Source organism: Ovis canadensis, chromosome 1 (genome assembly GCF_042477335.2).
Source record: "Ovis canadensis isolate MfBH-ARS-UI-01 breed Bighorn chromosome 1, ARS-UI_OviCan_v2, whole genome shotgun sequence".
Classification (NCBI taxonomy): Eukaryota; Metazoa; Chordata; class Mammalia; order Artiodactyla; family Bovidae; genus Ovis; species Ovis canadensis.
Window position 1 is genome coordinate 16643183 of NC_091245.1, and position 286539 is coordinate 16929721.

General features: G+C 51.0%; 2 protein-coding genes and 1 long non-coding RNA gene across 5 annotated transcripts; all 3 read right to left on the minus strand.

Annotated features, from left to right (window-relative positions):
- Window positions 1–61256: 61256 nt before the first annotated feature.
- Window positions 61257–88621, minus strand: EDN2 (endothelin 2). 2 transcript variants are annotated; one of them, XM_069569881.1, is made up of 5 exons: window positions 67057–67256; window positions 66547–66709; window positions 64933–65055; window positions 63784–63882; window positions 61257–61989 (listed from the first exon to the last, which is right to left on the minus strand). In XM_069569881.1, the coding sequence occupies exons 1-5, from the start codon at window positions 67109–67111 to the stop codon at window positions 61896–61898; spliced, it is 534 nt and encodes a 177-aa protein (XP_069425982.1). In that variant the 5' UTR covers window positions 67112–67256; the 3' UTR covers window positions 61257–61895. The 2 variants fall into 2 exon arrangements, with proteins under 2 accessions (XP_069425982.1, XP_069425978.1); XM_069569877.1 differs by lacking the exon at window positions 67057–67256 and adding an exon at window positions 88273–88621 and having other exon boundaries at window positions 61260–61989.
- Window positions 88622–97501: 8880 nt separating this feature from the next.
- Window positions 97502–153580, minus strand: HIVEP3 (HIVEP zinc finger 3). 2 transcript variants are annotated; one of them, XM_069588168.1, is made up of 6 exons: window positions 148219–153580; window positions 144028–144173; window positions 111782–111957; window positions 105391–105477; window positions 100248–101146; window positions 97502–98743 (listed from the first exon to the last, which is right to left on the minus strand). In XM_069588168.1, the coding sequence occupies exons 1-6, from the start codon at window positions 153277–153279 to the stop codon at window positions 97937–97939; spliced, it is 7176 nt and encodes a 2391-aa protein (XP_069444269.1). In that variant the 5' UTR covers window positions 153280–153580; the 3' UTR covers window positions 97502–97936. The 2 variants fall into 2 exon arrangements, with proteins under 2 accessions (XP_069444269.1, XP_069444262.1); XM_069588161.1 differs by having other exon boundaries at window positions 97502–98746.
- A 39949-nt stretch (window positions 153581–193529) lies between these two features.
- LOC138439413 (uncharacterized) lies at window positions 193530–228695 on the minus strand. Its single transcript, XR_011256725.1, has 3 exons — window positions 228565–228695; window positions 196979–197176; window positions 193530–195843 (listed from the first exon to the last, which is right to left on the minus strand). It is a non-coding gene; the product is annotated as an uncharacterized lncRNA (long non-coding RNA).
- Window positions 228696–286539: the final 57844 nt, after the last annotated feature.

Here is a 286539-nt window from a genome sequence, read left to right on the forward strand (position 1 = left end):
CTGGCTGGTGCCCCCACTCCCTCCAGCCAGGCTCTGCTCAGTCTCTGGAGGCCCAATGGACTGTGCCCGGTGTACCCAAAGGGTGGTGACCCCGCCGTCTCTAGTCCCCATAGAACCAAGGAAGCCCTAGGGGGTACCCATCCTGAGAGAAAGGGCAGGAAGGCTGGTGGAGGGCTTGGCTCCATGAACACCCACAACCAATCACGACCCATTGGCGATTCCTTGATGAGCCCACCATGCCTTTGTGATGACTGGGTGCTAGAGGGTGCTGGGAACCGGCCTGGACTCGCCCTTGGGGTGCCCACTCCTCCTACCCACATGGGGCCAGTTTCTCCCAACTCATGAGCTCCCCCTGGGCCCAGAATGGGAGGCCAGCAAGGGCCACTGTGCTACATTTTTCCTTGCAGCTCAGCTCCGTGGTTACTCCCCTCAGGAGACCCTGACACCCCTGACTGGTCAGGGGCCCCCGGCCCTGAATGAGTCACGGGCACCTTGTCTGTCTCGCCTTGGGTGGTGGTCAGTCCATGAGGCCGGGCCTGGGGTTCACCTCTGCCCCAACTGAACAGGTGGGAAAGCTGCTGGGTGAACAGGAGGGGACGGAGGTGGCCAGAAGCTCCTTTGGGAAAAACAGTTTCCCCAGGACATAGCGTGGTGAGGGGAGGGGTGGATTCTGGGGCCAAAGTACTGGAACTAAGCTTTGTGGCCGCTGGCAAGTTCTTAACCTCTCTCATGCCTTCCTCCGTCATCTGTGAGTCAGAGGATGAGGCTGCCTCGTGGGTGTGTAAAGGGCTGGGACCTCTTATTCATCACTGTGATTGCCCAGAGAAGGGTCTGGTCTTCATGGCGCAGGGTGACCTGGGGGAGCCAGAATCAGGCGTGGTCCCTGCCCTGAGGACTTGAGTGCTGCTAACCCCCTGTGAGTTGGTGCCAGGACTCTCTCCAAAGCTCTGCCAGCACCCAGCACCAGAGGGAATAACTTGCTCCATGCCGACCGCTGTGTGACTTAGGCAAATCACTAAACCTCTCTGAGTCCATTCTCTCCATGGGTAAAATACATCACCATTATCATTCAATTAGTGTGTTCCTGCGCTTACTCTGCAGATGTATACTGAAGCAGGTAGTGTTGCCGTCAGATAAACAAAGAGCTAAAGTGTGGATGGGGCTTTGCCTGGGGGGTGGACGCAGGTAGCTGCATCCCACGCCCCCGGGATTCAGTCCCAGCTCCCAGGCCCCCTCCCAGGCACAGCTCCACCGCGGGCCTCAGCCCTTGGCTCCCTGCAAGGTGAGGCTCGGGCGCCCTCTTGTGGCCGCAGACCTCGGAGCGCCGCCCCTCCCGAGGGTCCAGAATCCCTGTTGCTGGGTGTTTTGAGCGGAGGGAGGAGCCCTGGGCACCATCCCCACCTCCCGCCACGCATGGACTGCCCAGAAGAGGCCCCGGAGGCCCTGGAAGTGCTGCAGCCTGTTCTGGCCCCACTGTGAGCGGAGGGTGGCCCTGGCCTCCTCCAGCCTGGCATCCTCACCCTCCTGCCCCTCCTCTGTCCTCTCCTCTGCCCAGACCACCCTCCTAGAGGCTGCCTCTTCCTGGCAGGACACCCCAGGGCAGCCCGGGCCCAGCATCCCAGCTAGCTGGTGGGCAGGCCCTGGAAACTAACAGCTGGTGCGAGTGGGCGATCGGCAGCACTGCCAGGCCCAGGCGCTCGCCAGCTGGCGGCCACCACTCCACCCTGCACCCCCACTTTAAGCAGCCCTGCCCAGTGGGGTGCTGTGGCCCCCTGGGCTGCTCCTTGCAGTCCCGAGTGTGTTAGGCTCAGATGCCTCGTGATGCAGGCAGGGCACACACCCTCTTGGAACCTCAGAAAACAGGTCCTGAGCTTTCTTCTTAGGCTCAAGCGGAGCCTGGCTGCACCGAGGGGTGTGTAATACTGGACCAGCCTAGGGGCCCTTCTGGCCCTCAGCCCATCTGAGCCGCAGGCGGCTGCGTGTGTTGTGTGCGTCTCTACGTGGCCGTGTCCCCTGTGTGAATGGACTGCATCCATTCATCCATCAAACGTAACTCGAGCCTGTCCCAGGCTCTACTCCTACTCACAGGTAGAGCCAGGCCAGAGAACCGCCAGGGGGAGAGCAAGTGTTACGGGGCTCTTGGAGCCAGAGGGAGGACCAGCTGCCGGGTCAGGCGGCCTGCAGCATGTGAGGCGGGTGTTGAGAGGCAGCCGGGAGCTGGCCAGTGCCCGTCAGTGCCATGTGCTGAGGCTGCTCTGAGCTGGGCACTCAGCATGGCCCCACCCTGGTGCCCCATGGGGTCTTCTTGATGAAGGTCATGGCAGCCTTGCTTCCTAGGTGAGGAAAGAGCTCAGGGAGGTGGTGTGACTCATCCAAGATCACACAGTCACCAAACGGCCCACCCAGGATGCAGACCCAGACCTGGCTGATCTGGAGCCCAGGGTTTAAGTTGCTCTGTTCCAACCTCAGTAAGGTGAGTGGGAAAATCCCCCCAGTCTCCAAGGCCAGGTTGGGGAGGGCAGTGGGGCTGACCTGGTCGAACTTGAGTTTTGGAAAGATTCCCTTGATAATTCATGGGGCGCATGCATATGTGTGTGTGTGTGTGTGTGTGTGTGAGAGAGAGAGAGAGAGAGAGAGAGAGAGAGAGAGAGAGAGAGAGAGGGAGACAGAGCAGTGCGCAGATCAGAGGAGTGGGTGACAAGGACTTGGCAGCGATCCAGAGGGGCAGCGGTGGCCTGGATTGGGTGGGATGGGGGACAGGGTGCGGGATAGGTAGATTACAAAGGTTTGGGAGGTAACTTGGGCAGGACTTGGGGGGTGAGCAGGAGAGGCAGCCAGTGTCTGACTTGGGAACCTGGATGGTTGATGGAGCGTATTCTCTGAGGTGGGAGGAGCAAGCCGATGGGACTGGTGATGAGCTCAGCCTTGGAGCAGACACATGGGGCAGAGCTCCAGCTCACTGGGAGTCCTGTGTCCCTCTTTGGGCTGCCGTACACACAGCCAATCCCTTGCCTGTGTTCCTGGGGCAGTGCCCAGCCTGGCACTGACAGGGCAGCATCAGGGTCTGGAGGGCAGTGGCTATGTGTCTGCCTTACCCTGATCACCCCCTATCACTGCCATGCTGTGTCCTGGGGGCCGCAGGGAGCAGGGGATCCTAGGTGCCACCCTATCAGAGACTTGGCTCTGGCCAAGCCCCTCTGCCAGAGGGTCAAGGACCTGCAGCGCTGGGACTCTCAAGGTAGATAGCTCTATGCCTCATGCCACCCACTCTTTTCTTCCAGATTAGACTCAAGTCCTTTCCTGCAGCCTCGAGTCCCTTCCGATGTCAACCTGGGATCCCTCTGGCTAGACGGTATGTTGCTGGCACCTTAATCTCTCTCCCTAGTAGACCCCACCAGCTTTTCTAGGGCTGAACTCTCCCCTCCCCCAACTAGCATCACCCCACTTTCAAAGTGCCCATCTGCCATGAATACAGCATAGCGCATCATGGCCCCCTCTGAGCCTCAGTTTCCTCATCTGTCCAGTGGGCTCAGTGGGCCGGACCTGGCAGAACCATGGTGGGTCGAGTCCCTGTGATGAGGAAAGGGTACAGTCCATAGAATGGGGGTGCTCTTGTCTTCCTGTCAAGGTTCCTCCCTGCGTGTTGGGGGGTGCCCTCCTCCTGCTGCCCTTTCCCCATCCCACCCCGGCAGGCTGCCAGCAGCTCTTTCAGGCTAATTGAGTTATTTTGGACTGACTTTGGAGGGTGGATTGACATCTCAGCCATTGGCTGAGAGCTGTGATGGTACCAACCCTCGGCCCCCACCCTGGTGCCTGGCAGTTCTGGAAATGCCAGCGAGCCCAGGCCTTCTTCTTGGCACTGGGCTGTGACTGCCAGGCCGAGGTCACCCTGGATGGACCTGCTCATCAGGCCAGGCGGTGTCTGCTGACCCATCTCATGTCCTGGAGGCCTCCCACAACAGCCCTCCTGGTTGAGAAGGGGCACATGGCTCTCCTTATGGGTGAGGTCAAAGCTGAGGCATCCCAGTGGGGAGACCCCAGGCCCCTCTGCGGCCATCCCATCTCTCTGCTTTGACCTTCCTGTGTGTCTGAAAGGGCAGTAAAAGCCCTGAGTCCTCACTTGCCACAGCCAGCTCCAGTCTGAGAGGGGAGGGCACCTGGGGGGTCTTGTTCCTGTTTGTTTAGTGGGAGCTGAAGCCGCCTGCCTTACAGGGCCGGGGGGAGGGGTGGGCACACCGACCCGCAAGCTGGTGCACAGCAGCGCCGTGGTGAGGGGCTCTTTGTGCCACACTCTGTCACAGACAGGCCTCAAGGCTCAGCGCTGGCTTGGGAGAATGGCTCTGGCACTTTTGCGGGCCTCAGTTTCTTCCTCTGTCAAATGGGGGTGATGACAACACCGCCCTTGGAAGGTGCTGTGAGGTTTCAGGCATAGAGGCTGCCAGGTCTGGAGGAGGTGCTCATGAAGAGCAGCCTGGGTCCTGGGGCTTCTGACTTTCACCCATGCCTGCCTGCTTGGGTCTTGCCTGGGGTCTCCCTGTGGTCCCTGGCCATGGGGTGTGGGGAGAGCTCCCTGACCACACTCCCAGGGACCTCCAGGCTCTGGTAAGGTGATAGGGATAGGGTCAGGAGGCAGGAGCAGGCCAAGTCGGGCTTCTTGGGAGGAAGTCTAGGCTGCCTTAAGCCCTTCCAGTCAGTTTCTGGCTTCTGGAAGGGAGCTGTGCAGCCACCACCAAAGGGAGTGTCGGGAGGGGCTTCTCAGGGCCCTGGTATGCCCTCCTCCAGGTATGCCCTTCTCCAGAAGCCCACCTCTGCCTCCACACCCTGACCCCAGGGGCAACTGTCCACACCTGTCCCCTGAAACATTCCTGGCTGCATCTGGTTTTATAATTGCGGGTGGGTGACTCATTGGAAAAGACCTTGATGCTAGGAAAGATTGAAGGTGGGAGGAGAAGGGGATGACAGAGAATGAGATGGTTGGATGGCATCACCGACTCAATGGACATGAGTTTGGGTCAACTCAGGGAATTGGTGATGGACAGGGAGGCCTGGCGTGCTGCAGTCCATGGGGTCACAAAGCGTCAGAGGGCTCACGACTGAATGACTGAACTGGGTGCACACACACACTCACACACACACACACACACACACACACACACACCACAACTCTCCACTATGAGAGCTCTTGTACAGGGCAGGGCTGTGTATCCCACCTCCTGCCCACCCCCCTAAGAACTCTCTCATCCCAGGCTACACCTTCACCTTGGGGAAGGGCTTGGACAAACTGGCATGTCTGGGTTCCCATTTGCTCTCCCCCTCTCTGTGGACCCCAAGCCCATCCACACCTCTGACCTTCACAGACCAGCCTGGCCCCCACTCGTCACATTAGGCATGGCGGGCAGAGCACCAGGAAGGTGCCTGGTGATTTCAGATGCACCCAGGCAGCTGGGAGAGGGGCCCTCTGGCCTATGGATCTGCGGGGAAAAGGAAACTTACGTAGAATGAGCACCCACTGGGTGCACTGTGAGCGCTCCTGCTGTGTCTAACAAGTCCATAAGGCAGAATGGGAGCTCCCACTTTACAGAGAGAAGCCTGAGGGACAGAATGCCCAGTGGCCGTGGACACACAGATGTGAGTGATGACTCCAGGGCTGGACCTCAGTGCTGCGTGAACCCTGATCCTGGGGGCTGGGATGGGAGGTTTCTGTGGAAGTTGGAGCCAGTGTGTTGTATAGAGCTAGAGACAGGCTTTGTCTTCCTGGAGGAGGCTGTATTACCCGGAGCTGCCCCTGGGGCCCCATCCATAGTTAGTGAGTTCCAGAAGATTCCAACAATGTGCAAAGTAAATGACCGCCATGCCCTCTGCAGTTGACAAGGAGTTCCTTCTTATCCCAGCGGGCTCCTTTGCTCCCTGGCAACTCTGGGAGGCAGAAATCATCCTCAGTCCCATTTAGCCCTGGAGAAATGAACACCCGGAGAAGTCAGAGGACACCTTTTGGACTGAAAGGGCTATGCAGCTAAAGTAGCCATCTCTAGTTCCAGCCAACAATTCATGGGGTCACAAAGAGTCAGACACGACTTAGCGACTGAATAACAACAATGGTTCCAATGTGTTGACCACTTACAGTGCTGCGGCCAACTCTGGACAGAAGGTCTTACCTACATCATTTCACTTCATGTGTATAGCCGCTTGAGGAAAGTAGGTGTTGTTATCATCTCCACTCTCCAGATGAGAATACAGGCTCAGAGACGGGAAGTAACTTGCCCAAAGTCACACAGCTAGTCAGTGACAGAGACAAGACTCTGCTTAGGCCGACAGCAGAGAGTGTTCTAAAGTCTGAGGACAAAAGGAAGTCACTAGAAGGCTGAAAGTGTTGGGGGAGACAGGGCTGTGTGGTTTTGCTTTGTAGTTGCATTTTCCCAATTTCTTATGTTAACCAGCAATAATGTTATACTGAGGGGGAAATACACCCTCTACACACACACACACACACACACACACACACACACACACACACACACACCTCCCTTTTTACGCAACTAAAATTGCTCCGGATGCAAACAAGAACCTCTGGCGACAGCACAGGTTTTCCAGCTGCCAGACCCCACCAGGCAAAGAGATGTTTAGTCACTGATCTTGTCCTTCTCTGAGGCACATTGGACGTCTTGGTGAAACATGAGGACACAGGCTTGCCAGGAATTCCTTCCCCGGCACTTGCGGTCTTACCTCAGGCTTGGCTGTGGGGCATCCTGGCAGCTCTCTTCCGCATCTGACTCTTCCTGTTCTCTCCCCAAAGTCCTTTTTAATGATAGTACCTCCCCCCCTGCTGGATCATCCCGCAGGCTGGGGAAGAGGAGCCGTGGGTCTGGCATTATAGCTGGCTGATTCCATGCTCTTGTGAAGGCAATCCAGTTTATCTGATGGCTTGATCAGGGAATTTAATTATAATTTGGGCACCTCAGGTCTGGGAGTCCCTTCCAATTTCAGCTGAGCCTCTGACCTCCCTGTGGCCAGGGGAATCCAGCAGTGCCATAGACCAAGACATAAGCCCAGAACAGGCCAGGGAAGACTTCAGCCCGCTGCGTCTCTCTGCCCAGACAGATGCAGGGTCTCTTGTGTTCCCAGATGCAGAGCTTCCTCAGCTGGAAGGTCTGCTTCAAGGATCTGCAGGAAATCCTCAGGGGAAACTCAAGGGCATCTCAGCTGAGCTCCTACAGCCTCAGGCCTGGGCAGGGGCTATGCTTCTGAGAAGTTGCCACACCCTTCAGCAGAGCAGCTTCTTGCCATGCTTGTGTGGGCTAGTCTCATGGATTCCCTGGAGAGGGAAGCCTGGGGGTCAGTCTCTGTGATGGAGCAGGTGGAGGTGAGAAGCAGAGAAAGGCCCGGAATGCTCTGTGTCCGATGCTTAACTCCTCCCCCCCACCCCCATTTAAGGAAAGGGAGCTTGGTATGAGCCTTGGACCTTGACCTTGCTTGAGGTCATCCAGTCTGCAGCAGGGCCAGGGTTATCAACCAAGACATTAGGCTTCTGATGGTGGGGATCAGGACCCCAGAAGGGCCCTTCATCACTGACAGCTTGCTGTGAACTGAGGACTCTTTGGTCTCAGATAAGCCCATTATCAAGAAGGAACAATCAATCTGCCCTGAGCTAGTCTGTGCTCTAGAAAGAATACAGGCTTTGGAGTTTGATGGACCTGATTTATATTATGTGATCTTGTGCAAGTCATTTAACTTCTCTGAGCCTTTCCTTTGCTGTAGCTGGGTACCAATACCAACCTCACAGGGTTAGTTTGTAGCAGAGGAGCTTTCTTTATGAAAGAGAAAGAGAAATCATGCAGTGAATCATTTAAAGTGTTTCCTGTATTCTCCTAGCAGGCCCAAGGGGTCCGTTTTCTAACTGAGGCATCTGGGCCTGAGAGGGTGGAAAGTGACTTCCTCAGGGTCCCAGGGAATTAAGTAGAAAGCCTGGATGTGAACCAAGCCTTGTCAGCTCCAGAGTCTCTGCGAGCAGCGGCCTTCGCAGGAAAGCGCACAAGAGCGGGAGATGCCCTCCTCTGCCGCCAGCCCACTCCCTGACCTCCAGCCTTCAAGAGCCTTTAACTGCTGAGTCACAGGTCATCCTATACCTGTGGTGGTAGCGGGGCCTTGTGGCTCAAGTGGCACCAGGATGTGTCCAACTAGTGCAACCCAGGACGGGCAGAACCCGGCCCCACCCGCCTGGGGCCAGCAGGAGGTGTCACTGCCTGGGCCTGTGTGCCTTCTCTCCTGATACTTCTGTGCCTGGTACAGAGCCTGCCAGGGGGCAGGCGCTTGATGATCAATTTGTTGAGCAAATGAAGCAAACCTGGCAAGTGGCCAAGGTCCCAGCTCCATCCCTGGTGCGCTGCCTGGCATTCTGTCCCTGAGGCCCCTTCTTCCTGCACTGAACCCCCTCCGGCTCTGAAGGAAGTGGGTACCCACCCCAATCTGTATGGGAAGGTAAAGGACTCTGGGTCAGTGGCTGGGGATGGCGGGGGAGGGCGGGTGTGGGCATCCTCCAGCCAGTCCTGATGTCTGAACGCAATCTTTGTTTTTTATGAAGGACTTTGTCCATTTGCTGGGGACTTACTGCACGCCAGGACCCCAGGCTGGAAGTGCGATGAGCATCTTCATGTTACGGAGGTGGACTGAGGATCAGAGAGGAAAAGACTTGCCCAAGGCCACCCAGCAGCCCCCAGGATTCCGACTCATCTGTCCTTGCGGATTCTGAAGGCTGGGCTTTTATTTATGACCCCATCCTGGGCCCCTTATGCTGGGGTCATGCTTCAACAGCCAGGTCTGATAAGTGGGTGCCTCTTCATTCCCTGCTCTAGCATCACGTTCTAGCCCTGGTAACCTCCAGACTTGCGTCAAGGCCTGCAGGCTCCTTGCAAACCACCTGCTTGGATTTCTGTTGCACCGGTGACCCCTCTGGCCAGGACCCCTTCTGCTTCATCCTTGTCCCCAGCATCCCCCCACACATATTTGACCCTCGAAGCTCTGCCCCCTCCTTCCTATCCCCTGGGGTCTGCAGGGAAGCAACCGCTTCTGTGCAGTTGGGCCTTCCCACCACACCTCCAAATCCCAAGGTTCACAGGACAGGGTTGGCCTTCTCCAGGGCGTGGTTTCTCCAGGCTGGGCCAGCAGTCACCCTCCTGTGGGCCACAGGGTTCCTGTTCTCTCCCCGCTGGGACTGGCTGCTGCTTCTTGGTCTCGGTCGCCTTTGCTCAGATCTCTTCTGAACAAAGGGACCAGAGGGTCCAGCACCGACGGGACTACCCCAAAGGCCCCAAGAGGAGGATAGCTGAATAGACAGGCATGGTGGGGGCAGGGAAAGACCTCTGTCAGCCTTCTCCCTTCCCCTGCTTGGGCTCAAGAGGCTGCCTGGCTCTGGGGGTGAGGGCAGTTGGGAGAGTGAAGAGATGCTATTGGGGATGCTCAGGTGGCCACAAAGGCTCTCAGAAGCTTCCCATCCCTTCTCCCTATCCCCTCAGGTCTGCACCCCAGAGGCCCCAGGGCCCACTGAGGGGTTGATAGGGGATAGGAGGGACTGGGTAGCCCTTGAGCCCAGGGCTTCTCACCCTCTGCCTCCCCTAGCTGCTCACTAAACCCCTCCAGTTCTTGGAGACAGTGAGCTGGGAACCTGGAGCCAGACATGCCTGGCTTTCTGCATTCGGCCATGAACTCACCTTGACTATCCTCTTTCTGGGCCTCTCTTTCCCCAGCTGTAAAATGGGGGCAGTAGCAATACTTTGACCACGTGATGTGAAGCCCTGATTCATTGGAAAAAGCCTTGATGCTCGGAAATATTGGAGGCAAAAGAAGAAGAGGGTGGCAGAGGATGAGATGATTGGATAGTATCACCAGTGCAATGGACATGAACTTGAGCAAACTCTGGGAGATAGTGAAGGACAGGGAAGCCTGGCATACTGCAGTCCATGGGGTCTCAGTTCAGACTGAGCAACTTAACAACAGCACTCCTTCCTGGGTATGAAGGGCCCAGCAGAGTAAGTTTGTATAATGCATAGAAGGAGCATGAGTTTAGTGGCCCTGACCACGGGGAGGGGGGGCCCTTGCTCATCTCCAGGCTGCCTTCCTAGCCCTTTTCTCCTCTGCATGGGAAGCTTCCCACCAAGGGCCTGTCAGATGCTTAAAGCTCTGTGTACTCCCAGCTGTCTACGTGGGTGGCTCTGCTTTCTCCTCTGGGCCAGGTTCGAGCCAGAGAAGCATCCTGGGGCAGCTTGAAGTGAGAAAAACTCAGGGAGGGCAGATCTTGGTTCTGCCGGGTCCTTACTGCGGAACTCTGTGTAACCAGTTTTCCAGTCTGAGCCTTAGTTTCCTCTTCTGGAAAATGGGAGCAGCGGCACCTGTTGTGTTAAAGGAGCTACAGAGAAGGTGTGGCTCAGAGTAGCTGCCTCAGGCCTGCACTCACCACACGATCCAGGTGGCGTCTCATTACCCCCTCACCTCTGGTCTCTAGCTCCAATGGACTCCAGTCTCTCAGAAGCATCTGCAGCTCAGCCTTTTCCCCTCCTCCCACACTGCCCCCAGCTTGGTGGTTAACCCCCATCTCATTGCACAAACCAGAAGCCTGGCGAGGGTTGCCTTGACTCCTTCCTCTCCCTCCACTCCATCCCCAGCTTGTCCCCCACCCGTCCTAGCCCTCCCCCAGGAGATTCCATCCTCAACACATTTCTTTCTCAACACTCCTTCCTTGACTGCCCGCTGGCACAGTGCTGGTCCCGGCCACCACCGCCCGGACTGTGGAGGAGCCTCTCGGCAGGCCCCACCTTCACTGGCTCCCTTCCAACCCTTTCCTCATACTGCATATGTACACAGTTGCCCTGCTGAAAACTCTACAGTGGCTTTGCAGTGCTTTTAGAATAAAGATCAAATGCCCAAGCCAGAGGTCCTGCATCACTGGGGCCCTATGGCCTCCCTGCTGGATCTCAGGCTACCTCCTCACTCAGAGCTCCAACCATTCTGGACTTCCTCTGCTGGACTGTGCCCATGCCAGGCACCCTGTCTGGAGCGTTCTTCCCTGCTCCACTTCATCTAGTTGCTCTCTTCCACTCTCCAGATTGCAGCCCAGGCCCAGCATCTCCAGAGAGGCCTGTCCCGGGCCCCAGGTTGGGTTAAATGTCTTTGTCACAAGGTTTCACCAGCCTGGGGCCTCTTTTTTGAAGGTTCTTCTTGGTTTATCTTGGAACATACCTCTGTGTGATCCTGTGGCAGGTCCTTAAACTCCCTAAAGGCAGGGCTGTGTCTGTGTCTGCTGGTCGCAGCATTCCCAGTCCCAAGCAGCAATCCAGAGCAAGTAGATGCTGGATAAATGCGATGGGGTCCTTGACCCTTCTGAGGCCCTCAGTCTGTGTCCTTGGTTTGGCATGTGATGATGCCTGGGCTGGTTATTGGTTAGTGAGCTCACAGGGTGGTGTTACAAAACCTAGTACTAGATGCAGGAGTCTCAAGTTCTAGTCCTGATTCTGCTGTGTGACCCTGGACCAATCGTTGCCCTCTCGGAGTCTGTTCCCTCACTGTAACACAAAGGGGCTGTGTTATGTGAGCTCAGAGCAATCCCTTCCGACATGATTGGTCCAGGAAGACTTTTTGGAGAGCAGTCCTTTGCAGGGGCCGATGGAAGGGCAGTCGAGTGAGTGGGAAAGGCCTTTAGAGTGGGAGGAACAGTTGTGCAAAGATGAGAATGAGTGAATCACTTGTGGTTGAACAGAGGTAGGGATGGGGCCCAGGGGAGACAGGAGTGGAAACGGAAGGAAGAGTGCGAGACAGGGCTGATACCCCCTTGCCAGAGTCAGCTGGGGCCTCCGACTGAGCAGCATCTCCATCCCCTTCCTGAGAACTCTGGCCCAGATTGAAGGCACAGTAATTGCAGGGCCCCTTAATTACCTGCCCCGCCCAGCCCCCCCCTCCCCCTGTCTCTGGCTGGTGGGTTAATTTCCTGCTCCCTGGAGCTGTCCTGTGAACAGTCTTGCCTTCCTGTAACGGACAGCTCCCTCATCAGATAGCAGGGAGGACGAGCCCTCTGGGGGAATGGGAGGCTCCTGCCTGCCGCCCTCCATTGCCGGAGAGATGGCATCACCACCCAGGAACGCCGAGCCCAGCCCCCCTCCTCGTTCCCAGCTCTATCTAGTCTGGGATCTCGTGTCTGGCTCTGCCATCTCCGAGCCATGTGCCGCTCCTGACACCCCCCGCCCCACGCACTGTCCCCCAGAGCTGGCTCCTCGGTTGGTTTGGGTCTAAAGGGCTGTCCAGCTTGGTGACTGGAGCCCTTTTGGACCAGGCTAGAACCCTGGCTTCTGGGTTGAGGTTAGAGTGGCTGCTGGGGTCTTGGCTGGGGGAGGACGGGCTGAGATGCTGGGCTGCTTATGCTGGATGCAGCAGGCTGAGTTTGCAGAGCTGACTGAGATGGGCAGAGGCTTGCTGCCAGAATGAACCAGGATCCTGAAGCAGTGGGGACTGGGGAGCAGGCAGTGAGTGTCTCACTCTGAACACTCAGCTGGCCTTGCAGGCCCAGTGTCCAAGCAGAAGGGAGAGATTAGGGCAGGTGAGACCAGCAGAGTACCAGGTACTCTCCCCCTACTCTTCAGCCACTCTGGCCTCCTGTGTTTCTCTGTAATTCCAAGTTTGTCCCTGCCTCAGGGCCTTTGCACTTGCTGGCCTCTAGCTAGGAACTTCTTCAGCCTGCTCTTTGCATGACTATCTCTTTGCCACTTTCAGATCTCAGCTCACGTATCACTTGCTCAGAGAGATGCTCCCCATCACCAGTCGTTCTCCTCTGTGTCCCCTGGTTTTTCTTAACAGCATGTGGAACCATCTGAAAAGACTCCCCACACTTATTTGTCTGTTTCTTGTCTGCTCCCCCACTAGATTATAAATTCCATGAGAGTGGAGACTGTGTGTTTGTCTTATTTGAAGTATCTCTCCAGGTCCTACCCCCACGTCTGTGCAGAGTCTGTGCTCAGTAAATATTGGGGCCCCACATTCCGGCCTTGAAAGTCAAGCTGATTTGTCTTTTTTGCAAACATGGGGGCTGTTTTCTATCTCTATGCTTCCATACGTGCCATTCCTTCTGTCTTGAATGCCCTTCCTTCAGCTTTTACCTGGAAAAATGGCTTCAAAACCCAGCACAAATGGACAAGAGAGAAGGTTCACCTCAAAGTGCTCCCGTAAGTGTGGTTGTGTTACAAGGCAGACCTCTTGTCAGGTCTATACCCATTTCCACCATCGAGGAGTTGATTACCTACTGAGTTAGCCTGCTCCACTGCCATTAGGAAGGTCTGTCTTCTTTTGGGAGTGGTGGCAGGCTTCCTGACTGCCAGCTCTGCAAAATCACACCCTCCTGAGAGAGGGGATGGGGGAGAGGTGAGGGGTGGGAATCAGAAGCATGAGGACCGAGTGGACTCTGGTTGCTGAAGGAAGTTGGTAATGGAGGAGGCTGTTTCAACAAGTAATGAGCTCCCTGTCAATGGAGGTATACTTTCCCAAGGGTCTCACTTCCCCTCCCTAGCCCCTCGCTTTTCCCCAGGAGGAAGGAAAGCCTCCCTCGTCTCTGTCTCTCCCCTGTATGGCTTAGTAAATAACATGACTGGGGAAGTTTCTGTTAGGGTCTAATTTTAGTGCCTCTTTCTGTGGGTTTAGGTCATTTCTTCAGACTCTGTCCTCAAGCAAAGACAGAGATTGGTTTTATAATTTTGAAAACAGATAGTCATTCATTTATCCATTTGTTTCCTAAACCTCCACTATAGGCTGGGTCTTGGGTCAGGTCCCGAGGTTCCAGACGAGGAGGTGTAACTGCAGCCCTGGAGTAAGACCCGGCGTAGCTGGAGGCAGGGGGTGGGCAGACGACGCCCAGACAGTCTTAGTGCAGGGGGCCCCTGCTGAGGCTGGTGTGCAGGTGATGGCAGGGACTCACGGGGACACTGGGCGACTTCCCCTGAGTGTAGGGGAAAAGAAGACACAAGAGTAGGGGGAGAGAAAGGGAAAGAGCATCTCAGGCAGGGACAGAGAGAGAATGGTACATTTATTGCACTAAAAATAAGTCTGTGTGTCTGAATATATATAATTCAAGGGTTATAACAAAAGCAATAATAGTGATAATTAAGGTCTCTCTAGGGCTTCCCTGATAGCTCAGTTGGTAAAGAATCTGCCTGCAATGCAGGAGACCCTGGTTCGATTACTGGGTCAGGAAGATCCACTGGAGAAGGGATAGACTACCCACCCCAGTATTCTTGGGCTTCTCTTGTGGCTCAGCTGGTAAAGTGTCTGCCTGCAATGCAGGAGACCTGGGTTCTATCCCTGGGTTGGGAAGATCTCCTGGAGATGAGAAAGGCTACCCACTCCAGTATTCTGGCCTGGAGAATTCCACGGACTATAGTCCATGGGGTCACAAAGAGTCAGACATGACTGAGCGACTTTCACTTTCAAGGTCCCTGGCTCCAAAGCACCAACACTTACACATGTGCGGCCCTTGACGATTTACAAAGCCCCTTCCTGATCCTTTACCTTATTTAGTCTTTCATTCAAATATTTCTTGGGCCCATGCTACATTTCATGCAATTTTCTAGGTGCTGGGGAAACAGCACTAAGCAGGTAGATGAAGTCCTTGACTTCACAGAGCCTACCATCAGAGGTTAAAGCGTCTGACTCCAATGCAGGAGACCCGGGTTCAATCCCTGGGTCGGGAAGATCCCTGGAGAAGGAAATGGCAACCCACTCCAGTATTCTTGCCTGGAGAATCTCATGGACAGAGGAGCCTGGTAGGCTACGGTCCACGGGGTCGCAAAGAGTCGGACACGACTGAGCGACTTCACTTTCACTTTCACTTTCACTTTCACCGTCTACTGGAGGAACATTCGTGGTACCTTCACGAATAAATGTCTCATTATACATTGAACTAAGTCCTATCCATGAGAAAAGGGGGGTGTGGGGCACAACACGTGAGGCTGGAAGAATGGATATTGTTCCCATTTTCCAGATGGTGAAACTGAGGCCCATCCAGAGATGGTCAGGGAGTTGCTCAAGACAACACAACTGGGTCAAGTTGATGATAGAGATGGGATTTCAGCCTGGCACAGGTCACGTCTAATTTAGTGCTAATTACCCCACAAATCCCATAAGAGAGCTACTTTCTGGTCCTCCTCTGCTTCCTACCTGCATGCATGCTCCTGCACACACACACACACACACACACTCACACACACACTCTCGACTGCCCAACCGAAAGAGTGGCCTAAGGTGCAGGGTCACTGAGGATCATTGTGGTGGGACAAGATGTTGGCAGCGACACCCCCGGAGCAGCTCCTGGGGCATCATTCCTGTGGCAAGACCTCATCTGTGTCTCTCTGGATCCTGCCTGGTCTTCTCTGGCTTCTGCACAGGCTTGAGGAACATCCTGATGCCTGTGTGATAAGTGTATTTTCAGTGTATGTCAAACAGAATTTCTCTCTGTTGTTTGCAAACAAGTACCCTGATTAGTAAAAATCTTGGTGCCGTAATTGGGGTGCAGGCACAGACCCTGAGGGAATCCTAGGAATCTAGGATTGGCACCTGCCCTAGTTAGGGCTGAAGGCTGGGAGACAACAGCTAGCACAAAAGGAGGAGACCCAGAAGCCCATGATCCCCAGTGCTGAAACAGCTAATTAAAGTGTCCCTTGTGGTTATCTAAAATGAAGTACCCATGGAAGGCAAGCCATCAGGGGCTTGGACGACCTGTGCCGCAGAGAAGAATAAAGGGCAGGAGGAATTTGAGGACTGTGGGGTGGAATGTTTGTTTTTAATGGCACTGGATAGCTTAAGGAAAGAAAATAATGAACAAAAGTCCCTAGAGCCTTAGTTGAAGGCATGGACTGAAATTCAGGAACTTTCTATGACTGGGAAAGAGTCTCATCTTTTATTGAGGCAGGGCTGGTCTGTTCTGGTGAAAGTGAAGAGTGTTAGTTGCTCAGTCGTGTCCGACTCTTTGTGACCCCAAGGATTGTAGCCCACCAGGCTCCACTGTCCATGGAAGTCTCCAGGCAATAACACTGGAGTGGGTAGCCATTCCCTTCTCCAAGGGATCTTCCTGACCTGCAACCTGGGTTTCCTGCATTACAGCCAGATTCTTCACCTTCTGAGACACCAGGAGCTTCCCTAGTGGCTCAACAGGTAAAGAATCCACCTGCAATGGAGGAGACGCAGGAGATGTGGGTTCAGTCTCTGGGTCAGGAAGATCCCCTGGAGGAGGGCATGGGAACCCACTCTAGTGTTCTTACTTGGAGAATCCCATGGACAAAGGAGTCTGGCGGGCTGCAGTCCACAGGGTTGCAAAGAGTCGGAGATGTCTAAAGTGACTGAGAATGCACACACCTGGAAAGGTTTGTTCTGGTAGTTGCTGAAGTCTAATGGTTGAATCCTCAACCTTTGCAGGGTTCTTCCATAAAATTGAAAAAATTAATCCAAAAAAGGTGAGAATTGAGAATCAAAATGGAGCTAAGCCCGAGAAAGACAGACTCAACAATCCAGACTCCTGAACCCCAGGAAGCCCACCATGTTGGCCAAATTGGCCCTGCTCCCCTGGTAGACAAGACTGGCCTTAGTTAAAGACTCCTTGCCTAAGGGTGTTATCTTACAAAGGGAAGCCAACATTCCTCATAGTCCCCCAGGCTTATGACTAGATCAGATTCCAGTATGTTCCTGGGGACAAATTACAAAGGCAAACCTTAGCAGAGAGAGTTTACTCCCTGACAGAATTATAAGACTTTGCTAATGTATCTTGGCCAATTTCTAGGGAATATATGTGGGGATGCATTCTCAATCTGGATGAATTTCCTGATGTTGCTGAGCTCTGGATTCAATGTTCTGGTTTTAGGAGCTGAAATAATTTCTTGATGTAAGGAATTCAGAAGAAAGAAGAGTCCTCTAAATTTTGACTCCTTAAGAAAGCCTAGAAGGACTCCCTTCAGCAAGACCTTGGGGGAAAGACACTGATGAAGGAAGTGCCAACCCCTTTGAAAAACCCCTCCAATGGCTGTGCTCTGTGAGCTGGGCATCCTGGCAGAGCCTGCCATAGCTGAATGGGCCCCTGGTGTCAATGGAAATGGGAGGATTGTAGTGTGGCAGAGACCATGTGGTAACTTCGAGGTTAGAGGCTGGGTGTGCGGTGACCAGCATAGTGAGCAGAGCCTTGTGGTAATTAGAATGGTTCAAACAACAAGGCACTCTTTGTTTTCTGGACATGGTTAATGATCATGGGTTTAAGGCCAGGAGAGGTGGAGAGCCCACAAATGTCCTATATTGGTTCATATAATAAAATAGATGTGCATCTTATGAGTAGAAAATAAGTTGAACTATCACAATGAAAAATTTTCAGAACCTCCCCTAGTCAATAAGCAGAAGCAGTCTGTTGTATAAAAGAGGAGGGGACCCCCTTGAAGAAACATGATGTAATAACACATTGGATAATAATTTAATTCCTTAAAACTTCTCTTGTCCTTCCCCAAAGGGATATGTGGTCATGTTTCAAGGTAACAGAGTACAGGCAAAGACCCTAGATATTTTGAGAATTAGTAGATAATAGCCCTGAATGAAGGGGCTTCCCTCGTGGCTCAGAGGTTAAAGTTTCTGCCTCCAATGCAGGAGACCCAGGTTCAATCCCTGGGTTGGGAAGATCCCCTGGAGAAGGAAATGGTAACCCACTCCAGTATTTCTAAAGAAATCAGTTACCCCTGAGACTGACCTGATTAGATTAGGGATTTATTTGGATCAGATGATAAATGGAACGTTGATCTGAGCCTCTTCCATAGCACACAGCAGTACTATCTGTGGTTATTTACCCAGATGCTAAATGTATAGTTAGAATAGATAACCCCAGAATTGGCAGGTTTACTACACTGGTTCCCTGACCCACGGAACCTAAGTGAAAGCCGCTATAGGTTTTCAAACAACATCAAAATAGTAAGTCAGTGCAATGACACTTCTTTGGTGGGACCACAAAGCTTAAAGCTAACGTCAAAATTTTCTAGTTTGACCAATGCATAAGATAGATAAGTCTTAAAAATGAACGTGGGATTGTTATCATTAACATATATTGGTAACTCCAGTTATGGTTCCATGATGCTTCAAATACGGTTTTGTGGCTGTAACAACTTAATGCAAACCTGACACTCAGAGGATACTTGCGCTCCTCTGTGGTGGTCGGAGGACGTCAGAAGCGTGTAGACTTCTCGCGGCAGGGACAGCAGTGCACCGTCCGCTTTGCCATGGCTGTGCCAACTCTAATCCCATGTCTGGCCCTCTAACGAGCTAGTTCATAGGGACGTCGGTCATTCCATCATTCATCTAGAACACTGGTGATCTTTTGGCTGCACAGTGCGTCATGTGGGATTTTAGTTCCGAGTACATCATGAGAAACGCTGGACTGGAAGAAACACAAGCTGGAATCAAGATTGCCGGGAGAAATACCAATAACCTCAGATATGCAGAGGACACCACCCTTATGGCAGAAAGTGAAGAGGAGCTAAAAAGCCTCTTGATGAAAGTGAAAGTGGAGAGTGAAAAAGTTGGCTTAAAGCTCAGCATTCAGAAAACGAAGATCATGGCATCCGGTCCCATAACTCCATGGGAAATAGATGGAGAAACAGTGGAAACTGTCAGACTTATTTTTTTGGGGGGGGCTCCAAAATCACTGCAGATGGTGATTGCAGCCATGAAATTAAAAGATGCTTACTCCTTGGAAGAAAAGTTATGACCAACCTAGATAGCATATTCAAAAGCAGAGACATTACTTTGCCGACTAGTCAAGGCTATGGTTTTTCCACTGGTCATGTATGGATGTGAGAGTTGGACTGTGAAGAAGGATGAGCACCGAAGAATTGATGCTTTTGAACTGTGGTGTTGGAGAAGACTCTTGAGAGTCCCTTGGACTGCAAGGAGATCCAACCAGTCCATTCTGAAGGAGATCTACCCTGGGATTTCTTTGGAAGGAATGATGCTAAAGCTGAAACTCCAGTACTTTGGCCACCTCATGCGAAGAGTTGACTCATTGGAAAAGACTCTGTTGCTGGGAGGGATTAGGGGCAGGAGGAGAAGGGGACGACCGAGGATGAGATGGCTGGATGGCATCACTGACTCAATGGACGTGAGTCTGAGTGAACTCTGGGAGTTGGTGATGGACAGGGAGGCCTGGCGTGCTGCGATTCATGGGGTCTCAAAGAGTCGGACATGACTGAGCGACTGAACTGAACTGAACTGAACTGAACTGAACCAGGGATGGAACCCGTACCCCCTGCAGTGGAAGCATAGAGTCTTAACCACTGGACTGCCAGAGACGTCCTGGTGATATCTTATTCATAGGACATAGAGATCAGAAGATCACAAGTATCTTGAAATACAATTGTATTTGGAGGGGCATGGTGAAGGAAAAATAGTCTGAGAAAATACAGGGAACTCAATTAAGCTTCTGAGAAAATATCAGCCTGGGAAATTCAGAATATCCCCTTCAAAGTGAAGAATAGGCTGTGACCCTCTACATCGCAGATCATTAAGAAAGGGACTTATCACCTGGTGGGCTACTTTGGATTTTAGAGGCAACGTCTACCACACTTGTGTCTACTACTTCAAGCCAGCTCCTGAGGGAGCAAAAAAGCTGTTGGCTTTAAATGGGATCTGAGCTGGTTAAGACTTCAAGCCAAGTTTTTGTAATGCACTAGATTCAAAGGTACTGAAAGTTTGAGGCAGATCGAGATGCTGCATGGAGTCTTTTGGCAAGACCAGAGAGCAGCATCATGGTTGGAGATGCTTCGTTTTTGGAGCAAGACCATGCCTCTCTGGCAAATGTTCACCTCTTGAGACACGACTCTTGGCTTGCCCCTTGGCTCTGACAGAGGCTAATCACCTGACCATAGACAGTGATGCAATCGTTTAGTCCCCGAGAGCTGCCGAGCTATCAGCTCCGCCTACCCACCAAACTGAGCACACCCAACAGTGCTCCCGCCTCCAGTGGAGATGCTGAAGTGGTCTGGACCCAAGCAGGTCCTGAAAGCACAAGGGTGTTGTATAAGCGGTGGCTCACACTTGCTGGATACTACATCTTTCTCACCTGACACTTAACGCTCTCACGGGAATTCCCTATAGCCAATGTATGGAGGAGAAAAGCATTCTAAGCCTGCTTAACAAAAGGCTCTGCGTGTTATGCTGGTAGAGTGTGATGCGGTGTGATTACAGCCCCGTTTAGAGGTATCCCTGAGGACAGAATAGAGAAATCCCCCCCGGCGAGCAGCACTTTGGTGTGTCTCACTGTCTTGGTCTGGAAGAACAGAGGCTTATGTTCTACAGTGATTTATGGGAAGTGGCTAATGATTTGGTCAGAGGGACAGGGATTGGGAAGAGACAGGATTGAAGGGTTGGTGAAAGAGAAGCTTGGAGAAAAGGCATGTGATTGGACCCTCAGAATGGATCCAACATCACGAGTTTACTTGTGTCCTATAACGCAGCTTGAAGACCCTGGAAGAAAGGGCTTTAAGAAACGGGTGTCAAGATGACCTCCTTGTGGATGTCTGTTAGTGTCTTTTCCTGGTCACCCCAGGGCTTGCTCAATGGACTCAGTGACAAAGCAGCTGTGGATGTCACCTGGTGGTGGGGAGATGACATCAGATTCTTTCCTTCATGGGAGGAACAGCAATTTTTCTTCGTTGGAACAGCTACTTACTCTGGATTTGGATTTGCTTCCCCTGCCTGCCATGATTCTTCTAGCAGAACCATCTGCAGACTCTGTGAACACCTCATCCACTGTCTTGATATCCTGTGCAACGCTGCTGAAGATCAAGAAATCCATTTTACAGGGAGAGGAGTAAGCCAATGGACTGAAGATAATTGGATCCATTGGTCATCCCGGGTACCCCAGTAGCAAGAAATCAATGGACCTATAAAATTATGAAATGACCTAATGAAAATCTTGGTTCCAGAGCCGAAGGGAATTAAGAGACACTGTGATGTTGGTGGTGGGGAAGGGGCATCATATAAGGTGCTATATTCACTCTTAATCAGCTGGCTATACATGGTACTATTTCTCCCAGAGCTAGAATACAGGGTCAGAGGCCGAGCAGCAGAAACAGCAGTGGCAGAGCCCACAATCCCGCCTAATGACCTGCCCCTCAGACTTGGGGTCAGAAGTTTTGGTGCCCAAGGAAGGAACGTTTCCACTAGAGGATGCAAGAATATTTGCATTCAAGTGGGAGTTAAGAATGCCAGCTGACCACTGAAATCTCCTTATGTCTTTGGGCAAGCAAGTAGAAAAGGGGGTTTTGGTGTGACTGGAGTTACTGATTCTGTCATGGGGAAATCAGCTTTCTGATTCTCAGTGGGGGCAGTGAGTAACAGAGGTGGAAAATGTCTTAGGCTAAAAGTTAACTGAAGACTGCATCACTGATTCAATGGACATGAGTGTGAGCAAACTCCAGGAGATAGAGAAAGACAGAGATGACAGTGAAAGACGGTAAGCCTGGCTTCCTGAAGTCCATGGGGCCACAAAGAGTCGGACACGACTGAACAGCTGAAGACTGCGGTAGCCTTAGTTGGGCGGGGTCTCCAGGGTTTCAGATCCTTGGGTGATTTTTGTGGGTAAAGAATTCTGCCCAGGGAAGAAGGAAACTGATCAATCAACCCCAACTATTATCTCACAGCGAGCAGCGGAAGGAGACCTGAAGCATTTGCCTCTGCTCCCTTTGTCCCTCCACGTCACGTGTATGTTAATGAGAGTTTCCTAATCTCTGATGTGGATGCAGATCCTCTAAGGACCTTGTTAAAAATGCAGATTCTGAATTAGGAGGTCTTGCTTGAGGCCTGAGTTTCTATATTTCCAAGCAGTCTTTCCTAACCTCTTTATGTAAAGTCAAGTCACTCTCTAATTATCCTGCTTTTTTTCCCTTTCATGTAAGTGATCACAATCTGCGATTATTTATTCATTTGTTTATTCCCTCATTTATGCTGCAGGTAAACTACATGAGGAAAGAGACCTGGAATTTCTTACTCTGTATTCTCAGCCCTAGGACAACACGTAGCATATAATAGTCACTCTATAAATATATGGAATGAATAAATGTATATAACTTATGTAATCACTTGACTCCTGTGTATACCTAGAAACGCACACGCACAAGGGCACACACACATGCATGGACACATAGAGTTGGAATTAAACCTAGTTAGAAGCAAACACACACAGAGGAGTATAGAGATTCACATACACAAACACACAAATATGCGATTTGCATATATATATGTACATTGCAGCATAATACAAATGGACATAAATGTGCACTCCCCTAGGTAACCCAGGCACCTGAGTTGCGGCTAGATTCTTCTTACCATCTTCCAGTCTCTTCTGGGTGGTCAGAGTTTCCTTAACAGGGGCAGAGAAAGAGCTTAAAGCATGGATCTTCCACCTTCTCTCTGGAAGTACTCTGCTGATCCCCCGACCTCCACTGTCTTTCCCTGACCCTGGGTCTGAACTAGTGTGTGTCAGTTGGTGCCACTGGGTACAGAGTGTGCCCTCCTTCCTGGGTGTCTGGGAGGTAGTGTCAATGCCTCCTTCTCCCCAGTGCTGGCCAGGTACAGAGTGGATGTCCAGTGGGTTCTCAGTTTGCAAATGGGAAGCTTGCGGCCAGAGAAAAGCAAAGCCACCAGCATCATCACTGAGAAAGCTTCTGAGGCCAGAATCTTAGCTGTTCTGAATGGGACTGGTTCCTTGTATGACTCAGGGCCCTGCTGCCTGCTCCTGCATGCCCCATCCCAGGCCTTTCTCTTATACAAGAGGGGTTTGTAGCTGCTGCCCAGTCCCGGGTCTATTTTGTTTGCAATTATCTGACCAGGAAGCCCAGAAGCTGCTCTGAGCAAGTTTCAGCAGACAGACCCATGTCTCTGCCCAGAGATCCTTGCTCCTGATAATCCCCCAGGAAGCCCTGCAGCTCACCTCCTCCTTGGAGCCCGCCCCCGACAACAACCTGCTTTGCTTTGAGCCCCTGAGCAGCCACCACTCAGGGCTGACAAGCCTCCTTTAGCTATGGCTGGAGTCCTGCCCAGGTTGGGTAGGTGGGCATATATGGTCAGGGCATGCTTGTACAGGGCAGGGAGCTCACCACCTTGCAAGGGGCTCAGTTTCCCCAACCATTGAGAGTGCTGCTTTCCAGCAACCCCAGTTTTGTGCCTCCCAACCCACCTGCTCCTATAGTTACAGGACAGCCCTTTAAAATTTGGAGATGGGGTCTTGTGTCTCTCCTGGATTTTCTCCTCTCTCTTATGATCATCTCGACTTTTCATGCCATCCAAAGAGGACATGCTTTCAAGTACCCATTAACCATCTACTCAATCATTCCTTCAAACAATATATTGGGTTCCACCATGTGCTCGGCCCTGTGCTGGGCCCTGGGGCTCACTAGTGCACATCACTCATTATGCGCTGTCTCGTGGGGCCAACGTTCTCCAGAGAGAAGCAGATCAAAGGAATTTTAAAATACAAGTAAAAATGAGGTTATGATCATTATGATAATATTCTAAGAAAGGAAGAAATATTGTCCAGATGTATAGATGTCGTGGGGGGGAAACACACTGTAGGTTCTGGGGCTCAGAGGCCTCTTTGAGGAGGAGATGGCTAAGCTGCAATCTGGACAGGAAAGAGTCAATATGAGAAGGGCTGGCCCTGTGTCCTCAGGTTTCCATTCAATCTCGTGGGGCACTGAGCAGAGATCATCTCAGTCCCGGGTCCAACACTTCCCAGCTAAGTGAACTTGCACGTGTCTTTGACTCCTTGCAACCTCAATTTTCTCATATATTTAGTGCATATAATTATGCCTGCTTGTTGAGCTGTTATAAGGAACCAACGAGATCGTCAGGTTCTATGCTGTCACCAGAACCATGCACCTCACTAGTTTGGGAGGACTGGTCTCATGTCTCTTAATTTTCCAGTTAATTGCTCAAATATCTGCCTGTGCAACTTAGTAGAAGTGCAGTGTCTCCTGACTGAAGCCATTGCTGGCCCTTGTCCAGAAGGACCCAGAAGGTTTCTCTGTCGCAAGGGAAGATTCCTACTTCCAGTGTCAGGAAGAGAGAAACTAGTTCTCACCAGGCCTCAGTGCTAACTTCTGCTGCTAACACATGGGGGTGCTGTGGAAGACATGCTCTGCTCAGCTTCGCAGACCCTTCTGCTTCTTTTCAGTGGAGCCTGTGCTCCTGCCATCTCCACACTCTGGGTCCAAGGTTAGAACTTTCTTAGCCATGGGCCTCAAAGCAAACCACCATGCCAGGCCACGAGAGGCTTCTACTTCAGCCACGGGAAGCCAGAACCAGCTCTCCTACCAATATCCCAGACCTTGTGCCGAGTCTGGTCCTCCTTTCAGACCCTCCCCTCCCTCATGGAGAAGGGGCCAGGTATTTGGAGTCTTTTCTAGACAATGGGTTATCCCAACTTTTAAGACACAGTACTGATCATAGAAGGGTTTCCCTGATGGCAAAGAATCTGCCTGCGAAGCAGGAGACGTGGGTTTGACCCCTGGGTTGGAGGGCATGGCAACACACTCCAGTATTCTTGCCTGGAGAATCCCATGGACAGAGGAGCCTGGCGGGCTGCAGTCCATAGGGTGGCAAAGAGTCAGACACGACAAGTGCCTGAGCACGCCTGCCGCACACAGGCCCTGATCGTGGAATCTTTTTGGGCCCCATGCAGACTTGCCCACCAATGCTTCTGAGGCCATCTCTGTGAGCCAGTGGCATAGTAGAAGCCTTTGTCAGGCCATGGGGACCTCCTGGCTTTGTGTTTGGGGAGTTAAGAGGAGTGTGCTTCCTCCACCCTGCCAAGGGAGATGTACCTGAACAAGGAAGGTCTGTTCTAAGGGGCACCTCTGTTTGTACTTCAACAGAGAACTAGCTGGCAGCCTCTCTCACCGTGCACCCCTAACACAAGCTCCTTCTTTCCAGGTAGTCTGGTGTGGATGTAGCTTCCCACTCTGTCCTCACAAACCACCCAGTGGAGACGGAGCTATTGCCAAGATTGACTGGAATGACGCGTGATTTGAGCCAAGGAGAGAGTGGCTGCCTCCTGGATGGCAAGCCCTTCTGTTTTTCTCCCAGTGCTGCTGGACTCCCCTTCAGCCCTGAGAGCACACCTCCCTTGAAGATTGCTGGAGACCTGCCTTCTTGACCCGGCGCAGCGGCCTTCCACACCTCCCTGACTTGCCCCCTGCCCTGCGTTCATCCTTCGGATGGACCAGCCAGGTCTTCCCCAGCCTCAGGGAGAGGGAGGGCAGCGGGGAAGAGGCATCTGGGGTGGGCGGAAGCAGGCATTCCGTTTGAAAGGCAGGTGGGCAGGCAGAGCCCCTGCGCCAGGCTAAGGAGAGGCCAGAGTGCAGAACTCAGCTGGAGAAGGGGGAGCAGACAGTGCCTTGCCTCCCAAGTCCAGGCTGTGCCCATAGTGAACCCAGCCCACAGTCCCTTCCTCAAGGATGGATAGCAAGTAGAGGCCATGCTCCACCCTACAGCATGGTGTCAGCAGTGGCTGGGCCACCTCCAACGGGCGACGGCCCATTTGTGAAAACAATGTCCATTTTTTTGGTTGTTGTTGGCTTCAAGACCCCCAAATCTGTGTTCTTCAAGTCAAGGTAGGGGGCCAACTCCAAGGTCAGGGGTAAGTGAGCAAACTCCCCTTGGTTCTCTGAAAGATGTCAGGGAAAGAGGTAAAGAAAAAAGCACTGATCTGCTGTATGTTTTAGCAAAGTCAGGCCACCTCTGCTGGCTGCAGTGTTCTCTCCTCTCAAATGACCTTTGAAGTTCCTTCTGGATCTTATATTCAATGGTATTATAATAATATCAACAAAAACCATCATAATCATAGTGATAGCCAGCCCTGTGATATCTTGTCTGATCAAATCCTCCTAGTACTAACATTGTCCCCATTCTATAGCCAAGGGAACTGAGCTTAGAAAGGGTAAGTCAATTGTGCAGCATCACCCAGTGGGTTAGGGCCAAAGCCTGGAATCAATCTGAGAGTCTCTGAGTGCAGAGCCCGACACACTTAACCCGTATACTATGCCATCAGGTTTGCCTTTGGAACAGTGCTGAGATGATCTGACCAATGCTGGTCCATTGCTGGCCTTTTGCTGGGGAAAATTGACCCATCCCTCACTCTGGCTTTGTGCCCTATGGCTTTAAGAAAACTTTTCCTCTCTTTCTGCTATAGTTTCTGAAGAAACTGGCTGAGCTGGCTCAGAACCACCAGCCGAAAGAACTCCATGTGTGTAAATCAAGCAGGCTCTTGCCTAAGAAAGCCGATGTGTGTGTGGAGGGGAGGGACCAGGGAGTAATTAGGGTGATATCTTGGAGGGGGAGACGTGCCTTCTTGGGGAATATGACAGGCCCATCTGTCAACAGGCCTTCATGACTCCCTGCTCTGGGCTGGGCACCATGGGGGGTACAGGGATGTCAAGAGCTTAGAGATCCCTCCCAGTTCTGGATGCTCTGACATGAAGACATCTCACCACCTTCTCCCAGCATCACCTCCCCCATACCCTGAAGCTCAAACTCTGTTATGAGAGATAAGATTTATACACATGAAAGTGAAGAACAATGAGATGATTCGTGCCAAGTGTGTGGTCTATCTATGCATTAATAAGCATTTATTGAGTTTTCTTGGGACCAGGCACTGAGCTAGGCAAAGGGGAAACAGAGATGAAAGGCACCCAGACTCCCTTTTGAGCATAGGACCCATAGGAAGGACAGGTTCTTAACCAATTAGGGCCTTGATAGAGGAAAGGAGCTTGGAGCTTCTTGGTGCCAAGTGCTGGGCTAAATACTTCTTGCGGATTTCCTTATTTAATCCCTACAAAATTCAATGAGCTGGAGACTCTTAACTGTTCCCATCTTACATGTGAGGAAATTGGGGTTTAGCAGAGTACTCGCTCAAGATCCTGATGTTTGTAAGAAGTGCTAGCAGGGCTTGGATCCAGAAAGGCCAAGAATCCTTTAACGGCTAAGCCCTCTCATGCCAGATTACTCTCGTGTGGGTGGTGGAGATCCGAGAGTGTAGGCTGGAGCCAGATTATGGAGAACCTCAAGTGCCTTGTCATTTCATCCTGAAGCTAGGGAGGATGTCTGTCAATCCAAAAGAAGATGGGCTGTGTGGTCAGGGAACAGAAGCATCACTGGGGAATGGCGAGCTTGAGGTGGCTATCGCTGGATGAAGATCATTAGAGAAAGAAGGATGAGGGAAAAATGGGGGGAGCAAAGGGAGGAGAGAAGAGGCTCCCCAGTGTGGATGGGGAAGGTATGTGTGAGGGGTTAAGGATGGGGAGTTTTGGAAGGGTGAGGCCTTGAATTCCAGCCTGGAGTTGGTCTCTGGGGCACTCAATGCTGGCTTTGTGGACTTGGGGTAGCTTGGGCAGGTGGGATTCCGGGATGCTGTGGGCCTGGCGCAGTGTGGCTTTAGGATGAGCAAGACAGACATGGCCCCTGGCCTTCATGATTTGCAGTCCAGGAGCCGAGACAGACATGAATCAAGCAACCACAAGCACCCAGGGGTGAGCGCAAACAGCCTGGCAGCTGTCGAAATCCTAGAGGCCCTGGGGGAAAGGTGGGAAGCAACCCTTGGCCTCATCTCTTAGGGATGGGTTGGTGGGGGTGCTGAAGGAGAAGCATTCTGGACAGAGAAAACAGCAAGAGCAAAGCCTCAGAGGCAGGAAGAAATACAGCAGATTGAAAGAAAAGCTGAAAGGCCAGAGTGGTTTGTGCTCAGAGAGCTGGCGGGGTGTGGAGGGTGGGCGGGGAGGGTGCGACCAGACGCCAAACATCTGGAGGTTTCACTGGAGAACATTTGGCAGACAGTGATGAGTTTTAAGTAGGGAAATGACATAAAAAGATCTGTGTTCTAGAAAGACCCCTCTGGCTGCTGTGAGAACGCAGTGCAGGGTATGTGTGGCTTTGAGAGACCCGTTAGGCCTCTCCACTAGGGGAGAGGTGGGGTGTCTGGACTGAGGTCGAGGTGGTGGACTCAGGAGGCCTGGACAAGTTGTACAGGCTTCTGGAAGATGGACCGAGCAGGACGTGGTGACAGACTGGGTGTGGGGGTGAGAAAGAGGACGTACCAGGGACTCCTAGGTGTTCAACTTCAAAAACAGGGTGGGTGGTGGGGCTGGATGTAGAGCTGGGGGCTCAGGAGGGGATTCACAAAAGAGAATCATGAGATGATTTGAGATGTGCTCGGTTGCCGCTGCCTTAGAGACACCCAGTAGGGACTAAGACTCTGCATCCCCAATGGCGAGTTTGATCCCTATATTGATCCCTGGATCAATCAATCAATCCGGGTTCGATCCCTGGTTAGGGAACTAGATCCCACATGCTGCAACTAAGCACTCACATGCCTCAACTAGGTCCCAGTGCAGCCAAATAAACAAATAAATAAACATTAAAAAGACAAGCGACATCCAGTAGAGGCAATCGGGTGCCCAGGCCTGGGCCTCAGGAGACAAGTTTGGGCTGGAGGTGGACTCTAGCAATCATTGGCTAGAGGTGGAACTTCAGCCTATAGGAAGGCCAAGGGAAGGAGCGTGGGGAGACAAGAGGACCCAAGATAGAACGCCAAGGTTTGGATGGAGGAGGAGCCCAACAAAGGGCATTGAGAAGTTACTGGCAGGGCTGTGGGGAGACAATGTCAGACAACCCCCAAGAGAGAGCACTCAGAGGGGAAACTGAGGCAGACAGATCAGGCAGATTGAAGGCTACCCAGAGCCCAGCAGACCTGGGGGAAATGGAATCACTGCAGACCTGAACAGAAGACACAGCAGAGGCAACCCCATGGGTCTGCAAGTAGGAGATGGAGCCAAGGAGATGGAACCTGGAGATAACAGGTCACCGCCAAGAAATGGGGCTAGAAGGAATGGGGCCAGATTGAAGGAGAAGAGGGTAGAAGAAGGTTTGCTTTGTCTGCTCCTTGGTTGTTTTTTAAGATGGGAGGAACTGGGAATAGATAAAGACTTTGGAGAAGGTGATTCTGGTTTTCTCTTACAGAGTAGACCCTTGAGGCTAAGAACAACAACACAATCCAGAAAGCGAGAAAGGGCAGTCAGCTTTTTAGCTGAGCAGCAAAAAGGCAAGCCAGCATTTGCCCTTTGGCTCCGCCAGGGAAGGTCAGATAAAGGCCTCTCCAGGGATGGAGAGAGAAAAGAGGTGGGGAGAAAGAGCAGCTGGAGGAGTGAGCTTTGCCCAGGAGGAGGAGGGGAGGGGGGTGTGTTCTCTGAAGGTACATAGGAGTGTTCAAGGGGGGACATTAAAAGTGAGAATAAATAATAAAGGTTCTTAAATGGAGCAAAGGTTTTTCTTCTTGTATACACTGAGACTATCACAATTAAAGTTTGGCATATGAACTTGGCTTTTAGTAGTGGCAGCTTGTAGGGAAAGAGTTCTGGCTTGGAAGTCAGGAGATGTGGCTTCTGGTCTGTTCTGCTGTTAGCTGGGCTTTGGGCTCCTGGGCCTCAGTTTCCCATATGTGAGTTGAGATGGAGGCGAGTGTTTCTCATATTATCATGTGAAATTGGTTTGACAGACTTGTAGCCTGCCAGTGGCCTGGGGCTTAGGATGTTTGCTGTGTGGGACTGCGTGAAGTAATAACAGCACAGATCCTGATAAATAATAGCTAAAGTGAAAGTGAAAGTCACTTAGTCATGTCTGACTCTTTACGACCCCATGGACTGTACATTCTCCAGGCCAGAATACTGGAGTGGGTAGCCTTCTCCAGAGGATCTTCCCAACTAGGGATCAAACCCAGGTCTCCCACATTGCAGGAGGATTCTTTACCAGCTGAGACATGAGGGAAGCCCAAGAATACTGGAGTAGGTAGCTTATCCTTTCTTCAGAAGACCTTCCTTATCCAGGAACTGAACTGGGATCTCCTGCATTGTAGGCAGATTCTTTATCAATTGAGCTATCAGGGAATCTAATAATAGCTATATAATAGCTAATAATAGTTCTGCGATCTGCACTGTGCCCAGACCTTTGAATCCCGTGAAAGGATCACCATTCCCATTTTACAGATGGGAAAATTGAGACTCCCTTCCCCAAGGTCACGCTTCCAGGAAGTGATAGGGTTGAGATTCCCCTCTACCATGGCCCCACTGATTGGGGCAGACACATGGGTCTCCTGCCATTCAGAGGAAACCATGCCCACTGCCTGGAACTCTTTCCTTGACCACATTGCTAAGGGCGATGACCAAACTGGGCTTGACAGACCAAATCCAGATTGGAACGAGCAGTTCCCATGGCAAGAACATCCCAAGACAGAGTCACGTTTGGGGCAGAGGGGAGCAGTAGGTTTGAGGTCGGAGAGCAGATCACAGAGATGCTGAATGTCAAGTCAAGTAGTCTGAATGGCACCTTGCTGACATGGGGAGCCAGGGAGGGTTTGGGAGGACGGGTGAGCACAACTGATGGGATGAGGCTGGAGTCCTACCAGGAAGGAGGGAAGAAAATAAACCCAGAGGGGATTTGCTGATGCATTTGGATGGGGAAGGAATAGAACTGGCCTGAGGAGGGCATTAGCCTCTCCAGGTCCAAGGCTAAGCTGCCTCTTTCTTGGAAAGGGATGAGGAATCTGAGCAGGCCAGCTCCAGCTCTGAGCCCATCAGAGAGATGAGTTAGGACATGTCTGAGGGTGTTGCGGGATTTTGTTGTCGGTTTACAAACTGATCTCCTGTCTTTGGCTGTAGCTGAACGTTTTTGAAAGCTCTTAACCTGAAGCTGGCTGTGTCTCTCAGCTTCGTTGCCTCTGGGGTATCTCGGTGGGTCACCTAGCCTCTCCTCCTTCTGCCACACCAGGTCTCAATTCCAAGGATGCTGCGGGCCTCTGTGCCACTGACTCGGCAGAGCCGGAGGTCGCTCAGACCCTGGTGGAGGCTTGTCCTGGGCTCAGGCTCCCTGGAGCCCCCAGATGCCACATCAGTGTATTCTCTGCCACCAGCCTCACCTGCTCAGACGTCAAAGCTGTGCATCACTGAGGCCATTCAATGCTCTTCCAACCTGGGGAGACTCACAGCTGAGCTGCAGGCCCTGAGCCCCGCCTCGTGGCTGGTTATCAAGCCAGAACCAGAGGCAGGAGTGGAGAAGGCAATGGCAACCCACTCCAGTACTCTTGCCTGGAAAATCCCATGGGCGGAGGGGCCTGGTGGGCTGCAGTCCATGGTGTCGTGAAGGGTCGGACACGACTGAGCGACTTTCCTTTCACTTTTCGCTTTCATCCAGTGTTCTTGCCTGGAGAATCTCAGGGATGGGGGAGCCTGACAGGCTTCTGTCTATGGGGTCGCACAGAGTTGGACACGACTGAAGCGACTTAGCAGCAGCAGCAGCAGCAGCAGCAGCAGTAGCAGAGGCAGGGGTTCCTCCTGCTGCTGGGACCCTCCAGGGCTGGACTGGTGAAAGGCCCGAGACACAGGACACTGGGTTCCAATTCTGGCCCTGACATCCCCACCGTGGAACCCTGAGAAAGTCCTTCCTCCCATGGTGGGGGTGGGGGTGGGTGGCAGGTGAGGAAAGGTGGATTGGATGATGCTTACATTCTTCTCAGCGCAGAGCCTTTGGGAGAGTGAACCAAGTCCTCTGTCCCGCAAACATCCCTTGGCCCTTCTGCGTGGCCGCCTATGGGGCTGGAGCAGTGTGGGAGACCTGCCCTCAGGGCCAGCATGACCTCTGCGAAAGGCCTGGCTCTCAGGGTATCTGGTCACAGGACATACAGAGGGGGCACCCGAAGCTCACCAGGGTTGGTAAAGGGAATCTGAAACATGTCAGAGACCCTCTAAGCCCCTCTGTTGACCTCTTCTCCTTCCTCCCTACCCTGTCCCAAGCCTTGTTCTCATCCCACCTCCACCATCCACTATGTAAAACCATACTCTTCAGCCCTCCTTCTTGGGGTGCTTTCTCCTCTTCTCCTGGTCTCCCCTGCCTTTCCTTCCTTGCCTTCCTCTGCTTTCTCTTCACCAAAGTTCAGCTTCTCCTTGAGGGGCTGGCAGGGAAGGGAGAGACTGAGGCCACAGGGCAGAGGCAGGCCCCATGCAGACGCACAGAGGACCCGGAGCAGACACTGCCTGAGTGGCCTTGGGCCAGGGGCAGGGGCTGCGTGTTTGGGGACTGAGTGTTGCGTCTTCCTGACTCAACCTCCATTCCCCTGCCTAAGGGCTCCTTGTCCTCCTCCAGTACATGTGTCTTCAAGCCCAGACCCACTGTGTCCCCTCCGCCACCTGGACCAGTGTGTGATGAGGGGTCAGCAGGCAGAGCCCCCGGTTGCTTCCTGCACAGGGGAAACCCGAGACAGCAGTGTTCCTAGACTCAGAGACCACCAGAACCAGAAGCATCTTCAAGTGTGCCCTTCCCCCATTTTACAGATGGAGAAACTGAGGCCCAGAGAGAACTGAGATGTGTCCTAGCTGAGGTTTGCAGCCAGTCCTTCTAACATTCAGGCACGGTTCCCGTTCATGGCAGAATGCTGTCCTGGTGGCATCAACTATTAGTATTATTACCGGTGTAGCCACTGTTGTTAGTCACCACCGCTTACGGGTGACACCATATGCAACAGACAGTCTCACTCCCATTTTACAGATGAGGAGCCCAGGAGGCTTGGGATGGTAAATGACTCACCTGCAGTTTCCCAGTCAGTAGGTGGCAGTGTGGGGAAGCAGTCCCAGAGTGTGGAGTCCCAGTTCCTGTGGTCAAACTCCAGTTCTCTGCTTATCAGCTATGTGGTACTGGGTCACATACTTGCTTTAGCTTCCTTTCTTGTAGAACAGAGCTACCTGGGGTGTGGCTGTGAACAGGCCTGGCCACACCATTCATGCCCCGGCCCATCACTGGCTGTGAGCCCTCAGCCAGTCCTTACACTCTGAGCTTGGAGGCCTCACCCAGGATGCAGAAAGCAACATCCACTCTGCAGGGTTAGGGTGGGGGTTACTGTGGAGCAACTGGCAAGAGCTGGTGCTCAGTAAGCCACAATCTATCTGAGCTGCCTAATTTCTAAAGTGAACAGAGCCCTGTCGTTGGGTATGCAGATTTCTTCCAGTGATCCACCATATTGTAAATAGGCCCGCTGTGAACAAGTTTTCGGCTCTCTTGGATTATTAGGATTTACTCGTAGGAACGAGTAAAGTCCTGGGGATTGAGTGTTGCATGGGTCAAAGGGCAGGGCATTCATGCCTCATATGAGCTTTTTGTTATGAGCAGAGCTCTGGCATCAGATGAACCTGGGTGTGAATCCCCCGGGGGAGCCGTTTCCTAGCGTGTGGCCCTGGGCCAGTGACTTCACCTCCCTAAGCCTCAGATCTCTTATCTGTACATCGGGGATAATAAAATTGCCTGTCTCAAGGGATGACTGCCTGACATGGAGAATGTGCTCATAAACCTCACCTTTTATTGTGCTACCGACTTGCTCTGATCACTGTTTCCCCAGTTAATCGATAGGAAGACCAGGGCCGAGGGAGGGGACCAGCTGCCTGACCACGATCACACTGCGCACAGTTGGTGGCACAGATGTATTTGGGGTCTGCTTCAGCCCCTCCTCTGGGAGACTCTCTGGGACTCAAGCAACGGCTGGAATTGAGAGGAGGTGGAGCTATGGTGGCCTAAGACCCTATGCAGGTGACAGGTGGTAGGAATGCGGGAAAAGGAAGGGGACACTCAGATAAGAATTCCAGGTGGCTCTCCATGTCCTAAACATGACTGCTGACTCCTTGCCATTTCCTTTCCCACCTCCATGCTTCTGCCTGCAGTTTGCTCCACCCAGAATGGTCTGTGGTGGGTAGAGTCACCTTCATCTTTTTCTCCATAGGGTACCACGGTCCTCAAGAAATGTCAACAGAGTAGAATGGACTTGGGCATTTTGAAGCTGGTCTGGACCCTATTGTTTTCTCTAATGGAGAAATGGAAGCACTGAAAGGAGATGATACCCAAGGCCCTATAGTCCACGCATCCGTCTGCTTCTTATCGGCCTACTAAGTGCTCAGTGCAGGTCACATGCTCGGCCAGGAAGGATGGAGGTGTGGCAGAAGGAACACAGGTTTGGGGATCAAAAGACTCTCAAGTCCCTTGCCTATCATTCCTTTGCAGGGCCCTGGGCTTGTGATGGCCCCCCGGGCCTCTTCTCCACCTGTAAGACGGAAGTGATAACCCCGTGAATTTTGTGAGGCTGCCATGAGGAAGGGGTGGAGACGCTGTGCCAGTGGATGGTGGCCTGGTGGAGGGGCAGGGCCTTCTGGGAGACAGGTGCCCAGGTCAAGGCTGGAGGCAAGCCCTAGCTCCTCCACTTTCCAGCTGTGTGACCTTGGAAAAGTCACCTCTCCTCTCTGAGCCCAAGTCCTTCCCCTGTGAACTGTCACCTCCATAGAGAGAGCTTCCCTGATTCCTTAACACCCAGCCTCCTCCCATCAGCCCCTTCACTTCCTCCACAGCACTGATCACAAGTTGCAGTTAAACTGTTTCTTTTTTGTTGTTGCCTGTCTTCCCCTTCTAGAACATGAGGTCCACTAGAGCGGAGATTTTTGTCTGCTGTGTTGGCTGCTGCGTCTCTGGGATCTAGCACAGCGCTGGCACATAGTAGGCACCCAATACATACATACCTGTCGAATGAATGGAGGGATGACTAAGTGGATGCAATGGAGTTAGTCTTTCCAGCCTCTCAAGGTCGGGCGGGGGGGTGGGTAATAGATGAAAAAAGACAAGATGTGGGATGTGCATAGCCCAGCACATAGTAGGTTCAACCTGTAGGGATGGTTGGAGCTGCCATTATCAAACTGAACGTAAACTTGGCAGCTGCCTCCCAAGGAGCTGGGCCCTGGTGGAGGGGGGCTCAGCAGCTCTCGCAGAGCGGCTTCCACATCCTGGCTTCAGCCAAGCCCTCTAATTGCTCCCGTCTCCTTGGCAGCCTCGGCAGCTGTCTAATGAGTTTGCACTCAACTGGCCCCTGCCCATCTGCAGGCAGACAAAGGCCCTCTGTCCCTGGGATCTGCCTCCTGCCCACCCACTGCATCTCTCACACGCTGAAGTCCTGGTTGCTAAGCTCCGCATCTGTGGTGGCGGAGGAGCCCAGTACTCCTACATGGACCTGGGGCCCAAAGCAGAGTGGAAGGAACACCTGCCTGGAGAGGGGGGTTCTGGGTCCAAGCCCAGCTCTGTCCCAGCTGCTGGGTGACGTGGGAGACCATGGGATGTCATGATCAAGAGCACAGCTTTTGAAGCCAGACAATCCGGGTGGGAATCTTGCGTTCACCACCCACCAGCTGTGTGACCCTGGGAAAATCACAAATGTCTTTAATCCTCATCCTCAAAGCAGGAAGAGATGACGTGAGTGAATGGGGGTAGGTTCTCAGAACAGCTCCTGGCACATATGAAGAGCTACTCGAATTATTGGAGACCACCTTTTGATCCAGCATCCTCACATATTAGTCCTCCCACCTGTAAAAGCAGGTAGCTTAACCTCGACACTGGGCTTTCCCAATGGCTCAGTGGTAAAGAATCTGCCTGCAATGCAGGAGACCTGGTTTGATCCCTGAGTTGGGAAGATCCTCTGGAGGAGGGAATGGCAACCCGCTCTAGTATTCTTCCTTGGAGAATCCCATGGACAGAGGAGCCTGGAGGGTTACAGTCCATGGGGTTGCAAAGAGGTGAACACCATGGCACCATTGATCTTTTAGACTAGGTCATTCTTTGTCGTGAAGGGCTGTCCTGTGCACTGTAGGATGCTCAGCATCTTTGAATTGGTGGCCTCAACCCAGTCAACTGGGAGGTTTCCTGTCAAATTCTGAAATTCCCTGATTTGCTTCAGAAACCCCAGAATCTCCCCCATGATCTGAACCATTATAAAACAATCTTGGTTTAAAAACACCCACTTGGAAGTGTTCGCACCAAAATAACCTCCCTAATTTGGGTGTTCCAAAGCCTCAAGCTGCTGGTGGTGAGTATCAGGGCTGGGAGGATGATGGTGACTTTGTGGAGAGAAGCCAAAAGCTCAATTATGCAACAGCTATAGCAGGACACAGCCCTGAGCACCCTAGAAACTCCCAGACATGTTCCCTGTGGCCTCCCATCTTTCCTTCTGAGACACACAGCGCCGCCAGCCCATAGTCCTTGCGCCCCACTCTGCTTACACCCTGCTGTGTCCCCAGCCCCCGCTCTGCCCAGTCCAACTCCTCGACCCCACCACTCAGGCCCTGCGTTCCCCATGGCCCCACCTCCACTGCACCCTCCCCTGCACTCCTGTGTCCATCGAGGCCACTGTGCTTTGGCTGCTGCTGGCCCTCCTGCCCCGGGGGCCCTTTCTCCTCCAGGCCCGGCCCTGCGGTCCCTCTTCCTGAGGCTCTCCCAGGCTCCTCCATCAGGCTGTGCCCTGCCGGCCCAGGCTCCAGAGCCAACCCTGAGCTCACTGCATTGCTGGAACACATGTCTGCCCAGCATGGCATCGGGTTTATTTACGAGGCTGTCTGCCCCGGGTCCCTGGAGCCCTGGGGCAGTGCCCTGTCTGATTCATGGCCCAGCGCAGGGGCTGGCCAGCAACGGGAGCGCGTGCTGAGCGGTGCTGATGGCAGCTGGCTCTGGGAGGAGGCATCGGGAGGTCTGGTTGGCACAGAGCTCAGGCCCAGGGGTGGTGGGGGCTGGCTGCTGCCAGGGTGCTGGAGTGAACTGAAACCCTCATGGCTCTCTCTCCTTCACAGGCTCACTCCCCCTCCCCCTCACCCCAAGTCACTGACTCATTCACTCGGTAGCTTCTTCCCTTGCTCATTCATGCATCCGCCTGCTCCTTCACGTATCCCTCACTAACGGCAAGCTCATCCATTCATTTCTCCACTCACTCCTTCATCCATCTGACAGACGGTTCCTGAGCTCTGATATTATACCCAGCCCTGCTCTCTGTAGAAGCCCTGGAGGCAGAGACCTGGGCCCCAGCCCAGTTCTGGAGATCTTCTGTTCAGCAGTGGAGGTGGTGGTCGGGGCAGGGGCCACAGACACATAAACACGTGGCTGCAGCGCCCAGTAAGATCACATGATAGGCAATGTGCCCATGAAGGGATCTGAGCTGGCTTCACAGAGGAGGTGACATTTGAACTGGGCCTTAGAGGTTAAGTGGAGAAGGCAATGGCAAGCCACTCTAGTACTCTTGCCTGGAAAATCCCATGGACGGAGGAGCCTTGTAGGCAGCAGTCCGTGGGGTCGCTAGGAGTCGCACACGACTGAGCAAATTCACTTTCACTTTTCACTTTCACGCATTGGAGAAGGAAATGTCAACCCACTCCAGTACTCTTGCCTGGAGAATCCCAGGGACAGGGGAGCCTGGTGGGCTGCCATCTATGGGGTTGCACAGAGTCGGACACGACTGAAACGACTTAAGAGCAGCAGCAGTTAGAGATCAAAAAATACCAAGGAAGGGCTGGGGAGGCTGGGCTTAGAGTTTGGGGAGGGCGAGGAGGAGAGATGACAGAACAGGAGAAGAGACAGCTTCTGCAGGTCTTGGGGGTGGTTTGGCTCAGTGACTCTAGGGTAGGAGGGACAAGAATCCAGCAACCACCTTTCATGCACTAGGGAACCCACGAATACACGGTCAGTGCCCAGACAGCATCCCAGGGTCTGGGTGTAAAAATGACACAGATACTGCCCTCCGAGAGCTTACACTCCAGTGACGGGAGCGGACGACTGGAACAGCAAATCGAGCATGTAATGCTAGAGGGCCATAGGACCATGGAGCAGGGATTACTGGTTAAATCCTGTGAACAAGGAGGACCTCTCCGAGCGATGCTGCGTCTGGCGAGGGCGTCTGCACAGACCACTGCTGGGAACTTGACCTGCTTGTTGGGGAAGAGGCTGGTGACCATTCAGTATCACGTCCCCAGCTGGCATTGGGCCCAGCGGCTGTGCAACCCATGGCAGTTACTGTGGCTGCTTTCATCTGGCCATCGTCCACCTGCTGTCCCCTGCTGCTCACTGTCCTGCAGCAGGGACCTGCCTCATCTCTGAACCTGATGCCCAGCACAGGGCCTGGCACATAGGAGTCTGACTGTGGCAAGAGACTCGGGGTATCTGCTGCTTATCCAGGCAGAGGTCAGGGCAGATGAGGAGGTTTGGGACATTTGAGGGTTCTGGAGACCCATGGGGAACAGGATATCTTCTAGTGGGTGCCCAGCCCTTCATGGAGGAGGTGAGCATGAAGGAATCCCAGACATACCCCAGGCATGTCTGGGCAGGGGAGTACTGAAGTCCCCTATACTAGCCTTTCTGAGAGTTGAGATTCTAGAATTGAGGCTCACACTGAGGCGTTTTTCTGATCTTGGAACCAGAGGCTATAGAGAGGGACGGAGTCCAGGGACCAAGCACAGGGACAAGATCCAGGGAAGAGAGGGTGGTGGACAGGAGTGAGCGGTGCTGGCAAACAGCCTCTTCTTCAGCCCTTTCATCTTTCTTCCTCCTCGCCCCAGGCTTTGAGCCCAGAGCCCAGCCTCTCCAGCTCTTACTGGTGGGTATGGGGTCAGCCCTGCGGCTTCTTCCGGTCAGGGCACAGGCTCTTTCCACTCACTCTGAGGTTCCAGGCTTCACCAGCTTGGGGGAAATACCAGAGACAGGCCAGCTGAGCTTGGACGTTGCATCAGGACTAAGCCAAGAGGAGAACCCCTAGGGAGTGACGGGGACCCTGGGGCAGAGCAGGGGGCTCTTGGGGCACTGGGGTCCGGGCTGTGGCCTCTGGTCCCCAGAGCCTGGAGACCCCTCTGGAGATACTGAAGGTCCTCATCTCTGTCCAAGGAGGAGGTGGCATCCTTTTTGCAGGAGGAGTTTGCAAGGAGGCCCTTCAGACCTCAGAGAGGCATGTGAGCTTTGTGCCGGAGATTCTGGGATGAAAGGGAGGAGCCAGACCTTGGCTGACTCAGAGCTGCAGCCCCTCTCCTGACCCCAGGAGACACCAAAGTCCTGCTAACTACCACTTGGCAAAGATCTGGCAAGGGTTTCCTATGGTGGGGAACATTCACTCAGCTAGATCAGTGTAAGTTATTGAAAACAAAAATCTAAATTGTAAAGAAATATTGTAACTATTCTTCTTAAGTCATTGCTTTGTTCCACAAATAAACTTTCTGCAGGATTGACAGTTGAGCCATAGAAGGCACCTGGGGAATTCTGGATGCCTCGGATGACGCTAATCCTCAAGATTTTAAATTAAAAATATAATACATGCTTACTTTAGAAATTCAAATATTACAGTGATACCAGCCCAGAAAGGGAGACCCATATCCCCCAAGTTCTCTTCAGCTGCTCCTGCTCACAGTTTAGAAGTTCTTCCCCCAGGTTTTTTTGTGTGTGTGTGAATGTTAGGGTAATGTGGATAATTTCTTTGAAATACAGTAACATGTATTTTTTCTCAAGCTTCCTTATATGAATTTTCCTTCTATTGAGCCAGAGGCATCCATCTGCCTTAGGGAGGATTAAAAATTGCTAGAATAGTAATGTAAGAGGAATAAGGAACAACGTTTAGTTAGTTTTTGACTCTCAAAATAGGATCTCAAAATCCATAAAAAGACAATAGTTTTAAAAAAACTGGCTTTGGCAAGTGGTATGTTGGTAAGATGATTTGGGATGCAGGTAACAGTAAGTCTAACACACAGTGGCTTCAACAATGAGTTGTATTGGCTCAGGTAATCAGATTCCAGAGATAGGGTGGGCTTCAGGACTGGCTTAATCCAGCAACTCTGGCCTAGTACTCAGCAGTCCCTTGGCTATGCTCTGTCTGATGGCTTCATCCTGGGGTTGGCTCCCCTCAGAATTGCCAGATAGCTGAGGCACACATTCAGCACCAGGACACCAAGGGAAAAGGGGAACATGTCCCTTCTGGTGGATCCTTCTAACAGCAAGGAAATACCTGTTTCCAGCAGCTCCCAGTATATTTCCCTTTGCATCGCGGCTGGAGTTGCACGCCTGTTCCTGCGGCCAGAGATGCGCCCTGCACTGGCACTCAGGCTTGGGTTTCTGGACCACGTGGGAGAGATTCCATGACACCAGTTGGAGCAGCCCCCAGAGCTGAGGCTGGGGTTAGCCTCGCCTGAAGCACGTTAGTGAGGTGAGGGCAAGATGGACTCCGGAATGAAAACTGGGGCATTTTAAAGAGATGGAGCAGGGAAAGAGAAGGGGGGTAGAGAATCAGTAGCACCTACAATAAGAGAGAGAAAGCAGAGTTGTCTGCTCCCAGGACTTCCTGCAGATGCCAGGCACAAACAGAGGACTGAACATGGAGTTTTACTGTAAGGCACGGGTAGAAAGAATTTATGGTGCAGTGCAGGGTGAAAAGCCTGCCCAGCTCGGGACAATGTGGACACTGCTTCCATTCCTCAGAGGAAAAACAGATTCGTAGGAGGAAAGAGTGATGCCAAGAGGCTGCCTGTGCCTCACCCTTCTCTCTGAGCCCCAGCCTGGGAGAGGTTGTAGAAAAGCTAGAAACCCCAGAGGGGACTTCTGCCCACTTCTAGAGCTCTGTAGGATGCTGTCTGGAGGGATACTTGGTCCATGCCCACAGTAGAGTAGAAAGGAGAGCGGGAAGGTGCATGAGTTCCTTGGGCTGCCATAACAAGTGGTTTCAAAATTTATCCTTTCACAGTTTTGGAGGCCAGAAGTCTGAAATCTAAGTATTGGCAGGGCTATGCTCCGGCCCTGGGGGGCAGCCTGTTGCTTCCTCTTCTGGCGTCTGGTAGTTGTCAGCACTTTGTTTGGCTCCGTGATTCCAGTCTTTGCCTCTGTCTCCACACGCTCCTCTCCTCCGAGTCATCTCTTCTACGTCACATCTTCCTTGGACCTTCTCTTGAAAGGCCACTTGTCATTGGGTTTAGAGCACCCCCCGCCCAGATAATTTAGGATGATCTCATCTCGAGACCTAATTTAACTATATCTGCAAAGAAAGTGAAAGTCACTAGTCATGTCCGACTCTTTTCAACCCCGTGAACTCTGCAGTCCATGGAATTCTCCAGACCAGAATACTGGAGTGGGTAGCCTTTCCTTTCTCCAAGGATCTTCCCAACCAGGGCTTGAACCCAGGTCTCCTGCATTGCAGGTGGATTCTTTACCAGGTGAGCCACAAGGGAAGCCCAAGATACTGGAGAGTGGGTAGCCTATCCCATCTCTAGCGGGTCTTCCCGACCCAGGAATTGAACAAGGATCTCCTGCATTGCAGATGGATTCTTTACCAACTGAGCTATCAGGGCAGCCCCATATCTGCAAAGACCCTTTTGCCAATTCACATCCACAAGTTCTAGGGGTTCGGATGTGGACATATCCTCTGAGGGGTCAGCATTCAAGCCACTACAGTATTCAGTCTTCTCTACGGAAAAGGCAATGGCATCCCACTCCAGTACTCTTGCCTGGAAAATCCCATGGACGGAGGAGCCTGGTGGGCTGCAGTCCATGGGGTCGCTAAGAGTCAGACACGACTGAGCGACTTCACTTTCAATTTTCACTTTCATGCATTGGAGAAGGAAATGGCAACCTACTCCGGTGTTCTTGCCTGGAGAATCCCAGGGACGGGGGAGCCTGGTGGGCTGCTGTCTATGGGGTCGCACAGAGTCGGACGCCAGTGAAGCGACTTAGCAGCAGCAGCAGTCTCACACTTGTCTCCTGTGTGATGCGGAAGGGTTGCCTTGGTTTCCCAGCCCCTCAGGGGACACAGAAAGCCACTGAGTTCTGCTGTGTCACTTGCCAGTCAGGACCCTGGACAGGGTCACAATGTCCCCAAGTCCTAGCCAGACTGCAGGGATCCTGATCAACACTCCTCTTCTGGAGCTTCTACAGTCTTTGCCAGGTTAAAACCAGCCCTGGGCTCTGCCTGCTGCACAGGTAATGGCAGCTGGGATGAAAACTGAGACTCAGAACCAATAGGATGAGACATTCTTACAAGAGAGATGTGAGGCCAGGGAGGGGCTCTTCCCTGAAGTCCTGAAGACGCCCCAACTTCTAGTTCTTAGACCCCCAAGTTTCTAGTTCATAGACTCCGAAGCTTATACTTCTTTCCTTCTTGGGAAATAGCTTGTGAAGGGGAAATAGCTCTGATAGGGAACTAAAGTTTGCATGGATTGAATCGTCCAAGGAGAGTGAGTTACTTTAATTGCAAGTTGTTTTTTCCATCCCTTCCTTCTGACCTCCCCCACCTAATCATATAAATGACAAATTTTGCAAGTTGTAGGACTGTCAGGTATTATTTTTTAAGGGGCATATGTTATAGATATTATTCGGCAAGTTGATTTTTTAAAAACATCACTTTATTGAGGTGTGATTGTGCAAAGTGCACTTAACACTTCATACATTAGACATATTTTTATGATGGTATATTTTAGAGCTACGTTACTTCTTTTTAAATCCATATATTCTAATTTATTTAACCAAACCCCTATGGTTAAATACATTTGGGTGGATTGTCGAGCTTCATTGAATTAAATAAGTCAAGTCAAGCAATGTACAATATTGCCCATTCAGGCTGGAGTTGCAAAAATGCTCTATTTTCTTCCCTTTTTCCTAAGTCTATATAACTCTGACCCCCATATTTCAACAAATGAAAAAGCAATTAATCCTGACTGTTGGTCAGAAAAATACACCTTCCAGAATGCTCTGGAGAGTCAGGCAGAGGGCAGCTTGCCAGGACAGGTCTTCCAGTGGGAGCAGCATTCTGAACTCTTGAGTGTAAGCTGCGGGCAGTGTTTACTCCACTTTGAGCCTGTCAGTTGTCATTTGGCAAAGAAGGGCAGCAGACAGGGATCTTGGCCTCATTGCAACATTCCAATTGCAAAGGCCCTTTTTAAAGAACTCCATGCACATCTCTGAGATATGAAGGTGCAGAAGGGGCTTGGTTGTGTTCTCACCCAGCATTTTCATCAGATCCTTTCAGACTGCAAGCATCAGAAACCCTGGTGAAAGATAAACACAGCAGGAAATGTGTTGGTTCATGCAAATGAGGAGTCCGGGAACTTCAGACATGCTGCACCCAGGTGCTTAATTGACACCACAAAGACTCTCTCTCTCCATCTTCCAGCTAGGCCTGCCTTTTTTTTTTTTTTTCTTTTTTTCTGGGCAGATTTTCTCTATCTCACAAGCTGTCCACCAGCTGTTCCCATCTCTTCTTTACAGCTGAGGATCTTAGCAAATGAGAGAGTTTCCAGACATCTCTAGTAAAAGTCTCAGGGGAGACTCCTATTGGCCTGGCTTGGGTCCTGTGTTTATCCTTGAGTCAATCACAGCACCTGGGGGTGGGGACATGGTTGGCCAGGCATGGTTCACAAGTCCCCCCAACGGGGTGTGGGGAGACTGCCCCACCCAAGCCACATAGAGCAGGATTAGTAGGGGAGACATGACTTGCCAAAGTGTGGCTGGACTGACAAACAGATACTCATGATGCCTGGCCCCTGTCAGGCTACCCTTCTGCAGATGAGATGCCTGTTATTTGGATACAAAACTGGATGTGGCTAGACTCCAAACTGATAGCTCTGCAGAGCAGTCAGAGCCTGCTCAGACCTGTCTTAGCTTCCCACTTCCCAGTTCCCCTCAGGTCAAAATGGTGGTTAGGGGGTTCTCATCCAAGCCCACACCCCTGGGCCCCGCCTCTCCCTGACTCTCTGCCTTCCTGGTTTAGGCTCTGCAGATCCAGGTTCTTAGGAAATTTTGTGGAATGTTTAAGATTTACTGAAATTCATTTTTGGAATATTTTCATGGAGAAGGAAATGGCAATCCAGTCCAGTGTTCTTGCCTGGAGAATCCCAGGGACGGGGGAGCCTGGTGGGCTGCCATCTATGGGGTCGCACAGAGTCAGACACGACTGAAGTGACTTAGCTTAGCTTAGCTTAGATAGTGTAAACACGCACAGCTTTTCTGACCTGGGAGGACACTGTAGAGGATCAGCACTGTCTGAATTCGGCTTGCATGGGGGTAAGTATAAGTGGGCCTTTCTCGGGGCTTCAGGACCCCGTAGCTTAACTCAAGGTCCTTTGTTAACGTCGACCTTGAGATCTGCCTTGACTCCTCTGATTCCCATCCTGTGGCCTGGGTCTCTGTTGCCCTGGGAACGCTGGTCCCTTTGTCCTTGCTCCGGCCCTTACCTGGCTTGCAGCCTCTCCGCTGGGAACCTCATCTATGTCTCTGGCTGTGGGAGGCATTCTGGCATTCAGCGGTGCTTGCAGGGCATAGTCAGGATTTGGGAGACTCAGAGGACTGGGGGCCCTGGAAGACCGCATTCTGAGATGGTCTTCAGGACATGGCCCAGCTTGGGTGTCTGAGCAGATATGCATACGGATGCTGCCTCATCTCATTGGACCCTCAGGGTAGTTTCTGCTGACCCTGCCTCGGTCTCATCCCTCTCCCCTTCCCTGTACAGCCCCAGACTGGACAGCATGGTTTCTCTCCAGGCCTTTGTCCACAACGTTCCCTCTGCTGGAATGCTCTCTCCTGCCTGGCGCATCAGTACAGGTCCATCAAAACTCAGCTTCAAAAGAGTAACCACTTCACTCAAGTGAGATTCGACCGTTATTAGCATGTGAAGACGTGCCGTAGCCTGTGTACCCGCAGCTCCGAGCCTCAGGGCTTCTGTGAGCCTGGGAGGCACCAGGGAGTTAACATCACTGCCCCACCCCCGCACCCGCCCTGCACCCCCATACCTTGAAATAGGCCTCAACCAATGACCGATAGGAGTTGATGTATAAATAGCCCTCAACCAATGACCGACAGGAGTCAATGTATAAAAGCCCACCTCCCCGGCGCCCTGAGTGGGATAACTCTTGAGGGCATGGTTTGTGTGGTTTCTCAGAATCTCCCCGTGGGATTCAACTCTAGATGCCCAGGGTGGCGACTTGCTCGTGGATACACACTTCAAGAGCCTCCTCCTGCACGCTGTCACTTCTTCACTCCCTTGTGAGTTTTCCTAGGATCGCCTGCTGTGATGGACTGAATCATGTCTCCCTACCTTCCCAAGTGACTGTATTTGGCGATCAGGCCTTGAGGGAGATAATTAAGATTTAAACTAAGTCATAAGCCTGAGGCCATAACGATGTCCTTACATTGAAGGGAAGAGGAAGACACACCAGAAATATTGCTCCACGTCTCTACGCACGCACAGAGAAGCAACCATGTGAGGTCTCGGTGAGAAGGTAACCACCCGCAAGGCAGGGAGAGAGGCCTCGCCAGAAACGAAAGTGGATGGCACCTTGACCTGGACTTCCAGCCTCCAGAAGTGGGAGAAAATAAAGGTCTGTTGTTATGACACCAGTCTATGGTGTTTTGTTACAGCAGCCTTAGGAGATGAACACAGCCGCCAACAAAACTACTTGCTCTCAAATCCTTGTCTCAGGGTCGCCGCCCAGGGAACCCAAACTAAATACAGGGGCACAACTTCACTAGGCAGCAGAGAAGTGCAGATTATTCCACATCTGCCCAAATGGCCAAAAGACAAAGCGTGCTTGTGCTAGTGAGAATATGAGGCTGCCATATACAGCTGATGGAAGTCCAAAATGGCAAAACATTTTGGAAAATCATTCAGTTCAGTTTAGTTCAGTCGCTCAGTCGTGTCCGACTCTTTGTGACCCCATGCATTGCAGCACGCCAGGCCTCCCTGTCCATCACCAACTCCCAGCGTTCACTCAAACTCATGTCCATCGAGTCGGTGATGCCATCAAGCCATCTCATCTTCTGTCGTCCCCTTCTCCTCCTGCCCCCAATCCCTCCCAGCATCAGAGTCTTTTCCAATGAGTCAGCTCTTCTCATGAGGTGGCCAAAGTACTGGAGTTTCAGCTTTAGCATCATTCCTTCCAAAGCATTAGGGTCTAATAAAGCTGAAGATGTGTATATCCTACGACCTAGCCATCCCACCCCTAGATATACCCCCAGCAGAAATATGTACATTTGTTCATCAAAACTCAGGTGCAAAAAATGGTCAAAGCAGCACTAATTTGTAATAGCTCCTAGACCGTAAACAACTCACCTTCCATCAACAGTAGAATGGATGAACCCATTGTGGCCTATTCAGGTAATAGAATACTACACAGCAGTGAAAAAGAAGAACTCCTGTTACATGTCACAACATGGATGAATGTCAAAAATAACAATGCGGCACAAAAGAGGCCATACACACAAGAGGGCATATGGCTAAGATTCCAACACAAGATTCAAGAGCGTAATATTCATATAGAAAAGTGTACAGATCATAAATGTGCAACTTGAAGGATTTTCCCAAAACAAGAACACCCATGCAGCCTGTAGCTGTATCAAAAAATGGAACATGACTGCTACTCCAGAGGCTCCCTTTTCAGTCACTGCCTGCCCTCATTCCCCCAAGGGAAACCACTTTGCTGAATTCTGGCACCACTACAACTGGAGATATATAGATATATATGGATATAGATATAGACATACAGAATCTTGAAGGATGGAATCTTGTTTTGTACGTTTTGTTTGTAAGATCATCCATATGATTTTATTTGTTGTAGTTCAGTTTGAAGAAGGGAAGTGTTAGCTGCTCAGTTGTATCCAACTCTTTTTGACCCCCAAGGACCCCACCAGGCTCCTCTGTCCATGGAATTCTCCAGGCAAAAATACTGGAGTTTGTTGCCATTCCCCTCTCCAGGGGATCTTCCTGACCCAGGGATTGAACCCAGGTCTCCTGCATTGCAGGCAGATTCTTTACCATCTGAGCCACCAGGGGATCAATTTACTCATTCATTCTACTGTTGATGCCCTTTTGCATAGTTTCCAGTGCTGCTATGAACATTCTAGTATATATTTAAATTTTAAAATTTTATATTGGAATATAGTTAATTATATTTACTTCTAATTAGTTAATTAACTTCTAGTTAAGGGAAGATCCCTTGGAGAAAGGAAAGGCTACCCACTCCAGTATTCTGGCCTGGAGAATTTCGATATGCAGAGTACATCATGAAAAACGCTGGGCTGGAAGAAGCACAAGCTGGAATCAAGATTGCCGGGAGAAATATCAAGAACCTCAGATATGCAGATGACAACACCCTTATGGCAGAAAGTGAAGAGAAACTAAAAAGCCTCTTGACGAAAGTGAAAGAGGAGAGTGAAAAAGTTGGCTTAAAGCTCAACATTCATGAAACGAAGATCATGGCATCTGATCCCATCACTTCATGGCAAATAGATGGGGAAACAGTGGAAACAGTGTCATACTTTATTTTGGGGTGCTCCAAAATCACTACAGATGGTAATTGCAGCCATGACATTAAAAGACGCTTACTCCTTGGAAGGAAAGTTATGACCAACCTAGATAGCATATTGAAAAGCAGAAACATTACTTTGCCAACAAAGGTCCATCTAGTCAAGGCTATGGTTTTTCCGGTAGTCATGTATGGATGTGAAAGTTGGACTGTGAAGAAAGCTGAGCGCCGAAGAATTGATGCTTTTGAACTGTGGTGTTGGAGAAGACTCTTGAGAGTCCTAGTCCATCCTAAAGAAGATCAGTCCTGAGTGTTCTTTGGAAGAAATGATGCTAAAGCTGAAACTCCAATACTTTGGCCACCTCATGTGAAGAGTTGACTCTTTGGAAAAGACTCTGATGCTGGGAGGGATTGGGGGCAGGAGGAAAAGAGAACGACAGAGGATGAGATGGTTGGATGGCATCTCTGACTCGATGGATGTGGGTTTGAGTGAACTCTGGGAGTTGGTGATGGACAGGGAGGCCTGGCATGCTGCAATTCATGGGTTCGCAAAGAGTCAGACGTGACTGAGTGACTGAACTGAACTGAACTGATAGTCCATGGGGTGGCAAAGAGTCAGACATGACTGAGCAATTTTCACTTCACTCACTAATTGTGTTAACTATAGTTAATTACATTAACCAGTTTTCTTCCCTCATAGCGCAGTTGATAAAGAATCTGACTGCAGTGCAGGAGACTCAGGTTCAGTTCTTGGGTCGGGAAGATTCCCTGGAGAAGGAAATGGCAACCCACTCCAGTATTCTTGCCTGGAGAATCCCATGGACAGAGGAACCTGGCAGGCAAGATTTGGTCACGACTTAGCAACTAAATCTGCCTACCTACCTACAGTTAATTAACAATGTTGTGTTAGTTTGAAATGTAAAGCAAAGTGATTTAGTTGTCCATATACATATATCTACTCTTTCTCAAATTCTTTTCTCATTTAGGTTATTACTGTATTGAGCAGAATTCTGTGTGCTATACACAAGGTCCCTGTTGGTTATCTATTTTAAATACAGCAGTGTGTGCATGTTGATGTCAGACTCCCCCCACAAGTGACCATAGTTTGTTCTCTAAGTCTGTGAGTCTGTTTTGGTTTTGCAAATAAGTTCATTTGTATCATTTTTTTCATCAAATAAGTTCATTTTTATCATTTGTATAAACAGTATATGGGGTATCGCTTATACCCCATATAAGGAATATCATATATTTGTCTTTCTGTTTGTGACGTACTTCACTTAGTATGAGACTATTATAAATAATGTTGCTATGAACAACCTTGTATATATCTTTACATGAACATATCTAGGCATTCCTTTGGGGGTAAATACCCAGAAGTGGAATTGCCAGTCCATTGCTTGCTTTGAGTCCATTTTTTTCATCTTCTGCTGTCCTGATTCTTATGGAGGATAACCAAGGAGGCCCCTGGTTTCTTTTCCTGGATGAAATCAGTGGCTCTCAGTTTCTCTTTGTGGCTGGGCCATGCCTGCCTTGTCCAGGTGCTGTGAGGCTTTAAGAGCTTCTCAGGATAAAGTCCAGGCCCTTTGACCTCTTGGCCCAGTTCCCAGCATTCCTGAGGCCAAAGATATTTATCCCAGAGGAATGTTGATACTGAAGACCCAGCCCTGGCTAACTGTGGGCCAGGTGCAGAAACCGGGCAGTGGGTGAGTCTCGGGTCAGGGCTGGGCCACACAGGGCAAGGGTGAAGTGGACAGGGCACAGCCCAGCCTCAGAGGCCCCTGGCAGGGGGCAGCAGGCTTCTGAATCACTCTGGACCCACCTGAGCAGGAGCTGGCCTTCTTAGTGCCCATCTGCTCATCTCTGGAGTTACTTCCTCACCAGACTGAGGACTGAAGGAGATTGAAGATGCCAGTGAAAGTGAAAGTCACTCAACCGTGTCCAACTCTTTGCAACCTCATGGACTATACAGTCCATGGAATTTTTCCAGGCCAGAATACAGGAGTGGGTAGCCTTTTCCTTCTCCAGGGGATCTTCCCAACCCAGGCACTAAACCCAGGTCTCCCGCCAGTGGACATTGTCAACTTAATTCACAGCCAAGGAAGCCAAAGCTGAGGATGAGGGGCTTTTCTGTCTCCAAGGATTTGAGCCCAAGTCCGTCTGGTTCTACAGCCTGTGCTTTCTCTGCTTCATGATGCTGCCTGTCTGAGAGTTGACATGGTGTGATTTGAGGGAAGGCCAACCCCTAAAATCAAGCCATGTCTTTTCCAATGCTTGAGTTTCCACCGTTAGAACTTGATTCCTCTGGGTTAAGTAATATGCGTGCATACTAAGTCACGTCAGTCATGTACGACTCTTTGTGATGTCATGGACTCTAGCCCACCAGGCTCCTCTGTCCATGGGATTCTCTAGGCAAGAATGCTGGAGTGCCATGTCCTCCTCCAGGGGATCTTCCCGATCCAGGGATTGAACCCTCATCTCTTTCATCTCCTGCACTGGCAGTCAGGTTCTTTAACACTAGTGCCATCAGGGAGGCCCACCTCTTCTGAAAGGCGTGGGGAAGCGAGATAGGCCACATCTAATGTTCTGTGTGCAAACGATTTCCTGGCAGAGTCAGAGAACAGGGGTCCTCTGAGATGCTGGGATCCCTCCATTCACTTCCTCAGCCCTACCAGGGCCCTGTGCCATTTCTTGAATGGGAAAGACAGAGAGGCACAGAACTGTACAGATGTGCCATGTAGGACCTTCCCCAGGCAGCCTCCCTGCTCTGCCAGGACCCAGGCCACAGGTGCTGAGCAGGAGAGGGCCAGCTGGGAGCCCTGCTGTTTTCCAGCCGGGGTCTACCCTAGGGCTTGCCAGGGCACAGGTGTTCCAGGCCCACTTCTGCAGAAGGGAGGGAGGTGTGGGTGTGGTCTCGGGCCCTGAGATAAACCCTATTCCCATCAGCTGCTGTGCTCACACCCGTGCCCTCTTTACCCTGGGGCACCTGCGTCCTCATGCGCCAGCCTGACGCTGTGCACAGCACGGGAGCTGCAGTCAGGCTGGCCTCCCACCTGCCAGGGCTCCTCCCATGGGTCTGGACCTGCACGCGTCTCTGGGCCTCTGTGGCCGAGGCCTCTTTGCAAGAAAGTCCTCCTGGCTTTCCAGGACTCACAGTCCCCGTGGCTGCTGCCCCTCGGTCTTGGGTTGGGGTCCCCAGAGAAGATCTGGACTAAGATTCGAGGGCATGGAGTTTATTTTCGAGGTGATTCTAGGAGTCCATAAAAGATGTGGAAGGGAGACAGGAAGGGCAGCCAATACAGACAAGTTAATGAGCAGCAGGCAGAAACAGGGCTCAGTCCCTCCAGAGACCTCCGGGAGAGGGTGTGGAAGCAGCCTTGGAGTTGCCCCACCCCTGGTGCAAGTGAGCTGGTGTGTCTAGCCACCACCCCAATCCTTTCTGATTAAGGGCTGCTCCTGAGGGGGGCTCCGAGGGCATCTTCCAAGCCCTTGGGACAGAGCCACAGACACCTAAGTGCCAAGAATGGGGGCAGGGCTTGTGACAGAGAGAAAGAACCTGGGGGGAAGAGCCTGTAAGAAGTGCTGAGTCAAGAAGGCTTGAGTCCCAGCTCTGCTGCTGACTCACCTTCTGTGAGGGTCAGTTGCTGCGTCTATAAAATGGGAATAAAAATACGGCTTACTTTTCAGCTGTGTGGTGGGGATCAAGTGCGTGGCTGATGCTGGCACCAGGTGGAGACTGATAAATGGCGCTTTTCCTTCCTCCTCCAGGGCAAGGGTCAGGCTGACTCACCCCGTCTTGGGGCACCCAACGACCTGCTGTGTTTACCAAACGTTGCTGGGCCCAGGGGCTCTCCCTTCCTTCTCCTCTTATCTCAGTTTCTAAAATCAGATAGTGAGTGATATCTAAGCTGTGCCAGGTTGAGGTGGGCTCTGGGGACCCAAGAATGTCCAAGCCTTCCCTACCCCAGGAGTTCACAGTCCAGCTGGGCTGACAATTGTATAGCTGGGTGGTGGCACAGGCGTGGATTTGGACCAATGGGTAGAAGTCTGTGGGTCAGGCCTGTGGCAAGGAGGCAGTGCAGGCCAAGAGAGAAGGAGAGGAGCTGGGGGTGGGAGGCAGAAGTTGTTCTGGGAGGAGGAAGGAGGTAGGCACATGTCAGAGGTTATATTTTGAGGTTCTTTGAGAAACCCCAGGTAGGTATGACTATCTTAGAGTTATAGGCCATGGAAGGGAGAATGAGAAGGGCCTTGCCTTGACTGGTTGCTGTCAGAGCTGGTCTGACATACTCACTCCCTGACTTCCACTCAGGCCAGAGTTGGGGCCCTCTGGGCCCAGAATGATGTCTTGCTGGATGGAGGTAGGGATGGAGGTCAGGTGTGGACAGCCTTGGAAACGGAGGCAGGGGCTCTCTGTTCTGGCCTCTCCCTCCCTTGCCTTCCTGAGCCCTGTGTGTACTTGGGATTCAAGCCCTCCCACCCAGATTGGGGTGGAAAATCCTGTACTTCCATGCTTCTTGTTCAGATTCCATATGCATTTTGTATCTATGATATAGCCATTTTTATTCTTAAAAGCAGTAAGCTTTACAATGACTTACTAATTACTAAAATAATTAGTCTTCCTGTAATTAAAGCAATGACACTGTCCTTCTGTTGGTTCTTCAGTGTGGGTTGAGGGGAGAGGTCCTGGCTAGGTGGGATGGGCCCTGAGGAGATGTCATGGTTTGCAGACGCTGAGGTGGCCCCTCCTGGGTGCAAATGCACACTCGTGCCTATTCACTTCAACAGAGTTACACTGTGATAGTTCCGTACATAGCTACGCCCACATGCACACTGAAGCCCTTCTAGACCCATACATGTGGACCGCACTCCATCTACACTATGGATACTCTACGCACGTGTTTCGAGATGTGCTCAGACACAAATGCACACATCAGTGTGTACGCTTGTGTCACTTGCGCACCCACACACCTGTAATCTCTAATCATAGACTTGTGCGCACATCCTGCAGGCTCACTTGCACCCTCACCCATGCACACGGGTTTAGGCACATGTGTGCACACACATCTAGGCTTCCCTGGTGGCTCAGATAGTAAAGAATCCACCCCCAATGCAGGAGACAAGGGTTCGATCCCTGGGTTGGGAAGATGCCCCAGAGAAGGAAATGGCAACCCACTCCAATACTCTTGCCTGGGAAATCCCATGGACAGAGGAGCTGGGTAGGCTACAGTCCATGGGGTCGCAAAGAGTCAGACATGACTGAGCAACCAACACTTTCACAGGTTCATGCAGACACATTTAGGCAGCCACAACCAGGTGAAGATTTACAAGCTCAGGGGCACTCAGGCACACAGGCTTGTGTGTGTTGACATGCACAAGAATGTGCACACACATGGGTTGTGTATGGACACTCATCACCTGAGCTGCGAACCTGAATGCCCAGACTTGAGCAGGAGGATCCCCGGTAGGTGTACAAGAATGCACTTCACACGTCGGTGTGCCCTGTGTCTGTGCTCACACAGCCTCACATTAGCCAGGCAGGACTCCACTGTGCCAAACTCACCATGTGGCATCAAAGTCGTCCGGAGGGAGTCCCCCTTTTCCTGCCTCCATGCCCCTCCCCTGCCCTCAGCCTGCCAACTTGGGGGTGACTCATGCTCATGGTGTGGCAAGTATGGAATCTCCAGAGGGAGCAGATTCGGCATCTACCCTGTAAAGGGATTCCCCCAGCCTGGCAGCCGGGAGCCCGGACTCCAGAAAGGACAGTGACCTGCCTGGGTCTACACAGCAAGGCCTGGCAGAGGCAAGACCCAGATCTAGTCTTCTCCAAAATGTGAGTTTGGATGGCAGGCTGAGAGGGAACCCGGATGTCCCAGGCTCCCCCATTTGGAACATCTGCAGGTTCAGGTGCCAGAGTGCCCCCCACACACATGCTTTCCCATGATGACGCTGTCCCTAGGAACGCCTACTCAAAGACACATCGATTAGGGGAGGCTGGGGCCAACTGAGCAAGAAGACTGGCCAGCCCCTCCTCCATTCTTGGCTCCCTGAGGGCCAACCCCTGAGTTGGACTGAGAGACGGGGCCCTAGAGCCAAACAGAACCCTGGAGAGCCGTGCTGGAAGGCCCTAGAGGAGCTCTTTGCACCAGGGGGCAGAGTGAGACAGTGGAGCACCTCCGGGCCCCTCACCCTCTTCATCCTGGGTGGCATCAAGCAAAGCTCTTTCGCACATCATATTCCTTATGAAGAAGTGGTTTTGCTATCAGGGCGGCAAACAGTAAGAGTCGGATAAAACCCAGTGCTGGAAGGCTTGTGAGGAAATCGGCACTCACACCCATTGGGAACAGGAATGCAAATTGGAATCTCATTCTTGGCAGAATACTTAAAATGTGCTCATCCTTTGACCTAGAAATTTCGTGTCTAAAAATCTGTCCTCTGCAGACAAAGATGTATAAACAAGGTGCTTACTGTAGTGTGTTCATGAAAACAAGAAATGGAAGCCATCCCAAAGGCTTCAGTGGGTGGATGGTCAAGCAACAACTGTCTGTCCATGACAAGGGCCACGTGGAGCTGTTAAAATTAAGAGGGGGGTAAAAGCCTTGTATTGGTCTGGAAAGATGCCTTTGATGTGAGAAAAAAAGGTTGTAAAATAGAGAAACTTATGTTGCGCATTAGTTTTAATACCTCTAAAACGTGAGATAGAAAACATATACCTGAATCCATAGAAAAAGGCTATTTACCCCACTCTCAGAGTCGTTGCCCTGGAGTAGGGGCCCTAGAAGAGACACTTTATTTCAGATGTTTCTGCAGTCTTTTCATTATTTTAAAGCCACAAGCCTTTCTGTATATATTGTCCTATTTGAATTGCTTTGTAATTAAAAAGGAAGTGTTGAGATTTCTTGTCTAATTATTTAGTGGATGGAGGCCTGAGGAGACAGAGGTCCATTCAAGGTTCCATGCAGCCTCCACGGCAGCTCTGACCTTGACCTCACCCGAGAATGCTGCCTCAGTTACTCAGTGTCAGCGCCTTGGGGCCAGGAGGGCAGCCATGACTCTGTAGGTGGGAGTGGGAGGAGAGATGGGCTCTGGGGTGCAGGCCAGAGATGTGCAGCAGAGGGGTCAGTGCCCACAGCCCCCAGCCAGGTGTGGAGAGATGTCCCCATTGCTGGAAGAACCACCCATGTGCTGAGATAGTCACTTTTTATCACTGGGTGTCCAGACACTCTTGATCTAGCTTCAGGCCCTGCCTGGCAGACCCTGGCTCTGACACTGTCAGAAATGCTGCTGAGGAAAGCCACCCTCTGTTAAGTGGCCTGTGGGTACCACCTTTGGCACAGTTGCTGTGGGCGCTGACCTACACTATCTTACTTTGACTGAAGAGGAAGTGATGCTCAGTGGTTAAAGCCATTGTTTCTGCAGCCAGACTCTTGGGGCAAAGCCCACCACTGCCGCTCACTAGCTAAGTGACCTGCATGGGTTACTTGACCTCTCTGGATGTCAATCTTGTTGTTTATATGATGATAAGAGAGCACCTCCCCATAGGGTCACTGAAGGCTAAAGTAAAGTGCTTAAGCCAAAAAGTGGAAACAACGCAGACAAACGGATAAACAAAATGTGATCTGTGTGTGTGTGTCTGTGTGTCTGTGTGTCTGTGTGTGTTCAGTTGCTAAGTCATGTTCAACTCTTTGCAACCCCATGGACTGTAGCCTGCCAGGTTCCTCTGTTCATGAGATTTCCCAGACAAGAATACTGGAGTGGGTTGCCATTTCCTTCTCCAGGGGTTTTTCCCAACCCAGGGATTGAACCCACATCTCCCGTATCTCCTGCATTGCCAGGTGGATTCTCAACCACTGAGCCACCTGGGAAGCCTGATCTGTCTCTATCAGGGAATATTATTCAGTCATGGAAAAGCACGAACACCTGCTCCAACATAGACAGACCTTGAGGACATTGTGCTAAGTGAAAGAAGCCGTACACAAAAGGCCACATATGTTATGATTCCATTGATATAAAATGTCCAGAACAGGCAAATCCATAGTGAAAGAAAGTAGATTTGTGGTGTACAGAGGCCGGGGAAGTGAGATCTGGGGACCAACTGCTAAAGGGTGAGGTATTTCTTTTTGGGATGATGGAAATGTTCTGGAATTAGATAGTGGTGATGGTTGTATAACTGTGAATATATTTTTAAAAAACCCCACTGAATTGTACACTTTAAAAGAGTGAATTTTATGGGGTGTAAATTATGTCTCAATAAAAGATATGCAGCAGAAAAGAATTAGGAATGAATATAAAATTTGTGTATAAATGTAGCACACAGTGTTTATTGCATTGGAGGGAAGTGGGACAAACTAAAACACACACCTACGGAGGAACAGATGCATATGGTGCAGCCTTATGGTGATATGTTCTAAAGCCATGAATAAAACCTTGCTTTGGAAAATTTTTAAAAATTAAGTAAACTACTTTGGACAGTGCGTGACACATGAATGAACTCCAGGACATGACTATGGGGCTTCTCAGGTGGCCCTAGTGGTAGAGAACCTGCCTTCCAATGCAGGAGATGCAAGAAACGTATGTTCGATCCCTGGGTTGGGAAGACCCCCTGGAGAAGGAAATGGCAACCCACTCCAGTACTCTTGCCTGAAGAATCCCATGGACTGAGGCGCCTGGGGAGCTACAGTCCACAGGGTCGCACAGAGTCGGACATGACTGAAGCAACTTAGCCTGCATGAATGCAGGAGAGGACTATACAGTTAGTGCTCTTACGCCCATACAGCCGATGAGAAACCGAGGCCCAGAGAGGGGATGGGATGTGGCTGCACTGCCCGTCTCCCGCTCTGCTGCTGAGGAAGGGCAGAGTCTTGGCTTCGGGCCAGTCTGAGTGCCCATCTTGTCCTGGGTCTGCCACTTTCTAGCTGGAAGGCCCTGGTGCAGCCATCCCTGCACCATTCTGAGCCTGCCTTGGAGGGGATGTGCTTCCGTGGAGCGGATGGATAGGGGGGCTAGGAGGAAGCTGAGAGCAGGTCGCCCAGCTGCCAGTGCTGCAACGCCACTGGGATGAAATGAGCAGAGACCCCAGGGAGACGGGATGCCTTCCTCCAGCCCCATCTGCCTGGAGTAGCGAGTCACATGTCTGCGAGGATGACCTATAGGCTGCGACAGGAAAAGCCCTATGAGAAACTTCAGGAGGAGGCAGTTCAAGCAGAGGACAGGGGTGTGGTCTTTCTTCCCTAGTCAATGTTCCAGGGCCTGTTTTCCGTCGGCTGTCCCCGGGAAAGGTATTGCTCCGCCCTGGGCCTCCATGTCCACGCTGGGCTGGCTCAGCAGTGCTTATGACAACATGCTTGCGGGGCCCAGGCTGCCTACATCCCAATCCTAGCTTCCCTGCTTGTGCTTTTTGATTGCAGGATCCCGGCCAGGGAAATTCACCCATCTGAGCCTCAGTTTCCTCATCTGCAAAATGGAGATCGTAACAGTTCCCTGCCACTGGTCCTTTGTAACGAATAGATGAGAAGTGAGTATAACAGGCTTTGCACAGAGTCTGACACACTTTAAGCCCTCAAGGGCTGTTGGCTATTATTACTATTACCTCACTATTTGCTGTGAAGGGGCTGGAGGACACGTGTGTACCTAGAGGCAAGGGGCTGGCCCCCTGGGCCCCTGTCTCCAGGCTTCCAGCCTGCTGTCCCCAAGCACTGAATGATAGACGGGCTAGGCCCGTGGCGTCCTGGCAGGCCTGTCCTGGCAGCTGCTCCCACAAGGCGAGGCCCTCTGAGCTTTGGAGAATTAATTAGGCCACATTCCTCTTCCAGGGTTCCTGGCGGGCCCGCACATGGCCCCCTTCCGAGCTGCTGAGGGCTCTTGGCTCCGGTCCCTGGCAGGCGGAGGCAAGGCCCACACTTTGTCTCTCCTGCGAGGGGCTGGGAGGGCCCCCTTGAGCTGGAAACCCTGGCTGGGGAGGCAGGAAGAGCCAAGGATAAGCCAGCTGCCCAAGGCCAGCTCCTGTCCTGGCTCTCTCCCCTGATCAGCCACCTTCGCTGGCTCCCCATCACTCAAGTCCAGATTCCTGGCACTGGATGCTGTTCCCAGCCTGGCCCTTGCCAATCAGGCTTGCTGCCTCTTTTCGGATTCTTTTATGCTCCGGCTGTTTCCCTCATCCCAGGGTGTGCAAACCCTACTCCTTCCCCAAGCTTTCCCTGTGAGCCCACAACGGCACTGGGATGAAATGAGCAGAGATCCCAGGGAGACAGGAAGGGCACACAGCTGGAAGGAGAGCCCGTAACCTACCCACCTCCTGTCCCTTCACTTTGCCTTGTCTGTCTTTCTTGCCAGTCTCGGGAAACCCCAAGGGGCACAAGCGTGGTTTGATCCAAAGGTGTGCTTCAGGCATGGCAATATTCTCCAGGGGGACATTGTCTGAGGCTGTCACAGGATTGAGGGGGAGGTGACAGCAGCTGTGGATTTCCCTGCTTGTAGCCACCCCCCACCCCCGCCCTGCTAGTAACCCCTCTCCAGCCTTCCCCATGCCCCTCCTTCTTTTGTCCCTGATAGGGTCTGAGAATAGGCTTCCTGGGTAGCTCAGCTGGTAAAGAATCCACCTGCAATGCAGGAGACCTGGGTTCAATCGCTGGGTTGGGAAGATCCCCTGGAGGAGGGCATGGCTACCCACTCCAGTATTCTTGCCTGGAAAATCCCATGGGCAGAGGAGCCTGACGGACCATGAGGTCCCAAATAGACAGGATTGAACGACTAAGCACAGAGAATAGCTCCCTTCCTACACACTGTTCCCCCTGCCTGAACACCCTTGTCCACCCCCTCCTTCATTTGATCAGCTGTCACTTCCTCCAGGAAGCCTCCCAGACTCCCCTACCCTAGGGGCTCAGTCATACTGTGGATCTAACTGCTTAGAGCAGCAGGACAGCATACAGGCCGAGAGCCTGAGATTTAAATCCAGCTCAGCCACATGCTAGCCATGAGACTGGGTGAGCTGCTTAACCTCCGTCATCTCTTTTCTCAGCTGGGAGAAGCAGTGATAGAACCTGCTGTGTAAGCTTGCTGCAAGGATCCAAAGAATCCATGTGCAAGAAGAGCTTGATGAGCACTCAAGAGTGTGCTTTCACTTCTGCCTTCATAGAAACAGTGCTTTGTTGAAAGGTTCTCCTCTTGGCCTGTGAGGGCAGGGGCTGTGTCTGCCTTGTTTACAGGAGTCTCTGAGCAGTGATTGCTCATAACTGTTGAACGGATGGATGGCCACACTCCAATGATTCATTGCCCTGATAGGCAAATGGCTTTTCTCAGTTGAAGTCCCTGAGGTTCAGAGAGAGAGAGTGAGATGGCAAGAGTGAAACTAATTCCTTGGGGTTCTTTGTTGAGTGAGAGGGTGGAGGGAGAGGCAGTCCAGGACAGGAAAGGGCCAGTCTGTAGCCTGGATATGTATCAGGCTGCATGGTCCTGGACGTGGAACCCCTCTCCCCTCTGACTCTGCTTCCATGCATGCACATAACCCGAATAAATCTGGGTCACCCTGTGCCCCCTTCTGGCCTATCTCTGCCTGGTGTTCCAGTTAAGAGGAACACAAGTTTGACTCAGAAAGCTTTAACCAAACCTGTAAGTATTTATGGAAAAGGCAGAAAAAGGCAGGAAAAAGGGACAATTTTGTCCCATAAAATCCAGATACACTTTCTAAAATGTTGACGCCTTTCTTCCCAGGATTCAGTTTGATTTGGCAACAGTTCTTCATAAATTTTCCTCTGCTTCTTCCAAACTCTATCCCACCTTCCCCCACACTTCTGAGGCCCCTGCTACGTGGAATGTGGTTTAGAAGCAGGCTCAGACTTTGGGTATTCATGACCCCTCACCCTGCAAACTTCTCATTTGGGGAGAAAGATATGGCTGGCAGAGGGCTAGAGCGCAGGGCCCAAGCCAGGGGCCCCCATTTCCTGAGAATAAGGATCCTGGGGGTTATGGTATCGCCTTGCCTTTACCTGCCTTCTGGGCCTCCCTCTAATTGTCTCTTACTTAATCATTTGGTTGCTTTATCTCTGAACTCTGACCGGGACAGTGAATGCCTAATTCCCTGGGCCTCCGACACACCTTCAACCTGCATTCCTCTGCCTGGTCTCGATCACTCCTGCCAGGCTGGGGTTGCCCCACACCGCTGCCTCGCCGGACCACTGGCTGTTGCTTTGGGATTTCCATGGGGGCAGGGTTATTTTGAACAGGATGCTGGGGAGTGAGATTCACCTGGCATCAGGCTCAGTGAGATTTGAGAGGTGTGCTGGAATCCTGGGTAGGAAGTGACTGGGTAGCTCCATCGCCAACCCCAGCCACCCAGGCTGGATACCTAAAGACCAGGGGTTGACTTGCTTCCCTGCCTTCTGTCTCCCCATTCAGGCTTCCCTTGTGTGGCCCTCTGGCATTTTTTCGAGGTCTGGCTTTACCAGGTCCCTGCTGCCCACAGACCTTTCGAGGGTCCCCATGGCCCATGAGAGAAAGTAGAGGCTCCCTACTTTGGCCTCCAGGGAGTCCTGGTTTCATCTTCTGTTGCTCTCCCCCCACCATGCGCCAGCCACATGGGGTCCTCCGTGGGAAACGCCTTTATCACTCTCATTGCCAAAATCTTCTACCCTTCCCGTCTGCTCTGTCTGGGGCTCCCTCTTCACTTTCCTTCTATTGATGGGAGTCTCACTCTCCTTAGGCTATGGGAGTGACATCTTAGTCATGCATCTTTCTCTGACCATGCCTCTGCACACCAGCCAGCCCCAATCTCCCCCCAACTCAGGTCCTGCAGCTTTGTGCTTGTCCCTCTTGTTACATCATCACTTCTAATGGCCTGACATTCAGCCTTTGCCTCTCATCAGGCCCAGGACTGAGCCCAGCACCATAACTCATCCATTTAGGGTTCACAACCAGCTCTACAAAGCGGAAACTACTGTTTTCCATTTTATAGGTTAAAAAACTGAGGCTCAGAAAGAGGAAGATTTGTTCAAGGTCATGCTACAATGGTGACCCACGAATTCAATCAACAAATATTTAGTCAGTACATATAGACATGTGTATTATACACTCTGGGTTCAAATCCTGATGCTGCCACTTACGTGCTGCGAGACCCCAGGAAAATTAGTTGCCTTCTCTGTGTGTTAGTTTCCTCATCTGTAAAATGGGAATAATAAAAGTACCCATATCGTGGGATTGTCATGAGGATGAAGTGAGTTTATCTGCATTAAATGCCAGCAAACAGTAGGAGTTCAATATGTGTCAACATGTTCTTCTCCCAGGAGGGAGTTGGGGCTGGCTCCACGGACAAGGCAGGCTTAGAGTAGTGTGTAAATAATTATTTTTCAATAACTGGCTCAGGCCACAGCGTACCATTCCCAGCAGAGGCCGGCCAGGGGAAAGGGAACAGCTTGTTCGCAGGGGTGTTTGGCAGCAGTGGAGGCTGTTGGTCTCAGGAGCTGCCAGCGGGGGTAGCTCTGGCTTCTGGCTGTCCCTGGGACACAGGTGAGCAGCTTCCTGGGGTCTTGGCAGGATCGGCCAAGCCAGTGCTAGAGCCCTGGGCTTCTTTAGTGAGAGAAGTTTTGAGTGCCCCCAGCAGGGTCTGGCCAAGCCCAGGGTGAGGGACAAGGACCAGCCTATGACTCCATCACAACAGCCATCCCTGGCCAGTAGGGCTGCACACAGCCTTGGAACAGCACACAGCCCTCACTGGACAAGTTTGCTCTGAATCTCAGGGGTGGCAACTAGAGCAGAAGTGGGTCCTCGTAGTCTTGGCTCCTATGAAACATGCTCTGGGGAAAGGCCTGGCCAACACTTACTGTCCTGATAGAAACACAGGTCCTAGAACCCTGGATATCAAAGCTGCAAATGGCTGTCTAGGCACATGATAGGCAAAAGTCCAGAGAGGGTGGGTCAGCAGCCAGCGATGCCCAGCCGGGGTACAGGGGTGTGGAACTCAGGGCTCCACACCTGCCTCAGGCTCTTTCCCCCGTGTCCCTTTGTTTCCTTCACTTCTAAGCAGCCCCTTCCTGAAAAGTGCCTCCCAGCTCCTGCTCAACCAAGACCAAATGCTAGAGCATTATTTTGTTGTTTATTACAAACATAAGTTCGCAGGTAAATAATTGAGAGTCTAAAAAAATACGTTAAAATAAATAATCGGAATCGTCAAATTTCTTAGAGCAAATAAGTTATATACAGACAGGTGAAGTGGCGCAGGCCCTTCTCACCAAGAGTGTCCCGAGGGTATGAGGGGAGAGTAAGGACATTGGAGAGGGGGGGCTGGAGGGGAGAGGCCGGGGGCGGGGGGTGGGGGCGGCCGGGACTTCAACCCTGGAAGGGCCCGTTCGGCCTCTGCGGCTGGCTTAGGTGTGAGTGCCCACCGCTGTGCATTGTTTCTGGCTCACAGCCACCAGACAGGACGCCTCCAGGTTAGCACCTTCCGCGTGCCATTCCTTTCAGCAGGGCCTTGGGACTGGAGCCAGTGTGGGAGGCCACGCTGCAGCCTGGGGCCTGATGACTTTCCTGGTGTCATGGAGCTGCCTTGAGCGAGGCCCCCTCCCCAGGGCAAGGAGGCCAGAGCTTGTGCCTGCTCCAGCAGCTGGGTTTTCTGGCCCAGGAAACAGGTCGGAAGGTCTCCCAGCTCTGGGATGCCCCTCTCCTCCTGTATCCACACAGGCTTCCTTCCCAAAGTTCTCCCAGAGTCGAGAGCTATCTCTTCCTCTGCCTGGAGTGTGTAGATCTGGTCTCCCTCTTCGTCTTCTGCTGTTGCCTAGCAAAGTGGATCTTGGTTGCAGAAATAACCCTGAAATGGAAAGAAGTCACTTGAGCATCTCTGGAGATACAGATCACTTGAGAGTTCCCCATGAGAGGCAGCGGTCATAGGGCTTGGATCCCTTATTCATGGCCAGGAGGTCAGAGGGTGGTCACAGCTGACCCTGAAAACAAGGCCTGAACATCAAGGAGAGGCCAGGGCAGGTTAGAAGCTTTTCTGCCCACAAGGAGCTTTGACAAAACTGATGTTCAACATCAAGTGCCACCAGGGTGACTGGACAGCCAAGAGTAGCCCAGTGGCTCTCCCCTGGTTGCCCTCTCACTTCCACACCTCTATCCCTGCGGCTCCTCAGGCTGTTGACACCCCATACTCCATGTCCTAAAATTCCCATTCTTCAAGGTCTAGCTCAAGGCGGTCCAATCCAGATATGTATGGGTCCTAACAGTCCTTTGAATCTGGCTGAGACCCTGGTGGGGACTCTGCCATCATCTAGGTGGCCTCACTCTGGCTTAAGGCATTCTAGCCTGGGAACTGGGAGGCTGGGTCCCAGCTTTGGGAACTTGGGCAAGGGTCTCAACCTCTCTGAACCCCTTTCTTGGTCTGTAAAATAAACGCAGGCCTGAACTGGTGTGAGGGTGAGTACAGACTGGCAAAAACATGCTTTGCTGATTATGGAATGCCAAGTACTTGCAAAGTCTTATCTTGAAGTTTTTCATCTTAAGACATTTTCTGGGTTTCCCTAGTGGCTCAGATGATAAAGAATCTGCCTGCAATGCAGGGCATCCAGATTTGATCCCTAGGTTGGGAAGATTTTCTGGAGAAAGGAATGGCTACCCACTCCAGCATTCTTGCCTGGAGAATTCCATGGACCGAGGAGTCTGGTGAGCTACAGTCCACGGGGTCGCAAAGACTCAGACAGGACTGAGTGACTAACACTTTCACTTTACTATTTTTTTTAGAAGGCAGTTCCTCAGTATATCCTGGGTCCTGCCCAGCTCGCCATCCTGTCTTTTTGCCTATGTTTCCGCCTCCTCATAGAGATGTGGACCCTTGAGGGGCTAGGCTGCACCCCGGCACTGGGCAGCCCTGAGGAACCCTCAGGGACAGAGGTTGGGGATGGCTAAAACCTTCAGAGCTCCCGTAGGGCCTGGGCTTTCTTGAGGCTCTTCATGCATGTCAGCTGCTCTAACCTATAACGAGCCTGTGAGATGGATAGCACCGGTGTCCCTGCCTCACAGAAAAGAACCAGAAGCACGGAGAAGTTTAGTGAGCAGACCAAGGTCACAAAGTTTGCTCGTGGCAGGGCTGGGGCCTTCTAGCTCAGATGCTGCCCCTTCAGCCACCCTGCCACATGACTGGCTATTGGTTTCTGTTCTCAAGTCAGTTTGGTTGGACAAACGCTCATGGGCACCTCATGGGTGCCAAGACTTGAGCTGAGCCATGCTGTAGCTACCAGGGAGACAGTCCAGTCTGGGACCCAGGGAGGGAACAGGCTGGGTAGCATCTGTTTGGACCCCAGCATGTGGGAGATGCTTGATTCAGACACAGCCTGAATGAACACCTGGGGACCTTCCACAGTCACAAGCCCTGAAACCCTCAATGAAAGTCCACTTCCAGGCCTGGTGGTAACAAACAGCATAGTGGTTAAGAACACAGGCTATTGAGTCAGCCAGATGCGGTAGCTTGCTGTGTGACCTTGGGTAAACACCTTCACCTCTCTGAGCTTCTATTGGGTGCCCCATAAGGACCCGAGGCATCATATGGAGAATAAGGGAAGTGTGCAAGGCATACAGAAGGCACTCAATCAGTGTAGGGGCCCCTCACCTCAGGCGCTGGAGGAGCTCTCCTGCCGTGGCCCGCGTCTTGCCATCCTGGAATGCAGCTACAGGGGATCCACTGCGTGGGACTGCCACTGCATCCGTCCTGAGTGAACAGCATTAGGGCCCAAGTGAGGGGCTGTCCAGGGCCCCAAGGCTGCCTGGCTGCAGGCCCAGCCCAGCCCCCCGCCCCAACCCGCCCTCAGGAGCAGATCCATTTCCACCCTGTGCACCTGGGATCCTTCTTTTCCCAGGTGGGGTGGGGCCTGAGGAAAACTGAGCCACGGGGAATGCGTTCTCAGCCTCAGAAAGAGGCAGCGGGGTGGCTGGCTTTCTCAGAATCTGGCCACCTGCAGCCAAGCAGAGCCCTTGGCAGGGAAACTGAGGCAGGCTGCAGCCACGGCTGAGGTCTCAGGGGAGGAGTTTCCCATAGGTCGTCATGGGAATGGGAGGTAGGGGAGGGTGATGTCACCATTTGCTTTCCCAATGCTCTGTGTGGAGGGAGGGAGGTCCAGAGGGCTGAAAGGCTGGCAAGGCGCTTTGTGACAGCTCGGGGACGGTGCCATGGCCTCCTAACTCCAGCTATTGCTTCTCCACTGAGAAAGTTCCAGAGTTCCCTGAGCCTCAGAGACTAAGGCGGAAGGCCCAGCTCTCGTCTGACTGGCTGTGTAGCCTGACAGGACAAGTCCTGTTTCCTCTCTGGACCTTTGCTGCCTCAGCCGTCACCTGGGAGGATTCCTCCTGCCCAGGAGTGGGGACGCAATGCTCTTAGAAGCCCCCAGAGCTGGGGGTAGTAGCAGGGGGAAGACTCAAGGGTGACTGGCTCCCTGCAGGAAGGGAGGCTGCCCCACAGCCCAGGGCAGCCTCTGGGCCCCCAGGACCCTGCTCCCCTCACCCCTTCTCCACCATTTAGCCATGCCTCTGCTGGCCTCCCAGACACTCTGGAAAAGGGAATGGTAACTCACTCCGGTATTCTTGCCTGGAGAATCCCAGAGACAGAGGAGCCTGCCAGGCTACAGTCCATGGGGTCACAAAGAGTCGGGCATGACTGAATGACTAACAAACACTACTGCTGGCCTTCCAGACACCCTGCCCTCCAGAGCAGGCCCAGGCCAGCAGTCACCTCTGGCCCCTTGCAGGCTGGGTGCCCACTTACCAGGGCCTTTGATGGCAGAAAGTGGCACAGGCAGGGTCCCTGGCACTGTAGCATTCACAGCGTCTTGGCAGAGAGCGGCGCCGGCGTCTTGGCGGGTTTCCCAGGCCGTAAGGAGCTGTCTGTCTGTGGGCGGGCCGCCAGCAAGGTAGTGGTGTAGGGTGGAGAGAGACAGAGAGAGGATTAGATAAACCAGGACCATTGGCAAGCTGGGACTGTCCACACTGCACATTGGAATAGCCATCCATGCCGCCAGGGTGGCAGCAAAAGTAACCAGCTCCTGCCCTCAAGAATTCCCACTGCAGCTTCCTCCTTACATGCCAGGGAGCCTTGGGCAAGACCCTTACCCTCTCTGGGCCGCTGTTCCCTCCCAACTCCCCTGGTCCTGCTCAGTAAGACACTCAGCATGGGGAGGAGGGGTGGAAGCTGTCCTCCCTGCCCCTCTCCACTCCCAGAGAGCAATCTGAGCTGACGGAGTCAGGCTGGTCCCCCTTTTCTCAAAGACGACCCCCAGCTAATCTGGAAGGAAGGAAGAGAGTACCCTCTCACAGAAGTGAACACTCAGGCTCACAGCTCAGCTCACAGCTCAGCTCACAGCTCCGGTCACCACTTGCCTGGAAGGGTGACCCAAGTGTTTCTTAGAGTTTTGACTTTAAAATGGTGAGTGTGCCTGACCTGCACGTGTGCGTGTGTGTGCATAGGTATGTTAGATTGAGCTGAGATCAATTTCAGATTCAGTCTGAGGCGGGCTAGGTGAAGGGCAGGGCCCTGTGGCCGGTCGGACCAGCACCTCGGACGCCCGAGCTAATTTTAGACATTGTGGTTGGAGCTGCAGAGACTTCAGGTAGACCCAGCACGCAGGGACTGGCAGGGTTCCCGCCCTGAGCCAGTGTTTGGATGCGGATTAGCTCCACACACGCTTACGTGCCGGGCTTCTCTTGTCTTTTGCAATTTGGAGAAGGAAAAAAAAATACAAACACACAGAGAAACTTCAGCTTGAAGTATGCAGTGGCCTAGAGGCAGTGCGGGTGCAGACAGAACAGACAGCCCTGGGACCCCACCCTGGCTCTGCCAGGTGACACGGGGCAGGTTTCTCGTCTGTCATTTGGGGACAGCAGCAGTCCCTGCTTCATTGGGGAGGATGGGGGTGCGTTCACGAGGTGATAACGCACCAGCAGTGCTTGGCATAGGGCCTGGCGCAGTCAAGACATGGGTGCTGTCATTAATCATATTATTCCTGGAAGATTATACAGAGGCAGCGTGGCAGAGCTGCTGTGCGCTCTGGCATCTGCAGGCCTAGGCTGGAGCCTCCTACCTACCACTTAGTCCTTCCTGTGTTACCTCGGGAAAGGCACCTAACTTCTCTGAGCCTCAGTACCCTGATCTGGAAAATGGAGCCAACACTTTCTGACCAGGTTTTTTGTGAGGATTCTCATGAGACAGCCCTCTGTCTGGCTCAGGCAGCCCCCACGTGGGAATTGAAGCAAAAGCTGATTGCTATTGTTGTTAGCCCCACACTGCCAAGAGAGAGCTGCAGTGTGCCAGGGCTGCCCCAGCATGCCAGCATCCCCCACCCCTGCCCCCTGCAACCCCTCTTGGATCCCTCCAGCAGCTCACCCGGGAGTGTTCACCCAGATGATGTCCAGGTGGCAAAAGTAGACACACTCCTTGTCGAGCCAGGAGCTGCAGGAGCAGCGTCGAGTCCGCAGGTGGGAGCCTCGGGCCTGGGGCAAGGGCGCTGGTTGCTCTGGGATGGGGGTGGTAGCGGCCTGGCTCTTGCCTGCATGCACAGGAGGGAGAGAAAGTGAAGAGGTGGGTCAGGGTGCCTGGCACAGCAGGGATGGGGGACCTGCCGGGCTCCTCCTCTTGCATAATCGATGAAGTTGGCATTCTCGGGGCTCAGGAGCCCTGGGCCAGCCTGGGGAAGCCCCAGCAGCTCTGGGTTGGAAGGACCGGCAGCTGCCCTGGGACGGCAGCACCTCTAGTAGCACAGCCTCCTGCAGCCCCCAAGCCACCTGACTCCTGCTCCTGAAGGCCCCCAGCTGGCTTGGGGGGCACAGAGCCCCAGCAGGAGACACAAACAGCCTCGGGGCTGCTGCTGCTGCCGAGGCCGTGGGGGGTGCTCACCTTCGTGCAGGGCCACTAGCAGGGCTAGAGCGATGGAGCACAAGGCGGTAGGCATCGCGGCCACGGCGGTAGAGGGGTGCTCAGGCTGGGCTGGAGCGCGGAGTGTGCCTGCTGCCAGCGTCCTGCTGCCAAGCTGAGCGATAGCTCATTGCCTCGGTGCCCAGGCTGCCTCTTATAACACCAGGCATGGCTCCGCCCCTGCCCGTCCAGCCCTGCACCGGTGGGCAGGGAGCCAGGGACACCGCCTCCTCCCAGGGCGCCCGGCCCGCCCCAGCCTCTGCGGTAGGGAGGAGGGCAGGATGAGGGAGGAAAAAGGGGGGAGGATGCTCCCTCTGAGCCTGGAGTACCTCCTGGAGTCCTGAGGCTGCCCTGCTGTCCCCAGGGACTCCTTTCAGTCCCACTGGATCCCCTCAAGTCATCCTCCCAATGCCCCGAGCCCCTCCCCCACTCTCCATGGGTCTTGCCCTGAGCTCAGAGTTGGGAGGGAGAAGTCCCATGGGCAAAACTCTCCCTTTCCTTGGAGGAGACCCTGCTTTCCTGTCTGCCTGCTGCCAACCAGGTGGAGGGTGTCCCTTCTGCTGTGTGGGAGGTAAATGACCTACTTGAGGCTGTGCGGACTGGGGAGAGTCAGAGCCTTCTCTGGGCCTGCTTTCCTCAGAGAGGGACACAGTTTACCCCTGACCTCTGACCAGCCTGGAGCCGCCTCCTTCCCCCCTCTCCCAGGAAGTGCCCTTCTTTCCTTCTTCTTAACCTATGTGGTCCACAGATTTCCTTGATGCTAAGAAGGGGCCTTCAGAGCCCTTTCCAGAAGGGTAGCTTGTGGGTATGTACACCAAAAGCCCCTGGGAAGACCTCCCATCTTGGCCAGGACAGGATGTCTTGGCTCACCTCTGCGACTTTCTGCAAAAAAGGCATAGTGATGGAAGGCCTCCCTGGGGGCCAGCATCCTGCCCCTCCCCCTCAGCTGGCTCAGAGTCTCTCCTTCTCAGGGACCCTGTCTCCAGGCACAAGAGGAAAGGCCCTCTCATTTCTCGGAACTCCCAGAACCCGTGCTCTCATGCCTGACTCATGACATTGGGCTTATCTCCCCAACAATCTCGAGGTCCAGAGCTCCAGAGAAGGCCGGCCCTGGAGCCCTTCTGGCACACAGTAGGAGACTCTGAGTGAGTGCTGTCCGAGGGAGGGGGCGGTGAATGAATGAAGGCCTGGATTTGAACTGGAGAAATTCAGGAACCCACTAAAGCCCGAGTTTTCGTTCCTGTGTTCAGTTGGGATTTTATCATTAGACATTTAGGAAGGGAGAAATAGATGATGGTGAAGAAACAGCTTTGTTTCTTCCCAGGGCATGTGTGTGTGTGTGCGATCCCTGTAGAGCACAGCAGAACCAAGGAGGGAGATACCAGTTAGCATCCCCTTCCTTCCCTCCGACTGGCTCAGGCTGCAGTGGAAGCAAGGAAAACATTTTGGAGCACCGACTGTGTGTGCAGGGCACCAGCATCCTCTCTCCTTCACAGCCTCACACACAGCTGTCCTCATCTGGGTACCAGCTCCACTGCTGGCCGGGAGGAAACAGAGACTCTGACCGGAGGCCAGCTGGGTCAAGGTCACACCGCTGGTGTACGCAAGAGCCCACAGCGGAACTTGGGTCTTGTTCTCTCCAGTAAACCACAGTGACTCCCCGTCCAGTGCTCACACCCTCCCCCGTGTGGTGCCTCTCTAAGAATTTAGAAGAGTTATTTCTGGAATGAGGTGAGCAATGCTTTCAGTCATTTCTATGAGGCTCCAGGAGAATATAAATACGGAATTAAGCAAGGTTAGGGTTGTGGTGGCGGTGGTGGAGGGGGGGAGAAAGAGGATTCAAACTACTGAACTGTGAAGAGATGACAGAGGAAAAGCAGGTCAGCAGGGAGAAGGAGGGGGTCAGGGAAGGGAAGAAAATAAACAGGGAGGCTGATAAAGACAGGTAGGGAGAGAGAGAGAATAAGGAAGCAGAGCGCAGCGAGAAAGAAAGAACTCGGATTTGAGAAAGTAAAAGAGAAAGACCATCGGAGTGAGAGCGAAGGTTCTAACCTGTCTAATCTTTACACAAATGCAAAGTGCCTGCTCAGGACAATAGGCAACCAGAGGCTCCAAGTCTGGGGAACACAATAGAAGAATTAAAGAGACCAGGAGACAGGATCCCTCTCTGCTGTGAAAGGAGGATGACGACAGGACAGGGGCCACCGCCCGGCCTCGCAGGGTCAGCTCAGGAGGCTGCGCCCAACTCCAGCTCCCCTCCTTCGCTGCCCGCTGCTTCTCGAGAGCCAGGCGAGCAGGGCTCCTGTGAAATGGAGACGAGGGACCTGGGAACCTGAGCGAGCCCAGGTCTTAGCGGGTGAAAGTGTTCCGGGAACAGCACCACCTCACTGGCAAGATTGGTTTCCAGGTAGGGAAAACTAAGCTGAGTTAAAAACAGCAGTTTTCTTTATTCCCTCTTCCCTTGCCTTTGACATGAGCGTGGTTGTCTGCACAAACCAACTGCTCTGACACACACATGAATTTCCTTTAGTTCCTGGCCGGTGGGCTTCCCAGAGGGTTCAGTGGTAAAGAATCCGCCTGCCAATGCAGGAGACATGGGTTCGATCCCTGGTTTGGGAAGATCTCCAGGAGAAGGAAATGGCAACCCACTCCTGTATTCTTACCTGGAGAATCCCATGGGCAGAGGAGCCTGGCAGGCTTCAGTCCATGGGGTCACAAAAGAGTTGGACATGACTTAGCAACTAAGCAACAACAAGAACAACCAGAATATCCAGCCCCAGCCCCCTAGGTCTCTTAGCCTGGGCCCCGACAGTCACCTCTATGCCTCCTGGCTGACCTGGCTGCATGGACCCTCAACCCCTTTGCTCTGGCTCCTACTGACTGTCCCCGCCAGCTGCTCTGCTGCACTGCCTCAACCCCACCTGGCCCCGCTCCCTGCCTGGGCTGGTAAAGGCTGCAGACTGAGGGACAGGGATTCACAGGAGGTCACCCTGTCAGAAGCTGGAGGAATTGTTTTGCACACAAAATAATTTGCTCCACTTACACTTGGCACCAGCCTAATGCAAGAAGCAGAGATTTCTGGGGAGGGCGGACTGGCAGAAGAGGACAGTTGGGGTGTATTTTGGGGTGAAGAAATACACCATGCTAGGAACTGCTTTCTAGAAATTCTGTCTGGTTTTCACACCCTTTGGGCAAATGAGATAACTGAGGTCCAAGAGGAGGAGCAACTTGCTCAAGACAGTGATGGGCTGGACACACCTTTTCCTGCACACCAGTGTAGTTCCCAGGGGTCCAAGCTGAGCCCCTCTGGGTCCCTTTGAGAAGGGCTGTCAGGAAGGATCCCACTGGCAGGAAGCCAGGGTCATTGGGATGGGCCTAGGCCACCTTCCTGGGGGACCCCAAAGCTCCTTTGATCGTCCCTGTACTAATGATAAATTTGGTCCCATCAACTAGCTGTCCAGTGGCATGGGATGGAGGATGCGCAGGAGTGAGGGTTAAACATCCTTCTGGTGATGCCCAACAGGGCAGGAGCGGGCTGGAACAGCTCCCTGATGTAGTAGCAGTGGGCAGTTTGTCCCCAGCTTTGCTATTCATGCTGTGTGGCCTTGGGCAAGTCCTGTCCCTTCCTTGGCTTCCCTGGACAGCTTTCCTCTCTTCCCATTGACTGTGAGGGGCCTGCTCAGCTCAGATAGCCTATGACAGGCAGAATCAACCTGCCCTGAGTTTCCAGCTCCCAAAATGCAAGCTCTGCAGACTCCCTGACTTCCTTGCTATCACTCCTGCTCCCAGCCCGGAACCCTTTGCTCTTTCACTTTCTGGAAAACCAGTCACTTCCCTGTTGTCACCTGGCCCCACCAGCTTTCAGGAAGCTCTCCTGTTTGCAGCCCCAGTGGAAGGGACACCGAGTCTCAGTCGCAGGCACATACCATGCAAGCAGCGTAGCAGAGCGAGCAGCTGGGCAGATGGGGCTGGCCAGGGGCGATGTCTGGACCCTGCAAGGAACGGGGTCTGGGGAGGGTTTGGCCCCGTAGCCAGCCTGAGTTGGGGATTTCGGGACTGAGGGAGCTTAGACATTCCCATAATGACCTGTTCCTAAGTTATGTCCTCAGGGCTATAGGTCAGGACTGCCCCCACTCAAGCCTAGGGCCACTCAGCCTCAGGGCCTCCTTCTGGTGGGTGGTCTGGGCCTCCCGCCATGGGCCGCAGCTCACCCTGAGCTGGCAGGGCCTGCCGCCACCCACGGCATCGTCCCCATGCTGGGTCTCGGTCCTGTGGGACCAGCTCTCCTGGTCTTCGTGGCTTCCCTGGGAGGACACCCCCTTCTAAATTCTCCTCCTCCTTACAGCTCAGCCCATTGGAAAGATTTGTAGCTCCCACATGAACTACTTTTAAAGGAATAATTCATGTGCCCAGTCTGCTATTAACCTAAGGGTAATCAGAACAGGGTCAGCGAGGCCCATGGAACTGCTGGAATTGTAGCCAAAACCAGTCAAGGCACACTTGCCAAGGAGAATGTCAGTCCCACTGAACTTCTTGAAATAAGGAAACTAATCCAGGGACTGAGCATTCAAGATGGAGGTCTCTAGACTTGAAGTTTTGGACTTTTCTTCAAAGTGCTAAGGGCCCAATTCTGCACTTGGGTACACATGCATTTAATATATTCTCCATGTTAGGTGGTTACCTACATTATGTTCGTTAATTGTCATAACCTGCCTAAGGGGTAGGTACTATAATTCGCTACTATTTTATAAATGGGGAAACTGAGGCTCATACCTTGTCCAATGTCAAACAGCTAGGAAGGCGTAGAGCCAAGGCTGGAAGGCAGATCTATGTAACTCCAAAGCCCTAATCCCGGCCCTGGGTGCTCCCTTGGTGAGCCTATTCTAATTACCCTGAGATGAATAACAAACAGGACAGATCAATCACTCCTTGACAAGTACAGCGTATGGGGAGCCTCTGGCAGCAACGCTTCTGCAGAGGTCACCTCCTTTGCTCCCAACCAGGGAGAGAACTCTGTGCAGCCTGGAGGAAGTGGGAAGCCTAGGAACACACCTGCATCCATAGAGGGGTCACTCCCATAGCAGAAACACCTCACGTTGCCTGTGCCTGCGAGGTCACTGACTGAGGACTAGTCACAGCCGATATGTAGGCATGGGCAGTCCATACCTCTCTCACCAGACACCCACAACCAACCTGGGATGCAGGCTGGGCTCATGACTCTCACTTGACAGGTAAGACCTTTCCAGACAAGATGATCACTCTGCAGCTAAAGAAGTGAATTCTTCAGGGTCACACAATGAACAAGAGGAAGGACTGGAACTTTCCCCTTATACTCATCTGCTGTGGGACCAAGAGCCTAAATCACACATTCAATGATTCCCCCCCTGCCACATCTATTCACCTCCTCATCCCTCCCTCCATCCATCCATTCAACCTCCCATGTCTACAGCCAGACATCCATCCTTCCATCCATCCTTCCTTCTATCGATCCATCCATTTATCCATTATCTGACATTTTGTCCATCCTTCCGTCCATTTGTCCATCCTTCCGTCCATATGTCCAGATACAACCAATCTCTCACCCATCCATCCTCCATCATGACAGATGTGGTTAGAGAGATTGGAAAAGTCAAAGAGCTTTGAAAGTCATGTTAAACTTGTCCTGGAAATATCTGGTTATTTCTGGGGGAGAGGTGTCTCTCCCCCAAAATGATGAACTCACTGAGACACAGTCTTCTTTGCAATCCCAAACCCAGGGCCTAGCACACAAGCATGGGCACATGGTCCAGGCCCAAAGCTGGAGTGAATATACAAGATGACTCAATCTCATCAGACAAAACTGCCCTTGCAGGGACACCACTTAAGATGAAGAAGATTTATGTCCCCTTTTCTGCCTGATAACATCTTCAAAATGCTCTAATGATGAAAGCTGGGACATAACTTCTAAAAGCAAAAGACAAGCAGCCAGAGAGGGAAAGTCCCTTGGCCTACACCTAGATGAGGAAACTGAGATCCAGGGAGAAGGAACAGCCCGCCAGAGATCCTGGAGATCCAGAATGCCTGGATTCTCCTCTCTGAGGCCCCTGCACTTGGAGGGGCTGGAACCCCAGCCTTCTCCTCCCTCCACTACCACCAGCCAAGACACGCAGCTGGTGGTTTTGCAGAGTCACACCCACCCTGTTGCTTAGAACCCATACTTTCCGGGGCGCACCCAGCGCCCCACCAGGCGGCTGTCTTCCCTCTGGGAAGGGGTGAGCCACCCGGAGGCCGGGCCATGCAGAAATACAGTATTTCATTCTTCATTTAACAGCTATCCCCAAGTGCCTAGTTGCCTCTGACATCAGGCTGGTGAGGTCCGGGGTTCCCACTGTGACTCTAGGCCCACATTCCTGAGCAGAGGTGTGCCTAGGATACCTCCTTGCCTCAAGGCTTTGGCCCTGCCCGCCCAGCTCCTGGGAATCCTGAGCCATGAAAGACCCAGGAGGGGCCTCGCTGGGCTCTGGCAGGCAGGAGGGCGGCCAGGAGCTGGAGCCACCGCCTGGGGCAGGCTCAGGGTGTGGGGGTGAGTCAGGGGCCAGCCCACCCCTGGAATCTCTGAGGCTCCGCTGCCCTGGCTGCCAGCTTCACAGCCCTGTGCCTCAGACTCCAATCCTCCACTTACCCCCAGTGCCCAGCACTGTGTCAGGCCCTATGGAGCTCAGGGCAGGGGCAGCCAGTCTGCGCTTTCATTTTGCTGCTCACCAACCTTGTGGGCAAGGGTATAGCACTGTTTAATTTCCTGAGTATCGGAGGCCACATCCATCTGGGACTCCTAAGAACAGAAGGCCTACCTCATAGCTGCGAGGAGGCCTTGTGGCGGAGCCCGTGGAAGGCTCGGCCCATTGCCTGGCACAGGGGCTTCTGCCAGCAAGCCTCTGCTATCCCTCCCTCCCTCACCTCGGGCTGCAGGGTGTGTGAGGGCCTCTTGGTGTGGACACACTCCTGCAAAAGAGCGATGTGTGCATGCGTGTATTGCGGGGATGTTAGTAGAACCTGCATCTGCACACCATGCTCCAGCTGCACCGTGAGCATCCCTTCCACTGCCCGGGTCACACGGTCCCTCCAAGCGCCCGAGGCCAGCCTGGCTTGCTCCACTCACCCACGTTTGCCTTGGCACAGTACCTGATGCCACAACAGACCTGAGGAGTATGGAGACTTGGGTCAGTGTTGCCTTCCTATGGAAACCAGGCTTCTTGAGCCAGGACCTGGCCTGGTGTCAGCGTGAAGCATCTTGTTCAGTCCAAATGCCCACCCTGGCATCAGGCCTGCTTGGGGCCTGACTTGGACCTATTTTTCCTTCCTTTTCCCACCAGTGCTGACCAGGGTGCCCATAGCCTACCAGCCCCAGAGGCCTGTCACTTCCTGAATACACTGCACACTTTCTTGCCTCCCAGCTTCTGTGCAAGGTGGGCTTCTCCTCCTCCTTCCGTTCTTATTTGATTTATTTTGCCCAACCTCAAGGCCCATCACAAAGGTGGCCTCCCCCAGGTGTGTGCGTGCATGCTCAGTCATGTGTGATTCTTTGTGACCCCATAGACTGTAGCCAGCCTTCCCAACTCCATCCAAGGCATGAGATCTAACTCATCTCTGAACACCCACAATATTCTCATCCATAGCCACCTTTGCAGATGGCACTAGTGGTATAAAGAATTTGCTGCCAATGCAAGCGACATAGAGATGCAGGTTCGATTCCCTGGGTCAGGAAGATCCCCTGGAGGAGGGCATGGTAACCCACTCTAGTATTCTTGCCTGGTGAATCCCAGGGACAGAGGAGCCTGGCGACAGTCCATGGTGTCACAAAGAGTCGGACTCGACTGAATTGACTTAGCACACACGCACATAACCACCTCTGGCTAGGCTTTATTTCATGTTTCTGAGGGCTGGCTAGTAGCCAAGGGCTCTGATTCTGGTGTCAGAACCCCTCTCCCCCATCACATATGCCCTTTCTTCCTTTTTTGAACTCCAGTTTGCTCATCTGTAAAATGGGTATAATCACAGTAACGTGGCTGTGTAAGGATTAAATGAGGAAGAGCTCCATCGGTGGTGGCCATCATTATTACTGACTGTAACTATTTACGGGCTTCCCTGGTGGCTCAGAGGTTAAAGTGTCTGCGGGTCGGGAAGATCCCCTGGAGAAGGAAATGGTAACCCACTTCAGTATTCTTGCCTGGAGAATCCCATGGACGGAGAAGCCTGGTAGGCTACAGTCCATGGGGTCACAAAGAGTCAGACATGACTGAGCGACTTCATTTTCACTTTCATAACTATTTACAGAGCCTGGTCACACTTTTGCTCTCACTTCATCTTTACAGCATAACCCTTTGAGGCGTGTCAATGCATCTGCTTTCAGATGCGACTTCAGATTCTGAGAAGTTAGAGAGCTTGACATGTAATGGTTGGGGTTTGAATTCAGGTCTGTTTTACCCCAGGGTCAGTGTTTTTTCTGTCCCCTCACCCTTCACGTATGCGACTTCCCCCAGCCTCTGTTCCCTCATTCAGATCACATGCTCAACACATCACCCATTGAACTGGAAATGAGGAGATCACAGAAGTTTTCTCCTGGGTCCACTCCTCCTCCACTGGCCCCATGGCCCAAGGAGCTGCCTCTCAAGCATTACAGGGAAAGACAGAGACAAAGGTAGTCTCCAGTGTGCAGACAAGCTCTGAGACTCTCCCTGAGTGCTCTCTGAGACTGGCAGGTGAGGGCATCTCTGGTCCAGGGAGGCAGCTCCCAGGCTGGGAAGAGGGGGACACAGAGGTGCAGGCTTGGGCTCAGCTTCCAGCGAGGTGGCTGCAGACAAGCCCCTTCCCTTGTCTGAGCATCAGCTTTGTCCTCTGTAAAGTGAAGTGCTTCTTGGGTGGCCTGGAAACTGAACTGTGAAGCCAGCCCCAGCCAGAAAGACCTCTTCAGAGAGCCTTCTGGACCCACTGAGGGAAGTGGGATGGTCAACCTACAGAGGGGACGCTGGAGCTTTCCAACCTGGGAAGCCCTTCCCTGATGCTACTCCATCATCCAGTGAAGAGCCAGACCATTACTCTCCATCTCCCCATCATTCATTAAAACCATCCTGGGATCACTTAACGCCTGGCACTTTTTTTTTTAATCGAGGCATAATTGCTTTACAATGTTATGCCAGTTTCTGCTGTACAATGCAGTGAATCAGCTATATGTATGCACGTATCCCCTCTTCCTTGGATCTCCCTCTGCCTACCCCCTCCATCCAGCATCCCCCCTCCGTCACCACAGAGCACTGAGCTGAGCTCCCTGTGGTATACAGCAGCTTCCCACGAGCCCCCTGTTATACACGTCACTTTAAGATTTAATCACATCTGCTGTTTATCCACATAAACATTTACCCGTGTTTGGTCCCTGGGTGCCAGACATGGCTTGACATTTTACGTGTCTTATCACATTTAGTCACCACAGCAGGAGGGCTCTCTTCTCGTTCCCATTTTGCAGGTAAGGAGCCTGAGGCTGAGAGAGGCAAAGTGGCTTATGCGAGGTCATACAACCATCTGAATCTAGCGCCACCTGCATTTTCAAGCAGGATCCTGGCCTCGGTGGTGCTGTAGGAAATCTTCATGGGATGCAGCTGGTTTCACTGTTGCCCTCCTTCAAATGGAGGTATCTTGTACAAGGTCACCCATCTAACAAGGAAGGAGCTGGAATTTGAGCCCAGGTCAGTCTGAGCCCTGGGCCTGAGGCCTCAGTCTCAATTCTAGATTTTCCTATCAAGGCCAGAGAGTCCCTGAAAGCAAGTTCTGGGGATGGACCTCAGGGCCGAAGTCTGGGGACAGCAGGAAAATTGCCCTCACCCCTCAGCCTGGCTCCTGGGCCGTAGGGAGCGGAACCTTGGGAGCCTAGGGGAGGGGAATAGTCCGTTTACGCAGTGAGCATTGTACCGGGTGGCGAGGTGAGCAGTGACTCAGGGTGGGAGGCCCTGAGAGGGTGGGCAAGCAGCAGGAGCAGCCCCGGCCAGGCCAGACCATTGCTAGAGTTCCCTGGAGGAGGAGGTTTGGGGAAGGCAAGGCTGAGTCACAGCAGCGCGAGCCGACAGGGAGCAGGGATGGACCTCATGCTTCCATCTGAGCCTGGCCAGGAGCGTTGCGCCCAGGTGGACCTGGTAGGTCCATCCTGGCAGGATGGGTACCCTTCCTCTTTGGCCACCCATAGCCAGGGTGTGTCTGTGAAACCAGAGGGCTGCCCTGCAGGTTTCCTGAGGCTTGGTGTTGCTGGAACCCCAAACCCCTACCATCCTGGGGAAGCAGCTGTTATAGGGCACAGACCAGGGTACGGAAGACTGAGCCTCACACAACACTGTGCTGTGTGACCAGGCCAAGCAATCCCAGCTCTCGGAGCTTTGACTTCCTCCTCTGTCTTACATTCATGTGAAGATCTCATAAGTTGGTGACTGTTGTCCAAACCCTGGCACGGAGCTGGTATCTTAGGGTGTAGGGAAAGAGTGTTAGTAGCTCATTCATGTCTAACTCTTGCGATTCCATGGATTGTAGCTCACCAGGCTCCTCTGTCCATGGAATTTTCCAGGCAAGAATACTGGAGTGGGTAGCCATTTCCTTCTCCAGGGGATCTTGAACCCAGGTCTCCTGCATTGCAGGCCGATTCTTTACCCTCTGAGCCACCAGGGAGGGAAAGAGAGAGGCAGCCGTCGCCAGCCAGGAGGCCACAGGAGAATGGAGGATTGCAGTAGGTGGGCCCTGAAGACTGTGGCAAGGTCACACGCCTATGTCCTGCCTATTGACTGTGCTGCCTTAGGTGAGGGCCTTTTGATCTCTGGGCCTCATTTTTCTCATGCATCAGATAAAAATAGTAACTCCAGACTCTAGGGAGGATACTGGGAGTCCCACCACCTTAGGTCAGTATCAGGGAGGGAGAGAACAGGAGCCATCCCTCTGCGGCCCAAAGCAGTGGGAGAGTCCCCCCACTAAGCACCTGGAAGACACACTGGGAGCCTTTTGAGGTCACTGCCTGCCCCCCACTCCGGAACTCCCCAAGGCTGGTCCAGAGAGGGTGAGTGTTGCCAACGTCACACAGAAGCCAGTTGAATGGATCCACCATTCAAGGGGAGGGGGCCTTTATCTCCCCAGATAAGAGGCCCTGAATGGGCCTGGAAGGCCTTGTGGTCTCAGATTTGGGTGACGCCTGGGGGTAGGAGGAGAGGGCCAGAGCTGGGCTGGCTCAGGCTGACCATAAAGCACCCACTTCTCCCAGTGCCTCAGCCTGAGTCAGCCTGGGGCTGCGGCTGCTTCTGAGTTCATCGCCTGCCTGCCCGCCTGCTGCCCAGCCTTGGAGCTCCCCCCCAGGCACAAGACAGGTCCGTAATAATGACTCGGTGATAATGACAGCTGTGTGGGGAGCTGTGCCCACGCGCCAAGCATTCTCTCTGCCTTCATTCATTTGATCTTCCAAACAGGCCTGGGAAGTGGGCAAGGAAAGATCTGGGAATGAAGAAGTTCAGAGAAGCTACAGAAGTTGCCCAAGGCCACACAGCCAGGAACAGAAGAGACGGGTCTTCAGGCCCCAACACCGTGCCTTTTGCCATCATGCAGTAGACAGGCTGAGCCTGCTCTGCAAGACCTGGGCTGGGTCTGTGGGTCTCTGTCCCAGCTGGGATTTGGGGGGAGGGCCCTTGAAGGCATTTTCTTGGAATAGGGACCCAGGAGTGTCTGTGGGATAAGGGCCAGTGTGTGTTCTGTGTCAGTCTTTGTGCTGGCCGAAAGGGGAGGACAGACAAAGAGCTACAGGACCCCAGAGGAGTGAGTGCCTGCCTCTGCCTGAAAGGTCAGGATGGCCTTCCAGCAGAAGAGACATCCAAAAGAGGCTATGAAGGTGAAGAAGGCATTCCAGGCAAGAGGTATGGCGTGGGGAAAGGCTGGGAGGCCTGAAAGAGCATGGCATGTGCTAGGAGCTGGACCGAAGAGTGTGAAAGACCCAGGGATGAAAGGAGCTTGGAGGCCAGTGTACAGGCCTTGCACACCCAGCCGGATCTGACCTCTTCCTGAGTTTAAAGTGGAGTCACTTCCTGGCTTCCCAGGTGGTGCAGTGGTAGAGAATCCTCCTGTTGATGCAGGAGATTCAGGAGCCATGGGTTTGATTTCTGGAATGGGAAGATACCCTGGAGCAGGAAATGGCATCCCACTTCAGTATTCTTACCTGGAAAGTTCTATGGACAGAGGAGCCTGATTGGCTACATATAGTCCATAGGGTTGCAGAGTCGGATGCAACTGAACAACTGAGCACGCAGAGCAGAGTCCTGTGCATCTCTGCCATGGCGGCCCAGACCCGCTGGGACCCAGACCAGGCCTGGCTCGGGTGGTGGTGGTGGTGGGGGTGCTGAATTCCTTCTAGGGCCTTCTCTGGACTATCAGACAAGCCTCAGATGGCAGACACCACAACCTGGGGAAGAGCTGCCCAGTTTATTTTGGTACCTGAGAACAAAGCCACCTGGTGGCCACCTCATTCCTACAAACTCAGGGCAAGCCTCTGACCCTGACACAGGACAGATTCAAAGAACTCCACCTTCTCTGAAATCAGGCTGTCAGGGGAGAGAGGCCAGGCTGGCAGAAGGAACATGGCAGGGCCCCTCCTGCTCCCTTACTTTCCCAAGGAGTACAGGTAACTCCGTGCTCCCCAGACCCCTGGGGAGGCCCAGACGAGTATGGCTTGGCCTGGCTGGTGACCCCAGGCATAGCTCGTCTCCTCTCGGTACTTTGGTATTGTCCTAGATGACCAAAGGTGGTTTGAAGGCTTGTTGAACCAAACCTACCTTTTCTTCCACAGATCACACTTGAACTTTCAGTGTAATTTCCCTGACAATCCCTTGAGGGTGTCCTTCACAGTCACCCCACCTTACAGGTGAGGGATTAGAGGTTTAGTGAGGTGATGTGAGGGACCTGGGCTCAACCACCAAGGGTCAGGGCACAGTGAGAACACCTGCTGGGCACCAGACATTTCAATTGGCACTTTAGCATATAGGGGATACATGCAGATTCTGGAACCTTACAATTCATATTTAAATCCCAGCTCTGCAGCTGGCTAGCACTTGTGCCTGGGTGAGTGCTCAGTCGTGTCCGACTCTTTGCAAACCCGTGGACTGTAGCCCACCAGGCTCTCTGTCCATGGATTCTCCAGGCAAGAATACTGGAGTGGGTTGCCATGCCCTTCTCCAGAGGATCCTCCCCACCCAGAAACTGAACTCATGTCTCCCGCCTCTTCTGCACTGTGGGCAGATTCTTTACCACTGAGCCACCAGGGAAGCCCACTAGCTCCTGACCTCAAGCAAATCAGTGTCTGTGCCTTAGTTTCCCAACCTGTGAAATGATGATGATAACAGTTATTTCCTCATAGGGTTGGTGTAAGGATACGGGGAAAGAACTCATATCAAATGTTTAAAATGGTAACTGGCACACCCCCATTTTGCAGATGGGGAAACTGAGGCTCAAAGACAAGCAGTGCCTGCATCTATGCCTTATCCCCAGCCTGCCACCTGTGCCTGATCATGCGCCCACCCCCATGGGGTGGCCCTGGCTATCGCGGGGACAGACGTGTCCCCCAGTGCCTCTTGCTTTCCTGCCTGTTTCGGGAAATCCTGGGACTGGGGGCCCCTGGAGAGCACGGAGCAGGTGAGTGAGCAGAGGACCCCAGGCGGCTGTGTCTGGCCCGCCCCCCCGCCTCCCGACCAATTTTGGGCAAAGCAGAGGCTGTGGCTGCGGCTGTACGTGTAGGCGATGAGTCAGCGCGCAGGAATGCGCAGGACGCTTTGTTCTCTGCTCTGCCGGCTCTGCGAAGGAACGTGCTGGGGCCCGGGTGTGGTGGGCCTGACATCACCGATGGGCAGCGCCGCCACGTGCCGCTGGGGACTCAGGGCTTAGCTGCCCTGCTGGGGACCCCAGGAGACCTCAGGAAGGCCAGCCCCCTTCCCAAGTCTCAGCGGCTCTGACTCTAAAAGGCCCGGGCCGCCGGAGCTCCCTGTGTGGGTCACAGGACAGCAACCCCTGGGGGCAGGGCCGGTGGGTGGGACGAGAGGTCGCTTAGCCACAGCGAGACCCCCAGGGTCCCCTGGGGACACTACGTGGGGTCCAGGGCCTGTTCTCTACATGAAGCTGGTATGGGAGAAGTCCTGCCTCCTTGTGTGCCTCCCCCAAGTCACTCCCCCTCTCTGGACCTGGGTCTGTCCAGCTGACAAGTGGGGTGACGCTGGCTTCTTGTTTTTTTTCCTTCTCTGAGTCCTGCGCTGGACGATGTGGTCTCAAGTCCAGGTGTGCCTTGGGAAGGAGTGCAGAGGCCTAGAGAAGTCTTTGGAAACTTCGGCGGGGGGGGGGGGGGGGGGGTGCGGGGGGGTGCCGCCTGAGAGGCTTTTTGGGCCAGGTCATGCTTTGACCTAAGTTTGATGCTATTGGATGATGAGAACAGCCTTGAGTGGAAGGCATTGCTGTTTGAAGAACCAGAGGCACAGAGAAGCGCAGTCATCTGCCCCGGGGGCAGTGTGCCTGGGCCCCTGCTCTTCCTGAGAGTTGGAGGGCAGGCTCGGCTCCCCAGGGCAGCCCTGGTGAGTGTGGCGTGACGCCTTGAGGCTACGCATCTGGTTGTCCCCAGAAGCAGCAGTGGTGACAAGTCAGAACCCTTCTGCCCTGTGTGGCCTTGGGCATGTCACTTGCCTCCTGGTCCTCCCATGACAGCACTGTCATTTCCCCATTTTTCCCTCAGCAAGTAAATGGCCAAGTCTGTAAATAGAACCTGCAGGGGCCAGGCAGCATGGCCAGTGGAGTATAGGGAAGGTCCCCAGATGGAGTTTTTTCAAGCACTGACTCCCTTTTTCCTTCCCTCATCCATGAGGTCCTGAGCACCAGGGCCTAGCCTGTTCCTCTCCAGCAGTTCCACCCAGCAAATAGCTACAGCTGGAGGGTGAGGGACCTGGCTGGCTAGGGGGCCTTTCACAGGAGGCCGCCGCTTGTCACCCTGGCCTCGGAGACTCAGGAACTGGAGGCCGGTCTCCGCTGGGGCCCTTGCCAGTCCCTCCCCCTGCTCAGTCTCGTCTGGAACCCTTTGGTCTCTGCTCCTCTTAGGCCATGTTTTCTATATGAAGGTGGAGAATGACCTCTCTCCACCCCAGGGCTGAACTTGCAGAGGCCATGTCCCACCTTCGTGCCTGCCATTTCTTGGAACCCTGACATGTTCCCCAGCTTCAGCTGGTCCCCAGGGATGGCTGCTGCCAGAAGAGGCCAAAAGCCCGGACGGCTCTCAGCCTCCCCCTGCCATCTCTATATAGCCGTGACCTGGGAGAGCCCTCTCTGCCACCTGGGCTGGAGATCCCTGCATGTGAGACAGTGGCTTTCATGTGCCAGCAGTGCTTCAGCCTCATTTGCAAACCTCTCCTCCAGGGTGTGAGATGTGCCACTTGACAGAGGCCGCATGGCCCAGTGGTTACGTACTGGTGTCTGGAGTCAGCCAGCTAGGGGATCTGGGTAGGTGACGCCGCCTCTGCCCCTCAGATTCCCCATCTGTACATGGGAGCAGGGGCCCTTTTGTAAGCACTCAGGGAGTTGCTAGATGCAAGTGCCTTACCTAACATACACTGGCTGCTGAGTCAGTATGAGTCCTGCCTGAAGAGTTCTGGTGACTTCCACATTGTCTCCGTCATCTCTGACTGGAGCCAATGATGACAGTAGAGGCTGTCATACAGAGTGAAGTCAGAGAAACAAACATTGTGTATTAACATATATGTGTGGAATCTGAAAATAATGGTGTAGGTGATCTCATCTATAACACAGAAATAGAGACACAGATGTAGAGAACAAGCGTAGGGACACCAAAAGGGGAAAGAGTGGGGGATGATTTGGGAGATTGGGACGGACATATATACACTATCGATACTATGCATAAAACAGATACCTAATGCAGAGGACATCATGAGAAACACTGGGCTGGAGGAAGCACAAGCTGGAATCAAGATTGCTGGGATAAATATCAATAACCTCAGATATGCAGGTGACACCACCCTTATGGCAGAAAGTGAGGAAGAACTAAACAGCCTCTTGATGAAAGTGAAAGAGGAGAGTGGGAAAAGTTGGCTTAAGGCTCAACATTCAGAAAACTAAGATCATGGCATCAGGTCCCATCACTTCATGGCAAATAGATGGGGAAACAGTGGAAACAGTGAGAGACTTTGCTTTTTGGGGCTCCAAAATCACTGCAGATGGTGACTGGCAGCCATGAAATTAAAAGATGCTTACTCCTTGGAAGAAAAGTTATGACCAACCTAGACAGCATATTAAAAAGCAGAGACATTGCTTTAACAACAAAGGTCCGTATAGTCAAGGCTATGGTTTTTCCAGTAGTCATGTATGGATGTGAGAGTTGGACCATAAAGAAAGCTGAGCACCAAAGAATTGATACTTTTGAACTGTGGTGTTGGAGAAGACTCTTGAGAGTCCCTTGGACTGCAAGGAGATCCAACCAGTCCATTCTAAAGGAGATCAGCCCTGAGTGTTCATTGGAGGGACTGATGTTGAAGCTGAGACTCCAATACTTTGGCCACCTGATGTGAAGAACTGACTCGTTGGAAAAGACTCTGATGCTGGGAAAGATTGAGGGCAGGAGGAGAAGGGGACAACAGAGGTTGAGATGGTTGGATGGCATCACCGACTCAAATGAACATGAGTTTGAGTAGACTCCAGGAGTTGGTGATGGACAGGGAGGCCTACCATGCTGCAGTCCATGGGGTCACAAAGAGTCGGACATGACTGAGCGACTGAACTGAACTGAATGAGAATCTGCTCATTATTAGCAGGGAGTAGGGAGCTCCATTCAGTGCTCTGTGGTGACCTAAATGGGAAGGAAATCCAAAAAAGAGGGGATATGTGTATACATATTGCTGACTCAGTTTGCTGTACAGAAAAACTAATGCAACATTGTAAACCAACTATATGTTAATAAAAATCAGGAAAAAAACAACAACAACCCACTCCTCTTCTGTTGATCTCTGTGGTCATAGATTCTTCTGGGTCATCGATTCTCCCCATAGATTCTTCTGGGGTCATAGATTCTTCCCCAGTGAGGAAGAAAGACCCCAAGCCAAGAATGACCCCTTCCAGCTGTGACCAGGCCACCGCAGCCCAGAGACCCAGTGCTCTGCCAGGCAGCAAGGCTGTGCAGGTAGAGCCAGCTGGCTGCCTTGGATGGAGAACGGTGGTCTGTGCAACCCTTCGGCCTCCGAGTCCTAGAGCTGAGGACACGGGGTGGTGAGAGAGGAGACTGGAGCGAGTTAGAGTCTGCACATGCCTCCCCGCACTTCCTGGCACCCTAGGGCTCCACCTCGGCCTGGAACGCCTGCCTGGATTCCTGCCCGTGTGGTTTCCCCTGGGCCTCTCCCTCACGTCCGCTGGCAGAGCATCCCCAGCTGTCTGCATTCCTCTGCTGTGAAGACGGCCACCTCAGGGTCAGGCCTGGCTAGGACACCCCTGACTGTGGGAGCGTGCGTGCTGGTGAGGTGCACAGGGACACACCTGTGGGCACCAGCCTCTCCGAGCTTGCACACAGCTGTGCCCTGTGTGTCCATATATGCATGCATGCGTGTGTCCAGGAATGTGCAGAAGGGGCCTGTGTGGATACGCACGAGTGCATGAAGAGTACAGGGGGAACTTGCGGATCTCTGATGCCCCAGGGACCCGTGGGCGTGAGCTCGTGCATGATGTAGGGGCTGGTGAGTGTTTCCCATAACTGAGAACTCTTGCATGTGTGAGGGTCATGCACCTCTCCTGGGCTCAGCTCATAGCCACTGAGAGAAACTGGAGGAAACAAGAGACGGGGCTCAGGATGAGCTCAAGCATAGAGTCCATTTGCCTGGCTGAGCTGAGAGTTTCGCACTTGTTCCCCTGTTTAACCCACACACCAATCCCAGGAGGGATAAGAGGGGAATTTGAGGCTTGGAGAGGACCAGTTACTTGCCCAAGGTCACACAGTCTGTAAGTGGTGGCAAAGTGAAAGTCACTCAGTTTTGTCCGACTCTTACAGTCTATGAAATTCTCCAGGCCAGAATACTGGAGTGGGTAGCCTTTTCCTTCTCCAGGGGATCTTCCCAACCCAGGGAGCGAACGCCTGTCTCCCACATTGCAGGCAAATTCTTTACCAGCTGAGCCACAATGGAAGCCCGTAAGTGGTGGAGCCAACCTTCAAATCCATGTCTGCCTGACTCTTGAAGCTTTCAGGCAGAGCAGGGAGCTGCTGCAGGGGTCACAGAACAGGAGAGACCAATGCACCAGGCAGCTCAGGGCAGAGCTCTTCCCTTGGAGGGCAGTAGACTTTGAGACACCCACCCATACCTCTTGCGCCCAGGCCCCCACCTGCCCCAGTGGCTGTATCATAATAAACATCGTGTGGAGTCATTGCTCTGGGTCAGCACCTGGGTAAGTGCTTTGTGCTAATCTCACCTAATCCACCCCAACACTCTGAGAGGTTGGTATTATTATTAGGCTGTTATTATTATAACGACATGTAAATAATACATCTACATATATGTGCCTGTGTGCTCCACCACTAAGTCATTTCTGACTCTTTGTGACCCTATAGACTGTAGATCGCCAGGCTCCACTGTCCATGGGATTTCCCACTCAAGAATACTGGTGCCTATATGCATGGTAAGTCACTTCAGTCGTGCCTGACTCTTTGTGACCCTATGGACTATAGCCCACCAGGTTCCTTTGTCCATGGGATTCTCCAGCAAGAATACTGGAGTGGGTTGGCACTCCCTCCTCCAGAGGATCTTCCCCACCCAGGGAACTGAACCTGCATCTCATGTCTCCTGCATTGGCAGGAGGATTCTTTACCACTAGCGCCACCTGGGAGACCCAAATGTGGGAAGACACACATGTCTACATGTATTAATACATTTGTGTATACACATATATGTACATGTATATACGTATACATATACACGTACGTACATACAACATCATACTTGTGTTCAACTCTTTGCGACTCCATCGACTGTAGTCCACGAGGCTCCTCTGTCCATGGGATTTTAGTATTATAGACAGTATTATTTGGGCTTCCCTGGTTGCTCAGTAGCGTTAAAGAACCCATCTGCCAATGCAGGGAACACAAGGGACATGATACAACCCCTGGGTCAGGAAGATCCCTTGGAGGAGGAAATGGCAACCCACTCTAGTATGCTTGCCCCCAAATTTCCATGGACAAAGGAGCCTGGTGGCCTACAGTCAAAAGGGTTGCAAAGAGTCGGACACAGCTGAGTGACTAAGCACAAGAATCCTGGCGTGGGTTGCCATTTCCTTCTCCAGGTAATCTTCCTGACTCGGGGGTCGAACCCATGCCTGCACCACTGAGCCACCCAGGGGAGCCCAAATAATACTGTATATATTATTTATTATATAGAATAATACTTCTAATTATTCTCATATTAGAGATGAGGAAATTGTGGTGCCAACATGTTAAGAAACTTGCCCCAAATCTCATGGCTGAAAATGGTGGAGGGGGATATTGAGCCCAGGCAATTTGGCTCCAGAGTCCCAGTGCTGAAGCCCTACACGTGCGGCTCGGGTCAGCATTTCCTAGTGCTTGAGCTGCCCGCTTCATCCCCTTTCTACTGGGTGGCCTCCAACTCTACCCTACATGCAGGCTGAAGGGCGTTGAGGGCCAGGGGTACCAGGTCCCCATCTCACAAATATGGAAACTGAATCTGGGCTGGTGTGGTGCCTGGGCCTGATAAATTGACTCCCCCAGTGCAGCCCTAGCGTCATCAGCTCCTAACCTGCTGTGGGATGTGAAGCGGGTGCCCTGATCTCTCTGGGCCTCAGTTTCTGCCCTGCCCACAGAGGGCAGGCAGGAAGGGCTGTCCTGAAGTTTGCAGGCGGGGTGTCCTGGGAACAGGCGGGGCAGGCCTGGCAGCAGACACCGAGGGGGCAGGCGGGTGAAGGTGAGACCGGGCCAGGGCTGAAGTCGAGGTTCGGAGCCGGTTTTCCCAGGCTGTGTCTGAGTAATCCTGTGTCTATATTTATCTCTTCCTTTCTTGGTTGAGCAAACAGAGACCGATGCCAGCCTGGCCTGCCACCCCGCAGGCCGGCACGTTTCTCTCACCTGCCGGGTGGCCCTGGGGAGTACCGCAGTCTTGGCTTTGAGCTCGGCTTGGCCCATGTAGGACACACAAGGATGTTGGAACCCAGTGACTTCCGTGACAAATCTAATTGACAGTGGTGGCCTGGGATGCTCTGCAGGGGCTGCAGCATGCTTGAGCAACCCTGACCAGGGCCTGGGCAATGTCTGTGCACAGGGCGTCTGGGAAAGCCCTACCCAATTCAGGAACAAAGGGCCCCCTTGGACTTCCCTGATGGTCCAGCGGTTGGGAATCTGCCTGCCAGTGCAGGGGGTGTGGGTTCGATCCCTGGTCCGGGAAGATTCTATATGCTGCAGGGCAACTGGGCCTGTGCACCACAGCTACTGAGACTCGTGTGCTCTAGAGCCCGTGCTCCACAACAGGAGAAGCCACCACTATGGGAAGCCCATGCACCGCAACGAAGAGGAGCCTCCAGTCGCCACAACCAGAGAAATCCTGTGCACAGCAACGGAGACCCGACATAGCCAAAAATAAAGAAAGAATAAAAAGACACATATTTCAAAGGACGGGTCCTCTTTTCTCAGACAGTGACTTTCTCGCCTCCATTCACTCTTCAGTGTAAATGGCAGCCCCTGGTCCCTCCAGGGTCTGAAATTTCTGGAGCTCTAGAGCCAGACCACTCTGGGGCTGAATGCTGGCACTCTGGTTTCAGACAAATAACCTCTCTGTGGCTTGATCTCCTTGGTTGCCAAACAGGGCCAGTAGTTCCTACTCCTCAGGGGTCCTGTGAATTCGTAACACTCAGGTGTTATGCACTGGCAGACGGGATGGGCTCCACCGGGCAGGGGTCACCAGTCCCCACCTGCTTCCTCCATCCACGGCCCAGACCCATGGCAGTGACAGTGGACCCACAAAAGACCACCAGGGGGGCTGTACGTGCCTGACTCTCGCAGCATGCACTTAGTAATGGATGCCCCAATTCTGAGAGGCGCGTGCAGCCTTAGACCCTGGATGCGTTAGATGAGTTGGGACTTGGACCCTGAGAAGACCTCAGAAGGGACCAGGTACTCACTGCGCTGAGCCCCGTCTCCATGGTGAATGGGGACGGACAAGCAGTCAGTCAGGCCAAAGGGATGATGGCAACAGAAGAGCATCTTACGGAGAGATACAGCTCAGCCTGGACCAGATCTGGGCTCCATCCCTGACCCCAGCCAGGATCTCTGATGGCTGGCTAGGTCTTTGCCCCGATTCTGGCCTCTGCCCTGGCAGTGCCACCCTCCTGACCCTGGGGAACCCTGGGCCCGGTGCACGTGCACCGCAGCCCTCCCTGCTCCCAGGTTGGATTAGGCAGAGTCCGAGGACGTGCCGGGCTGGCAGGCTCCCGGGCGGGGCGGCCGCCGGCGCTGGGGCTGCCCTGTGGTGGCCCGGAGATAGGGCTGCAGCAAAGCCTTGTATGGCTCTGGCAGAGTAGCTCAGCGGCAGCACCGATTGGCTGGGCTGGCACTCCCAGCCAGGGTTGCCCGGGCCCCAAACCACGGTAACCAGAGCCGCTGCCGGGAGCTAGTGGATTAGCATGGTTGCCTGCCCACCCCCCTGTCCGCCACCAGGGCTGCTCTTTTCCTTTCCTAAAAAGGCGAGCTGGTCAGGTGAACTCGGACCTGGGGTAAGGAGGGGTGGGCAGGGTGGTCCAGGTGGCTCTGCTGAGGGTTCGGGAATCCTAGCTCTGGCCTTGGGCCAAGCTCTTCCCGGCTCTGGACATCAGCTTTCTCATTTATAAAAGGGGGAGGTTGGTAGCTGGGTCTCTGTAAAGTGGCTGAGGCTGTGATGGAATTAAAGGGTATGTCTGCTGGGGTCCCCCAACCCAGATTTCAGGACTAAGAGGTAGCCAAGAGGCCCAGATTCGCTTTCCATAGTACCAACCACTCCCTGAATGTGTGGGCCTGGTTTTAAGTCTCTGCTCTGCCCCTGACCACTGTGCCCTTATGAGCAGCATCACCTGTCCAAGCCCCAGGCTTCCTCCTCTACAAAGTGACGAGGTGATAAGTCTCTCCCTGGGCCAGATGGCAGTGATGAGCCCCATGCAGGGCAGCCCTGGGCTGCTCCCTCCTCAGTCGCCCCCATCCTTACTTGGCTCTTCTTGCTTCCTGTTTCTCCCTGCTCATGCCCATCTCAGGCTAGCCTGCCTTCTGAGGCCATCCTGCAAGCCGTGATTTGTCCCTGGGAATCTCTAGGAGTTCGTCTCCAGGTCCTAAGCCCAGAGAGGGTCTAGGCCTAGGGAGAGGGCCCCGCCCTGGATGGGGAGTGGCAAGGCTCGGCCCAAGCCTTCCTGAGGTTCTGGGTCAGGTGTGACCTGGGTCGGTGGCCCTGCCACTTGCCAGGGTGCAATCTTGGGCTCTACTCTTCTGTGAAGTGGAGGTAGGTGCCCCATCTCCCTCACTCCAAAAGGGAAATTGCCTCGTGAATTCCAGAGAGGCCATGGGAGGCCTGGTGTGAGTGACAGGTGGGCCTGGGCACCAGCAGCAGGCTGGGGAGTCAGGTTCTTCAGAGAGTTTGCATGCACTTGGCATGCCGAGCACTGAAATTCCAGCCCCTGTGTCTGATGGTCCATTCCTGTGCCTTCAGCCTCAGACGTGGGGACCCACGGGGCTGCCCTGGATGGCTGCTGAGAAGCCAGGCAGCTGCCGGGAAGAAGCCTTGGCCTGGGCCTACCTCCTCCCCTGGGTTCCTGGGGAGAAGGAGGTGAAGAGTCTGAGATCCAGGGCTCCGCTGGGGCCAGAGCACAGGGTGGAGATGAGAGGGAGGAACTTGGGGCTCCCAGAGGCGCTGCACTAGAGTCAGACTAGAGTCAGTCTCATGTAGCCTCTAACCAGCCCTGCATCTCTGGTTGGTGGGGGTCCTTTTGTTTTTAATATTTCTTTCTTTATGTTTATTCATTTGGCTGCACAGTCTTTGTTGTAACTTGGAAAGTGGATCTTTCCAAAATCCACTCAGGATCTTGGATCTTCTTTGCAGCTTGTCGGATCTTTAGTTGTGCCATGTGGAACCTTTAGTTGTGGCATGGAGACGCTCAGTTGGAGCATGTGGGATCTAGTTCCCTGTACAGGGATCAAATCTGAGACCCCTTGCGTTGGGAGCACAGAGTCTTAGCAACTGGACCGCCAGGGAAGTCCTTGGTGGGGGCTCTTTGGAACTTCCACTTTCTTCTCTAAAAATGGGGACTGTAAGTCTCATCTCCCTGGGTTGTCACTGGGGACTGTAAATTGTTGTTTAGTCAGCCATGTCTGACGCTTGTGAGACCCCATGGACTGTAGCCCTCCAGGCCCCTCTGTCCATGGGATTTCCCAGGCAAGAATACTGGAGTGGGCTGCCATTTCCTACGCCAAGTGTTCTTCCAAACCCAGGAACTGAACCTATCTCTCCTGCATTGGCAGGTGGCTTCTTTACCACTAGCCACCAAGGAAGCCCAAGGACTATAAATAGGGCTTGTAAAATGCTGGAGGCGGCGCTTGGCTCCATTCTGTGCTCTTCTTCTTCTAGGCCTTTTTGAGATTCCACTTTCCCACTGGTCTCGACTGAAATTCAGGATCTCCCCAAGGACTCGCTCCCAGACAGCTGCTCCTTGCCTTCCACACCCCATGATCAAAATGCTAGGGGCCATCTTTCCTTCCGGGCCTCCTTCCACACCATTAATTTTTTCACTCCCTGTAAAAACCCAGCACCTTAGAGGCCGATGCCATGAGGCCCTGTCCCTGCCCCCATCCCATCGTTGACATCTGCTCAGCCCTTGGGTGTTTCTGACACTGAGAAGTCGTATCCTCGTGTGACTGTTACACATATTCCTCATCTCAGTCACCAGGCACAGCCATATGACCTGCTTTGGCAGGTGAAATTTGAAAGGAGAGATGTCTTCTCCCGTGTAGAGCATTTAGTTGTCAATGCAACATTTCACAGCTCTCTCCTTTTTTCTGCCTCTGAGGTCACAGGTACATGGGATAAAGCATCCATCAGCCTAGGTCTCCAAATGATGAGGATGAGTACATTTCAGCTGCTGACCCACGTCTGACATATGGCAGAAGGGAAGAGTTCAACTTTCATTGTTTTCAGTTCCTGAGTTTCTGGGTTGGTTGTCTCTGCAGTGTGACAGCCCACATCCTGGATTCTAAAGCCTAGCTCGCAGCCTGCGTTTCCAGTCCAGCCCTGCAGTCAGCAGAGATGAACATACAGGCCACTGGCACCATGGATACTTGCTTCCCAGCCTTTTCATCTCTTGTGCCCAGCACCCACGCCTGTGTGGTCCACACTGCCTTCACCCACAACTGTCCTGCCTCTGGAGTAATGAACAATTTCCAAACTTTTCTTCTCTGTTCTCATCCAAAATCCCCAGTCACTTGACCACTGGCTTTTTTCTGTGTCAGCCACCTCTGTTTGCATCCTTCCCAGCCTGTGAATTCAGGGCTATCTGTAACCTCACCTCTTCATCAGCCAGTTCTCTCACCTCCCATACTCCACGCTTCTGTCCCGTGGCTGGGTAAAACCTCCACCTGGAATGGATCTACTTGGCTGCCCTCTCCATGCCTTTGAGCACTGCTGAACAAACCACACCATTTATCAGCAGCAGTGCCACGCTGGTGATTCTCTTTCCCTGGCCAGCTTTCTCCTGCTCCCCTCTCAGGCCATTCACACTTTCTCAAGTCTTCGGTCCACACACCCACCCTCCACACCCCGCTACCCCGTACTGGAGCTTCCTCTTCCCCTCTCGGCAGGTGACAGAAAAAATTCCTTAGCAGAAATGTTCTCAACTTCCTGTCACTGTTGTCACTTGCCCCTCTTCCCTTGGGTCACACTGGGAGAAATTTCTGCATCTGATACTTACATCTCCTCCTGATCAAGCAGACTGGGGTCTCACCACCTCATTCCCATCTCGCTTCTTCCCTGGACTCCTTGCCGCCCTCCAGCTGCTGCCCCAGCTCTCCCCTGCCCTCCCGCAGGTCCTGGGAGGATGTCTGGGTCTGCCGCCCCACCTCCCTCTTCTCCTTCCTCCCCAGCCGCCACCCCCTGCCTCCACAATCCATTCAGCACCGGCAGTGTTTACGAAGGGCCTGCAGGCCAGGCTCTGGACTAGGCCGGCTTTTCCCCAAGTCAGCAATGATCCTCCTGCCGCTGAAACAGGCAGGTCCTCTTAGGTTCTTAGTGCTAGACTTGCGTCCAGCATTTTACCCCAAAGCCCTCTCTTGATTCCTCCACGTACCTCTTCTTCTGTCTGCTCCTGTCACGGCTTCCCCTCCACTCCACCTCCACCTCCAGCCCTCCCCACAACCCGCCCAGGCTCCAGAGCCCACAGGAGTTTTAGGACTTACTCTGTACGAGAGCTTTGTTCTCTCCTGTAGCAACAACTATGGCCACTGGGACTGAGGAATTAATGATGTCCTTATTTGCTTAAGGATGGCCTCTCCCATTAGAATGAAAGTTCTTTGAAGGCAGGGTTGTCTGTTTTGCTCGCTGTTGTATCTGATGATCAGTCCCTCACTGGTGCAGGGCAAGTCATTGTTGCATACAGAAAGTGGGGACCTATACCTGTCTTTTTCATCCTTGTAACCACAGCACCCTGTGTGAGGTCTGCTCAGAGGACATTTGTTGAAGCCTTACCATGTTCAAGGTTCTATTAACCATGCTGTATACATGCCTCCCAGGTGGTGCTAGTGGTAAAGAACCTGCCTGCCAATGCAAGGAGACATAAGAGCCGCAGGTTTGATCCCTGGGTCAGAAAGATCCCCTGGAGGAGGGCATAGCAACCCACTCCAGTATTCTTGCCTGGAGGATCCCCATGGACAGTGGAGCCTGGTGAGCTATACAGTCCATAGGGTCGCAGAGTTGGAAACGACTGAAGTGACTTAGCACTTAGCACATACAGTCTCTCATTTAGTCCTCACAGGAAACCCTCCACTTCACAGAACAGGAAACAGAAGCCCAGAGAGGTTGTGTAACTTGCTCAGTGTCACACAGGAAGTGAATAACTGTCACGATCAGATTCCGGGTCTTACCTTGCAGTGAGCTCAGTGGTGGCCCCTCAAGGTAAGTCCATGTCCTAACCCCTGGAACATGTAAGTGTCACCTCCTTTAGAAAAGGAGTGTGTGCAGATATACTGAAGTTAAAGATCTAGAGATGAGATCATACTGAATGAGGGTATTCCCCAAATCCAATAACGAGGACCCTTAGATGGGACACACAGAGAAGGCAGAGGCAGAGATGAGAGTGATACTATGACAAACCAAAGGTCAAGGATGGCCTGCAGCCTCCAGAAGTGAGGACAGAGGTCTGGGACAAATCCTCCCTCAGAGCCTCCCAAGGAACCTTGATTTCAGACCTCTGGCCTCCAGAAATGTGAGAGAACACATTTCTGCTGTTTTAAGCCATTTAGTTTGTTCATTTGTTCCAGCAGCCCTAGGAAATGAATATAGACCCCAAACCACATGGCCGTGTTCCCGTGCCTCCTGCCAAGCCTGGAAGGGAGGGCCCTTGGAATCCCAGGCTGTGTGACTATGGCCTGGCCACTTGCTTTCCCTGGCCCTGATTTCTCGGTAGCAAAAGAAGCACTTGGGACTCTGAGTGTCCTTCCAGCTCTGACATTCTACAGCCCTAAGAAAAATCATGAGCCAGGCAAGCAGGGCTCTGTTGGGATTTTCAAATTTATTCCAACGTGCTGTTTTTTTTTTTAAAAAATATCCTCAGGCTGAACACTCAGCCAGAGCTATAATAAAGGCAATTATTATACTTGTAAAAACTTCTCATTCACAGTACAGATGTAATTTACAACAAAGGTCACACACCAATACTGAGCAGTATTTTTTTTTGTACATCAGACTCTGTGCTTTAGACCTGTGGGAGTTTCTGTTTTTGCTTTTCCTTTTGCACTGATATATATACCATACCGACATTGCAAGATGCAAGTAGAGAAACTGGAGTTTAAATAAAATTACAGGCAAAACTACCCCATCCCAGTGTGGTTGCTGTACATATCTACAGTACAATTTTTGGAATGTATTGCCATTTAAGAACATAGAAACTCTCTACGGACAATTTCACATACGGAATACATACACCTTTTAGGGAAAAAAAAAAAAAGGCAAATTTCTATCTTACAGAGAGCATGTTATCTTACATTTGCCTATACATTTCTTTTTTCTGTTTCTTTTCTCTTCCTTTTTTAACACTAGGCTTAGTAAAGTGATCATAAGTGCCAAAGCGGTTTTCTGATGGAAAGCAGACAGGATTCGCGACTCAGGAGCAGAATTGGTGCAACAGGTCTTTGGGAACTTTCTCCCCTTGATCAGTGCTGCAGATCTGTCTCCAAGGATGGCTGCCCAGGCAGGACTTTTACTTTGAAGAGGTTTTGTCTGGAGAAAGGACTGGAAAGCAATTCAGCTCAGTTATCTTGCTTATTCTTATTCAAAAGAGTTGGGTGAGGATGGAGCAGAAATTAAATCTTTTAGACTCGTTAACACAGAGAGAGGTGGAGGGACTGCTGGGTCTGGAGGTGATGGAGGTGGGAGAGTGGGCAGTTCGCTGCTGTTGACTTCCTGGAGGGTCTTAGTGGTCGGGGCCTTGGCGGGTGGTGGGGCAGGGGGAGTAGGCTTGTAAAAGGTGCCTTGGAGAGGAACAGGTTAGTGCCCAGAATGACCCTGAGCTTGTCCTGAGGGTGAAGGGCATCTTGGAGGGTAGGCCTGGGGGCCAGCTGGCTTGGAATCCCCATGACAAGGGCTGGCTCTGAAACCCCAGCAAGCTGGTCTCCAGCCCCCAAGGCTGCCAGCACCCAAGGACCAGAGCCGGCCTGTATCCAGGAATGACTACCCTGCACATTTCGACAGAACAAGCGACAAGTGTCTGTGCCGACAATTAGCACTGCTTTCTCCACTGTGTCCCTTAACAGGGACAACAGTGTCACAGCAAGCTGGAAATGTGCACGTGGCTGGGAGCAGGGCAGGAGAGGAGGGTGTGACGTGAGAGTCTGTCCCTTATCATGCAGGTGTGTGTGTGGGCTGGGAGCTCTGTGTTTGGGGGAGCAGGAGTGGAGTGTGGCAGAGGGGTTGAGAGCCATGCCCAGTGACACACAGCCCAGGCGGGTGGCATCAATTCCATTTCTCTGGGTGCCTGTGTAGGGCAACCGCCTTTTGGCTAGATTGCTTGCACATTGTATCTGTCATTGAGAAATGGGTCTCTGTGACTCCTGGTCCCCATCCCCTCTGCCTGTGCCTGACTCTCCCCTGCTGGCCACCACCATGACTAGGCCTCCAGGAAGGAACCTTAGCAGTTGGCTGTTTGAGTACCAGAGGAAAGATGCCCTGGGGAGAGCTGTGGGGCAGGGCTTGGAGGAGGGGCCTGGCTACCCCCAAGGCCAGGGGCTGCTCTAGCAGAGCCCCCTGTTTGCTGCTCTGTAGGTTGGGAGCTGGAAGATCTTGCCCAGGAAGATTTCAAGCCTGGGCTGAAGCAATGCCCTTTATACAGCTCCCAGGCCTCGGCCCTTGAAGTCTCCAGTCCTCAGGCAGCCACCTTCCCATGCCCCTCACCTCCGCCCAGGGGTAACGCTGGAAAGCAAGGGTGAGGAAAAACCCAGCCTCTGGTCAAGTCTGTGACTGGGGCCCAGAGCTCCTTTCAGCTTTCTGCCAGGACCCACCAGTGCCAGCATAGCCAAGGCTGGGCTTGTTAGCCTTCTTCCAAGGGGACCAAGAGCTTCAGACCCTGGGTCAGGCAGCCAGGAAGTGCTGGTTAACCCTAGCCTCAGCACCCTGGAGCCCAGCTGCCGGCCTCCCAGGGAAGTCCTTCCCTGTTGTCCCCTTTTTGTCTTAGCCAGAGGGAAATGAACCAGGTGGCCTGGCTAGCTGTCCTGGCAGCAGAGTCCAAGGAGGGAAAGGTCCTGAACTGGTGGAAGAGGGAATTACGCCCAAGGGTAGGAGCCCACAGGGGCGCCTCTGCACCTTATGGTGTCCTGTCTAAACAACTTCAACAGCCCAGGAGCCCCCTCTGGCCACAGGAGTCATATAGCCTGGCTGAGGGATGAGGACCGGCCAAGGAAGTCCCTGCTCTGCGGCATTAGCACCTAGACTGGCTGGGCTATGACCATGGTCCTTGTGCTTTCTCCTCCTGGTAGAGACGAAAGAAAATCATTTCTGGAGGTTGTGGAAAACCCCACCTATCCTAGGGCTGGGTAAACGAGCTAGAGTTCAAGTTCTATATTTCAACTTGGGATTTTAATTTCTAGTCATGTTATTATTATTTATTATTATTTTTTACAAAGCAGGCTTTTGCCCCAGAAAATAACAGGGCAGCTTCTTAAAGGAGGAGATGGGGATGAGGAATGAGGCACTAGTTATTCTTGATTGCTTTGGAGAAGAATTGAAATGACCTCGGACAATAGGAGACTAGGGGAAATATCAAACACCATTCTCTTTCTAGACATATATATATATACACACATATATATATACATATATATGTATATATACACATATATAATTTTATTTTTTAAAAGAGATTTAAGCCAACCAATAGGAGGCCTGGGCAGTTCCCACCAGTCATGGTTCTGGGTACTTCCTGGGGATAGTAGAGGCCTGACAGTGTGTGACACAGCAATAGGAGGACTGGTCCTGCTGCAAAGAGGTCCAGAAGTGAGTCCTTGGAAACTTCCAGTGCCAAGTACCGGAAAAGCCCAGTCATGGAGGAAATAGAGCCCTTTGTACCCCAGGGACCAAATGTGAAATGAAGCCCAAGCCTGGCCTTGGGAATGGCAAGGCAATGCACCTTGGATCTTGACCCCCAGGGGTTAGGCCTTGTCCCTTCAGCCTTGTGGGTAGTTACTAGAACAAAGGCGCAGCAACGGCTGGGGCCCTGAGAGCAAGGCCGAGGTCAGGTGCTCAGGAACCGGGAGACGGGTAGTCAGGGCTCCTTCCCCAGTCCAAAGGTTGAGGGCAGGGTGCAGAGTAGAGGTGCCAGGGTGGGGGGATTTGTCTACAGGTCAAATGCCAGAATGGGATCACGATTCAGACCACCAGGGTGTCTGGGAGCCCTGGGGACCCAACCAGCAACTACCTTCTACCTGCTCCAAATAGTTCGTGTTGAAATCCTAGGAAAATTTACCTTGTCTTTGGAAAAGGAAAGTCGGAGTTTTCTGGGCCTGCCCATGGAGTCTCCCAGCCTGTCCCTCTGCCTTGGGCCGCTGACCCTTCTGCTAGCAACCCGGGGAGGCCACTAGCTGGGGTGGGATGAAGCAGCAATAAATAGGAACCATAAACTCTGTACATAGGAGTGCTTGCTTTTACATTTACTTATATATTTTTAAAAGTTTCTTTTTTTTTCCCTCTGTCTCTCCCTCAGTGCATCCCCTTTCTTTCAGCAACTGACTGCCTCTTGCCAGCTTTGTGGGTGGCTACTGATCGCAGTGGCCCAGGGTGAGGCCCCATCTAAATATTCACAGCCTCCGTCTCCTCGTGGGTTTTTTTTTTTTTTAATGTCTGTGTGTGTGTTGTTTGTTTCTTTTCAAGCAACAAAAGGTCATAGAAAAAGGCACAGGTAACTGCATACGAGGTGGGAAGATAAGACAGACGGGGGCTGAGCAGAAGCTGCTTGGAAAGATCAACAGATGGGACACGGAGCCCGTGATAGCAAGATGACTCGAGGAAGTCGGCTGGAAATGTCTGTTGCCAAACACCAGAAACCAGATGCTGAAGTGGTCAGGGAGAGGCTAAGTGCTCCGGGGCCCCTGGTCCTCGGGCTGGTGTGGAGGTGCCCCGGGCCCCCCACTTCCCGAGGGCTGGGGGGAGCCCTGACTGGTCCTGGGTTCCCCGGAGAGGTTCCTCCTCCGGGCTGGGAAGCGAGCAGCAGTCTCGGCCAGGCAGCCCATGGAACTGCTGCGGTCCAGCAGTGGGGTGGTGGAGGCTGCAGGGTTGGCCGGCAGCCGCGGTGACTCCAGGCGGGGGCTCCAGGACTCTGCCCGGTGGCCTGGGGGTACCCGGGGTGAGGTCTCCGGTGGGGTGCAAGGGCTGTGCGTCAGCGCAGGCTCTGTGGGCACTTGGGCCACACAGGGCTCCCAGTCAGGAGGTCTGCCCAGGCCCCCTCTCGTCCTCCCCCTCTCCATGGGGTAGTCCCTGGGCTCCAGCTCCGAGGAGAGTGTGAATTTGGAGACCTTGGCCACGGGGGACACAGAGGCTGACGAGCTCTCGCTGGGGCTCCAGCGGCCTCGCTCCTGGGCCTCCCGGGACCCCGTCAGGTCGCTTCCGCCCCCTGAGAAGCCGCTGACCCAGGCTGTGCTGGGCCCGGGGAGCAGGATGGGGTGGGCCCCCGGCCGGGCCTGCACCATCTGGATTCCGCCGATGGGAATCAGGGGGCACGGGGCGCGGGTCAAGCGCTGGGAGTGCAGAGGCAGGTGGCTGAAGATGTTCTCCGTCCGGGCCGGGCTGTGGCCGTGGAAGTCATGGGGGGCCGAGAAAGGTCGGGAGAAGAGAGGATGAGCGGGGGCAGGTGAACAGGACGGACTTGGCGACTCGGCCTTCTGCTAGGGTCAGAAAAGGAGACAGAGGAAGGCGAGGGTTACCTGCTGGGCACCTGCAGACCCTGAGGACTAGAGTGAGGAGGGGGCTCGGTGAGATCACAGAGCAGGTCCTGGCTGAGCTGGGCCACCACTGAGTCCCAACCCTTGCCTACGGTGGTGCCCTGGGTGGATGCCCTCTTTGGAATGGGCCATCCCCAGCCCTATAGTGACCATAGGCACACTCAGGAACCAAGGTCGCCACGCTTCTGGCTGGCACGTTCATCTTCAGAGAATGGGGCTGCCCATTCCGTTGGCTCCCATGTGCTGGCCCTCTCTCTTGGTTCTGCTGCCTCTCTTGTTCCTCAGACAATACTGACCCAACTTTACCCTTGAACATGAGTTCCCACCCAGGCTCTTAACCTCCTCCCACCACCAAGAATCTGCCTGCAGTGCAGGAGACTGGGTTTGATCTCTGGGTGGGGAAGATCCCCTGGAGAAGGGAAAGGCTACCCACTACAGTATTCTGGCCTGGAGAATTCTATACAGTCCATGGAGTCACAAAGAGTCGGATACGACTGAGCGACTTTCACTTTTTCACCACCAAGAATTTTAACTTGAGCCCCAAATTAAAAAACAAGTTAAGATTCCTGGATGGTGCTACTCCTGGAGCTCGAATCTCTTGAGTGATGGTGCTGACGCTGCTGGCGGTCGTGACAGCCAGTGACAGAAAAGGTGTTGGGAGGGGAAAGTAAGCCGACGACGGTAGCGGCTTCGGTGCTGGGGATCGTGACTGTGGTGGTGACAGCGATGTTGTGACAAGGGTGATCAAGCTTATGGGGGGTGGGGCTGGAGGGTACTGACAGCAGATGGCCCCGGCGATGTGACGGTGATGGTGTTGGCTGAAGTGACTCGGAGGGTGCTGGCGGCTCATGGTGGAGATGTGGAGATTTTGGTTGGGCTCTGCCATCTGCTCAGAGAATACGTGGATATGGGGTGGGAGGAGATGGCATGAGTATTTATACCCACATCTAAGGCCACACTGCTCGTAAGTGACGGAAGCTGGATTTAATTCTGGGTAGTCCAGAATTTAAAAACTACCAGGTAGTCCCTGGTGGCTCAGACGGTAAAGAATCTGCCTGTGATGCCGAAGACCTGGATTCGATCCCAGGGTTGGGAAGATCCTCTGGAGAAGGACATGGCAACCCATTTCAGTATTCTTGCCTGAAGAATTCCATGGACCGAGGAGCCTGGCCAACTACAGTCCATAGAGTTGGACATGACTGTGCAACTAACACTTCCACGTTCACTTCCTTTTAGTCCAGCTCCACAGTCCATGCTCTGCTGCTTCTGACACACGACTGACTGGTTTCAGGCACCCAGCACAGTGCCTGGTGTAAGTGGTGCCCAATGCACGCCTTATTGGTAACCGCTGAACTGGCAGGGGTGCAGCTCTGGCAGTGACCCTCAGCGAAGGTGTGAGCTCGCGGCCCCCCACCCATCAGCCACTTGGGGGACAGGAACTCACCCACGTGGAGGTGCAGGTCTCCGCTGGGCTTCTGCCGAGAAGCTTGTGAGGTAGAGGCGCGGGCGGGTAGAGAGCCCGGGGGGCCAGCCCTGAGCCTGGGCCACGCTCAGCACCCGAGGGGCTGCCCGGCCCCACCAAGGCCCACTTCCCTGGCAGCGCTGACCGTGGTGGTGACTCGGCCTGGCCTGGAGACCATCTCCTGGTGGGCGAGTGTCTGGGGGGGCCTGGGTCTGCAGTGCCCTTGCGTTCGGGGGGCAGGCGTGCTCGAGGAGGCAGTTCCCTTCCCAGGGGGTGGAGGGCAAGAGGAGACAGCTCGAGTCTTGGGGACCTGCAGGGGAGAGGGCCCGTCTGGGGGCCAGGCGGGCTCGGGGCTGAGGCCAGTGGCTCGCGGGCCGGTGAATGTCGCTGGGGAGACAAGTCGCTTTTGGTTAGTGAGTGTTTTGGGGTTAGTGGTAGGTGGCTGCCTGCTTCTTTGCTTGGGGACCACGGCCTCCTCGGGGACAGGGCCTGGGAGCTCAGGGCCGAGCCTATGTCCTTCTCCACGGGGCTCCGGGGAGCCGGTGCCAGCCGGGGGAGGCACAGGATGCTTTGGCTGGATGTGGAGCAGCTGCCGGGTGCCGAGCGCTCGGCTTCTGAGACCGAGCTGCCCCGGGTGGCCTCTGTGGGCTGAGGGCCCTGAACAGGTGAGGAGTCTGCCGGCAGCGTGGCTGGCGGGCCAGGCGGGGGCGCCTCCGAGGACGGGCCTGATGGCTCGTCCTGGCTCTCCTCCTCGTCCTCATCCTCGTCTTCGTCCAGGTCCGAGTCCGAGTCCGAGTCGTCCAGGTCTGAAAACTGGTGCTCTGCCACGGCCTCTGCGCCCTCTCGCCCTTCCGAGTCCTGGAATGGGTCATCACTGGTTCCTGAGGGACAGACACAGGAGGCCCGAGGTTACAGCCAGCCCCCACGCTGCTCTGTGCCACAAACCCCACCTGACAGCCATGATCGTTGAGGGTATGGGAGCGCTTTGTAAATAGAGCAAAAATGACCTTGTATCTACCATGTTAAGGTTCAGTTCTAGGGCCTGCATGTGCATTAATTCACCTAATCCACAAATAATCCTGCCCGGTCGGCACTATTCCTATCTTCATGTCACAGACAGGGAACTGAGATGAGAGGGTTTACCTTACCTTGCCCAGGTAAAGTAAGTAATAGGGCTGGCATCAAACCACAGCAAACAAGACAGACCTTTTCTTTCTTTTTCTTTTTGGTTAGTATTCAGTCCTGGCTTCACCAAGAGCAAGTTAAGTCACTCTGCTGGGCCTCTGTCTCCATCTTTGTCAAATGAATATGACAGTCTCATCTCATAAGGTTTGCTAGGAGGAGGAAACACAAGCCTGGCGCATATCAAGGGCTCAAATATTAATAACTGTAGCCACTCAACGCATTCATGGAGACATCTATTATTCTGGGACACAGCAGCAATGCTGGCAGGTCCAGCAGCACTGGGCACGGTCAGTTTACTCACACACCTGCCACTGCGGCCACGCTGCTGATGCCTGGCACAATAGCATCTGGCACGTGGCAGGCCCTGTTCTCTGGGAAGGTTTGGCTAAGCTGACCTCAGCCTGCAGAGAGGGCCTCTTCCCAGCCACTCATGTCCAGAGAAGGTGCTTGTAGAACCCCTGGTGCTCCCAGCTGGGGAGGAGAGTAGAGCTTTGAAATACCAGCCTCCTGGTCTGACTTCTGGTGGGGCAGCTCCACCAGCGGGGTCAGCTATAACAGGACACAGGCCAAGTTTGGGCATCTCTGAAGTTGGCAGCAATCAGGACTCTGGGGAGAGCTCCACTAACATCTTGCCCACTTGGCAGGCTCCTAAGGGTTTGGGTCCTGCTGGCCCAACACTAAGCTCATGTCAGCATCCACTCAACTACTAACTAAGAGAGCTGGACACACGAGCTGACTCGGGTCACTGGTACAACCATGCTTCTGGACCCCACTATGCCAAGCTGCACTGGGACCAGAAAGCCCAGCATTTGTGCTTTCAAACAGCTCAGCGCTCAGCAGTAAGAGGCACACAATGGAAGACAGTCGGCATGCAAGGGGATGTAGATCAAAGCCTGTGGGGTGGAGCTGGAGCTGTCAGGTGAAGGGAGGCCAAGGGCATGACTCCTGGCAGCTGGGAGCAGAATGGCCAGAAAGGGGGAAGGGGCTGGGGACCAGAAAGCGGGGTCACGAGGGGGGAATAAAACGTACCTTAAAGCTTTGCCCTAAGACTTCAGCCCCAGGAGTTCACCTAGCCTCACCTCTCATCAACCTGTGGGGAAACCCATGCCCAGAGCAGGCAAATGTTTCCCCAAGGTCACCCAGAAAGCAACGGCTGAGTCAGGACTAAGGTTTATAACCCCTACATCATTACACTGCCAGTTTAAAAATGTTTTTATGCACCAAGAAGCAGGAAATGGTCTGGGTTTGAATCTCAGTCCCACCCCTTCCTTACTGTGCAATGTCGAATAATTTACTTTTTCTCTCTGGGTCCAGTTTCCTTGTCTGTAAAATGGTTGGGGGGAGGGGTAATAAAAGCCACCTCATGAAGCTGCTGGGAGGATTGTGAGGGTCTGACACCTAGTAAGTACCCAATAAACCTCAGCTCTTGTCACCCCAAGTACCCCACAACCTCAACACACAGGCAGCACGGCGAGGATGTCATGCTGCAGTTGAAGGTCAGGGGATAGTGCTACCAGTTAGGGAGTCAGGATCAGCGGCTCCTGATACTAAGCAGGAAAGATCCTAAAGTCTCTTTGTAACAGATGAAGACGCTGCGGGACAGAGGGCTGATGCCCTGCCCTAGGCACCCAGCTCAGGAGTGACGGAAACCAAGAGTCCCCTGCCCAGCACAAGGTTCGCCAGGCCGCCCACATCTGGGCTCTTGCAGAGCTCTACGGGAGGCCCCTGCGGATCAACCATTCCTAATGCCCCTCACTGTCAATCTCCACAAAGTCCCGCCTCTCTGGGGCCAAGGGACGGGTGGAAGGAAGCGCGCCGGGGCGCTGAGGGGGTCTGGCCACACGGTGGCGCTGGTGCTCAACCTTCTCACCCTCAGGGGCGGGGCTGCGGCGCCGGCCTGGCCACCTCCCAACCACTTCGCGTCTAACAGACAAGCTCCTCCCCGAATCTTCATTATCGCGGGAAATGGCAACTCCATCCTTCCAGTTTCCTAGGCCATAAACCTCGGAAATCATCCTTGGCTCTTTCATTCCCGTGCGTTCACCCTCCACCTCCCCCCGCCCCGCGCCCTGATGTGTCAGCAAAACCTAACAGCACGTTTCTCCACGTCCCTCCGCCCACTCAGTCCAACACGTGCTCAGCCTGCATCACTGCCTCCAGCCGCGCCCCCTACCGGCCATCCTCTGCACACAGAGTCAGGGCAGTCGCTCCAGCAGGCGGCTAAATCCATCCCTTGACCTTCACAGCCACAGCGGTCTCTGACTTCCCCGGACTCTTGTCCTCAGGGGCTCTGCACCTGCTGCTCCACCTGCAGGGAGAGCCCTTCCCCAGGCTCCACATGGCTTCCTGACCCCCTGCCTCATGTTCGCGGCTCACGTCACCTGAACATTCCCTACCTGTCGTGGATGCTTCGTTTCCTACCCAAGGCCCTCGCCCTATTCCACATTTGTTCACTACCTGGCTCCCCTCTAGAATGCAGGCTTCCTGAGGACAGGAACTATATTTCATTCATCGAAGAATCTCTAGCACCCAGAGTAGGACGCAGAATAGGGCTGGTGCTGGCAGGAATTATTTCTAGAACGATTGCACTGATTTCATGCATTCTCAAATAAGGTCATCTGGTCATCATTTTTGGCCTCGCTGGGAAAATGAAGCTGAACTTACCCAGCGGACCCCTGGTGCGGTGCTAGAGGACACACCCTGCCTCCCACCCAGGCAGGGCTCTGGGCTTGGGTGCAGCTACCCTGTCCAGCCCACCAGGCACTGGAGTGCCATGGTGCCACATGGAGTGGTTTTTGTCTGACCTCAGGCGCCTTCCATAATCTGTTTGAGCTTTACTAAATGTCTTCAGTTTAAAAAGGAATGACACAAGTTTCTACCACAGTTATGAGGACTTAATAAGACATCTGTAAATGGCTTGATGTACTTTCTTGATCAACTCAGTAACCCCACATTCTCATTTTGGAGGCCACAGCTCCGAGTTCACTGTATTCTGTTCAATAAAGCTGATTCATTTCACCTAAAAGGAAATATGATCTAACTTGTTTTTAACACTGCACATACATTCCCAAATCAGATAAACAGAAAAAAATAAGACACAGGAACACACACCTTTTTTTCCCCACACTCTCTTGACTCTGATTTTAGGGGATCTGGTCAAAGGTTTGCTCACTGCAGAAGGAATATCTCTGGTTGCTTATCTACCCCTCAAAGCTGCTCTGGCCTCCTACTTGGATGCTGAGGCCTGACAGGGCCCATCCAGATATGCTGGCTTGGACTCACCTTCCACTCTGCCTTGTCTTCACAGAAAATGGCCTTAATATGGCTCTAATCTTGCTACTGGGGACTGAGGCTGGGGTGTGGGGCTGGGATGTGGAATGGGATTGAGAGGTGATAGGGGGCTGTCAGGTCTGCCTGGCTTTAGGTCTCTTGAAAGCCCCTAGCTCTAAAAGACCTGAGCATCAAGCCCCTGTCCAGAGTGTGGAGGTGTGAGTGTGGGGTGTGGAGTGTGGACCTCACTGCGTCACTGTGAGGATTTGCCAGGATAACCACAGCGTGTGTCTAGAGCATGCCTGACAGAGCGGATGCTCAATCAGTGTTGACTATAGTTACTCATGTATTGATGTAACCACCATACATACACTGAGCGCCTACTGGGTGCCGGGTGCTCTACCTCCGTGACAGACAGTGGCGCAAGTGCTCTGGCTCCAGGCGCGTGCTGTAAGAAGGAGGGGCGTGGGTGCCATCATTCTGTAAACTTAGCCTTTGCCTCTTTGTATTTGGGGAGACTGGAGAAGAGGGTGAGGAAGAGGGTGAGGAAGGAGAAGGGGAGTAGAGGCAAGGAGGACAGAAAGGAGGGGGAGGGTGGGTGAGGGGGGCAGGGGAGGGAGGGGAAGGTGGGCAGAGGGGGAGGGGGGGGAGGGAGTTGGCAATTCATTACCTTCTTCGGCTTCCAGCTCCTCCAGCACCCCCGTCTCTTGGCACTTTTTGCTGTGGGCCTTCGACTTCATATGCTTAGTCAGATTCCCTGCAAAGGAATGAGAACTGACTCAGGCATTGCTGGAGGGCAGGGGGCCAGTGTGGCGCCCGGCAGGGCAGGCGCCAGGACAACACTCTGCCCGGGTGCTCAGGTCGGGGGGCGGGTGCAGCCACGGCCGCGGTGCAGGATGGTACAGAGGAACTGGGTAGGGTGGGTGAGGGGCTGTGAGCAGACAGAGGGTATGATGAGGAAGTGAGATGCTGGTTAAAAAAACAAAAGGAGATTAAAAGACAAGTCATATGCAAAAGTTTTTTCCTGCCTTTGATTTACCCCTGGGCCCAGGAGCTGGTGACAGGATTACTGACCATTTCAAATGCTGGGATGAGAGCAGGAACCCAGCCCACGAACTAGCATGGGAGTGGGTGCTGAGGATGTCCTTCTGGCTGAGGACACTGCTAGGCCAGCCCACAGGGAGGGATCTTAGGGTTTGGGAGGAGGAACCAGGACAAAGTTACTGCTGTTAATAGACATGGAGAAAGGGCAGAAGGTGTAGCAAAGTCTGCTAGACAGGGACCTAGGGGCCACAAGGCTGGGGTCCAAGTCCTGACTTCCTTAGAGAGTCATGTCCCCTTCCTGGGCCTCCAAAGTCACTGCCATGCAGACATGGCCAAGGGTGGTGGACACAGGGAAGGCTGAGCAAAGGCTCCATCCTCCCCATGACTACAAAGCCCTCGAGGGGTGGCTGTCTCTGTCCACAGTGGGCTGAAGAGCAGAGGCAGCAGCTCTGTGGAATCAGGGGAAACTCTGCGACACCGATTCTTCCTGACGTGTGCACAGCGCTTCACAGGTCACAAAGCCCTAGGGGCAGGAGCGCTCTACAAAGGACCAGAAGAGGAGCCCCAGCTCGCCTCAGGATGCAGGCCAGATGCCTCAGGATGTTCCTTTGGGCTCACCAATCGCCTCCAACTGTGATGTGCTCACTGTTGCTCTAGAGATTGCTTTATTTCCAAGTGGTCCTTCATATAATAAATCATAAGGCCCTTGAGTCAGGAACTCTGTCTCACTCATCTTATTAGCAGGTTTGAACAGATGGATGGAAGAGAGAAGAATGGACTCCAGGAACAGATGCATAGAAAGATTGGTGGACAGATATATGGATGGATGGAGAAGTGGGCAAGAGGGAATACAGAGTAACAAACAGGATGAAGAGGAAGAATCCAGACAGATGGGTGGGATCCTCGGTGAGCAGGTAAGCAGATGGATAGACAGATGGAGGATAAAAATAAATAGAAGGATAGATGGAAAGTAGATCACTAAACATACAAGAAGATGGAGAATGGGAGAGGAGACCTGGGCAAGTGGGAGAGGGCTGGTCGGATGGAGGGATGGAGGCAGCGCACCTAAGTGGGAAGGCGGACAGAGCGGAGGACGAAAGGACGGGCAGGACGGAAGGGTGGATGGTGGGAGAGGCGGAGAAGCAGACGAGAGGGGAAGATGGGAAGGCAAATGGCGAGGAAGACAAGCTCCTAGGATGGGAGGATGGGAGAAATGGACCAACGGGAGGATGGGTGGGTGACTAGGGAGAGAGCACCCACGCAGGAACCAAAGGGTTTTTCTTAATTATTCTGGGAATTTTAAGGAACCTTAGGGTTTTGCTCAGAGGTAACAGGAGCCTTAAGCTGAGGCTGCCTGAGGTGTGCAGGTCAAGGGCAGCAGCGATGGAGAGAAGCTGTTTCCTGCCCCTTCCCTCCTGCTCGTCCTAGTCTCCATCCTTCCCTCAGGTTTTCTTCCTTTAACCGGACAGAAACCTGGATCTTCTACTCCTGGCCAAATGGGGAGCAGAGCCATAACTTCCAGTCATCCCAGGGCCGGAGGACCCCCAACATCCCTGTCCAACATCATGGGCCTCTGTCCCCACTGTTGTGTTAGGCAAAGCCTGAGCAGGATGTCAAGGGGCGGTCAAGGCAGCTGCGGTGTTCCATAGGCCAGAGAGACCAGATGTCCCCTGAGGTTCTGAGACCAGCCTGCCATTCTCTGAATACCCCAGACCCCAGGGGACTATCCACACTGCTCATTTTGGCTATGACATTATTGTTGGACTTGTTCTGTCTGGAAGGGTTGGGTCTCTTACTCAACCAAGTTAGGTGCTGAGCACACTATGGGCGCATAATAACCATGAATGGGAAATGTTCTTCTCATCACAGAAGTAAAGTGATGGGAGGAACCTCACAGACCATGTGACCCATCCCCTACCAGGCCCAGGGTCTTCCTGCTTCTGTTCTGACTCCTGGCCCAGGTCCTAATGATGCCCCTGGACGAGATAATCAGCTGTCTCAGGTGACGGGATGCTCTGGGACAGCTCCTGTTCACCATCACGGAGAACCAAACAGCCAAAGCCACATTGCCAGCTAGTGCAGAGCCCCGTCTGGAGCCAGGTCTCAGGACTGCAGATGCCTTGCGTGCTCCATACTGGTGGAACAGGCAAAGACATGTAGGAGCTTGGTGGCCTCTGGTCTGAGTCTGGGCTCTGTCACTTGCTAGCTATGTGTTCTTGGGCAAGCGTCTTAACCTTTTGAGCCCCAGTTTCTGCAACTGTAAAGTTGTACCTACCTCATGGGGATGCTGGGAGAAGCTGACAAACACCTATAGAGTGGCAGCAGACCGTGCCTGGCAGAGAGCAAATGCCACTGTGTGGACCCTCCTTCCTTCCCATATTGTGTGTTCCCCACCACCCGTGCCCCCCAACAATCAGTGTCTATTGAGCACCTGGGAAACTCTGCCACAGCCACGCGCTGGTTGTGGAGGAGAGAGAGATGCTGAGATGATGGCTGAGATGTAAATGCCTTCACCAGTCTGTCTGGGCTCAGCAATCCCAGGAGAGGGTTCCAGGCAGCCCCTGGACGCCAGCTTCTTCTCTGCCCCTGCCCCAGAGGCTGCAGGGAGGAGCTGGGAGTCTGCATGGCTGCCAGGACAGGCCATGGGGACATAGGGGCGGATGTGCAGCCCTGAGTGTTACCCAGCACCCTCCCTGAGTATCCCCTCTGTAGGCCTGCCTGCTCCTCTGTGAATTGAAGGAGGCGAACCAAATGGCCGCAGGTATCTTTTTTTGGCCTGGACACCATTTCCTTGTCAAGGGTCAGAGCCTCAGCTTTCCAAGCAGAGTTCACAGCTTTTCACATCACCCCAGCCCTCTCACCCCAAACCTGACCGTCCTGGAATGAAGGAGGAAAGGCAAGCGGATGGAAATGATGGGCGTCTGGAACAGAGGTGGATCCTCCACCAAGAGCATCAGCTGAAGACCGTGTCTACCCCATTCAGCTTTGGGCTTTGACCAACCACCCTCCCTCAGCCCCTGAGGGCTGCTCCAAACTGCCAGCTCTGTCCATAGGCGATCGACGCAAGGGCCTGTACCCAGCACAGCCCTTCTGCTGGCCTCGGGGAACCTTCTCAGAAGAGGACACAGGGCCCCAGACCTCCACAGGGACATCCCAGTGGGTCTTCCCCGGCCTCACTCACTGAGACAAGCCGGTGCTGCACCCAGGACCGGAGCTGCTGTCACAACGTCTGACACGGAGACGGAGACACAGACAGGCAGACAGAGACGGACAGGAAGGCTCCCTAGCCGGTGCCGCCAGGTAGTGGCGACGGAGGGCCCTGAAGACCACCGGGCCCAGTTTCATCTCTCATGCAGCCTGGTGAGTCTGAGCCCGGGGACGAGGGGAGGGAGGAGACGGAGGCAGCTGGACAGAGGCAGGAGCCCTGAGAAGAGGGTGTCTCCTCTGGTATCTGCGCTGATGGCTGAAGGGTCTGGGGAGCTTCAGCGTCTCGTGGCTTCCCTCACTCTCCTGCCTCGTGCAGAGAGAGCCAAGAGTGAGCTGGCTCTGCTTCCATCTGTCGCCGCCCATATGAGTCCCTCTCTACCTCCCAGAGTTTGAGGTTCCGCTATCTCAGATGCACTCACTGCTCTGGCTCTGGAAGGCTTTTGTCTTCCAGAAGGTTCTAGGAGCCTTGGCAGAGAGCTCAGCACATGCCCCATCACAGGGGGCGAGGAAATCCTCCTAGGCGGGGCCTTCAGAGCTCCACCCCCAGGTTTCATCCCAGGCTCTGCCCCCTGGGCACTCAGAGGGCCCACTGACACTCCGTGGGCCCACTGAGCCCTCCAGGGCTCAGGGGGGACCCAGGAAGGGGCTGCAGATACCTCAGCTATGTGGCTTCCAATGCAGAAATCTCCTGGAAAAGGAGTGTTCCTGCCAGGGACCCAGACCTCTTTCAGACTTGGCAGAAAAAGACCAGGCCTTTGCTCTCAATAAAACCAGAGAGAATTGAATAGAGGTTGCTCTGGGAGACTGCTCTGGCTGGGGACTTGGCTCAATGGATCTTTCCAGTCTCACATAGAGGATGATGGCTCCCCGAGGTGGTGGGCAGCTCTGCGTGGCCTTGGGCTGGGGGTTGGGGGGAGGGGGCACTCTCAGGACTGGGCTCCTCACGCTGAGAACGGGATGGTATGGTCCCCTGGACAGCCTGGGAGTTGGGCCAGCAGTGATCCACTCTGGAGGCCACCTGGTTGGCCACCTGATTTTGCCAGTCCCTCCAGACAAGGGGAAGAGAGAAACGTGGTGGGGGTTATGCCCCAGAGGCATGGGTCCCAGCTGATAGTTACAGCTCCAGCTTTAACAGTCATTTCTGGCTTGGGCGGGGCGGGGAGGGGACTCATTTTCTTTACCTTCATGGCGGGGCTTGGACAAAAGGCTTTTGGCGTTCAGAGTCAAAGACCATTCTCTGAATTGTTGGTCAATGGCTATCCAATTGTTGAATTTCCACCTCTCTCCTCCAGAAAGTCCCAACTGGCCCCCTAAGGCCAGAGGAAGTGGGGCTGAAGGGGGCGTGTGGGGCATGGAGCCCACGACTAGGACCGAGGCCCGCTAGGTGACCTGTCCTGCACATGGCGGGCTGCAGGCCTACCGGTCCTCTCTGGGCCCTCTGGGCTGCTGTTGATGAGACACCAAGAAAGAAAAGGGTCAGGGCAAGGAAGGAGGATGGTCGCCTGCATTCAAACCAAAACCCTGGCGGAAAGGTTAGAGTTCCACTCGGGAATGATGGCGCCGAGGACAGAGGAGGACAGGCTAACGGGGTCAGGAGACCAGAGATGAGCACCCAGTCAGAGAGGGGGCTGTGAGCAAGGGGGTGAGATAAACTGCCTCCAACCTAGCACTGAGAGAATGGAAGGGATCAGGAGGAGGAAGAAGGAAGACTCAAAGTCCAGAGGGGCCTCCTCAAAGCCACTCAGCCTCTCTCTCTCGGAGCAGCTATACCCACAAAAGGAAGGCTAATGGGCACCAAAGCCAAACCTGCTGTCAAGTTGCATCCACTGAAAAACCACGTGGCCCTGGAGGGGGCTGTCGTGGAGGCCCCCAACTTGCCCGAAGGAGAAGGCAGGACCTTCGTGCCCAAATCCTGAGCCAGGAATCTGCCAAGCACAAGAGGTTGAAGCCACCAGGGTTACTGAGAGCCCAGGCCTCCCTCTGAGGCACCTTCGTCTACTCGGCTACCAGGAAAGAAGAAGTGGGTCACAATGCCTTTTCTGTAGGAGCAGCCCGTGGAAGGAGTAGAGAATAGCTCTGTCCAAGTCTCACCGACTCAGCCTCACTGGTTCACGCCTGGGTCCTGGGTGGCTGCCCGCATCATCCAACACAGCCCTCTGGATTCACACCCTCACTGGCCAGTCTGCCTTCCTCTCACAGGTGACTGCCAGAGCCTGAGCTGACCCTGAGGTGCTGCGTGGCCTGGGCAGGAATGACAGGGCTGCCAGTCAGGGTGAGGGGAGAGCCGGGCCCAGTGCTGAGGGCTGCGGAGAAGCTGGGCGGAGCCGGAACTCGGTCTGAGTGGTGAGGCGAGGTGGAGGCAAAGTCTGGCATGAGAAGTGACCATGCGAGTGTGTTAAGTGGCTCGGGGTGGAATGGATTTCCAAACTCAAGAGTGGCAGTGACCAGTGTGGATGCTGGAACTCATCAGGCCGGTGGATAAAGGGCTAAGGAGGCATGCAAAAGGAAGCGGGGTGATGAGATCAAATACAAAACCAGGAGCAGTGCGCTAGAGTGCCACCGCCTGGCCGTGGTGGGAATCGCATGGGTGGAGGGTGGGTGGGGCCAGCGTGGGCTCTAAGAGGACAGGCTGGGCAGCCGAAGGTGCCGTTGACCCGTCTGCAGCGGGCTGCTCTGTAACTGCGGAGCCCGGAAATCAGGGCTGCTCAGGCCCCAGGCAGAGAGGCCCAGGCCCCGGGCTCTGTGCTGGAGCTCCCAGAGGGGAGCTCCCTGCAGCGGGCAGGGCCAGCGCTCCTCTGGCCGTCTCTTACCTTTGGTTTTAAAAGCAAAGTGACAGTGCTTGCACGCATAGGGCCGGACGTCAGTGTGGGTGCGGATGTGTTTCTTCAGCATGCTGGGCTTCTTGCAGCGAATTCCACACTCCTCACAAACATATTTCCCTCGGCCGCGGCCTCGCACATACACATACTCTTCGTTTGATTTGTACCTATGAGCAACAGGCGTCATGGTAAAGGAACAAAACAGGAGGAGAGGAGGCAGGTTCCCACCTCAGAAGATGCACGCGCTTCCTGGCCACATCCGGCTCTTAGGGGCGAGGGAGAGGGGGACGCGGAGCAGAGAAAACCAGGGGTGGGGGATCCGCCGTGGAGCCCTGCACCTGCCCTGACCTCAGACGGGGGCGGGGGGCGCACCCCCTCCTCTCCCTCAGAGGCAGCAGGCCCTGGTGCTCCCGGCCGGGAGGGAAGCCGCAGGGGCACAGGGGGTCTCTGGCCCAGATCCAGCCTCAGCACCAGCTTCTGCTTCCAAAGAGCAGCCGCGCTGGGCCACCGTGTAACAAAGAGACTAAAACAGATGACAGCCACGGCTCCGGCAGCCACCGCTGAGCCAGTGCTCACCCCTTGCCGGACGCCTGCCCACACTCAGTCACAACCTCCACGGAGAACCCGAGGCTCCCACAGCTAGAAAGGGACACGACTTCTGAATCTGCCTGCCCCAGAGCCTGTCCATCCCCCACGAGGGGCGACCAGCACCGAAACAGTCCGCTCGCAGGCCCACCAGACGCGCACGGAGGGCGCTTTATTTCCCGGTCCTCAGAGTCAAGACACCCAGGGCCCGAAGCCCTCTCCCCAGTCTTTTCCGTCTTGAGGCAAGCGGGAAGCTCTCAGGACCCGGATTCCAGCCACCTGGCCTCTCTCCGGGGATCACCTGGGGTCCTAGCAGGAAGTACCGACAGCTTGCAGGAGCCTCCTGGGGTGGCGGCCTGCCTGCTGAGCCTCAGGGCCACTGTGTTCTTGGCTGTGAATCAGAATGCTCTTATTTCCACTTAGAAGGAACCCATGAGTCCCACAAGCTCACTCGATACTGTCCTTGTCCGAACGCCACGTTGGCCTAACACTGTAGATGTGCGAGTGTCTTGACAGGCATGGGAAGGCTGCGGCAGGGCCCATGGAGGGAATCCTGGCATAATTCCAGGAGAAGAGCTTTCTGACTGTGAGACCCAGGGTCCAAGGGCATAGGTGCCTTAGGAGAGGTGCGGCTTTCTCAGCCTGCAGAGTCTGCCTCCTAAGCCAAGCAGAAGGCCTGCCTGTGCCCACACTCACCTGTACATCTCCCTCCCACCCAGGAGGTTTGGCACCCAGCCTCTGGGTGCGGCTTCAGAGAGGCAGGGAGGGGACTTGGGGTAGGGGAGGGTGAGGAAGTGACAGCGGCTGGGACTCAGTCCTGCTCTGCTGGGACCATCAGCTCACAGCTGAGAGGATGTCACCAGGATGGGCCTGCAGGAGGGGACTCTGAGCGAGGGAGCCGGCAGGTAGAGGCACATTGATCACCAGCGCTCACGCTCAGTTGCACGCACACACCACACCACTTCCACTCTGCCCTGCTCAGAGGTTCCGTGACAGCCTCTCCCCTCTCACTTCCAATCACGATGGAGCCTATGGGTCCCCGTCTTTCCCCCCCTCCCACCCAGGCCTACGGCTGCCCCAATCTCTACCGCATGTGCACTTCCCTCTGAACATAAGACAGCTCGGAAGCAGGCAGACAGTCCATCGACCTTGGCTACTCTCAGCCCCTTCCTTCTCCCTCAATAGCGAGTTTAAACCACAGCTGGGCGCCCAAAGGGAGACACACGCGTACACAGAGGAAGGACTCTGCTCGAGCCCCCAAGGGTGGTGCGTGACTTAGGGGGTGGGGTGAGAAGGCAGGTATGCAACCCCGGACGCCACTTTGTCACACTGCATGGAAGGTGCCAACCTGCTGGGGACACAACGTTGGGTTGGGAGAGGCTAGAAAGGACGCTGAGAGACGGGAGGCAAGAAGGGAGGACCCCAGCAGCACAGGCATGAGTGTTAAGATGCCTGGAGAGTTTGGTGCGCAGGGCAGACTGGATCACCATCAGCCTTGGATGCCATGCCAAAAAACTGAGACTTGGTTAAAGGTGTCTGAAAGGTAAACGTAAAGTCTCAACAGAAGATACTTCCTTGGTGCCATGAGGAATGGTCTGCAAGAGGAGAAACTGGGTACAGGACACGCATGTTGTACAACAGGGATTCGAAGCCTTCTGGATGTAGAATGCATCCACCCTGGTGGCTGTCTGGATGATACAGGGGGCACCAGGCAGGAGGAACAAAGGTTTCAACTTAGCCGGCTCAGGTGGTACGAGCCACGGGCTTCGAGAGAAATGGTACAGGATTCTAGTCCTTAACTACTGAACGTGAGATGCTCACGAGAGAACTGAAGAAATGCCCACACACAACCGGAATTCCATGGGACTCAGGATGGGACGTGTAGCTTTGTGAGGAGGCAGGTGACTATTCAAGAGAGTATGAAAACAGAAGAAGGATAGTGAGAGGGCCCAGAAAGCACCCAAAGGTGAGGGTGGGTAGAAAGATGGTGCCAAAAGCCACCCTCAAGCAGAGAGATCCTGATAAGGAACCAGAAGAGAACGTGATTGGGGAGCCAGAGAAAAGAGGTGAGAGAAGGAGGCAATCAGCAGGGTCCAGGTGATGGAGATCAGGGGAAGGGTGGCCCCTGGGCTCCCAGGACTTGGATAGGGTAGTTCTGGTTGGCCAGCCTGGAGCCTCTGACTTCTCTGCTCCTCAAAGGCCAGTACTGGGGTTGTGCAGCTTGGTGGTTCCCAAAGGACCAAGTCCAGGGACAGGTGTGGGGCAGCTGTCCAGTGTCGGCTGGGCCCTCCTCCCCTTCTCAGCCGGGGCTCAGTCCCTCCAGTCTGTGCTGGAGGTTGGACGGTCCCTTATAGGGATCACCCTATAAGATCGCACCCCTTCCCCAGCAGCTTCAGGTCTCCACCTTTGGACACATCAACCACTGTGCACATGAGCTCAGTCCTCTTGGTACCAAGCAACAGCAGCTCCCGCCCCCCAGGCCCCAGCCGGCTCCAGCGACCACTCCCTCTGCTTCCCTTCTCAGCCCAAGTCTGGAAAGGGCTGTCCTGCTGGCAGTCACGCCTCCTCGCCACCCCATCCCAGCTCCCCTGCTGACTGTCCCTGTGACTGTCGCGGGCTGCTAAATCTGACTGACAGTGGCTTTATCCTGTCAGCCCTGTTGTCCACCATCTGGAGATACCTGCTGGCTTGGTGACTGGGTCTCCTCGGCAAGTTCCTTCTCTGCATCCCCACGCTCCCCGCCGGTGCCAACCTGCACGCTTCTCCCCTCACACCTGCCTCCAGGTGAGCTCCTCCACACACACCTGACTTTCCCCCTGGATGCTCAATGTCTCTCCAGCTCTGACCACCCTGCTGTACATCCAGCTGCCCTCTCGGAGTCTCCCGAGTGGTCTTCAGGCACCTTGCAGCCCACGTTCCCAGAATCCTGTTTCCACGCCCCCAACATGTACCACTGCCTCCTGGGTCCCCGCATCAGTAAATGGCAGGCACACCCGGTGGTGGCCAGGCCAGCATCCCTAGTGCCCCCACATCCTTCAGTCTTGTCGGTCAGTCCATCACCACGGCCTGTCAACGGCACATGGGACATGCGTTCCAGGGAGGCCCACCTCCCGGCGGCCACAGGCCAGACCACCATCCTCTCTCCTACCTTGCTGCATACTGTCTTCACAAGACAGCCAGAGGGGACTCTCCCCAAATACCGCCCATCCTGCCGCTCCTCCCAGCCCAAGGGCCCACCCACTGCACTCCGAATAAAGCTCCACCCTCACTCAGCGGGTGCTGAAGGCCCCGGGGCACCTCCTGGTCCAGCTTAACAGCTCTTCCCTTCATAGCACTTCTCTGCCAACCACACCGAATGTAATCCTGTGCCTCTGAGCCCCTTTCCTCTGGCCTTCCACCTCTCCCTCCTCTTCCTCCCCCGACCCTTGCCACCACCTGCTACTGTCTGTCTGTCTCCTTCAGGGCTCTGCCAATAGGCCCCTTCCCTCAGAGCCCTCTCACATACACCCATGGGCCTGGGGGTCCCACCCACTCCTCCCTCACAGCACTGTCAAGCTGTGTGTACTGTTGTGGCCTCTGACAGGGTGGTCCCCATTAGCCTCATAGAGGTGGGGGGCACATCTGCCTCATCCACTGGTGCATGCCCCGGGCCTAGCACGGTGCCTGATGCCCCGTAAGTGCTCGGTAGGCACTGCTGGAGAGACGGGAGCCAAGCCAGGGCCTTCTTTCCTCATGTCTGCTAGAGACCCTCAGCCAAGATGCTCTCATGAGTCCCTGAGCACAAGTTCAGCCTGACACTGTGGGCTCCCCACGGACGCAGCACAGAGCCAGTCCCTCCCAATCACAGTGGACTAGCTGCCAGAACACTCCCCACTTTCTGGTAGGGACCGCTCTGTGCATAGAGAGGTCAGCGTGAGAGCCAGGTCTGAGTCCTGGCTCCTGCGTGAACGTGCTGGGCGACCTTGGAAAAAGCACTTCCCTTCCAGCGAAAACAGTCAAACTTTGCCCTTAGGTGCACCAGTCACTGCCATAGGCCTGAGGTCATTCAGCCCTCCCACCAGCCCTTGGCCACTGTTCCCGTTTTATTCAAATGTGAACCAAGACTCAGGGAGTTCAAGTGATGTGGACAAGATCACACCACCAGGGACTTTTCCACTTTGTCCCCCTGTCCCTGCACAGACGCTGCCTGGATGCTTTTAGGTGACGCTGACCAAGGTTTCCTTAGCACCTTCCTTCTCTTGGGTGCCCAGAGGCCTGCAAGACTGCAGACAGAGGGAAACAGCACTGCTTTCTTGCAGCCCTCCTGAAAGGCTGCCAGCGCTGGGTGGGACTGAGGGTGTTGACAGCTGCAGAAAAATGCCCTGCAAAGAGCCAGGGAAGGAAGCCAGAAACGCATGGTGGGGCGCCCAGGGGCATGCTCCTGCTTCCCAGGTCTGCTGGCCCCTCCACCCTCCAGCTGAGGCAGCCCTACCGCCGCAGAGGAAGTGCCCTCCCGGCCCCCTGCCTGTGCCTAGCCTGCAAGACAGTTCGCTGCCTGGGTACAGCTGACTCACGGCTGTCTGAGCCCCACCACCTGCCTGTTTTCTGCTCTGACGAGCCAGGGATGTCAGCCAGTCTGGAAAATGCTTGGTTTCGTCTTAAAAAAAAAAAAAAAGAAAAGAAAAAAAAGCTGTTTCTGTGGATTCCAAAATGTCTTAGAGAGACCTTGAGCTTGACTGCCTGAGGCCCAGGGCTGTGGGGGCCTGAGGTCACTACTCAGCACCAGGGGTCCCGAACCATCGCCTGGAAGCAGCTTTCCTGCTCCACTGCCCTGGGTCAGGAGGGGAGTGAGGCTCCCAGGAAGGGAGTGGAGCTGCCAGAATCTTCTGGGTCTGTTTTCATTCTTATGCTGCAGTTCTGAGACTCACGGATTCAAAGGAAAAGACAGAGAATCTTGCACAATCCCTTCATCAGGGGAGTCTTATTATTTTCATCTGATGGAGAAGGAAACAGAAGCAGAGATGTTGTGTGTCTTGCCCAAAGTCACAAAGGCAGCTTGAAAGTGGTGAAGCAGGAACCGGAACCCAGCTCTGACCCCAGTGTTCTTACGGCCGACACAGTCTGACCCCCTGCCTTCAGCAGCTTCCCCTCCAGTCCTGCCACTGGAGATGCTGAGCTGCCTGACTCTGACCATTTAGCACGTGACCCCTTGGGTTGTGGCTCCAGCCTTTTTGTAGGCATTTCTGAAACCTGAAGTTTTCCCCCAAGCACTTGAGAACTCAGCGCACAGCTTTGAAAGGAGATGGCATATCCCTCTGCTCTGGATTCCAGGAGAGGGGATGTGGTGGAAATGAAATGGCATCTCAGGCAAGGTGATAGGTGAGTTGTTGTTCTTGGACTCTGCATACGATGAAGACTCAGCAGTGAAGCTGCCTTGTGAGGTAGTGAGCGGCCTCACAGTGCTGTTCACCCAGAAGCCAGGCCGGGAGGCCCTGGAGCAAGAGAATGAGTGGTTATGGCAGCTCAGAGACGGAGGGGCTTTCGGGGCTGTAAAATGGGTATATTTACCCTCTGAAAAAAAAGCAGAAGTCCCTCAGTTGTGTCCAACTCTTTGTGACCCCATGTAGCCCACCAGGCTCCTCTGTTCATGGGATTCTCCAGGCAAGAATACTGGAGTGGGTTGCCATTCCCTACTCCAGTGGATCTTCCTGACCCAGGGATCAAACCTGGGTCATATGCATTGCAGGCAGATTCGTCACCATCTAAGCCACTAGGGAAGCCCCGTTTATCCTCTAAATTTATCCAATAAACAGAAATACTGCTTCCTGACCAAATAGGGGGCTCAGGGCACTAGAAGGGAGGGAGCGTGTTGGGGAGGAGTGGTGAGCTGGCCACACGACTGAGTGAGACAGAGCGGGTACAAGGAGGAGGGAGAGGTTGGGGCTAAAGTGAGCTAGAAGGCAGGGCACAGTCTCTCTAAAGGGAAGGTGGCTACACTTTTCCAGCCAAGTGTTGTATGAGGCTGTCAGATCTTCTGGGTTTACAAGAAAACCACCAATCCAGATTAAAAATAATAATAATAATATTAGCATACCCTTAGATAGCTCCTACTGGGTACCGAACACTATTTTAAATGCTTTGCATACCTTTCCTCATTTAAACCACAAGGTAGCCCCATGACACATGGAATTTAATATCCTCCTATACACATAAGAAAATGGAGTCACAGAGAGGCTCAGTAACCTGCCTGAGGTCACAGACAGCAAGTTAACAGAATCAGAATTTGAACCAAGGTCACATGTTACAAAGCTCAGGCACTTAAATGCTATGAAATTCTAAGACTTAAAATCTCCTCTTTAAAAAAACAGTTTCAGGCAAGCAAAATGGGAGATGCAGATTTAGCCCAGAGCTAAACTTGTGGCTCAAAGCAAATTCCCCAAGGTCATGTGGCTAGTAGATACCTGTCTTGACCTTTAAACCCATGACTTCTCTTTCCACCAAGCTTCATTTTTCTCTTGAATGAGGGGGATAAACTCAGTGACCTCGGTGTGACCTTCCTAATCTGAGCTCTGAGGAGGCTGTTCTGAATGTATATTATTGATGTTTTCATATATTGTTAATATTTTATCCCCAAAATTCTCAATTCTCCTCCAGATTTGGATATTTTAAAGTCTTGTCAAAATTCTGATTTTATTATGACCTTGTAGCCAAATATGCTTTCCCCCAGAGGCACACAGCCTGGGTATGATCATGCAAAAGGAGAGGAAGACGCACCAGAAATGTGCACACTGTTCCTCTGAGGCGACCTATGTTTGCGGGCAGCCTGTGTCCCATGAAGCGAGGGGACACAGGGTTGGTTCCCGGCAGTCACTGGCCCCCCGGAGGTCCGGCCACAGTGAGCCCACCAGCTTGTCTGCCGTGACTCGGTGCTCTCTGGGTGAGGCTCAGAAAGGAAGGGATGTCTGTGGAAAGAGGAGCAAGTGCCAGGTGGCACTGAGCTGTGTATCTGCTAAAAATATTCTGTTGCCAAGAGGTTGGGAACACACCCTTTGGTGACAAGTATACTGGGGAAGCTGAGCTGTGGGTCATGGGGGAAGTTCACACCGGGTTCTGGGCACATTACAGACTCTCATTTTGTCAGGGTTCTGCAGAAATCATGTCACACCACTACATCTGGGGTGGCTGTTGTTTAGTTGCTAAGTCATGTCTGACTCTTCTGTGACCCCATGGACTATGAATTGCCAGACTCCTCTGTCCATGGGGTTTCCCAGGCAAGAATACTGGAGTGGGTTGTCATTTCCTTCTCCAGGGATTGACTGAGGGTCTCCTGTATTGGCAGGCGGATTCTTTACCACTGAGCCAGTAGGGGTGGGGGGGCATTTAATGCGGGGTCCAGGGACAGACCTGCTGTGCCAAGAATTCCTCGGCACATGTGTAATACAAGCATAGGCTCAGAGCCTGACAGCACAGGGTCTATTTTAAGCAGCATTCTGTGTATTTACTCAATAATACTTACAAAGGCTTGGTCTGAGCCTGGCTCAGAAAGGCAAAGCTAAATAAGACTCTGACCTTGGTCTCCAGAATGAATAACAGGTACTTAAAAGATGGCAACATAAAGACAGAGAACTTGTAATGCAGACAGCTCACAAAGTGCCACGGAGGATCGGGTGGGTCTTAGGTGGCTTTTGTGAGGGAATCGGGTCTCACTGGGGAGACTCCTGTTTTGGGAGTCCCCATCTGGTGCAGGGTTGGGGATGGAGTGGGCTGGGAGGCCTGGAAGCTGGGGGATGGTGTTGTAATTGTATGGAGCCCAAGATGGGGCAGAGGCAAGGGCAAGAGGAAAGAGGACACAGATTCCAGGAGTCCAGGCTGCCTGACAGAGACATGAGGGGAGGGCAGGTCAAGAAGCCTTCCTTTACACTTTTCAGAAGCACTCCCACCACGGAGGCCAGTCCATGTCTATTTTGCAGGCTTGCATCTGTGCCGTTTGGGCGGTTTTCTCGATTTTTCTGGTCTGATTTGTCATTCTAGGGGGACAACAGCAAACAGCATCAGCTGCCCTGAAGAGTGCCCAGCACTCGGGCCTAAAGAGAGGAGGCGGCTTTTATTCTAAAGGAATCAATACGATAACTTGAGATGCTGTGCAATGAATGACTGAGGCAGAAGCCTAAGAATCACCGAGCAGGCACCCAGCCTGGGCTGAAACCAGCTCAGGCCCAAAGAATGCAGCCAAGGCCCTGTTTCCGACCAGACAGTGACATTAGGGAGAGAGGCAGGATGCCAGAAACTGGGCCTGTCGCGTTCAGAGAAGTGAAACTACCAACAAGGAGCGCACTTCTTAAAGGTGCCCATTTACATGGGGGAGCCCCAGCCTTTAGCAGGCCCTGACTTGCAGGGCCTTTCACGCTGTGCTCAGGATTTACGCAAGGGGAGGCTGAGCAGCAGGGCTCTGGGCCCCCATGTCCTCCATCGCATTGAGCTGTTTTTCAGAATAGGAATCTATTTGTAAAAAAGAGTTCCGTGAATTTAAAATCAATTTGAAAATCACTGTTAAAGCACATTCATGCTGGGAAGGACCTAAAAACCTTCAACTTCCTGGGTGGGAGGGGCCTTGTGCACCCTCTGATGAGGTCATTCTGAGGGCAGCCCATCCACACCCTCCTTGGGCGTGTCCACCTCTGGCACCTGGGGTCTCATGGTGTCCCAGGTAGCACCTGCCACTCTGGGCAGATCTCCCTTTAACTAAGCTAAAGTTGACCTTCTGTAGTCTGAGCACAGTTCAGTGCAAGCCCTCTTGCACGTGAGGGTCCCTAAAGGATGCTGCTCTACCGAAGATTCCTCTGCTCCAGGCCTCAAACAGATGTGCTCAAGATGGATTCCAGATTCCTCCCCAGACCTTCCCAACCCCTCCAGGTTGTCCCTCTTAAGATGGGATGGCCCAGATCACCCAGAGGCCTCCTGTTGTGACTGGAGCCAGTCCAGCCTGATGCAAGACTATGGTTGGCTGGTTCTCCCAGCTTCACTTCCTTGTTCCCCAGACAGGAAGCAGGTCAAGACTGGGGAAGTGACCAGATCCTGGAGATTGGATGCATGTTTTACTCTTTACTAAAAAGCACAAAAAGAATGTCAGCCAGGATCCGAGGTGTTTCTTTTGTTAGGGAAAAAGAAACAGCTAGCATTTGTGGAGTATTTACTCTCTGGTAGGAATGTATTATAGGAATTATAATCAAGCCTTGGTGTGACTCTATATGGCAATTCTGTATGGCAAGAAGCAGGGATGGAAGCTGGTTTAGACAAACCTCAGGGGCCGGTACAGAAGCCTGGCTTGTGTCTTGCAGGCAGAGGGGATGGGGACGGTGTTCTGTTACGGCCGTGCTCTGGAAGCACCCCCTGAGGCTGGCATGCAAGGGCAAGTTGAGGGGAGCCTGACCAAGGCCATCTGTGATAGCAGCTGGTGAAATATGTGTAGACACTGGGTGCCTGATCAATGCCTACAGGCCAATGGCTATGAGGCGCCATGCCACCATGCCCTGGGGAACCTCAGGGTTTCCTCAGTACTCAGAGATTTGTATGCCTCAAGTTGCAAATAAGAAAAGGCAGTGAACTAGATCAGATTCCCACAATGAATGTCAGGTGTCTCTGTGCTGGGGAATAGCTGCGAGGTAATGACAGCAAATTGCCAACATCCGCTGGATCATGGAAAAAGGAAGAGAGTTCCAGAAAAACATCTACGTCTGCTTTATTGACTTTGCCAAAGCCTTTGACTGTGTGGATCACAATAAACTGGAAAATTCTGAAAGAGATGGGAATACCAGACCACCTGACCTGCCTCTTGAGAATCCTGTATGCAGGTCAGGAAGCAACAGTTAGAACTGGACATGGAACTAAGACTGGTTGCAAATAGGAAAAGGAGTACGTCAAGGCTGTATATTGTCATCCTGCTTATTTAAGGGTGTACCCTGCATCTCATGATACAGAGTACATCATGAGAAACGCTGGGCTGGAAGAAGCACAAGCTGGAATCAAGATTGCCGGGAGAAATATCAATAACCTCAGATATGCAGATGACACCACCCTTATGGCAGAAAGCGAAGAGGAACTAAAAAGCCTCTTGATGAAAGTGAAGGAGGAGAGTGAAAAAGTTGGCATAAAGCTCAGCATTCAGAAAACTAAGATCATGGCATCTGGTCCCATCACTTCATGGGAAATAGATGGGGAAACAGTGGAAACAGTGTCAGACTATTTTTGGGGGCTCCAAAATCACTGCAGATGGTGATTGCAGCCATGAAATTAAAAGATGCTTACTCCTTGGAAGGAAAGTTATGACCCACCTAGATAGCATATTCAAAAGCAGAGACATTACTTTGTCAACAAAGGTCTGTCTAGTCAAAGCTATGGTTTTTCCAGTAGTCATGTATGGATGTGAGAGTTAGACTGTGAAGAAAGCTGAGCGCCGAAGAATTGATGCTTTTGAATTGTGGTGTTGGAGAAGACTCTTGAGAGTCCCTTGGACTGCAAGGAGATCCAACCAGTCCATTCTAAAGGAGATCAGTCCTGGGTGTTCTTTGGAAGGACTGATGCTGAGGCTGAAACTCCAGTACTTTGGCCACATCATGTGAAGAGTTGACTCATTGGAAAAGACTCTGATGCTGGGAGGGACTGGGGGCAGGAGGAGAAGGGGATGACAGAGGATGAGATAGTTGAATGGCATCACTGACTCGATGGGAGTGAGTTTGGGTAAACTCCGGGAGTTGGTGATGGACAGGGAGGCCAGGCGTGCTGCGATTCATGGGGTCACAGAGTTGGAGACAACTGAGAGACTGAACTAAACTGAACTGAATGACAGCAAGGCTTTCCCAAATATCTGAAGGCACGAAGGGAGCTACTGCAGCCCATCAGACCCCTCTTCAAGAAGGGGTCAGCTGGCATTACTGGCTGCTTCGACCTGCAGAGCACACAAGGGGGCTGTGTGTTCGGGCCCCAGACTTACAGACTCAAATCTTACAGGGTAAGAGAAGAGAGTTCCATTCTAGTTGTCCCATGATGGTAGGCACCTTCTTGGCTCTTGTTCTGAGATCTGCTTTCTACCAGCTAGGAGTAGAGGAGAAACCAGGCTCATAGAAAATCTGTCCACAGATGCCTCGGGTCACAAGTACAATTAATGCAGTCTCCTGGGAGGTGGTTCAGTCCACAGGCAAAACCAAGACAGGCAGGAAGATCTGGGTTCATTTTAAAAAAGAATATTCCAACCCCAGAGCTACAAACTTGGAGCAAAGCAAGCTTGAGTGGTAGTGAGTCCCCCACCATGGATAGTGTGTAAGCACAGACTAAGAGTCAGGTTTGGGGCAAAATAGATTCCTATGGTAGAGAGGCTGGATTTGAGGTGGGCCTAGTTGGAATCTAAATGGACAGTACCCAACCTGGTGTTCCAGTTGCAAACAGCCTGCAGGGGGATAGGGTGAGAAAACAGCAAGGAAGGATGTGGTCATGGCTCAGAGGGGGAAAGGACCTGTTTGAGGCTGCACAGCTACAGTGTGGTGAAGTTGGGATCCACTTGCTTTGTTTGGGATGCTGCAGAGTGCAGTGGTTAGGCATGGGTTGGGGGGTGGGTAGGGTCAGACTGCTGGGGTTCAAATCCTGCCTCATTGCCACCAGCTGTGTGGCCCTGAGCATGTTCCTGCCCCATGGCAGGGTTGGTGCTGATGACTCAGCAGCCCGCTGTGGCTGTGGTACGGCTTTATCATTATACCTCTTGGCTGAACCCCTAGCTGTGTGATCCTGGGCAGGTTACTTAACCTCTCTGTGCCTCAGTTGCTTCATCTGTAAAATAAGGATCACGTACTGTTTCTTGACTTGGGGGTAACTGGACATAATTTGTATAATTATACAAAATTATACATCATTTTCTAATAACTCATAGAATGTACTTTTATGACTTGGATTGTTTTTGTGTGTATGGTCTGTTTCAATTTTTTAAATTACTGAAAGTAATAGTATATACTCACAGGGTTAATTTGAGGTTAACTTTGTTAGTCTAGGTTACGTGCTTTGAACTGTGCTTAGCACATAGCAGGGGATCAATCTGTATCTGATCTGCTGTCTAGCGCTCTGCCTTGAGAGCGCTCATCACAGTCAGGTTTAATTTTCAACAATATAAGGAGGGACTTCAGTGCTTAAGACTCTGTGCTGCCAATGCAGGGGGCGTGGGTTCGATCTCTGGTCAGGAAACGAACATCTCACATGCTGTGTGGTATGGACAAAAGATTAAAATAACGTAAGGAAAACAAATGTCCCCAATTTTGATAGACTGAAGCATGGAGATGTCCTTCCCTCCCAACTCTAAGGGGAGGCCATGGTTTGGGGCTAAGATGCCAGTGGAATGTCCATCCCCGGCATATACCGACCAGCTGATACAGGAAGCAGTAGGGCTGAAGCTCCATCATCCCCTCCTCCACCCCAGCCACAGGCAAATTTACAAAGGAATTCAGAACATGCTGATGAGGATGCTGAAGCCCTTGTAAGCCCTCTGAGACCACAGGCAAGAGGATGATGGTGAAGACCAAATTTCAGTGATGAAGATGGAATTGCTGACTTGGAACATGAAGCATTGCAGCATCCATACATGGATACTGAATACATGGCTGAAGGCATCATTTGTTCCTCCCACAACACATGATCCACCAGACAGGGAGTTGGTACCACTCATACTCCAGCAGTCCATGCGAGACAGCATTTGAAGTGGAAATCAATGAGATGAAAGGTCAGGTCAGTTCAGTTCAGTCCCTCAGTCGTGTCCGACTCTGCGACCCCATGAATCGCAGCACGCCAGGCCTCCCTGTCCATCACCAACTCCCGGAGTTCACTCAGACTCACGTCCATCGAGTCAGTGATGCCATCCAGCCATCTCATCCTCTGTCGTCCCCTTCTCCTCCTGCCCCCAATTCCTCCCAGCAACAGAGTCTTTTCCAATGAGTCAACTCTTCGCATGAGGTGGCCAAAGTACTGGAGTTTCAGCTTTAGCATCATTCCTTCCAAAGAAATCCCAGGGCGGATCTCCTTCAGAATGGACTGGTTGGATCTCCTTGCAGTCCAAGGGACTCTCAAGAGTCTTCTCCAACACCACAGTTCAGAAGCATCAATTCTTCGGCGCTCAGCTTTCTTCACAGTCCAACTCTCACATCCATACATGACCACTGGAAAAACCATAGCCTTGACTAGATGGACCTTAGTCGGCAAAGTAATGTCTCTGCTTTTGAATATGCTATCTGGGTTGGTCATAAAGATCAAGACCCAATAAAGAAAATGCAGGGTCAATAAAAGCCTCAGTGAAGTTATCCAAACTGTCAGATTTATATAAGGATGATAGCGGTGCAAGATGGCGAACAGATTTAGAAGAAATTCTGAGTTTAAGAATAAAGAGATTTGGTTATTTGTACTTGAAGAACAGAAAACAAGGCTTCCCTGGAGGCCTGGCAGACTGGACCATGTGAGCTTTATGTTTACAGGTAGCCTTTCAACAACTTATCACCTTCAATGACTGACCAAAGCTGCAGCCAAATGAGGGTCCTCACCACTGGAGAGTGGGGCTGAGGTCACAGGAATGGTCCCTGGACGGCTCGAGCGCCTGCTGGCTGATCACATCTCATCTTCTCTATGGTTAAAAGCTTTGAATGCTTTGGATAGTTCCTAGCATGATAGAAGGGATGGGCACTTTGCTAGAGGGAGGCAGGGTGAGAGATGTGGCTGTTGAAAGCTTCCAGAGCTCATACATTTAGTTCAGACTGTTGCCACCACTGGCTCAGTTATCCTTCAGAAATGCCATGTCTATGAAAACTTGTCAGAAATTTAAAAATGTGCTGACCAGTTAGCAGAGAACATCTCATCTCCTTCCAGTCCAGTGAACCTGGCTACGATCAGGCACTGGACGTGAAAAAGCAAACCCAAAGAACGAACGTGAGGTGCTGGCCGCCAGGGACACGGCTCTCCTGGAATCATCTAATGTAAAGGGGAAGTGGACGCTTCTGAACTTCCCTGAAGATATTTTTCAAGGACTGGGAGTTACACCCCAAGCACACAATGGGCCATCTCCTTGAGGCCTTCCTTATGTTCCACTCTCCTTGGCCCTGCCCAGCCCTCACCTTTTGGAGCTGGTTTCCTCACTTCTGTTCATTCCACTGCTCACCCTGGGGATGCAAGTCTCAAAAGATTACAGCTTCCGACACGGCCTCCAAAGAGTCTTCTTTATGAGAGGGGAGAGGATACCTGCCCCTGCCAACTCCATCCTTCACCACGGGCCCTGGGGTAGCCCCACCACCACCAACACCACCACCATCACCATCATCTCTATCCACAAACATTGAGTGGGGTTCACTCAGGGCCTGGCCAGGAGCAGGTGGAGGGGCAGGAACAGGATTCAACTGGGATTTGCCATGCAGGTGACTGAGAAGCGGAAGATGCAGAAAGCAAGGTCCCCAGTTAGTGGCAGGGGGCTGTGAAGGGAAGAACCCAGGATCTGGAGCCACGGAGGTTTGAATTTGAATTATAGCGCTGTTCCTCACTACCCAAGTGACCATAGTCAAGTTCCCGCTTCTCTGAGCCTCAACCCCCTCATCTGGAGAATGGGTGTATGTGTGTGTGTGTATGTATATAAATAAATAAATAAATATATATGTACACTATTCAGCAAGGGGTGATGGAATTAGAAATTATATTTGTGAAGGGTTTAGTGCTGAGTTCTGTACCTGGGGCACAGCAAGCCTTCAATAGGCCACGGCTGCTATTATTGCAGAGAGGGTGGGAGAGGTTGATGGGAGGGTAGGCGGGTGCAGGGGAAGGACAGGATGGCAAGGGGACTGTTGGAGGGGACAGGGCTCAGTCCAGGCGGCCACGTGCTGCATTTCAATCAGTGGTCACCAGAGGTCAGTAAGTTGCCTGAGGTCCCCCCTCAAATTCACACAGGCATTAACAGCAGAGGGCTTCCCAGGTGGCTCAGTGGTAAAGAATCTGCCTGCCAAGCAGGAGACTCTGGAGACAGAGGTTCGATCTCTGGGTCTGGAAAATCCCCCAGAGAAGGAAAAGGCAATCCACTCCAGTATTCTTGTCTGGGAAATTCCACAGTGGAACTTGGCAGACTTCAGTCCATGGGGTGGCAAAGAGTTGGACACGACTGCGTGACTAACATTGACAGCGGAGCCAGGACCACTCCCATCTCCAAAGTGGGGCTGGGGCTGACGGAACTGGGTGTGGCCTCCCCAGAAAGGAATGCTCCATCCCGATGAGTCCACACCTCCCTGCACCAGGCCCTGCGCCAGTAGAGAACTGAGTCAGCGCACAGCCCCTCCTGGAGGCCTGAGGACAGCTCTCTAGCATGCTGGCCCTGGAGCATCACTTACGTCTGCCGTTCACGGCACGTGAAGCGCCTTCCAGAGCAACCGTCGGCAAGAAGGCAACCCTGTGGTCAGAATGACACCCAGATGAGATGTAGAATCAGCTCAGAGCGGCTGGGTGAGAACAGAGCCTGCTAAGGTTTCCCACAGCTCTCCTCGGTGTTTGCTGAGACTGGAGGCAGGTACCACACGTGTCCTCCAGCCTTCTGGCTTCACAACATCCTGGGAGGCAGAGATGGCTGTCTGTGCTCCAGAGATGGAGAAACTCAGCCCAGAGATGCACAAAGACCTGCCCTCAGCCACACAGCTAGTGAGTGGCACCACAGCATGTCAAAGATCACTCTCAGCAGCCCACTGCCTACATTTCAAAATTTACAGCTGTGAACTATAAGTGCATTTTATGAAAAGGATTTCCCCTGCCCGTGGGCTCTAAGGCTGGCCATGAGCGGGAACATGCATTTTTCTGAACCAAACAGAAAATAATGCAAGTCAAGATAAGGTGAGACAATGGGTCTGGGGGCTTCGGAAGAGGAGGCAACGTATGGCAGGCAGCAGCAGGGTGGGGAAAGGTCTGGGAGACTCCATGGAACAGGGCCATTTGACCCGAGCTCTGAGGACAGTCCACTGTGGGAATACGGAGCTAAAGAAGAGGAGAGGTTCCTCCAGGTGGAGGGAACAGCAAGATTAAGAGCAGAGGCAGAGAAGTCTGGGATGTCTGGAAGGTTGGGCTGGGGCACCTAGGGAAGTAGTCTGGGGCCTAATCAAACACGGGGTGCTCTGGAGGGGACTGGGGAGCCAGTCAGGGTTCTTTCTGAGCCAGGCTTTCTGGCCAATTGTCTAAGGGAGTTATAGGAATAACAGGGGATTTAAAAATAGCCCCAGTGCATGGAGTGTCTATAAAATTTATAGTCATTTTTTCATTTGTGCATTCCCATTTAAAAAAAGGGATGAATAATATGGCCTTTTCCATTTAATGGAAAAGCGATAAGTCCTTCCCCACCCCCACTGACACCTGTGACCCCATGACCCCATCACAGGCCCCTCCACAGCTTACTCATCTCCCACTCACTGCAACTCCTGTCCCTCTCCAGCCTTGCCAGCACCGCAAGCCTCTAGCCTTGGGCCAGTTTGTCCATCTGGAAAAATCTTCCCTCTTCCACTCTCTGCCTTTGTTACCTGCCCCTCATCCTCAGCTCACTGCTGCACCCTGAGCGGTGCTTCCCAAGTACCGCCCAGCCTCCTGGTCAACAGCTACGTGTGCAAAGCTGGCCCGGAGGGGTGCCCAGCCTCCTGGTCAACAGCTACGTGTGCAAAGCCGGCCTGGAGGGGCGCCCAGCCTCCTGGTCAACAGCTACGTGTGCAAAGCCGGCCCGGAGGGGCCAGGAGCGGAGCTGTGGGGCTCGCCAAGCTGCCACGTTTATGTGTTCAGTCCTCAGAACAGCCCTTGGTTGTGTCCGCAGAGCTCTCCCCACTCAGCAGATGAGAAAGGGGGCACTGAGGGGCTGAGCAACTGCGCCAGGTCACACACCCAGCAGTGACGGAGAAGGACCCGGCCTCAGAGGCCACACTCCTGATCCCTCCCCGCCGCCACCATTCCTGCCTCTGTCCTGCCTGACCAGTGTCCTTCCAGGCATGCCAGACTCCATCTCTGGACACACTGGTTCCATGCCGCTGGGGCAATGCGATCGAGGCTTTCTCATTTAATCCTCACCTCAACCCCAGGAGGCGGCGCTGTTCCAGTCTCCCCCCAGAAGAAGAGCAGCTGCACAGGTGGGCCAACAGTTTGTCCCAGATCAGACAGCTCATCGGGGCAGAGCCAGGGTGGCTCCTGGGTCTGTCGGGCACAGTGATCTTCCTCGAGACCGTAGACAACAACCCAGACCAGCGTGCCCAGTCTCCCTCTCAATTATCCCCCCACCCAACCCACCCACCAGAAGTGATCTTCCCATGAACTGCATAAAGGCCTGCAGTAATGCTTCTCCAAGCCAGGTGCCTCGGGCCCTCCAGGCATCTGAGCTCAGAGACAGGCTTGCCTGAGCAGAAGCCCAAGGTTCCTGCCCCAAGGGCTCACAGTCACAAAATTACAGGTTTCACACGCTGGTTACGTCTTCCTGACACACATTAGCATAAAACATGACAAATGTAATAAGGAGCATTTGTGGGAGCCGCCTGAAATCACCCTGGTGGTTTGTATAACAGCCTGCAGGAGGTTCTCACCGGGTAGCGGCTATGCAGTGGGCCAAAGTGGGTGGGAGCCAAGGGCCCAAGAGTCCAGGGAGGGGACAAGACACATGAAGGATTCTTGGGAGGATGGAAGCAACCTTCCCAGCGTGGTGTGGGTGAAAGCACCCTGATTCCTTGAGGGGAAAGGAACGGCACCCAGGCCCACCCAGCAGGTGGGGTGTAGAGAGGGGTCCCTATGGTGCATGGCCAGGCCTGTGTGCACTGTGTGCCTGCCGGAACCCCAACCTCCTCCTTACTACTTCCTGCAGGAACCCAGTGCTTGAGCCCATCCAGGAGTCTCATGGATGTACTAGGATGTCCAACACCTGGGGCGCCCAGCTGGCTGCTTTCAGTGTGTTGTCTCTGCTGGGATGGCCCTTCCTGGCACACTGGGCAGAGGAGACCCAAGGAAGAGGGTGAAGGGGGAGGATTCTTTGGTGAGGATTTGAGCAAGCATGATGGACGCCCTGTGCTGCCGGACCCCAGGCGAGGCCCCACTGTGTTCACAATAGCCTCTCCCCAGCCTCAGGTAAGGGCTGGCTGATTAAAGGCTGGCCCCTAGAAGGGGGAAGGAAAAGAGCCTGGACCAGCATGGGGACATCCGTGGGTCACTGCTGGGCCTTTTCCTACAGCAACAAGACCCCACGGGCATCCTGCTGGAGTCCAGGTGGGGGATGGCCCAGCCTGTATGAATCCACAGCACGCTGGCTCCTGCAGCCTCAGCTGGAGCTCCTGGGTCACCGCTTAGCCTATGGCTGGCTCCTCAGGGACCCTCTGTTCCCCTGGTCCAGACCCATCCAAACCACCACCTCCTCTCAGCCCCTCCCCTCCTCCCTCCCGACCCCTGACCACCCAGGAGGAGGAGGACACACGTCCTCAGCTGCCCTCCTCATGGGAAGGGTTCGCTGCTCGTCGGTGAAATCAGAACCGACAGAGGGCAGACACTGGGAGGTGACGAAGCTCAGAAAAATCGTGGTTGGTAGGGTCTGGGCCCGAGCTCCCGAGCTAAGCAGTCTCAGATGCTTCCGAGAGACAGCCCGACTGCTCCATCTGCTGATGTTTAGAAAGTTGATGGGAACTGGTCTCTTCCTCTCTGCTAGGGGGCGGTTCCTCTTCTTTCTGAATCAGCCTGGGCTCAACTGGACCGGCTGGGTGAACACAGTGTCCTCCCAGGCCCTTGAAGGTTCTGCCTCCCAGCTGAGCAGCACAGCCAGCGGACCAGCCTCTCCACCCTCTGCCCTGCTGGCCGTCTCTATTCCTCGCAGCCTTCCCCGGGGAAGTGCCCTGTCTGCTCCTGGCTCCAGTTCCCAGAAGCCCGGCCTGGCCCCTGGCTGGCCGCCTCCTGGCCCCAGTCTGCCAGCTGTATTGCCAGTGGGTCCTAAGGCCTCACCCACAGCCTGGCTTCTCCCTGGCTGCCTTGGGTTTGTTTTGCCTCCTGTGTCTATCCTGTCTGCTGTCACCATGCTCCTGGGAACCGGCCTGCCCAACATGCCCGCCCCTGGTACCCAGGCTCCAGCCGTCTGCCTTCCGCTGGCTGCTGTGCCCCAGGACCCACCTCCCACCAGCTGGGCTGTCCTTTGGTCTGCAAGCCGCCTACGGTGACAGAGGATGCCCGTCCACAGCACAGATCCAACATTCTGCTTGGAGTTCAGGCCCGGCTCTTTCTTGGCCTTGACTGATTCTGCTTGTTCAGAGATCTGCCCGGCGGCCCGACAGCCTCTGCCCTTTTAAACTCTTTCCTCAATTCCTGGCTTCCCTGGCCTCCTTTCTTCTGAGCCAAACTACTTCATTCTAGAATCTTTTAAAAGTATTTATTGTGAAACAATCACAAACATGTTGAAAGTGTAGTTCTAAAAAAATTCTTTTTTTCCGGAACTGTTTAAGAGCAAATTGCCAACCCCATGAACCATCAGCCCTGAATTCTCCAGGGTATGCTCCTTCTAGCCAAGGCCACATCAGGCCTCTCTGTCTGGTCGGGCTCTAACTCTCCATGTAGGGTCCACCCCATGGCAGAGGGAGGCCCTCCTTAAACCGCTAGGGTGTGTCTCCCCAACCAGGCCACCCTGTTAGCTCTTGAACACAAGGGATCCTCTGGAGTGAAACGTCTCTTTTCATGGGAGCTGAAAGTGCGTCAGAATCCCAGCCTAATTCACCACAATGCCACCTCCCTGCCACCAGCATGGCCACGGCGAGATGGCACAGATCCTGTGGCCTCATACACACTCAACCACACAGCCTTCCTCCCTTCTTCCTGTTGGCGTGTTCTGAGTGAAGGCCAAGAGGCTGGCTTCTATTATTCCTGTGCTGTGTTAATGCCTCCCTGGGCTGTGGTTTCCTCATTGGCAAAGTGAGGAATTTGGATCAAATGATTTCTAGGGACCCTTTCAAAATAATGATAACAGTGGACTTTGATTAAGTACTTACTACGCACCAAGCACTGTCAATTCTTTACATGTGGCTTCTTAGTTAAGCCTCATATGAACTCTTTGAGATGTAATTGCTATTATCGTCCTCTTCCTGCAGATGAGGAAGCTGAGGCACAGAGCAATTACCTGACTCACTTATGATCAACTGGTTGCCATGTTAGAGCCAGGGTTCCCATGCCGGGGGTCTGGCTTCAGCACGCCACAGTGTGCTTGCAGAAGAGGGGGACACCAGTTGACTCCTTACCGGAAGAGGCGGTCATGTAAGTGAACACTGACCATTCATGGCAGATTAAGAGGTTCAACACTATGCTGGGTACATGATATACAAACATCATTTCCTTTAATTCTCAGCGTTGCTCAACAGGTGCTGTAATTATTCCCATTTTTCAGATGAGAAACCTGAGCCATAGAGATGTTATGTGATTTTCTGATCAGTGGCAGAACCAGAATTTGAACCCAGGTCTGGCTGATGCCAAAGTTATGCTCTCGTCACCATGTTCTGCTCAACTGAGATACAGGGCTCTGCTCATCCCCTCTGTTTGGCAGTGCAGCGGGAGGGCTTGGGCCAGACCCTGGACAGCTGATTCTATTTAATGTTTCTGATTCTATTTAACATTCACAGTGGCACGAAGAGGTACCTCCACTTCCAGGGAGGCAGTGAAGAGCACGATTGAAGATACCCAGGTGGGCAGGCACAGGAGGCAGGATGTGGCCTCTGGAGGGTATCCCAGAGGCTGGGCCTCCTTCCCCACTGTGGGCAGCAAGGAGCAGCTGATGCTTGCGGGGGACAGACCGCAGCAGGGACCCCGCCTCCAAGAGACTCTGGTCCAACTCTGTCTTAATTTTTCTAAGCTCCTCATTTTTCTGGCAAGCCCTAGAGATTTGATATGTCTATTGCCCCCTCATCTCCTCACCTGTGTGTGTCCAGGCAAAGCAGTACACAACAGCCAGCTCTGGGCTCTGAGACGAAATTCTTCCCAACAGATACCTTATCTCAGGCCGGGGCACACTGCCAAGGACTCCTGCCCAGGCAGGGGCACCCTGCAGATGAGCTCGGCTTAGGTTTCCTGACCTTTAGAGAAGGCAGCTTCTCTGAGGAAGGGACAAGGACTTGCAGCAGCCCTTCACTCAGACCCCTCCCTGTAAACTGTCTCCAAGCAACATCTTCCTCAGTATTGAGTGCAGAGCTGAAACAGCTCACTGACTGACAAGAGCTGGAAAGACCCTACACATCACGTCATGAGAGCCAGAGATGGTTCACCCAAGCCACACAGTGACCACTCATGCTACAGACGAGAAAGCCAGGCTCACAAAGAGCAAAGGCCTACCCAAGGCCTCAGTGCTAGTATAGACAGAGTCAGGATGCAGCCCCCAGTCCTGGACTCCAAGACCCAAGCCCTTTCCCACATCCTCCAATTACCAAGGGAGAGACTGCAGTCCAGAGAGAAAAGGTGATTTGCCCAAAGTCTCCAGCTCTGGGACTCACCCCACTTACCTCCCTCCCTCCGACAAGGAGGCCTCATTTCAAACAACGCCCAAAGATGGAAAAGGTAAAATTTCCCATGATTTGCAGATAATAAAATGCAGGGGGACCCATGCTCAGCCCCAGAGTCAGACTTTCCACCTGCCCAACCCATGTGTCATTTCTCTTTTTTGATTTCACTTTCATTGTCCACAGATTAGCCTCCAACTCTCACCTTCTTGATACACTGTTCACACACCGCTGTCAGAGACAGAGCCTGGCTTACACCTTCAGCAGCTCTTAGTGCCTGGGGAGAAAGGCCACGGAAGCCTGAGGAAGATCACAGTCATGCTGGAGAGGGAAGGAGGTGGGAGGAAAGGAAGATGGAAGGAGGGAAAGAACAGTGAAGGGGGAAGGAAGCAAGGAAGGCAGCGGCCCCTTTGCTAAGCACTTCCTATATGCCACAGTAAAGAGCCCATAGAATCTTACCATTTAGTTCTTACTACGGAGCCTACTTTAGGGACTAGCCAGTAATTGCCAGAGGTGGGCCTAGAATCTCATTCTGTCTCAGGCCAACGCCCAAAGACTTCCCAGACTTTCTGGAACACCAACACCTCCCCCCTGTGCTCCTCTGAGCCCAGAAGTTCAAGGAAGTGCCACAGGGGCCCCAAGGACCTATAGGAAAGGCTGCAGGGTGACCTTCTCAGAAGAGCTATTTGGAAGAAAGAGTTCTGTGCCTGAGACATTCTAAAAAACAACCCTACTAGTCGCCTGTTATAAAGATGGTGGGAAAACAGTATTTATGTTTCCTTTCCCTTTGCTTCTGTCTCTTGGCATAATAAACACACAAAGAAGAGCAGAGCAGGAGAGGATACTGGCAATGCAGTTTTGGAAGCTGGAAAGAGACGGATGACTGAACAAGACTTTGCAGACTCAACAGAATGGAATCTAAGTTGACAGCAGGTTATATGAGAATAAACTCGACTTATGCCACAGGGCCCCTCAAGGACTCTAGAGGTGCATACGGGGAGAACCAAGATAAGGACAACTGGTGGACAGTCCTATTAGAAGCAGTCAGACCTCACCCCTGTCTCAACTCCAGAAGCCAGGAGATCACTCCTGGAAATGCCTGGAGGTTTGTTTTTTGCAAAGGGTGAGATGGAATGCCTTTGCGGGGTTCAGGCCAGGTGATGGCAGGATGGGGAACTGCAAACAAATGAAGGGATGAAGTGAATGCACCACTGGAGGCTGAGATTCCCCCTCACTCTGCCTCCCACCTTTTTCCTTTCTGTGGCTCTCAGACTATGGGAAATGAACCCTGCCACCTTCAGATGGGAGGCTGGAGTCCTCATCCAAGAAGCAAGACGCAAGACTCTGCCACTGCAGCCTCCCCAGCAGAACAGCCTAGTCTCAGGGAAGCCTTGCTCTCGTACTCAGGTGCCCAGGCATCTTTGAGCCTCCCACTCTTAACGCGCGAAGACACCAGAGGCTATCAGAGACCTGAGAGAAGAGACTAAACAAAGACAAGGGTGAAGGGAACCTGAAGGACACAGAAATCAAGGGGAAAAGAGCACTGAAGACAAACCAACGAACATTAACAGCTTCCGAGAGGCCTGGAATCCGTCAAATAAGAACAGGATCCTTGGTACAAATGAACTTATTTACACTACAGAAATAAGATGCTACATCTTATTACACAGCAGAAATAAGATGCTACACTACATCTTCACAGGTGTAGAAGACAAACTTATTGCTACCAGGGTGGCAAAGGGGAGGAGGGATAAACTGGAATATTGGGACTGACGCATACACAGTACTATGTATAAAACAGATAACTAGTAGGGACCTACTGTATAGCACAGGGACCTCTTCTCCACACCCTGTAAAGACGTAGATGGGAAAAGACTGTAGAAAAGAGCGAATCTATGTACACGCATCACTGATTCACTTTGCTGCACAGCAGAAACTAACACAGCACTGTAAATCAATTATACACCAATAAAAACGTTTAAAAGTCATTCAACTTAAAAAATAGAGAATATTTTAATTAACAAAAGTACATAAATGAAGATATTCTCAATAAAAGAGAATAGGATACTACTAATATAAGAGGAACATGCAAGGAAAATTAAAAATGTGATAGCTGAAATGAAAACACGAATGGTTGGAAGACGAGAGGTCCCCAGAAAGGAGAGCAAAAATACAAAGAGATGGGGATTCTGGCAGAGAGGCATAGACATGAGAGGAACGAGCCAGGACTTACTCAATGCCTGAATAACAGGAGTACCACAGAGAGGAGAGAGAAAACCAGAGGAGAGAGAATCCTCAAGGAAACCATTCAGGAAAGTTTCCTAAAGCAGAAGTCCCTGACTTGCCAGATTGAGGGCATCAGCGAGTGATGAAAACTGCTCCACACCGAGACCCAGGCTTGAGAAGTCACCACTCTAAGCAGGAAGAGAAGACCCTCAGACAGTCACAGAGGATGGAACAAGAATCAGGATGGATCTGGAATTCTTGAGAACAACCCAGAAGCTTGAGGAGAAGGGAGCAATGCTTTCAAAACTCTAAAGGAAAATGACTTCCAACACAGAATTAGACACTTGAGCCAACTGAGGAACACAATAAAAACACTTCAATCCATTCACTCATGCAAAGCATTGAAAAAGCTCACCTCTCACAGGCCCTTTCTCAAGAAGATCATGCTGAAGGATGGTCTCTGTGAAAATGAGGAAGTAAACCAGGAAAAAGGAAGATGTACAGCTATGAGGCGATCAAGCATAAGAGACAGGAGAATCTCTAGGGTGAGAGTGAGGGAGCCGTGGGGTGGCAGCTGTGTTCCAGGCTGAGGGAGCAGCCTGTGTGGCCTGGAGTCCACAGGATCCCTCAGGGAGGGACTGTGTCCGCAAGATGATTTACAGAGGACCCGATGCATCGGAACGTCTTCAGGGGAGAGTTGTGAAGTGAGAATTTGGGGGGTTGAATTAACAATAAATATATAGACAACTGGGGCTCCCCTGGTACCTCAGCTGGTGAAGAATCTGCCTGCAATGCAGGAGACCTGGGTTTGATCCCCAGGTTGGGAAGATCCCCTGGAGAAGGGCATGGCAACCCACTCCAGTATTCTCACCTGGAAAATGAACAGAGGAGCCTGGTGGGCTACAGCCCATGGGGTTTGCAAAAAGTCAGACATGACTAAGCAACTAAAGCACAGCACAGCATATAGAAAACCGATGAAGTTAACACACATACAACTTTTACTCCTAGAGAAAATTAAAGTTGTATATGAAAGCAAAAGTGTCATATAACATAGCTGTGAAGCATAAATGGTATGACTCTGATGAGAGGATGCGGGATGAGGGGTCATGTGTGGACCAGGGAAAGGCTTGTGAGTCACTAGCTAGCACCTAAAGCTGAAAAGCCCAAAAGTAGAAACCCAGGCACATTATTCAGAGATACGAAGGCTAACCAAGATAATCAGCTAGAAGAGATGAAAGTTATTGCTTCTGGGGTGGGGGTGGGGCAGGGCAGAAAATGTAGGGAAAAGGAGGGTACTATCGTCTTCCATAACAAAGTTTATAGAGATGTTTGGCTTTTTCAACTCTGTGCGTGTACAATTTAGATAAAAATAAACACAGTGGCTAAGACTCAAGGCTCCCAGTGCAGGGGGTCTGGGTTTGATCCCTGGTCAGGGAACTAGATCCCACATACCGCAACTAAGAGTTCATATGCCACGACGGAAGCTCTCGCACGCCACAACTATGACCTGGCACAGCCAAATAAATATGTGAATAAAAATGTATTTTAAAAAATAAATGAAAAAAGTAAAGACTGAAAGAAAGAGGGAGAGTGTGTGCCACTGTTTGCTAAGATGCCGCTTCCCTCACAGGAGAGAAGGGGATCCCCCAGGACAGGGAGGAGGCAGGTAGAGACTCAGGCAGATGTGGTCCAGGCCCAGGGGATGCCCAGTTTTCACTGCAGCCGCTGGCGGCCGTCGTATGCTAGGGTGGGGACTCCACTTCCCCACCCCCACCCCCTCAGCTGAACCTCTTGCTGCCTTAGACCCTATAGCTAAGGGCCAAATCAGCTTGAGAAACGGATTCTCCTTTAAATTTTAATAGGATGCATTTAGGTCTTCCCTGACCATCCTCAAGACTCTGGGGACTCTGGCCCCAGCAGACTCAGACACTCAGTCTGCCCCTTGATCAATATGTCTTTTCTTTTCTTTTTTTTTAAAACTGTCGGTGACTTGGGTTTCATAGAGACATAATCAGTTTTGTCTCATGCCTGGAGTGAGTGTTCCCTGTGAAGTCCTTTGAGTGCTCAGTAGAATGATGCTAGGCCAGCATGGAGAGTCGACCTAACTAGACTGCTTTACATCTGAGATATCTATTCGGAGGATAATCTTTACAAAGGAATAACTTTCCCAAGAATCTAAGTGGTTTCCTAGAAACAGACATTTCCTGGTGTTTCCCCCCCCCCTTCCCTCCCCACCCCGGCCCCAAACAGCCATTCACAGATCTATTGTTGAGAATGTAGGTATCTAGGAACAGTGAGAAGAGGTCTGGATGGGGGCTGAGAGGACCCTCCCCTCTTCCCCCATCCAAACCATCAGTTCTGCCTGCAGTGTGCCAGCATCTGTCTCCCCTCACCCCGCACCATTACTCTGGAAGCACCCCTTCTCATCAGTGCTTGGCCCCATGCCTTGCACCTCCTCTAGGACTCTGCCTGCCCTCGGCCCCTTCCCTCACAGCATCATCCTCTGCCAAGCCCTCCCCCGCCCACCACTACTGTCAATCATTCCTAGCAGCCCAAGCCGAGGGAGGATCTCTCCACGTAAATATCGCCTGCTCAGCCTCACACAGGTGTCCGGGCCCTGCCTCTCACCTCCTTGTGATTCCCTCCTTCCCTCCATAACCAGACTCTTGGGACAGGTTTACACGCGCCACCTTCAGAACTGCATCTCCCAAAAGAGCTCCCGTCAAGGTCACCAGTGACCCCCACGTGGCTATATCCCATGGACACTTGCCTGGCTTCCCTGTCCTTGGCCTTTAAATGGCCCTCAGCACAGCTGACCTTGAACTCCCTCTGCCCTTGTCTTCCAGGATTTCTCACTCTGCCGGTCTCTTCTATTCTTTTGGCTTTTCCTTCTCAGACTCTTGCAGCTTCATCTCTACCTGTCCTCTGGCACATCCCGGCTCCGTCCTGGATGCCCTATTCTATTCTTTCCATTTCCCCAAGTGATCCCCCATCCAGTTGCATCCTCCTAAATAGCATCTATGCACTGAAAAATGTGAATATCTATGCATGCATATCTCAAACGTATCTTTCCTGTCCTCTGCAGGCCAGGCTCAGATATCCAACTGCCACATGCCTTCCTGAACACTTGGATGTCTGACTGGCATCTCAAAGCGAACACTGTCCACCAAGCTTTGATCCCTCCTTCCCCAAACCTCTTTCTTACTCTCCTTCCCATCCTTGCCCATCTCCATAAATGGCAGCTTCATATGTCCTTGAGCCAGAAACGTGGCAGCCATTCTCCACTCCAAGCTTCTCATCCTCACCCTTTGTATTCGATTCACCAGATGTCCTCTAGCTCCACTCCCATCTCCGCCACCACCTCCCTGGTCTGGGCAGTTGAAAGTCGCACCTGTACTTTGCAATATCCCACCCTCCTCCTCTGTGTCCACAAAAGCCCGGGTCATATTCCCTAGGAGAGATGGAACAACAGGGTTTGGGAGAAATAGAAAGAGAACTAAACCCAGTGTGGGCACATGTGATAGGAGCTGGACAACTTGCTCCTGGCCCACAGGAGCAAAGCTGGCCACACGCAAAGCTGCACTTCTGCACTCCAGGGAGAAGCCTGAGGATTCAAGAGAGATCAAGGCACTGAGTCAGAAAGAAGACATGGCCCTGATGACCTGGACTCACCCAGGAAGGACAGCGGCCTGTCTCCAGAGTTGGGTGCCCAGGACCACTCCTCTCTGGCCCCCAGGACAGAAAGGATCTACTCAGAGCGGGCACTGGCCAGGAAGCTGGTAACCCATGAGCCAGCCCTTTTTGGAATCATGTTTCATTTTTCACCTGTAACACTTGCAGGGCAGGTCAGCAAACAAACAGCCTTGGCTCCCAGCCCCAGGTGCTCGCCCCATAGCTGAAGCCACCTGACTTCACCTTCCCAGGCCAAGTCTGACTTCAGGTTGGTGGCTTGGCCCTGACTGTCTGTCCTTCCTCCTTCCTGAGACCCAGAGTCTCCACTGCGCATGGATTCTAAGGGCTGCTGAGTTCAGGGACACAGCCCCTCATCTGAGGTCTCAGGTAAAGAGAGAGTCCTTCAGTTAATAAACATTCACCAGCGCGGCCTACATGCCAGTCAGCATCTTCAGCACTGGGGATACAACAATGAATAAAGCACAATGCCTGGCCTCTCACAGGGTGTATGTTCTGGAGGGGGAAACAGAAGTAAACTAGTGACCGGGGAAAAATAAGGCAGGGGAGGGAAGCTGGGTAAGAAATGCTGGAGGAGGGTACACAGGGGATGATTGGTAAGGCTTCTCTGAAGGTGACGGAAGGAAGCGAGGGAGCTGCGGGACTCCAGAAAAAGTGCTCAGGGCAGAGGGTGCAGCAAGTGCAAAGGTCCTAAAAGCAGCATGTCAGACAAAGAGATCTTAGGCTGGGGCACAGGAAGCAATGGGTAGGAACCCGCCGATGCAGGGACACAGGTTCAATCCCCGGTCTGGGAAGACTCCACACGCTGTGGCACAGCTAAGTCTATGCACCACAACTACTGAACCTGCACTCTCGAGCCCGTGGGCCGTAACAGGAGAGGCTACCACGGGCAGAAGCGTGTGCACTGCACCTAGAGAGCGGCCCCCGCCTGCTATAACAGCGAAAGCTCATGTGACGACCAGGCTCAGTCAATAAGTACGTAAATATGAAAATTTTTAAAGACCTATTTAAAAGAAAAAGGAGAAGCAAGGGGTAGAGGGGCAGGCAGAGGTCAGGGAGCATCTGGAGCTAGAACACACAGGCTGCTGCTGCTGCTGAGTCGCTTCAGTCTACTGGAGGTCTGTGAAGGGCGCAGAGTGGGAGTGACAGGGTCTGCTGATGTTAAACTGGATCGCTCTGGCTGCTGGGTTAAGAATACATGATAGTGGGTAAGAATGGAAGCAGGAGAGTCTAGCAGGAGACTGTGACGATCCAGATGAAACTCAGCAGCGGTTTGAGCTGGGACGTGGGAGAAATGGGCAGATTCTGGATATGGTTTCACAGGGTGAGTTGACAGGATTTGTTAATGGAGATGAGACAGAGCTGTTCTGAGCCTAAGGATCTGGTTCCCAAGGTGGAAGGAGATGCTGTTGGTGGTACCTGTAGGGCTTGGTCAGCATATACTGAGTTTGAGGTGCCCTAGTCTTCCAGGCAGAGGTGCCCATGAGGCATCAGACGCAATGGTCTACAGTTCAGGAGTAAGGTCCTAGCTGGAGATTCACATTTAGCGTCCTTGGTGCAGGGATGAAGTTTAGCCAAGGAAGCGGACAACACTGACCAGGGAGACCATTCAAGGCTACAGGAAACTAGTCCGACTGACCAGGTGCATGAGTCACCAGGACACCCAGACTGCCGTCTGACTCATCTTTCCTCTCTGCCAGTCCCGGTCTCATATACCCTCCAGGCCTAGCCCACCTCCTCCAGGAAGCCTTCTCTGGCTACTTTGGGCCCAGGGGTCCCTGCCTGCTCAGAGCATCTGAACACTGATGGTCTACACCTCAGCTCCAGGCCTTCTGCTACCCCTGAGCCAGCCTCCTTGAGAGCAGGATCATAGATGACCCTCTTGGCTCTGGCTATCTTCTGGTACAGAGCACTTGTAAGTTCTGTGACAACCCCAAACTTTCAAGTCCACATCTGCAAACCCTCCTGGAGGGTGACACCAGCCCTCAAAGAACCGTAAATATTGAGGGGTCACCAGAAGCGAAGGTGGGAGGTACAGTGGGGGCCCTGGTGGGACAGTGGGGCTGTGGGAGAAGATGACCTGACTGGTGGCATTGCATAACCCCATTCCCCCTACCCAAGGTGCTGAAATTAAATGCGACAAGTGGAGAGAGTGAGGGTGATGTTCTTCACAGTCGACAGAGTGAGATTATCCCGGAGGGGATCAAAACAATGGACACAAAAATGAAAAAATACTCTGATACCCATTTTTTTAGCACCATGAACTGTGCTGGTCTTTACATATGGCAGCACAGGATCCCCCAACAACCCATAAAGTATGTAATTATCCCCTTTTACCGATGGGAGGCAGAGCTGGAGAGGGGAGGAGACTGTCCCAGTGGAACAGGTTAGTGGGAGAGCCACTCTGGGGCAGGGATGCCTGACCTGGCAAGACAGGGAGATCCTGAACAGAGAGGGTGGGACTAAGTGATGACCTGGATGGAATGGTGGGGATGGGTTAGAGTGGGGGCCCCTGGCCAGACCGCAGGAAGAGCAGAGGACTCAGACGTGGCCTTCACCTCTCAGCTGAAGGTAGATCGTGTGGCAGAGACTCTGGGAGGCGGCTGGAGCTGTGAACTAACTGGGCTGGGGAGAGGCTCCTGCCAGCTGCCCTTTCGGGGCTCAGAACAGGGGAACTGCCTCGGGGAACCAGATCTCCAGTCTGGGGGCTGTTGCCTCTCAAGGCAGAAGCAGACCCCTTTGTTCACACCAGCTGACATTCAGCCGCCCCTGGGACCCCACAGATGGTCCTTGAAGCTGCGGGGAGAAGGCTGTGACTGATCCACCAATCCTGGGGTGAAGTCTTATGTGGCCTTTGGAGGATCCGATGATGTGCAAACACGGAGACACAAGGGGGCGCTCTAACCAAGTAGCAGAAGAGGAAACCCGCCAGTCCCCAGGTGGAAAGACAGTGCTTGGAAAAACCCGCTGGTCTAGTGTTTCTCAATGGAGCAGTTACGGGAACTCTGAGCAAGATATTTCTCCCCTTTGGGGATGCGTCCTTGCCACTGCAGGATGCTTGCCATCCCTGACTCCCCTCCCTATTGCTGTGACAACACAAGTCCCCAAGCTCAGTTTTCAAACACCCCTCCTGGGAGACCCTGCTGGTCAGTGCCGAAGGATGCCCACCAGTGGCCTCGGGAGCTGGGCTTGGTCTCATCTCCCAGTGCTCCAGAGGAACTTGGCACCTCCCACTTTGATCTTGTGAGTTGGGCACTTGCAAGCGCTGGAGGACTGTAGGCCCCAGTGACATTCCATGTTCCTGGGGACATGGATTCCTGGGGACCCTCCTCCCTGGGAGGCAGGTTTTCCTCCATGCTGTTATCCCTCAGGACTGGGTAGGAATAGGGCTGCATTGATGACACTGGGGACACAGACACAGGACCCTGAGACAGACACCACGGGACCTGCATACAGACACCCACATCCCAGGGAGCACACACGTGGTCACACAGAACACAGCTCGCACGACACTTCCACAGAGCAGGCCTGGAACCAGGCAGCCTTCTGGGAGCCCTGAGAGCCCCACAGCTGAGAATTCTGAGAAGTTTCAGTCCTTAGGTTTACGAACACAAAGCACCAAAGGTGAAAGACTAGGGGTGTTCCTCTAAATGTTTACAAACCAACGAGTCCTGGACCCAGCCAGTCCAAGAAGAGACCCAGAGACCGGTATGTACAGCTGATGAGTGCAGTGTGCCACCAGCCCTGTAGACATCCCAGTTGGCAGAGCCCATGGGCACCAGACCTGTCACCGTGGCTGCTTAGGCAGGACAGAGGTGACTTCTGCAGAACATGCACCAACGTAGGTGGCAGTCCGCACAGGACCCGGGAGGGTCACTATCAACCCCAACGTGGGGTCTAGGAACCCAGCCAGCATCTGAGGCAAGAGGGGCTGGGGGAAGACCCAGACGGCTCCAGTCCCCAGCATATACCTGGTGTCCCCGAGCCCCCACCAAGGAGCCAATGTTCCTTAACAGAAGTGGCCAGCAAGTCCCACAAAGATGGCACTTCCTGGAAGGTGGAAAGCCCAGGGCTCCTTGTGGGCACAGTCTTGCCCAATGAGATGCTCACCACCTCTGAACACAGACCACCATTCTGAACACAGAAGGCAGGCACCACCCCCAGCCTGCGGGCGGGTGCGAGCACTTACTGCATGGAGAGCAGACACTGCAAACCAAACATAATTCTTACCCTCCTTCGAAGATTTTGATCCTCGCCGGCTCCCCTCTCTTGGAGGCGGGAGCGTCCTCCTCCGGCTTCCCTCTCTTCTCCTCTTCTTTCTCCACTCTAGCTATCTCTTTCTGTCCTTCTGGGGAAACCAGCGAAGGGAGGCGAACCTGGCCCACCGCAGGAACGACAAAATCACCGCTGGTTAACACGTCGTCACAGAATGATGCCCACGCTTCACCGTGGCTCACTTCATTCATTCTCCCTCTGCCCAGTGACAAGATGCTACTAGCCCCACTTTACAGAAGAAGGGAAACGAATCCCCAGAGGGGAAGTCAGAACTGGGACTCTGCCCAGGCCTTCCCACGAGAGCTGCCGTCTCCTCTCTTTTTTCACACTAGTCTAGGGGCTTCTGCGGACAGGTCCTCATCTTGGTCTCCCGGGCCATGCCAACCTCAGAGAAGGTGTGTGAGGAATGCTGCATACAGAAACAAAGACTTCACCTTTGAAGATTAACTGGCCCAGTTCTCCTTTATACATCAGAAAGTCAAGGCCACACAGCAAGTCAAGGGCATTTCTAGGAGCAGAAAGCAGGTCTCCTGAAGGCCCGGACCCTACCCCCGACTGCTGCCAGAGCTGGACACAGAGAGGCTGTGCTGCCCACTGATGGGCATGTGTCTGGGGGATGGGCATTTTAGGGAGTCCATTCTCTTCATGAGCTATAGGCCTTGGTGTTAAGAGCTGGCTGGATAACCTGTCCCCTAGATCCTCTGATGGTGGCAGGGATGGGTGCACCTTTAATAGGGAGCAGTGATGCTGGGCTGGTGGCTGGGGGCTGGGGCTGGCAGTGATATTCTCATCCTACTCCATGCCACTCCTTTAAGGTCAGGAGGAACCGCCCTGTTTATAGCCAGGAGGAGCAGCAACTGTGTCCCCTGGTGCTGGGACAATCTAAGGACAAAAGTCCCTGCTTCAGCTACCACACCTGCTCCTACAAGGGGCTGAACAGAAAAGTAGCTGATTGGAAAGCAAGGAATCTGAGTTCTTGCATTACATAGGCCACTGCAAACTGAGCCAAACTTGGGTGGATTACTTCACCTCTCTGAGGCTCAGAGTCGAGATTAGACCATCTTAAAGATTCATTCCAGGGTCAGCTTCAATGATTCAGTGACTCCTGACAATCTCTTCAGAATTGGAGATGGGGAGTGGCAACCAAGAGAGGGTATGTGGTGTGCCGCTTCAGCAGAAGATCGCTGATTTTATGCAATACTCAAAGGTTTTCAGAGCCTGCTGTTTCCACTTCCATGCCATCTGGGCCACCCATGGAATGACCACGAGGCCTCCCTCAGGCTGATAAGTGCCTTCTGTCTTACAGCCAGCTGTGATGTCAGAGCCAAGCTGGAGGAGGCTGGTGTTGGCGGCAGCAGACACTCTACCAGGAAACATGGTTGGACTTGAGCAGGGGACCAGGGGTCCACTTTAAGTTTTAAAGATGATAATGTGAGTAACTGCAGATAGTGATGATCAAGTTTCAATGTGCCAACCACTGTTCTAAACACACCTTGCATATTTTAACTCATTTAATTATCTCCGCATTCCTATGAGCTAAGTATTTGCTGTCTTACAGCTTTTTATCTCTGTCTTACCAATGAGGAAACCAAGGCACAGAGAGGTTAAGTAACTGACCCAAAGTCAATTAGTAAGTAAGTGAGTGAGATCGGGGAACTCAAATTCGGGCAATCTGGCACTGAAGCCCTTGTTCTTAATCTCTTTGCATTAGTGCATGCGGTTGTCAAAATTATCTCCAAGGAGAAAAAAGGAAGGAGAGACGGGGAACGAAACGTGGCTGCAAAGTGAACTCTTGTATAAGCTTGGGTTTCTCCAAAGTTTAGATATGAAAAAAAAAAAAAAGTATGTGACCAAACTCAAACCTGACTGGATGGTCTATTCCTGCATAAAGATGGTTAGGAAGAGCTTTGAAATCGTGATATCACCCAAAGGGCCTTTTCAGAGCTACTAACAGTGAATGGAAGCTATGGGATGACAAATGTCAGGTCAATATAATAGGGAACTTTCTTAAAGCACTGTTCAAAGATGGGTTGGGTTGTACTAAGGGGTGGTGAGCAACCTATCACTGGAATGCAGGCAGAGACCAGAAAGAGGGATGATTGTAGAAAGGCATCAGGCCGTGAGCTATGCAGTTACAGTAATGTACCAGACTGGTGAGCTTCCGGTAGGAAACACGCTAAGTTTACGTGTTTAAGTGAAAGTCTTCAATCATGTCTGACTCTTTGTGACCCCATGGACTATACCGTCCATAGAATTCTCCAGGCCAGAATACTGGGAGTGGGTTGCCATTCCCTTCTCCAGGGGATCTTCCCAACCCAGGGATTGAACCCAGGTCTCCTGCATTTGCAGGCATATTCTTTACCAGCTGATCCAAGTAAACCAAATGAGATAGTCCAGGAAAAAGTTGCAGCTCATTTTAGGAAAGCAGCATTTTAAACAAATGGTTGTCAGACACAGTTAAGCCAAATTAATTCTTTGTTTTTCTTAAACCACCTTTCAGTGTTCAGTCATTAAAACAGAGGAGCAGTTCAGATCATCCAAAAGAACTTTAGAGTGAGATCTAGTTTTGAATCCAGGCCATTTACTATGTTTGGGACCTTGTGCAAATTGCCTGACTTCTTCATGCTTTGGTCTCTTTATCCATCAAATAATGATATAGAAACCTGTCAATGTGGTTGTGAGGAAAAAAGTCATGTTGGGCATAGTACTTGGTACATAGTAGGTGAGCAATAAGTTCTAAGTATGACTATAATTACCACACCATCTTGGGAGTAGCCACAGCCAGTAAGAGACACTGGAGAGAAAATCAGTCGTAATGTTTATAGCAAAAGTGGAAACCTCATTTAAGGATGTCTATAGACTGATGAGGATATTTAGAGAATAAATTTGGGAAACAGTTTGGTACAGAATATCCAGGTGAGCTAAGGAGAAATTCAATGCAAAGGCATCACTCACTCAAAGAGAAGGATGCAAATACAGAAGTTAATGAACATAGTTTGTTCATTTATCTACAATCAGGATTTACTTGGTCAAAGGATCTGTTCTAAAGACTTACTAATGAAGATCTTTAAATTTGCAGTCACTTTTACAGTCTTCTTTCCTCGAATAATTGAAAGAAGAAAATAGACTCTCTGGAGTCAGACAGGTCTCGGTTCAAATTCTGGGTTTGCCAAATACTTGCCATGTGCCCTGGACCTCTCTCACCTTCTGACTCTCAGTTCCCTCGTCTACATAATGGAAATGGTACTGCTACCTTACAGGCAGCTATGACTATCAACTGGATTCAAGTGCCCCGAACAATGCCTGGCACAGTACTCAACCAATAAGACCAACTGTTATTCCACAAATATCAAGTTAGCATAGCACAGCATGACTTGAATCCTTACGCTGGCCTTGTCACCTGACAAGGTGACACCAGGATATGGAGGCATCACCAGTCTGAAACAAACTTGGAATTATCAAATATCAATCTTCCTGAACTTACAGAGATCAAGATTTCATGCCTCCTATTGCAGCCTCAAGTCAGAGGCAATGGAGGAGAAAACATGAGCATAGCCAGTGTTGTGCACTACCATCAGCAAAGATGAGTCAAGCTGTGGAACTGTCACCTACTGGTAAAGAGGGATACTACAGTTAAGGTCTATTTGCTCTTCTACTCACAGAAAAGAAAAAAAGAATATTTCAGGAGTCTTTTTTGTCAAACTCTAGACTCTCTGAGAAAATCTCAAGCGGCACCAGAGAACAGAAATAGTAGACGCAGAGAATAAGAAAAGCAGGAAACACTGTAAGGAAGAAATATATGTTGGAGTGGCATAAAATTCTCAAACTGTTGCAGGCATTCCCATCAGCAAGGTTTATCAACTCAGTCTTTTGGATGAGATTGTTTCTTTGATATTTCAATAGAAGCTAATGGGAAAGTGGGTCACTTTAAAGTTCACTTTATTGAAATGCATCTAGTCCAATGATTTGAGGGACATTGACAAAGAAATCCAATAAGTAAGGTGGCCAGTCACAGCTGATAGAGAAGAAATCTGTCCACTCAGTTGGCTCTCGTTTTGCAAATGGACCTTGAGGAGAATGTGGCTTTAAAAGCTCAGCAAAGGCTTTTACAATCAGGGAGTAGAAGAAAAACAAGATTGAACTCACCTCTGTCATGCGGGGCTTACGGGAGCTGGATGGCACAAGCCTTCCTGTCTCAGGATGTGGAGCTGTGGCCATGGTGTATGTCTCTTTGCTCAACTTCTGCTTAGACCTCAGGAGGGACAAAGCAGCTTTAGTGGAAACCCCTGGAAGGTTGGGGTTGTACAAACTTATGCACCAACCAGCGTAAACAGAGGACCTCCTATCTGCATGCTGGATGTGATTTGGCTTAATGTAGTTTAAATAGCACCAACTGACATTAGTGGTTGTGTGGAGGCTGGGGAACTGCAGTACCTTCTTTGAGTCCGTACCTTCTTGTAACTTGGCTGGTCTGGGGGATGTTTCTGACAGAGGTTGTGAGCTGGGAGGTGCCAGTGGAGGGAGGTCAGCTTGTTCCTTGGAATCTTCTTTCTTCACACTTGATGGGAGTAATCCTCTTCGGTGAGGTTTACCAGATGGTTGGGCATATTCTTTCAAAGCCTCTGAGCCTGAGGCTGTCACATGGGGCAATGAGGGCTGAGGAAGGGGAGGAATTTCCTTTGGGTCTGATAGATCTGAAGACAGGCTGGAGAGTGTTTCTAGTTCCCTCCTGCCCTGGCCCTGGCTGCCCAAGTGGGACTTCTCTGATCTCTTGCTATCCTCGCTGCTGCTAAGCACCGCACTACATGGTTTCACAAGTTCAAATTTTTCATCTGCCTTAGAAGCCTCCTCTTCCTTCACCCTTTTTTGCTGCTGGGTTTCCATGGTAAGTTCAAGGCTGCCAGCTGGTGAAAGGACACGTTTGCTTCCTCCCACTGTTGATGAACTCCCCTCCAGGCTCAAGACACTTTCTGATGCCAGGGAAGTGCCTTTTCTTTCAGGTAATGTCACAGGCACTCTCAGGAATGGAGTCGGGAAACCTCTGCTCTGTTCTTCACTTACTCCAGCCAGTCTGGGCCCGACCTCATACACATCTGCCCCACACACAGACGTCCCCTTGCATGAGGGCTCCTCAAATTTGGGAAGAGCCACAGTTGCTGAGCTGCCGTGGGACTGGGTAACCAGGATCTGTGAGAGAGTGGTGTACATGGCACTCCCATAGGACGGCATGTTGGTCTGGATGCGGACGGGCACAACTAGAGACACCATGGTGTCTGGACAGGCAGGCAGGGCCAGTGGAGGGGCTGATGTGGGTGCTGAGCAGCTGGATGGGGGAGCCACAGTGGGCAGCTGGATGTCACTGCTGTACTCTGTGCTGGGGGAGAGGCCAGGGGTTCCTGTTGCCAGTGTGGCCAGGCTAGTTTTGATCTGGGGCACGTGGCTTTCCACTTCACCGGGGAGCTGAAGGGTGAACTGGGATTGCAGAGGCAGGAAAAACCCAGAAGAAAGTGCTGAGGAGGCAGGGTAAGGCATGGGGAGAAATGAAGGGGGTTGTCGGAATGGGATGTTGGCTGGGTGAGGCATGAGCTGGGGGAGGTGGAGTTGGCCCGGGTGTAGAACAGCAGGTTGGAGAGGAAGTGGGGGAGCTTGAAATAAGGAGGGAGGAAGCGGGGGCATGGAGTAAGGTGTGGAGAGCAGGCTGGACATGGCCTGGGTAGGGAAGAACTCTGAAGACTGTCCTGGCTCATGCTGTAGGAGGTGCTGGAAGGAGAGAAGGGAGACAGGTGGGGGCAGGTAGGGTTTCTCCTGCAATGGGAGCTGAGCAATGGGGTGGGGGAACACCTGCAATGCTTCTGTGTAGGGCGGGGTGGCCCCCAGCGCTGGTCTGTCTTGCACCTGGCTCTTGCCTCCCGGGTGCCCGCTGTGCGAGGTGGCTGCAGAGGAAACTGGGGGCAATGAGCCTTTGACCAAAGATTTACTGGATGAGGGTTTTGGTTCCTCACTCTCCTGTCTTCCCTTGGGGGTGGCCTCTGGCTCGGTTTCGGGAGGCCTGCTCAGAGAAGCCTGTCTCACCAAAAAGCATTTTCTTCTTTCTGGTGGGGCTGCTGAAGCCACTGGAGCTGCTGGAGTTGGTGCCGAAGGGCCTGTCAAGGACAAGCTGCCATAGTCGAAGGATTTGCTGCGTGTCTCGGTCATATGGGTGGAGTGGGAGACGTTGGGGCTCTGTTCTGAGGCTGACCTCCGCATCTCACGGGCATGCGGGTGGTGGCTGGGGACGGTCAGCATGTGGGTGCCCAAGGGTTTGGAGCGTGTGTCTGATGAGGGCCCAGCAGCTTCAGCTTTTCCATGGTCATCTCTCTCAAAGGAGGCAGAGCGGCTGGACCCGCTTAGTGAGACACTGCTCTCCTGGCTCGGGCTGCGAGACAGAGGCACGGAGGACTCAAAGCTGGACTCCCCCGATGACTGGGCCATCTCTGCCAGGCGCAGCCTCTTCTTCTTGGGTGGCAGCTTCTCAGCTGGGAGCTGGGCAAGTGTCTGGCTGCGCTGGGGCCACTGGAACTCCTCTGTCTTCTCCGGCTCCTTAGGGGGTGGCTCCGGCTCTGTGTCTGGCCGGTCGGGCTCCTCGGTCACCAGGATTTCGGGAACCTGAATATTGGGCTGGCGGACCAATCTGGGCTGCAGGGAGTGGGCCGAGCGTCCGTGTGGGGTGGGCGGGGGTGATGAGAAGGGGGCCGCAGACTTGTCTTCCCCTTCCAAACCACCAGGCTGCTCCAGAGAGTCAGATTTCTCAAAGGAGCTGGTGTGCTGGATGACAGAAATTTCTTTGGACGTGGTTCTCCTCTCCTTCCCTGATTCTGAACTGGACCCTGGCTTAGGAGTCCTTGGCTGGAAGCCTGCGGATCCCTCCAGGGAGGGCACTGACTTACTTGGCTCTGCTGGTGACTTGCTGGACTCCAAGGGAAGGTTCCTCGCAGCCTCTGAAGGCCCAGGGCTGCCAAACTGACTCTTTGCGGACTCAAAGCCAGGCGGCTCCTCCTCATCCCCGAGGCTCTTCTCTTTCCTCCTTTTCCTCAGTGGAGTGAGTTCCAAGGTGGTCCCCAGTTTGTAATGCATCATCTGGGACCAGGGCTCATGCTCAGCCTGGCTCTTTTCAGCCTCTGAAGACACATGAGCACCCACGGTGACTGGCTTTGCCATCTGAAGCTCTGAGCAATAGTACTTTTTATGGGCCTCATAGTTGTCCCTTTTCTTGTACCGAGCACCACATATGTTACATTCATAGATCACCCCTTTCGTTTTCAAACCCTTCTTGGTCTTTTTGGTGAGGTCGCTTTCCCTGGGTTCCGGTTCATCTGCAGGCTTGGAGGCTGTGTCTTTGCTGCTGGGCCCTGCCTCCTCAGAACTGTACTCTCCGCCCAAAGGTAGTTCGATGGCCGGCTGGCGCTTGAGCATCCGGGGGTGGGAGGTAAACAGTTGACTGCTGCGGCTCAGGGCTTCCGAGTCGGCGACGTGGTCGTCGAAGGAGTAGCTGCCTCGGAAGGTGTGGTGGGGGGTACTGAGGGTGCAGGTGGCAGAAGGCATTGAGTGGCTTCTCAGCAGAGGCACAGGGGGGGTGGTGCTGGGCGGGCGCTGGAGGCTCAGCAGTGATTGTTCGGGCTTCGCTTTCTCGCTATGGGAGGCCAGTGGCTCCCGGTAGAGGCTGGATTTGGGTGACTCCATGCTGCTCCGCCGCGACAGTGAGCTCCTCCTGGGCTTCACGCTGTCTATCTCGCTGGTGTCCACCACGGCCTCATTGATGGTGATGAGTTTGGTGATATGCTCAATCACCTGCGTCCGGGGCACGGACAGAGGTACCAGGCTGGGCTTGTCTTCGGTGGACAGGGGCAGGAGGGGCTGGGTGGAGGTGGCCGTCAGCATGGCAGTCCGCTGCCCGATCCTCCCACACTTGCCAAAGATGATCTCGGCGTAGGACCTGGCGTTGGTGTTTGGGGGGCTGACCTGCTGTTCAGCGCTCTCAGAGCGTGAGAAATATCCAGATTCGGTGCTGCCTTTGCTGCCCGGGCTCAGGAACGCCTGCTCGTCGATCACCTTCTTCCTCTCGCTCAAGCGGAGGGCCAGCTTCTGCTTTATCGTGTGGGTGTCTTCAGGTTTATGGCTCAGGGGGTGTTCAGATGAGGGTTCCACAAAGGGAGCTGGGTCCTCGAGCGATGGGGCTGAGCTGGACTGGGACAGGGAACAGCGTTCGTGGCTGGAACCCTGGCTCCCGGAGCTATACAAACTGCTGGACAGGAGTGGGTGTTTGGGCCTCGGGGAGAGCTCTGTGGGGTGTGTGGAAGTGGTGCCCGTCTCCTCTTCTGAATCTGTGCTTTCTCCCTCTGTGGGCTCCTCAAACTCTTCCCCAGGGATCCTCTCCATCTCCAGCCCTGGGGGATACATCTCGCCACCCATTCCCGAGGCCAGGCCAGCTTTGATACGGTGAGCATGGGACTTCCTGTGCTTGTAGAGGTTACTCTTGGTCTTGAAGGAGAAGCCACAGGGCCCACAGGGGTAGGGCCTCTCGCCTGTGTGTGAGCGGATGTGTTTCTGGAGCACACTGGGCTTGGCACAGGGGCGGCTGCAGTATTGGCATATGTACTTGCCAGGCTTCTGCGGTTTCCTCTCCTTCTTGTGTGCCTCTTCCGTGGGCTTCAAGGAGACCTGGGAGGGACGGGGCACAAAGACTTTGGGGATGCCAGGCAGGTCCTCGGGAGGAATGATGGAAGCATGGGAAGGGAGGAGCTGGCTTTGAGGATGGAGCGCAGGGGTCACAAAAGAGCCCGAGGGTCCAGGTCTCATTGGGTCGACCAGCTGCCATGTGGACCCCTCCAGGAGATGCTCGGGTTTGCTGGGCGACATGAATGCTGGTGTCAGAGGGTGCTGCGGAAGCTGGGAGATGTGGACCGAGGCTTCGATGGAGGACCTCTTGGGGGGCTTCTGCGGCTGGCCGGTTTTCTCCTGAGAGCCTTCCCTAAGAACTGATGAGGGGCCTGGGAAGGGCTGCGGGGCTAGTAGCTCTTGGAGGGGGCCCTCTTGAGTGGCGGCTGTGCTGCTGCCAGGGTACGGGGCGCTAGATGAGACACTGGTCTGAATGGCCTCTCCTTTGGTCAGCCGCTTCCGGGGACTTCCCTCAGCCTTCTTGGTGCCCTTGACACTTTGTTCAGGATCCATGACCTCCACAGGACTTCAGATGCTATTAAGGGAGGGTTGGAGCAGGCTGCATTTATGAATACCCCAAACGTCCCAAGGAGGCGTCTGGCTTGGGTAACATTGGTCGAGAGCTACGGAAGTCAAACCCAAGGTGGTTTGGGGAGTTTTTAAAATTTTTTTCCAAGTGTCACTGGCTGCAAGTGGACTCAGGGCAGGTCATCAGGGCCCAGACTATTCACATCGGTGAGGCATGGCCATCTACTTCACAGACAGAAAATGCACCAGCACTTTCTGCCTGAATGTCTGTCGTGGAAACGTCATGAAGGATGTCAGAGTCGCCATCGTATTGTTTCAGTTGGCAGTGGCAAGTGGCCCCCCACAAGTCCCCCGTGTGCTATGCGATCCGTGGACGGCTAGAGACAGCTGTGTGCCTGGTCCAGGCATCCCTGGTCCCGGCACGAGAGAAGCCACGCTGGGTGCCGTGGGCAGCCCCGTCCCACCTCTTCTGCCCTTTCGTCCGGTGCTGGAGATGATCAGTCGCAGAGGGGAAGTCACGCTCTTCTACTCGACCAGAGCACACACAGAGAAATACACAAAGAGAAGAGAAGAGAGGGTTACTGAAACTCATCCACAGCTCATGCAGCTCCGGTGAGACCTGGCGTGATCCCTAAAGGTTCACGAGGGAGATGCAACCCAAACCCATAGCCCCGGACCCTGTGCACCAGAGCACTCTTGGCACCTCCTTTGCCCACATTTCCAGAGGCGCTGGTGACTCTGAATGTCCACTGTGGTTCTGAGGACTGTGGCTCTGTGGGGCGTCAGGAGCACAGTAGACTCTGGGAACAATGGGGCACTTAGGAACGACAGGCTTGGATTCCAGTCTTTGCTCAGAGAGCAACTCTGAATGGGTTTCAGCTCCCTAAGCCTCAGTTGCGTCACGTATGAAATGAAATAATGTCTATGAAATAATAGCAATTCCTGGCTCAACTCCATCTCGAGCTGCAGTGCATCCAACGTGAAGAGGGACACTGATGCCACTAGGTGAATGCTGACTGGTCCCGTGGCCAGTGCAAGAGTTGGGGCTGATCGGTTATCTGGAGATGAGCTTTCTATGAGAGGGACTAGTTCTCAGGTTAGTATTTCTCTATCTGGCCCTGGGTTCTGAAGGTATCCAGGCTTATGGCTTTGAAAACCGTTGCTAACCCACCTCCCAAGCCTGGTGTTTAATGAAAATGCTGAAACCACCATCCCTGCGGTGGTTTACAGTGTAACACAGGGTGACCACCACAGCCACTAAACAATAGCTGGAAGGTCATTCTGGAAGCTTCCTCCACTTTCCAGCCTCTTTTTGTCTAGTCAGTGGCCCAGGGATACCCTAGAAGTGGCTCAGAATAGAGGTCCTTGTCAAACTGAGGGGTAAAGCTGGTCAGAGTGGAGCCCCAAGTGTGTCTGCTCTTCCAGGGTCAGCTAAAAGTTGGCCAGCCACGGCTTCCTGGGCTCTGAGGGCGTTGCAGGGCCCTTTTCCCCAAGAGCACAGCCAGAATTTCAAAGCTGGAAGTCGCTGTGAACTTTGTCCTGCCAGCCATCTTACTTTCCAGTGGATGAAACTAAGGACTGCAGGGGGAGGGTGGCCTGTTAAGTTCCTATGTTCTTAAGAGGTAGGGCCCGCACTTGAATCCAGGCTTTCTACTGCCAGATTTTATTCCCCAGCCACCTCGCAGGCGTCCATACCCAGGGTGAGGGTCTGGGAGAGCAACCGATGCGTCTCTATAACCTTCTTCCCTCTCCTGTACGCATGCTCTGCCCTTGGCATACTGACCACAGGCACCTTCCATGACCTCACCTTTATTTTCATTGGGTGGTTGCTGATACAGTCTTGAAAAGTTCCCACTTTCTACTTTCCTAGAATACTCTGAAAGACTCAAGTAATTGTTGCTCAAAGGACCTCAGACGTAGTGACACGCCATGGAAGGGCAAGGAGTTCAACAACTAGCTGAAAGGTATATTCTATAAATTTATTCCTTTTTTGTTTCCTTTTCATCTTGGTTCTATAAAAAGTTCAATATCACTATAATAAAATTTTATAAATATTTTTAAAAGAATGACAAGCTATAAATCCAGATTTTAAAAATATGTAAATAAGAATGACAAATCAGAACAAAGGAAAGTGTAGATAACGTAGGAGGTGAGGACTGGTGAGATGGAAAGAGCACTGATATAACAATCACGAGGGCTTACAGTGCTTCTACAGTTCAGCTATACACTGATATCTGAGATTCTTGGCAGCCAAGGAGAAGAGGGAGACATGGTCCATTGTAGTCATTATAAACCCACTCCAGTGTTCTTGCCTGGAGAATCCCAGGGCCGGGGGAGCCTGGTGGGCTGCCGTCTATGGGGTCATACAGAGTCGGACACGACTGAAGCGACTTAGCAGCAGCAGAGTCAATATAACCGCGAAGAAGAAAATATGTAAGTTCCTTGCAGGAGGCAAAGCATTAACTTTTTCATATGGTACTTCAGACAGGGTCAGCGAATGATGCATGAGATCACCTATGTCTTCAAATAACATCCCTCCAGCAAATGCTATGACCAACCTAGACAGCACATTAAAAAGCAGAGACATCACTTTGCCAACAAAGGTCCATCTAGTCAAAGCTATGGTTTTTCCAGTAGTCGTGTATGGATGTGAGTTGGACTATAAAGAAAGCTGAGCGCCGAAGAATTGATGCTTTTTTTCCTCCAACTGTAGTGTTGGAGAAGACTCTTTAGAGTCCCTTGGGCTGCAAGGAGATCAGACCAGTCAATTCTAAAGGAAATCAGTCCTGAATATTCATTGGAAAGACTGATGCTGAAGCTGAAGCTCCAATACTTTGGCCACCTGATGTGAAGAACTGACTTATTGGAAAAGACCTTGATGCTGGGAAAGATTGAAGGCTAGAGGAGAAGGGGACGGCAGAGGATGAGATGGTTGGATGGATCACTGACTTGATGGACATGAATTTGAGCAAGCTCTGGGAGTTAGTGATGGACAGGGAAGCCTGGCCTGCTGTAGTCCATGGGGTCGCAGAGTCAGACACGACTGAGCAACCGAACTGAACTGAACTGAACTGAACTGAGCAAATGCAGTGATTGAGTTTCTTCAGTGGAAGGTCACAACTCAGCAAAGGCTATTCTTTGAGCAGTCAAAGGCCTCCTCTGACCTAGGCAGAGAGCATCCTCCCAAAACAGGATGAATGTGGGAAAGACAGGGAAAATTCATTCCATCATATTACCGTCAATAAGGTGGCCATGTAAGATGTCACCCAAACTAGGGCACTTTGGAGAGTAAAAGGGGTACAATTAACTATTCTGGAGGAGCAACAGGAATAAACCAGGTCATCTCAGGCAAACCAGAACGAATGGTTACCCTTATGATCAACATTTACCTTGTGATCCAAACCAGGCACAAGCGCCATCTCTGGGAGTCTGGCATAAATTCTGATCTCTGCTATGAGGACTGAACTGACACCATGGTCTCCTATGGATCCTCAAAGACTGGGCATCTAGTCTCATTCCCTCACTTGACAAATGAGGAGACTGAGGCCTAGAGAAATATGGTGATTTTCCCTAAAGACGGCAGAGTGATGGTGGATGAGGCAGACCACCCTGGGCCACCACCTGCTTGCTGGCCAGAGTTCACCCCCTCCTCCGAGAATAACTGGGCACCATAGCCTACGGCTCTGTGGCACATCCGACACCACAGTCTATGGCTCCCTGTTCTGTGAAGGCACCGGCTTGGCCCCACAGGAGGTGGCTATATCCCTGGCGAGGAGTGACCACAGTGTCTGGAGGCTTAACAGTCAAGGGGGGCCTTTCAACTTATGTCCTAACCTCGCTGTGGCTCTTGGATGGCAGAAATGGGGAGAAGACTGAGGTTGGGGAGTCCATCCTGGTGGCATTACCCCAGGCCTTGCTTATCCAAGCTAATGTGGGCAGAAGCTCGGAGGCATGGAAAAGTCAGATGAGGCAGCCAGCACCTGCAGTGTAGACAGAGAACTGTGCTCTGGGCTGGTCTGTGACTCCTGCGCTTGGCTGTACCTGTGTGAGGGGAGGAGGCCCCTGGGTGCTGTGGATGGACAATAAAGCATTGACTCTACTAACTATGTCTATTGACACTTTCATGCAAGGATCTCAATGTACCCCCCAAATACTAGCTAGTGGTGAGCTTCGCTTCTTCTGATGGATGGATGGGCCCCCCTGCATGACTGAAGGGGAGTGATCAGCCTGAGTGACAGTCAGTTGGCCAAGGAGGGCCCTACACTGTTGAGTCCTGTGTTTCTCCCTTTACCGAGCCACAGGGGTGGGCGGGGAAGTGCCCAGAGGCTGGGGCTTGGAGCAGTTCCCAGGCCGGGCAGGAGGGTGGGGTGGATGAGGGAGACAGCCAGGTGACTGTTGTGTCATTAGGTGACTCACTGGGCCAGCACCACCTGCCTGGGGTCAGCACCTGCCTGGCTGCACCTGTGAGCAGGGCCCTCCTGCTGGCAGCCTCTGGGGCAGGAGCAGGCAGGACACGTCAGCACCATTGGCCACCTAGGTCATGGAGTCAGGGAGGCCTGAGAGCCAAAAGGCCCACCCCTTCATTCTGCACAGAGGGCACCTGAGCTGCGGGAGACAATGACCAGCCCAGGCAACACAGATCCTCAGACTAATGGGCCAGTGCTTTCTGCTGCCTTGTTCCATACCTCATGACACATCAGAGGTCCTTAACACAAGAGGCAGTGGGAGGGGGCAGCTGGGACCGGCTGCAGAACTGGGGAAAGCCTACAAGAACTAAGAAGGCTTCAGGCTTGCAATGGGTTACAATTCACAGTGGCTTCAACATTCTTTTACTTAACTCTTTAACCCCTTTAGAAGGGCCATTTCCAATCTCTGTGACCAAGTGATGCTAAGAAAATGGCTCTTTTCTACATTCTGTGCTTCTGAAGGTGTGTGTAAAATTTTAATACTAGCTAGAAGTAACAAAAGGAAAAGTTGCCTCTGCAGAGAACTGGTGAGCATACCGGTAAAAATCACTAGTGACATGAGGTCAGAGGTAGGAGGCTTTCCCTACAGGCCCAGAAGCTGGGCCAACAGGAGTCTGAGCCTCAGGCCAGGGGAAAGATGGATGTCCTCTGCTGATGGTGGCAGAATGGACCTGGAGTCCTCCTTGCCTGCTACTAAGGTCACAGCCCTCAGAGCTCTGGCTTAGAAACCAGCTTAGAACCATGAGAAGAACCTGAGTTTTAAAAGCCAGCTGGCTAACAGACAACTTGGCTCTCACTTCTGGAGGCTTCCATAGGTCTAGCTAGTACGATATCCCAACACGGAAGAGAGTAGGGTGCTGGGGCTGGAGCCACGAAAGCCTCAGGGGAGGGGGATGAGGGGCAGGCAACAGGACTGAGGCCTGAAGTTCTGCGACCAACTGGACACCTCTTCTGGATCCAAGGCGTGGGGACAACAAGGCTGTTGCCCAGAGTGGAGCCCCACAGAGGGAAGATAGGAGGTGGGCTCTAGCAGGTGGCCAGCTTCACTAGTCCTGGTAGGAGGCCAGCCTGAGTCTGCATGAGCTGTAAACTAGGGAGCTTGAATCACCAGCCAAGATAGATGAGACTCAAGCAAGACAGGGACAGAGGCCTGGTGTTCAGAGGGCTATTGGGTCAATCTGTCCCAGACCTGGGGCATAAAGTTCTTATAATTTAGTTACATATACCCATGGATGCATGCACCCCAATATCCCAAAATCAGGTAAAAATTTTACTGACCATAAGTAACAAAACACACTGATGTTAAAAACACCAGGAAAGTAAACCTTTTGCTTATTTTCAGAAGCTGAAACCCAGCACAGAAGGCCACAGCCTAGATGGAAGGCAAGCAGTGTTTTCATTTAAGAACCCAACATCAAACCAGTGGCTCTTCTGAGAATCTGCGTATATGACACTGTGTCTGTGTGTGTAGGAGATGGGGCAGAATTCTTACGCAGCAAACAAAAGTCAAAGTGGCTGGGGGCTCAGATGGTGGCAAGAGAGGGTAAGTGTGAAGATGTGGGTCTGGAGCCTAACAGGAGAGGTTGTCAGAGAGCCAGTGAAGGAAGTCTGGACAGAGACTGGCCAAAGCCAATGGTGGGGCTCTGGCTCGTAACGAGGAACAGGGCGGAGCCTGAAAACATCTCCCACTAGCCACTCCCCTTTTTGTTTTAGCAACTGAAGCCCCTGAGCATCAGCTTAGTCTCTCGTTACCCACCTAGGATACATCCACCAGCATCCTTTGCAGCTAGTGCTGGTCAACAGCTGTAGCTTGCAGGTCATGGCCGGAAAGAACAGTGTCTGCCCTCCACATCCTCATTTGCTCAGGAAGGAACCTGGAGGCAGTAGCGGAGGTGAACCTGACTATATTTCACAAGGCTACAGCTTCCATAGTGATTCCTCTAAGGGGTCTGAGCAAAGTAAGCTGAAAACCTTCTGGAAAGGATTCACCATTCTAGATGCCATTAAGAACATGTGTGGTTCATAGGAAGGGGTCAAAATATCAATAGGAGTTTGGAAGAAGTTAATTCCAGTCCTCGTGGATGGCTTAGACTTTATGGAGAAAGTAACTGCAGATGTGGTAGAAATAGCAAGAGAACTAGAATTAAAAGTGGAGTCTGAAGATATGACTGAATTGCTGCAATCTCATGAGATTTAACAGATGAGGACTTGCTTCCTAGGGATGAACAAAGAAAGTAGTTTCTTGAGATGGAATCTACTTTTGGTGAAGATTTTGTGAGGACTGCTGAAACAACAATAAAACATTTAGAATATTACATAAACGTAGCTGATAAAGCAGCAGCAGGGTTTGAGGGGACTGACTCCAATTTTGAAATAAGCTCTATTGAGGGTAAATTCCTTTCAAAGAGCACTGCATGTTACAGAGAAATTGTTCGTGAAAGGAAGCAGTAAATTAATGCGGCAAACTGCATTGCTGTCTTACTTTGATAAACTGCCACAGCCACCCTATCCTTTAGCAACCACTACCCTGATCAGTTGGCAGCCACCAGTATCAAGGCAAGACCCTCCACCAGCAAAAGATTATGAATCACTCACTGAAGGCTCAGAAGAGGGTTGGCATTTTTTAGCAATAAAGTATATTTTAATCAAGTTATATACATGGATTTTTTTTTGACATAATGCTATTGCATACTTAGTAGATTACACTATGTGGTGGTTTAGTCACTAGTCATGTCTGACTCTTGCGATCCCATGGACTGTAGCCTGCCAGGCTCCCCTGTCCATGGGATTCTCCAGGCAAGAATACTGGAGTGGGTTACCATTTCCTTCTCCAGGGGATCTTCCCAATCTAGGAATTGAACCCAGGTCGCACTGCAGGCAGATTCTTTACTGACTGAGCTACAAGGGAAGCTACAGATTATACTGTAGTGTAAACATAACTTTTATATGCACTAAGAAACCAAAATCTCTGTGACTCACTTTATTGTGGTGATCTGGAACCAAACCCACATCTTCAAGGTTTTCCTCTAACTGGCACACAGCTGATACTCAAGAAATAAGAACAGATGTTGAATCTAGAGGTCAAAGCAGGGTCTGCAAAGAAGTCAATATGATGCTGAGCCACCCAGCTAGTGGTACAGCCTTTCTAATTTCCCCAGACAAAAAATACATCGGTTCCCGAGCGGGGCAGGACAGTGGGGTCAAAGGCAAAGGCAGGAGGTGCTGCCATGGATGGTGGCAGATTTCAAGGACCTGACGGTCTGGGACACTTATCAGCTTGAACATTTCTTACCAACCTAGGGCTTAAGCTAGAACGGAAGACACTCATGGATTAAGTCATTACAATCTTGACATGCAGATTGGCTGGCCCATCCCCCTGCCTCCACGCTGCACTAGATGGTTCTCCTGCTGAGGCTGGAGATTCTGGAGCCTCCAGTGTACCTTGTGGTCACTGGTTTCCTGTGAAATGATGACAGGTCAGTGAGACCCAGGGCAGGGAAGCTCTCAAGGGGCCTGACCTGGGCTTCCATTACGGTCAAAAGGATGAATTGCATGAGTACATCCTGTCTTCAGACTCACAGCACTTTGTACCCATCATCTTCATTTGCTGTTGGGAAGAAACTGAGGCCCAGAGGAAAGATGTAATCTGTTCATGGAGAGCCAGCAAGGAGGTGTTCAGGCCAAACTGGAGAAAATTCGTGAGCCCTCCAATTTTCTGTTTGGGGCCATGTACTCTGAATGGCAGGGATGGCTTGATGCTGATTAAGCTTCCCTGGGAGCTCCCCAGGGGCAGACAGATCTAGGCTTCAGGGAGGATGGCAATTAAGGCACTTGAAGAGAACCAGCGGGCAGAACACCAGGACTCCTCACCATGGCTGGCTTGCTTCCCAAGATACTCCCCACCTTTCTCAGGATCTGTGAGTTCCCTCCAGCAAGGGCAGAGGAAGAGGCCTGGGGTCAAGATGCCTGCCACGGGACCCCGTTACTTGTAGAGGAAGCCCCTGACACAACTCTGCTATGTCCCTAGCATTTTCTTACTTTGTCCACCTGTGAGAGGTTGCCTGCACCCCTTGGCACCGGGCCCCTTCCATCTTCAAAGCCAGCAGTGGCTGGCCGCATCTTTTCACACTGAGTAACACTGACTGCCCTACCTCCCTCTCACCCATAAGGGCTCTTGTGATTATGCTGGGCCCTGCCTAGATAATCTATAGGGCTTCCCTGATAGCTCAGTTGGTAAAGAATCTGCCTGCAATGCAGGAGACCCCAGTTCAATTCCTGGGTCAGGAAGATCCACTGGAGAATGGATAGTCTATCTACTCCAGCATTCTTGGGCTTTCTTTGTGGCTCAGCTGGCAAAGAATCCACCTGCAAAGTGGGAGACCTGGGTTTGATCCCTAGGTTGGGAAGATCCCTTGGAGAAGGGAAAGGCTACCCACTCCAGGATTCTGGCCTGGAGATTAGATAATCTATAAAAATCTCACCACTTTCACATCCTTGATTTAATCACATCTACAACATGCCTTTTTTCATGAAAGGCAACATGTTCATAGGTTCCAGATGTTAGGATCTGGACATCTTTGGGAATCATTATTCTGCTTATCACAGTGTTATCTCAGTATTTTTAAAATCTGTATTGTTCTTTAGTGAGGCTTAGAACTTTGCATAAACTTATTAAGCAATTATTTCATTCAGTGAATTATTTTTCATATCCTTTGCTTATGTTCCTAATGAATTATATATTTTTTTTATTTATGCAAACTCTTTCAATATTGGGGATAGTAATCTTTTCAATATGAAATGCAAATACTTCTATCATTAGTCTTTAACTTTGCTGAACAGGAAAATTTTGTTTCTATGTGGTCAAATGCATCATCAATCTTTCCTTTTATGACTTTTAGGTTTTGTGTCCAAGATTATTTTTTTAGACTGTCACCCACTTTTCTTCTAGTCCCTTTATGATTTTTTTTCTTTCCTCTCTCTCTATCCCTCCACCCCTTTGTTCCTCTGTTCCTCCCGCCACCCTTCCCTCCCTCCCTTCATTTCCATTTCTATCGTGGCTCCATCTGGCATTTATTTTTGTGTAAGGAGTGAGGTAGAGATAAAGCTTAGCATTTTTTAAAAAAATATAGCTAACTAGTTGTCCTAACAGTATTATTGAATAGTCCGCCCTCACTCTGCTGAAATATCCTGGGGCATCTAAAAGCACAGGTTCTAGCCCCATTCAGATCCACTGAGACAGTATCTATGGGAAAGGGGCCCCAGAACCTATAGTTTTACAAAACTCCCTATGTAAAAATCTGACATAAGCTTCTTTACAGTCCACTATTTGGGGAAACTGATGGAACTCCTCTAATTGCCTCCTCTAACTGATCACCTTGCCTCTAGGTCCTCAGAGTTCCTCCACTCCACCCCACCATTTATTGCAGAATGTGAAATCTCTTTGATTGCCAACCTCACCAGGCCTCTCCCTCTGTCAACAACTCTCAATAGCTCCCAACCACAGGGAGATGCAGCCAATGGTGTTTCAGCCTCATCGCAATCAGGCCCCTTCCAGCCTCCTCTCTCCACCCAGTACTTTGACTTTGCATCAGCTCAAACCCACATGCTCTGGACCTTTCTGCTTAATCACATTGCTATTCCCCAGAGAACAGGCAGAGAAGGGAGCCTAGGAGGCTAATTCCACAGAGGAGTCAGGGAATGCTTCCTGAAAAAATCTGTGCTTGAACTGGGCCTTGAAAGATGGGGACAGTGTTGAAAGAAAAGGAGTCTAGTCTAAGAGAGGGGTACAGCACATGCAGAGCTCAGGAGGCTGGAATGTGGTCACAGGGAATGCTGCATTTGCGGCCTCTCTTCCCTCCCAGGCTTGGGGCTCCACATATGCAGGCAGGGGCTGCACACCATGCTAGAGGTGGGGCTCAGGGCAGGGGCAGAAGTTTTCACAAGCTCCCTCCTAGGCCCTAGAATGACAAGAAAAAGCCTCAAGCTATGGACACTTGGTGCTGCCAAATAGATCTTCCAGCTGAGCGGGGGTGAGTGCTGGCCCTCAGAAAGCAGGTAGAAGGCACAGTCTGGTTCTATGGGGGTGGCCAGGAGCAGGTTGCTGGGCTGGATCAGGTTTCCAGGATGACCAGTCCCTCACAATAACTCTCCAGCCCAGATTCACTCATGGAAAAACAGGCAATGCCTCGAGTCTGATGGATTGCCTATGCTAGGAAGAGAAAGTTTTTCACTAATCCAACAGGTCAAATAGTGCTACTTCCCTGAGAAGCCTGAGGCATCTGCCTTGGATCAGACCTGTGTCTAAACCAGTTCATCAGCACCTTCCTGGGAAATTTGTCTCTTTCTGGACTGGGCAAAGGCTGGGCCTTATTTACCTTTGAATTTCAGTGCTGGGCACTGGACTCAGCCTTAATAAAATATTTAAAATACTTTAAAAGTACTTAAGTGAGTATCTGCTGCATGCCTAAGCTATACTAAACATGAACATATTGATCCTCATACAGGTCTCCTTTTGCAGAGGAGAGGCCCGAGGCTCATAGAGATGAAGCTATTTGCTTCAGATGATACAAGAAAGGGCAGAGGTAAGATCTGAACCTTGAGTTTAGACCGCGGCCTAGAAAACCCCCAAGAGTGCTGACCTTGGTCAGAAGGGCCCAGGTGGGTTCTGCCTTCCTTCCCAGCACCCCAGTTCCTCCAGGAAGTCTTCCCAGTTAACCACAGCCATCTCCACTTGTACCAAAGTCTCCTCCCTATGCGCAGTCACTCTGCATGACCCTGTAAAACTCAGGGCTGAGTTTCTTGATACATGCTTTGTATCAGCTATGAGTGGTAGATTATTCACTGTCTGGGCAGCTCCTAAATCATTTCCTTTGGATGACTGTCTGTGTTCCTACTTTCCCTTCTTCTCCTCCCTTCTAATTCCAAGACCCAGACAAGGTTTGAAATTTATGCACACTGGTTGAGAAGCAAATTCTATTTTATAGCAAAGAGAAACCTAGGTAACTCCAGGTGAGTTGTATCTGGCTAATATTTGCCTTCCTATTAGAAAGCCTAGGGATTGAGGGGGAATTAACATTATGGGGGAAGCACTGGGCTAAAGAAACATCCCCAAGAGAGGAGAAACAGGTTTTACAGTCAAGACCAAGCAACAATGCAGTCAGAACTCCACTCTGCCTGACCTGAGGAAGCCCAGACTTAGCACTGTTTATTTATAGTTGTGATAAGAATGAAAGGATGGTCCTAACAAATGCCTTGTATCTAAACCAAACAACTGAACTTTTAATACATGTCAGGGCCATTCTTAGTGTTTTACACAATAACTCTTGTCAGGCAAGGATCATTATCATCTGCATTTTACAGATGAGGAAACTGAGGCACAGAATCACAAAGTTGGTAATGGCAGAACTGGAATCTGAGCCTGGGCCCTCAGTGACCTCGGCCATGGAGAACTCAAGGCGGCCGGGGCCATGCCAGCCTTGCGGACAGGACTCAAGATTGAGTCGCTCCCTCCCAACACTTCAGGTCACCAGACACTGTTCCTAGCGAGTCCCTCCCATCCTGCGCACTAGCCTTAAGGAGAGCTTTTTTCTCCCCTTGCACTTAAAAAAAGTATCTACTGTGTTTAACTCTTGTTCCCACTGAGACTAAAAATGAACTAAGGTCAGGGACTGTAGCCTGAACTCAGCAAGGGCCCAGTGAAATCTAGATGATTGTAGTTAATTAATCTATGAAGATATCTACTGTTAAAAGTCTAATTATCTATCCACCCACCTATCTTGTTATTTATTTATGACCTCCTTGTTCTGGTAAGGATTAAAAGAGCCTCCTGGACACCTGTGAGAACTTCCTGAGCTTCTGAACTTAACTCAACCTACTTATCTTCAATGGTCCAGGAAGTACTTATGGGTGAAAGAGCCTGAAATGAAAGCTGAGCACAGTCAGGCAGACTTGTCTTCCAGCCTTTCACATCCTGCCAGTCGCTCATGGATGTTGCTTAAGAAACACCGGCGCTCCACGTTTGTCCCAGTGGCCTCTCTCTCATTGCCATCCAGCAGGTCTAGCTGTTCCTTTGACGTCCTCTTGTTTCTACACAAATGTCCATGGTACAAAAGGAACACCTGCCTACAAGCTTCCTAGGTAGTTAACTAGGTCCTTTGGTTCACTCTAAAGGGTGATATATAGGACACGCTACAACACACAATACACATTATAGAGTAAATTCTATACGGACAAATGACCGGAGAGACTGGGCAACCTATTCCCAAGTGGGCAATGACGAAACAGGGACTGCCTATGGCCTCCACCGCTCCTGCCCACATGGCAAGATGGCCATAACTGTGCTAGTAACGATAAACCAGTTACAATGGTTGCTTTGAAACTCATTTATTCATTACTCAAGTACTACGTGGGCCTTCTCAATGCCAGGCCAGTAATATGGAAGCAGACATAAATTATAGACCTTAGTATCCATATGAAGCTACAGTAATCAAGATAGTGTGGTCTCAACCCCAGAGAGAGAACAACAACGCAATCAATGGGAACAACAGAGTAAGAAAACAGACCCCAATATACACAGTTACCTGATTTATAACCAAGGTACGACTGCATTTGCTGAGGGAAACGTTAGTCTTTTCAGTAAATGGTGCTGATGCAATTGGATCTATGTGGAAAAGAATAAACCTTGGCTATACGATATACAGAAATTGATGTGAAAAAGATGACTGGCCTGAACGCAAAAGATTGAAAAATGAAGCTTGTAGAAGAAAACACAAAAACATACCTTCATGAACTTGAGGCCAGCAAAGATTTCTTACACAGTTCACAAAAAGCAAAATCACATAATCATAAAAGAAAGGATTGGTAAACTGGGCTTTATTAAAATGAAAAATGTCTTCTCATCAGAAGATAAGAATAACAGAGTAAAAAGATAAGCCAGAGACTGGGAGAAGATATTTGCAATACATATTCAACAAAGGACTCATCCTTTTAGAATTTTAGAAAATCCTAAAAATTAATTTTAAGAAGGCACACAACCCAACTAAAAATGGCCAAAGTTAACCCCAAATGTAAAAGCTAAGTGCTACCAATCTCAGAAGAAAACATTGGGGGAAATCTTCACCACATTGGATTTACCAACAATTTCTTGGCTATGAGATTAAAGCACAGGCAACCAATGTGACAATAAACTGGATTTCATCAAAATTTAAAACTTTTGTGTACTGAAGGACATAATCCAGAGTGATGAGGCGGTCTACAGACTGGAAGAATATATTTGCAAATCATATATGTGATAAGGGGTTATATCCAGAATATATAAGGAACTCCTACAACTCAAGGAAAACAAACCAAACTACCAAATTAGAAAATGAGCAAAACACTTGAGTTCCTCCAAAGAAGATAAACTAACGGTCAAGAAGCACATGAAAAGATGCTTAGCATCACTTATCATTAGGGAAACACAAATCAAAATTATGAGATACCACCTTACACACATTAGAAGGGTTACTATAAATTTTAATAGAAACCCAGAAAATAATAAGTATTGGCAAGGATATAGAGTACATATATGATACATATACATAACAATCCTTATGCATTGTTGATGGGAATCCAAAATGGTACGGCCTCTACAGAAAGCAATCTGGTGGTCCCTCGAAAATTTTTTTTATGTACAATTAGCATGTCACCCAGCAATTCCACTTCCAGATACATACTACAAAACCGATTTTCAGGAAGATACTTGTACACCTTTGGGCTATTCACAGTAGCCCAAAGGTAGAAATAATCCAAGTGTCCACTGATGAATGAATGGATAAGCAAAATGTGGTATATATACATGCATAGACTATTATCCAGTCTTAAAAGGGAAGGAAAATTTGATCCATGCTACATTATGAATGAATCCTGAGGACATTATACTAAGTGAAATAAACCAGCTACAAAAAGACAAATAGTAAACAATTCCACTTATATGAAGTACCTAGAAGAGTCAAATTTGTAGAGACAGAAAGAATGGTGGTTATCAGTGGTTGGCAGAGAAGGGGCAAGCAGATTTGTTGTGTAATGAGTATAGAGTTTCAGTTTTGCAAGATGAAAAGAGTTCTCGAGATTCACTGATATTGCACAACCATGCAAAAATACTTAATATTACTGAGCTTAGAAAGGGTTGAGTGAAAGTCACTCAGTCATGTCCGACTCTTTGCGACCCCAAGGACTGTATAGTCCATGGAATTCTCTAGGCCAGAGTACTGAAGTGGGTAGTTGTACCCTTCTCCAGGGGATTTTCCCAACCCAGGGATCGAACCCAGGTCTCCCACATTGCAGACAGATTCTTTAGCAGCTGAGCCACAGGGAAGCTAAAAAGGGTTAAGATGGTAAATTTTATGTTACGAGTATTTTACCAGAATTTTTTTAAATGGCAAAAGATTTCAACAGGCACTTTTTAAAAAAAGATTTTTTATGTGGGCCGCTTTAAAAAAAAAATGCCTTCATTGAGTATTTTACAATATTGCTTCTGTTTTATGTTTTGGCCATGAGGCATGTTGGACCTTAGCTTCCTGACCAGGGATCTAACACTCACTCCCTGCGCTGCAAGGCAAAGTCTTAACCACTGGACCACCAGGCAAGTTCCTCAACAGATAATTTACAAAGAGGTTATCTAAATGGTCAACAAGCATATGAAAAGGTGATTAACACCATTACTCATTAGGGAAATATATACCAAATCCGCCACACATTCACCAGAATGACTAACAGGAAGCAAAATGACACGAAATGTTGGGAAGAATGTGGAGCAAATGGACCTCTTCCAGGACATTGTCGGTGGGAAGGTAAGTAGATGCAGCCATCTGGACAATTGAATGGCAAAATCTTCAATGGCAAACACACACCTACCCCATGACCTAAAAATTCCACTCCTAAGAATATTTCCTACAGAAATGCATATATATATATATATATCTGCTAAAAAAAAACACACACACACACACACACAAGAATGCTCATAGTAGCTTTACGTTATGAAGCAGCAAAAACCCGGAACCAACCCCATGCCAACAACAAACAGAGTAGATAAATAAATTGAGGTATATTTACACAAGGATTATCACACAGTAATTAAAAAGAATGAAGTACTGCTACAGACAAAAATGGCTCTCACAGATAAAATAATCAGCAAAGGAGTTCAGATACAATAAACTATATACTGCATGATTTCAGTTTACTAAAGAACTGGCAAAATTAATTTTATTGTACTAGAAATCAGAATAGTGATTAGTTCTGGTGGGGCAGGTGTAAGTATTGATGAGGAAGAGGCACGTAGGAGTTTTTGGGGTGATAGAAATGTTCTACATCTTGATTTGGTTATATATATTACACAAGTCGAACCTTTTTCAGCAAAGGTCCATATAGTCAAAGCTATGGTTTCTCTAGTAGTCATGTATGGATGTGGGAGTTGGACCATAAAGAAAGCTGAGTGCTAACAATTGATGTTTTTTAACTGCGGTGCTGGAGAAGACTCTTGAGAGACCCCTGGACGGCAAGGAGATCAGACCAGTCAATCCTAAAGGAAATCAACCCTGAATATTCATTGGAAGGACTGATGCTGAAGCTGAAGCTCCAATACTTTGGCCACCTGATGCAAAGTGCCTATTAACTGGAAAAGATGCTGATGCTGGAAAAGATTGAAAGCAGGAGGAGAAGGGGACGGCAGAGGATGAGATGGTTGGATGGCATCACCGACTTAATGGACATTGAGTTTGAGCAAGTTCCAGGAGATAGTGAAGGACAGGGAAGCCTGGCATGCTGCAGTCCATGGGTTCACAAAGAGTCAGACATGGCTTAGCAACTGTACAACAAAAATATATGTAAAATCTATTTGAGTTGTAACTTTGTGATATGTGTTAAGAATTATATATGTTATGCCTCAATTTTAAAAAAGACATGGACTTTTGCACTTGAAAAATACAAAGCCTATGAAAAGAGAGACACAAACAAAAATAGATTATAAGGTATGGTAGGCACTGTGATAGAAAGAGGTTCTGAATATGGGCTGGGGAGGGAGGAAGGACTCATTGCAGGGAATCTTTAGAGGAGGTACACTGGGCTCTGAAGGACGCAGGAGATTTAACCAAGCAGAAAAGGGGACTATGTGAGCAAAGGCAGGATGATGAGGGGGGAACCTTGAGTGTGTGAGAAGGGCGCTCAGAGTGGTTAGAGGGCTGGGGGTGTACAGCACCGTTACTGGCGGGAGAGGAAGCTGAGGACATGAACCAAGTCAGTCTTCAGATTTGTTTATTTAAACGAGCTCCCCATAAACACTTGCTGAGTGAATGAGTGAATGAATGAACCTTCCCACAGGTACAGCACATCTGATGCCTGGGGTAGCAGACATGGCATGTTTGCATGGCAACAAGTAGTCATGAGATACATCCCTGGTGCGGTTGTGCAGCCCATTTCTCCTAAGATTGTTAACTTCCCCGAAGTTCAATATCTTCTAGGTCCCAGAATTAGAAAACATCCTCACTCAGTTAACAGTACTGACTCTGCTGTGAACACTGAGGGATTATTTTTTTTATATATATATAATTTACACTCTCCTCCAACTTCTTTCCATACCATCTCACCATTTTTTATAATTATATATTTTAGGTTGTTTTGGCAGTTGCCTTTAACATCTTCCAAAGATACACTTACATTGCTATTTCCTGGTCTGTCAACTTTTGACAGTATCTATTCATTTCTATGAACAATGAAGAAATTTGTGCATAATCCCTCCTTCCTACCTGGTTTCTTCCGTCCACCTTTAAATTCCTGTTAGTTTAGAATTTATTATTTTCACATTGTCAAGTTTCATAACATTTACACTCTCTTCTATATTATCATTGAGTCTAGTCTATAGGTTAATTCCTATAGTCCTTCCCTGAACAGTCGCTGGAAGAACTGATGTTGAAGCTGAAGCTCCAATGCTTTAGCCACCTGATGAGAAGAGCTGACTCACTGGAAAAGACCCTGATGCTGGAAAAGATTGAAGGCAGGAGGAGAAGGGGATGACAGAGGATGAGACGGTTGGATAGCATCACCGACTCAATGGACATGAGTTTGAGTGAACTCTGGGAGATGGTGAAGGATAGCAAAACCTGGCATGCCGCAGTCCATGGGGCAAAGAGTTGGATATGACTAAATGACTGAACAACAGCAACAACAATAGGTTAATTCTAAAAATTGAAGCTAATAGACAATACAGTTGCAAAGAGATTATTTCCTGAGGAACCACTTAGTATGAATAGTCCCCAGAGAAGGAAATGTAATTCTGGGGTCGGACACAACTGAGTGACTTCACTTTCACTTTTCACTTTCATGCATTGGAGAAGGAAATAGCAGCCCACTCCAGTGTTCTTGCCTGAAGAATCCCAGGGACAGGGGAGCGTGGTGGGCTGCCGTCTCTGGGGTCGCACAGAGTCGGACACGACTGAAGTGACTTCGTGGCAGCAGCAAGACTTTGTCATAAGAAGAAAAGTCTTCCACAAGTAGGAACCAAGCAATCCTCCTACACAGTAATATATGCCTTCCTTCACTTCTTGAAATCACATCATCATCTTTTTGGATTGCTTTTTCGATTGACAGAAATAACTCCAGGTTTTTTTCCTTTCGGTAAAACGGATGACTGAGTGATACACTTTCTGAACACTTACACATAAAAAGTCTTTATTTTGTTTTCAGAGTTTGAGAAGATAGGATTCTTAGTTCAAAATCATTGTCCTCCAGAATTTTGAAAGCACTGGTAGACTCTTCTTGGGCATCTTTTTCTTTTTTTATTGATGAAACTCTGATGTAAGTTTTGATTCTCTCTGGAAGCTTTTTGTTTTTTCATCCTTGATGTTCTGAAATGTCAAAAAGATTGAATGTCTAAATGTTCCTTATCACTGATTCCTGTCCTGCATTCAATGTGATTTTTCCATTTTAAAAATCTGTGCATGTTTCTTCAACCCAGGGAATTTTCTTTTGTTACATCTTTGTAACATCCTTCTCTCTCTGTCACTGTCCGTCATCTTTGTTTCCAGATTTCCTATTTAGTGGGTACTGAACATTCTGGATCCATCCGCCAACTTTTTCCCCTTGATGTTTTGCTCTACATCCTGGGATATTTCCCTCGTTGGAACTTCTAGATTATCAATTTGGTATTCTTCTATATGGGCTTCCCTTGTGGCTCAGCTGGTAAAGAATCTGCCTCCAATGTGGGAGACCTGGGTTCGATCCTGGGTTGGGAAGATTTCCTGGAGAAGGGAAAGGCTACCCACTTCAGTATTCTGGCCTGAAGAAGTCCATGGATTGTATAGTACATTCATCTATATTGATTGAGTCAGTTCACCCCCTGTGTTTTTGTAAAAGTCATATTTTAAATTTTCAATAATTATTTCTTTTTCTCTGATTGCTCCATCTTCATAGCAACTGACTCCTTTCTATTAAATGAGATGAAATACGATGATGATTTATTTTAGGGTTCTCTTACATTTGAAGTCTCTGTTGCCCTTGGAGTGAGCTCTTCTTTTTCTCTTTTTTCCATTTTCTTCTCTTTTTTCCATTTTCTTCTTGGTTTTCTTCTAAAGCTTGGTGACCTTGGTTGTCTATGCTTAGTCGCTCAGTTGTGTCTGCCTCTTTGCAACCCTATGGACTGTAGACCTCCAGGATTCTCTGACCATGGAATTCTCCAAGCAAGAATTTCCTCCTCCAGGGGTGGGTTGCCATTTCCTCCTCCAGAGGATTTTCCTGATCCAGAGATCAAACCCCTGTCTCCTGTGTCTCCTGCATAAGCAGGAAGATTCTTTACCACTGAACCACCTGAGATACAGATTTATAAATGAAGAACTGCGTTGTGAAAATAGTGTATGTGTTCAGTCAGTCAGTCAGTTCAGTCGCTCTGTTGTGTCCGACTCTTTGTGACCCCATGGACTGCAGCCTGCCAGGCTTCCCTGTGCATCACCAACTCCTGGAGCTTGCTCAGATTCATGTCCATCAAGTCAGTGATGCTATATAATCATCTCATCCTCGGTCATCCCCTTCTCCTCCTGCCTTCCATCTTTCCTAGCATCAGTGTCTTTTCCAATGAGTCAGTTCTTTGCATCAGGTGGCCAAAGTATTGGAGCTTCAGCATCAGTCCTTCCAGTGAATATTCAGGACTGATTTCCTTTAAGATTGACTGGTCTGATCTCCTTGCAGTCCAAGGGTCTCTCAAGAGTCTTCTCCAATACCACAGTTCAAAAGCATCAGTTCTTTCTGGGTCCTCCTTCTACAAAGTCAGCTACTATATGTGGCATTTCTGGAAAGCTGATTACAAAATTCTTTACACAACAGTTGAGTTGTAACTGGGATTCCATTCTTTTTTCTCATGCCTTTCTGATAATACCAGAAAGTCCAACCCCCATCCTAGGAAGAGATACTCTATATAAAATGTATGCTTCAAATTTCCCTTAAGCAGGCTCTTGCCTGCATCCCCAGCCTCTTCTCTTCCTTCTTTCCTTTATGTATTCTGGCTACTGGGAGCTGAAAAGTTCTCAGAACACATGTCTTTCCTGTCGATCCAAATGCCCTAACGCTTCTAGACATGTGAGAAATTCCTTCAGATGTCCCCTAAACCCACTGTAATGGTGCCTTGGCTGGGCCACTGTATCCAGATGTACGGTCAAACACTATTCTAGAGGCAGGTCTCTTTTAGATGAGCTTATTATTTAAAGCTGTAGACCTTGAGTAAAGTGGGTTACTCTCCATAATGTGGGTGCTGCTGCTGCTGCTACGTCGCTTCAGTTGTGTCCAACCCTGTGTGACCCCATAGACGGCAGCCCACCAGGCTCTCCCATCCCTGGGATTCTCCAGGCAAGAACACTGGAGTGGGTTGTCATTTCCTTCTCCAATGCATGAAAGTGAAAAGTGAAAGTGAATTCACTTAGTCGTGTCCGACTCTTAGTGACCCCATGGACTGCAGCCTACCAGGCTCCTCTGTCCGTGGGATTTTCCAGGCAAGAGTACTGGAGTGGGGTGCCATTGCCTTCTCTGTAATGTAGGTGAGCCTTACCCAATCAGTTAAAGGCCAACCAGAACAAAGACTGACCTCTTCCAGCAAGAAGGAACTCTGCCAGCAGACAGTCTTAGGACTCCGACCGCAGCTCCCCTGGGTCTGCACTCTCCCAGCCCACCCTGCAGATCTGGGACTTGCCAAGCCTCCACAATCATGTGAGCTGATTTCTTAAAATAAATATCTCTCTCTCTATTTAAGTCCTGTTGGTTCTGTTTCTCTGGAGAAGCCTGACTAATACATCACCCCAGACAGCAAAGCCTTCAGCAAGCTTTCTGCGACCCTTGTGCGTTCAGTCAAACACTTCTGTACTTCTCACACCATGTTGCAATTTATTTATGAGCTTTTCTCCCCCTAAGAGACAGACTTCTTTTAGGCCAAGAGCCTTTCTCATTCACCATTGTATCCCTGGTACCTAGTGCAGTGGCAGGCATACAGATCAATAGTTCTTAATAACTATGTTGGGCAAAGGGTAGGTAAATTAGTGAGAATAAGAGAGGGTCGAGGCAGGTGGAAGTCTTACTGGATAAGGGAATCAGGTCAGACTCTTGAAAGAGACCCTGTAAGATGGGCCAGAGAGGGACAAGATAACTAGTTCCCGAAAACCAGGCTCATTGCACCACTCCTAAATATAGGTCACCACGAGGGCCTCTATGAGTTTAACCTATGGGAGGACTCTGTATGGCAGCGTACAACCAGCCGAGCTTCTCCAGCCCCAGGGAGCTCGGCTTAATTTAATACTGACTAAATTCTAAACTTAATCTCTTGTTAGGAAGTCTCACTTTGGGGCCTGATCTGAGTCTTCCTTTTTTGATGACAGCAGAACTCTGCAAGCACTGGTGGAGGGGCACTGTTGTGTCCTGGAGGGTCACCTTCTCTAACCCATCCCTAGATCACTCAGGCTCTGTCCTCACCAAGCAAGAAGATGTAGTCAGGTATAATTTTCTGAGACCTCATTATAGAAAAAAAGGCTTTTACAATCTGTACATCCTTTTCTCCATCTGCACCAGATGATCTTGAAAATTCCACCTGGCAGAAGATCATGGACTGAGGGTGCAAGACAGGAGGTAGATTCTTTGGGAATCTGGACTCTGTGTTTCCCCAAAGTCCAAGCACAGGTTGCTGGGTCCCCAGTGAATCAGGTACAAACGAATAAGTGAATGTATAGAGCAGACAGATGCTAAATTCAATGGATTATAACATGTCCCAAGTTCCTCCCCATAAAACAAGCCCAGGCCAAGAGTGTTTAACTCAGGAAAAAGGAAAAGAGCCAGAAGAAAACATAAGTTGGATATCGTATCAAAGGGATTGGTGGTTTAAGAAAGATGAATCAGATCTTGTGACGAAGAGACAAACTGGGGATCAACTTGGATAACTTCAAAAGCTGACGTTACTAAATGCTATGTACCAGGCACTCTGATAAGCACTTGAAATACACAGTTCCGTGAGGCAGGAATGTTTTTAAGTCCATTTGACAGATGAGGCAACCAAAAGGCACATATTCAATAAAGGGTGGGCTGGGAGTCCAGGCAGACAGGTGGCTCCCAAGTGTATGCTCTGCTTGTAACTGCCTCCCCATATAAGTTTCACAGGTGGCACCAGCACATTTAATCGAGGAAATAAGGAAAAAATAGAATTCTGCTCAGGCTGGGGATCTAGAGACACGACTTTGTCCCACCTCATTGAGCTACCAGAGTAAGTCATCTCAGATCTGTGCTCTCTGTTCCCATATTTGAAAAAGAGGATATAGACCATAGTTGGGCTCGGGGACCTTACCCACCCTGGTATTCTGGATGCTTCTGCTCCCTAACCTGGGTCTGCCAGCTGCTCTGAGGCCCACTCTCCCAGAAGGTCTGAGTCTGGTCCTTCCCGAGCCTTCTGACAAGACCTGTGTGGATAGAGACCAGCTCCTACCCTTTCTGGACACTCGGCTTCTTTACAGCACCAGACCCTCCTGCTGGCCGAGATGCTCCACCCTGAGCCCTATGTCCTTCACCTCTTCAGCTTCCCAAACCCCTACTTTTACTCCCTCCCACCTCTGTCCCCCTCCCCTAGCTCTTTCTGCCTCCTAGCTGGGGCTCAAGGCTCCCCTCAGCCCTGCTGGCTGGTTCCCCTTCTTCCCGTCTTTGTCTAGTCAAATCTTACTTGTCACTATTGCCAGCTCCTCCCTGGGGTCTCCAGGGTCCCTGACACAACCAGATCCCCCCCTTCCTCTGAGTTGTGCTTACACCTCTACTTCAGATAATAATATGAATAATGCCCCCTTTATGGGTGTCATGATTACAGCTCAGTAAAGATTTTTATAGTCATTCTGTTTTCTGATTTTATCAGGTTCTTCCTTGCAGAGACGACCTACTGTTTATGCTGCCTCTCCCAGCTTAGATTGTAAGCACAATGTCTGAGCATCACATCACAACAGAAAAGCTCTTCAAGAGCGCCCTCTGGTTAGGGCCTTATCATCGCATTTTGCAGATGAGGAGATAGAGGTTCAGTGAGACCACTGGGCTGGAAAGTAACCAGGAGGGATCCAGAGCCCAGGCCTCTCATTTTCAGACCAAAGCTTCTCGGGGGTACCTTACTCCCGGATATGCACCCAGAATCTGACTCAGTCTCATATTCCTATCTTGTCCCCTCAGCTCTGACAAAATGCTGGTGTTCTGAACTCAGGAACCAGGAGCAGTGTGTTGATATGAAAAATTAATTCATGAGGGCCTAGAATCACCTTCCAAGTAATTCCCTCCAGAGCCTTATGATGCCAGCACCACCCCCTCTCTTCTCTTTACACCTTGAGAAGATGGGCAAAGGTGGGACCTTGAGAGTCTGACATCCTGGCCCCTTTTTACTTCACCCATAACTTCAGGAGACCCAGGGAGTGGCATTTCTTGTTTGTCATGCAGAAATAGGGCGGCTTCTGTTTGTTGTTCCCTTGAGTCTGGCAGGATTTATACTATGTCCCCTTCCAGGACTCAGGCCGAGAGGCTCTGGGGTGCCTGGAAGGGGGAACTACAGGGATGCCCTGGGGAGGGAGTGGTGGAGGTCAGCCAGGACACCACTGACTGCTGAGTCACCTCCCAGGGTTCCAGGCAAGACAGAGCCCAGCTCACTGGCCTGCAGGGACTCCCCATTCCCTTCCCAAGAACTCCAAGTCCTTCTAACGTGCCGCAAACCGCTCCAAATGGGTTTCATAATCGGTTTTGGCCCAAGTGAGTGATTTCTTTTTCCCAAACAGGATCATATCCCTGTTTCCCTGCCCAGGTCATTCCTAGCTCCCTTTGCCTATGGCAAATACTGCTGCCAATTCTTGACTGCTTAGTACGTGCTGGGCTCAAGACAGTTTCTGTTGTATCCCTCACTGTGCCGATAGTTTCACATGTCATATCCCCAGCTATAGATTTTAGAGAGCTGAGCTGTGTTTTAATCCCCTTGATGTTCTCTGTGCCTACCCAATGGTAAACACTTATGGGTGTTCATAAGTGAAAGAATAAACAAATGAATGAAGTTTTAATCATGGAAAACCTTAGCTAATGGATAGTTTACAGAAGTCACTTTGATTCCTTTCTGGAAAGAGGGGTATATTCATTTTCAAGACTAGAGAATATAGTCAGGCCTATCTGTCCATGGGATTCTCCAGGTAAGAACATTGGAGTGGGTTGCCATGCCCTCCTCCAGAGGTCTTCACAACTCAGGGGTAGAACCCGTGTCTCTTATGTCCCCTGCATTGACAGAGGGGTTCTTTATCACTAGAAGCACCTGAGAAGCCCAGAGAATATATTAATCTATTAATAAATAGAATTTTCTAAACTCTGAGTGTCTCTGTCACGAACATGTTCTATTTGGAACTTGCTTTTTGGAACCTACTCTATCAGATGATCTCTAGTATAATTCACATACAGTAAATTTCACCTTTTAACGTGTATGATTAAGTGGTTTTTAGTATATGCACGAGATTGTGCAACCATCATTGTGCAATTTCAGAGCATTTTCACCATTCCAAAAAGAAAGCTCACAACCCTTAACAGTCAATCCACCCTCCCCTCCCCTCCACTGCCTGGCAACCACTAATTTATCTACTTTCTGTTTCATATAAATGGAACCATACAGTATGTGGTCGTTTCACCAGCATAATGCTTTTAGCCAACTGCTTTAAAAATATTAGTAGTCTGTGGTGCTTCTCAGAGCACCCTGGCCCCCAGAAGTTCTGAGGCCATAATGCCAGGTAGATTATGCAATTTGGAGGGGGCACTGTGGGCCATCAGGACAGCATGGGGCCTGACAGCAGATCTGTGGAGATGAGAAGTGTCGGAGTCAGGCAGGAGATGGTGTTACAGCCTGCACAGTCTGGGGTCAGCAGCAGAACCGGTGGGAAAAAGCCAATTACACAGGGGGCTTGAAGCCCTGCAGTGTACTCAGGGATGCCTAAGGGAACAGCTGCCTGCAAACTCCATTCTCTGGTGGGGAGAGAGGGGTGTCCAGCCCTGAGTCTGGAAGGAGAGTCTCACTTCAGAGGTGGCTTCAAAGCTGAACTCCTTAAGGTGTGAATCCCCAGGCCTTGGCTGGTTCAGATCGAGGGGTGCAGGACTGGCCGTGGCCACCATCTCTGTGTAACCCAGGCAGAGCTGGGAAGCAGCGCCTCCCGGCAGGAAATCCCAACAGGGTAGGTAGAACCATCAGTGCTTTGGTCTTAAGCAGCTTGTATAGGAATGGATTAATTCATTAACTAGTTGTTTCATTCAATTTTAACTTGCCCCCAATTTTAACTTGCTTTATTCCACAGAGGACCTGAGGTATTTTCAGTTCAGTTCAGTTCAGTTCAGTCACTCAGTCGTATCCGACTCTTTGTGACCCCATGAATCGCAGCATGCCAGGCCTCCCTGTCCATCACCAACCAGCTCCTGGAGTTCACTCAAACTCACGTCCGTCGAGTTGGTGATGCCATCCAGCCATCTCATCCTCGGTCATCCCCTTCTCCTCCTGCCCCCAATCCCTCCCAGCATCATAGTCTTTTCCAATGAGTCAACTCTTCACATGAGGTGGCCAAAGTATTGGAGTTTCAGCTTTAGCATCATTCCTTCCAAAGAACACCCGGGGCTGATCTCTTTTAGAATGGACTGGTTGGATCTCCTTGCAGTTCAAGGGACTCTCAGGAGTTTTCTCCAACACCACAGTTCAAAAGCATCAATTCTTCGGCACTCAGCTTTCTTCACAATCCAACTCTCACATCCATACATGACCACAGGAAAAACCATAGCCTTGACTAGACGGACCTTTGTTGGCAAAGTAATGTCTCTGCTTTTCAATATGCTATCTAGGTTGGTCATAATTTTTCTTCCAAGGAATAAGCATCTTTTAATTTCATAACTGCAATCACCATCTGCAGTGATTTTGGAGGCCCCCAAAATAAAGTCTGACACTGTTTCCACTGTTTCCCCATCTATTTCCCATGAAGCGATGGGACCAGATGCCATGATCTTCGTTTTCTGAATGTTGAGCTTTAAGCCAACTTTTTCACTCCCCTCTTTCACTTTCATCAAGAGGCTTTTTAGTTCCTCTTCACTTTCTGCCATAAGGGTAGCGTCATCTGCATATCTGAGGTGACTGATACTTCTCCCGGCAATCTTGATTCCGGCTTGTGCTTCTTCCAGCCCAGCGTTTCTCATGACGTACTCTGCACAGAAGTTAAATAAGCAGGGTGACAATATACAGCCTTGATGTACTCCTTTTCCTATTTGGAACCAGTCTGTTGTTCCATGTCCAGTTCTAACTGTTGCTTCTTGACCTGCATACAGGTTTCTCAAGAGGCAGGTCAGGTGGTCTGGTATTCCCATCTCTTTCAGAATTTTCCACAGTTTATTGTGATCCACACAGCCAAAGGCTTTGGCATAGTCAGTAAAGCAGAAATAGATGTTTTTCTGGAAATCTAGTTTACACAAACGAAACTGGAGCTTAAGTTAAAATTGACACATGGACTAAGGGAAAATGGAATATGTAAGGTCTAGAGCAGAAGGGGGGTGAAGAACACAGATTAGAAACTTAGGAGCCCCATGTGCTGGCTCTGTTTGGGCCCCAGGTCAGGGCAGGGCTTCCTGGCAGTAAAAGAAGTGAGGACAACACAGGGAGCCGTACCTTCCCAGGGTCCTGACAATAAGCACAGCAGTTTCTCAGAGAAAGCGCAGCCCTTCTTGGCATTAAGATCTGAAGGGAATTTCTCTCGTGCTATTTCAAATAGGGAGCCATTCATGGAGTCATTCCTCTAATACTTTTTGGGCTGTGACGCACCAGCTCCAGGCTAGCTCTGCTGGCCTCTAAAGATGCCAGGTGGGCCCCACCCTTTACATCATTAGTTCTTGTTTGGGAAATTCTGTGCCATTTGGTGTCCACTGTGCCCCATTTCACCAGAAACACACACCATCCGTACCTTTATTTGTATAAAGCTTTAATTTACATTGACTTGAATCTGACTTGTTAAAACACAGCCTCATCATAGGAATAGGGATCATAGGTGTAACTGCCAACTCTAGGTTTTTACTGAACTCTCTTAATACTACTAAGAAATTACTCTTAAAAATAAGGGATTTCATGGTGTATGACTTGTCTAATGTGCTGGTGGATTCTGTTTGCTAGTATTTTGTTGAGGATTTTTGCATCTGTGTTCACCAGTGCAATTTCTGTTTTGTGATATCTTTGTTTGGTTTTGGTTTCAGGGTGGTGGCCTCATAGGATACGCTTGGGAGTGTTCCTTCTCTGAACTCTTTTCGAAGAGTTTGAGAAGAGTAGACACTCGCTCTTCTCTAAATGTTTGATAGCATTCGCCTGTGAAGCCATCTGGACCTGGACTTTTGTTTGTTGAAAGATTTTTCTTGGAAAGATTGTAAAATCATAGTTTCGATTTCATTACTGATTATTGGTCAGTTCATCTTTTCTATTTCTTTCTGGTTCAGTCTTGGGAGATTGTATAAAAACTGTATGATCATCTCAGTAGATGCAGAAAAAGCTTCTGACAAAATTCTATACTCATTAATGATTAAAAAAAAAAACTCCCCAGAAACTGGGCATAGAGGAAACCCACCTCAACATAATACAGGCTATACTCAGCAAATGTCAGGAAACATCATTCTCAATGGTGATAAGCTAAAAGCACCTCCTCTAAGATCAGGAACAAGATAAGGATGTGCACTCTCATCACTATTATCCAACATGGTTTTGGAAGTTAGGCCACAGCAATCAGAAAGAAAAAGAAATACAAGGAATCTAAATTAAAAAAGAAGTAAAACTGTCACTGTTTACAGATGACATGATACTATACATAGAAAATCCTACAAACGCTACCAGAAACCTGCTAGAGCTCATTAATGAATTTGGTAAACTCACAGGATACAAAATTAATACACAGAGATCCCTGGCATTCCTATACACTGACAATGAATGATCAGAAAGAGAAATTAAGGGAAAAAATCTTGTTTACTATTATATCAAAAAGAATAAAATACCTAGGAATAGATAAACCTACCTAAGGAGGCAAAAGGACCATACACAGAAAACTATAAGACTCTGATGAAAGAACTCAAAGACAACATAAACAGATAGAGAGATATATCGTGTTCTTATATTGGAAGAATCAATATTGCAAGAATCAAAATGACTATACTGCCCAAAGCAATCTACAGATTCAATGCAATCCTTGTCAAATTACCAGTCATATTTTTCAAAGTATTAGAACAAAAATTTTTACAATCTGTATGGAAACACAAAAGACCCTGGATAGTCATAACAATCTTGAGAAAGAAAAAATCGAGCTGGAGGAATCAGGCTCACTAAGTTTGGACTATATTACAAAGCTACAGTAATCAAAACAGTATGTTACTGGCACAAAACCAGAAATATAGATCAATGGAACAAGATAGATAGAGATAAATCCACACACCTGTGGTCACCTAATCTATGACAAATGGAGAAAAGACAGCCTCTTTGATAAGAGGTGTTGGGAAAACTGGAAAGGTATTAATACATGTAAAAGAATGAAATTAGAATACTCTCTAACACCATGAACGAAAATAAAATGGATTAAATATCTAGTTAGGCAGAATACCCTTTGACATAAATCACAGAAAGATCTTTTTTGCTCCACCTCCTAGAATAATGAAAATAAAAACAAAAATAGACAAATGGGATCTAATGAAGCTTAAAAGTTTTGCACAGCAAAGGAAACCATAAACAAACACACAACCCTCAGAATTGGAGAAAGTACTGGCAAAAGAAGCAATCAAAAAGGCATTAATCTCCAAGATATAAAAACAGCTCATGCAGTTCAATATCCAAAAATCAAATAACCCAATCAAAAAAATGGACAGAAGATCTAAATAGAAGTTTGTCCAAAAAAGACATACAGATGAACAAAAAGCACATGAAAAGATGCTTAATATCACTAATCATTAGAGAAATACAAATCAAAACTAGAATGAGGTATCACCTCACACCAGTCAGAATGGCCACCATCAAAAAAATCTACAGACAAGAAATGCTGGAAAGGGTGTGGAGAAAAGGAAACATTCCTGCACTGTTGGTGGGAATGTAAATTGGTACAGCCACTATGGAGAACAGTACGGAGGTTTCTTACAAACCTTAAAAGAGAACTACCATGTGACCCAGCAATCCCACTCCTGGGTATATACTTGGAGAAAACCATAATTCAAAAAGATACATGCACCCCGATGTTCACTGAAGCATTATTTACAACAGCCAGGACATGGAAGAAACCTAAATGTCCATCAACAGATGAATAAATAAGGAAAATGTGCTCTCTCTCTCTCTCTCTCTCTCTCTATATATATATATATATATATATATATATATATATATATATATTAGTAGTAGTAAAAAGAACAAAATAATGCCATTTGCAGCAACATGCACGGACCTAGAGATGGTCATATTGAGTGAAGTAAGTCAGACATAGAAAGACAAATAACATGATACTGCTTATATGTGGACTCTAAAAAAAAAAAAAAGGGTACAAATGAACTTATTTACAAAACAGAGGTAGAGGCACAGATGTAGAAAATAAACTTATGGTTACCAAAGGATGGTGGGGAGGGATACATTGGAAGCTTGGGACTGATATATACATACTACTATACCTAACTAAAGGACCTGCTGTATAGCACAGGGAATTCCACTCAATACTCTGCAGTAACCCATATGGGAAAAGAATCAAAAAAATAAGAGTGGATATATGTATATGTATAACTGGCTCACTTTGCTATATACCAGAAACTAACAGAAACTGACTGTATAGAGCTTTTCCATCTTTGGCTGCAAAGAATAGAATCAATCTGATTTCAGTGTTGACCATCTAGTGATGTCCCTGTGTAGAGTCTTCTCTTGTGTTGTTGAAAGAGACTGTTTGCTATGACCGGTGCATTCTCTTGGCAAAATTCTGTTAGCCTTTGCCTTGCTTCATTTTGTACTCCAAGGCCACATTTGCCTGTTACTCTAGGTGTTTCTTGACTTTTGCATTCCAGTCCCCTATGATGAAATGGACATCTTTTTTGGTTGTCAGTTCTAGAAAGTCTTGTTGGTCTTCATAGAACTGTTCAACTTCAGCTTCTTCGGCATTAGTGGTTGGGGCATAGACTTGGATCATTGTGATAATGAATCGTTTGCCTTGGAAATGAACACAGATCATTCTGTCATTTTTGAGATTGCACCTAAGAACTGCATTTTGGACTCTTTTGTTGACTATGCTGCTGCTGTTGCTGCTGAGTTGCTTTAGTCATATCCGACTCTGTGCAACCCCATAGATGGCAGCCCACCAGACTTTCCTGTCCCTGGGATTCTCCAGGCAAGAACACTGGAGTGGGTTGCCATTTCCTTCTCCAATGCATGAAAGTAAAAAGTGAAAGTGAAGTTGCTCAGTTGTGTCCGACTCTTAGCGATCCCATGGACCACAGCCTACCAGGCTCCTCTGTCCACGGATTTTCCAGGCACGAGTACTATGAGGGCTACTCAATTTCTTCAAAGAGATTCTTGCCCTCAGTAGTAGATATAATGGTCATCTGCATTAAATTCACCCATTCCAGTCCATTTTAGTTCACTGATTCCTAAAATGTCGATGTTCACTCTTGCCATCTCCTGTTTGACCACTTCTAATTTACCTTGATTCATAGACCTAACATTCCAGGTTCCTATGCAATATTGCTCTTTATAGCATCGGACTTTACTTCCATCACCAGTCACATCCACAACTGGGTGTTCTTTTTGCTTTGGCTCTGTCTCTTCATTCCTTCTGGAGTTATTTCTCCACTCTTCTCCAGTAGCATATTGGGCACCTACTGACCTGGGGAGTTCATCTTTCAGTGTCATATCTTTGTGCCTTTCATACTGTTCAATAGGAACAGTACTGTTCATACTGTTTCATACACCACCCTTATGGCAGAAAGTGAAGAGGAACTGAAGAGCCTCTTGATGAAAGTGAAAGAGGAGAGTGAAAAAGTTGGCTTAAAACTCAGCATTCAAAAAACTAAGATCATGGCATCCAGTCCCATTACTTCATGGCAAATAGATGGGGAAACAGTGGAAACAGTGAGAGACTTTATTTTCTTGGGGTCCAAAATCACTGCAGACGGTGACTGCAGCCGTGAAATTAAGACACTTGCTCCTTGGAAGAAAAGCTATGACTAACCTAGACAGCATATTAAAAAGCAGAAACATTACTTTGCCAACAAAGGACCATCTAGCCAAAGCTATGGTTTTTTCAGTAGTCATGTATGGATGGACTATTAAGAAAGCTGAGTGCTGAAGAATTGATGCTTTTGAAATGTGGTGTTGGAGAAGACTCTTGAGAGTCCCTTGGACTGCAAGAAGATCAAACCAGTCAATCCTAAAGGAAATGAATCCTGAATATTCATTGGAAGCACTAATGTTGAAGCTGAAACTCCAGTACTTTGGCCACCTGACACGAATAACTGACTCACTGGAAAAGACCCTGATGCTGGGAAAGATTGAAGGCAGGGGGAGAAGGGGATGACAGAGGATGAGATGGTTGGATGGCATCACTGACTCGATGGACATGAGTTTGAGCACGCTCCAGTAGTTGGTGATGGACAGGGAAGCCTGGTGTGCTGCAGTCCATGGGGTTGCAAAGGGTCGGACACGACTGAGCAAGTGAACTGCACTGAACTGAGAGACTAACACAACACCGTAAATCTACTCTACTCCAATAAAAATTAAAAAAAAAAAAAGGATTCCACCTGTGTTTCCCTAAAACCACCTCATGTTCTACTAATGATTTGTGTCCGGCACAAGAGCCCCTCCTCCCTTTACATTCCCAATACACTGCGGTGCACCCCTTTCAAGAAAAGCAAAGCTGCCCATTACCCCCTCTGCCTGCCAGAGTGATGGAGCCAGTCCTCAGGCAGATGTGATTTAGGTTCCCCCATCACATCCCATAATCACAGAGCTGGAAGGACCCAAGAGTGTAATCCTATTATAAGCCCATGTGTGACAGACAGACATGCAGGGGCCAGGGAGCAGAAGAGTTGCTGCTGATCACAAGGCTGGTGATGGCGGTTGTCAGGACTTCTTCCAGCCTCGCCTTTATCATTGCTGCAGATGGACAGGTGACCATTTACATAACAAAAGATTGATGCTCACTGAAGGCCTCTATAAGAGGGACCGGGGTCTCACCCAACTCCACAGCAAGCCCTGTGAGGGTGGGAACCGTGTCTGTTTTGTTCCCCAGGGTGAAGTCTGCTGGGCACATAGTAAGCGCTCAGGGAACAACCCTGAGATGTTAACACCAAGGTCTGCACGATTGTCTCCTCTAGGGGGTTTGGTCAGGGAACGGCCTGCAATTGCAAAGAGATATGCACTACCTTCTGCTATGTTTGTTGAAGTCTTTTTAAGTGGGATGATGAGTTTACTGTTGTTTTTCCTATTATTGTGTGCTTTGTTGCTGTTTGAAATATTTTTAAAAAATTAAATATATTTGTTAAATATTGATACATGAATAAATCAGTACTAAATGACAACCCACTCCAGTATTCTTGCCTGGAGAATCCCATGGATGGAGGAGCCTGGTGGGCTGTAGTCCATGGAGTCACAGGGAGTCAGACACAACTGAAGTGACTTAGCAGCAGCAGTCCCTTATAGCAAATGTGCCTTCTCTCTGCTAATATAATGCTCTGTGCCCACCTCACACCTCTGACCCCTCTTTTCCAAGATGACCCTGGGATGGTTGATGACAGTCCTCTTTCCCAGTTTTCCCAAGTGTTCCTCTGATCACTGGAGAAGGCAATGGCAACCCACTCTAGTACTCTTGCCTGGAAAAGCCCATGGATGGAGGAGCCTGGTAGGCTGCAGTCCAGGGGGTCGCTGAGTCAGACTTGACTGACTTCACTTTCACTTTTCAGTTTCATGCATTGGAGAAGGAAATGGCAACCCACTCCAGTATTCTTGCCTGGAGAATCCCAGGGATGGTGGAGCATGATGGGCTGCCGTCCCTGGGGTCGCACAGAGTCAGACACGACTGACTTAGCAGCAGCAGCCTCTGATCACATGGTTGGTTGTCCCCTATGGCTGGTCCAGATACCTCTTAAAGTGAAGCATCCTCTAGAATGACCTCCTCCCCACTGAAACACACACAAACACAGAGCGGTAGCATTTTTGCTGGTGTGAACAGTGCAGGAGGAGAGATCCAAGTCAGTGGGGGTTCAGAGTTCTTATTTCAGTTTCCCCCAATTCACACACATGCCTTCCTGAGAAAGAGGCCCTTTGTGAAACATTAAAGGACAGACCAATTCTACCCTCACCCAATGAGAAAATGGACTTATTCTTCGCTTAGAGAAAATGCCAATAATTTTGGAGCCAGATAGAACTTCACATATCTTCCAGCTCAATACCTTATTTTATGAAAGAGCCCTGGAGGGCAATGACCAACCCAGGTTCACACACCGGGTGTGCAAAAGCATCTCTCTGAGCCAGGAGCAAGGTCACTGGGGGGCACTTTTCTCTAGCTTGTCTGCCTGCTGGTTCCTAGGAACCGTCTTACTAGAAAGGCGTAGTGTAAATATTTTGCTAAGCAGCCAAGAGAGGAAACTTACCCAGGCTGAGTTGCCCTGCGCTGGGTGCTGGCCATAGACACAATGCTCAATGAGGGCCATTATCTGGGAAGGGAGGCTGTTTGTTCCGCTACGGGTCGGTGCCAGAGCCCGGAGCCACCAGGCTTGCCACTCTGGCTGCCACACAGAAGAGTCTCCTTGCGCTCAGCAGACTCTGCGGTTATGCAATGCCGGGCCAGGAGGTGAACTCTCCCCGGACAGCAGCCAAGCCTTGTTGCTTCCTGCCTGAGTGTATCCATCTGAACAGGCTCAAAATTGAGGGCCTCAGTGTTTGCAGAAAATGCTCGGGCCCTGAACCTGCTGGTTTATTCCAGAGAGCATAGCTTGCCCATCCCTGTAGCCCTGGCATCCTCCTCACGTGGTCCTGGGCCCCAGCACCACTCTCTGGCCTCATGACCACGCTTACTAGTCTGTGTTCCAGCCATTTCCTCTGCCCAGAACTCCCCTCTCCTTTCTCTTTCTCGATCAGTTGTGTCTGGTCTAAGCCCCCCTTTTAAAGCCCAAGTCCAACCTCACATTCTCAAAGCCTTCCCTGATCACCCTAGCCACCAGTGACTTAAGCGGAAATGGTGAGTTTTCAAGCCAGAAGAGACCTGGAAGTCATTGATTCAATGGCCCCATTTTCCAGATGAGGAAAGTGAGGCTTAGAGAAGCTGAGAAGCCTGAGAGCAACGTGAGCAAATGTGAACACCAGCAGGGCTCTCCTGCCTAATCTCCTTTTCTCACACTACACCTCCCATCTGTTGGTGGATCATGTCGGCTCTGCCTCCAGACTGCACGCAGAATCCAATCACTTCCCAAGGCTGCCACTCTGGCCACACTATCACCTCTTGATGACAGCACCAGCCTGCCATGCTAACCTGGCTTCCTGCAGTGTGGTCTTCACACGTAGCCAGGTGGCCTTTCTAGAACATTCGGCAGACCAGGCCACTCCAGGGCTTGGACCTCCAGTAGCTTCTCAGTTATCTGCACACGTTCACCCTCTGCCGTCACCTCTCCAGCCTCTGTTCCTCCTCTTCCCCCACCCCTACCCCTCCAGCCACACTGGCCTCCTTGCTGTTCCCATCTGGCAGGTTCCCACCTCTGCCCAGAACACTCTTCCCCAGATGCCCCCGGGCTCAGTCCCTCACCCCTTCGCTATTGTTTGTTATTTACTCTCTAAGTCATGTCCAACTCCTTTGGAAGCCCAGGGACCGTAGCCTGCCAGGCTCCTCTGCCCATGCCCAGGTCTTTGCTCAGATGCCACTTCTCAGGCAGGCCCATCCTGACCACCTGATTCCTTTCCTGATGCCATCTTGCCACTGTCACCACACACTGTATATAAGTAAAAGATAATATCTTTACACTTCTTTTATAGACAATAGATTCGTATCCTTAATATCTCATAAAACAGTGTGTGACAAGGTGACAACATATTTGTCTATTTTCCCCCTGCAAGAGGCAGGCATTTGTGTGTTTTGTCACTTTAAATGGTTGTTGCTGTTGTCCTTGTTCAGTCTCTCAGTCATGTCCAACTCTGTGTGTGTCTTAACGACTTGATGACTCTTAAAACAGTACGTAGCAACTTCTGTCCAGGCAGGGTGGGTTTTAAGGATGATACACCCCTGTTAGGGTGGATACCGGTGACGGAGGTCCTGGTGTCCTTGTGGCATAGTGTGTGTGAGTGTGTATGTGTGTTAGGAGTCGGGGGAGGGGATGAGTTTAGGGGCACATGCAGGATCAGCGAAATGAGAGACTCTGAAGGCTCCCGGGAGGCCAGCTGGGAGAGTGCCCAGATGCTATACTTACAGGGTCTTATGGGGGAAACACCCAGACACCCGGGCCTCAGTGCTTCCCCAACCCGGCCCAGGCAGAGCTGACCCAGAATGGCTCATTCACAGAGGCGGCCACACAGAGGCTGCCCAGACGGGGGTGTGAGGGCCCAGGCACGACTGGCTCCTCCCTGCTTCGAGGCAACTTGAATCTGCAAGCCCAGGAATCTTTCTGTTTCTTGAAGCTCTCTAGTGGGTGAGTGGTAGGCCCTACTGGGGTTGGGGGCCTCAGCTAAGATCCTCTGCACAGAGCTCTATTCCCCCAAAGAAATATCTGTCGAATGAATAAAGAGGAAAGTGGAAGGGAAGGGGAACAGTTAGGCATAGGAGAGGAAGGTGAAGCCTCCGAGCAACAAAGGGATCCCCAGCAAAAACATGCCAACCAGAACCGGCAGAGCCCAAAGGGCAAGGCTTGTCCTGACAGGTGGGACAGGCAGGCCCAGGATTCACTCGCTCGCCCATACCTGCAGCTCCGCTGGCCGGGAGCACAAATCCCAAGCAAACAGAAACTCGTGATTTGGGTTTCATTTGGGTTGACATTTTTATTTACCTATGGCACAGTTTCTCTGAGGTTGGCTGGTTTCATTCTAAAGAGGGGCCCAAGCTGAGCTACCCAGGTGACTGACTGTTGAAATCTCTCTTTTCTTTGTCCTGGCCCATCCTGACTCTGCCCCTGGCCCTCTGAGCACTTCTCTGACTCTTTCACCCAAGCCTTTTCTTCCTGGATGCCTGTGCTCAGTCTTCAAGCTTTGGTCCTTAATCCCCTACTTGTCTCTCTCGGCATTTCTCACCTTATCCCACCAGCAGCTTCCATAGCTTCATAGAACACCAACCCTATTCCTGGAATTCCCCAACCCTGCATTTCCAGCGGCCAGCATCTTCGCTTGGCCTCCTGCTGGCCTCTCAAACTCAATATACTTAGCACCAAACTCATCTTTTCTCTTCCTCTGCCTCTGGTATGACCATTCTCCTAAACCTCCAGGCTTGCAACATCAGAACTACCTCAGAATTCCATTCTCCTCTGTCCCCTTATTGTCCATCCATCCACCTGCCCCACCCATTCCCTCATTTGTTCAACATCTGGGGGCTTCCCTGGTGGCTCAGATGGTAAAGGATTTGCCTCCAATGCAGGAGACCCAGGTTCAATCCCTGTGTTAGGAAGATCCTCTAGAGAAGGGAATGGTACCTACTCCAGTATTCTTGCCTGGAGGATTTCATGGGCAGAGGAGCCTGGCTGGTGCACAGGCTCACATAGAGGGGTGCACAACTGAGTGACTAACACTTGCACTTTCTCGCTAACTTGACACTGGAGACAGTCCCCATGAGTCCTCCTCCCTCTGCGAAACCTCTAGGATCACCCCAGGCCATGTTCCAAAACTAGTCAGGCCCATATCTGCAAGTAATTTGCAGTGTGACCTCGGGCAAGTCATTTGCTGTTTCTGAGCTTGGGTGTCCTCCTCTGCTTTGGGAGAAGATAAGAGTTCCCAGCTGGCCTCTCCTCAGCCTGGCAGTGATACCCGCAGGTGATATCCATGTGAAGATCATCAGTTTATGACCATCACCCCAAAACGTGTTGCAGCCTCTTACAGACCAGGGCCTAACTCCCCTGCAGCTCCTAGCCTCCAGTCTGAGACAGAATCCCGGAGGCTGCATTTTAAAGTAATTGCCCAGGAAATTCTGTTCAAGTAGAGAGAGAGAGCTGTGGATCACACTTAGGGAAATTCTGGCTCACAGGAGAAAGCCCAAACTCCCTCGCGACCCACCCCAGCCCCTGATCAGACCCTCACCCTACTGGTCTGTCCATCCACCACCCTGAACCCAAAACTGAGTCTGATCTCCTGCCATTTCCCCAGCACAGAAAGCCTTCCTGACCTCCCTGCCTCTGATAGTCTTTTGTCTACACTGTAAGGTCCGACTCAAATGCCTTCTCCTTCCTCTGATTTGTAATCAGTACCCTGGTTGGCTTTTCACCAGCTCACATTCTAGCTTCCTATCCAGCCCGTAAGCTCCCCGAGGGTACCCATATGTCTCACAGATATTTGTGTTCAAACACAAATGCTTATTGAGCATCTACAAAGACCGAAGCTTCACTGCAGTGTCATAGGAAGGAGGAAGGCAGAGTCCTTGCCTGGGGACGCCCTCTCTAACAGTAAAAACAGAGTAGAAGTGAAGACAGGGGACCACAGGATCCCAGAGCAAAGGTTCCTAATGCCAGCAGGGAGGGTCACACTGGAGGCAGAGGAGGAAAGTCCAGAAAGAATGTGCAGGGGGTCAAGCATGAGGAGTTCCACCAGAGCCGGCGAGGAGGAGTAAGAGGGATGGAGAAGACAGGAACCGCTGGGCTGGGAACGCTGAGCTAAGGAGTTAGACTCGTCCTGTAGGTCAGGGGCTGGCAAATCCAGCCTGCTGCCTGCTTTTGTCCATGAAGTTTTACTGGAATTCAGGCACGCCCATTCCTCTACACATTGCTCACGGCTGCTTTCGCGCTACAGTGGTGAAGATGAGTAGCTGCAAAAGGCTGTACGGGCAGCCGAGCTTAAAAGATTTACATTTGGCCATTTTGAGAAAGTTCTGCAGATCCCGGCCATAGTGGTTGAAAACTGTGGGTGGATTCTAAGCAAGAGGCAGCATGGTCAGATTGGTGCTTCATCTTTGTGTTACTCTGGGCCAGCACAGGGATGGGCTGGAGCAGACAAGCCAACAGGAGGGGAAGACAGCTGGGAGGCTGCTGTGATGAACTGTCCAGGTGAGGGGATGGCTATCACAATTGCTGTCGTTAATTAGGAAGGTTATTAACAGTTGCTGCGTGCCCGCCTCAGGCTAAGCCTCTCACATGCACTCCCTCACTTAATCTACACAGCCACTGCAGGTAGTGCTGCCCCATCTCACGGATGGGGCACACAGAGGTGGGGCAGCTTGCCCAGAGCCACACAGCTGAGGAGCAGCAGAGCTGGGATGCAAAATGCCAAGCTCAACGCCTCTGGGCTCCAGCCTGTTTGCTTGTTGATGGATCCCTTCAAGCTTAGCTGAGAATTCATGGAACACAAGTCCTCAGCAGGAGAAAATCGATCTGAGTCGAGTCAGGCAGGAAGTGGGAGGCAGGCGTGTGGCTATTTTGGAAGAGCGACACGAAAAACCACGAAACTTCCTACCTGTCCCGTTTTGCTCCCATCTGTCCTCGGAAACAAGGCTGCCCCTCTCTTAGATGAAAAGGTGTTTCTCCCCACACAGTGGCTCTGCCGCTGGTGGTGGGAGAGAGCACTAAGCTTAGCACACGCTGGCTATTTTTAAAGGGCTATATAAACAAACAGGGCTATGTAAATAAGAAAAAAAATGAGGTCATCCTTTTAAAATCTAAAAATGTTCTTTTTCTATGGGGTGAGCAGCAAAACCTCAGAAAGAACTCATGCTTTTTTATCTCTGAGAGGCCTTCTCCAGCCCACAGCCTCCCAAAGCCACCAGCCTGCCCCTCCCTTCTCTGCGCCCACCAAGGGAAGGCAGGGGGCCCGGGAGCCGGGACTCCTGGGTTTTATTCCTGGCTGTGTGGGCTTTGCCTCGAATGCCCAAAGCCACTGTCCAACCCCAGTCACCCCCTCCTTGGGGCCTTGACATCTGTCCCCATTCAGGTCACTGGCAAGTATCGCCCATGTTCACGTGTCTGCTGCTACTGCTGCTAAGTCGCTTCAGTCGTGTCCGACTCTGTGCGACCCCATGGACGGCAGCCCAGCAGGCTCTGTCTGCCTCCTGCATAAACTGATTTAGTGAGCTGACCCAGAGGACCCCTCTGTCACCCCTTTTCATCTCCCTTGCTCCCTTTCCCTGTCTTGATCTGCTGACTGGCCTCAAAGGTTCTCAGCATGATGATTAGAAGTGATTTGTATGTGCCTTCCACATACTCCCCTAACATTTCTTGGAGCATATTTTAATCTTCTGCACCTTTTCTTCCAAGCCTATGGCTGGAAGCTTTCAGAGCAGCCCTGGAGAACTGTGTTTAGGTCATCAATTGTTAGGAGACACCTCCCAGCTTCAGCAGTACTTTTCCCAAGTACTTTTTCCATTACTGATGCCCCTCCCCTGCCCCATGAGCCTCTCTGCCATTGACAGCATCGCCTCGCTTCTGTCCTCTGCCATCTTTCACTACTTTCTCCTCAGCCTCCCAACCCCAACCCTCAGCATCCTTGGCTCCACCGTTGTCCTTCAGCACAGAAAAGAGAACCACCAATATTTGCCAAAGGACCAGTTTTCAAATTGTGTTCTGCAGAGGGGTTTCAGAGGTTCTTCAAATGTCATGTGACAATTTTATCCTAAAAATGTAGTTTGAATCCGTTAAAACTGTTAGGGAAAATGGACCTGCACATCCAAAGGTGTTCAGTGGCACACTTAACAACGGGTGTGGCCAGCTGAATGTGGTTTGTGTGGATCTTGGTGGATCTGGAACTTCAGGATTGAAATGTGTCTTCAACTAGAAAGATTGGAGCTCTTTACTGGGCATCTTTATGTTGTTGTTTTTGAAATTCAGGATGATACACACCTTTGTAAAACCACACAAACAAGTACGTGCTAAAGCTTTCAGTGATATGAGAATGGATTACATGGATTACCACAAAGATGTCACAAATGACTGTATGCTTCCTGAGTGTTGTAAGAAGGAATTCAAGCAAATGTTTGATACTGTGAGTGATGCAAACCAGAATTCCCGTCTCTTCCTCCCCAAATGTCCACATAACATTAAACGAAAGGCCCATCCTGGCTGCACGGTCAGCTGTTACGAATCTGTTACCAATTCACATTGTTTTATTGACATGATTTAGAACTTTCTTAATACCGCGCAACCAAGCCAAACAAAACAAAAAACGACACAGAGATCCTGGATGTTACAGCTGATACACCGATTCAACGACCATCTACAACAGACACCAGAAAACTTCTATACAGGGCCAGAGAGTAAATATTTTTGGCTTTGTGGGACAGACAGTCTTTGTCACAACTTTTCAACTCTGCCATTAGAGTGGGAAAGTCGCCGTAAGTGATGTTTAAACGCATGGCATGGCGGTGTTCCAAAAAGATTTCATTTGCACAAATCAGGCAGCAGCCTGCGTTACGTCCATAGACTGTAGTTTGCTGATGCCTGATCTAGACCCTGAGCTTCTAATGTTTTTATGCATCAAAGCTGAATCATTGTTCTGTTAATGGATGCTCATAATAAATAGATGTTAAAATTCTGAACTTAGAAAATAAATGGGTGTTAATAAACTACCACTTTAACTTGGCATTCCGTGCAGGATTTGACTTTTTTAAATGGCTTCTAAAACTCTGAAAGCTTGAAAACTACTAGCAGAAAGCTTTGCTGCTGAGAAAATGCTTTCATACCCATTTCCAAATTAGATTCACCCTCTAATCACTCATTCAGAAATCACATTTATTCTGGAGAGAGCCCCAGTCCAGGACTGTACTAAATGTGAGGGGCCACGACTCCACAGATATGTAATGCAACATATTCATTTCCAAGCCTCAAATGGTGCTAATTACCAACCCCCATGCCCCCCGCCACCCCCCGCTGCCCCTGGCATGAGGGATTCTGCAAGGCCCCTGAAGGCTGGCACATGGTTGGCTCCTGCCTGGCACCCCTGCCAGCCTGGGCCTGAGCCCTCCACCTCACTCAGATGCCAGGTATTCTAGCTTCCCCGCTGATGGCTGGGCGAAGCTGTGCCAGCAGTGGGCCCTGTGTGCCTGGACACTCCAGAAGCACTGAGTCAGTGCCCCATTAGTCAGTCACATATGCTTGTATTCCCCAAAGGGAGCACGGGAAGGGGTGGACCAGATTTCTCGCTGGAACTGATAGCTCGTTTCCCTCTGGGTCAGTCCCATCTCCTAAAGATTCTTCCATGCAGCTGGCAGGGACTCCGTGGACAGAAAAAGAGTCTGTGAGAGTAAAGTAGGAGAGGGCTAGTGCCAGGTCTGGGGAGGATTCTCCGTCTGCATTCTCCGCGACAGTGTCCCCATCTCTCTGCCTGCAACCCTCAGAAGTTTCTATTTCCAGCTTAGTTTAGATATCTACTGTACACCAAGCTGCCTAAATCCAGACCCTGCCCCGAGACTGCCAGTGGAGCAGACCATGTACAGCTAACTGCGATGGATATGAACGGAGACAAATGCTAAACAAGGCACCACAAGGTATCCCAGGATGCCGAGGAAGGGGGCCCCATTCGTACATATTATGGTACTACTGATTTCTATTAAAACACAGATATCCCTGGGGCAGGAGTCAGCCTTGAAGCTGTTACTGCCATTCTTCAGGAAGCAGGTTAGTGGAGAAGAAAGTACTGTACCTTTTGTAGCCAGAGGCTCTGCTCCTTGCTAGACGTGTGACTGTCTTTAAATTACTGGACCTCTCTGTGCTCAGTTTCCTTATCTGTACAAAAGAGGCAATAGAACCAGCCTCGCTGGGGTTTCTGCAGGACTAAATCTTGTCTGCGATGTGTCCAGGTCCTGTGTGCAGCATTGGCCCTTAATTTCACCCTGACTCTCTCTGAGGAACTCAGGCACTGGGGCCAGGTGGCAGAGCCTGGCTGACTCATCACAGGGCTACAGTGAGGAGGGCGCAGTGGCAGCAACCTGCTTGCGTGAGCTGGAGGGCTGCCCATCTTGGGGAGCCCTGGCTAGGCGTCTGGGAACATTCCAGGGCCTCACCAGTACCTCCCGAGCAGCCCTGTGTGGCAAGGGCCACGACTCTCCCATCTTCCAAGCAAGAAACACGAGGCAGAAACTAAGCGACCTGCCTCCCAAACCAGTAAACGCTGAAGCTGTGATTGAACTTGGGAAGATCCAGAGCTTTCACTATTAAGTTCCACATTTACATATCCCCTCAAACTGGGGCTCACATGCCAGGACACCCTTCCTTAGAGTCCGGGGGATGATTCTTCCACCTCTGTTGGAGAATCCTGATCATAGTCTGGGTCTAGGAGGTCCACGAAGCACTGCTGAGGTGTATGCAAAGGCCCAGGCCCAGGCCCCTCACAGTTCAGGCAGCTGTTTCTCAGGGTTGCCAGAGGCCCTATCCTCCTCTCTGTAGGTGGGAAAACTTTTGCCTAGAGGAAGAGAAAGAGCACTGCTCGTGGCACATCAGGCTGGGAAGCACCGGCTAGGACTCACAGCTGAGCCCACAGACCCAAACACAGGACAGACATCTCCAGGGGCCCCAGAGAGAGGCCCCAAGCACCCAGACCTTGGCTAGACCAACATAAAAATACAGATCCCTGTGTCCCCAGCCCCCAAGAGCCTGATGCAGAGAGCATGTCTGGGTGGGCCAAGAAATCTATTTTCTTCCCCCCCCCCTTTTTTTTTTTAAACCCAGGCACTCCCTCCCTCCCTCTCCTTCTCCCTGGATGATTCTGATGTACTCCACGGCCAGACAAAACATCCAAAGATTTATATTCCTGCCCCAAAGAGCTTCTAACAGTATACACCTAAACTGAACCACAGCCTGAACTTATAACCTGAAATCACAACTCATACCTGAAGAGCTAAAAATGAATTAAATGGATAGAGAGAGAGAGAGAGAGAGAGAGAGAGAGAGAGAGAGAGAGCACCTAGCCATGCTGGGGCCTTTCCCAGGGCCATTTAGTCAGTCTCTCTGAAGGTGGGGCCCTGCCATTGGAATCTTTAAAAATTCCAGGTGATTCTCATATGCAGGCCAAACTGGGAACCCAATATCCTTTCATTTCTCCACATCCAGGAGGACCCTGAAAGACCCTGCTCTGTTGTGATCCTCTGACTAGGCAGGGGGTTTTTTAGGCAAGAGCCATCGGGGGGTGGGGGGCACAGAGAAGTGGGTGGAGCTCTGGCAGCAGGAGATACCGTGAGGCTGGTACATAGGGAGGCTGTGGTCCCTTAAGAGGAGTTGTTGCTGAGGACAGACTGGAAACTGAGGGGCTGGAGGGACAGCACTGCATCTCAGGGGAGACAGTGTGTGGAGCAAGAGTGTTGATTTTCAAGGTTTCTCTTGTACTCCTGACCAAGGAAGTCCCAAGGAGGTCCAGCTTTCACAGAGGCTCAAGGGAGGCTTCATCATCAAACCTCATCACCACCATCATCCATTTTGTCATCGTCACCACCATCATCATCACCATCATCCATTATAAAGAGGAAGGACTCTAGCAAGCTCAGCAAGGAAGACCACATGGAGCCCCCAGCAAGGGTGTTTGAGGACCACCCATTTCCTACCTGTGTTGAAGGCACCACTTGCGATGACCAAAACTAAAACGCTGTTCTCTTTGAAAACCAGCGTTCATGTCCACTCCAGTGGAAGCTGCCTCCTCTCACACTCTGTTCTTCCCTCTGCAAGGGAGAGCTCGCCTGGCCAGTATCTCTCGAGGCTCCTCCATGAACTAGTTGGAGGCTGCCGGGCTCGTGTTTCGAATCCTGCAGGGGATGGTCAAGAAACATGATCAAAGAGTTGCCAGGTCAACTTCTTTACACATAGAACAATGTCCGCCTGGTCTCAGATGGCCCAGGCCCCCGGCTCCTCCCAGCCTGCTTGTCTTGGGGCAGGGACAGATTCCCAAGTGGCCTGGGGAGATGGTGTTAGCCCCGGTGCCTACCATGTTCTACCTCGTATCAGGCACCGAACTTCTCTGAGCCTCTATTTCTTCATCAGCAAGCAGGCAGAATTCTAAGATGGTGCTTAGGTTTCCCATCTCCCTGGGGAACACATCCTGCATGATCCTCAGGACTGTGAATATGATGAATCTTACTTTTACAGTTACATTCTGTTATAGGCACACTTGACCTTAAAACAGGGAGATTATTCCATGAGCTTGACCTAATTGAGAAAATCCTTTAAAAGCAGAATTGTCTCTGGTTGGTCACAAAAGAGGAAGTCATAGGGCTTAGAATCAGGGGAAGGATTCGCCATGCACTTGCTGACTTGCAGATGGAGGAGGCCATCTGGTAAGGACCCAAGGGCAGCCTCTTGGAGCTGAGAGCAACCCCCTGCTGAACCCCGGCAACTCCCTAGGACATGGATTCAAACAAGTGAATGAGTCTGGAAAAGCGAAATTTCCCTCTGAGCCTCCAGATGAGAATTCAGGCTACAAATACCCTGACTGCAGCCCTGAGCAGAGAACCCAGCCACTCTGTGCCGGACTTCAGAACGATAGGACTTCGAGCTTACAAAGGAGGCTTGTCTTTGGCCACTGGGTTGGAGGTAATTTGTTACACAGCAAGAGAAAACCAAGACAACATGCAAAAGTGACTCACAGCGGGGCCTGGGTGAGAATTAAACACAATAACAGACATAAGAGCTCACTGTATCCCCCAAATCACCAAACAAAACAGAGCACTGAGGGCCAAGGGAGGCAACGTTTACTGCATCAGTTTTGAATAACCACCACTCTGTACGCCGGTGTGCCTGCTGGAGGCAATGTGGACTGGCAACTGAGAACGGGTACCCTGGCTCCTAGGGCCGGGATACCTGGGTTCTACTTAAGGCCTTCTCCTCGTTACCTCTGCTTTGCAACGTTGCTGAGCCTTGCTGTGCCTGATAAGAGGGGCTAAGAATGACAAGTGCCTCCCAGGGGTTTAATGATTCCATACACCTGAAAGGTCTGGACCAATGCCTGGCGCGTGGCTCAGTCCATGTCATACTATGGATACTATTTCGTTATTCTAGTAATCTAGGTCTGAGGTAACCTGCATGCAGGTCTGGGGCACTGCCACCTTCCTTCTTCCGGGCACCATGTTTTTATTGACACAGCTTTGGGGTAGCTCATGCTTTGGCAGCTACATCCTACTGCTGATTCGTATGAAAGCACAGCTAACCGAAGCCCCTCTGCTGCCCCCTCCCTGCTTTACCCACTGCTCTCAAATCCAGCCCGCCCCATCCCGCACTCCAGAGCAGCATCACACCACCACACGGCAGTGCAATGGAACTTGTGCTGGGGCTCCTGTCTAGTCTTTCCTGATTCTGTTGTCCAAGTCATCTAAACTTTTCACGACTTCACATTTTTCTACCATCCCCAGATCCAACCTCATGCCCTCCAATAGATCTCAAATTATTAATAAAAAGAGCTAGCTCTATCCCTCCCAGTATAGAAACACCAAGGTCTCAGAGCACGTTATCCTGTAAACACAGTCCAGGCTCCCCCACCTCTGAACCTGGTTCAGCTCACATCTACTCTCCTCCCCATAACCATGTCTACCTGGCCAAATCCTCCCCACCTTTCTCAGAAAGCTCAGCCAGCTCACCCCAAACTGGACTCAAGCCCTGCCTCCCCAGAATAGCCACAGCACATTTGCTGGCCTCTCGGAATATGTAACGGCACCCTCTATGCCCACAGATTCCAGGAGTCTTAAAAAGCCTTGGTAGGGCTTCCCAGACAGCACAGTGGTAAAGAACCTGCCTGCCAATGCAGGAGTCACAGGAGATGTAGGTTCAATCCCTGGGTCAGGAAGACCCCCTGGAGGGTGGCACGTCAACCCACTCCAGTATTCTTGCCTGAAAAATCCCATGGACAGAGGAGCTTGGCAGACTATAGTCCGTGGAGTCAAAGAGTGGGACAGTACGGAGCAACTGAGTGTGCATGCGCGTGTAAACACACACACACACACACACACAGCATGCACCTGGGACGGGCCATCTGACTCGTTCCCCTACCCCTGGGACTGGCATGGTGTATCACACACAGTCAGCATAGAACGGTTCTCTTTAGAACCTAATGTGGCTGTTCATTCATTTAACTGATGTGCATTCAGCGCCTATTTGGGGCCAGGCTGGGTAGCAGATCCTGGAGATTAAAGACAGAAAAGATTCGGTCCCTCCCTTCAAGGGGATCACAGCTGGGGGTAAGGACATGGGAGGGGCAAGAAGTCAAAGGGACGCATTATAGCATCCCTGGTTCTAAGCTGCTACGCGGTAAAGGTGTACAGGAAGGAGCAGTCAGTTCTGACGACGTGGAATGTGGGAGAGAGAGGGCGTTTCAAACAAAGGGCGCGCCCCCAAACTGACCGAACGTTCAAGAAATTGCACTCTGTCCCTCTGGTTAGAGGTGAGGGGCAGTGATAACTCATGAGGGGAGAGTTGGGAGGGAAAGACCTTGGTGTAGGTGATAGTCTGGCCTTGATCTTGTAGGGGAGTGAGGTCACTGAACTGTTTTAGTCAGTGAGGTAATGCGGTCAGGCCCAAGGGTGTGGCTGGAGGAGAAGATGGGGTGAGGTGGGAGGGCTGAGCCACAGCTCTTCTCTGTCTCATTCAGCGTCACCTCAATGCCACTCTGGCCTCTGGTGACCCGTGGGAGAGGTGGACGCACCTGCATCGGGGTCACCGGGAATGTTACACACACCTGAGGTTCTGTAGCGCAGACCTGGCTCATCCATCCACCTCCTCTCCCCCAAACACCACTGAAATGAAGAGAGACATGTACAAGAAAGAGCAGGTTCATGGCAGCATCAGCTGGCCAGCAAGCCTGAGGAAAAGTGGATGAGCAGGAAGGACAGAGAATCTAATCAGAGCTCAGTCGGTCTCACCCAACATGGACAAGGGAAGGCCCCCCTGCCGAACACCCAGGAAACTGGCACAGAGGCAGTGGAGCCAGGGCAGGGCGGGAAGGATGGGATTCCTGAGAGCCAACGATAATGAGTGAATGCTTCCAGTTGCCAGAAACACCAAAGTTGGGGCACAGGGCAGGGGACAGAAACCACCAGCCCAGACACCTTACTGCCTTCGTGAGCATGATTTACTTCCACGAGACTCCAGCCCTGGCAGATGGACTGACTGTTCATTACAGAAACGTGCTGAAGGCTCCATCAGCTCTTCTCTGATTCTCTTGCCTCATCTCAACATTCCTCCTCACTGTTTCCACCGGTCTGAGACTGCTGTAGTGTATTCCTTACACGATCCTAGCCAAGCCCTACGTTGACATACCTGTTTTAGAGACTTCCAACCGTCAACAAATCCCAATCTTGCCTCTTTCCTCCAGACATGCCAAGACGCTATAGAAGAGAAGTTCCCCCTTACCCAGTGAGTGATGAACTCAGCTTCCTCTCCAACAGTGTCTATACAAAGTTTGAGAATCAACTTGGCTTTGGCCTTGACATCTACATCATTAACTGCTAGAGGGCAACAGAGCCAAGACTACAGAGATCGAGGGGAAGCAGTTACAACCCTGAGAACTGTTTCTCAGCCGAGTCTCAAAGCCAAACAGAGAAGCACTAAAAATAGCACGCCACCCACTTATCTTTTCTTTAAAAAAAAATTACTCAAGGAATTACTCCAACAAAATAAAAACTGTATCAGAATAAGTAATTCAAGAAAGGTCAGGGCAGGATATGCAGGAAACAATGATGAACAGTAAGAGTAGAAAAATGTACAGTCGAATCTAAACAAATGTGGGTAATATTGGTCTCATCTTGTTGGAAACTAGACAACACTGAATTCCTGACATTGACATAGAAACACGGGTTTTAGTTTTTTATTTAAGGGTAACCTGGGAGGGATTGGGGGCAGGAGGAGAAGGGGATGACAGAGGATGAGATGGCTGGATGGCATCACCGACTTGATGGATGCGAGTCTGAGTGAACTCCGGGAGTTGGTGATGGACAGGGAGGCCTAGAGTGCTGTGATTCATGGGGTCGCAGAGAGTCGGACACGACTGAGCGACTGAACTGAACTGAATTGAACTGAACCATTTCTAGAAGGAAGATAAGATACAGACCTTTTTAAACCACTGTGGGGGAGGGGGGATAAATTCAATTAATCCAGCAAGAGTTGGTAAAGGGAAAAGAACACAAGAAAGGAAAAGTATAATAAACAAAAGACATAAAGTAGGAAGAAACATCATAAATACAAGAATGTAAACAAATTAAATTACTTTAAGACAAGAGATTATGTAGGGGAAAAAAATCTGGCCGTATGCTATTTATACAAATTAATAAAGATTGAAATCAAAGAAACAGCAAAAAAAGAGCAACAAAAAGAATGCAGGTAAGTCAGTATTGATATCTGACAGAAATGCAAATATGTTAGAATAAAATGGGGCATTTTATATTGCTAATGAGTCTTTCTCCAAGAAGAAACAAAACTCCTGAACCTTCACCTTCACCCTGGACAACAGAACCATAAAGTATATAAAATAACACGTTCTTAGCATTACAAAGAGAAGGCAGAACAAAACCAAAGCAAAACAAGCTCATGACTCAAGATTTGATGGTACAAGTAACCTTATATAAGAAAAATACAGAGGATTAGCAGATAGTAAGCTTAGCTTCATATACACTCAAGAAGCAAAACATCGTTTTCTTAAATGTTCTTGTACTAGACTACAAGAAAATCTCAAATTCCAACATAGGTATCACAAAGTCAGTTCTCAATACCTTAGAATGAGAAGCTAACAAGTAGCAAATAAAAAAGCAAATTACACAGGACAACTTTACAGCGCTTTGCTAACTAAATCTGAGTCAAAGAGGAGAGCAAAACTGAAAGCGCAGAATATTTATAAACATACAAGATTGAGAATCCTACTTAAAAAACCTGTGGAATGTAACCAAAGCTGCATTTAAACCTTAAATGCTTTCACGATAGAAGGAAGACTGAAACGGAAGGAATCGAGCATCTAATCCAAGAAGCTGAAAAATAATAAAATAAAGCAAAATAACCTAGAAGGAAGAAATGAATAAAGTTGAAAGCAAAAACGAATGAATGAGAAAAGTACAGCAACCACAATGAAAGAAATTGGTTCTCTGAGACAAACAACACGGACAAACCACAGGCTAATCTGACTAGCAGTGAACAGTAAAATCACAAATAAGCACTGAGAAAGACACTATTAACACGTATATTAATATGGCTTTAAACTTAAGGGAATTTAAGATAAATTATTTTAAGTTTCTATGCATAATTTGATGTCCATGAATTCAAAAACTGATGACTTTTTAGAAAATTATAAATTGTATACCTAAAGAAGAGGGAGACAATCTGGAAAGGCCAATAACAGTCGAAGAAACAGGAAAGGCTACCAAAGAAGGAATTCCAAATTAGTGAGAAAGAATGGAGTATCTTATTTAAATAAGATAACGGTGACAACTGGCTGGTTGTCTATTCGTTTGACAAACATTTACTTAGTGCCTACTCTGTGTTAGGCACCATTCTGGCACTGCATATGCAGCAGTGAATGAAACAGAAAAGGTCTCTGCCTTGGGAGGCGCTGAGGGTCGGGCCAGGGCAGATGAGCAGGAACGAAACATGCAGGCAAAATAAAAGGGGTGACGATAAAGTGGGATACAGCTGAGCGAGGATGGAGGATTCTATTTTAAATAGAGTACATGCACCACAGTTACGACAGAATTAAAGACAGCAACAAAATATATAAGCAAATCCATGAAAACACCAGAACTATTAGAATATTTGTATAATTTAGTGCTGGAGAATAACATTCAAAGCCTGAAGCAGATCTCAGTGCTCTTAAAGGAAGAGATTAACAAAACTGACTACACACACAAACATTAAGCACTACGTATAACAGAGGACCCTGCTGACGGTTACCAAGTAAATGACAGATAAATGTCCACAACATACATAAAACAGGGTCAATATCTATAATATGTAAAAAGCACCCATAAAACAATAAGATGAACAGCTAGTGAAATGGAGAGAGGAAATAAACAGGTCATTATTCAAGAAATTAAAATGTGTAATAAGTATACACAAAGATTCTTGGCCTCATTAATAACCAAAAGATATACATTAAAAGTCAATATCACCATTCGCCCATTTGACTGGCAAAGAGGAAAATGACTGCTACCACCCAGTGTTGGAGAAAAGCAGTGATCACAATTTATGTTGATCCAGCAGCTTCACAAGTGCACACACACAAACACACACAAATCATCTGACAGAGATGCACACACGATGGCGGCATTTTTATCGGTGAGTATGGAGACGACCTTAATATCCGTCAGCAAGGAGTTGGTCTAATAAGTAAATGATGAATCCACCCAATGGTATAATAATGGGATGATATTTTTTCTTAATTAAAAATAAATACACACTCTGACTGATAACAGAAATTCATCGTGCCTTAATGTGTTGAGTATTGGGTGACCTCCCTTACTTGCCACGGCCTGCTGGATGGAAGGCACTATCGCTGGTCCCACTTTCCACGTGAGACTTAATGAGGAAAAGAGACCTGACAGGTGGTGAACCTTGGTTCCTGTCTCACTCCAGAGCCTACACACTTAGCTGCGACACACACTTTCCCTCAATGCGTGTGTGTGTGCGTGCTCAGTCGTGTCTGACTCTTTGCGACCCCATGGACTGCAGTTCGCCAGGTTCCTTTGTCCATTGAATTTTCCAGATGGGAACACTGGAGCTGGTTGCCGTTTCCCACTCCAGGGGATCTTCCCTACCCAGGGACTGAACCTGCATCTCCTGTGTCTCCTACATCGTCAGGCAGATTCTTTATGACTACACCTATGGTGTGTGTGCAAAAAGGGGGAAAGCAGCATCACAGACACACGTTTATCTGTGTAGCTGTTCATGCTACAGAGGGCCTGCAGGATGAAGCTGTCAGCACATCCTAGGGGTGAGACTGCATGAATGGGGCTCAGACCATGCATTTTTTTCCTTACACATTCCTATACTCTTTTCCTTTTTTTTTTTAAATCACATATGGCTTTTAGAATTTAAAAAATTGTAATTTAAAGATGATATAAAACTGTCTTCCTTTTAGAAAGCAGCTGAACAGGGCAGGTCTTCCTAGGGCAAGAGGGGCCCATCTGCAAGGTGGCATCCACCCAGGGCAGGAACGACCAGGGCCAGCTCTTCTGCCAGCCCCACCCAAAACCACAAGGAGGGAGGCCCATCCTCTCCCCTCCCCACCCTCCTTGTGGAACCAAAGCATCAGAGCATATCCTCTGCTGGCAGGTGGAAGGCGCCCCACATCCGGCCTGGGCACTGGAGGTGCGTCCCTGCAGGGGAAGTTCAGCTGATGAAGAGTTAAAGAAAAACCCCAGATGCCTACAGGGGCCAGCCTCACTAGAGCACAACAAAGCCACTTTCTAAGGGCTGGCAGGAAAGCCTGGGGGCCTGGGATTCCAGCAAGGGGCCTCACACCCCGATCCCAGAGGAAATGGACAAGGCCAGCTCTGAGGCCACGGCTGCCCTCCTGACACACAGCCTGTCCTCCACTGTGAATCTGCAGAGAGGGCCGGCACATGGATAAGCTGAGTCTGATCTGCTTGGGGCAGGGAACTGCGGGATGGATCGTTGTTATTTTTATTTCTGTTATGGTGGTCTGTAAATCAATAAGAAAACCCCAAAATCCAGGACACTGGGACACACATGCAGAATCCCGTGGAATAATCTTGGGAGATCATGAGGGGCTACTTAGCAATTGGGAGGGGAAATGGAGAGAATTACTGCCTCATTTACCTAACATCAGAGAAGTAGCACAGGAAAATCTCAGGGGAGCTTGGTTTCAGACAGACCCTGGTTTCACTCACTAATAGCTGTGCAACCTCGGCTGAATTACTTAACCTCTCTGAGCCTCTTTCCTCGTGAGTGAAAAAGTGAAGAGCATCACCCCTCCCAATGTTTGTTGTGAGGACTGGATGAGACAAAGTGTGAGAGATCTAGTGTGGACCCAGCTTACGAGAGGCACTCGGTTAACGCCTGTGCTCTTCTTCAGTTACAGTGGGAGACCTTCCAAGCCATCCTCCCTGTTGGCCACCTTTCCTCGTTCTGGATCCTGTTTTGAGATCGGCTCCGCAAGGTTTCCTGCCTCCTTCCCTGTGGTCAGGCTTCAGGCTTTAGGCTGACAGACTTCAGGCGCAGCTCCCTTTGCTGAGATGCACACCTTTGCTTCAAATGCATGCTTTCCAGTCTGAGAACAATGCCACATACACTGGGCCACCCCTGGATCCTTCCTGGCTCCTGACCCCATTCTCCAGACAAGAAGCAGATTCTCTCTCTCATGGAGTAATGAGGTGACAGCAAACAAGGAAAATGGGCAGAAAGAAAGGCAGGGGAGCTCAGAGCCTTTGAGACAGACAGGACATCCTTTGAGAAGACCTGGGAAATGTTTCCCAGTAAAAGCAGAGTTTATAAAAATAGAGGGCGGTGATATATTTCCACTTGTATTGGGGATAGAGAAAGAGGAACTTCAAGTGCAGGGTAATGGAGTCCGTTTAGTGATAGGTGAGACTATCTGGTCCCACAAACTATACGGGGATTAGGCAGGAGAAACACTCAGGGTTCTCAGACACTGCAGGGAATGGGGAGAGAGAGACACTGAATGCATGTGGAGGACCCTCAGCCCAGGAGTCTAGGAGAACAGAGTGCGGCGGAAGAGGAGGTGCAGATGAAACCCCAGGGACTGCACGTGAGGCTGGGGTGTTGAGAGCTGCCAGGGGTAGAGGGGTAAAGGGCTCGTTTCATGCCATACCAGGCCACACCTAGTGGAGGCCCTCTTTCACCAGAAGTCTCCTGCAGCTGGGTACAATAGACAGCCCATTGGACTGGTCCACACTCGAGGGCCAACCGCATCCAGCCGCCTTGGACAGGACGCTCCCTGTCACTGGGCTAGACCCTAGGGTGCAAAGGTGAAGAAGGACTGGCCCCTGCCACAGGGTATTCTCCAACTAGTAGGGGAGCTGGGCCAGAAAATCAGTGATGACCACCCTTTCTCCCAAGGAGCCCCACACTTGGGCTGTTTCCCGCCTTCTCCCCACCTGGAAGGCTCATCACATACCTCTAGTCTGCAGAGACAGAAAAAAGGGAGGGGGAAGGAAACTCGCATTTGTCAAATGCCTACCATGGGCCAGCGTTAGTCCTATCACCTTACTGTTACACTGATGCTACCCCATCTGACAGCTGAGGAAACACAGGCAGGCATGCGGACAGTCCTGCACAGCCGAAAGAGAGCCCTAGGCTTTGGTGTTAGACTAGAACCAGGCACCACTGGTCTCTGTTGCTGTGTGGCTTGAGGCAGGTCACTTAACATTTCAAGTCTTAGTCTTCTCATCTCTAAAACGGGAGCAATAGTGCATAGCCCGGGTGGGTGTAAGAACTGAATAAACTTTCCAAAAAGTGACCTTCGCTTCTTCCTCTTTCGGTTATTACTGATCTTTCAGCTTTACTTATACTGACAGTGATTTTGTGTGCTAAGTTAAGATGATTTCAGATTCCAAGACTATGGCAACTTATTGACAGGGATGGCACAGGAGGAAAAAAAAAAGCAGGTTGAGGCCCTGGGAGACCTGGGGACTGTGACACCCCAACCACGGGCCCACAGTGGGGAGGCATCACAATCAAGGCCCTCGGGGCAGAATGAAAAGCAGGGTGTGTGTTTGGAGGAATTATTGCTTTCTGCATTCACATGGCTGCCCACTGAGCTAAGAGGGGAAGCCTGATGACCCCAGACCCTCCAGGGATGGGGCCGAGCTGCTGGTCTAGCTCTCCATCAGCCCAGTGCTGCTGATCCCCTCCCCCCACCAGCTCAGGAGCTCAGGCCAACAGAAAGGCTGTGCCAAAGGAAGCTGTTTGCTACAGAGCCCTCTGGGTCTGCTCTGCTGTTCTTCCTTTTTTTGGACTTTGCGGCTGTTAGAGCGGGTACCTTTTTCCATAGAAAGTTTCCATTGCATCAGTTATTTACATTGTCACCACCTATATACGTAGGCTGTTTCGAATCGGTGAACCAAACAACACCCAAGCCCAGGCTCTGCCCTGCCCCCAACAGAGGGATGGGGAGCGCCAGGGTCAGCCCTCAGAGCCAGAGACCCCCACCTGGCTGGGGGTGTGACAGGTGGGAGGACCTGTCTCAGCCCCAGCTCGGCCACCTTTCATTGGCTCCGTCCCCTTAGGAAGCTATTTCTAAGGTGGAATTTAAGAGGACAGGCCCCAAGTTCGAATCTCTGTCTCCTCCACATCCTCGCTGTGTGATCTTCCTAGAGATAGGTTACTTACCTAACATCTCTGAGTCTCAGTGAACTAATGTGTAAAACAGGAAAAACTGTAGCACCTGCTGGACTAAGGGGAGGCTCAGTTTATCCACATAAAGAGCTTAGAACAATGCCCAGCCTAAAGCCTCAATGAAAGTCAATAAATATGGATAGAATCCTCTTTTTCCATCACCCTGTAAAGACCTCAGTGATCATCCCCTCCTCTGGACCAATACACTGCAGCTTCTGAACTGTCACCCTCTCCGTAAGGTCATAAATTGTCCCAACACTCAGCTCTTACCATGCCCTTTCCTGCCCCAAAGTTCTCAGTGGTTCTTCCTATAAAGTCTATACTTGGGATCTCCTCCACTAATAGCCTAGTTGCCCCTGACATCCGCGCTCTCCTAGACAACCCCTGCTCCAGCCAAACTATTATGCTCACAGTTTGTCTGTTTCTGTACAGCTCTGTCTGTCTGAAATGCTCTTCTCCACTTCACTGTGGCCAAATTCAACCACAATCACCCAAGTGAGCCTAGCTCATATGCCACCTCCTCCACGAAGCCCTCCATGCCCTTCCCTCTCTGGCCAGAAATGACTTCTCATTTACAGCACGTGGTCCCTTTCCTGTGGCCTTTCCCTTTTCTCCCCTGTGTTTGTGGAATATTAATACTGATACAAATGCTTGTCGGCATCACACACAAACCACACGACCTTTGGGGACAGGACTAGAATGTGTGTGATTCATCTTTGTATCACACACAGAGCTTTGAGCATCATTCATGAGAATGAATGAGAAGATATACTCTTGAGTTCTCTCACTTGACCGCCCCTGGGTGTAGGTGTGCTGGTGAAGATGAACCAACAGCTCCACAGCATCCACATGTTCCTCTTGAGGCAACCAGTGGACACGCCGTCAGTCAGGACCTCCATGGGCTCACAGCTCCAGCCCAGCCCTAGTTCCACTGCTGAGTCCCAGGTAAGCAGTCCATCGCCCTGGACGGGACCCTGAACCGCAGCACAGGGACCCCACGAGGCCTCCTGAGAAGTCCAGGAGCCATGGCTGACTTCTTCCTTTTCCACACCCCCGATTTTCCCCAGGTTCCCAGTGAATTCGCTTTGTAAGAGTCTCTCAAGGCCCTGGGCTCCTGTGAACCCACTGCCCCTGGCTCTACTCTCCATGCCATGCAGAGTGGTGTTCCTACATTGCAGAGTTAGTGGGTATCACGGTGTGCCGTAACCACTTCTGATGCTTGCTGACCACCCTTAGAAATCCAGATTCCTTAAGAAAGTGTCAGACCCTCTTCTCCACGGTGACCATGACCTTCCAGCCTCACTCATCACATGACACTCTTGCTCACTCCTTACCCTTCAGCTACCTAATACCTAGACATGCCACCTTCTACCCAGGCTCCAAATTCTGTTCAGGAAGGTCCTCCCTCCCCTCTCCGCCAGGCACACTCCCACCCATCCTTTGAAAGCTCAGCCCTGGCAATGCCTCCTTTTCCCTTAGCCCTTCCAACAGCCAGGCACTGGACTGGAACCTCTTCCTCTCTTGCCACTGACTCTCCACCCAGAGCTGTGGTGCAACACTGATCCCATTACGCTGTGATATTATCTTCCTGTAAGTCCGTCTTCCCCGCAGACAGCGAGTGCCTTTAGGGCAAGAACAACGTGTACCATCTGTGTACCTCCGTGCTTGTTAGCACAGCGCTCGGTGTGCAGAGTGAATGAGTGATGAGAAACAGCCAGTAAACAACCCCTACTGGCCTGCCTTCCAGGGTGTTGCCCCTGACATCATTATATTCAGGAACTCACTTTCCAGGACAAGCAACAGGTGACTCTGCCAAACCAGCAGGCCCAGGGTCCACCGAGACCAAAGGGCTTTCCCAGGGTCCCCAATACTTCCGTCTATGCTGCAGCCCCAGACCTGGACAGCCTAAGGCTTGCCTTTGTGGCGGCTGCACATCCTGGGAACCTGGAGTTGGGCTGAGGCTTTGGGGCGCTTCCAGGAGGAGGAGACTCGAAAGGGTGTTCCGCCTCTGGCTACTCAGAACCGAGACTGTCCATGCTGTTGCCTCCCTCCTGCCCAGCCTGAGCACTCCTGTCCAGACTGTGCCCACTTTCTAGTCCTCTTGCTCCGCACGGGGGCCACCCTCTTGTTCCCTGCCAGGCTGAGTCTACCTACCCATTCTTTAAACAGCTAAACTCACAGAATATAGGGGAGGGTGTGGGGTGCACAGGAGGTGGGCAGGACCTCAGCTCTGCCTTTAACTGGCCATGTGACCAAGGAGAAGCCATGTTCCCCCCAAGCCCCCAGTTTCCCCTCTGTCAAAGATTAGAATAGGTCCGCCTCTGAGGTCCCCTTCTGTTTCAGCTCCCTACCAAGGAGTTGATTTATTTACTAGTCAGAATAACTCTTCCCAGTTAAAGGAAAACAAGCAGAGAAAACCATGTGCCTTTCTCAGCGTCCTGTAAGGCAGGATGGATCTCTCACTCTGGAAATACAGTATATGGTCCTCTGATTCTTGAAGGAAAGGCCTCGCTGGGTGGCAATTTCTGGGTCCATATAAACCCCTGGTTTATATGGACCCTTGCACACATCGGTTCTTCCTTTTGAATTTGACAGTTTGGTGAGATGGGTCTTTCTCACTCTCATCTAACAGATAAACTGAGGCTCAGAGAGGTGAGGAGATGGTTAAAGTTCCCCAACTCGTGTGGGAAAGGAGTGGCACTGGCCCCTAGGATGTCACAGCACGGCTGCCCGGGAGCTGGCCTTGCCCGACAGACAGCCAGGACAGCTTAGAAAAGCAACACCCAGCGGCATGCTCTTCCATGTGCTTCCTTCACACATGTGGACACATCCAAAGGATGTGTGGAGTACAAGGCCACGCAGGACGCTGGTGGGAGGGAGACACCGAATTTCTAGAAGCCAGGCCCCTTCCAGGCCCACTATTCTAGAAAACAGATGATGCTGAGGGCTGGTCAGACAACTCTTCCAAGCAGAGAAACCTTTATTTCTGAAGATTCCAATCCCACCTGCTATCACAGGCCTCCATGCCTTTGAACCCTGTCCAGGACAACAGAATCTCTGCCCCTCAAGATCGGGCAATGCCTCAATCCTGGTCTTCCAGGCGCTCTGGATGCAGGGCTCCTCCCCTGAGACTCCCAGTGAGGGCCTGACTGCATGTGATCTGATTATCAAACAAGGTGGGAGAAAAGGCCCAGAGCCCTGGGGAAGAAGGGACAAGTGCTGCACTTCTGGTCCCTGCTTCCAGCCTGCTGTTCCCACTCGTCATCCATGATCTTGCACTGGTGCTTTAAGCACTGGTCCGGTCTTCCAAATTATACTGTAAACTCCTTATTGGAGGCCCCATGGAAGCACCGCTATGCGCAGTTGTGCAGTACGCAATCTGCACAACCATCCGCAGCTCACAACTGCCGCTCAGTCCCTGCGTAGCATTCATTACCGTGGTAATTAAAGACCTAACTTATTATTCTTTCCTCACAGAATATACATTCTCACGGAAGGACCAGACTGTTTGTCTTGGTCCCAAGCTGAAGCCCAGACCCTAGCATCCTATTAACACAAAATAAGTTCTCCATAGATAGGTGCTGGAGTAATAAAGTCATTCAGCCACTCGCTGGTGCATTTAATTGGAAGCAGAGTGGACCTGCCCTGGAGCTGAAAGTGAGAGACTTCCGTTCTGGTCCCAGCTCTACCACCAGCCCCCATGTGCCCTTGAGCGAAGCCTCAGTTTCCTTGTCCATTAAGGGAGGATGGGGTTAGCTGTCCCTGCCTCATTCGCCTGATGCTGAAGGTGAGGATCTCTGGAAATTTTGCACCCTGGGCACCTCACTCGCCTCACCTACATCCCGACCCTGGTTCTCTATGTTTTGTGTGGGCTCCCCCAGGGCCAGGAGTGCAGGAAGTGTCTAAATCTAGTGGAGAAGGGCTCCAGGCAGGGTGGAGACAGATGCCACAATGGGGAGGGGAGCTATACCTGCTGGATTCTGCCTGGGACAGAAAAGCAACACTGATCGCCACACTCACCGAGACAGCAGTGTTGTCAGAGGCTTTCACACCAGCCCTGTTTACCTGCAGCCCATCTGTGAGGAAGGAGGGAAGTGATCTGGCCAGGGCCGAAGGTCCCGGGCACCACAACCAGGACCAAACCCCAGGCATCCTGTGTTCAAGTCTGGGCCCTTTCAGCACACGGCACAGAACAGAGCTTCTACTAGTAGGGGGCACAACTGATTTCAACAGGCAGAAGTCACTCATTCTCTTTTTTTTTCAAAACTTTTTATTTTGTATTGGAGTATAGCTGATGAACACTGCTGTGATAGTTTCTGATAGTTTCAGGTAAACAGCAAAAGGTCTCGGCCACACATACACATGGATCCATTCTCCCCCAAACTCTCCTCCCATCCAAGCTGCCACATAACAATGAAACTAGGCTAGAAGTCACTTATTCTTCACCTAGGTTCTGGCAATGCCCTAGGCCTGTGGCCGTTGGGGAGCGTGGCGGGTGGCGGGGAGAGGGGAGGGTACAGTGTGGGAGGGGCAGCAGCCTGCTGGTGGTGAAAACAGACAATGCAAGGTCCTCAAGTGAGTGACATAATTCTAAAGTGTGTTAGTTGCTCAGCTGTGTCTGACTCTTTGCAACCTCATGGACTGTAGCCTGCCAGGCCCCTCTGTCCTTGGAATTCTCCAGGCAAGAATACTGGAGTGGGTTGCCATTTCCCTCTCCAGGGGATCTTCCTGACCCAGGGATTGAACTTGGGTTTCCTGCATTGCATACGGATTCTTTACCATCTGAGCCACGAGGAAAGCCCCACGAGTGGCACTAATGTCAAAGGAAGGAGAAGTCAGTTAGAGAAGACAGGATAGGGGGCCTTCAGGAACTGGAGGGCTTATGGAGGGACATGGGGGTGGCATTCTGGACTGAACAGATGGGCATCTGCACAGGCCAGTTGCAGGACACCTTACTCTGGGGTCTGAAGAGCTGGGTGCTTACTGAGGGGACAGTCACTTTCCCCTCAGAGAGCAAGCTAGTCAGAGGGGACCTGTGTCCAGAGTAAGGCAACAGGCAATGATCAGACCCCAAGAAAACAAAAGATCATGCCTGCAGCTTTCCTCTCTGAGGACCTTTCCCCATGATAGGCTCCGTCAGCCTCCTGGGTCACTGCCTGCGGCCACTGTAACACACACCCATCAGTGGCTTAAAAAGCGCAAATGTATACTCTTCCAGTTCTGGAGGTCACAAGCCCAAAATGGACCACTGGGCTACAGTCAAGGTGCTATCAGGCTCTGTTTCTTTTGGAGCTTCTTGGGAGAGTCCACTTGCTCACCCTTTCCAGCTTCTGGGGTCTGCCTATACTCCTGGTATCACAGCCCCCTCCTCCATCCTCAAAGCCAGCCAGGGCGGTGGAGCCTTCCTCCCATCACATCCCTGACACTGAGTCTCTGGTTTCCCGTTCCACACTTAAATCCCTTTGTGATAGCACTGGGCTCAGGTGGAGTGTGTGTGTTAGTCACTCAGTCGTGTCCGACTCTCTGCAACCCCATGGACTATGCCCACCAGGCTCCTCTGCCCATGAAAATTTCCAGGCAAGAATAGTGGAGTGGGCAGCATTTCCCTTCTCCAGGGGATCTTTCTGACCCAAGGATCGAACCTGGGTTTTCCCACATTGCAGGCAGATTCTTTACTGTCTGAGCCACCAGGGAAGCCAGGATAATCTCCCTACCCAAAATGCAGCTAATTAGCAGTTATATTTCCCTGCGAAATCTTAATTCCTCTTTGCCAGGTAGAGTGATGTATCCACAGGTTCTAGGATGAGGACACAGGCTTCCCAGGGTGGCTCAGTGGTAAAGAATCCACCTGACAATGCAGGAGCTGCAGGAAACGTGGTTCCGATCCAAGAGGAAATGGCAACCCACTCCAGTACCCCCTCCAGTATTCTTGCCTGAAGAATCCCATGGACAGAGGAGCCTAGTGGGCTAGAGTGCACAGGGTTGCAAAGAGTCAGACACGACTGAGCACACGCATGCACAGAGATGAGGCGGACAGCCTCTAAAGTTCCTTATTCTGTCTACCTATCACGCTGCAAGGAACACATCTCCCCTGAATACAGCTCCAGGAGAAAGGCGGCCCAGACCGAGAGAGAAGGAGATGGGGAGGGGAGAGGCGGGCAGACACACACACACCCTGCCAGCGGTGGCGGCAGCTTCCCGGCCGGCTGGTTAGTGCACATCACCCTTGAAAAACTCGTCATGTTTCTGCACTGAACCGGGCACGTGCAGTTTCCACAGTGACTGCAGAAGCAGAGCCAGAAATAGCCCCACTGAGATGGAAAACATCCCCTCCTCAGAGCCACTCACTCTCTCATACTCACAGTCCCCACCCCATGGCACCGTGGGCACAGGAGGTTCCAGCAGGCCCCTCCCTGCAGTGTCCCAATCTTTCCTTCCCTGACCTCTTGCCACGAGCCGCTAGGCACCCCCTTGGGCCTGAAGCCCACTGCTCCGATCTGGCCCCATCCTCAGGCCTCTGGTATGGGGCTGGGCCCTGCCCCAAGATAGCCGGGTCCACAGAGGCAAGTGGCTACTCACACCAGCCCGGCCTCTGCTCTGGGGTGAGCCCCGCCAGGCTGCTTTGCGTTCCTGCCCCGTGACTCCCACTTGGGAATCTTGATCGAAACCCTGCCCCTCACCCCCCAGGGAGTTTCCCCTCTTAGAAGAGCTCACCCCCTTCATGGGCTCAACATTTTGCTGAAATACACAGACCCGCAAATATGCAGGCCTCAGCGTCCACACCACTCACTCATTCACATGGTATTTTTAGGGCCCTGGGAAGTCTCGGCCATGCTGGTTAATTTCTCATGTGGTAGGTCTTATCCTGTCAAAGGAAAACAAAACTCACCACATCTTCTACCTGCAAGGCATGGTGCTAAGCAATCTGTGTGCACCAGTTCATTTTATCCTCACCTCAACTCAAGTACTATTCCCCCCACTTTGCAGAGAAGAAACTGAGACTCAAAGAAGGGGAACAATTTGCCAGGGTCACAAAGCTAGAAAGTGGTGGGGCCCAGTCTGAGCCCAAGGTGCCAGACCTCAAACCTAGGCTGTAGCCACCTGTCACGTCTAGGGGTGGGGTGAGCAGAGGAAGCACCCAGATGATGCGTGCTAATGCGACATGAGGTGTCCCAGGCTGCCTCCTGGAAAGCTCTGAGCCACTCCTGGCACCTCCAGTTTTGTCTCTCTGTACATATTAAATAAGATTTTATTGGGGCCATGAAGAAGTGAGGGTGAGGGAGGTGTCACTGGAAATCACTGACTGTTGCCAACCCTGTCCCATATTGATGACTAGCCCAATGCTCAGGAGTAGAGGCAACTTGCCCAGAAGCAGGGCAGGCCTCTGGGCTGAAACCAGAGAGGTCCACATTTCTCCTAGTTCTGGGGGGAATCATCCATTTTCTTCCCCTCAGCCCCCTGCCCTCCTGGCACAGAATTTACAGTCAGATGTGCTGTGGGTTGTGGCCCCTGCTTTGACAACGTGGCAGACTTGCTGGCTGGGTGGTGAGATCGCGGTCTCTGTTCCCTATTCTGTGAAGCAGGGCATATGTGGAAGCACGAGGGCAGGGACAGGCCTGCGGTGAACCTGTCACGGTGGAGAATGACAGCTTTTGGCCCTGAGACACCGCTACCCAAGATGGCAAGAGTTCTTCACTTCGAACCAAAAGCCTCAAGCCAAGTCACATCCCGCTTTTATACTCACCACTGTGGATACTGAACCACCCACACAGAGAAGATGGACTTTTCTGAGTCTTAGCTCTTGGAGACTACAGTGTCTCGGTCAGGGGTCGGTAGGAGTTTGAAATGAGACAGCACGTGGTAATGCTGGGGGCACGAGCGGTGGTGGAATGCAGGCCGATGATGCCACAGCTGTGGGGCAGGACCCAGGAATACGCATTTCCCCGCCCCCTCCACCCCTACGGTAATTCCACTGCAGGTAATCTACAGACCACGCTGGGGGAGATCGGTCTAGAAAGCGCTCGGTGTGTGTTTGTAGAAGACAGGGATCTGTGAACATCTGTTGAGCTGCACACGGCTGCTGGAAGACATGGGCTGGAGGAAATAAGTAATTTTCTCCAAATACACTTCCTGTGAAGCCCAAATGATGGGAACTAGGTTGAGGATTCTAGGACTGAGAAGATGACGCAATAACTCCCTTCCCCGAGGAGCAGACTTGAGTGCTTCCTGTCAGACGGGAGAGACCTGGCTGGAGAGTCAGGCTGGGGTGGAGCAGGGGTAGGCCGGGGGTGGGAGGGTGCTCAGGGTCAAAGGTAGGGAGGGGTGATCCTGGGGGCCCCCAAAGGACTCATTCCACAGCCTGGTCTCTTCAGCATCTTCATGCAGACAGGAAAGAAAGAACTGAAAATATGCTCATTAAATCTGCATCTGGCACCCAATTTGGCAGGGTTGCCAAAATTCTGTAAGACTAGAATTAAATTAGCAAATTGGAAGTAAAATGATTTTAAGCAGACATGATGGAATTCATCAGAGCCAGGTGGAAGCTAGTGGGGGAAGGGACCCAGGAAAGCCCGCACACCCGCCTCAGGGTGGGAAAGCCTGGCCATGAGAGGAGACAGAGAAGAAACAAGCCTGTGAGCAGACCTGACTCAGGTGACTAGATTCACCCTTGGGATATGCTCGGTGACAAAGCCAGACCCATGCTGTGAGGCGGTGAGAGGCTCCTTCCAGGAGACAGGAGGTATGGCCGGTAGCAACCAGTGACGGAAAGCAGCCTTTCACAAGAAGACCAAGAAGAAAGGACCCAGGGGATGGCTAGGAAACGAGACAGGCTGGGGTCCCCAGACCAGGGGTCCCAGGGTGGTGCACACAGCGCCCTGTGTGCTGTGCAACCTGTGATCCCCATTGTGTGTTAACTGAGCTCATGGTTTGCAGAAAACACCAGGATGGACTTGGAGGGCCAGGGGTGGCACAGAGTCTATGCAGGGATAGAAGCATTGGTTGGGTACTTAGTAAGCATCAGACACCATGTTAGATGTTTGCCAAGCATGACCTCATTTCATCTTCTCAATAATCCTGTGCTATAAAGATTAGTCTTTGCTCTTTATTTTCCTGGGCTTTCTGTTTTGCTCTCTTTGTTCAAAAATAATTTTTTAAAAAAATACAGAAGTACATCAAGTAAAACGTGGACCAGTCACCTTTTACCCTCCCAATTTCTCCTCCCCAGATAAAAGTACCGCTAAGAGTTCCCTGGTATTTTCCCATGTTGTTTCCATGAACGCAGAATCTCATCTACACATGCACACACATATACAACTGTTTAGCAATTTCTGCGTAAAAATGGGATCAGGTAACACATATCACACAGAAAACCTTTTTTCCAGTTAAGAATATGTTGTAAACGTCCTCCCGTGTCAGGACCTACAGATTCACTTCTTGCTTTTTAAATGGCCAAAAAGTATTCCGTGGTGCAAATTCACCATAATTTTCTTAAGCATTGCCAATGCTGGACACTGAGGTCATTTCCAAGTTCTCTCTATTGCAAACAATGTGCAAGGGAACACCCTTTGTGTGTGTGTGTGTGTGTGTGTGTGTGTGTGTGTGTACACACATATACACATGTACACATTTGTGCCTGTGTGCCCAAGTTGTGTCTGCCTGTTTGTGACCCCATGGACCATAGCCCACCAGACTCCTCTGTCCATGGGATTTTCCAGGCAAGAAGACTGGAGTGGGTTGCCATTTTCCTTCTCCAGGGGAACTTCCCAACCCAGGGATCAAACCTGAACACATGCCTTTATCATTTTCACTGACACCAAATTAAGCTCAAAGTGCCCTTGACTGTTACCAGCACTAGCTTGTCTCTATTTTTTCACATTTTTGCCATCTCTAACCATTTTAATTTATAATCCTTTGTTTTTTAGTAGGTAGAGCATCAATCATACGTTTATGAGCTGTTTTCACTTCTCTGAACTACCTGTTTACATCTTTGCACTTTTTTTTTTTAACTTGGCTGTATTTTTAGTTGATTGATGGAATTTTCATCATAAGAATAACAACTAACACTTTCTATGCATCCAGCGCTGGTCTAGGCTTTATGCAAGCTTCACAGCATTGAATCAAAACTCCAATAGGGAAGTGGTAGTGTCAGTCCATGTTTACGGTGGGGGAAAGAGAGGCTCGGAGACTTCAAATGACGTCTGAGGTCATGCATGTCCAATGAGGAACAGGCCAGTCTGAGGAACTACCAGAACCAACCATTTCATCCTCAAATGAGATATTTGAAAAGCCGCTCCCTAACCTACAGAGAAAGAAAATTCCCTCTTTAAATTTTCCCTCTTTCTGTTATTTGTTCTTCACTTTATCTGTGGAATCTAAGTGCATATTGATTTACTATTCCAGGTAGGAAACTGAAGTTCCGTTTCTAACAGAGGCAATAACAACATGGAATTGGACCATGTACCTTAGGCGGGACAGGGAAATGTTGAGAACAAGCCTGAAGTGAGGAGCAGGATTTGGGTGGGGGCAGGATTTATGCATAGGGGTAAGTGTCATGGGACGTGGAGGCTGAGGCAGGACCCCCTTCTGTGAAAGGCTCCAAAGGGCAGGCAGGCAGTTTCCAGGACTCTCCCCCAAGGGCAACATGGGGTGAGAAAGTCTGGGACCAGGGAATAGGGTGAAGATTAGCTTAGCTAGAACTCATCACCTAATCAAAGGGTGATCTCACCTAGCCCAGCACATCCAGTGACCTGGCACTAGGAACAGTAAAGCTGCTCATATTTCAGAGTGACAGACATACCTGTGTATGTGGAAGTGCTGGGGATCCCTTGTGTGAAGTCCACACTTGACAGAGGCAGACATTTGGGTTTTAGTGGCACTTTTAATGAGGCTCTTTTTTAACTCCCAAAATACCAATGTTGCATATAGGTTTCTGGGTTAGAGACCTACCACCAAGCTGTCACATGGCTTGGCTACCCTCATCTCAGGGAACACACGCAATACTTTTGACTTCCTTGGATACAACACACAGTGGAGAGAGAAGGATCATTTGCATGCCATTTGCCATTTTTCTTCTGAGAAAAGAGAAATTAAGTTAACAAAATAGGAAAAAATGTGGGAAACTGACTTGCTAAAACTAACATGCAGAAACAAGTTTTAGAGGCACAAATTAGCATTCTTTTTTTGTTGTTGTTGTTACTGTTGTTCAGCTTTGACCTCAGATAACTTTATCATTCCCAAAATATTTTTGTATAGAACTCGAGCTCAGCAATCTTATATATGTGTACATCTTCCTTATATACACACACACATACAAAATCTATTCCTTGAATGTACAGATATATGTATATATTAAAAAAAAACCACATATATACTCATATGTATGGGCTTCCCAGGTGGTGCAGTGGTAAAGAATCCACCTGCCGGTGCAGGAGATACAAGAGACATGGGTTCAATCCCTGGGTTGGGAAGATCCCCTGGAGTAGAAAAGGGCAACCACTCCAGTATTCTTGCCTGGAAAATTCCACAGACAGAGGAGCCTGGCGGGCTACTGTCCATGGGGTCAGTCAGGTGTGACTGAACATGTACACACGTACTCGTATATATATGAGTTCTTTGATTAATCAAGCTTGGAAAACTGCACACAATATCTACCTCTACAAACACACACACACACACACACACACACACACACACGCACAAACTTTTTGGGAGATTTTCAATGCTGTCACATATTAAAGACTCAGAAGTCCTGCAGTGTATAAGGGTCTATTGATTTGGCTATTGCACTTTTATTTCTTCCCATCCATGGCACTTGTGTTCTAGAAAACACACTACAGGAAACGCCAGACTTTACTTCACAAGATCAGAGCCTGCTTTAAAATAAAGAGTCTATCTTGGAGGGACTGCCCTACTCTTTTGAACATTAGATACTTTCTAACAGACTCATGGTGATGGTTTCCTGTTCATTTGAGCATCTTCTGCCTTTCCTGTATTTCAGGGTGACACCAAATCCCACATGCCAAGGCACAGGCCTTCTGGAAACTGTAAGGAGATCAGGTCACCCGGACAGGTTAAGCTGTGTCTCCCAAGCGGTTGCACAGAGAAGCTGGACCAGTCATTTGCTCTGGACTCAGTGGTTTTCAGCTGGAAGCTCATCTAAGTTAGGTTGCTTGCTTTGTGAGTGCAAAATCACTGAAAGGAAGCTCTTGACCCTGGTCTCTTTCCTTCATTCCAAAAGACACTGTTCCCTGACCCTGATGGTTTTTACCATGAGAGAAAACTAGCTTAGGATTACACCTTCCCGCTCTGATTCTATTCTCACTGCCTCACACCACTCCTTCCATTACTCACTCCGATTCATATAATCACATGAGGTAGCCCCTACAAATAAAACTAGGTTTCCATCTGTCTGCGACAGCATCAGTTGAAAATGAGTTAGTGAACTTTCATCACATGTAAAGGGCATACTTGGTATAGCCTAAAATACATGTTATGTGGTAGGGGAGACATTCACCTGGGAGCAGTCTCCGGGGGAGATACCTCCCAGGGAACATTCCTCCTTCATCATGGTCATGTGCTGCTGCTGCTAAGTCACTTCAGTCATGTCTGACTCTGTGCAACCCCATAGACGGCAGCCCACCAGGCTTCTCCTGGTGGCCTGGTCCGTGGGATTCTCCAGGCAAGAACACTGGAGTGGGTTGCCATTTCCTTCTCCAACGCATGAAAGTGAAAAGTGAAGGTGAAGTCGCTCAGTCATGTCCGGCTCTTCGCGACCCCATGGACTGCAGCCCACCAGGCTCCTCCGCCCATGGGATTTTCCAGGCAAGAGTACTGGAGTGGGGGTGCCACTGCCTTCTCTGACGCATTGGTTTATAATTTTGCTCCTTCTCACACAGGCAACTCTAGGGGTGACAGTAGCCTTAGGGATTCAATTACCTGATGACCCTTTATGACTCTCCTCATTAACCTTGAGGAGGCCAGCTAGTTGGAGTGTATGTGGATTTACTCATTTACTTTTCCATAAAATTTTCACTTTGGAATAATTCTATATTAACAGAAAAACTGCAAAGACAGAGAGAGTCCCCATACACCCTTCACCCAGCTTCCTTGAACGTTCACATCTTACATAACCAATGCAGATTTGTCGAGTGGAAATTGACACTTGTAAGTTACTATTAACTCAACTACAGACTTTATTCATATTTTACCAGTTTTTCGGCTAAGGTTCTTTTTCTGTCCCAGGGTCCAACTCAGGATCCCATATTGCATTTAGTAATCATACCTTCTTAGTCTATGGATTTGCTTTTGTTTTCAAAAAAATAAATATCATCCTCTACTGCACGCAAGGTGGTATACTGGGTGCCCAAATGCCCTGTCAGGAGAAACACAGATCTGCTGGGCAGCAATGTCTGGATTTGAGTGCCCACTTTATCCCTCACCTGGGGAATGGTCCTGGTCTTGTCACTCCATATACAGAGTTCTTGAACCACAGCTTCAACGTGGAGACGGCACCTTTTCCTTGTTAGAAGGCTGACAGTCTATGCGGACAGGCGTTTTGAAGGTTTAAAGCCCAATTAACATAGAGTTCTATCCAGCCTACTGTTATGACAGGGGGATTGTGAATTAGGTTTGGTATCCTGTATCTAAAGCAGGGTCCAGAGTCTGAGCTGCCTGGCTGAGCTGACCATTTCAGCCTCAAATGAGATCTTTCCATAGGCTCTCAGGTACACCATAAAGAAAGACAATTCTGCTTAAATTAGTCTATTCATTTCTAGACTTCCTTCATGCTGCTGCTGTTGCTGCTTAGTCACTTCAGTTGTGTCCGACTCTGTGCGACCCCACAGACAGCAGCCTACCAGGCTCTGCGGTTCCTGGGATTCTCCAGGCAAGAACACTGGAGTGGGTTGCCATTGCTTTCTCCAACGCATGAAAGTGAAAAGTGAAGTCGCTCAGTCGTGTCCGACTCTGTGCGACCCCATGGACTGCAGCCCACCAGGCTCCTCCGTCCATGGGATTTTCCAGACAAGAGTACTGGATGGCTGTGCTCAAATGTCACCATAGTGATAACTTCTCCAACCATCCTACATACATCCTGGTATCCTTCCCCTGGCATTCTCTTACTTCTTAGCCTATTGGTTTCTCCTTCATGGCACTTATCCCATTTGACATATTACACATTCGTGCACTCCTTTGTTCATGGTGTGCCTCCCTCTGCTAGTCTATAAGCTCCAGGAGAGCACTGACCGTCATCTGTTTTGATCACTGCTTCATCCCTGGTCTGAGGACTTGGGAAGCATTCGACAGATATTCAGTAAATGACTGGATCTTCAGGGTTCCCCTGCAACATTTTGCCTCCATCCCAATCATCTGTAAACAAACTGGTCCCCATCCAAACATACTGTTGAATTCAAATGGGAAAAAGCTATTTGGGAAGCTGGTAGCTTAGAGCCTTCTGGGTCTTCTTTAAGGGGGGGGGGAAGGAGTAATACCCTTCCTTTAATATAATTTCATGCCATTAATGTCCCTTCACCTACCTCCCCTCCCATGAGCAGTTCTGCCAATTAGAAACCACAGTCTCTTCCTTGTCCAGAGTCTGTCTGCTGGCTTCTCCACACAATCAATTCCTGTGGAGCCCAGGCTGGAAGAAGCTGGTGAAACCCCCACAGCCCGCTGTGGTGCTCCATTATTGAGGCTGTTCAGCATGTACATCAAAGGCCCACAGGCTTGTCAGGGCAGAGAGATGCCAGGGGATCTGGAAGACTGGCCTTAGTGAGGACAATGAGATTCAGCGAGGAGGGGGAACTGGAAATTGACACACAGTGACCTTGTGGCAGGTTCCAGACAGAAGCCAGGACTCCTGACTTTGCATCCTGGTCCTGCTTCCTCTTGGGCTGGAACCGCCTCCCCAGTCACCACGAGGGGCAGGTGCTTATTTCCTTGAGCACCAGGCTGGCTGTCTACCTGCCCCTGCCTGACCCTGGGGACCTGATGAGCACGGGCAGCGGTGGGTGGAGGTCTTGTTCCAGAAGCAGCAAAGCACAGGACAGTCAACAGCCAGATAGAAAGGAAACGGGGGTCACGTTTGCTGAGAGCCAGGTTCTCTTTATCATCCTCTCACCTCATTCTCACAGTGCCCTACGACATAAGTGTCATAACCACATGAGATAAGCAGGGAAAAGGAAACACAGAGAAGCTGAACAAAGCAGTGAACTGCACAGCAAGCACATGGCAGAACCTGAAGCAGAGGGGAGGTCTTCCTGGTTCCGAAGCCCTGGCCTTCGCCTGCCAGCTCTAGGAGGGACCCTGAAACCTCAACAGCACTCCAGTGAGGGCCAGGGCCTCAAAATACCAAACTATGCCCCTGGTGAAGGAGCCAGAACAATCCCATTCTGGAGATGAGGAAACTGACATCTGGAGAGGAAATGCAACTTGTCTGTGGCCACGTGGCTAGGGAGTGGTTGGATCAGCTAGACTCTGAGTTTCGGGAGGACGCAGGCACACTCCTAGAGCTCAGGCCTGCGCTGAGCCCTCGGAAGGACTCCACCCACTGTCTGTGAATGCATGAATGAATGACAGAGTTGGTATAGCATCCTGTGACTCCCACATGCCATGTGCTTGCCCCTCAACTGTGACCTCAGGAACTCAAGACCAGGCTGATGTAGGCAGGCACCACCTGAACTCAACAATGACCTTCAAACCCCACGTACCCCTGTCTGGACCCACGCATCTACCAGAAGCATGGTTAGTGATGCTGGCGCTGGTCCCCATGCAGCCTGCGGCTCCCCACCAGAACTGGAGCCGGGCCATAAAGAGGGGCGGGAAGACAGCCGAACTGGTCATTCTTTGGCCTAAGCACTGATGTTTACAATGTGGACTGGACCCTCTTCTCAAAAGTCTGGTATTTGCAGCAAATCGGTCTAATTTTAGTGAAACTTTCTGCTGGTGTTTAGTCGCTGAGTCATGTCCGACTCTTTTTGTGACCCCATGGACTGTAGCCCACTGGGCTCCTCTGTCCATAGGATTTCCCAGGCAAGAATATTGGAGTGGGTTGCCACATCCTTCTCCAGAGGATCTTTCCAACCTAGGAATGGACCCTGTGTCTCCTTGGCAGGTGGGTTCTTTACCACCAAGCCACCAGGGAAGTTCAGTGAACCCTTTAGTAGCAACCAATTCACAAATACTGCAATTGGTTTTATTACTGTAATTCATTTATCATAATAATAACCAAAACTATTGTTTCCTGTTCACCTACTATGTGCCAGGCACAGATCTCTCATAAGATATCTGATGTAAATGGTCTCCTGTAACCCATTCAGCCACCCTGTAGGGAAGAGTGAGGATTCCCATATTATAGATGAGGACACTGAAGCTTGGGAGAGGCAAAGGAACTTGGCCAAGGTACATAAAACAGGAGACGCAAACTCAGGTCTGTGGGGCTCCATAGCAGTGCTCCTGCCACGTGGCTGATGTGAGCTGGGGACTGGGGGGTTAGAGCCATAGCTGGGGAGGCAGACGCAGGGCCTGCCAGGGTGCCCACACACACAGCTAGCCGGGCTTCTCATCCCCAGGCTGAACTTCTAGTGCCAGGGGGCTTCTGCATATGCCCAGAAACCATCCCTAGAACCTCTCAATCAGACAGTGTGGGTATAGCTAGGAATTCTTATGTTACAAGCCCTCAGGTGACAGGAAAAGACACCCATGGTTAAACCACTGCTTTCAATTCTCAGGGGGTCATGCTTTCACATCTACACACTCTTCCAGAAGGTTCCAACATGTTTCTTAAGATGTTCATTGCATTATTTACAAAGGATATCACGCCTCAGAACCCAAGACCTTACAATTCTTGAATTCTCAACAAAGCAACAAATAATTCTGATCATCCACAGATGGGGTGTGAAGATCTCTGTTAACCACGACAATTATTCCCAAAGAGCGTGATGCTGACAAAAAGGACTTGGGAGCCCAGAGCCTTGGGTTTGAGTCCCAGCTCTGCCCTTTATTACCCATGCAGCCTTAGGCAAATCAGTTCAACAAAATAGTTATTCAGCGCTCTGGGCTGAAAGAATGAAGACACAGGAGTGGGCCAGAAAAGACACAATGCTCTCAGCTCTGAGCTCCTCGTCTGTAAAATGGGAACCAACAGCTACCAAGTGTATATGACAGCGTGCAGGCCCCCACATGCCAATGGGTTCTCACTCACAGTCCCAGGGCCTCAGGAAGCAGGCTGCCCTGTGTCCTGCTCTGCAGGTGAGGAAGCAGGGATTCACGGGTGAAGTGGCTTGGGCTGAGCCTACAGCAGCATCTGTGGCGCTATCTGTGGTCTCTCTGCCCCCCGCCACCACCGCCCCCCCTCTTACCCATTTTCCACTTGGCAGATGAGTTCACAGAGTGAGTGGATAACAGGAGAGAATGCTCTGCAGTCCATCAGGAACCGCACAGATGTATGACATCATGGTTATTAATAATGGAAGTGGCACAACAAATTCGCCATCCCTGCAGAGGGACCACCTGAGTTGCTGCAAACCTCCCGCACACAGAGCATCAGATTCTGTCATGGCAGAGCTGGGAGGGGTCTTAGGAGTCCAATCCTTTCCTCATTATAGGGGTGGGGAGTGGGTAAGATGGGAGGGCAGCCCTCTGAGACAGCAGACGCAGCCCTGCATCCCAAAGCCCCGGGTGTTTCGAGTTTGGCTTCTGTGACTGAACCACCCAGATAACCCGACACCAGCATTTGCCCACCCCGAAGGGTGCTGGTAAGCGAATCAGCAGTGGCTGTAACTGCGGCCTCTCCATCAACCCTCAACCCAGCTGCAGAGCCTTTGTACCTGTTGTTCCTCTGCTTGGAGTACTCTTTCCCCAGATCTTGACATGGCTATCACACGTTCATGAGTCAGGTCTCAGGTCAGCTCCTCAGAAAGGATGTCCTAGACCCCAGCTTTGGTTTTCCCAGTTCCTCCCTGACGCTCCCCATCACACAGCCTTGTCTTCACCGTGTCTTCACGGTGTGTATTATCTTGTCCATGACTATTCATTCTCTCTTCCCACTGGAATGCAAGCTCCACGAACAGAGGATTCACTCACTTTCATTGTCTTAGTCCCCAGAATGGTGCCTAGGTCCCAGCAGGCACTTAGCAAACATGCTCAGCGAGTCCCCCTGGACATCAGCCTGGGTCACCGGCATTCTGGCAGCCAGCAGTCCTTCACTCGCTGGCTCACTCACTCACTCACTCATTCAATAAATGCTTATTGAACGTCTCCTCCGTGCCAGGCATTCTCCTAGGAGCTGGGGATTCCAATCCAGCTGAGACAAAGCCCTTGCCCTAATCAAGATTTGACAGTTGATTAAAACAATCGACACAATAGAAGCCAGAGCTGTTTCGGTCACATCATGTGTGACCAGACAATAGCTGACCGAAGGAAAGTGGGGGGGGGGGGGAAGTATGGCAGAAAACAGGAGAAATGAGAAAACACTGGGGAAATGCAAGTAGACTGGCCTTGCCAGGGCCTCCCACATGCTCAATACAGTATTCATCTTGGGGAGCTGGTGCCAGGCAAGCCCCCACCACCCCAGCTTTGGGGGCATGAGGACAAGGGCACATGCCCATTGCCACAAGTGCCTCCTGGCTGCAGCCTGGAGCACAGCAGGATGGCTACACGTGACAGCATGGACAGGAGTGGATGTGAGGGAGGTGAGACCGGTGAGTGAGGGTGTGTATGCATGTGCAGGAGTGTGTATTCATGTGCAGTGGCACACGTGTGAGTGAGTGAGTGAAGTGAAGTCACTCAGTCGTGTCCGACTCTTTGTGACCCCATGGACAGAGTAGCCTGCACCAGGCTACTCCATCCATGGGATTTTCTAGGCAAGCGTACTGGAGTGGGTTGCCATAGTATATGGGGTCAAGTATGTCAGTGTGTGGATGGGTTGAGTATGTGAGGGTAAACACGCTTGTGTGTGTACTCTGGTCCCATTACTCTTCAGCACAGCTTCCACATCTGGTAGAACTTTACCTGCTCACGATCCCCCCTCCACCCTGCAAATGATGCATAGTAGGGACCCGATCATCATCAAATCCATTTAAGTCTCTATGTTTGCCAAATATATTCCACAGAGGGTCCACATCAAGCAGCAAGACTGGTTTCAGAAGAGAATAGTCAACTTCTGGCCGTAACTGAATGGAATGAGAGCATCGGATGAGGAGTCTGGGTTTTGTGGCCTGCTCTACTGCTAGATTACTGGGTAATCCTGGGTCACTGTTTGGCTGTGATCTCAGGTAAGGCACTCAGCTCCTCTGGGCCTCTGTTTACTCTTCACTCAAGAAGGCAAGTAGAACTCAGCGACTGGATGAAAACACATATCTACAGGTAGCTACAGAAGCACTGTTTCCTGGGAGAGCATGTGTGACCCGAAAAGAGCAACAGGATCAACTAGAGGAATGCTGGGTCTGACAAAGCTAAACAGGTTCTTTTATTGCAGCACTTCTCAGAGCCTTCAACTTGCCAGTATGGATTGTGACTGGCTAGCAGGGTTATAGACAGCTTGCAGAATTTGCCGGACTTCCTAGCACGGGGAAACCTAACTCGTGGCACAACTTTTAGAACTAATGTTCCACAGAACCTACTTTGGGGGATCTGCTAGTAGGCACATGGGACATTTCTCAAATGCCCCCTTTCTTGCAGATGACACAACAGAAATGGTGTTCGGTCTCCCTAAATCAGAGAGCACAGCTGTGGCGAACATCAGCCCAGAATCATCCAAACCACAGCAACTGGCTTGTACACAAGGCTTTATATCTACAGAACATTTCCACTTACATGATCTCAGTCTTCCCTGACAACATTCCACTGAGGACCTTCATCCCCATTTTGCAGATGATACAATGCAGCCCGAAAGAGATTAAGGAATCTGCCCAGAGCCACTAAATGATGGACCCAGTACTTCCCTTCATCATTTTTCCCTATGACCTTAATCAAGCTGTCAATAAATACGTCCTACATTTTATAGGTAAGCAGTTGTAGTCACTTTGCAGAGCCCCTGCCAGAGCCGAGGCTGACACCCTGCACCTGTTCTGCAGCATCCACCGCTGTTGTCCAGGATCCCCGGCAGCGGGCCCTGGTTGAGAGGGGTGGGCAGGGCGCTCAGAGAAAAGCCCAAGGAATGAGAGCCGCTCTGGAAACACCCAGGCTGGGAGGCCGGGCGTCACTCCCTGCCGGTGGCCACACCCTCCCCACCACGCCAGGTACATTCCCCTCAGGGCTGTTTCCCCCCGCGCCAGGTGCCACTCTGCAAGAGGGCAAGAAGAGCCAGATCAATGCTAATTTCACTCACTCCCATAAGCCGGAGGAGCCCAAGTCCCATCTGCTCTGACAGTCTGAAACTGCCAGCGCCTCCAGGGGGAAGCGTGGCCAGGACGGCCAAAGCCATTCAGCGGCTCACACCGGGGTGCCTTGTCCAGCCTTGTCCGGCAGTGAGAGGCCCGAGAGGCGGGGCAGGCTGCGGGGCTGCTCTGGGCACAGGGGCCGAGTGAGGCTGTGCCAGGCGCTGGTGTGCGCGAGAAGTGTGAACGCGGGAACGCTGGTGTCACCCCGGGTTGATGACAGAAGTCGCGTCTGGGAAACGCAGGCGAAGAGCGCGTGCACCAGGCAACCCCAGGCTGCGGAGGAGTCCCGGAGGTCCGGGGAGTTGGCCCGACGCGCTCCTGCACGCGCCCGCGCCCAGCCCTCTCTCACCCGCTCCGCTCCCGAGGGTGGCCCCGCTGCGGGCCGGTCGGGCTGCTGACGCGCTTGGCGGTGCCCGGCTCCCGGCTGCCAGGCCGCGGCGGGATGGGGGGCGCGGGCGCTCGCTGCTTACCTGCGGGCGGCCGCGACTCCGCGGCTCCGGGCTGCGCTGCGCTGGGCTGGTCTGGGCTGCGCTGGGCTGCGCGCCCGGCCTCCGCGCGGCTCGGCAGCGCCCGCTCGCTCGGCTCCGCCCGGCTCGGCTCCGCCCGGCGGTGCCCGGGGCTCTCGCTGGCGGCCCACGCGGCGCGGGGTGGGCGCGGGGCGGGCTGGCGGGCGGGCGCCGGCGGCGGGCGCGGCTCCGGGCCGCCCCGCGGCCGCTTGGAAGCTCCTTATTTGGGCAGTGATGTCAGGGGAAGTCGCAGGGCCCGGACCACCCACTTCTTTCCATTCACTCCCCAGAGTTTCCTGTCGCCGAGCCCGGGGGACCCCGGCGCCCGCAGCGGGCGCCTCTCCGGCCGGCTCGGCCCTGGCGTGCCCGGCTTCACTGTCGGCCGCTTGGGGGTCCCGGCGCGGCCGGGTCCGGGAGGGCGGTCGGGCAGGCTGCTGCCCGGGAGGGTCTGCGTCTGGGGAATCCCCGGCTCCCGGCGGCCGCGGGGAGGGTCTGTGCAGCGGCCTCCGCGGTGACAGGCCGTGTCACTCCGGGCGCCGCCCCTCCCTCCGCGCCCGCCCCGGCTCCCGCGCTGTCATTTCCTCCAGGGCCCTCCGGGGAGGGCAGTCAGGGAACCCCGGCCGTCGCCGCCGCCGGGGCCGTGCCCCTCGGGGCCCCGTCTCGGCTGCACCCGGCCCGGCGGGCGTCCATCGCCGTCCGCAAAGTGCCTGGTCCCCGCCTTGCTCCCGGGTGCCAGCCCCGCTCCGGGAAGCCCGTGCCTCCCAAGGCGGGAATATGCCTCCGCGAGTGCTGGGCGGGGCGGGCCTGGCCGGGCTCCCTGGGCTCCAGCCTGGGGGTGGGGGTGGGGATGGGGGCTCCCCGGGGCTTCCCTGTGGACTGACTTGGCAGAAGCTATCGGATTCCAAGGCTTGGGACCTGAGCCGCTCTGGTCTACCTTTGCACCAGCGCCCACCAGGGACCCCACTGGCCTGCTTCCCGAGGGAGCAAAACTGGCCACCAGGATCTGTATTTTACAGACGCGGCACACTGAGGTTCTGACTTGTCAGGTGACTTGCCGGAGGTCAACTCTGCGAACCTGGGCTGACCCGGGGCTTGACTGGCTCCAGAGCTGGCCTCTGCTGCCTGGGAATACGTTGTGGGGCCTGGGACCAAAGTCAGGACAAGAGTCAGGCAAACTGAGTGCCTAGAGTGCCAGCTGAAGAGGCACTCCCTCTCCAGGTCACAGAAGTTCAAGGACCCACGGGGTGACTGACAAGCTGACCTGGGCGAAGCTGATCAGGGCTCCCCAAAAGGCCTTGGAGGCTCCAGGCTTCCTCTGGCTCTGAAGTGATGGCCTAAATTCAAGGCTCTGCCTGTCACAGGGAGTGGGCTTCCTCTAGGCCCAGGGGACAAGCTAGTGGCTCTGGGGATTTCTGTGCCTTCCTCATACAGCAGCTTTCAGCAGAGCCTCTTCCCTCCCTCCAAAGCCAGCGTAGAGCAAACAAGCCCCTCCCAGACCACCAGCTTTAGTAGAGGGATGGCAGCTTCCACGGGGCAACCTCACTCCTAGGTGCCTGCAGAAGGAAACCACAAGGCCATGGCTTGCAGGGGGTGGAGGGAGGTGCGATCACAGCTGGACATTCACTGTGCCTGCGCACTCAAGCATACAACTGCACACCCGCTGGCCTGTTGCCAAGGCTCCCAGCTGTTCTGTTGATCACCGGCCACTTCAGTGCCCCACCCCCCATCTTCCAGTAGCGCCCAGAGCTCCATCTCAGCTCCAATTGGGTCATCCTCTTTCTGACAAAGCTCCAAAGGGAAGGACCACACTCTCTGATCTGGCACGCAAGGCCCCTCAACCAGCTGCACCTCCTGTGGTTCAACCCTCCACGTCCTTTTCCAACACTCTCTTCAAACTTCCACCAGCATTCACTTTTGGGGAGGGCTTTGCATAGATTTTCCTGTGTCTGAAATGCCCTCTCTATCAGTCCTGTGTCCTTTACACCCCAAATCAAGCCTGCCTTTGATATAGTCTTCCTCTTGATTAGGGCAAGTGAGACAGGGTACCCCGTGGAATAAGACCTTTCCCCCTCACTCCACTCCTGTCCTTCCGTCTCTGCCCAGCTTACTGTCTCTGGCTGGGAGCAACTCCAGGTGGGAGCAAGTGGGTGTCTTGTTATAATTCATATGCCTGGAGGGGTGACATTTTGTCATAGGCAGAAAGGCTCAGGTGACAGGCTTGTTCCTACCCCAGGATGAGTATCCTCTCCACCTTTGAGGGGTGGCCCTGACCCCACCGCAAGCTCCCAGTGGATTTAGTCACCCTCCTTTGTTGCCACTGGCAGCTCAATGCTTCCTGCCTCTAGAGACGTGCCCATCACCCCAAGCTGCAGTCAGCTGAGAGAGAGCTTCTCTCTTTCCAGTCTGGAAGCTGCCAAGAACTTTCCATCTTGGTTCTTCTCTCCTGCCAAGACTAAGAGGTCTACAAACGTTTGTTAAGTGAATGAATGATCCTGGGGGGTGGAGGGAAGCAAATGGAAAGATAAACTAACCATAGGAGTGGCAGAATGATCCAATTCAGAGCTGCAACTGAGGTTCAGGGGCCCTCGCTAGGGTCCTGGCTAGGTGGGTCCTCAGACTGGACTGGATGCTTAGGAAGTGGGCCGGTGTGCCAGCCCTGCAGAGGCTGCCCTGCCAAGGCCCTTTCCTTGGACTGCTCCTTTGTTCCAACTTTCTGTGGCTTGGGATTTGTCTTCCCCGCCCTTCTCTCAGTAAACTTCTGCGCCGCCCCATCGAGGCAGGCTGGGACATTCCCATCCCAACCTTCAAACATACAGTCCAGACTGGCTATAGCAAAGTAGAAAGGAAGGCATGAGAAAAGTGTTTTATTGAGTCCTTTCGTTGTGCCAGACACAGTCACTCTGGATTTTCTGGAACTCCCCCCAAAGACTCTGCTTTTTACCCCCTAGGTCACACTTCCCAGCTGGTAGCCATCCTCCAAGCCAGGAGTGTCGACCCAGAAGCCCTCACTCAGCTTCTCCTTCATCCAAAGCTCCCAATCTCCTGTCTTGAGATTCAGCCTCCATCCCAGTTCGGTGCCAGTTCTCACCGAAGGCCAGGCAGCCTTCAAGGCTCCAGCCTCAGAGCTCAGGGATATGGGATGCAGGCAGGCAGTGCTGCTTCAAGGCAAGAAGCCTGAGCCCAACTTGCTCCGTGAGCCATCACCCCTACCCTGGGGCCCCAGGCACCTTTCCCACCTTGCAGCTGGATGGGCCCCAGGTGAGAAGGCAGGTGATGCCAGGTGCCAGTTCCTTCCTGTCAGCCCTTCCCCTGCATATAGCTGGGCCAAGTCTTGAGAAATCCCCAGAGCTTGGCCCTGGGGGCTTTCCTACATTCCTTCATTCCTCAAACATGAATCAGGCTCCTTCTCTGTTCTGGGAACGTGCAACACTCACACAAACCTGTGTGCTAGGAGCTCCATCCAAGGATGGAGACTAGCAGGTAAACAGATCATCCCAGTGCAACTTGCTAAATGCTACAGCACTGTTTGCCAAGCCTGGGGCAGAGCAGGGGCATATGAGGTGAGAGATAAGATTTATTCTACTTCTGGGGCTACAATTCAGGGAGATTGTGGTCCAGGTGTCCCAGGCTAGATTGCTGAATGCTTGTTTCCATAGAAACAGTACACTACACACACACACACACACACACACACACACTGGGCTTGGTTCTGCTGTGAAGCCAATATCACGCTGTAGAGAATTTATAGACTAAAAGAGATTGGAGCAGAGGAGATGGTTGGCATCGGATCTGTCATCTAAGAGGCTGTCTCTGTGAAATTTTCCTTCCAACTCCTAACAACCAAATTACAGATACAGTTTTGGAACACACCACGATTCCAAAAGGTTGGGGACCACCATGGTCTTGGGAGAGCTTTCAAGGTGGAGCTAAGCAACCTGCCCAGTAGGCTCTCCAGGTACTTTATGTTTGGGTTTTGCACTTACTTACCAGCCACCCCTTCTCCACCTCCTTTCCTCCATGGCTCTGAGTCCCTGGACTCGCATGGTTTGTGTCATTTTACTGTTTGTTGGGGTGTGTGTGTGTGTTTGCCGGGTGCTCTCTTGATAGATCTGTTACATCAGTCCTCACTTCTCACAGAGGTAGCCATCTCTCTCCTGGGACAGAGGCTGAGGGACTCTTACAGTTTATGGAGATCACCTCCAGGGGTCCCAGAGGACTCAGCCCCAACCTCCCTTCCCAGCCTGAGAGCTGTGTTTCTGGCTTCCTGTCTCGGTCAGGCATTCATTTCATCCTTCATCTGATGCTGTGGGTAACAGCATGGGCCTCAGAGCCACATGGATCTGGCTTCAGCTCCCAGCCACACTCACTGTGCGATCTTGGGCATGTTACATGATGTTACTGATTTCGACTTGCTTATTGTAAAGAACTGCCGTGAAGATGTGACAAGAAGCCTCAACGGAGCTCTTGATGGAGTACCCAGCACCTAGCAGGTGCTTAATAAATGGAAGTAACGGTTGCTTTATATTGTTACCCAGAATCCTGCTCCTCCCATATTGTTTATCTTCACCAGTGGGGACACCCATCATCCCAAGCCTGAACCAGAATCCCTTCTCCATTCTTGCTGCCCCAGTCCAGGCCACCATCACCTCCCAGTTACAACAGCCTTCTGCCCGGTCCCCCTGCCCATCTCCCGCCCTCCCCCTGCCCTCTGCATCCGTTCTCCACATAGGCAGAACTCTCTAAGACAAATTCAAGTGGGTACCTGTTCAGCTAACTTACCCTGTCTATTAGCGCCTCTTTTAACAGCTTCAGTTCACCTGCCCAAGCCTCCCTCTCTCTGCACAACCCCCATGCTCCCGTCACACAGAACTGCTCACTGTTTCTGAACCTGCCGAGTGCATTTTGAGCATTCAGTCCTCAGTACTGTTCCCCTCATTCATATTGCCTGGCTGGCTCCCATCCAGCCTTCCAGGTCAGCTCAGAGGCCACTTCCCTTGTGAAAGCCTCCTGGGTCCTCCAGGTGGCATTGGCTGCTTCCTTCTCCGTGAATCTCTAGCATTTGGAACAGATATTCTGGCTTGTGCCCCATTATGTGCAGTCATTGCAATGATGTATCTGTTGCCCCTTTAGTTTCTGCAACTCCATGCACAACCACGTCTTATTCGGTGTTAGGAATGTCACAGGTATGCAGAGCACGCCCAGGATAGACTTCTGTGCCACTGGCCATCCTGTCCAGTAGGCAACTACAAGAGGCCACATGGCCTCCAGGTCACTGACCAGTCTCCCCCAGATGACAAAAATGTCCTCTTTTTCTACACTTCAGACTGAGGCTTTGGCTCTATCTGAACCCCTGGTCTGCCTCATTCTGGCTTTCCACCAGCATTTCTGGGGACTCCCGCCGGGCCCATTGAATCCCAGGTGGGGAGGGTGGGGCCTTTGGTTCCAGGAAATCAGATTAGTCACTCCCCCTGGCAGCTGTGAGAACAGGTTTTCCCCAAGCCTAGGGGCCGACTTGCAAGATCATCAATAAGAAGCACTAGTTACTCTGAGTATGGCTTCATGTCTGCCAGTGGGAGGTACATCAGGAGAGCATCAGCTTCTGAGGCTTGGATTAAGACAGACTATGTGCAGGTCCTGGCTCTGACACTTACTAGCTGCTTAACTCCCCTGAGTCTCAGTTTTCACAGCTGTAAAATGGGGAGGATAATGCATCTCAGGGAAAGATAATGAAGAGCAAGTGAGAGCTGATGAAATTAAAGGAGTCAGTGCATTCTGAGAATCAAGCAGCTGGCTGTAGTAGATGCTCAGTAAAGGGAGCCCCTCCTACCACCTCCATTCAAGCTCTTTGGAGGGTATCCTGATGCATGAGACTCAGTCATTGATAGTAGCTCATAAAGTGAGGGAAGGGAGGAAATGAGAATTTAATCAGGCCCCATAAACATTAAGACAAGATAAACTGTAACAGATCTGACAAGAAAAAGTTTCAGGAGCAGCAAGAAGAAAAGGGAAGTTCTGGGATTGCCATAAAAACATCTCCCCTTGTGTGAATTTTATCCACCCTATATGGCCAGCAGAGTCTGAGGGCCTGGGGATGGGCAGGGGGTGGCTAAGAAGGAGCCCCCAGGCAGGACCAGTGAGGTCTGATGGAGCCTATGCCTCTGCCAGTCTGGTTCCCGAGAGGACTTGCACACGCAGAAAATAATTGCAATAACAGTGAATAAGAGCAATGGATGGTGCAGAAGGGATGGGAAAGAGAGATGCGTATAAGAAAGAGTGGGGCCTGTCCTGAAAGCTAATTTTTGTTAGATGAAAGCCTCCACTAACAACTATAAAGAAATCTAGAAATGGTCTCACTTCACCCCTGTTCAGGCTCCCTCCCGCTGTGGTCTTTCTGATCTCTCAGGGCAGGTGGTGAGAACCCCAAACCTCCATCCTTTGGTCTTGGAGTCCTTCTGCAAGGAGAGCATGTCCTGGTCTAGGTCACTCACTAGTTCCGTAAATGCAACAGTAATGTTCACATCCCATGCCTTGGCTCATACTGTTCCCTCTATCTGGAATGCCCTTCTTTCCTCCCCTAGACTGCCATCCACCCTTCCCCTTCAGCTGTCCTATTAACTCTCCTTGACTATTTAGCGAACTCCTCCTATAAGGCTTCCTTCAAATGTTCTATTTTTTAATTTTTTTTTTCTGACCAGCTCCTACCTTCAGTAGAATTAAAAGACCACCTCCCTCAATGTTCCTGTAACTTGCTTTGCACGCAGCATCTATCATATAATAACAAAGCATTTGTGTCTCATGCCCCAACTAGGTTGGAAGAGCTCCAGGGGTCTATGCCTGGCAGTGCTTGACATACAGCACCTGGATGGCTTCCTTCCATACCTCCCAGAACTGGGGAACACGGCAGCATCTTCTGTTCTGCCTGGGTGTGTGGACGGAGCCCTGCTGATCCCTTGGGAGCTCCAGACTTTTAAAGCAATCAGCCATGCTCCTTCCAGCCTGAAAACGAGCCCTCTGAGGACTGTCCCCCCCAGGACTTCCTGTTGACTTTGTGCAGTCCACTCTCAACCCTACCCTGAATCTGACTGGATGAGAATCCCAGCAAGTATCCTGGGGCACCTGGTGGGTGCCACATAGAAGGAGCTGAGTCAGGGGAGTGTGGGAGCAGAGGCAGTGTCTTCAAGGGCGGCAGACCGGAAGAGCTGGGGACCTGGGGAAGGAAAGGTGGGCACGTGGATTTGGTGGCTGGTTCTGAGCTTGGGATGAATGGTCAACAGCAATCTGGAAGTGGGGAGGATGATGGGATGGTTAATTTTATGTGTTAGATTGGCTGGGCCATCAAATTCTGGGGTGCCCAGAATTTGGCTGAACATCAGGGTGTTTCTATAAGGCTCTTTCTGGATGAGATTAACATTCAACTCAACAGACTGGGTGGAGCAGGTTGTCCTCTCCAATGTGGGGGGCCTCATTCAATCCATTGAAAATCTGAATAGAACAAAAAGGCTGAGGAAGAGGGAACTCCTTGGCTGCCTGACTGATTGAAATGGGACACTGGTTTCCTCCAGCCTTTGGACTTAGACTGAAACATCAGCTCTTTTTGAGTCTCCAGCCTAGAGGCTTTCAGACTGAAACTTATACCAGCAGCTCTCCTGGGTCTCCAAGTTGCCAACAGCAGATCTTGGGACTCCTCAGTGTCTATAATCACATAGTCAATCCTTATAATAAGTCTCAGTCTCTCTCTTGTGTGTCTGTACTTTATATAAAAGAAAGTTGCTCCCTCAGTCATTTGTGTCCGGCTCTGCGACCCCATGGACTGTAGCCTGCCAGGCTCCTCTGTCCATGGAATTCTCCAGGCAAAAGTACTGGAGTGGGTTGCCATTTCCTTCTCCAGGGGATCTTCCTGACCCAGGGATTGAACCTGGTCTCCTGCATTGCAGGCAGATTCTTTACCCTTTGAGCCACACTATTTCTGATATATATACGTGTATATGTGTGTGTATATCTTATTTTCTGATTCTCTAGAGAACTCTACTACAGAAGGTGAAGGTATAAATTTCCCAAATCTCGGGAGGGTCCCACATTTGCTTCTCTTTGTCCAACAGCTCTCTAATAATGGGCATTTCCTACCTTCCTCACATTGGAGTTGGCCTCATTGGCCTAGGAGAGCTTCTTTGCAGCTGGGGACACAAGCTGGCACTCCTCTGGGGACTCCCAGCCCTCAGTACGGGCCTAGAGCCCAGTGGGTTCTCCGTGTACTAGCTGAACAAAACAGACACCTTACACTGATTTTGGTCAGGTCAGTTCAGTCACTCAATCATGTCTGACTCTTTGTGACCCCATGGACTGCTGCATGTCAGGCTTCCCTGTCCATCACCAACTCCCAGAGCTCGCTCAAACTCATGTCCATCGAGTTGTGATGCCATCCAACCATCTCATCTTCTGTTGTCCCCTTCTCCTCCTGCCTTCCATCTTTCCAAGGATCAGGGTCTGCTGGGTAACTTTTGATAGATTTGGGCACAATCACACCTGGTCCTTTATGTCATGACCAAGGCTCTACAAGAGGCAGGAGAGGGACCATCAACCCCTGTTGCTGGATGAGCAAATGGAGGCCCAAAGAGGGCCCAGAGGTACCCCAGCAGCAGAGGGCCAAGGAAGGATACAGCCCTGGGTCCAGGTGCCACTGCCTCATCTGAACACATGCAGCCTCTAACAGATGCTCAGTGAATACCTAATACAGGCTAGGCCCTATTCTGGGGACTTAAGAATAAGTACCTCGGTGAACAAAACAGACAAACAGCCCTGCTCTGTACAGCTTACATTCTAGAAGGAAGAGCCAGACACTAAAGAAACTGAATAAATAAGTGAGTCATATAACATGCTAGCAGGAAGCATACACTATGGAAAGTACAAGGTAGAACAGACTTAGGGAATCAGGAATGCAGGGGTGGAAAATGGGCCATGAATTTAAATAGAGTAGTTAGAGAAAGCCTCATTGAGATGGTGGTGTTTGAGCAATGACTTGAAGCAGGTAAAGGCTGAGTCCTGTAGATATTGGGGGAAGATCTTTATAGGCAAAGAGAACAGCCAAAGCAGACTCTGAGGTGAGAGAGCGTCAGGCATATATGAGGCCTTGTAGGCCACTGTGAGACTCTAGCTTTTGGAGAAATAAAGGCTAAGGCTGGGGGCTGGGCCCCCTCAGCAGGTTTCCAATGGTTACCCCTCTTCCCAGAGAGCAGGACCCAGCTTGGGATGGCAATGAAAGAGTTTGAGGATGTCTGTAAGGAGGAGGGAACAACAAAGAAGAGGCCCAAAGAGGTTTTCCTTGATTATCACCTTCCTCCGCTTCAGCCAGACAGCTGGTGACTTTACCTGCATCATCCCTATAGGCCTGTCTTCTTGCTGCTGGAATTTGGTTTTGGGTTCCAGAGCAGCTTGGACTCTCCCTGGTGGGGATGGTACTGGACAGGTTAACCTCCTAGGGGAAGCATTCAGAACCAAAGTCAGAGAGACCCAGCTCCTGAGGGCTGTTTGCGAGGGGACACAGCCCTCTCAGGGGATGTGGGAGGAGTCAACCAGAGAAGGGGCGGGAAGCACTCCAGGCAGACTGGATGGTGCTGGCCCCTGGCTGGCTGTCACGTCGCCACTCAGCCTCGACGGGGAGGCAGGGGCTCCGCTTTGCCTCCACTACACAATGACAGATGTAAGAAGCAGATCCATGCACGCAGCCTAGATGGGAGTCGCAGTCAGCAGCCTAATTTTAGATGGAGCATCTGCTCTTCTGTCCCGGAGACTCAGCTCTGTCTGGGATTCACTCCGTCTGGAATTGCCAGAGAAACAAATTCTGTTCTATAGGTACAGACATGGGTGGTGTCCAGATCAGAGCTGGCCAATGGGCCCTTGCCATGGGGAGGCCCCAGGAGCTACGCCGCACCAGGGCGTCTGTGTCCTCCTGCTGGTCTCACGTCACACACCGACAGCCGTGGGGTCCTGTGATGCCATCTTGGATTTCCAGGCTGCCTCCCAGCAGGTGCATCAAGTGTGGGTCTGCTGACCTCCTGAGGCTTCCTGGCCATCCTCCACCCACTGCTCCCAGCTTAGGCCCTCAAGGGTTCAGCCCAAGTACATACAGACTAGAAAGACCAAGACCAGGAAAAGCACTAAGGAAGGCGCTATTGTTTTGCAAATCTTCCCAGAAAGGCTTCTCAGAGGAGGTGATTTTTAAGTTGGACTTTGAAGAATGGGTAGGTATTTATCAGGGGGAAAAGCCACCATGACAGGGGAAACTGGTGAAGAAACAAAAGCTCAAAAGAGCATTGAATGTTTGGGAATGACCCAAGGGAGAGAGGGAGGGGAAAGTGGGGATTCCGGGCGTGTTGGGGACCCTGGACTGAACTCCAGGCTGAGGAATTGGGCTGGTGCCTGTGTGTGGAGCATGTGGAAGAGACTTGGAAGGGGCCTCTGGAGCCTGGGCTCCAACAGATGAGTGTGGTATCCTTCAGGGGCAAAACCCAGGGCCTTCGAATCTGGGAGGGCCACCTTCCTTGTCCCCTTTTGTTATGGCCTATAGGGTCTTCCTCTATGACCTCCCCCTCACACACCAAAGCAGGGACTGCAGGGCGTGCCTACTCCCCTCCCGGACTCCCACCTGAGCGCTGGGCTGTGCATCTCCAGGCATCATTTACCGCCTCCACTCTCGGCCACTATAGTCACTGTTCCATCCTTGCCTCAACCCCTGAGTCCCGTGGGCAGGTTCCCCCTTGGTTTCTCTGGACTCAGCTTTGCCACCCAGTGCTGCCATCTGAGATCCCTACGGAAGGACCCTGCGGTCTGACATGGCCTGCTCTAACCTCAGTAATGCAGTGTGGAACACGGGACGGCAAACCATGCTCTCCAGGCTACGGGCACTGTATGCTTCCTTGTCTAAGTTCTCTAACAACCTTTTCAGATGTTTATTACATATCCCTTTTTGCAGGTGAGGAAAAAAAGCTTTGACGAGGTGAACTAGCAGCTGATCACATAGCCAGGAAGTGGTGGAGGTGAGGACGGATCCCAGTCTGTCCTTTTTCCTTTCCCACCAGCATCCTCCCAGCCCTGAGGGCAGGACCTGGGCAGTCGGTGCCCAGAGCATAGGCGGTCACAAGACCTCTGGCCAACTTGGGTGGAGAATGGAAAGCTGGCATTAAAGGAAGCCTCTCTCAGAGATCCTACCTTGATGCCCTTGAGAAAGAAGGAGTTAAGAGCTTATGTAAAGACATTTGCAAATAGAATCTACAAAACAACATTTGGATGATTTAAGTGTTAAGGAATCAGAACCATATGGATTAAATGTCCCTGACGTTACGTATGGTTTTAAAAAATTAGAAGGAAATGTACTAGGAACACACACACACACACACACACACACACACACACTATGTAAGGCCAGACCACATGTTTAGCTTTGTGAACCTGGAGATGTTTGAAAACCATGAAACAGCGCTCACCTAACAGCTCCGCAGCTGGCCCTCCCCAGCTTCTGTCTTTCCCACCACCAAACAGGGTTCAGTCCTGCCCTAGGATCCCAGCCTGAGAAAGAGGCTTCCCAGAATGGCCGGCCTGTTGCTCTAACCACAGGACAGTTAGTGCCAAACAGCTGAGCCGGGAGTGGCTGGGGTCTCCCAGAGACCAGATGGGTGGTCACAGGTGGCAGGAGGCAGAGGGGTTGCCAGTTTCCCAAGAGGGAAAACTGTAAGTGCTTTCTGAGAAGACGCTGTGAAGTGCCGGGGAGACAGGCACTCTGAGGTGAGGTTTCCGTTCATAAATGCTTCTGTACCTCACTCAATTCTCCCACCCCCACTTCACAGGAGGGGAAACTGAGGCTCAGAAGGGCTGGGTGCCCCACACAGCTGGCAGGCAGGAAACCAGACCGCAGCCTGGATTTCCTTGTCACACGCCCAGGGCTGGTCCCACTGTACCTCGCTGCTTGAAGCAAACCAAAAACGGGCGCCTGGGTCCAGTTTAACTCTGAAAGTTAAAAAAACACAAAGCAAATCCTGATTGTGTCAGCTGCTTAAAGTTGAAGGGTGTTTTGGGGGACTCCCCAGATACAAATATATCAGGTTTGGTTGTGACTGTAAATTGCACGTGGTGTTGAGCTGGGGGGAGAGGGTCTGTGATGCTCAAGGGGGAAAATTAGACCATCAGAAATTGCCAGGTCTGGTTCTAGGGGAGAAGAGAGAGGATGAAAAGGAAAGCCACTGCACACTGTGGTGGATGCCAGGAGCGTGGCACCTCCCTGGAGCCTCACCCTGTCTAGAAGGCAGAGTTGATTTTCTTCCCCAGAGAAGGACACCCAAGTGCAGAGTCGAGGTAAGGCTCCCAAGAGTACACTGTTGCATTCCTGAACCGGGTCCCTCCGACAGTAGGCCAATGCCCTCGTCCTAAACTCTTACTCTTACCTCCCCCAAACCAGCCAGGGCTTAACCAGAAGCAGGCTTGTCAGGAGAATTAAATGCTACACAGACACAAGCCTGGCCTAGCATCAAGAGGGCTGGCACTGAGTCTGTCTCGTGCACGGCCAGGTCCCTTGTGTCCAGTCTCACTTCAAATGCTTGTTAAATGAGCATTAAACATATCAGTGGGCAGAGAGGAAGGGGGCATCCTCACCCCTTCTCTTTTCTCCATCCCTCACTCACACCATTGTTATGTGGATGTAGGTGAAGGCCTTCACGCTGATGTATTTATTTAGCTGACACTTTAGCCTCTTCAATGGGACACATACTTACATCCTGTCCAGAGCTCTAGGGGTGCTGATTTTAGGCTTAGGATATTCTAAGGATGTGGAATAAATTCTCAGGGCAGGAACCAGGGAGAAAAGGAGAAAGGGCTCATGGATGAGGCAGAGAGGGTATGACTCTCCATTCTGGAGCTTCCTCACTCTCCTATACTCAGCACTCTCTGGAAAGTCTGCAGAAAGGTCTGTTTATTGATGGGTTTCTTATAATGGCCTGATACCAGGTATCTTTATAACTTGTCTCATCCCAGGCTGACCTGGCCACAGGCCACAAGGGCTGTGTCCTCCTCTTGGGATCAGATCAGTCACTTTCCAAGTACCTCTAGGGACTGTCTTTGCCCTCAGCCCTTCTCATGGTCAAATATGCTGGGGAAACATGATAAAATTGATTATTACACAGACCTCCTGGAGATTCCCAGCGTACACCCACTGACAGATGAAAATGCAGAAGGGAGCCAGTAAAGAAAACAGCTCATCTTTAATCTACTCTTATTAGAAAAGAACAAAGATTCCTCTTCTCCCCACCAGAGGTTCCATCCTCTGCACCTGATTTTTAAGCACACAGGGTTCTTGCAATTCTGGGCACGAGTTGCCTAGAAGGCCCCTCTGAGATCCATCTTCCCATGGGCATCCCTGTTCTCCCACCAAAACGCCGAATGTTCTCTCTTCCAGGTTTTAATCCACATCCCTCATGGGCCCCAGACCTGACCTGCTTAAATCTTCTCAGTGGCTTCCTTTTGCTCTTGAGACCAAGACCACATGTCTTCCTTCAGGGACCCTGCCTGCCCTTGTTGCCTCATCTCCCCCTTACTTTGCGCAAGGCATAGGGGTATTCTTTCAGTCTCCTCTGCCTCAAGGCCTTTGCACATGTCATGTCCATTGCCTGGGATGTCCTTCCTGAACATCCCTTCTTCACCAGTTAACTCCTCTCCAAACTTCCAATTTCACCTTGCACATCAGCTCCCCAGGGAAGCTCTCCCTGACTCTATGTTCAAGTATATACCCTCTCTACATGCTATCACTTCCTGGATCTAGCCATGCCTGACGTTCACCCACTTGTCCGTCCAGTACACCTGTGTACTCTCATACCCTGCATACGCTTGCTCAGCATCACATGCTTCCTCGTCAGAGCCCAGCAAGTATCAACATTTGTAACTTCTTTTTATTCCTGTAAGTTTTTGTCTGATGACAGTTCCCTCTCCGAAATATAAGTGCCATGATTTGGGTGATGGGTGTACTCTGCTCACCACTAAATCCCCAGAACATGCCACAGTAGCTGCTGGCCCACAGGTTTTCCCAGCATGGCCTGAGGGCAGCAGGGGATGGTGAGTGGGTCACAGTGACCTCAGTCTCCTCCCCGTGCCAGGTGAGGTGGAAGAATAGGGGACCCAGACTCCAGCCTTGGCTGTTTCAGAAATTCACCGTGAGAGAGTGACAAGGTTACAGAATGCTTCTGAGCCTGTTTCCTAATCGGCAAGATTCAAAGGATGTGCCAATGCGGGATGACTCCCATTTTTGTATCACATTATTAACTCAGCTCTTTCTTCCAATCCCAGGGTAAGAGGCACCACTGCTGGGTGTCTGTCTGGTATCCTTTCCTCCCTTTCTCCTGGTAAGAGCTCCTCAGGGAACTGTCCTCCTCAACTTCAGTGGTGATTCTGGCAGGGGTCCACATCACAGGATCCCACCACCCTGTCCATGGCAGGCAGCAGCCTACCTACTTGGCCAAACACTGTTGTCTGCTGGACCAAGAGTAGTCAGATGACCAAAGCAGGGCCAGTCAGAGCACCTCCCTGGGATTCCTCCCCCTGTAACCGCTTGGAGCAAAGGTTATCTTTCTATCTGGAGTCACCGGCTGGGATAGTGAAGGCCAGAAGCCTCCCACTGTGTCATGCTATGTGGAACAAGAAGCCCAGAGGCAACAGATACGATTGAAGTCAGCACGAGGAGGAGTAAATACGGGAAACATAGGGAAAATAGGAGTCTGATGACCTGATGACATTGTATCACTTCCTGGATCTAGCCATGCCTGATGTCACCCACTTATCCAACCAGTAAAATGAGACGGTCAGGCAATACCCAATCTCTTTCCTCCTCTCTCCCAACTCTCTATCTTTTAAGGCAGATGGAATTCTGTATCTATTGCTTTTGAAAGAACGCTGCCTAATACACCCAGGTCCAAAGTCATCCCATAGTACCAAACGAACAGTCTCCGATAAGAACAGCAGTAGTGAAGACGAGCGTGCATTAAGAACTCTGTACCACTCTTACATGGCTTATGTGTGCAGTCCTGTCCAATCTTCACAACAAGCCTACACAGTAACAGAGAGGCACCATGGTGCGGTGGGCATTAGGGACCCTGGAACAGGGTGTTACAGACCTCAGCTCTAACCTCGGCTTTGGCGTGCACTAACTGTGATCCTGAGCTGGTTTCTTGAGCTCTCGGAGTTTACCTTTCCTCCCCTATGGGTAGCGATGCCTGTGTGGAAAGCTGCCATGAGGACTGGTGAGACACAAGACAAACAGACAGCATTTCTGACTGGGAGAGCCTTCACACACATCAGCGGAACCTGGCACACCCAGAAGTCATTTCTAGAAGGATAGTTCTATATGTCTCACTTATAAGAAGTAGTGTTGGTCATGGGTAAAAGAGGAGAGGCATGTGTGAGACCCTCCCAGCTAGAGGTCAATATCTGGTGAACGTCTGACGTTGGCCACTGGCTGCCAACTGTTGGGGACACAAGGTTGGCTGATGGGTCTCCTTCCTCACATGCTGGGCACTCAGACGTGTCCATAGCGGTGGCAGCTCCAGCTGAGTGGTGACAGGTCGCCAAGGCAAGGAGCCTGGTTATGGGTTCCACATGGGTCTAAGCTGCTTCCAGTTACTCTGGATGGTGGGAAACGATGGTCCAGGGCTCTGCAAAGGCTGAATTGACCCTGATTCCCCCTCTAATGGGTTGTCGGCTTTATTGGAGTGAGGGTAGGGTATGCCCCTTTGGGCTGGGCTGTCTGGGAAGCTGGACAATCTGTGTCTCCTTCCAAAGAACAATTCTGAAAACTGCTGCTCCGAATAAATATTTTGGTTGCATTTTGCGATGTGACTGTGGGGGAGATTTCCATTGAATGTGGTTTGCAAGGCAATTCTCTTCGGTTGTTTACTCCCCGAGATCCCCACGGCTGGTTCCTGGCAAGCAGCTGTGTCTGCTGCACTCCTGGGCCGCTGGGACCTGGATACTCCTCCTCACAGAGGCTTGTACTTGCTGGTCCTTCCTGGGGGTCAGATTACAAAGATGCCCTAGGCACCAGCCACCAGACCCCTCCCCACCTTCCGGTTCCACCTTGCCCTCCTTCGCCAGTGCTGGCCAAGGCTGGTGCTCTCCTAGGAGCCTCGTTCCCACCAACTAGGGGGAAACTGTAATTAGCTGAGCTGCTCTGGGCCAGGGGCTTGGAATTCCTGCGGGCCTAGAGATGTGGCCTCGTCCGTTTCCTCTTCCCAGGGTGGCCTCCTGCTCCTGCTCCTCTCCTCCCACTCACCTCTTCCCTGGAGCCACAACCACAGAGCAGGCACCGTGCAGTCTGAGCAAGGCCACTGTCTCCCACCCATCCCCCACCCGTCCGAGCCCTCTTGGGAGAAAACCCATCCCCAAGGGGCCAGAACATACCATGTCTCTTGGGTACAGTAACTGTGACAACTATCCTACCCCTCCGAGGCCAGGTTCCTAGGGCTGCAGAGACCCCGCATGCCCGGTGTTTGTGCCCGCTCAGATCACGAAGTCCTCCAGCCGAGAGGTCATCTCTAATTGCAAAGAGGAGGTAGGTAAAAGTGGAGGCATCAGGCCCGCTTCTGTGCCTGCTCACCCTAGGGCCTGCCCCCTGCTCCTGCTGGGGCTGGATTTCTGGGCAGAGAGGAATTCGTGGGATCAGGGTCTGGCAATCAAAAAAGAGAAACAATAAAAGTGGGGGGAAAGGACATTTCCAGGCACGAAGTAAGGTGTTTGTAGTACGGGACCCAGGGAGAAGATGCTTCACCAGGGATGGACCGTGAGGATCCTGGTTAGGGGACCTCATGTCACGACTAGGCATTTGGAACATTAGAGATCCTTGTAGGGGAGGCATCCTTGAGGCTGGGTGGATATTGTTTTTTCTCCCACTAATTTTTTCACCTCTCCAAATCCACTCCCCAATTCCTTTGACATGCATCCATTTCTGGACGGTCCAAGAGTTACTGTCATATGGACCGTTTAGAACTCCACCTCATTTTGTGGGTGAGAAGCTGAAGCTTCCGGAAACCAAAGTTTACACCCAGGGTCCCAGAGTAGGATGAGGCAGAACCTGGATTTGGACTCATGTATCAGAACCCCTAGACCAGGACTCCTGCCGTGGCACCGTGGCTGCTGTCAAACAGAGAAAAGACAGAGTCTGTCTCCCCAGCTGGGTGCCTTGGGACTCTTGGGCCTGTACTTGCAGTGAAAGTTGCTGGTCTCTCCCCACCTTCTCCTAGTGGTCCGGAGACCAGTTGCAGGCATTTAGGAAGGGGGCTGGTGGGGGCGGGGGACAGTCTGCACCCCTGGAGCGGCAGGGAGCTGACCAGCCCACATGGCACTGATGTTCTGCTGGCACTCTGCAGACCAGGGTGCTCCTCCTTCCCCGCTAGTGCCACTCAGCCCCAGGCTCTGGGCTCAGCACCTGAAGGTCCAACCCCGCCCCTCGCCGAGCTCATCCTGCCCTACTCTGGGAGGATGTGGGAAACCCAGTTCCACCCAGGGCTAGAATTAACTTTCTCACCATAAGCCACATGACCTGTGGGTGCCCTGGGCTTGCCTCGGCTCACCTGTCACAGTCTTATTTTAGTGCCTTGGGGGGCAGAGGCAGAGCATCTCCCTGGGGGTCTGACCTGAGGCTGGTCCTGCTGCCCTCATCATGACTTGAGTCCAGCTCACTTCACGGAGAGGCTGGCACCTGGGCCTCATACTCATGGCGGTGAGGTCTGGACGCTGCCATGAAGGGAGAGGGGCCAGGACTGCTGAGTCCCCTTCTAACAGGCATCGACTGTCACACTTGAAGCACACACACAGGCCTGGACAGCCACGGCTCTGACACCAGCATTTCTCTGCAGGCCACCTTGGAGAGCAGGCCAGAGACCAGGCCATGCCTCTCTGGCCTGGGGAGGGGGAGACCCCCCTACCCACTGGGTCTCTTCAGTATTGAACAGGTCCACAGTGACAAAGGGGTCACTCTGGCCTTGGCCTTGGCCCCGTGCTCTAATTCCCATCTTCCAAACTCTAACTGCAGCAGGGTGTCACTCAGAGTGCCAACACGGCGGGAACAGCGGGGCACTGAGCTACACCCAGGCATGCAATATGTACAGGGTCTCAGCCTAGTCACCTGGTCTGGCTCAGCCTATAGATCAAGGCCATGTTCCATCTTATTTCTCTTTGAACTGACTGCCAGGCTGTCTGAGTCCCAGCCTGGAGAGAAGGGATGTCTTTTCTGCTGGTCCAGGAGGTACAACTTGCCTTTCTGCCCAGAAATAGCTTTGTGCCACCTCATTCTTACATTGGTTACTTACCCCCACCCCAGTCTTTTAAAACAGTATGTCAGTATGCAGAGTATAAGTCAAAAAGGACAAACCCTTCATGGGCTTGCCTTTTATGGAAATAATCACTGCACCAATTATGGAGTGCTTACTATGTGCCAAGCTCCACGCGAAAATTTCACCTGTATTGAATCGTCACAATAATCACCCCAGGAAGCAGTACTAATATTATTCCCACTTTACAGGTGAGGAAAACAAAGCTCAGAGTCCATATTTAAAACTCTGAAGTCCTGCCCATCCCCCAGTAGCTGAGCACTGACCTGTGTGTTTTATCAATGGCCTTTGGGAGCTGTTTCTTGGGAACTGGGTGGTGATTCAAAGTGATGATGCTAAATCGTGACATGCCCTCCCCCAGCAAGCAAAGCAGAAATGCTCAGCCGGCACGTACCTGCTTCAGGCCGCCTGCCCACCTGACCCTGGGCTCAGGTTAGGAGCCACAGGAGACAGGAGTCCTCACACTGCCTTCTGCCACGGACACAGCTCGCTCAGCACACATCTTCTGGGCCAGCCTGGTGCTGAGTTGGCCTCTCCCCACCCACTGTTCCCAGAGACCACCCTAATGGGATGGGCAGAGGCTCCAGCTGGCTGGGGCATCTGAGAAAGGACGAGCCAGGAGAGAGATCCTGTGTCTCAGTCCATGCGAATCCCATTGTCACAACCTGTGGCTGATGTGTACGCTCTTCTTGACAAGGTCTGGCTGCCCCAGCTTGCATATTCTGACTATCTGCAAATCTGGCTCATTTACGAATCTGCTCCCAGCTCACCTCTGGGAACGGTGGAGCCCTGCTCAGACACACAGTTTTCCCTCTCAGGCTCTCCCAGACGCTATTTCCCGAGCTATTGCATAATCCGGGGAGCCCAGCCCCCACCCACCAGGTCTTTAATTGGAAAGCTCTTTCCCAAGGGCGTTGGGTAAACTTGTGCCAGCCCAGGCCTTCCTACATCTCAACCCCGACTGTGGTCTCTCTTTCTCTCTCACACACAGACACACCCAGGCACCCTGGAGCAGCTGAGGCCAAATCTTCTGTCCACGCAATCGGCCATGCCCACTAGCTTACATGCTTTGGCTCATGGTGAAATACGATGCGCTGGGTCATTCAGGCCCACTGGCACCAGGAAGTCCTCTCTGACCACTGGCTCATGGCTGGTCTCCTCCTGGCTCCCACAGCCCTGTGTGCTCCCCATGGCTGCATCTGTCTGCCTAAGGAGGCTATGACCTCTCCAGGGAAGGGACCAAGTCAGATTCCTCCCTGTGCCCCCAGCACCTGAATCTGTCTGGTCCTGAGTGGGCACTGGGAAAGTGGACGAGGGGCTCAGTGAATGACGAGAAGGATACCCTGTAATAGGCGACCCGGGGAGCAGTGTAAAAGCAGCTTTACAGACTTCCCAGAAGCGCCATATAACATCAGCTCTAGAGAGACTGGGAAATCAATCCACTTTTCAGGGCAGAAACTGAAGCCCAGCTGGGGACAGGTGGTGGCTAAGGGTGCCACCTGTTCGTGGCAGAGCCAGGGACTCGTCCCAGCTCCCCCCAGGCCTCTCCGTACTACCATGCTGCCCCTGAACCTTGATAACAGGCTCTGGGGGATTCATTTCCTAAGTAGCAAATCCACCATCCTGGGCTCAACCTGGGACACAAAGCCACCAAGACCCAGTCTGGTGTTTAAGTTGCTATGCAGACATATACCTAAAGAGCTACAAAGCAGGGTGAAAAGGAAGCAACAGAAACTCATACAGAGGGACCACCCAGGGGGATACGAGAGGTCAGGAGAGACATCTTGGAAGGAGAGACAACTTGGAAGAAGTGACATCCAACTTGAGTTTTAAATGAGAATTTATGAGGAGGACTCAGTTGGAGATGAGAGAGAGGAGAGGAAGTGGTGGTCCAGTGAAAGAGAAATGCGCAAAGATACAGAAACGTGAAATGATACAGCAGGATGGGGAACTGCACAAGCCCAGTGGTGAGGCTGAAGCCCTCAGTACAGAGGGAGCCTGCACTCGGAGGCTGGCACAGGGGTCAAGGCCACATCAAGAAGGGGCTCGAAAGCCATGCTCATCCAACTGGACTCCAGTTTGCAGGTAAAAAACCTTATCTCTGGAGTTCATATACCCCACAATCCCCCTTCCTTTGTCCTTCCACCATCTCCAGTGAGGTAGGATGCTATAACCTTACTCGGCCATTTACCCAGGCAGTCCCTCAGTTCAGTTCAGTTCAGTCACTCAGTCGTGTCTGACTCTTTGCGACCCCATGAATCGCAGCACGCCAGGCCTCCCTGTCCATCACCGTCTCCCGGAGTTCACGCAGACTCACGTCCATCAAGTCAGTGATGCCATCCAGCCATCTCATCCTCTGTTGTCCCCTTCTCCTCCTGCCCCCAATTCCTCCCAGCATCAGAGTCTTTTTCAATGAGTCAACTCTTCCCATGAGGTGGCCAAAGTACTGGAGTTTCAGCTTTAGCATCATTCCTTCCAAAGAAATCCCAGGGCTGATCTCCTTCAGAATGGACTGGTTGGATCTCCTTGCAGTCCAAGGGACTCTCAAGAGTCTTCTCCAACACCACAGTTCAAAAGCATCAATTCTTTGGGGCTCAGCTTTCTTCACAGTCCAACTCTCGCATCCGTACATGACTACTGGAAAAACCATAGCCTTGACTAGACGGACCTTTGTTGGCAAAGTAATGTCTCTGCTTTTGAATATGCTGTCTAGGTTGGTCATAACTTTCCTTCCAAGGAGTAAGCGTCTTTTAATTTCCCGCCCTGGAATAAGCTCTTCTCAACTCACAGGCCCTCTTCTTGGCCACAGAGAGCTTTGCATCTTAGATGCTGGAGGAGCTGTGCTATGCTAAGAATTGCTACTAGCAGAAATGAGTTGATTTCAGAACATGGTATTCTTAGGAATAAGCCTGCCAGGCTCCCCTGTCCCTGGGATTCTCCAGGCAAGAATACTGGAGTGGTTAGCCATTCTCTTCTCCAGGGGATCTTCCCAACCCAGGGGTTAAACCCAGGTCTCCTGCATTGCAGGTAGATTCTTTACCGTCTGAGCCACCAGGGAAGGCTAGGGATAAGCCTCATCAACAGGTTTGGAACTTTAGCCAAAGCAGCTTCTCTTGCATCTGAGTGAATGAAAGGGTTATTGCATGGCCCAGGGCTTCAAGGGGATTCTGTTTGGAGCTGAGAGAAGACCCATTCTGGCCACGCATTTCCCTACAAGACTGTACCTCCACGAGAATCCTGGAGGAACTACTTGGACCTTCACCAGGCTCCAGGACTCAGAAAAACTCAGAAGCATTAACCACAGAAGGCTGGCAAGGGATGGAGCTAAGGAAGAAGAGGCTTCGGTAGCTTTGTGGCTGGTAGCCCGTGTGGCTATCACCATGCCAGCGTTTGGAGGGTCTGCCCGCTACTGCCCTCTTGGCCCCAGCACCTGAGGGTGTCACGTGGGCCCCATGGCAGAACCCAGCGAGTCGTATGGGAACCAAGGGCTATTTCCATGAGGCCCCATGGCTCCTTTTTCTATTTTATTTACTTACCTTTAACGTGGGTTATTGTTAAAAAGTCTATACTGAATTTGTTACAATATCACTTCCGTTTCATGTTTTGGCTTTTTTTGGCCATGAGGCATGTGGGATCTTACCTCCTCCACCAAGGCTTGAACTTGCACCCCTGGCTTGAAAGGTGAAGTCTTAACCACTGGACCACCAGGGAAGTTCTTCTTTTTTAAAAACTGAAGTATAGTTGATTTACAATGTTGTGTTAGTTTCAGGCATGCAGCGAAGTGATCCAGTTATATACACACATATATTTTCAAATCACATAGTGATTATCCAGTCCCTACCCAATCCTTAACTGATCACCAGCTGAGTGACCCTTGGTCCTAAAACGTCTTCCAGGAGGCAATGCCCTCGGAAAAAGCCCTTTTCCTGACTCGGGAGATGCAGTGAGGCCTCCTGTGTGACAGATGTGGAAACTGAGCCCAGGCAAGGGGAAGTGGTTGCCTAAGGGTCACGCGGTGAGGCGACTGTGAGGGTGCAGGAGGACCCAGGGCTCCTCACTCCCCACCTCACCACCCGACTTCCTGGAGGTGACTCAGCAAGACAGTCGGTACAGGAAGGAAGTGGGGAAGGGAAGCCCAGCCCGCTGGATTCCAGGTCACCACTCTGTTCGTCCAAAGCCACCAACCACCTTGGCCTTGCGGCTCTGCCTGGTGTCCGTGGCCTTTTAGCCCTTCCTTCCCAAGGCCACAGCTGCTGACCATTTCCTCCAGGGTGAGACTCACTTGACCTCTCTGGGGTCTCCAGGGACTCCCGTGGTGCTTCCCTCTGCTAGGTCAGGGGGTCACTTCCACAGGCTTGGCGAGTGGCCGAGCCTGTGTGGGTCAAAGGCTCATGAATGAAATGAAACCAGCAGGAATTACAGCCTCATGTTTCGTAACTGGAGCTCTGGAGCCAGTATCCTGGGCGCATCGGTTGCTGTCTCTGGGTGCTTTGGTTAACTCAGTTTCTTTGTAAATCTGTTAAGAAAAAGTGATCCCACCTACTTTGTCAGTTGCTTGGAGGATGAACTGAGATCTTACATATGAAGCCTCCCATAAACTAAGCCATTCATGGTAGCCCCTGTCATTGCTGCCTTTGCTAGGTAGATTGCCACACATCGTCTCATTTAATCCTCATGGCAAGCCTGAGAAGTAGATCAATTATTCTCACTTAACTGGAGAGACACCCAAAGCTCAGGGAGGAGTGGGCACCTACCTCATGGGTGGTGGAGATAGAATTTGAGTCTGGTGCAATCTGATTCCCGGGCCCAAGTATTTCCCCATGAGTTACAGCACCTTCTCTTGATGTTAGGTGTCCTTTGCTGGTGTTTGCACTCCTGGCTACAGGCTTGCGTGGGCAGGGCCTCTGTCCCCTCCCCCAGGACTAGACTCTTGGCTCTGCCACTTTCTAAGAGTGAGACGGGGGGTCTCCGAGCCTCTATGGTCCCATCCACTGCCTGGAAAATGGCTCTCTCCTGGCCCTCTTCACACAGGAGGAAATGAAATGCCCCAAGCTTGCAAACCATGCTGTCTGAATTCACAGTGTTTTTCCTGCAACCAGAACAGCTACTGGAACTGTGATCAGTGCAGCCTGAAGCTCGGGGTTCAAGAAGACCAAGCCTCGAGGAGAGTCTATCTTGGTCACCAACAGAAAATGCCACAGCTTCTTTAGCCTGGGGGCTTTCCATATGCTGAGAACAGGCCTCCGAGAACAAGGAGGAACAGACTGTAAATACATCACAAGCCTCTCTGCTTCACTGGACTAGAAGTTCCCCAAGGGGCAGGACCAGCTCACAGCACAGGCCTTGGATGTTGGATGGAGGACAGTCTGTCCCCAAGCTCCAGCCACATGGGCCATCTGCTGTGTCACCAAGCAGACTATCACCACCACCTCTAAGATCCCCTGACTCCCCAGGGAGAAGATAGCATCCCCTCCTTTGTGAGTGCCCATCCCCACCTCAACTGCAGCATATTATCATACCATATGTCCTATTTCAACCTAGACTTCTTGTTGGAGCAAGGAGAGGATTTGAATAAATAAATACACTTAAGCTTAATTGTTTTCCATCTGTGTCTCTTGCTGGACTGCAAGTCCCTTGAAGGGTCATTCTGTGTCATATTTATAATTCTCAAAGACCAGCACAGGGTGCCTGTGGGGGTTGGTGGTCTGGTTCTCCTTCCATCCACGCAGCTGGGGTCCTGTTTCACCATCTTCCCATACCCCCAACTCCCACAGGCTGCGCATGTATCAGAGTGATGAATAAAACAGATACTGATAGATTCCACTACTAGCAAAAGAGCTGGTTTATATATATCTATCTTGACACATTCTGGGCTTACTTTTGGGATCTGGGCTATATTTTCAAAGAGCAAAGTCCTTGTTTAAGTAATCTTTTGCAGAAAAGTGAGCTGATATTGAGGATCCATTGTGGGATGGCAATAAGGAGCACGGGCTTCCCTGATGGCTTAGTGGTAAAGGATATGCTCGCCAATGCAGGAGATGCATGTTCAGTCCTCGGGTCAAGAAGATCCCCAGAGAAGGAAATGGCAACCCACTCCAGTATTCTTGCCTGGAGAATCCCATGGACAGAGGAGCCTGGTGGGCTACAGCCCATGGGATCACAAAAGAGTCAGTCACGAGTTAGCAATGAAACAACAAGGAGTAGGGATTCATCAAAAGCCCTATAAAGTTTTCTTTTCTCTTTTACTTTGCTCCTGAGAAGAATGACTGGCCACTTCTGGGACATACCAAACACTGTCTGACCTGCATACAGCTGGATTGTGAGAGTTTGCTGTGGCCTTTTAATTACTGACTGTACCATGCACAGACCCTGCCTCTTGTCTGACTCAAGGAACCCTGAGAAAAGCAGTATCAAAGGCTTCCACGGGTGGGGGTTGGGGAGAGCAAGCGGAGAGCAGGAGTTTCTTAGACCCCAGAGCCAGGAAGTGGTTCCAAGCTTCTATGAGTCTCTGGTTGTCACCTGGGAAGAGGGAGACTCAAACCCTCCCTGCAGAGTTCCTACAGGACCAGTATGAGATGATAGGATGTTCAAACAACTAGCTCAGAGCACAGTAAGCATCAATTTAGTCATTCCACAAACATTAATTTAGCATCTACTATGGGCCAGGTGGGCTTTCCAGGTGGCACTAGTGGTAAAGAACCTGCTTGCCAATGCAGGAGGAGGAGATGCAGGTTTGATCCCTGGGTCGGGAAGATCCCCTGGAGGAGGGCATGGCAATCCACTCCAGTATTCTTGCCTGGAGAATCCCATGGACAGAGGAGCCTAGCGGGCTACAGTCCACGGGGTAGCAAAGAGTCAGACAGGGCTGAAGCGACTTAGCATGCATGCATGGGCCAAGTGGTGCTCCTGGCACCAGAAATGGTATGCAGACAATGGCATGTGAGTGCATTAAGACAAACAAAGCGGGGAATAGGGTGGGGGCAGCAGGAGGCATGGCCAATTTAAATAGAGGCCAGAGAAGTCTTTACCAAGACTTCTTTACATTTCAGTAAAGCCCTGAAGGAAATGAGGGCGTGAACCTTGTGTACATTTTTCCCAGAAGAGGAAACAGCAAGTACAAAGGCCCTGAGGCCACTCTGAAGAACAGTATAGGGGCCAGAGGATACGGGGTATTAGAAGTTATTGGTGGCTGCATCACTGGGGCTGTGGAGCCATTTATAAGACCTCTGGCTTTTACTCAGAGACAGGAAATCACTGGAGGCTTTCCAGGTTGACATAACCTGACTCTTACAACTGATCAATACCTTTCTGCCGCACCTTCCCTTCAAAGTTTTATTCAATACTCAGACCTCTACCACTCCAGCTCATAGGCTTTCTCCTTTCTTACATTCTTCCAGTTTTCTAAATCGACCCAAACCAGGAGGACCTCTGCTCGTTCTGCCAAATGTGGGCTGGAAAGGGGCCTTGCAGGGACACTGTGGTTGGAAAGAGAGAGAAACAGAGAGAAGCCTTCAGCAGGGGATCCTGCTCTCCTTCGGTGCTTGGAAGGCCTCTGGGCCTGGTTTGGCTTCAGTAAGCACACACACTGGGTGCTCACTGATGCCGGGGACACTGGTGGAGTCCCCACTGTCACTTCATCATCTGAGACAGCTCGGCACAGAACTAGGAATTTCATTTAGTACTTCCTTGCCCTATTTGTTTACCAAAAGGTGAAAACAATTATTCTAAAATGAAACAATTCCCATCTCTATCAGTGGTTCTTAACCTTTTGTGGGTCTCCTGCCCCTTTGAGAATCTGCTGAAAGCTAGGCACTGTCTCTTCAGAAAATGAACGCAGAACATAACATTCATTCTCTTTTAACTTCAGGGCTTTCACAGGTCCCTGAAAATTCAGCAATGAAACTAATGTCTATGCTGACAATTTCTCAAGGGAAATTGCCAAGGGAATGAATGAATGAGGCAATGACTGGACAAGTGAGGAATAAAGAAGTTGCATGCTTGGGGGCACTCAAGGCAGGGCGAGGACAGACACGCAGCACCTCTGGACACCTGGATTCTTGCTGATAGCTCCTGCAGGCTTCAAAGAAGCCAACTGAGATGTACTAATAGCATGTGGCAAATATTTACTGGATAGGTGTCCTCCAGAGAGAGCACCTCGTTTCCTTTGTTGTTGCTAAGTCGCTAAGTCATGTTGTCTGACTCTTTGCAACCCCATGGACTGCAGCATGGACTCTTTTCCTTCAATTTTATCCATCACTCTCGTCCAGCCCTTCCGAGTGACCATCTTTCTCAAAGGTATCACACACTTTCCTGCTATTCCCAGGGTGCCCTACACAAAGCAGAATCTTTTCTGGGTAACTACGGAGCAACACGGTAAGCATAAATTCAGACATGTATAGGTAAGCCATTTCTTCTTCCTGACATACAGCTGAGCCAGCTGAGACCTGGAGCCCCAAGTCAGTCCTTCCCCATCATCACCCTCCTTCTGGGACCCAGGCTTCCAGCCTCCCTCTTCATTTTATTATTCTGATACGTGTCCTGAAATGCTGGAATGAACTTTCAACTCACTCTTAATAGCTGCATCTCTCCCTGTGAGGCTTTTAACATAATCTCATTTTCTTCCAATCACTGTACTATGTTATGACAGAAGGAGACCTTCAGATGTGACAGGAGTGAGTGGGGATCTCTGCCCAAACATGCAACAGCCCCAGAGAGTTCTGCTAGAGCAGTCTCCAAGGCCCCAGGGACAAGGCTCTGAGGCGCCTCCCACTTCTCTCAACGGTCTCCCTCTCTGCCCTCCTCTTGCCCCCGCCCCACCCCACCCCTCAGCACCAGGCTCTGGCCGCCTGAAGCTGGGAAGTCCCCAAACAAACCCACTGTTTCCCAGCTCTCTTCCTTTGCACGTGCTGTGCCTGCCACCTCACACAGAGGCCTCCACCTGCTTGCCTTCCAAGAGCTCCAGTCCTTCTGCGCAAGCCTCACCTTCCCAACCTCCTCAGAAGATCTGTTTCCTTCCTTTGCAAATCCAGGGTCCTTTCCTCAACCGTGGCGCCTGTGACATTGTATTTCTGAACTCGGCGCTTCTAACAATGCATTTCCAACCTCTTTTTTGAAACTTTTTCAGGAGAAACAAAGGTAGAGCTTAGATAAACACAACTGTTTACCTGTTCATCCCGTGACCTGTGTCTTATTTATCTTTATTTCCCCAGCAAACAGCACAGGGTACACACTGATGCTTCAGTACATATTTGTTAATAAATGTGTCCTTTGTAGAGCTGTTCTCTCTTTACCTTAAGAGCTGGGTTGTCTGTTGTAATCTCAACCTCCTGCCCTCCCACCGCCTCCACTTCCATTCTGCTGGGAACTTGTTAGAACTGTGTGCAAACCATGAGGAAACAGGCACTAAGGGATTCTCTTAGGAGGAAACTGACAGACTTCTGTTATGGACTTAGGTTATTGCACCTTAAATGATGGCCATTCTGGTGTAGTTGTGCCTTCTGAGATCCAGTGGGTGAGGTCACTGGATGGGAAAACTCCTCCAGTCAGTTGTCATAGTAACCATGACTTTCAATTTCATGCAAGTGAGTCCCTGAGAGGAAAACACACCACGGGGTGGGGGAGGAGTGGTAGGAATCCATCAAAGGCATCCTAGCATTGTCCTCTCATACCCTTTTCTTTGCTTCTTGCTGGTTTACACGTTCAAGGTAGATGCCATTATGTGTGGGCATCTGAGTAGAAGCCGCTTAAAATAGCCACCCAACTATTTCAGGGAGCAGTTGAATATGCATGAAGCTATTTTAGAAAAGATGTGCCCAGCCCAGCCAATCCCAACCCCATCCTTTCCCTTGGAAATGCCAAGAGGAGCTGAATGGGACCTTTCTTAGTCTTCCCCACTGGGGTGGGGGTTTTTCAGAAGCTGCAGAAACAACACCTGGGCTAATGTTGGTCTAGCAGCCCTGTCAGCTCTGCCTCCCGATCCTGCGGTCACAGAGGCTCCAGGCCAGACAGCTCAGCCCTCCAGATCCCCCAGAGCCTTGGCAGCCTTCAACCACAACCGTGCTACAATCCAGTTGGCCTATATTTGTTCATTTACTCCTTTAACACACTTTTATGGATAGATGAAATGAGACAAGTTCATTTGAGGGGGTAGATGGACAGGTGAGTGGGGATGACGGCCTTGTGGTTCCTAAGTAGAGGGGTGACCCAAAGAAGGAGCCCTCGGTTCTTCCTGATGGCTTGAGAGAGAGGGGGATGGTTAGATATGGCTTGGGGTGGGATGCCCTGTTGGGAGGGAGGCCTTCCCTGTAAGAAGGCGAGAAAGAAAGGGGAGCCAGACTGTGGGGGAATGGAGTGCTAAGCTAGAGCATGCCAGTTTCTCTGAGCCCCCGGGCTGGGCCAAGAAGGCTCCATTCTAAGCCAATGGGGCTGTTGCACCCCTGTTGCTGTGGTCAGTCCAGACCGGAAGTCCCTTGGTCAGATTCTCCTTGGCATCTATGCAACCCAGAGCCAGGCTAGGCATTAAGCAGATGCTCAGAATTTTGGTTGAAAGTATGGATTCTGGAACCAGACTGCCTGGGTTCTGATCTGAAATTTGCTTCTCACTAGCTTTGACCTTGGGCATGTTATCTGCCTCTCTTTGCCTCAGTTTTCTCACCTTAAAATGAGGATAATACTAGTACCTATCTCTTTTGGTGAGAAGTACATGAATTAATATATGTAAAGGGCTTAGAAGTCTATGGGGTGCCTGGTAAGAAACATCTAAAATTATTAGCTGTTTTTATTATTCTACCAAATCTGGCTTTTATCTTGACAATGGAATGCCATTTTTATTTTCTTTCCAAAATAAAAATAAGTTTACTGCTTTGCCTGATTTTACTTACACATGTGTACCATAAAAGTTGAAGCGCTATAAGTACAAGGTAGAAAGAGGGAAACTATCTTTCACGCTGACCCGCAGATAACTATCATTAACATGACTATCTAGGGACTTCCCTGGTGGTCCAGTGGTTGAGAATCCACCTTCCAATGTAGGGGACTCCGGTTTGATCCCTGATAGGGGAACTAAGATCTACACGCCTCAGGGCAACTAAACCACTTGCCACAACTAGATAAAGCCTGAGTACCACAACGAAAGATTCCCACATACCGAAACAAAAGATCCCACATGCCGCACCTAAGACCTGACACAGCCAAATAAATAAATGAATATTTTCTTAAAACATGGCTAATTTTTTAGAGACAGTTGACTGTCATTATTCAAGGACATCTGCAAATTCATTGACTCACTGAAGTCGGTTTATAATCTCGAAATCAACACTCACCGTGCCTTTGTGCATTTGCAGACACACACAGAGCAAAAGATTTGAGTCTCTCCACGTGCATGTTCCCAGCTGAGGTCGAAAAGGTGACACTGCCTGTTTCAGCTCCCCTATGTCAACAAGTGTCCTTTTTACAGTCTATTTAGTGCCATTTTTGTGCTTTTTGTCAGTGATCTCACTGTGATGTGCCTTACAGAGACAACACGTGTGTTAGATAAGCTTCCTCCAGGCAAGGGCCATTCGCCATGAGTTCAATGTCTTAATATTTGTATATATATATATAGAGAGAGTTCAAAAATATATATTCAATAAAGTGTATTTGATAGAAACACACGTAAAACAAGGTTATGTATTGACAGGTTGACAAAAATATCCAGAGGCTCCCAGACACCTAATGTTATATTTCCCCTAGGAGCAATGGTTCAGTGCTCACTGAGCCAGTGTCTGTGGAACTTTATAGAACTTAACAACTGTGAATAACAAGAATCAACAGAACTTTTCTAGATACACAGATGTATACCATTTGGACCATACTTTCCACATTATTTTGACAATCTAAAAAAAAAAAAAAAAAAACTAATCAGGACATCCCTGGTGATCCAGTGGTTAAGAATCAGCCTGCCAATGCAGGGGACACAGGTTCGATTCCTGGTCTGGGAAGATTCCACATGCTGCAGGGCAACTAAGGCCTTGAGATGCAACTACTGAGCCCACACACCGCAAGAGTCGAAGCCTGTGTGCTCTAGAGCCTGTGCTCCATAACAAGAGAAGCCACCCCAGTGAGAAGCCATGCACTGCAACAGAGAGCAGCCCCCGCCCGACGCAACTAGAGAAGGGCTGCCTGCAGCAGTGAGCACCCAGCACAGCCAAAAATAAATACATAAAATTTAAAACCATATCCTATTATGTGAAAAGCAGCTTTCTGGACCCATAAATACATACAGGTCTCTAGATGGCTGCATTTCCATGGCCATTCCTTTACTTATTAACCTACTGATGGACGAATTGATTGCTTCTGATTATTCACTATTATAAACAACACTATGATAAACAGTCTTATTGGACATTTATTCAGTGCTTACTCTGGTATGCACTCTGGTATTCAGTGCTTACCCAGCACTCTGCTATGAGTTTTATAAGTATTATGTCATTGAATTTTATTTATAATAAGTATACATGTAAATTTATATATACATATATAAATTATATCTATGGTTTTTATAAGTATTATCTCATTCAATATTATCTCACAACAAGCCTATGAAGGTGGTATTATTATTATTATAACCACTTTACAGATAAGGGATCTGATGCTTGAGAAGTTAAGTAACTTTACAGGATCACAGGGCTTAAAACCAGGTCTCTCTGACCTCTGATGCCTCTTTCTAACCAGTATGCTCTGCTTCCTTCTTATACATACGATTCCAGGCACTTTTGACTATTTCCTTAGGATATCTGTTTAGAAGTGGGCTGATGAGTTGAAGGCTATGCACATTTGAAAATGTTGATACATATTGAACGGCGGTGGTAAGGAGATACCCCTCGTCCAAGGTAAGGAGCAGCGGCTGTGCTTTGCTGGAGCAGCCATGAAGAGATACCTCACGCCCAAGGTAAGAGAAACCCAGGTAAAATGGTAGGTGTTGCAAGAGGGCATCAGAGGGCGGACACAGAAACCATACTCACAGAAAACTAGTCAATCTAATCACACTAGGACCACAGCCTTGTCTAACTCAATGAAACCAAGCCATGCCCACGGGGCAACCCAAGACAGGCGGGTCATGGTGGAGAGGCCTGACAGAATGTGGTCCACTGGGGAAGGGAATGGCAAGCCACTTCAGTATTCTTGCCTTGAGAACCCCATGAACAGTATGCAGAGGCAAAATGATAGGATACCAAAAGAGGAACTCCCCAGGTCATTAGGTGCCCAATATGCTACTGGAGATCAGTGGAGAAATAACTCCAGAAAGAATGAAGGGATGGATCCAAAGAAAAAACAATACCCAGTTGTGGATGTGACTGGTGATAGAAGCAAGGTCCGATGCTGTAAAGAGCAATATTGCATAGGAACCTGGAATGTCAGGTCCATGAATCAAGGCAAATTGAAGTGGTCAAACAAGAGATGGCAAGGGTGAACGTCGACATTCTAAGAATCAGCGAACTAAAATGGACTGGAATCGGTGAATTTAACTCAGATGACCATTATATCTACTACTGTGGGCAGGAATCCCTCAGAAGAAATGGAGTAGCCATCATGGTCAACAAAAGAGTCCGAAATGCAGTACTTGGATGTAATCTCAAAAACGACAGAATGATCTCTGTTCGTCTCCAAGGCAAACCATTCAATATCACAGTTATCCAAGTCTATGCCCCAACCAGTAACGCTGAAGAAACTGAAGTTGAATGGTTTTATGAAGACCTACAAGACCTTTTAGAACTAACACCCAAACAAGATGTCCTTTTCATTATAGGGGACTGGAATGCAAAAGTAGGAAATCAAGAAACACCTGGAGTAACAGGCAAATTTGGCCTTGGAATGCGAAATGAAGCAGGGCAAAGACTGATAGAGTTTTGCCAAGAAAATGCACTGGTCATAGCAAACACCCTCTTCCAACAACACAAGAGAAGACTCTACACATGGACATCACCAGATGGTCAACACCAAAATCAGATTGATTATATTCTTTGCAGCCAAAGATGGAGAAGCTCTATACAGTCAACAAAAACAAGACCAGGAGCTGACTGTGGCTCAGATCATGAACTCCTTATTACCAAATTCAGACTCAAATTGAAGAAAATAGGGAAAACCGCTAGACCATTCAGGTATGACCTAAATCAAATCCCTTATGATTATACAGTGGAAGTGAGAAATAGATTTAAGGGCCTAGATCTGATAGAGTGCCTGATGAACTATGGAATGAGGTTCGTGACACTGTACAGGAGACAGGGATCAAGACCATCCCCATGGAAAAGAAATGCAAAAAAGCAAAATGGCTGTCTGGGGAGGCCTTACAAATAGCTGTGAAAAGAAGAGAGGCAAAAAGCAAAGGAGAAAAGGAAAGATATAAGCGTCTGAATGCAGAGTTCCAAAGAATAGCAAGAAGAGATAAGAAAGCCTTCTTCAGCGATCAATGCAAAGAAACAGGAAAACAACAGAATGGGAAAGACTAGAGATCTCTTCAAGAAAATTAGAGATACCAAGGGAACATTTCATGCAAAGAGGGGCTTGATAAAGGACAGAAATGGTCTGGACCTAACAGAAGCAGAAGATATTAAGAAGAGGTGGCAAGAATACACAGAAGAACTGTACAAAAAAGATCTTCACGACCCAGATAATCATGATGATGTGGTCACTAATCTAGAGCCAGACATCTTGGAATATGAAGTCAAGTGGGCCTTAGGAAGCATCACTATGAACAAAGCTAGTGGAGGTGATAGAATTCCAGTTGAGCTGTTTCAAATCCTGAAAGATGATGCTGTGAAAGTGCTGCACTCAATATGCCAGCACATTTGGAAAACTCAGCAGTGGCCACAGGACTGGAAAAGGTCAGTTTTCATTCCAATTCCAAAGAAAGGCAATGCCAAAGAATGCTCAAACTACTGCACAATTGCACTCATGCTAGTGAAGTAATGCTCAAAATTCTCCAAGCCAGGCTTCAGCAATATGTGAACTGTGAACTCCCTGATGTTCAAGCTGGTTTTAGAAAAGGCAAAGGAACCAGAGATCAAATTGCCAACATCCGCTGGATCATGGAAAAAGCAAGAGAGTTCCAGAAAAACATCTATTTCTGCTTTATTGAGTATGCCAAAGCCTTTGACTGTGTGGATCACAATAAACTGTAAAATTCTGAGAGATGGGAATACCAAACCACCTAACCTGCCTCTTGAGAAATCTGTATGCAGGTCAGGAAGCAACAGTTGGAACTGGACATGGAACAACAGACTGGTTGCAAATAGGAAAAGGAGTAGGTCAAGGCTGTATATTGTCACCCTCTTATTTAACTTCTATGCAGAGTACATCATGAGAAACGCTGGACTGGAAGAAACACAAGCTGGAATCAAGATTGCCGGGAGAAATATCGATCACCTCAGATATGCAGATGACACCACCCTTATGGCAGAAAGTGAAGAGGAACTAAAAAGCCTCTTGATGAAAGTGAAAGAGGAGAGCGAAAAAGTTGGCTTAAAGCTCAACATTCAGAAAATGAAGATCATGGCATCCGGTCCCATCATTTCATGGGAAATAGACGGGGAAACAGTGGAAACAGTGTCAGACCTTATTTTGGGGGGCTCCAAAATCACTGCAGATGGTGACTGCAGCCATGAAATTAAAAGACACTTACTCCTTGGAAGGAAAGTTATGACCAACCTAGACAGCTAACTTGCTGTCTTATAGTATGTTAGGGATCATTTGCCTTTCTGTCTCTAATTTTAAACACTGTGCTCACTTCCACCTACTTTTGGATGCTCTGTTCTTGTCCATCGATCCACAAGCCTATTCCTTTACCAACACTGATATTTTTTTCTCAGCTATTATCCAAGTTTATCCTTCCAGATATACTTTATAATTATTTAATGGAAACACTTTATTGGAATTGTAGTTGGAATTTCATTTAACTTATAGACTAATTCACAATGCCTTCCCAAGTTTATTCCTGGAATTCTGTGTCTTTGGAGACTGGAGTCTTTTCCCTCTATGCCTTTCCCAGCTGTCTCATTCTGATGCCACCTTCTTCAGGACCCTGTTCCAGCCAACCCTGCAGGAAGCAACCACTCTCTCCCCCAACACTTCCCATGTCATTCTTACATTTTCACCCCGAATGACAGTTATTAGTGAGACAGCAGGCTCTCGGAAGGCAGGGTTCCTGCATGGTCTGTTTGTGCACCTATTGCCATATGTTGGTAGATGGTCAAGGCCATGGAGATATTTGCAGAATGAATAAATGAATGAATCAAGAAGTGAATGAGGACTCCCCTGGTGGTGCAGTGGAGAGGAGTCTACCTGCCAATGCAGGGAACACCAGTTTGATCCCTGGCCCAGGAAGATTCTATATGCTGGAGAGCAGCTAAGCCCACACGTCGCAACTACTGAGCCTGTGCACTGCACCTATGGTGCATCTACAGCTTTTGCTCTGCAGCAAGAGAAGCCACCGTAAAGAGAAGCCTGTGCATGGCAACTAGAGAGTAGCCCCCACTCACCCTACCTAGAGAAAAGCCCACACAAAGCAATGAAGACCCCATGCAGCCAAATATAAATAAACAAAATTATTTTTAAAAAAAACAAATGAAGGAAAGACATATTTCTAGAAAACTGAAAGTGAAGTAGATTTTCTATCAAAAAAAAAAAAAAAAAAAACTCTACTTTTCCATAGACTTTCATTAGAAAACAAAAGCTTTGTCTTCAGCTAAATTCCTGAGGCCACGCCAGAATCAGAGAAGTGGTGGCTGCTAGGCTGATGTGCCAAGTGCAGCCTGCCCCAGCACCTCTCCCCAGAGACTTCCACCCCTGCCGAGCAGCCTAGGCACTTCTCAGGGAGGCTCTCAAGGCCTCGCGGACTTTCCAGAAGGAGGAGCACAGGCGTTCATGCAGTGCCTGCTTGCACTTTTCTGGAAGATACAAAACTTCTGAAAGGTTGGTATCACTAGTCCCATTTTGTGGATGGAGAAACTGAGGCTCAGAGAGATGGAGCCTTGATCCAGTAACTTGACAAGACTGGCAAGAGCTGAAGCTGTGGAAGTCTAAGGGCCTGGCCTCTCCCACAATAATATCCAGAGCCCAGAGTCTGGGAGGCTAAGGGGCCCAGAGAAGAGTCTCACATGGCGTTAGAGAGAGAGGGTCCTGCCTTCACTGGCCAAGATAGTCCCTCAAGAACTTTTTTCCTCCAGAGCAGCAGTGATGCCTATGGGCTGTGCCTGAAGAGCACTGAATTCCAGTCTAAGAGCCAGTGTCCAGGCTGGGGATGTGTTCCACTGGTCACGCTGTCACCCTGGGACTGGGGAGGGGATCTGGGGTGGAGGTGGAAGATTTGCCATGGGGGAAGGGGCTGGTCTCCAGCACACATCTGGGGACGCCCTTCCGTTTTCCTCCTCCCAGTCTGCCCAGGGTTGACGTTTCTCAACTTGGCCCTGCAGGCCCCTCCTGGGAGTCCGGCCAAGCAGCCACTTCCTTATGGGGCTGGCAGCTGCTGGGCCAGTCTCGGCTCACTTCTAAGCCTGGATCAAAGCTCCAGTTTCTTATGAAGGACTGTGGGTTGGGGATCGATACATTCAACTGTCTTGGCACTGTGTCTGACCCCATGTGGGCCCCAGGGACGTGGGGATGAGTAAGCCACTGGCTTCCTCCCTTGTGGCTCCATTCTACTCAGGAGGCAGAGTGTGCAGAAAGTTTCTAGCCCTACCTTGGTGCCATGGTAGAGATATCTAAGTGCTGGGGGAGTCTAGATGGGGAGAAAGTGGGGAGACGATTCAGCAGGCACCAAGCTGTGAAGGTTAGATGTCAGGCTATGGCACGTGGACTTTACTTTGTGGACAAAGGGAGCTGTCCCATGTTTTGAAGCAACAGCCTCCCACAAACAGGTTTGTGCTTCAGGAACACACCAACCCGATAAGTGTGTGTGTATATATGTGTGTGTGTGTGTATTTCATCTTAACATAAATTACCTATTTTAAATTAAAACAATTATATTTTCCAACAAAACTTTAGAGAGTGGCATTATTTTATATTTATATATTATTTTATATTTTGGTAATGTCTTAAAAGAAAGCGGGATTTTTGTATATGCCTCTATACTTGATCTTTGTTTTCAGTAAACATGTATAGTTTTTAAGGTGAAAATTAAAGCATCTCCATTTTGCAAAAATAATACCAAACCTAAGAGAACACAGAGCAGATGGATATGAACCCAGATGAACCGGTGACCCATACGGTGCCTGGGAATGGAAAGAACCCTAGACTTATGGTTCACAGTCAAGTTCCTGCCGCTGACATGCTGGATTACTCTGACCAAAGTACTTCCCCATCTCAACCTCAGTTCCTTTGCCTGTAAAATGGGGATTCTCTTACCTCATAAGGGCTGCCATCAGGACAAAATGGGGTGTCAGAGGACACTGTATGTTTGTACACATTTGACAAAGGTAAAACAGTAACGTGAGGGTCTGGAAGGCTCTCTCTACATGCCCACAGATGTTTTAGATACCCTGCTGCAAACTCACCACCCATCCATCTCTTGAGAAGTCTCTCTCTCAGCTGTTTCAGCTCAAACTCAAGTCTGTCCTGTGAAAACGTGGCCCTGTCCTGAGAAGTGATCGTTCACGCGTTCGCTGGGCCACCTGCCCGCCAGGTCCGGCCTACTGGGCTGGGAACGTCAACATCAGCCCCTTCCTGGTAAGAGAAGGAACAGGGAGCCGGCTTGTTCTCCGAGAGCAGAAGACGGGCCGGCGAGGAGGAACATTTTAAGGTGGGACGCTTCCTCCTGCACCGTTGGCAGCTGTCTACATAAGGCATCCATTATGCGCTGCCCCTAAGGCCAGTGGGCCTGAGAGGCTAGGCTAAAATTAGTGTAAAAATGCACTCCCGCCAGAGACACAGAACATCTGAAGGTCAGATGCCTGCAGCCAGCCACCCGGGCAGGAGCCGGGAGCGGGCACGGAACAGCTGTGGCAGCACTGGCCTCCGCTTCCTCTCGGGCACGGGGACGACAGTCCTGCCCAGAGTCCTGCTTCCACGGCTCGGCTTGAGTTGAAAAATAGGATGCAGAGTGCAACCCCAAACATGTTTTTCAAAAAATCTGTGTACATTCATAGGAAAAAAAAGGTGGGAGAGGACTTCACTAAATATCCAAGAGGCAGTATTAAATATGGAATAGTGGCTGAATTTTTTTTTTCTTTTCCTGTACTTTCCAAAACATTCTTAACAAATACATACTACTTTTTCAATCAGAAGAAAACACAACTGGATTACCCTGGTGGTCCAGTGGTTAGGAATCCACCTGCCAATGCAGGGGACACGGGTTTGGTCCCTGATCCAGGAAGACTCCACATGCCACAGAGCAACTACTAAAGCCTGTGCACCCTAGAGCTCATGCTCAGCAGCAAGAGGAGCCTCTGCAATGAGAAGCCCCCACAACTAGAGAGTAGCCCCCACTTGTCTCAACTAGAGAAAGCCCACGTACAGCAACGAAGAATCAGTGCAGCCAAAATAAATTAATAAATAAATACATATTTTTTTTAAAGAGTAAAACACAACAAAAGATGTCATCCATTATATGTTTATATTAAATATAATTTTGCATATATCTTAAATTTATAAAAGTGATTAAATTGTATACATTTATAAGTCATATAGCAAGGGCTTCCCTGGTGGCTCAGACTATAAAGAATCTACCTGTAAAGAAGGAGACCAGGGTTCAATCCCTGGGTCAGAAAGATCCCCCTGGAGAAGGGCATGGCAACCCACTCTAGTATTCTTGCCTGGAGAATCCCATGGACAGAGGAGCCTGGTGGGCTACAGTCTATGGGTTGCAAAGAGTCAGACATGACTGAGTGACTAACACACACACACACACACACACACACACAGTCATATAGCACATATGTATGTAAATGTGTTTAGATATCTAGTCCACTGATGCTCATCGCTTTGAATTCCAGAATATCAAGCCTGACTGGCATTAAAGAGAAACATTCTCCAAGTCTTCTTTTATGGAAGAAACTGAGGTTGCAGAAGCAAAGCAGGATGCTGAGAAACTACTTTTCACTGATCTTCATTCTGACAGGAGTTTCCCCAAATCTTGCCCACTTTAATTCTGTCGTTGTTTTTACTCCCACTTTATGGAGATAGAAACTGAGGAACAGAATTGATTCACCCCACAGCACCCAGCTAGGAAGCCACAGAGCAAAGTCCCAGCCCTGCTTTCCTATCCAGAGCCCACGGAGCTGGGAGGAAGGACCTGTGGAAAACACTGGCTCCCTATTGTAAGTAGAGCTTCAGTGAACGCTGGGGTGCATGTGTCTTTTGGAATTATGATTTCCTCCCAGGATTAAGATTGCTGGGTCATAAGTAACTCTATTTTTAGTTTTTCTTAAAATTTTTTTTTTATTAAAGGATAATTGCTTTACAGAATTTTTTTGTTTTCTGTCAAACCTCGACATGAATCAGCAATATAGGTATACATATATATCCCCTCCCTTTTGAACCTCCCTCCCATCTCCCACCCCATCCCACCCCTCTAGATTAATACAGAGCTCCTGTTTGAGTTTCCTGAGCCATACAGCAAATTCTTGTTGGCTATCTATTTTACATATGGTAATTAAGTTTCCATGTTACTCTTTCCATACCGCTCTCTTCCCTCTCCTCCTGTCTCCCCATGTCCATAAGTCTTTTCTCTATGCCTGTTTCTCCATATTTTTAGTTTTTTAAAGAATCTCCATACTGTTCTCCACAGTGGCTGAATCAATCTACATTCTCACCAACAGTGTAAGAGCGTTCCCTTTTCTCCACACCCTCTCCAGCATTTATTGTTTGCAGATTTATTGTTGATGGCCATTCTGACCGGGAAGGACATAGAAACAAGCTTTCTGTCCATCATTAGAGGAAGATGTGGTCCATATATACAATGGAATACTACTCAGCCATATAAAGGAATGGCATCACGCCATTTGCCAAGACGTAGATGGACCCAGAGCCTGTCATACAGACTGAAGTAAGTCAGAAGGAGAAAAATAAATATGGTATATTAACACAACTATGTGGAATCTAGAAAAATGACATGGATAAACATATCTGCACAGCAAAAAAAAGAGACACAGAAGTGGAGAACAAATGTATGGATGCCAAGGGGGCAAAGGGGGAGGGCGGGATGAATTGGGGGATTGGGATTGACCTATATACATTACTATGGATAAAATAGGTAACTAATGAGAACCTACTGTAGAGCACGGGGAGCTCCAGTGCTCTGTGGTGACCTGAATGGGAAGGATTTAGGGTCCAGAAAGAGGGAATATCTGTGTACATATAGTTGATTCACTTTGCTGTGCAGTAGAAGCGAACACAACATTGTAAAGCAACTGGACTCCAGTAAAAATTAAAAAGCAAAAAAAGAAAAACCACTAGCTCCCTGAAGCCTCAAGCATTCAGTAAGCCATCCCACCCAGGAACATGTTTTGACCGTCCTTCCTGAGACCTTTGGGTGGTGCAGGCCTCCCCAGCCTCTGGAGCCTTTGAAGGAACAAGTGCACAGAGTGGTGTGGGGACACAAAGGTCACGGTGCCCCCGCTTTCTCCACGTGGGTCAGGTTGGGTGGGGAAGGTTTGCAGGGGAAGGCAGGCAGGTGACAGGTCTTCAGACCGGGGAAGCTGACGCTCAAGCTCTGCATCCCCTCACTGGCCCCCTCCAGCTTTCCAGTGTTCCAGCTCTGGAAATGCCTTGAAGCCACTTCACGTGCTGGTGTCTGAGGCTTCTGCTCCAGCTACAACGTCTGTCTGCAGTGCCTGTCCCTGTCTCCATCTACTGTCCCTGCTCTTTCAGGGCTCGGCACATCCCTGCGTTTATGCATGCTTCTTAGCAAACACATTCCACTGAGTGCCTACTGGAAATGGCAACCCACTCCAGTATTCTTGCCTGGAGAATTTCATGGACAGGGGATGCTGGTGGGCTACTGTCCATGGGGCAAAGAGTCAGACACAATGGAGTGACCAGCACTGACACTATGCATTAGAGCAAGACACAGTCCCAGCCCTGCCGGTGCCCTGAGTTCTTAGAGAAGGCTCAGTGTTCAGGTTGCACCAGGTCATTCAAGTGAGGGCTCTGAGGTCAGACTGCCCAGGTTTAGCCTGGCTTGGCCACTTCCCAGCTGTGTGTGCCCAAGACAGTCACTCGGCCTCTCTGCATCAGTTCTCCTCGTCTGTAAAAGAGGATGATAACTACCTGCCTCATAGCACTGTTGTATAGGTAGAGTGTAAATCTATATAAAATTCTTGTAGCCTATTATACAAAGTGAAGTAAGTCAGAGAGAGAAACACCAATACTGTATATTAACGCATGTATATGGAATTTAGAAAGATGGTAACGACAATTCTATATGCAAGGCAGCAAAGGAGACACAGATGTAAAGAACAGACTTTTGGACTCCGTGGGAGAAGGCGAGGGTGGAGTGATTTGAGAGAATACCACTGAAATGTGTGTATTACCATATGTGAAATAAATGACCAGTGCAAGTTCGATGCATGAAACAGGGCCCTCAAAGCTGGTGCTCTGGGACAACCCAGTGGGATGGGATGGGGAGGGAGGTGGGAGGGGGGCTCAGGATGGGGGGACATGTGCACCCATGGCTGATTCATGTCAATGTATGGCAAAAACCACCACAATATTGTAAAGTAATTATCTTCCAATTAAAATTAATTAATATAAAAAATAAAGGATTACCTCTTTAAAATATTTTTAGAGCAGTGCCTGGCACATAGCAAGTGCCCAGTAATCATTTGTTATTATAATTTTTCTTCTTATTACTAGCATATTTTTCAGGTTCCCTCCTTATGATGGCCCCGGCTCCTGCCTTCTAGCTGCATCTCCTCTGCAGCCCCTTAGAGCATCAGTAGCGATGTGATACGGGCCTTTGAGGACGATGCATCCTCATATTCCTGTATGTGGTGCAGGGACCATATTTACTCATCTCTATCCCAGGCCCTGGCACAAATACAGCAACAGTGTCTCCAGGACTAGTGTCAAGCTGGTGGGTAACACATGCCCTCCACTCCAACCAAGAAGTTGGTTGGAGGTGGGTATGTGGGAGATGAAGACCCCCAGGCACAGGCGGTTACACTGCTCCCCAGGGGAGTGACAAGACAGGGCTGGAGCCCAGTGCTCTGGCCCCCAGAGCCTACTCTTCTGTCTCTCCCAGGAGACAACAGATGTGAAGGCGTTTCGAGTCCTGCCAAGAGAGGAAACTGCAAAACTACACAATTGCAGAGTGTTACCCGCCACACAGAAGATGACTCCAGGGCGGGAGCCACCTGGGTATGTAGTGGAGGGGGCAGGGCTGAGCAAGAAGGGCTTTAGTAACAGTACTGCATTCTTTCTCTCTTCCTTTCTTTCAAATATTTATTCATTTATTTGGCTGCGTGCGGTTTTTTGCTTTAGCACATGGACTCTCTAGGTGTGGCATGTGGGCTTGGTTGGCCCACGGCCTGCGGGATCTTACTGCCTGGACCAGGGATCAAATCCACGTCCCCTGCATTGCAAGGCAGATTCTTAACCACTAGACCGCCAGGGAAGTCCCTGAATTCTCTTTTTAAACAAACAGTTCTTTTTTTGCATTTTTAAAAGTTTTGCTTTTAATATTTTTGGCCGCATTGCATGGCATGTGGGATCTTAGATCCCCAACCAGGGATCGAGCCAGCACCCCTTGGATTGGAATTAGGGAATCTTAACCATTGGGCCACCAAGGAAGCCCGACACTGCATTCTTACAGGACTGCTGTCTGGGGGGAGGCGGCCCAGCGTTCTTCAGGGGCGGGGGAGGAGGGGAACCAGGTTAGGTGGGAAGAGAGGTTCTGATGGCAAGTTCAGCAGCCCTCCACTAGAGAGGCTGCTCTTCACTAGGAGATCTGAAAGGCCCCAGTGGGGCACAGACAGCTCAATGAGAGGTTCCTGCACTGGGCCTCTCATGGCTGATGTTCAAGGTTCTAACACAAGCATCTCCTTGCTGCTCTCAGCCTCTCCTGGGGGCCCAGAGTCTTCTCCTGGCACCCCAGACTGACCATCTGCTTTCCTTCCTCAGTCATATAGGGCCCAACCTGAGCTCCTTAACCTGGCATTCAAAGGCCCACCTGCTTCTCCCAGGCTCACTTCTCCCCACTCTTTCTCTGCACCTACTAATCCCAGTTATTCCACCTTTGCATGTGTTGTCTCCTTATCCTGGAAGGCCCTTCTTCCTATTTTGCCTGGTGAACTCCTATTCATCCTTCAAAGCCCAGTTCAAGTTTCACCTTCCAATAGTCCTCCCTGAACCACCCCCACAACCAAACCCAGACAGAACGGACCCCTCCCGCCTTCACAGGTTTCCTCTACAGTGGCTATTTACACATTGTCTCCTCCTTCAGACGGGAAGCTTTTTCAGAGCAATGATGTGCTTTATTCTTCTCTGAGCCTCAGTGCCCTCTGGTCTTATCTCCCGGGCAGCTCTCCTGGGCTTCCTCGCAGATCAGCCAATAAGCTTTGGCCTTGCGCTCACTCCCACACAAAGACAGGCCCTGCTCTTAGGTTAACCTGCTCTCCCACCCTTTGTTGCCTTTCACCCAGCTTGATCTTCACGCCCACACTCTGCTGCGGGCCTGCCCACGCTCTCCGCATGTGTGGGCCGCCTTCGCCCTTCCCGTCTGGGCACTGCAGTCTACAGTGACCATGATGTGCTGTGCAGCCGTGACAGGGCCCTTGCAAGGCTGGTGACTGTCCATGTTTGAATCTGACTTTAAGCACAGTTCGCTGGAAGGTCCTGGCCCCCAAAGCAGACATGCATACACGGGGCACACACGAAGCCCAACCCAGGCTCCCCGTGGACGGGAGATCCACGGAACAATCAAATAGGAGGTGAGCCCTAGGGCAGTGGCAGACAACTGCTGTGCCCTTGGTCCCTCCTCCCAGCCCAAGGCCTTGATCAGAGCCTGGAAGAGCTGACTTCTGGCCTGCCCCATTCACTGAATCCTATTCCCTCACATTCACACAGAAAAACAGAGACAAAGAAAGGCAGGTTCCTGTCTGAGATTTTCCTGAGTAGTGAAGGCTGACATGGTGTCGAACCAGTTCCCTGGCTCCTCTCCCAGGACACGTTCCTAGCGCCATATGCTGCCATGGGTAGAAATGCCAGCTGCAGGACTCTGGACATTTGGCAGTGTTTTCCTGAAGTCTTGGTAGAGTGCGGGGCTCCATCCTCCTGCCAAGGCTGGAGGCAGCACCACCTCCCTCCTGGCCACACACACGCCCATGGTCTTAGGGTTGTGCTGAAATGGCTCCACATCCCATGGTGGGAGGGAGTGACGGGGAGCTTACCTGCTAAGGGCCAGCCGTGGTCTCATGGTCGAGATATGTCAGAGTTTTTTAAGAGCGTGCAGGGCTATGCTGGAGGGAGGCCTGTGGGAAGCAGAGAATGTGAGAATATTATACCACCGCCATCTGTCAACTTGCACTTGAGTTTGAAAAATGCATCCCCACATGGTGAGCACAGCCTTGCTGAGAAGAGCTTCACAGCTGAGCTCCAGCCACCACCCCTTCTCCAACAGGGTCATCCCAGGGTCAAGATCAGACTCCCCGGGGGTGCCATCGTAGCCTCCTGACCCCGCTCCCAGAGCTGGAAGTCTGGAGTCAACAGCCCCCGCTGGCGCATCTGTGTTCTATTTCTGCTTCCCAGTGGAGGAACTCTCGCTTTCAAGCACTCCTTGAGAAAAACCTCCCCTCACGGGCTCCCAGAGCACCAACCGTTGTAATTCACTCATTCTTTCTCCCATTATCCATTCATTCATGCCAGCACTCCCTAGCCACTTGGGGAAGCTCTTAGTGTTGCCGTGAGGTCTTATGGAAGCAGTCACGGAAAGGGACAGCTCAGGTCTGGTAAGTCACTTGTATACCCAGTGCAAATGCCACAGCTCCCAATCCCCAGCCTGGTGGGCTCCCTGCTCCGAGTGATCCTGTGCTAGACCTTGGGCAGAGCCCTTACACTCCACGCAGGACCACAGGATGCTTCCCATCAATTTTAGCACAAGGACTCCTTTTCATGCGCAAGTATTCCTCAAAATTCCCCACCCCTTCACTGTGCACTTGGTATCTTTTCTTTGAAAAAAATACAAAAGCTACAGGAATGTTCTAAGTCCTCCCAGTCATGTCCGACTCTTTGAGACCCTATGGACTGTAGCTGGCCAGGCTTCTCTGTCCATGGGATTCTCCAGGCAAGAATATTGGAGTGGGTTGACATGTCATCCTCCAGGGGATCTTCCCAACCCAGGGATCGAACCTGCGTCTCTTACGTCTCCTGCGTTGGCAGGTGGGTTTTTACCACTGGCGACACCTGGAAAGCCCTACAAGAACATAACGCCTTACAATTAACTTGTATTTTAGCGATCACAGCACCACTACATCTAGTTAAATAGTGGTTATACACACTCGACACATGTTATTTCTGTCTTCCATGTTTAAGGCTTTGACCCCTTGGAGAGCCATTCATTCAATATTTGTTCAATGGGTATTTAAGGGGCATCTCTGGGATGCCTGGCTTCGGGGCCACACTTAGGGGTCCAGGAGGAGAAAGAGCAGTGGCTCTGCATGGTGGGGTGCTTAAGCTCCAACCCAGCACAGACTGGACACGAGCCCTCAGCAGGCCACGTGGCCTGTCTCTAGCCCAAAGTCCTTATGAGTAAAGTGGAGATGATCACCCTGACCCTGGAAAGTCATAATAGGATGAAGTGAGGTAGAAAGCACCCAGGTCAGGGCCTGGCATAAAGCAGAAGCTCCACAAATGGGCACCAGAGGACTTGCATCATCGACCGTCAGCCTCATCATCATCATTGCCTTTATGATCACCACCACCACCATCGCTGTGAATATCCTCATCGTCAGACCTCCACCGCTGCCACCACCACATCATCCTTTCCATCTCCTGCTGAGCCCCAAGAGGCCTGTCCTTGCCCCTCCAGTAGGATACACTGTAGTCTCCACCTTATAATAGAGAGGTGTGTATGCACATTTTCTTTCTCAAAGTCACGTGCTGCTCTATAATTTCAGAGCTGTGTGAAGCTGGGTAAGGTACTTAACCTGTCTAAATCTGTTTCTGCATGTAAAAATGGGACACATTTTAGTAACTCATGGAATTGCTGCAATGTAAATGCATATAAAAACTCAACACACTATCTGGGATTTGGTAAATGCTTAATAATTGCTGGTCATTATTACTGTTATTATTACACTTCTCCTCCTAGCCTCGAAGCCCCTGCGAGCAGAGACCATGCCAAATTCATCTCAGTCTCCCCACAGAGTCTAGCACAAGGCTTTTCTCCCAACAGACATTAATGAATGTTTGCTGAAACAGTCTTGGAGGCCTACACAAAATGAGATGCAAAATAACTCAAGGGCCAGGACATGGAATATGGTCAAGGAGAGAGAAGGATAGAGCCCTGATGAGACTCTGAAAACTTCCAACAGATCTCCTGAAGGGAGCCATTTGTTACCCGGGGAGCCAATCGGCAGACCTGCTAGGACCTTCAGCCATTCATTCATTCATCAAGCTGACCAAACTCTCATTTGGTTCAATAACAAATCCTTGCCCAGTGCCTTTTCCCCCCTATTTAAAACCTTGCTTCCATCTGGCACACCAGTTGGTCTTCACAGAAATGCTTGGAGGCAGTTAGAACAGGTAGGAACAATCCATTTTGTAAATAAAGAACTGGAGACTCAGAGAGGCGATGAGACTTGCCAAAGGGCACATGACAGTCAGGGACATGGTGGAAAGTAGACCAGGGTCCCATTCACGACATTGACTCCTTCCCACTGGCCCCATGACGTCAAGCACTCTACAAACCCGGAATCGCTCATTTTCACTGCCCACTTTGCGTCTCAGCAAACAAACCTGAATTAAGTTATTTTGGTGCTATTTTAACATGCCTGTTGGAAAAGAAAGACGAGCAGTTCCGTGAGTCAGGGGCTATGAGAGCCACAACAGTATAGGGGCAATGAAATGTATGGGTGCTGACCCCAGATGGCCTGGGTTCAAATCCTGACTCTGACATTCATTAGCTGTGGGACACAGGACAGAGCACTTAAGCTCTCTGTGCCTTGATTTCTTCATCTATAAGGAAAACTCATTTCAGCTCTCTGTGGGACTGTGACAGTTAAATGAGCTAATTTGTGTGCAGTATCTAGAACAGTACCTGGTACATAGAAAGGGTTAGTTGTAATCATTATTTTTTAATACTTTTTACGTTTTACAGTTTCTATCTTAATATTTTAAATTATTTCGTTGTTGATGTATGACGGCACTGAGTTTTGCTGTGCACGAGCTTTCTCCAGCTGCGGTGAGTGGGGGCAGTGCGCAGGCTCCTCTTCGCAGTGGCTTCTCTTGCTGCAGGACACAGGCTCTAGGTGTGTGGGCTTCAGCAGTTGCTGCATGTGGGCTTAGTTGCCTCACAGCATGCATAATCTTCCCAGACCAAGGATCAAACCCATGTCCCCTGCATTGGCAGGTGGACTCTTTACCGTATCACCAGGGAAGTCCTGTAATCATTATTACTTGTGATGCATGCTCTGCACCTCGAACAAGGCCTGGCACAGAGAAGATCCCTAAAAAACATTTGTTGGATGGTTTAATGCATATAAGACTCCCTGGAAAGAGGTCGGTAGCTGTGCCTCCAGGATGGATAAGCCAGTCACAAAGGGAGCTGGAGTTCCGGCCTCAGACAACCTAGGGTCCCCGAGTTCCTAGGTCAGACAAAACCAGGAGGAAGGAGATTGGTTCAGGAGGCTTTATGTCCAGTGCACGTCAGGCTGTGCATGTGCCGTGTGCTCAGCTGCTCGGTCGTGTCCAACTCTTTGTGACTCCATGGACTGTAGGCCACCAGGCTTCTCTGTCCATGGGATTTTTCAGGCAAGAATGCTGCAGTGGGTTGCCATTTCCTCCTCCAGGGGATCTTTCCGACCCAGGGGTTGAACTGGAGACTCATGCATTGGCGGGTGGATTCTTTACCACTGCACCACCAGGGGATCTCTTATGAAGAGCAGTAAATATGACTAATAATAGTTAAGAATACGGGCTCTAGAGTCAGATACTTAAATTCAAGTCCTCACTCTCACTCTGTTACTACCAGTTATGTACTTACTTCCTAATATTGCCTCAGTTTCCTTATCTGTAACATGAGGATACCTACCTTGATGGAAAGTTGGGTTGATCAGATATCCTACGGAGGAGGTAAAGCCTCCTATACCCAGCCCTGGTTCATAGAAATACTGAGATGAGCCTAACAAGGTCAACAGCAGCTGACCGTGACGGCACTCGTCCCAAGGGCCAGTTCATCCTGCGCCAAGTGCTGTTCCTACCATGCTGTCCCTCATGTGGCCTTTGCATTCCTCTGCTACGGCTGTGACATGCTAGAAATGCTTAAGCTGCAGCCTCGGCCAAAAGGCTGCTGAGAAAAGGCAAATTCTCTATTTGGTCCCAGCACAGATTGGACTCCATGGAGGTGACATGGCTCCTTGGGAAATGGTCCCCTGGGAAAGGTGGTCTCCAAAGAATCCACCTGGGGTGTCCCTCCCAAGCACCAGTGCAAGCATCTCACAGTCACCATGCAGGGGCCTCCAGGGCAGTCCCAGTCCCTATGGGGGGTGCAGACCCTGCTGTGCTCAGTGTCCCTGTTCAAGACCCCCAGACTCACCAGTTGGCCTGCTTATGGGACGGAATGGACATTTGTTGAGCCAGAAACTTTACAATCTTGATTTCATGTAATCCTCACAGCAAGCCTGCAGGTGGGCACCCGGAGGTCTCTGTGGACCAGCTACAAGACCCTGAACAAACTACTCAGTCACCCATGCCTCCGTTTTCTCACCTGTGAGCACTAGGTAAGTATCCTTATTCAGTAAACCTATTTTGCAGAGAAGGACGCTGAAGCACTGTGGGGAGGGAGGTGCTCTGTCCAAGGTCATATAACTAACAAGTGATGAAGCTGGAGCTGTATGACTTCACAGTTCCATCCATTCACTCATCATCAATTCTGTTTTGAAGGCCCACCCGGTACTGTGTACTAGATCCAAACTCCCTCTCTTTTAAAAAAACATTCATAGATGGTTTTATGGTATTATACTGAAACTGCATTTTTAATTTTCTAAAACCACAGTGACTTAACAGAAGTCAATATATTTTTTATCTTTGAATAAAATTGTATTGACAGGTTCTAATAAGTTTTTGCTTATATATTTGTTATTCTTTATTTCTTTTTTAGATTTTTTTAGAAATAAATAATAAAATAGAACCATTTGGAGTCTGACTAAAATAAGTAAGAAATAAAAAATATTCAAGATGCACTGGGACAGAAACAGTATAAGCCCAAAAGACTAAATTGTTTACTATCTGGCCCTTTATAATACAAGTTTGCTGACCCCTGATCTACTTGAAGCGACAAACAGATTCAAGGGATTAGATCTGATGGAGTGCCTGAAGAACTGTGGACAGAGGTTCATGACATTGTACAGGAGGCACTGATCAAAATTATCCCCAAGAAAAAGAAATGCAAAAAGGCAAAATGGTTCTCTGAGGAGGCCTTAAAAATAGCTGAGAAAAGAAGAGAAATGAAAGGAAAAGGAGAAAAGGAAAGATATAGCCATCTGAATGCAGAGTTTCAAAGAAGAGCTAGGAGAGATAAGAAAGCCTTCCTAAGTGACAATGCAAAGAAATAGAGGAAAACAATAGAAAGGGAAAGACTAGAGATCTCTTCAAGAAGATTAGCAATACCAAGGGAATGATTTCATGCAAAGATGGGCACAATAAAGGACAAAAATAGTATGGACCCAACAGAAGCAGGCAGCATGGGCCACAGCCTGGTCTAACTCAACGGAACTGTGAGCCATGTTGTGCGGGGCCACCCAAGGTGGCCGGGTCACGGTGGAGAGTTATGACAGAATGTGGTCCACCGGAGAAGGGATTGCTGGGAGAACTATCAATAACCTCAGATATGCAGATGATACCACACTTACAGCAGAAAGCAAAGAAGAACTAAAGAGCCTCTTGATGAACGTGAAAGAGGAGAGTGAAAAAGCTGGCTCAAATCTCAACATTCAAAAAACTAAGATCAATGCATCCCTTCCCATCAATTCATAACAAATAGATGGGGTAACAATGGAAATTATGAGAGACTTTATTTTCTTGGGCTTCAAAATCACTGCAGATGGTGACTGCAGTCATGAAATTAAAAGATGCTTGTTCTTTGGAAGAAAAGCTATGATCAACCTAGACAGCATATTAAAAAGCAGAGATGTTACTTTGCCAATAAATGTCCACTTGTCAAAGCTATGGTTTTTCCAGTAGTCATGTATGGATGTGAGAGTTGGACTATAAAGCTGAATGCTGAAGAACTTATGCTTTTGAACTGTGATGTTGGAGAAGACTCTTGAGAGTCCCTTGGACTGCTAGGAGAGCAAACCAGTCAATCTTAAAGAAAATCAGTCCTGAATATTCATTGGAAGGACTGACGCTAAAGCTGAAGCTCCAATATGTGGGCCACCTGATGCGAAGAACTGACTCACTGGAAAACAGCCTAACGCTGGGAAAGATTGAAGACAGGAGGAGACAGGGACAACAGAGGCTGAGATGGTTGGATGGCATCACCGACTTGATGGACATGAGTTTGAGCAAGCTCCAAGAGTTGGTGATGGACAGGGAAGCCTGGTGTGCTGCAGTCCATGGGGTCATAAAGAGCTGGACGCTGCTGAGCAACTGAACTGACTGACTGACCTACTTGATGAAATATTCTGCATCCTTTAAAAACATGATTATCTTTAGATTTCAGGTTGATAATAGCAAGCTACAAAGTTTTATATACAGGATGATTTTGCCTATGTAAAAAGATCCCTATATAACAAAACCACATGAAAACTGAACATAAAAAACTCAGAAAAATGGATGAAAGTATTAACAGTTTGGGGGGGATAGAAACACAGTAAGTGATTTATGCTTTTCATTTCCTTGTACTTGTCTTTACTTTCTAATTCTTAGGAAACACACAAGTATCATACAATGGAAAAATCACGTTTTAAAAAGAGAGATGCATAGTTGCACATCTCAGCTCTGGACAACCTAGTAGCCAAGGTAAGGAGTGAAACAAGATGGGTTTTATCGTCAGTGGTTAAGAAGGAGCCAGAGAACGACAGAGATACAATCCCCCTGGCCCAGATTTCTGAAAGACTTGGTCACCAGGGTCTTTGCTTCAGGGGTATCAAAAAGCACAGGGCACAGCTTTATTCTTTGCTAATGTACTAAGGTATTCCATGCATACATCACTATTCTTCAAGTATTGACCTTCAAATGATGTCAAAGAGAGAATGTTAAGCTATGATTCCATAAGACAATTCTAGTGGCCAGGGTGATATAGTTGTTTATAGCTCAGGGAAAAACTTGTGGGGAAAAGCATCAATGGATCCAATAAACCCATACACTTCCTGCAGAGAATTTTCTTCTCGGAAAACAAAACTTACATTGAAGACCAGTGTGTAAACTAGATAAAGATGAGGCGCCGGCAGAAGTTGAGTGGGGCATGTTTCAGGTCGCCCTCACAGCTTTCTCCAAGACTGCCCCAAATAGGGCTCTGTGTCACCCCTTGGCGTTCTTGGAGCCAACTGGCAACGGCTCCATTTGACCACCCCCTGGAGACCTGTAGAGCCCCTGGTCCTTTGCCAGGTTGAGGGCACTGGTGAGAGCCCCAGAAAGGATGCTCTGTGCTCACAGAAGGCAGCGCCATGTCCTGCGGAAGACACAACTGCAAGCGCAAAGACAAGGCTTCACTGTGGGTGTTAAAAAGTACAAGTCATAACTGTGCTTTCATGAAGGGTGTTGGGTTGGGTAGGAAAGGACTCAGCATTCTGCAATGGCAGTTCTGGAGCCAGCTGAGGCTCTGACAGGTGGCAGGCTGATGCCCCAGAGGAGGAGGGTCTTTGGCGGGTGGATAAGCCTAGAGGACAAATACATGAACCAAGGCTACAATCTCATTTCTGTTTGAAACCTGAAGAACAAAACATAGTTAGCAACAGGATGTGGGACAGTACAGTGAAGTGGTTAAGAGGGGGCTCTGGATCAGATTTGAATCCTCCTCTGCCACTTACTTGCCCATGGGGAAATCACTAACTCTTCCCAAGCCTCAGTTCCCTCTCCTATAGAAAAGGAAAATGGTAGCCATATGAGAGAACAGTTGGAAGGATTAAATGAAATAGTGTCTGCCAAGCGCTTACCGCCTTACCTGCCCCATAGTAGATGCTCCGTCATGGTTTGCTATTTGGCCCAAGGGACCTGGTCAGGCCTGTAACCCATCCTTCCTGGAGTTTGGTTAACCTGGGCATGGACCTCTGATTCATGCAATCTTGAGGAAAGCCTCAGGGATGTTCTGGGGCCGTCACCAGTTCCCTGTAACTGATGAGTAGAAGAATGTGGAGAGCAGATGAGAGGAGCCAGGAGCAGCCATCCCTCAGGTGAATGTCTCAGGTTGCCTCTAGAATGACTTGACAGAATCCTCTGCTTGTCAGGGTGACATCAGAGGGGGCTGCCTTCGTGGGGTCATGACGGGGTGCTCATGCGTCTCCTGCTCTGAGTGGCCATCCTGATGCAGTCAAGGTCTTGCAGCTTTTCCTCCACGTGATGGACATGAAGCGTGCCATCTCTGCTTTGGCTTTGGATCAGGCATCACGGGCTACTGTGGACATTTGCTGGGTTTTGGCCACGCAACTCCCCCACTCCCTACTTCTGCAATAGCACTGTGCTTTCATTTTGGAGGAATGAGCTCTCCTGCTCTGGATGGACAGTTAGGCGAGGCTCCCTGCAGTCCAAGGGATGACGTGAGGCTGAGCTAGGTATTTTGTTTGCTCCTCCCATGCCTCTGAATCTTCCATCTCTGCAGCCAGGACAGGACTGCCAGTGATTCGTTCCCGTTTTCTGCACCTCCAAGGGGCCCTGGATCCTTTTCTGAGCCTGGTTCTCCAGCCTTCCTACAAATTCTGTGAGAGTCTTATTATCCTTCCAACTTAATCCTTTTTCACTTGAGGTATCTAGTCAGCTTCTGTCACTTACACCTAACAGCCCTAACAGGTGCAGAGAGGGAGAAGTCAAATGGCTTCCCTGGCGACAAAGGGCTGTGACCAGGGGCTCTGGCACCAAATGCAAACAGGAAAAGTTCAAGTGGAATCCAGAAGCCTTCCTTTGCTGGGGCCAGCCCTTCCCCATGCCCACAGGGTAAGCCATCAGTCCAATTCTGTAACGGTAGTTTCATTTCACTTTCTCGTGAGTGGTTCAGGCATAGGCATATGACTCAATTTTGGCTATTGGGGCCTTTTATTCCCATGTTATAGCTAAAAGAAGGATCTCTGGGATAAGAAAGAGATTTTGGAAAAGACGATTCTTTTCTGTGCCATCCACCATCGTGCCTGCAAATGGCCATGGGACCATCTTATGACCTGGGTGAGAGAATGCTGAGTCGGTGGGAAGGTGGGCAGAGCAGGAAAAACAGGGAAGGGATGGGTCCTTGTCATCACTGGGCTGCTGGGTTATTCAGATCTGGAACTGCCCATATCTCTAGGCTTCTGGAGTTAATAAACCCCTTTTATAAAGATGGGGCTTCCCTCGTAGCCACCTGCAGTTGGGTTTCTGTTATCTGTAGCCCAGAGCACACTTGTACCCAGCTAGAACTTCAGATCTGGGAGCATGTACCTACCAGAGGGCTGGGGCGGTAGCATCAAGGGCCAGTGGCAGGAGGAAGCCTGGGGAAGGGAGTATCCAGAGGGTGGGTAGGTCCAAGGAGGGCTACTCATGGGTAGGTATGGGTAGCCTCTGGCAGTGACAGTCTCTGAAGTTAGAAGAATGGCCGTGCCGTTTCCTGACCATCTTCTTAGTTTGGGGCAAGAACCCAGCCAGAAGCTTGAGGGCATAATGAATAAGGTACAACCCAACGTATGGTTTGGGTGGAATAGTAAGAACTAGCCAGAATCTCATGGTATGAAGTTCAAATGGGGCTTTGACCCTTGCAGGGAATTGAAGGTTAAGACAGGGAAGCAGAGGCAGAAAGAAGCACACCCAGTTATGTAGTCACCAGCAGGGCAGGGTTTAGTGGAGGCTGAAACTCCATAAATACTCCCCTTTCACCACCTCCACCCACAGGAATGCCAGCAGAGCTCAGGGCAACCATGCCAATTCCAGGCCAGCCCCCTGGGCACTCCTACTGGCTTTGGCTCATGCATTGGACTGGTACCTTGGATGGATGGCGCCTAAGAGAAGCAGGGAAGGCAGGGACTAACAGAGGCTGAGTTCAGGAAGCAACTTCCATCAGGAGCTGGGAGATCCCCAGTGAGACTTCCAGCTTATGCCACTCTGCTTCTGACAGTGTGTAAGCAACCTCGTGCCTCGGAGACCCAATTCTGTTCTAGTCTAAAGGCCCAGCAGCTGGACCACGCTCCTCCCGCCATCCTGTTCTTTATGTATCAGCCAGGGATCAGGCGCTTCCTCCCGTTGTATCCTCATCTGTGTCTTCAGAGCTCCCACCATCCTGATCCAGCACTGAACAAACCACAGAAAGTCTTTAGGGGCCATTTTCCTGGCTGCAAAGATCTTAAAAAGGTCATCTGGAGTGCCAAAGGGGAAACAGAAGCACAGAGAAGAGGGGCATGCTCTTAACCTGCTCTGTGACCCTGGGTGGTCAATGACATTGCCAGCTTGTGTGTTCCATGGTTCAGCTTCAAAAGGACAAGCATGTGTGAAACGGTAAATTAACTCTTCAGAGCCAGATGGAATGGCCCCTACCTCAGCCCGAAGTGAAGGCTGACTCCTCCCTCTCATCTCTCCTCCTCCAACAGCTGGGTCCCCTTCAACATCTGAAAGCTTAGTCCCACCCCTTGTTCCACCCCATCATGAGTATCATCTGAGGAAACCCTGGCTCAGACTTTCCTGCCCTAACACTGCACTGTATTTCTGAAACTGTCTCCGCCTTGCTCCCAAGACCCGACACACCTTACTTCTCAGTCTTGGCTCAGCTCCCAGTGCAGCCCCACGAGCCTGGTGCTGAGACTGCTCAGAAGGGCGGTGAGATGGCAGTGGCCGGCAGTGCCGGTAAAGCACGTGCTCCCTGCCAGGTGCCGATATGAGCATTTTGCAGGGATCACTTTAACAAATCCCCAAAGAGGGCCACGTCTGGCAGTTGCTATCATTCCTCCCATTTTATAGAAAAGGGAGCTGAAGGCCAGCTTACCAAAGGTCACCTGGCTGGTAAGTGGCAGTGCCCTGATGTCCCCCTGACAGCCCACGTTGGCGGTTTCTCTGGTCTCTGCTGCAGGCCTGGAATGGGTTTTCCCTCTGCCAACCCCTGGGCTGGCCTTGAGTGCCTGCCCAGCCCCATGGGCGTGGTTGATCTCAAGTCCTAGGCCTCTCTCTCCCTAGCATTTTAGATTGCTGTCACGTCCTTCAGAGAGGACGTGAGATTTCACAGGACCTGGAAGAACACACAGAGGGCATGGAGGTAGGGCAAGAGGTGAGACCAAAAATCAAGTTTGGTTACTTGCAAATGTAGACCCCACGAGTATATCCATGAGTTGGTCCCCTCTTTTACCCACTCACCCACGATCACTGGGCTAGAGCTTCAGGGCGCTGCTGGCACCCACCAAGCAGGGAAAGCCAAGCAGGACAGCAAAAAAGCTCGATGACCCTGTGTTCGGACCCCAGTCCTGTCCCTCTGTGTTCTGTGAGCTTGAGGCACATCCACAGGGAGGGTGCCGCTCTCAGCGTCCAAGCCCCATCTGTGACATGAGGCTGATGACACCAACCTTGCAAAGCCTTCCTGAGAGAAGTGAGATGCCTTCCACAAGCGCCGGGCTCTCAGAGGTGCCCGCTCCTCTTGGCCCTGGCTGTCTGCTGATGCCAGGGGTGGCCTCTCGGGGCTGAGAAGTCCGCACGGTTCCAGTGATGCCCGCCACATGGCTGGCAGCGTCCTGAGAACACTGGGCATGCAAGCTGGAGATAAATACAGGGTCCAGGCACCTGTTCCTGAACAAAGGGCTATTCTGGGGTTTTAATTGCTCATCAGGGGGAAGTCAGGCTCTGGCCAGTGACCAACCCTGGGGGGTTAGGACAAGCACTGGGGCATCACACACACCCAGGGGCAGGTGCAGAAATGCCAGCCAACAGGTGACAAATCCCAGACTGTCACCAAGGGAGGGCGCTTAAAAGGCCTCTGAGCATTCTCACAGTCTACAAATAGGGAAACTGACGCCTGGGCAGGGGGAAGGCTTCCATTCACCGCTTCCACGAACACTCATCAAGCACCTCTTTTAGGCTTGGCTCTGTGCTCAGACCCAGGAACCTGACAGCGTAGGGGAGACAGAAGGCACACATGCAAACCCCGTGCCTTGTGACAACTGCCAGGAGGAGGCACGGACAGAGCCGGCGAGGCAGGAAGGAGGGACGCCACCCCGATCACGTGGTCAAGCGTTCGTTCATTCATTCACTGTGTGCCTGGGGCTTGTCTGTACCAGGCGCTGCTTAGGTGCTGGAGACACGGCCCTGAATAAAGTTCAGTCCCAGCCCTCGTGGGATGTACAGTTTCACAGCAGAGAAAGGTAGTCACAGATAAATGAAGAGGAATATGATAGAATGTCAGGGTGCTACAGAGAAAACAACCGCAGGATAAGGGAACAGTAGGCGCTCGCTGCTGGCTGATGTTTCAGGTAGAGACAGTCAGATTGATGCCAACCACGAAAAATGAACTTGACCGCAAGAAATACACAGGGTAGTGAATACTTGGCCTTCGGAGTGAAGAGGGGAACCAAGGCCCGGAAATAACCTACCTCAGGGGTCACAGAGGACCAGCCATGGACTCAGAAACTGCCCCAGGTCTCCCCTCCAGGACATGGCACGCCCTCTGTGCCCACAACCTCTTTCCCTACCTCTATCCTCCCCCAGGGTTGGGGAAAGCGCCACGCAGCTCTGCTGGGTGGGGGCCAGGCCCCTTCAGTCACCACCTCCTGGCTCACCAGTCGCCACATCTGAGACAATGAAGACTGACAGCCAGACCCTGGGCCATCCAGACACCGTAGGCTTGTCCCTCCCCCTGTCACCTCCCACTGGTGTCCGTGGTGCCTTGGTGTCAGACGCAAATGGTGCCTGCACTTCTGAGTTGTATGACCTTGACAAATTCAGCACAGCATCTGTTGTACTGCACTCACAGAGCAGAGGGGGATTAAATAAAGTGAGGTGCTAAATGTCCACAGGAATCTGTGGCCCACAGGGGCCTAGAGAGGGCGGCCACCTTCCCTTCCTACATTTGCCCCCTCACAACCTGTACCTGGGCTGTATCCCAGAGCATCTCTCCCTCCTCAAGGCTCCCACAACCCTGAAAGCGCTCATGGTCTCTTCCTGTGTCTGCTGTTGGTCCCAGCTGGAGAGAAAGCTCTCCAGCACCTGGAGTAGCCTCTGGCTCCTGCATGTCTCCAAGCCACTGGCTGGGGACTCAGCTTAAAGCCACACTCAGCACTGCTCCATAAACACCCCCCACCATGCAGCTTCCAGCACGGAAAACTGAACTTGAAGAATCATGAGGAAGATAGACAGGCAGATTCAGAGTCAGCTCCTTATCAGCCTAATGACACTGGGCAAGTTAACATTATTTTTTTTTTTTTATGAATGAGGATAATAATCAGTGCAAAGGTTCTGAAAAATTATATGGTGATTTTAATATTATTGTTTTCATTATAGGATCATAGGTTGAGGCCAGAGTTTATTCTACTTGTAACCTAGTACTACAATCCTTTCCACAATGTCCTGACCCCTGGGCAACCTCTTCTAGTTGACCTCTCCAATGATGGGAAACTTACTCCCTGATGGGCAGTGCCTACCATATTTTGACTGCTTCTGAGCATCAGAAACATTGATGCCTGTTTTCTGAAGCCCTGTCATGCTGAGCTCTGGAATACAGAGAGGTGAGTGGGTGGTAAGCAAGCCTGGGGGAGGGTCTGGGGAGAGGTTTGAGATGATGGTGGGAGTGAGTCAGGAGTCAAGGGCACCTGGAAATAACATTTCCTGCTACTGGGCCAGGGAGCACTCTCTCATGTAGCCCCTCCACCGGAGGTCAGCTCCGCTTCCCAGGTAACCTCCCACTAATGGTGTCTTACTTTGCCCAAGGCTTCAGAGCCAGCCCGGCTGGCTTCCATAAGACGTCCTGCCTGGGCTGCCTTCTGCCTGGGATTGCTCAGCAGCTGGACCACAGGGCCCTGGGTTCTCCAGCCATGATGCATGATTAATGACTCTGATGAGCTCACCAGCCCACAGAGGGAGGGTCGATCGAGGGGAGGCCAGAGGCAGGCTGGTTATGGATTTTAACCCTCTGATGTTACTGGCTGGGAATTTAACATCAATAATTCAAAGCCGTGGAGAGTAGAGGTTGAGAAAAATGTAAAAGAGAGAGGGAGATAAGGACGGAAACAGAGAAAGGAAGAAAAGGGATGGAGGAAGGGAAGGAGAAAGGAAAAGAAGCACGGATGATTTACTGAGTGTC

Coding starts and splice junctions, on each gene's coding strand:
- EDN2 (XM_069569877.1), bottom strand. CDS start 88,354: ATGCTCTTCTGTTGCCATCATCCCTTTGGCCTGACTGACTGCTTGTCC. Junction 66,710..88,272: donor TGGAGACGGGGCTCAGCGCA/GTGAGTACCTGG, acceptor CTGTGCATGCAG/GCAAGAGCCAGGCCGCTACC. Junction 65,056..66,546: donor ATCTGGGTGAACACTCCCGG/GTGAGCTGCTGG, acceptor GCCCGCCCACAG/ACAGACAGCTCCTTACGGCC.
- HIVEP3 (XM_069588161.1), bottom strand. CDS start 153,279: ATGGATCCTGAACAAAGTGTCAAGGGCACCAAGAAGGCTGAGGGAAGT. Junction 144,174..148,218: donor GTAAGCCCCGCATGACAGAG/GTGAGTTCAATC, acceptor GCGGTGGGCCAG/GTTCGCCTCCCTTCGCTGGT. Junction 98,747..100,247: donor AGACCTGCACCTCCACGTGG/GTGAGTTCCTGT, acceptor TTCTGACCCTAG/CAGAAGGCCGAGTCGCCAAG.